This window comes from Cryptomeria japonica, chromosome 9 (genome assembly GCF_030272615.1).
Source record: "Cryptomeria japonica chromosome 9, Sugi_1.0, whole genome shotgun sequence".
NCBI classification, from domain to species: Eukaryota; Viridiplantae; Streptophyta; class Pinopsida; order Cupressales; family Cupressaceae; genus Cryptomeria; species Cryptomeria japonica.
In genome coordinates, this window is record NC_081413.1 from 296,942,064 (window position 1) to 297,230,421 (window position 288,358).

General features: G+C 38.0%; 1 protein-coding gene across 2 annotated transcripts; it reads right to left on the reverse strand.

Moving 5' to 3' along the window:
- Positions 1-58,701: 58,701 nt before the first annotated feature.
- LOC131079576 (synaptotagmin-5) lies at positions 58,702-238,936 on the reverse strand. 2 transcript variants are annotated; one of them, XM_058017561.2, is made up of 11 exons: positions 238,514-238,935; positions 220,847-220,948; positions 210,297-210,347; positions 193,350-193,470; positions 193,035-193,156; positions 192,834-192,935; positions 165,886-165,960; positions 165,674-165,753; positions 127,902-128,097; positions 127,700-127,801; positions 58,702-59,010 (listed from the first exon to the last, which is right to left on the reverse strand). In XM_058017561.2, exons 1-11 carry the CDS (start codon positions 238,769-238,771, stop codon positions 58,822-58,824), a joined length of 1,398 nt encoding a protein of 465 aa, XP_057873544.1. In that variant the 5' UTR covers positions 238,772-238,935; the 3' UTR covers positions 58,702-58,821. The 2 variants fall into 2 exon arrangements, with proteins under 2 accessions (XP_057873544.1, XP_057873546.1); XM_058017563.1 differs by lacking the exon at positions 165,886-165,960 and having other exon boundaries at positions 238,514-238,936.
- Between the last annotated feature and the right edge of the window lie 49,422 nt (positions 238,937-288,358).

Consider the following 288,358-nt stretch of genomic DNA (forward strand, 5'->3'; position numbering starts at 1 on the left):
CTGTTTGATGAAGGACGAGTATTATCATTCCAAAAACTTGTCACGAAGTTCCTAACAACATCTTAAATTCTATCAGAACGAGGATCTCTACACATAATTTCCCAATTCCCTTATGAGGTAGTATCATCCAAACTCTTTCTCCTTTTCACATATTTTGATATTGTCCTTCTACTAAAACCAAACTCAGATGACAGTGAAGAGTTTTGTCTTTTTTGAGGCAATCTTTCATTTACTAAAGATGTCAACATCACTCTTCTTGAAATGGTCTTATCTATTGTTCGATATTTTTTACCAATGTTCACCAAACCTTTCTTAACATTATCAACAATAGATTTTTGTAGCTGAGAATTTTTCCTCTTTTGACTTGTTGTATCTATACCCAACAATTTCAGTGGATCTATTAAGTCTTTACGAGTAAGTACAATTGATAACGAGTGAACTTTCTCTAGTGTAGTAACAAGATTGTTGAAATGCGACATTATTTCTTTTGCACTTTTATTCATTGACCTCCTTTTAGTATGTCTAGGTTCTTCACTGAGATGTTTCAACTCATCCACATCCATTTCAAGTAAATGATCTAATTTTTTATAAGAAATATTTATCTTCACCTGTTTAGCTAGATCCACAATATACTCATCCATACCGGTGGTAGGAGGTAAGGAGCCTGACCCCTCTCCTTCAACCTCCATTGGTTCAACTTGGGAAAGCTCCTCCCTATGTTCATCAACTATATTGTGTTCTTCAAGAGGTTCATTTTCCTCGACTCCCACTTGATAACTCTCTTCTTCTCGAGCCCGTTTGGCACATAATTTAAGATGACAAAGAATATTTTTAATGCAATGAAATTCCAAGTTTAATTTGAAACCAAATTTTCAAGTCATTTAGTAAGACCTAAATATTATGTCATAACAGGTGGACTATTATGTCATATTTAAGACCTATTATTGTATAATAGACCTCCTAATATCACATGTAATAGGTCCTAATATCCACATAATATAGGTCTTAAGGGGACTCTTGAGTATAATGTGAAATATTTTTGCATACGTCTAGTCATATAAATAGAACCTATTATTATTTAAGACCTATAATCACATAATAGGTCCTAATATCACATAATAGGTCTTATTATTACTTAATATGACCACGCATGCAAAAACATTTCACATTAATATACTTGACTCCCCTTAAGACAGATATATTATGTGATATTAAAGGACCTATCACATGCAATTAAGTAGGTCTTAAATATGATTTAAGTTAGAACCTATTATGACTTAATACATGACCATGTATGCAAAAACATATCACATCATACTTGATTCCCCTTAAGACCTATATTATGCAAAGATTAGGACCTATTATGTATGTGATATTAGGACCTAAATTATGCGATAATAGGTCATTAATTTATCACATGTACATAATAGGCCTTAATATCTCATAAATATAAGTCTTAAGGCCCAAATTCAAGTATATAATGTGAAATGTTTTTGCATACATGGTCATGTTATTAAATCACAATAAGACCTATTATATCATAATAGGTTCTATTATGTCATATTTAATATAGGTATTATCGCATATAATAGGGCTTAATATCACATAATAGGTCCTAGTATCACATAATATAGGTTTTAAGGGGACTCAAGTATAATGTGAAATATTTTTGCATCCACTTGAAAACAAAGAAGACACAATGTTTGTTTGTTTGAAAGTGTTTGATTGTTTTGATCATGCAAGCACAAATCCTAGGGATGGACGAGACAATAGTTGTTGAATCTCACTTGGGGGGTTACCTCGAGCTACGCAATTCAGAGCGGATACTTAGGTGCTTGACCCCATTGGCTCCCCTCCATGACACTCACTTCTCCGGGGTAGCCAAGCACCAGTCCCCATGAAAAATCCTCGTGGAAAACTTTGTATCTCTACTAAGAATCGTAAGAATGTGAGCCACTTCAAAGGTACGACCTCCTACATCAATAACTAGAAGGTTTTTGGCTTCTAACACAACATGTGTCTAGTAAGGGCATCCGTTTGGGTGGCTATAATCAGCAACACCTTACACTCCGTTAAATGGAAGGCCTCCTAGCCTATAGAGGTTGTTCTCTATAGGGTTTATGGGGAGTCATAACGTCGGTATAGCAGCATGTAACATCCGTTGCTTGCAACTTTAATCACAAACACATTTATTTATAGTGGCTTGGGAGAGCTTGGCTTTAGCTTGTTACCACTTTGGGTCATTCCCTCTCATCGAGCCTTAAGGGATACTCGGTAGGTAGGCCCCTTTCTAAGGATAAAACAAAAAGAGCCTATTGCTGAAGACACAAAAGACAAGTTTGTTAGTTTTAGAACACCAACTGAAGTGTTTGCTAAACTATAAAGACACATGGTTTCAAAATCTAAATTGAATTATATATTTATGGACTATCTAAATTAGATTATAAATTATAAATAATAAATGGGAAAGAGAGGGGTCCTAAAAATCTAAATTTTAAATTAAAACCATGATCTATTATAAATGGACTTAAGGGGGGAGAGAAAATGTCAATTACACAACAAACAAGTTAATGGAATTTGAAATTTGCAAATACACATATTATTTCAAATTAAAACATAATTATTTTTATTAAAATGAGATTATTTTTAATCCTACTATTTCCAATTAATTTAATAAAAATAACATCATTTAGAATTAATTAAGATAAAATTATTATATAAATTAAAGTAATTTAATTTAATTAATATTATTTAAAATAATTTTCATAAAAATATTAGATAAAAAATATTTAACTAATACTAACAAATAAACACAATTTTTGGTACGTAATACATATAAAATTAAATAGAAATAAAAATAAAAATACATACTTGCATCATGATATCTTTGCCTTCTTTGTTCTCGATATCTTTGTTCCGTTTCAGGAGAATAATTCTTTGAAGTCCTATTTTGCCTTCTCTTCTTGTTCCCCATGCTTTTAAAATAACCTTCAAATATCTTAAAATTATTTCCCTCAAAATAACTTTCAAATGTATTCTTTCATCCAGAAATGTGAATTATTTTAATCATTTGTGTGTTAAAAAATGAAAAAAATTATGTATATTTATGACTGTACAAAATGTAAAAAAAATTGTTTTGGGTCGGCCAGGGTTCGAATGAATGCCGACAATTACAAAAGGTCGGGTTTGTTTGAACCCATTCGTTACATGAAAGTACGCATCATTATTTTGCCCAGGGGGTTCGAGCGAAGGGGGGTTCGATCGAACCCATTATGGTTCACTCGAACCCCCCTTCGCTTGAACTGTTGTTCGTTAGAACCCCCTTTTTAGTGATCTCTCCCCAAATTTTTTAGAGTTCTGAGAATTTTTTGCCTTCGGACCTCTGGTTCAAGGCACAAATGAAAGAATCTTGATAACCCCAAAAATATAAGATGGTAGTACTTGGAGAAAGCTTTCCAATGAGTATAATTTTATTACATTGTGAATTTATTATGTTCTTGTATTTTTAATTTTATAAAATTCAAAAAAATTCTGAAAAATATCTATGCCACAACAACTGAATTTTGATATATATAGAAAAAGTTATGTGTTCAAACTTAAACCTATGTCTGAATTATAACTAGTTGGACTTCAAAACTTACTAAAATGAAAAATATTCAACATATCACGATCAAACCAACGACAAGCCCTGTATATTGATGTTACAAACTAAAATTCAAAAGAATTGTGTTTTTGTCATTTATAGAAAAAAAGCTATGCGTTTCGGGAGGCATGTCACTCTTTAAAAATGTAGTTTGTTGTAAAAAACTAGTTTTTGAAGGAGATGGAAAAAAAAATTTAAAAATCTTCAAAAAAATTTGAAAAAAACATATTTAGAATCTACAACAAAATGCTACAAATCACTAATTTACATCATCTTCAAATTCTTAATAGTTTAAAAGTTATGGTTGTCGGAAGTTGAAGATTATTTTAAAAATGTTACACCCTGCGGGGATATGACTTGTTGATGTTCCATTTTAAGAGGAAAGACAATCCTGAGCCTGTATGCAATCCATAGAATCTAAATATAGGAAGGTTAGTGGTCCCAAACATCTTTACTAGCCCTAAATTGATGAGAGCTTTAACTGAGAAGTATGATGTTAACACAAAAATAATATATGATAGGTTTGGTGAGCCCTTGTTGCCAATTAGAAAGATGTCATTGAGCGGTGTTTGGTTTGGAGTGGGGATATGAGACAACCATTGACCTTAGGAAGCTAAAATAGGAGTACACATCTCTTGAGAGCGTATACAAGGAGTGGAGATTGCCTTTCCACAGAAAGAGGGAAAAGGGAAAGAAACCTAAGACATTTAAGGATACTGATCAAGCTCCCTTTGATGTGAACCAATTTAGACCACACATTAAATATACTTATTACTCCATAGGACTGGTCCTCGAAGTTGAGGCACCCGCACTCATGGACATTGCACTAATGGTCCTTGCTATTGATGCACAATCCTTGGGGGATTCGATTATGCTTCCTTCATTGTTGATCAGATGAATCACGACCTTCAAAAGATAAAAGGGGATCCCAATCAAATTGCATTCACACATTATTCATTGTTGATGCATATGCTATTTTTTGTTGGAGAGGAAACATCTTATGGGGAGATGATTTACCCGGATATATGTATAATAAGAAAGGAATGAAGAAGTCGGTGCAGTTATGACTTTGAATATGAGATCAACATTATGCCAATTGTCAATATTATTGCTTTGAAGATCAATTTGTGAAACCACTAATGGGTTTGTCAGGATATGATGAAGATTTTTCAATTTCTCTTGAAATCAAGAAGTTTTTGATACCTAAAGACTTCAATCCAAAGTTGGAAATTGATCACAATTGGGGAGATTGGCATTCATTTGAGACCCATACTCAAATTAGGGTCTATGGATTTGAAGGAGCCCCCAATGTACTTCCTAAAACAATCCCAGACAAAATTGCTTACTTGGAGATTATTAGGCAGATGCATGAGTCTATCCATTTGCATCTGAGATCAAGAGGCAAGCAATCCTTCCTACCAGGTTATTTATCTTTTGGAGATTTTGTTGTAAAGAATACAAAAAGTTATGAACTTATTGGTAAGAAGATGAAATAATTTTCATTGTCACTTGCTAATGCAAGGGTCCAATTTGACCCTAAAGGCTATATTCAAAAGGCCAAAAATCTACAAGGGCTCAAGGGTTATGAGCATGTCCCTCTGTTAAAAGAAGATTTCATTAGAAATTTGGAAAGGAAGAAGGCATCACAGAAGATGGAGCTATATAATAAAGTGATGAGTGCATACAATTGGAAGCTTGTTAGGGATATGATCAAACATGATCTTGAAGATATCACAGAACCACTGGGTAAAGCAAAGAAACTTATGGATCTAAGACAGGAAATCCTTGAAGGAATCCCTAGAAAAGCTCTTCTGCACAAGCCATCTGAACCAAGGACAGAGGTTCCTCTTGATCATTTGTCACCAGATTCCAGGGGCCCATGAGAGGCACGGTGAGGTTCCAACAAAGGCTACTGAGGGAGAGGGAGAAAATGAAATTCTTGTTGAGCCCCCAGAATATGCAATTTTAGATGAGAGAATTGATGATTGTGACAACTTTGTTTCGGATGAGCAATTCATCCAAACCCCTAAATTTAAGACATTTATATATCAGCATAAAGCAAAGCAGTTGAGGATTGAAGGAAGAGAAGACATTAGTGAAGAAGCTTTAAATAAGATTCAAGAGTCCATTGATGAGGAAATGAAGACAATAACTCCAGCCAAAGGGAGACAAATGCTAAAAGATGCTGGCATGATCATATATCCTGGTTGGAATATGAAGGGTGCATTAATGTTTGACACATGTGCCAAATCAGTTGGTAAAGAGAACTTCAAATTGCCTGAAAATATTGATACTGTGTATACTAGATCTAGATATGATCCAGGGCAAAAGGCATTACTACAATGGGTTGTGTACCCTCGAGACATAAGGCCCCTTCTGATTGATCCAAATGAGCTATTTGCCAAATTGACTATTCAACGGGTGGGGATGACCAATCCCATGGAGATTGCAATGTTAAATTTAAATGTGGTTAGACTAAATGTAGATCAAGTGGATTTTGTAACAAGAGAAATGCTTCACTACAAGGATGCATATCATGCAGAGGTTGAAGAAAGACAAAAGTGGAAAGAGATAGCCACTCAATTGCAAAAGGATCAAAGTACTACAATACTAGAACGGTCTTATTGATTATGAGGAAGAGAAGAGGATCGTGATTGTAGCTCAGGATGCCATATATTGGAAATACAAAGTAGAAAAGTTTGAGAAGAAAATGAACGAGGCAAATGAGAAGAAAGATTTTGTTGTAAATGCATTCATAATAGGGATAATCAAGCACATGATTGATGCAATGAACACTCAGGCTACTCCATTATGGTTTGCATACAAAGGAACTTTCACAAGCTTGGATAACCATATGACATTGAAGGAGACGTTGTGTGATAAAACAAGGCCAAAGGCTGAGGAGATGATTGCTACTCATGATCATTACTATAAATTGTTGAAAAGTGATGTGGATAAGTTTGAGAATGCAAAAGATCTTCTGAATCTAATGAGTGACGACGAGCTATTGACAATGGAGCAATTCAAGGCTGAATTGGGTGGAAATTTAGAGCGCAGAGTATCAAAGATCAAAGATTTGGCGCTGCAGGTTTCCAAAATCACTAATGAACTATATGCCCAAGAATAAATGATAAAGAAACTAGTCATCGAATGTGTCACACACAAAGAACAAGCATATGTTGAACATATCGACACAATTAATCTAATGTTAAGAGATTGATTAGTCTTGGTTAGATTTGTTACTAGCCTTATAAATAGTTACGATGAAAGCTTTGTTACTAGTTAGATTTGTTACTAGCTTTATAAATAGTTACGATAAAAAGTTAACTGACAAATGGTTAAATGGATCTCATTTTGATAAATTTTGATCTTAGCTACTTCATAGACTTAGCTGATGTTTGATCTCAAACTTATACAACTATTTGGTGAAGACCATTCGCCTAATGGGCATTATATTTCATTAGTGTCATTAACCCAAACTCTTTTGTAGGTCACAATTTTTTATTGATGACAATTAAATACTACACACATTGGATAGAAGCTATAACTTGTAAAATTTGTATCACATACATGGTCATTAGATTTTTCGAAGATAATATTGTAACCAAGTTTCCTATGTCGTTTACCCTCGTATGTGACAATAACCCTACTTTTCCTTCTTCTCAATTGATGTAATGGGGTGATCGATTTAAGGTCAATTTAAATTTTCTTCCAATCGGACAAAAACTATGATCAGAACCAATCTCTTAAAACTAGCAGTGCCAACCCAAACAATAGCCTCCATGTCGTGTGTTTCTCGGTATCCTAAAAACACATCTATGGGATACCTAGGAAACAATAGCTATGAAAATTTGATTATGTTTGAGATGCACAAACAATGAAGCTAAGTGATGGCTCACCTGTAAAATCATTAGCCTATCTTCACCATCTCACCCATTAGCATTAGAATTAGGCCACCCAATCAAAGCTATAGCCACCTCGGGGTTCAACGCAATGCATTTTGATTCAAACTATCCCTTGCTCAACGAGTTCTGGCCAGGTTCTTCATTCACCACCATCTCTCATCCTGTGAATCTCCTTTTCTTGATCGAGCTCCTTTTTTCAAATAGTTCACTACTTTGGTCGCACTTCCTTTGGTTGCTCTTCCTATGAATCTACTCTTCCTGAATGAGATCCTACACGCGTGAATGAAGTCTTCTGCTTTGCTTTGCGGGAATGAAGTATTTTGAAGTCTTTTTCTTTGCATAGTAATTTGAAGTATTTTAGTATGAAATTGAAATTGACCTATGGGATATTTTACATTTATATATGTAATTATAAGTAAACATTTCCAAGATATGGGATATTATACATTTAAAAAATTGAAATTGACCTATGGGATATTAAACATTTCTATATGTAATTAGAGAATTTGTGATCCGAATGAACATTGCCAAGCTATGTTGAATATATCTTTTGTACTATTTCACTAATATGTTTCAATTGTTGACAAAATCCAAAATTATTTATGATTTTTTTCTAAGGTCTATTGCTTACAACCTATTAGAATATTGATGCAATATTTTGTACCACGTCCTACCACTATGTTATTTTGAGGCTTTTAGTTTGAAAAATAAGTATGCTAAACACAAAGACAAATCTATTCAAATTTTAGAGGAGATAAAGAAAGTTAAGGTTGACATTATGCTCACTATATGACTAGTTCATAGTTTGTTCCAAATAAATGCACTAGAGTATTGCGCTATGCAATAGCTAGACAAAGTGTGTGGATGTTCATTGGAGTAAGTAGAGTGTGGGTTGAGTGACATGCAGTTCATGTCCCCACTCTTGGAGTAACGTGTGGGCTTTAGGATCTAGTTGACTAGACATTGTGATTGAGAAACTAGCTTGTGGATGACTTGTAGATATTATGAATATAATCTAGGCCAACATAAAGTGGTAATTATTATGGGAATGCATATATATTTTTGATCAAATTCATTCCAATGAGTCGTATGTGAGTAGAACTGATAACTCTTTCTTTGTATTCTCTTCTCACTTTTAAATCTATTCTTTCTCTCTAAAGAAACTCTCTTGGTTCTCTCTCTCTCTCTTTGTCTATAACTCTCTTTCTCTCTCAAGTCTCTCTCCTTCCCTCTCTCCCTCTCTCCCTCTTTCTTTTCTTCTTTCCCTCTCAATTTTCTCCCTATATCTCTCTTTCTCTCTTTCCCTCTCAAGTCTTTCTCTCTCAAGTCTCTCCCTCTCTCTTTCTCTCTCTTCATCCCCTCTCTCTCTCTCTCTCTCTCTCTCTCTCTCTCTCTCTCTCTCTATCTCTCTCTCTTAGATGCCTTCATCCCATTTTGTCCATTCTCTCCCTCTCCTTCCTTTCTCTTTCTCTCTCAAGTCTCTCTCCTTCCCTCTCTCCCTCTCTCCCTCTTTCTTTTCTTATTTCCCTCCCAAGTCTCTCCCTATATCTCTCTTTCTCTCTTTCCCTCTCTCCCTCCCCTTCCCCCTCCCTTTGCCTCTCTCTCTCTCTCTCAATCCCCTTATCCCTTCCTCCACTTCTCTCTTTTTTCCTATAACTCTAATTTGGTTAAGGGTTATAGAAGGTTGTGGGAATGAATCATTGTTTTATTACATAACAAAAAATTAAAAGGATTCATCTAAATATTTCATAAATGTCTTAGTAAGGAACACAACATGATGCAAATATTTGTGTTTATGGTAAAAATGAAAACAACAACATTGAAAGACTAAATGAATTCAACCACAAAACCCTAGCCTAACAACAACAAAGATACACCATAACATATGAAGATTACCTAAGACAATGTAAATCAACAATATCACAAAGATTATACCATCACATGTCCACTAGTGTTTGAATCTCCATTCTTCGTAACTCCATTGATCTTGCTTGATATATTTGCTCTCAGATTTTATGTGCACAAGAGCTCAACAAAGAACATAAATGTGGTTGCAAGTAGGCTTGATTGCATATGAAAGTTTGAATGCGTAGTTGAGGGTTGATAATGAAGGAAGCATCTCCTTATATACAAGACATTGTAGGAAATGGAGGGATAAGATTAAGAGGTGTAAAATATAGATGGTCGGCTAGGATTAAAGGGTAGGTAGAATAAATAATAAAATGATGAGAGGGTAGCTAGTGTAGGAGTTAAGAGATGAATGACATGTGTCATGGGTAGAAAAGGTTAATGAATTAATTAAATAAATAAAGATTCATTTAATTAATAGAAAAAGTGGGATCAATTAAATAAATAAAAGTATTTATTTAATTTAGGAAAAATAATAATTTAAATAAATAAATATATTTATTTAAATGAGGAAAGGCTTAGAAGAGGATAAATGAATTAATTAAATAAATAAATATTTATTTAATTAATAGATGACTTAGGCTTAAATAATTAAATAAATAAAAAATATTTATTTAATTAGACTAGACAATTTTAGGTGTCTACATTTTGACCCTCTTTGAGACAATGCAACTTGTCGTGTTGTTTCAAAGAAGATAAGATGAACTGATACAAAGTTGCCCCAAGATGGGAATGATATGCCCCCTCAAGAGATTGGATGAAAATATCTGAAAAGATCGCAGACAATCTCTTGATAAGAAAGAAAGGTTAGAAAGGACTAACAAGATAGGATAGAGTGACAAAGACACGAGATAAAGAAGACTGAAATGGGAGACAAGGGCTAGGGTAGTCTATAAGATAGACTACGAGGGAAAACATCCTCATTGTCATCCACACACCTAAGAGATCAGAGTGCAGAGAGAGTAGAGAGCAGTTAGCGGCGATAGCATTGATGCATAGACTCGATTGTGTTTGTTGATATCATAGGCCAGTAGATGCAGGAGAACCGATGAGTACCACAAAACCTCCTTGTACTTTGTTACATTAATTGTTGTCAAAAATGCATGTTAGGTAGGTCAATAAATGCATTTTAGGTATGTCGTAGAAACCTATCAAGCAGGAAAAAAGACATGAAGGCGCATCTATGTTGGTGTCAGGAACGTCTGAGTAGGTTAGGCACATCTGTGTCAAGTTGAAACGTGTCTTTGGTTTCAAAGGCGTCTATGTCAAATGCAAGCGTGTTTGCAAAATGCGGGCATGTTTATGTAGGGCAGGCATGTTTGTGCAGAACAAAAGCACGTTTGTGTGATCCAGGCATGTCTGTGAAATGCAGAAATGTCTGTGAAGTATGTAAGCGTGTTTGTGTCATGAATGTGCATTTATGTCTTCAAGGTCAAATCGGCAGTTCTTAGATAAACCTACGTTGTCTATTGGATAAGTTGTTGAGAGGATACACTCAAACAGGTCCTCTAGGGAAGACTAGGATAACAGATAGGGCTAGGATTGACAATTCTATGATGGAACATACATTGCCAATCGGAAAAGATACTCAAGAGGATACACTCAAGAAAATGCCCTAGGATAGGATAGAGCGAGGCACTTTTTGATGAATAGGGAGTACCATAGAAATTGACAATTATGTGATAGAGCATATGTTGCCAATTGGATTAGGCTGAAATTGACAATTATGTGATAGAACATACGTTGTCAATTGGATAAGCTACTCAAGAGGATACACTCAAGTAGGTTCCTTAAAAGATAAGATAAAAGCAGCACTTTGTGATGAACAGGGAGTACTACTAGGATAGAGTTCCATATGATAGATATAAGCACCAGGATAAAAGACCAGCACTTTGTGATGAACAGGGAGTACTACTAGGATTGACACAGTTGATTTGCTTGACTGCAGGAGGACCTAGCTATGTTGGAGTCACGAGAGAGATTCCCTTCGACTAAGGGGTTATGAGTAGAGCTGACGTTTGAGGATAGAGAAGCAGTTGAGGCCATGGGCTTGCGATAAATTATGTATATGCCCGAGTTTCAGGCGAACATGGGGTTGTTGACTGTATTAGCTAAGAGATGGCACTCGAAGACATGCACTTTTCATTTGCTGATGCGTGAGATGATAGTCACCTTAGAGGATGTGTACAAGATACTGAGGATACTGAACGATGGATCCTTACGACTAAGAGGGAGATAGGGATGCACTGAGATGAGTGTTCCAGGATCTAGGACTAGAGATGAGGGTAGGACATGTGGCTTGGGACACTATGACAGGTACAAGATTGGCTCTACCGGTGGTGCTGGAAGGAGTTATCAATGGGTTCCTCTGTCCGGATTGGGCGACACGAGGGTTGGCTATGCGACGGGGGAGGAATCTGGAGACAGTGGTGACTGGGCACACTAGGTTTGCATGGGGTCCGTGTCTGGTGGCACATCTATACTATGAGCTGCATTAGTTTGTATATCATGGATCAACAGGATTAGGATGCAAAGTGACATTGTTGTAGGTATGGGCATATGAGCATCTTTCGGTTACACGAGTGATGCACTTTAGAGGTAGGGGACATGGGCGCAGTTATGTACATTTGTATGATATGATTACTTCCCAGCCACAGATTAGGAGGCTAGAGTATTGGCGTCGAGTGATCAATGAGGTAGATAGTGTGGTATGGAGGCCTTATCGAGATTGTGAGGAGTGGGAGGATGACCCAATGAAGCTCCCATGTGTTTAGGAGTAGGTATCTGATAGGGAGGACACCATATGTTATTGAGCGACAGTTGATAGATAGAGTATCCAGGCAGTTTGGCAAGATACAACGGATGCCACAGGGTTCAAGGATATATGCACGGATAGTGAGAGATCGGGCTCATTTAGGTCTATTATTGTCTTATGATCAGGCATTGGCACAGATGTTGGAGATGGTTCCCATGTCTTGGGATATTTGGGAAGATGTGGATGATGTAGGGATGGATGCGGAGTACAGTGCATATTGGGCAGAGCATTCATTTCCACGGCTCATGGATCCAGGGGAGCCGATAGAGGGTGATGGTGGGGATGGTGGAGATGATAGTGGGGATGGTGGAGGCAGAGGCTGATGGTGAAGGCGAGGGGAAATAGATGAGAGGAGAGTGACGTAGAGGAGAGATGAAGGAGAGGAGAGGCAGGCTCATGTAGTTAGGGGTAGAGGTTGATTGCCTTTATAGGTGCCAACAGCACAGGTTCCCAGATAGGTACAGGGACAGGGACAGCCACAGAAGCAGCCACAGGGACAGAGGGAGGTGGGAGGAGAGGAGGAGGATGAGCTACTTTCCTTGAGGGAGATCTGCCAAGGATAGGCAGATGAGATCTAGAATCTGGAGCGAGATGGGGCTAGGCTCGGGAGACAACTGAGGGACATTGAGAGAGAGAGAGATCGGGCTATTCGGCGCTACACAGAGGTTGAGACAACACTGAGGGAAGGTAGGCAGGTAGCAAAGGATATAGGGGTAGGATATACCTATGTTCTATGGGCAAGCTAGGAGATAGCCTACTGGAGAGCCCTGTATTATGGAGTTGTGCCACTAGATCAGTGAGCTAGGAGCTTCTGGAGATCATCGCGGACTATGATGACCACTTGAGGGAGAGATAGGAGACATGCATCTAGTGGTGGGGTCATGGGTCCTCCACCACCACCAGATAGAGGGGCATGAGAGATGATCCTGGGGTGGGGACATCTAGGGCTCAGACTCCATCGAGGCCAGCTGGCTTCGAGGGAGGGAGTTCATCATAGCCTTAGAGGGCTCCCTATGTATCATTTTTTCTACCATGTTTGTATGATGATGTAGACACCTTCAGGTGATTTTGTAGCCATATGTATTTTGACATCATTGTATGATGACACTTATGATTTTGATATATATATATGAGATGATTCATCCTTGCGGCAGCTATATGCATGTGTACCTATGTGATGTTGCTTCTATGTGATGCATGTTTCTATGTGATTCTTATGATATGGATGCATATATGTACATGATGGAATGCAATATTTTTGTTTTTTTATGTTTTATATGTTATGTAAATGCAAATGTGAATGTATGAAATGTAGATGAATATGATAATGCAAATAACTATTTACATGATGAGAATGTAAAATGTGCTAACATGCGTTGTGTGCAAGATATGTTGCAATTGTGATATCTATATGTATGTATGAAATGCTAATATGTGGTAATGCAAGTGAAAACTACATGAAATGCAAATATTTTTGGTGTGTCATTATACTCAGTCATGTGATAGCGAGCTACACGAACTCAAGAAGGACTATGGAGGTCAATCAAGAAAGGGGGATGGAAGATAGGAGATATGGAAGGGAAAGAGCATCTTGTGCTTTATCATCATTGAGCTTTATTATGACATACGTTATGACAATCCAAATATAGGTTCAACCCATAAAGTCATTGTACCCGTTTGCATGAAGATCAAACAATTGTAAACAAGGAATGCCCCAGGTCACACTAGATTCTCAGTGTCCTCATATCCTTGGACAAGTCGTAGAATTACTAAGAAACAATCCATAGACAACAAAACAATAGGAGGTGAATCATATCTCATCCTCTCCTTTCTAGTCAAAGACATCTTGGAGAAAGAATCTCTAGTCAGAGACATCCTCGAAAAACTAAAAGACATGTCACCAAAAGATAAAATCAAAATAAAACCAAGACTCGACACCAACATCCATTGTAGTCCTCAAGTTTAGTGTCTCTTGTCACTTGTATAAGTCTATTTGATTGTGGTCACAATGTTTTCGTTCACAAAAGGATAGATAGCACTGAACCATAATGTTGTCTGAGTCTGTTGAAAAATTTGATTTGGTTGAAGCCCATTGCTACTTGTGTCTCATCTGAAACTGACCGAATCCATGAAACTGATACTTTATTGCGAAGAAGAATAGAACTTTATTGCAGACTGGGGATGCAAGTGTTTCTTTATTGTAGATTGTGCACGGATAGATTGAATAAAACTGGAAGAACTGTACTCCTCGGAACGTGTGATGCTCTTAGTTCCAGACCCATCACTAGACTTAGGATTTGCCTTAGCCACATATAGGAGTTGATTTATTATGGATGAAGAGGGGTGAAAAGGAGGGATTATTATGAATGGCTAACCAATCTTAAGTAGATCAATAACAAGCCATGATGGGAATGGGTAAGTTTATTATGAATGGATAGGTTGTGAGTGTGTGCAAAGTGAAGGGATGAGATTGAATCTTGAAGGAGGGAGGAACAATATCTCTACACATGGCGCCAATAACCCCGTTTTCACTATGGTACTTTCCTAGGTTGCCACCGAAGTGGTTTTCACTGTTGGACAAATTTATTTCTCTTTACTTTTTTTTTTTTGAATTAGGATATTTCAAAGAGCTATGTGTAAAACCTGCAAAGGTGCATGTTCTTGATAGGATCCTCCAAAGGTTCTCCCTCTGGTGTTGAAAGATGATATGCACCAGAGCCATAAATTGTTGTGATGATGTAAGGACCAAGCCAATTCGGTTCGAACTTGCCCTTCTTCTCTCTATCTTGCTGATTTTGGGGATTTTCTTTGAGAAATAAGTCACCTACCTCAAATAGATGAGGCTTAACCTTATGATTGTAACTGCGACTCATTATTTGTTGATAAGCCTTGAGGTGATTAAAAGCAATTTGTCTTCATTCATTTAATAGTTCTAGTTCTTGTAAGTGAGAGACCCTATAGGCTTCATCACTGATAATGTTGTGCAAAGAGATTCGCAAGGATGGTAACTCGACCTCAATAGGCAAGATAGCTTCAATGCCATAGACAAGTGAATAAGGTGTGGCTCTTGTAGGTGTGAAAATACTTGTGCAATAAGCCCAAAGTGCGGGATTAAGTTGAATGTCCCAATTTCGGCCAGCATCATCGACTGTCTTTTTGAGGATTTTAAGAATAGTTTTATTAGACGCCTTAGCTTGACGATTACCTTGGGGGCAGTATGAAGTGGAGAAATGATGGGTAATATGGAAGCGATGACAAAGTTCATGAACATCCTGGTTCTTGAAGGGACGTTCGTTATCGGTGATGATGGAAAAAGGAATACCGTACCGACAAATGATATAGTTAAGAATGAATATAGCAATATGTTTTCCAGTGACCTATGTAAGAGGCCCGACTTCAATCCATTTTTTCAAATACTCTGTGGCGGTGATAATGAATTTGTGGCCATTAGAAGAAGGAGGGTGAATCTTGCCTATGAGATGGAGTCCCCATTGACAAAAGGACCAAGGAGTCACAATCGATTGAAGTTCTTGTGCTGGCACATAAATAAGGTCTCCATGAATTTGACATTGCTTACATTTCTTGACAAACTAATATGAATCTTTTTCCATATTGGGCCAGTAATATCCAATTCTGATGAGTTTCTTCGCTAAGGTAGGACCACTAGAATGTGGACCACATATACCATCATGAACTTCGTGTAACGCGATCTAAGCTTTGTCCCCTTCTAAACATTTAAGAAGAGTGTCATCTAGACCTCGATGGTATAGGATATCAGCTAAAATGACATATCGGGAAGATTGGCGAATGAAAGTACGACATTGGTTGTTGGATAAGTCAAGAGGAAGGATATTGTTACGAAGGTATGTGAAAATGGAACCATATAAATAGGAATCGGGACCAACGACACATACCATCTCAGTATGAGTGATCTCATACGACGAAGCCAAAAGGTTATCCACCAAGAACTCATAGCGGGTTTCATTCTGCGGTAAATCAATCAGTGAGGCAATAGTAGCCATGGCATCTGCAACTCGATTATGTTCTCTTGGTATCTACTCAAAGGTTATCTTTATGAAATTTTGCTTGAATTCATCTACCATTTTCTTGTAGGGCATTAATTTTTCATCCTTTGTTTGGTAGTCATCGGTAATCCACTGAACTGCAATTCGTAATCCAATTGTTAATGCCTCATATTTTGCTATATTATTAGTGTAAGGAAATGACAATCAGTAAGATTTGGGAATGGAATCCCCTTGAGGTGTGATAAAGAGGATGCCAATTTATGCACCATGCTGCGTGTACGAACCATCAAAGTATAGTTGCCAAGGCTTCATGTGTGATACCATCAAGATGGATTCATCAGGAAACTCTGAAGTTAGAGGAGAATCATCTATCATGGGTGCATCTGCTAACTGATCTGCAATAGCTTGTCCCTTTATTGCTTTTTTGTCCACATATTCAATGTCGAATTCACTCAAGATCATCACCCATTTGGATAGTCTTCTAGTAAGTGTCACCTTATTAAGAAGATACTTCAATGGATCAATCCTTACAACCAGCTTAGTTTTATGGGTTAACATGTAATGTCACAATTTCTATGAAGTAAAAACCATAGCAAGATACACACACTCAATTGGTGTGTAGTTAAGATCATAACCGACCAAAGTATGACTGCTGTAATATATTGCCTTTTCTTTTCCTTCAGCATCTTGTTGTGCCTAGAGTGCCCCCAGTGTTGTTTGTGTAGCTGATATGTAGAGTAAGAGGGGTTGTTCTGGAACCAGAACCATCAAGATTGGTGGATTCAAAAGATAATCTTTGAGTATCTGAAAAGCCTATTGACAGTTATCATACCATTTGAATTTGATGTTTTTGTGTAGCAAGTGTTGAAAATGATGACATTTATCCGCAAGTTGTGCTATGAATCTTTGTATGGACTGGAGTCTTCCTTGTAAAGATCAAAGTTGACTAATATTCCTTGGAGGTGGCATTTCTAATATAGCTTTGACTTTTGCTAGATCGGCTTCAATTCCTCTTTTTAAAACAATGTATCCAAGGAGCTTCCCAGAGGTTACTCCAAAGACACACTTCTTGGGATTGAGTCTCACTTTGTCCTTTTCCAACTGATCAAAAATGACTGAAAGGATGTCTAAATGTGTGTCTTTGTCTAATGATTTTCCCAAGAGGTCATCAACATAATCTTCTACAGTTACATGCATAAGATCATGAAAAATAGTAGTCATGGCTCGTTGGTATGTAGCGCCTGCATTCTTTAGCCCGAAGGGAATGACATTCCAGCATAAAGTACCCCAGGGACAAGTAAATGTTGTTTCGTGTTGTTCCTCAAGTGCAATTTTTATTTGGTTATAGCTAGAAAATCCATCAAAGATAGTATCACATGACCTGCTATGAGATCTACTATCAAGTCTATGTTTGGAAATGGAAAGTCATCCTTAGGACAAGCTTTGTTGATGTCTCTGAAATCTGTACATATTCTGATGCTGTGATATGGCTTACTCACTGGTACTAAGTTGGAGATCTATTAAGGATAATCAATTGATCATATGAATCTGACATCCAACAATTTTTCAAGCTCCACCTTTACTAATAATGCCACTTGTGGATGCATCTTTCTTAATTTATGTTTTACTAGTTTTTCTCCTAGCCTAACTGTCAAATGATGCATTACTAGATTAGGATCTAGTCCAGGCATATCGGCATATGACCATACAAAATTTATTTGTCATTCTGTGAAGAAACTTATGAACTTTGATCTTTCTCTCTTTGTCACAGATTGTGCTAGGAATTTGTTTTGTGGAATCTCTTCTGTACCGATATTCATTTTGATAGTCTCCTCTACTAACATGGATGATCTTTCTTTGTATGATGTCGGGAGAATCTCGAGCCTTCCATCTTCGGGCGCCTCAAAGAGGTTTTCACCCTCAGATACGTCCTTTCTTTTTACTTTTTTGGGGTCAGACAATGCCACAATGTGGTTTTCACCATAAAACCCATGATTTGTTTTTATTTTTACATTTTTGCGACTATAAGGCCCAACACCCTCACCAAAATATGCCACACTATTGAGTTCTATAGTGTATCCCGCCTTATGGTCCCCAAGGGGAAGATCATCTTGTATGCCTAAATAGTCGATGAAGACCTCCTCATTTTGGAGTGTGTTGAATTGTACAGGTCCTTCATGGTCCCAATCAATAAGTTGGTAGTGAACAAGGGGAAGGCCTTCAATATTTTCAACGTCAGCGGGAGTAAGGGTGAAGATATAGTTATATTCAAGTATATCAAGGTAGTTATCGAGGTCCTTGTTGGCACTCTCCTCATCTCTCTTGATTGTGAACGAGTCCAAATTGTCATCACTAAAAGCGCATTCAAGAATGGGTGTCCTCATTCTTCATGATCTCGACCTGGAACCTAAAAACAAAGACTGTGTGGGGTCCTCAGGGGTTGTTTCTTGACCAACTCTGAATTTTCTATAAAATTCCTCTTCTTTGGCGGGTTTTGTTGTCACTCAAATTGCACTCGTAATGCACAAGATGAAATCTCAAGCAACTTGGAGACAAATGGGATAATTCTCAGGCTTGTGGGTTGCCTATAGTGAGAATTAACCTCCAGATGAAGGGCTAGTTCCTTGTGAATAACTCTAAATCTTTACCAAGAAAAGGGATAGGAAAAACTAAAAATGAAAATAGAATGACTTGCAAATGCTAAACCAAGGTGAAGCATCAATAAGATATCTTAAAATGACAAAGATACACTCCTAAAAACACCAATTTGCACAAATAGACTTCCGGTTCATAACACATAAATATTCCATGCAAAGGATTTAAACTTCAAGAAATTGAAAGGAAAGAAAAAAAAACTTTCACAATCAACCAAATGAACCAATTTATCACAATGCACAACCTGTGACTTATAAATGAGACAAAAAATTTAAAGGTTATTTAAACAATAACACAATAAACTAGGTCTCATTCATGCATAAGAAAATGAACTGTAAAGACATAAGGCATAAGCTGATAAATTTTATTTAGAATTTTGTCATAAAATTGCATATGAGCTACAAGAATGTATTCTCTACTAAAACTAGCAAGAGAATGATCAAGAACTAGTGAAGAAAGATAAAACTTTTTCACTTTATACAAAAACCTTCCAAAAGGTAGAGGAAATATAACTTCAGAATGACTGAAGCTGAACTGCCACTAAAAATATATTTTCTGAAAATGATCCTCTCGTAGAAATAAAAGCCACCCAAAAAGGCTTCAAAACATGCAAAAAGAACTCATGCAAACTTGCTCTTAAGTGGGTAGTTCAGTTCAAATTCTTATTCAACTAAAGGTTGACCCATGTGGCACTCAAAATCAATCCTTATTACCTCAAGATCACGAGAAAGACTCATGCAAACTTTCTCTCAGCTTAATAACCACCTACATTAACTAGACCCCAAACTACCTAATGACTTCTCCTTTCTTTGCTCTGAGTTCACCTGGAAGCTACCGGTTATTTGATCATTTAAACGGGCCCACTTTTGAGTCACTCCTCTACAGATAGCTACAACTCGTGCACCTTTTTATTGAGTTATCGGGTGACACCCAAACATGTTATACCGATAGCCAATAGCTCCACTTGGACTCGCTTCAATCCACTAGCAACCTCATCGGGATATTGAGGTAGGTGGAAAATACTTGTTCTGATAGCCGATGGTAGCACTCCATAGATTTCTTTAATGGGCCCCACTTTTGGTCACCAAGCCTGTGAAAGCCCTTCCCACGTGTTACAATTTGACTTATCCATGGCCACCATTTCACCTTAGGCTGGACCCACCACTGGACTTATCCTTTCTTTGTCGTTGATCTGTGATATGTAACTGTCAATCATCTTCACATAGCGGATCAACGACAGCCGTTGGATCAGCTCCAACCTGCTTGTTCTTTATCTCCTTAGCCGTTTGTGCCATGTGTCAGCCTCTATTTCGCTCGTGGGTCCACCTAATCACCATTCGGACCTGCCACTGGACTTGGGCCCACCTTGGCTCTTCTTCTATGCTCTACCATGTGGCACATCCTAATTCACCTATGAGCCCACCTCAACGGCCACCTCAACTGCCATGTTGCCAGTCGCAGGGAATAACTACCGAGCATCTTCATTTTGCCATATACTGACGGCCGTTGATCTGCCCTCAAACTACTCGGTCTTTAACACCTTAGCCGCTCACCTTTTCTACATGTGCTTTGTCGCCAAGTTGCAGAGATAACTGGTGAGCTTCTTTCTATAGAAGTATAGCAACCCTCGTTAGATCTTTTGCATCACTGTTGATCTTTCTTGATCTGCATGCCCGTTAACCCCGACTGATCTGCTCTCCTCTACCACATGTAACCATGTGGCACCTTGTGGTTCGCTCATGAGATCCACCTAGGATTCCACATCGCCTTTGGTTCTATTGGATATCATTATTTTGGTCAAACTACTCCCTCGGCGAGCCGTTTACAAGTCTCATCAAACCTACAGTTTCATCGATGCCTTTATCTTATCGACAGGACCAGTTCTGATTTCTTTGATATACCCTATGTTGATGGAACTAAGCCTTCGGTGAAACCCTTCAGAGATTCATCGTGGCCAAGGTCTACTCAATAAGTCACCCATCTGTGCCATGTCACTAGCCATTGGACCGCCACCTGTCTGCCACCTTTCCTTGGTCTTATACCCTCTGCTATGCCACATCATCAGTCACCAAGTCGCAGATGATAACCGGCAAGCATCTAACCATCGCGACATAGTGACAGCCATTGGATCACCGCGATCTGCATCCAATCTTCCTTACTTTCTCGCTATTTAGTCTCTTCCCACCAACCGGTCACAAAACTAGGACGCCTTGAGATGCATGCACATGCGGGGTCCACTGGGCGACGAACCTCTTCTTGCCAAAAGCCCGTAAGCTTTGACACTATAGTTATAAGTGACTTTAGTTTTAAATACAAAAATATTGCTCCCTACAACCAATTTGGGATAAATGTTCTTCATGCCTAGCGACTGAAAATGCTTAGAAGTTCTCTGGCCTTTTAAAACCCTCTTTGGCACCCAAGTAAAAACTTTACACAGGTCAATTGCATTTGCTCCGAGTTCCTTTTGGCCTTACGGTTTTAATAGCCATTCCATTTCATCTGCAATTGAGCATAATATCTCTGTGATCTACATCATGTTGAGCTCAACCCTCATGGGAGCCACATTTTAACCCACATGATGTCTTACTTTTCCTGTATCTGCACATGAAGCAAACAAGCTAGACAAAAACAATGCATTTTTCATTTCTCGTTCATGATTTGACCTTCTCAAAAATGAATGAATGAAAGGCTTCATTAGGGCACTAAATTTGGCATGTGCAAAATTTGGTAACAGGTTCACCTGGTTCTCTGAATGTCTCAATAAGTTCATAATCACTAGACGATTTGTCCGAACCCCATTCCCATTCATTGGAGTCAATAGAATAGCGGCTCTCTTGTTGACTTTGGATATCTTGATTTGTAATGCTTCTTCTGATTTTCAAGTGTTTACCCTGGAAGATATGAAATCAAGCCCTTTGGAGCGCTGATTTTTAAATGTCAATTTTGATTGCAAAGGTTGAGTGATACCTTATTTTCTTAAACCAAGAGGACTTTTACCATCGTACCCAAACTTTTGTAGGATCTTGAATTCTTTGCCATATTTTTCACATAGTATCCTGATGTGATCTTGTGTATCATCTTCAGGGTCTCTATAAAGCATTTTTTATAAGTCTTCTTCTTCCATTTCACCCCACCTGTCCATATTCTTTTGGTGAATTCATAACTTGCCACAAGCACATAGTTTGATTTAGAGTGTATTCACTGATGCCCTTATCTTGATATTTCCCTTTAAGCTCACCTTGCTTTGATGTTGAAGGTTTTAATGATTCATGGTCAATATATGCAGACGATGGGATAGCCTCTCTATTAATTGGAATTATTGTGTCGGCTTTTGGCCTCAAATTATTGCAGTATATAAATGGATTAGAATCACCATTAACTGTTACTTCAACTCCATTATGAGGAAACTTTATGCATTGATGGTACGTAGATGGGACTGCTCTCATCTCATGAATCCATAGACATCCTAGCAATATGTTGTATGTGAGATCGAGGTCTAGGACTTGACAAACCATATCCTTTGTAATTGGCCCTACTCTGAGAGGTAAGGTGACTATGCCCTTGGATGAACGCTCTTCGTCATCATATACCTTGATGGTAATTTTGTTCATAGCATTCATAGCTTTATCTAAATATCCCAATTGTATTATTGTGTTCAAAGTACATATATTGAGACCGGCTCCTCCATCTATCAGGACTCATTTTATTCGGTTTTTGTGTAGGAAGGATTCAATGTGTAAAGGTGGATTATGCGGTTGACTTATGAAGGTGTCGTCAACTTTGGTGAATGTAAGGGAATGTGGAATGGAAAGGTATCCCACCATGGCTTGAAACTGGTCCACATTTGGATCAGTGGGGATAGAGGTTTCTCTCAAAGTTTTATCAAGGATGGCTTTATGTGCGGGGGATATGCATAAAAGCTCAAAGATGGAGATAAGCGCGGGTGTCTTCCCTAACTATTCTACTAGGTCATACTCAGGTTTGGCTGATGAGGAAGTAGTGGTTTTAGTTGGAGCACCTTGTAGGGTGACTTTACCTCAATGAGTTGTGACATTACATTCAGAGGTAGATTCAGAAGAAGGTCCAATGCCTTTTAGGACAACTTTGGCTCTTTGAGTAGAACTTTTAGGCATTTTGTCCTTTATGGTAATAGTAGAAACATAGTTATCAATCAAAATGTGATTAACGATTGAATCATAATCATAGGACACTTTGGTATAGTTGGCTTGCTCATCTATGTCTTTGGCTTTTCCCTTGTCATGTTTAGGGAATGGTTCCTTAAACATCTCATGTTCTTGATTAGATGTATATCCTTCGATCTCAATGTCACGTCTATCGATAAGATCCTGTATAATGTTTCTTCAAGCGATGGCAATCTCCTATTTTATGTCCCTTTCTCTTGTGATATTCGCAATACTCATCATCATTCCACCAATTTGGTTTAACTTTTGGCTCATATGGAGGATTGTCTGGAATTGTTATTATCTTGTTTGTCACTAGTTTCCTAAAAGATGACTCAAGTGGTTCTCCCAATGGTGTGTATTTCCTTCGTGGTTTTGAAGTTGCTTGAGTATTTACTTGGTTATTTGTAGAAGAAATCGATCCTGAAAGAATGATTTTTGGTCTCACTGTGTTAGCATCAACAACGCCATCATTTATTGTGTTTTTGTTCTTGTTCCAAAATCGTGGCTTGTCCTTTCCTTTAAAATCTTTTTTATTTTCTTTGAATATCCTAATGATTCCTTGCTCAATTAAGACCTTCTCTATTGCTAATCCTTTCTTAATGACATCCTTGAAAGTGGACAAACAAGCTTTCCTCAAGTCATAACCAATTTCTCTGTTGACATTCTGTGTAAACATCTCTACCATTTGTTTTTGTGGAATTTTGCAAGAGCATTTGCTGGCTAAATTCCTCCATCTTTGTAAGAATGATGAAAATGACTCCCCATCTTTCTATATAGTGTTGCACAAAGTGGTAATTGATATATCTATCTCTATGTTATATGAGAAATATTGTATGAAAGCTTCTGCTAGATCACCCCATGACTTAATTCCAGGTGGAAGTTTGGAGAACCATTCCATAGCTTGTTCACCTAAGATCTATGGGAACAATCTCATCAAGTATGTTTCTTCTACTGCTACCTCAATGCAAGCTGTGAAAAACTATCTTATATGTGCCTTAAGGTCCCCTTTGCCTCTGTATTTATCAAACTTTGATGTCATGAAGTGTGTAGGAAATGGAGGCATTGAAATGATTTTATCAAATGGATAGGGACATATATCTCTCATTGTGTAAGCCGATTTTGGTGTATTTGTTCACCTTTATTTTCCTCGATATAAGTTTCTTTGCGGGTCCGGTTGTGATCGTTGTTTTTCTTTAACCAGGAGGGCTGAGCGTGCCTGACACTTGGTGGCCCAGTGTTGCTCCCTCGGTTCATCTTTGGTGGCCCATTTTTAAAGCAGCGCAAGAGTGACAAATGGCAATGCTTATTTATTGTTCTTCTAGGCGGGCCCACTCATTTGCGCCATTTGCAAGCGGTTCCTCGCAGCGGTCCCCTTTTCCACAGTCCTTTCTCTTCTGACAGAATCTTTTCAGTTCTAGGTAACCTCTAGGCCGTTAAAGGAAAAGTTTGAGTTGCAGGGTTTATTTTGTTGGGTGTGGCCTTTGTTGTGACACGCCGTGTTTTTCTATTCCAAGGAGGTTGTGCTAGTTTTGGATTTTTAGGAGAGCTATTTTTAGGAGCAGTGGCATATTTAAGGGGGGGTTTCTCTATCGCAAAGAAAAAATATTTTTAGAGAGGTAGAAGAACAATCTAATTTGCTAAGTAGGAGTTTTCTTTCATTTCTAGCCTTAAAAAACTATTTGAGATTTGCTATAAGAAGATTATTCAAATTGTGCCTGTGGCCTTTATGTTGTCTCTCTTGGCTTACTGTTTATAGTGTTTTCTGTTCTATTGTTGTTGAAAATTCCAACAAACTTTGGGAATATTTTGTCTAAAACTTCACTGATTAAACTATGTTATTCTATACTTTTTATCTAGTGAATATGTGATGAATGTGTCCCTTATGTTTTCAAGCAAATTTGGTTGTGGTTTTGATTATGTCTTTGGCTCAAATGTTTACAGAAGTCACAAATATTCTTTGATTTCTGTTGGTTCATTTCCTATTAATGATAGCGTATCGCCTAATTGTTTAGCATCTAATTTTCTTAAAAAGTATTTGTTTCCTCTCCCTTTCCTTAAAACCCAAGGAAGAGTCAGCTTCTCAATCCCGGAGGTCATTCAGTTGGTTATTAATGATACCGTATCGCCTAATTATTTAGCATCTAATTTTCTTAAAAAGTATTTGTTTCCTCTCCCTTTCCTTAAAACCCAAGGAAGAGTCAGCTTCTCAATCTCGAAGGTCATTCAGTGTTTCTTTGCACGAGTCGGTCCCCCAACACTGAATTTCCCATAAGGTTGTTCGTCCCCAAAACAAAATTTAGAGTCAACAGTTCTTTTTCTAGCATGCTCGGTGGGACCATTACCTTTGAAACAAAAAAAAAAAACACATCCCAGCTAGTTTATGAGTCATAGGCCCATCACCAGGAGTCAAACGGCCCTAAATCCTCATCTTCTTTTCCCTCCATTGGTGACTGTCCATTCTGCCTCCGTTTCACTTCCACAGGGTTCCCCCACCATCATATACCCTGCAATGGCCCAAATTACCCCCAAAAATTTTCTGACCTGGGACAATGGTAGCCCTCTCATCCCTCCAGTTCCACCCATAGTTTGGGGAGCCATTCTGGCAGCCACACTGAAAGTTGTTCCCAAATTCACGGGAGAATGTCACAAAACCCCTAGAGAACATTTGCAGGATGTAGCTACTGTTTGTACTGTACATGGCATCACCGAGCAGAATGTGGCTTTGTGGTTGCTTGTAGCTTCTTTCAAAGGAAAATCTCTAGACTGGTTTAGATCTCTAGGCCCTAGTACCATAGGGGACTGGGATCAGTTGGGAGATCATTTCTTTTAGAGATTCTCAGACAAAGCTAACAGATCATCCCTCATGCACCAACTCATTACGATCAAAAGAGCTCCCACGGAGGCCTTAACTGATTTCAACCTAAAATTCCAGCGAACCTGACAAAGCATACCGTTGTCTGCCCACCCCCCGATAGATATGGCCTTTGTATTTTATCTAAAAGCTTTCAATTCTGATATATTAGTAATGATCCAATCTTTAGGGGGTAACACTCTTTCACAAGCTTTCGACTTAGCAGTTCAAGCTGAAAATAACTTTATCGACGCTGGAAAGCTCGCACCTCGCCCTACAATGCCAGTATTTCCCGAAATGTCTACCCAAGTAATGGAGGAAGCTGCCCGAGCACTTCTTCTCCATAGTCTATGTATTCATTCCCCACTCCTCAAAATACCATCCATTCCACCTCTTTGGCTGCTGAGGTCACTGATATGAAAAATCTCCTAAGATCTTTCTCTAATGAAATCGTCAACCTAAAAAGGGCCCAGGTCTCTCCTACCAAACCTCCTTTTCAACAAAATTTCCAAGGAAACCGACCCCCTTATCAACATCCTAATTATCAGGCTGAGAAAAATACCTCACTGAATGGCCAAATAGTCCCCATCCCCAATCTATTACAGGCCATCCACCCAAACGATAGTAGAGAATTGACTGTGGGTCAGAATAATTTGGCAGACAATGCCAATTCTTGGTGTTTTCCATGGAACAATGCTCACACCCCGAAGAATTGCCCAAGGGGTAATCTGCAACAAAAGGTCACAGAACAAAGGAACTCAGGTATAATACCAGATGAATCCGCATATACATCCCCGGGCATGGATAATGCGACTTTTGTTGCTCAGATGCAAGGAATGTCATTACAACAAGAAGCGGAAATCGCCCCTGATCACGCACTTTTTTCATGGATGGAGGATGATGATATAGTACTAACTATTGAGGGAGGAACTTCAAAAAATGGGACCCCTATGGTGCATTCAGACTACAACCTTCACTCTAAAAGGTGTTTGACCGAGGAGGATGCCAGTAATATAAGGTCAATACCTGTAAACGAACCTCCAGAACCACCAATCATCGTTTTCGCCTATCCCAGGAAGGAATTCATCCCTTACAAACCAAAAGAGCCTAGAGTTTTCATGCCCCCAACATTGGATGTAGTATATCAGTTGAAGAAAACTCCAGCCCATGTCTCTCTCTGGGACCTCCTGAGTATACTAGAGTAGAAAAGCAGGCTAAGGGAGGCATTGTCCCATGATCAAAAGGATACAGTCACGGTAGCTCTACCACCCTCTCAGACGAATGGAATGGATCGCCACTCAGCAATTAACAAGGCATGCTCCCCTACTGCTTTGACAAATGAAGGCTCACCTTCCATTGCACAAGGAGAAGATAAACCTAAGCCAAATCCTTTTTACCTTACACTGATAGTTGGAAACAAACTTTTGCATAACTCCATGATAGACTCTGGTGCTAGCACCATGGTCATGCCTAAGCAGATTGTTGAAGTATTAAACATTAAGTATGACCCTTTAAGTAAAGGGGTAATGCTGCTCGATGGGAATAAAGTCCAAATGATAGGTCTCATCAAAAGCCTCCCTTTGACCTTATTTGCATGTCCAAGTATAACAGTATCCCAAGAAGTAGTGGTCATCGACATCCCTCCCGTCTTTGGGCTCTATTTGTCCCGAGACTTCACCGCTAAAATAGGAGGGTATATGTCCCTGGATTGGTCCCACCTGATTCTTCGTACCCAACATGGTGCTCAGATGAAGATCCTTTCAGAACCTCTTCACATCGAGCATATAGCTGACCAAGCCTTGATTAATTTCGAGTCTACTCACACCTCTATAACCCATGATGAGCGAAAGGTGGTAGAACTGTTAGAAGATGAAGAAGTGACCGGGGAAATCCCACCCAAACAAGAAGCCTTCCTAAATGATTTCATAAACTATGATCCCTTCTCTAATTACCATGCCACCGGCCTAGGAACTTATTGCATGTTTGAAGAGGATCAGCTAATCCCAAAACTCACCAAAGATCCTTTCTCCAAAGATCAATTGTCTTCGACACTATGGACCCTACACTTTGACGACGCCAAATGCAAAATGGGCTCTGGGGTTGGAGTTTGTCTCACCCCTCCGGTGGGCGATCTGATCCAAAGGTCTTTCTGATTATAGTTCGCATGTTCGAATAATGAAGCAGAGTATGAAGAGCTAATTCAAGGCCCGAACATGGCAGAAAAAATGGGCATCAAGAAGCTTAAAGTTTTCGGTGATTTCGAATTAGTAGTATATCAAGCTCGAGGGATATCCAGCACCAAGCATGTCCGTATGAGATCCTATCGCTCTAGAGTTTGGGATTTAATAAAAAGTTTTGATGCTTTCAATATCATCAACATTCCCCGGACACTAAATACCGAAGCTGATCACATGGAAACCATAGGGGCTCATTTTGATCCAGCTGTAGACCTCTTGGTCGGCAATTCAGCAGTCAATATGGTGGTCCATCCGGCTATTCCTGATAATAATACATATTGGCAGGTATTTGAAAGTGATGAGCAGATTGCTCTGTTTATTCAAAGCTCAGGAGAATTTGCCAACCACCTGCAACCTAGGATTAAAGAAGCTTACGGAGACCAGATTATCCAGCTAAAATCCAACAAGCTCCCCAATAGTCTAATCACCTTGGAAAATTTGTTTGATCATGAGGATGTTAAGAAGGATAAGCAGAATCTCATAGCGGACAAAGGAGATTACGCTGAAATGTCAGTGGGATGCGGAAGAATCCTCAAAGTGGGAAAAAGTGTTTCCGCTGAAGACAGGGCGAAATTGGCTCAATACTGTGATGAATATGAAGGCATCATGGCTTGGTCTTATGATGATTTAAAAGGTTACGATCCTAGCGTCATTCAGCACACCATCAAACTCACAAACGAAGCTAAGCTAGTCTGACAAAAATAGAGACCTGTTAATCCTAAGATCGAATCCCTCATGGCTCAAGAGTTGAAGAAACTGATCGAGTCAAGGATTAATTATCCTATAAAACACAGTACATGGGTATCCAATCTAGTCCCTGTGAGGAAAAAGAATGGGGACATTCGACTCTATGTGGACTTCCAGGACCTGAATCGAGCATCGCTCAAGGATCATTATCCCTTGTCGTCAATGGAGCAACTATTAAGCACTGTAGTTGGATCAGAAATGTTTTCTATGCTTGATGGTTTCTCAGGATACAATCAGGTAAGTGTCAAAACGGAGGATCAACACAAGACCACCTTTACCACCAAATGGGGAATGTTTGCATATCAAAAGATGCCCTTCGGCTTGTCAAACGCTGGGGCCACTTTCCAAAGGGCCATGGATCTGGCCTTCAAAGAGCTAATAAATAAGATTATCTTAATATATTTAGATGACCTAACCGTGTTTTCTAAACACCAGGAGGATCATTTTGATCATCTCGAGTTAGTCCTGCAAAAATGTCTGGAATTTGGGATCTCCTTGAACCCAAAAAAGTGTATTTTTGGGGTTCCCCAAGGGAAGTTGCTGGGACATATAGTTTCTAAAGAAGGCATCTCCATCAACCCTGACCGGGTCAAGGCTATTAAAGAGCTTCCCCTCCTGGTCAACAAAAAGGGAGTGCAGTTATTTTTGGGAAAAGTTAATTTTGTCAGTCGTTTCATTTTTGACTTCGCTGGGATAATAAGACCTATCACCCTCATGCTTAAGAAGGATGTACATTTCAAATGGACTGTTGAAGCCAAAAATGCCTTCGATCAAATAAAGAATGCCATCTATTCAACCCCAGTATTATCTAATCCGGACATGTCGAAAGATTTCATAATGTATGTCTATTCTGGTCAGCATAGTATTGCCATGGTCCTAACTCAAAAAGACACCCAAAAAGGAGGAGAGCACCCTATTGCCTTCCATTCAAAAACTCTCAAAGATTATGAGCTCCGCTATAACTTTGTTGAAAAACAAGCCTTAGCTGCTGTAAAAGGACTGAAATTTTTTTGGCATTTCATTGCCTACAACAAGACCACAGTGTATGTAGCTCACTCCGCAGTAAGAGAATACATTATGGAGGATGACATCACAGAAAAAAGAGCGAATTGGATCACTAAGATCCTAGAATATGATGTTGACATCAAGCCCACAAAGCTGGTCTGCGGGAGAGGTTTATGTGAGTATATAGTGCAGGATGGTGAATCCCATGTTTTCGAAACCATCTCAGAAGAGGCGGTTATGTTTATGCCCGACACCCCCAGCGGAAATTGGATTGACAAAAGGAAAATTTTCATGAAGATAGGGACTTTTCCTAAAAATCTCCCCCCGGCCAAGAGGAGATTCTACCGACTCCAAAACAACGGTTTTCGCCTCATAAATGAAATTTCGACGGAGTCCTACTCCAATGTGTAGATCAAGGCCAAGCTAATAAAATTCTCCAAGAATTTCACTACGGCCCCTCGGGAGGTCATTTCTCTGCCCCTACAACCGCGATCAAAATTACTCAAGCTGGATACTTTTGGCCATCCATGTTCAAAGATGTACACGCTCTAGTAAGAGAATGTAAAGAATGCCAATATTACACGGGGAGGAGTAAGAAAGCGGCCATGCCGCTCAGGCCTGTGTTAGTTGAAGAACCTTTTTCTCAATGGGGACTTGATTTTGTCGGGATGATCAATCCCCCAAGCTCAGCCGGACATAAATGGATCTTGACCACCACATACTATTTCACCAAATGGTCTGAAGTCGTTCCCCTGCGGAATTCATCTGAAAATGAGGTGCTATCTTTCTTGGAAGAACTGACTTGTCGGTACGGTCCCCCAAAAACTGTTATATCTAATAATGCTCATGCATTCACTGGCTCGCGGATCACACAGTTCGCTCTTAGCAGAGGTATTTATCTCAAAACCTCCTCTAACTATTACCCCCAAGGGAACAGTCTGGCGGAATCTACTAACAAGAACCTGATCTGACTTATCAAGAGGATAGGCGCAGAATATAAGAGGGAGTGGCACCATCACCTGAAGAGTGCATTATGGGCCGACCGCATAACACCCAAGCAGATTCTCAAGAGTTCCCCGTACAAGCTGGTATATGGGAAAGATGCATTTTTTCCTCTATCACTGGAAATCTCGGCGTTATAGTTGTTAAAATCTATGGATATTGCCAAAAATGGCCCGATGGCTATAAGGCTAGCAGAGATCATGGAGTTAGAGGAAATGAGGGAGGTCGCCTTCACAGCTCTCTGGGATAGGCAAAAAGTCGTAAAAAGGTGGTTCGATAGTAAAAAGAGCTCTGATGTTATATTCGCCCTTAGAGACCTTATTCTAAAGTACAATGAGAGAACGACAAAGCTAGGTTAGCACACCAAGTTTGACTTCCTATGGGAGGGTCCTTTCTGCATCATAGGATGTAAAGGTTTCAACGCCTTTGAGTTAGAGGACATGAATGGAGACTCCCTCTCCATCCCAGTTAATGGTTTTCATCTTAAGCCTTATTATTAAGGGTCCTTCCCCTTTTCCATGTGAATAGTGTATATTATGTGCATATGTGTGGTGTGTATTTATTTTAATTATTTTCAACTCAACAACCAAAAAGAAAAAGAGACTAGATAAACAAAAAGAAAAATCATTATATTAAGTCTTTCTCGTACTGTTACAAAATGTGCGGGCCCTCGGCCTCTCTCTTGTTTACATCTATCAGTTCCAGCACAAGTCATGCTTTGCCAAGGACTCAGAGGCTAGCCTCAGTATCTTCCTCTTCAGTATCAGAGTCCCCTTCTTCTCCTAGCCATTCCGAACCAGAAGAAATCTCAGGCTCCCCATGCATGAATATAACCACCAGGTTAGGAGGCTGATCAGGCAATAAGACTCTTGGGAAGATATAGTCCCTAAAATTAGTATACCATTCCATGCCTTCCGGAATAGGGACCATCATATGCACTCGCAGAAGAAACTCGGTAGCTAGCTTGGCACGGTACTTGTGGGAGGACAATGACATGGTTTTCAAGCCATTGATAAGTGGACGCCACCTCACTTCTTCATTCTAAAAGATGAAGTGCTCTAAGTCAGATGCCACAGGGAGTCCGAGGAAAGGTACATGATACGCAACTACATCTTCAAGGCCCCCTAGATAGTCTAAAGGAAAGAGGGCTTGCGTCAGCTGCATTGTTAGTAGCCCAGATTGGCCGCAATCCAGCAGAGAAGCCACGAAGCGTGAAAAGATATCTGTATTCACCCGATATCGGTCTGGATTGCCAATGAAATCTTCCCCAAGTACCCATTAGATGGCAGCAATTATTAATGGATTTTTCCTTCTCGTCATCCCTTGCAGTCTTCGGTTTGATATATTCCCTAGGAAAGCGACTTGCACCCTTCTGCTGACGAGCTGAACTGGAGTATCCATTTCTTCAGAAACATCGTCGTTATAGCTCACATTGCGATGAAAAAATATCTAGAAAGACATATTTATAGCAAAAATCGGCAACTTGAGCTCACCCTCGCCCCATTTTAATGTCTCTGTCACACCTCTATTAATTAGCATCATGCAAATAGGATTATTTCCAAGATATCGGCGTCTAGTCAGTCACTTCGAAAAAAGAATGGATGGAAACAAAGAGCCATACGTACTTTCAGGTACATCCCCCTTAAATGAGCCAGTTCCGCCAGCCCGTTTTAGCTCACGCGGCCATTATCCCTAGCTGATCTTCTCGATTAAAAAAAGATTTGGCCCAAGGTACTTTTCCCAAGGAATGCCAACACAATCAAGTAGTTTTTGGTAAAGTGGGAATGACGGCTCCCCTCATTCATGGAGGTTGATCGCAGCGGCATTCTAGTTGGTGCGCATGTCAGCTGAGCCTTAGCTTTCATGAAAAACAAGGCATGTCATGCATTTAAAAGCTTAAAGTTTCTCCCGGTCATCAATCTGTTCATTTTGTTGCCAAGGAGTTAGGCCAGAGGATGACGCGCAGGTTTCCATTCTCAATCTCCAGTCTCATAGCAGTCCAAGAAAGGTCGATTGTCTACCTTGATGGATTTAGAGGCTTCATCCGTGAAAGCCGCTCCTAGAGGTTTCTGGGTTGATATTTTTGAGGAACTATCTTACTCTTCTCATGCCATCCCACCAAAGAAGGATTATCCAAAGTCAAAGGCCAAAAAGAAAGTGACGACCTGGAACCCGTCTGTTGTTCTGGATTCCTTAGAAAACATCTACGAGCCCGAGATCCGAAAGCAGCCCAAAAACCTTAGAGCGGCCACTTGTTCGAGGATGTTGCATCACAGAAATGATCCTCATTCCATCGCGGTGCGTTTCTGGAAGAGTGGTGCTCCCCAATCTTTGGTCCCCGCAGTTCCCTACTGTCCTGAACTCGTAGCTGTCTGTGCAGAGGCTTTTGATCCTACCTCATTTTCTATCAACGGCTCGCACTTGAAACTGATCATATCTCCATAGGCCATTAGGGAAATGCTCTGCTCCCCAATCTTGGAGAATACTGAGGTTTTCTTGGAGAGATCCATGGAGGAATTCTGGAGCACCAGGAGAGATGCATTAACTTTCTATCAGAACGCCCTCAACCGGAGTTTGTCAGCAAGGCCTCCAAAGTTCCCTTTGTCATACAGCGATCTAAAACAAGAGGACCTCAAAGATATTTCATCTACCCTAGCTTGGCTGTGTGGTCATGATAGTGACCGAAATATCACAGCTTCCATGATGGCCTTTCTTTTCAAATGCAGGAAGCAAAGGGAACCTTTCCACTTCGACTTCTCCGTGACTATCGCCAAGGCCATGGTCAAGCAGTTATCTGAGTTCCAACAGTTGCGACATTTCAAGTTCTCTTCAGTATTGGTGCACCTACTTCTGCATTAGAATGAAGCCTTTTTCGCATAGTTCATGCACTTGTCCACTTTTGATGAGACGGGAAGTGTATTGCTAGTGTCTTATTGGACGCCTCTATTGCTGGCCTCTTATGACTCCTATCAGTTTTCTGATTTGTTCTTGGCTCCTATACTTAAGGATTTTGGAGTGATTCCCAATGAGCCTCTCGCCCATTTCTCACAAGTCCAAATGAACTGGATGCAGAATGAACGCCCTCCTTGCGACTGGTTCGTGGGCCCATATTTCTCTTTTATCTGCGTGCATGGTTTCTTTGAAGAGTCATTCTGGCTACCTACTCACGTGACTGACAGAACCCTAGCTCTGGAAATGACAAGGCAGCTGGTAAGGGTCGAGTAAGCGATTGGAGCTAGGAAGCACGATACTTCCATCATAGAGGATAACAAGGCCATTGGCCCAAATACCCTAGTAAGAAGAAAGGTAGTTGAGGAAACCCTGACTTCAAAGCTGGTGCAGCTGGGTTTCATAGTAATTGATGAGCTGTGGAGTTACGACCCTGATGGCTGCCTGAGCAAAAGAAAAAATGTTGTGAGGCATGAGCCTCGAGACTCATGGGCAGAACGTACCAACCCCCGGGTTGACGATCCAAGCAAATATGTGGGCCCTGATGATTTTCCTATTTTGGATCGCCCCTTGTGGTTAAAATTTTATTCCCCAGTGCAAAGAGTCAACCCCGCGAAGCCAATTCCTTAGGCGTTGTTATAAGGCATGAAAGTTTTATCTTGGCCCAAAAGGAAAAGGGAAAATTTTTGGGTCTATTGTCAGGAAGTGAATCAGCTTAGAACTAGCCTCGGAAACGCACCCCTGGATGAGCGTTTCAAGCAGGAATGGAGTAAAGTAAATAAATTTGACAATGAGACAGGTGACAGTTCCTCGCGAGGGGACTCATCACCCGAGATGGCTTCTCAGCAGGAAGTTGGGATTATAAATACCGAAGGGTAAGAGCCAGAAATCCCTCCTTCTCTAGATAGTGCAACTTGCAGACCTCGTTCACAGTCTAGTAAGAGGTGGTTTGATAAGCAGTCCTCCGAGGGCCCCCCAAAGAAGAAGTCATATCTCAGTGGGTCAGAAGAGATTGCACCTAATACATCAATGACAGCATCAACAGATCTTCAATCGCTGCAGCCTTTGGCTGATCAGGTACGTCCCTTTTTCCCTTCTTCCCATTCTCTGGATGTTCTTGCAGCTACTCTCACGCCTATCATGCAAACCTCAGTCAGTACTACTCTTACGTTGGCTCCTGTGGATATGACAATTAATCCCCAAGATGTGCTCGCACAGACTTCTGCTCGTCTTCTGGCCGGAACCCCCATACCTACAACTTTTCAATCACCCACATCAGAAGCGGTCCCTGTGTCGCGCAGGCTAGGTTTCGAAGAGTTTTCCCCCAGAGTATGGCTGCGACGTCCGCCAGTTCCTTCCCATTAATGGGTTCCCCTTTTGTCCCATTATTTTCCCCGCTGGCTGTGACTCATTCGGTCCAATCCTCCTTCACTGCCCCTTTTTCACATTTCCCTTTCGTTGTCCCTCCTGGTGCAGTTTTCGCAGGTCAAGTCATCGATCACCCAGATAGTTTCCAGCAATAGGTTGTTTATGATCGAACCGTTGGTTTGAATAAGGCAAATAAGAGGAAGGAGAAGGAAGGTGCTCGTCACACTCGTCCTCACCTGTAGACCCATTTCAGTGAGTAAAGAGATTGCCTTTACTTTGCAAATCTAGTTCCCAAGATTGACAAGCTAGAATCCCAGATCAGGCCCGATGATTATGAGTTACAAGGAATGGGTGTTAGTCTCCAAAGCGCCACGGCATCCGACAAGGTTGGGATGATGGAAGAAACTTCTAAAGCAGTGTCCACGGACTTTATTAAGAAGAGTCGTCGTTTAGAAAAGCTCCAAGAAGAAAACGCTAGCCTCCACGATTCCCTTTCCCAGCAAAGGAAAGAAGATAAGGTTCAGGTATCAGAGATCAATCGTTTGCAAAGCCTGCTAGCTCAAACAAACATAGAAAAAGGAAAGTTGCAGTTGGTCCTTAACTGCGTTGGTTCCCAACTAAAAAGTCAGGAAGTGATAAGAACTGTAGCCCTGAAGGAAGCGCAAGATAAAGATTCTGACATACAACGACTGAAGGCCACTTCCAGGGATGTCGCCTATGTTCAGATGCAATTATGCGAAGAAATCCTTCTCAAAGAAGGTTATGCCCATCAACTAAGTGAAGCCCAAGTTTCACTAATGGATGAGAGGATGACTTTCGAAGCCGAACTGAAAGCAAAAGAAGCAAGTCTCGAGCAATCCGGTAAGCGTGTTTCACAATTGGAGACTCTTCTGCAGCAGGAGTAGAATCATACATTGCAGTTGCAACAGACCGTCAGGACCGGAGAAGCAAAAATCTTAGCTTTGGAAAATCGGGTGGCTATTGAGCAAAACAAAACCTAGTAGCTCCAACAGGAAATAGTTGGGAAAGATAATGAGATATCTCGATTGATGAGCATCCCACCCCCTTAGCCGATTGCCCCAGACTTCTCCACCATGCTGACGGAGCTGTATGTTTCTCATTAGAAAAAGATAAAGCAATTTTGCCCATCTTTGTAGCCGGTGTTAAGATTTCTCAGTGATGCGCAATCCCGCTGTGTTGAGGCTGGGCACCTTATATATAATTCTATGCTTATCATCCGTCCGAAATTCTCAATAGCCCAGACTCTTATTCAGTTGCTTTATTCCGCTCTAGAGGAGGAGCTTAGGGAGAAAAGGATTGCAGATCACCGACAATTAATCAAAAGGACTAATGTCTTCATAAATCGCCATAGGATAATTATGCAAGTGTCAGCTGCTCTAGCGCCTTTGCAATTTTCAGTACGAGACATTAAGCAGTGTGTTGAGAAATTTGTTTCTCTAGGCTTACCTTCTCCTTTCCTTGTAGATGGTTCTATGCTACGGATTGAACAAGTATTGTAGCAGATCGAGATTTTACAGTAGGATAGAGTTTTTCTGCAATGACTGGGAAGCCCTATTTCAGTGAATGAAGTGGAAGGTCTTTTGCATCCTCTAGCCCAGCTCTCCGCCCTCCTGAACCAGGTCCAAGATGAATCTATACCTCTGCCCCTAGATGAAGTAATTTTCCTGGAGCAATATTTCCAAGAGTTGGAAGCGTAAATTATGCTCTCAGAGGACGAGTGGCTGCCCTTGAAGCAGGTTTTTGATCTTTTTCACCCCGTTGTGGGTTGAGGTTTGGTCTTCGAACCAGTAATTTTGGGTTCTTCTATTCCATAGGCAAAAACGCTCCTGATAGTCGCCAAGAAATGTTCACCTTTACTTTCCCCGATATAAGTTTCTTGGCGGGCCCAGTTGTGATCGTTGTTTTTCTTTAGCCAGCAGGGCTAAGTGTGCGTGACACTTGGTGGCCCGATGTTGCTCCCTCGATTCGTCTTTGGTGTCCCGTTTTTGAAGCAGCACGAAAGTGACAAATGGCAATGCTTATTTACTGTTCTTCTGGGCGGGCCCACTCGTTTGCACCTTTTGCAAGCGGTTCCTTGCAGTGGTCCCCTTTTCCACAGTCCTTTCTCTTCTGACGGAATCTTTTCAGTTATGGGTAACCTCCAGGCCGTTAAAGGAAAAGTTTGAGTTGCAGGGTTTGTTTTGCTGGGTGCGGCCTCTATTGTGACACGTCGTGTTTTTCTGTTCCAAGGAGGTTGTGTCAATTTTAGATTTTCAGGAGAGCTATTTTTAGGAGCAGTGGCATATTTAAAGGGGGATTTCTCTGTCGCAAAAAAAAAGGATTTTTAGAGAGGTAGAAGAACAATCTAATATGCTAAGTAGGAGTTTTCTTTCGTTTCCATCCTTAAAAATCTATTTGGGGTTTGCTATAAGAAGATTATTCAGATTGTGTCTGTGGCCTTTATGATGTCTCTCTTGGCTTACTGTTTATAGTGTTTTCTGTGCTATTGTTGTTGAAAATTTCGACAAACTTTAGGAATATTTTGTCTAAGACTTCACTGATTAAACTATGTTTTTCTATACTTGTTATCTAGTGAATGCATGATGAATGTGTCCCTTATGTTTTCAAGCAAATTTGGTGTGGTTTTGATTATGTCTTTGGTTCAGATATTTACAGAAGTCGCAAATATTCTTTGATTTTGTTGGTTCATTTCCTATTAATGATATGGTGTATTGCCTAAGTGTTTAGCATCTCATTTTCTTAAAAAGTATTTGTTTCCTCTCCCTTTCCTTAAAACCTAAGGAAGAGCTGGCTTCTCAATACCAGAGGTCATTCAGTGTTTCTTTGCACGAGTCGGTCCCCCAACACTGAATTTCCCATAAGGCTGTTTGTCCCCAAAGCAAAATTTAGAGTCAACAGTATTGATGTCCTCCATCTTCTTTTGTATGTCCTTTATCTACTGTTCCAAATTGTTTTTGGGTGGAGACTGACTTCTTGGACCATATCCCATGCCTGAGCCACCGAGTGGAGGAGGAGGATACTGCATATATGGATGGTATTGATCGTAAACATGCTCATATGGAGGAGGTCTATAATGATAATGCGTATAGGGACCACTTGATATAGGGTCATAGGCATGTCAGGAGTTTTCTCTTATGAGTTGCCCCCAAATTTGACATGGGGTTTTCTTATGTCCAAAGTTTGAGCATACCACCGAATATCTAATTGCTTTTGAGGTTGGTCCTTAGCATTGGTATGCAATTCAGTGTACTTATCCGCATAAGATTTCCATAAAGGTTTGCGTAGATGGAGTTGTTCATGAGATGGTCTTTTGTGAGTATTATAAGCTTGACCATGTGTATTTGGGATCGCAGGTTTTTGAAACAAGGATGACGGTGACTCGGGCATGAAACATGGTCCCCTAGTACATCCACTATTAGGTCTTCTTTGATCCATGTTGAGTTGACTTTCTTGAGTAGGTCGATTTTCTACTTTTTGGGACATGTCAAAATCATGAGGTATCTTAGCTCCACTTTGTCCCATCACTTGTAGGAAATATTGTCTATCTCTTCTCATGATCTCTTCAACCAATCTATTAAAATGGGGATCCATGATAGAGTCTTCCACTTCTACTGAATGTACTGAAATATTGTCAACATTGTCATTTTATGCATCATTGTTATTTGTGTTATCCATGTTCTCAACATTCTGAATGTTTCTATAGATGTCCATGTCAGGTAATGTGGTATGATCATAATTTAAAAAGATATCATTGTCGTACTCATAGCCACTCATGTTTGCGGACTCTTGAGCCTCTTTTGCTTCTCTCCTAGATTTTTGGGAATGGGTTTCAACCATGAACTAGGTTTTGACCAAGATGTGTGAGACTATATGAAAATGGAAATAGTATGGAATACCAAGAGTTGGATGGAATGTAAATGAATCTGAGGTGTACTTGCAATGTCCAAAGTGTAAGACCAAGTATGTATGTAGTAGAGTAGGTGTGACTTCCAAAGAGATGATAGATCTCTTGATGAGGTAAGTTGATCTTGACTCTAAGTAAGACCAAATGAGACCCAAAGGTGATAGACCTTGATGAGGGACCACTTAGCAAAATGTTGTTGTATGTATTGTGTTGACAAAATAATATGGGGACAAGCAAGTGACCTTTTGACTCAAGTTTAGACAAATGTGAATGTAATGCAAGGTGTAAAGCAATGATGAACTTTGTGAGACCCAAAAATAGGCTGAATGCAAAACGAAAACCCAGAGAAATAACCTAGGAAGCTCAAGAATTCTGAAACTGATTGCTCTTGTTTGCTGGACTATAAGTTTTTATTTCCAATACTGAACACAGACGTGCTTGTATACTTCACAGATGCGGTTACCCAATATAGACGTGATTAGACACTACACATACGCATTTCTAATATTTTGTGAATACAGTTTGGTATGATAACACAGACGCATTTCTTCCCTACACAGACACGGTTACAAGACACAGACGTGTTTCTGTCAGAAACAGACGCATTTCCAGAATCTGAGTGCAATTTTTTTCAATTTGTGAAGTTGTTGTTGTGACCAAATCTAAATTTTTGACCATTTATCATGACAAGAGGACACAATGTTGATGAGGAATCGATGTTTACAGATGTTTGGACTCAAAATGACTCAAAATAAAGTGTGTTGTTTGATGTAAAAAAGTTTTGCATACACTTGAAGAGACAAAAGACACAATGTTTTGATGTTTGATCTTGAATGTTTGAATGTTTAAAAGAAGACAAGCACAATTCTTATGGTTGGCCAGGACAATAGTTGTTGATCCCACATGGGGTTTCCCCTGAGGATACGCTATTCAAAGTAGATACTTAGATGCTTGACCCCACTGGCTCCACCCTCGACACTCACTTTTTTGGGGCAGCCAAGCACTAGTCCCCACGAAAACTCCCTGTGGCGAACTTTGTATCTCTACTAAGAATCGTATGTGTGTGGGCCGCTCTAGAGGTCCGACCTCCTACCCCAACAATTAAAAGGATTTTGGCTCTCTAAAACAAAAAGGTGCTAGTAAGGGCATCCGCTCATGTGGCCATACATGAGGCACTTTCAACTCTGTAAATACGAAAGGCTCCCAACCGGTAGGGGTTACGCCCTACTATTGATCAAATAAATTTGATCAAACAGGTTTATGGGGAGACATAGTGTTGGTATGAACTAATCAACACATGTTACCCATGGCTTTCACCATGGATACATTTATTTATAGTGGTTCAGAAGAGGTGGGTTTTCCTTGCTACCACTTGGGTTGTTCCCTCCTCACTAGTAGTCCTAGTGACCACACGGGGAGACAAGCCCTCTAGAGATTAAACACAAAAATCCAATTACTCAAGACACAAAAGACACTGGTTCAATTTTAGTGCACTAATTGAAGTGTTTGCTAGTCTATGAAAACAAAGCGAGCAATGAAAATCAAAAGAAAACCCTTGCCAAGATTTTGCAACAAAGATTTGTTAGTAGTTTGGGGTGTTTAAAATGATTACCCCTTCCTGCAAGAAAACAAGTTAGGTAAATTTTAGATCCAAAAGACTATGAGATAGGGGCCTTCGACAATGTGATTCACTTCAAAGACAAGCTGGACCAATTTGTTAGCCAGATCACAAGATATTAGCTCGAATAAACCAGATCTGATATCAAAAATGACGAAATGAAACCCTAAATGATGAAACAAAAACCGAAAAACTGCAAAACCGAACACAAACGCGATTATATCCCACACAGACGTGATTCTGCAACACAGACACGATTAAAATTCACCCAGACACGCTTATGCAACACAAACACAGTCTTAATTCGCACAGACGCGATTGTATCAGGCAAAGGCGGTTCTACAATCTGAAAAAGAAATATAAATATTGTCTAGGACACAGATGCAATTAAAGGTAGCACAGACGTAGTTGAGAAACAAAAATGTGATTCCAGAATGCGCAGACATGAAAAGTCAAAATGTTGTCGAGAAATGTCAGATCTGTAACTTCAAAAACACAAAATTTGCAACAAAAACTGTTAAATGCAAAAGGGACAAGAGTCCCACTAGGATTGCCAAAATGTTAATGGTAAAAATAGAAACAACAATATTGAAAGAGTAAATAAATTCAACCACAAAACCCTAGCCTAACAACAACAAAGATCCACCATAACATATGAAGATTACCTAAGACAATGTAAATCAAAAATATCACAAAGATCATACCATCTCCATTCTTCCTATCTCCATTGATCTTGCTTGATATATTTGCTCTCAAATTTTATGTGTGCACAAGAGTTCATCAAAGAACGAAAATGTGGTTGCAAGTAGGCTTGATTGCATATGAAAGTTTGAATGGGTAGTTGAGGGTTGATAATGAAGGAAGCATATCCTTATATACAAGACACTGTAGGAAATGGAGGGATAAGATTAAGAGGTGTACAAGATAGATGGTCGGCTAAGATTAAAGGGTAGGTAGAAGAAATAATAAAATGATGAGAGGGTAGGTAGTGTAGGAGTTAAGAGATGAATGACATGTGTCATAGGTAGAAAAGGCTAATGAATTAATTCAATAAATAAAGATTCGTTTAATTAATAGAAGAAGTGGGATCAATTAAATAAATAAAAGAATTTATTTAATTTAGGAAAAGGGATAATTTAAATAAATAAAAGCATTTATTTAATTTAGGAAAAAAGATAATTTAAATAAATAAAAGTATTTATTTAAATGAGGAAAGGCTTAGAAGAGGATAAATTAATTAAATAAATAAATAAATAAATAATTTAATTAATAGAAGACTTAGACTTAAATAATTAAATAAATAAAAAACAACAACTGTAATTTGGGGGGGGGGGGTTCCTATCAAGTCACTTTCCACCCACTCAATTAATCAGTCAATTAATAAGCCCCATCTCCTCCCACCCACCCCAACCTCCCACGGGGGCCCTTTAGAATAGTAGGGGGCTAGGATAAGCATGCAGGGTAGGGGGCCCCCACCAAAATATTTATTTAATTAGACAGGACAATTTTAGGTGTCTACTATTTGTAATGTAAAAGTATGAATGACATTAAGCATTAAGTCATATCATTATTAGGTATAACATCACCTTGAATAATCAGAAAAGGAAGTATTATCATTTTTAGACACATCATTATCATTCATTAAAGGAGAGTAATTACTATGAATTAATTATGTAATGGCGTTAAAATTAAAAACATAATGAATTAATTATGTAACTATATAAGTCAAATAAAATTCTATCAAGAAATTAATATCAAATATATAATATATATACTAATTGCATACCTCATGCATTTCAATCATGTCATTGATCTTCTTCTTCATCCAACTCTTTGTCTGTATCATCTGATCTAGAATCGACATTGTAAGGATCATCATCATCATCATCATTGATATCATCACCATCATTTTCATGAACATTAACTCCTACATCATCGTGATCTTGTTCCTCTTCTTCAACATCTTCGTCAAGCACATCATCAACTAATTGTTGATCATGATCATCATCTACATTATCTTCTAGTTCTTCGGTATCTTCTTCTTCCATCACATTGTACTTTATTTGCCTTCCTCTAGGATCTTGTCTAACAACAAATGACCAACCTAGTTTATGTGGAACCTCTGAATAAAATACCCGCTCACATTGGATTGGAAGAGCATAAGGCTCATTACCAACTCGCTCAAACGACCTTGTATTAACCATTGTAAATCTATTATCATGTTCAATAACAGTTCTGTCAAGATCATTTTCATTCAATCGTAGCTTGTACCATTGGACGACGAATAAAACTAATTTGAAGGACCTAAAGTTACACTCAAGTATAACATCCAAAATCCCATAATATCGATTTTCTAAGACTTGAGGATGTATGTCGCTTCTAGATGAAACATTAGTCACCTGAAAGACTACATTTATCCCAGAATCACAAGTTTTCTTCGTGTCATCCAACTTTTGGATGCAAAATTTATGACCATTGCACCACATAGCCTTGCGGTGTTTCACCTACAATATGTCAAACATGTACAAATTATTGCATCGCTAGTTGATAAACATATTTATTCTTGGTCGAATGTATGCAAAAAGAAACACACACACACACACATATATATACATCAATACAATTGCAAAAAAATTAAATAATATGGGTGATTAATATATTTATACGTACCTATTTATCTCTTAAACCATATGCTAAATCAATTTCCCTTGGTGTAACATTGGAACCTCCATTACGATGAGTTTCTTTAACCAATGAAGCCACACCTTCCCATGTTAATGCGCGACCAGATTGTTGACATCGTTCAATTCATATTCTCATCCAATCAAAAAAATTTGTGACATACAAATGTAGTGCATCCCACTCTCAACCAACTGTATAAAAAATAAATAGAAATTTATAATTGATGTATATTGAAGATTAAGAATTAATTAACTACGATATATAAAAAAACCAAATGTAATTAAAATGTATTCAGATTAATGTCCAAGAACATCTTATAGTTAACTCTCGCTTTTCTCAATCTACCTTTCCCCATCAAGTACTCCTCTTCGAATTTGTTAATGGAGTTGGGATCCCAAATGCTATCTACATGGATCTTTGTCACGAACTTAGGAAGATATTTAGTAATGTACACCATAGTCTGGTATACCATATATCCCTCCACCATAGAACCCTTAGGATATGCTCTTTGTCGAACCAAAGCCTTCAAAAATTTCAAGTGTCTCTCAACCATCCACATAGACTTTCTGTGTACAGGTCCACACAATTGAATCTCCTCAACTTGGTGTATGAGGCAGTGTTCTTGTGCATTGAAAAATGTCGAAGGTAGACACTTTTGCATTTCAAACATTAGACACAAATATATTAACGAGACTTAACAAAATAATATACAATATATTACATAACAAGTAAAACAAATGGCAAATATAATATCTATACAACAAATTGAACAAACATCACTACTTACCTCATGTATTTTCTATGATCATATACAACTTGCTTGACATTGTTGTTGAAGTGATCTGGGAGAGATAGAGGTAGAACGTACTACAACAATTATAAAATTATCTTTTCATTGTTTTTCCAAAACTAGTAAATATAATACAATGAAAAGTATGTACATGCAGTATACAAATATATAGTAAATATACAAGAACATGAATTACCATAAAGAAGGTATGTCAATCATGCGTTTTCATCCCTAACCCAAATTCACCTTTCTTTGTTATTATATTGTTTATGTTCGCAACGAATCCTGTGGGAAATCAAATTTTTCGTATGACTTATTTTATAGAATTGCTTTGCTGCTCCATTAATAACCAAGGAATGTAGCTCATATTAACTTGGTCTCCATCGCTCTTTAATTGAATGACATTTTTCATTGCATGATTGGATTCCTGAATGTCACTACAAATTTTGACAATTTTTTCTTTGTCACGCCTTCCATCCAATATTTTCCATAACGTCTCTGTTATATTATTTCCGATATGCATAGTATCAAACAAATGCACAATTTGTAGCTTCTCATAGTAGGGTAACCTACTAAATTGTATGGGATAACTTTTTAGTCTCTTTGGAAGCTAGTCATTAATGCCTTGACGACCTTCATGAAACATATAAGTTTAAAAAGTTAACAACGACAATCATCGTCAATTACAACATGAGTAAACAAAACACAATATATAAATATATATTCCAAACTTATCATATATGATAGGTAAACAATTTGATTGAATGACATTACCTTGACGATTAATTTTATTATATTCCAACTTCCATAGGCGAAGTGTCATTCTTCATGGTTTTGATGTAGTCTCTTCTTTTCCATTGAAAAGATGTTTTTCAGTAGTTCGATACTTATGATTTTTATGGAGGAAGTGCCTATACTCATCAAACACCTGCTTTCCTAAACTTGTTGAATGACGAGATTTCATCTTTGGACCACAAACTGGACATGCAAATTTTCTCTTTGTTTGAAGACCTGCAAGATCGTGTATAATTGGATTAAATATATATATGTGTGTGTGTGTGTGTGTGTGTGTGTGTGTGTGTGTGTGTGTGTGTGTGTGTGTGTGTACATATATATATATACATATCTATATCTATATATATATATATACATATACATATATATATACATATACATATATATATATATATATATATATTGAATAAATTATTTTTAAAAATGTGTGATTTATACTTTAAAAAATTAAATATTATTAAAGTGCACAAGTTGAACTTTATGACATATCACAAAAATGTGTTAGCCCTAGGGCATCATGAATTGTCCATACAAGCATTGCATGGAATTGAAATTGTCTTTGTCCTATTGGTCTAGAGATGTCATACATAGTGACGCCATTCCATAACTCTAGTAACTCGTTGATAAGAGGCTCGATATATACATTCATATCTTTAACTTGGTACTTACCTAGTTGAATGAACATAAACATTACATAATTATTATAACCATTTTATTGCGATATGTATAATTTAATGTACCTGACTATTAAATAAAAAAAATAACTGAAACAATCATTGCCAACATTATGTGCTCCCTCTTTATTGACATCTATGGAGGAATGTTAATGTTGACAACAAAAACAGGCTACACTGAGTAAATAGATCTCATCTCCCCAAATGGATTGACACCGTCCACTGCCAATGAAAGCCTGAGATTATGAGGTTCTTCTTTAAAGTGTGGCCATTTTTCTTCTATGTCCCTAAATGTAGAACCATCTGTAGGCATTCAAAGAATGTCATCTCCACTTCCATTTTGTGCATGGTAATCCATAAATTGTGCTAAGCTTTCGTACCTAAATAATCGTTGCATACATGAAATAATGAGAATATAACGAAGAACCTTGTGAGACACCTTTTTTTATAGTTGATATGTTCGATATCTACAGATATGACACTCAGGGTATTATGTTGCAAATTCATGTTGCTTATGATATATAATATGATCATGGGACATGCATCTATTGCTTAATACCCCATTCCAGTATCTTTCATAATGGCAGATAATTCTTGGTATGAGCGAGGTAGAATATTTGATGGTGGTAACAAAAATTCACCTATCAATCTACAACGATTTTTTTTTGATAATATAAAGAATATTAATGGTACATATTTCACCCTTTATTTACTAGTGATGAAATAACAACAAAATAGATGAAAAAAGATGACATATATGACATACCTTAACATACGTGAGATTTTTTATGTTGGATAAACCATTCATAACCTTCAAGTTCACCAACAACAATACAACAAAGAGAAGAGTTGTTTGGGAGCCTTCATAAAGGGGCTCACATGCTTTCTCAAAGACAGGTAAATCATGAACAACATCAAAGTCATCTTGATCATGTTCAGTAGTGCCAGTACTAAATGTGTTATGGATCAATGTATTTGTACCATCATCTTCAACTTTTTTTTGGTGCATGATCATCTTCTTCCATAGGATCATTATCTTCATCTTCAATATTTACATCTCGATGTTCCTTTACTTGGAAAACCACATTCTCCGGGTCGTGGTAGTCCATATCATGTGCCCTAAGGCACCCCACCTATATAATAATGATCAACATAAATAAACCATGATCATGATCTTATTATCAAGTGATTATATATATATGTATATATTGTTAAAACGATATAAAAATTTACAAATGCAATCAATATAAACACATATAATGAACAACTTACCAATGGACGATAATCATGCTCCCCTTCAATATGACCATGTTGCCTACAATGTTTCTCAGTTGTTGTGATTAAAAGTCTTCTCATCTTTAAGCCCTTGCAATTTTTGCAAGGACGATAACATTTCCCATCACCTTTTCTTTCCAAGCTAGACCACAAACTAGCAATTGTCTCTTAATTTTGTTCTTGACTAATATTATCTAACATGATTTTTCTTCACAAGCAACAAAAACGGACTATAAAAAATTCGGTCTATAACCTTCACAAACCTAGCAAAACGTTGTCGGAAGTACGAAAAACACTATCTACGTGATTTTTTATATTCCCTAAGGGTGTTTTTTTATACTTGTACTTTTTTATTTTCATCGAAATTCTAATGACCGCCCATCGTAACTCTAACAAAATTAATAACCATTGAAATTCCGACGAATGCTGGGCAATTTTTTTGAAAAAAATAACAAGTTGATATAGTTAACCTCATAATATTTAACAAAACAAAAAAAATCCCATAGTTCATCAGAAATTTTTGTCGCAAAATGCACCCAAATGAGTTAGTGGAGCCTGTCTCTACGCAACCTAACCCTGTGGTTGTGGCTGTGTTGGCACTCATCCTTGTGGTGGTTGTGGTGGTGACCTAGGTCCTCTAAGTGGTGCTGATGTCATGGATGGAGCTAATACATGTGGAGGAGGTCTCCTCTGTACCTGTCTCTGTCCATCTCCTCCACCATCTCCCCCTCCCCCGTCTTCCCCATCCCCCTCATCTCCTCTCCCTCCATCTCCCCCCCCCTCTCCCTCCATCTCTACCAGCTCTCCCTCCTCCTCGTCCGCCATCCCCTCTGCCTCCACCTCTCCCCCTCCCCCCATCTCCCTCATCCCCTCCATCCCTCCTCCTCCTACCCCGAGTTGGTTGTGGCTCGTCATCCTTAAACAATGGCATTGGCTCCTCCGGATCTGTGAGCCTCGGGCATAGATGATCTATAAAATGCTAAGAAAACTGTGACATCAGTCCCCCATCCAGAACATGTGGCATATACTCTCATGCCTACTCGCCAAGTGTCATTATCTCCCCGTATGTTGTATCAAAATCCAAGGAAGACCCCCACTCCGACCTCTCCTTGTGCGCCTGTGCATACTTAGTTGTCCCCTATGGCTATCCTTGTGCATGACCATATTGCCTATAGACCCATGTGACAATGAAGTTCTCAATAATGTACGGGGTTCTCCCGATTAGATATCTTGAGGTAAACACATAGCGCATCTCCCTCCAGTCATCTACCCACTTCTCATAATCAATGTATAATCACCACACAACTGAAGTTAGATCATCAAGTACTCTCCTCCAATACTCCAGTTTGCCCAACCTACGCTAGACAACTACACCGACATATGCTTAAACATAAGGCCTTCATGTCAGACGTATCCTATCTATGAGTGGTTGTGCTACTGAGATGTGCTCCCAGGCCCAAATTTGCAATAAGATAACCCTTGAAGACAATGAAGCCTCATCATCATATACAACTTGGTCTAAATCATGATACAAGTGCGCCAACATGCACGCACCCCAAGCATATCTCATATGCTCCTCAAGCATCCGACCCAATGTCGGCCCCCATCCAACCAAGAACCCATAACCTCTCCTGTTTGGGCATAAGACCCCTCCAATCAATCTTGCCAAAACTGAAGGAAGTGGCTCATACTCATCGATCATGTCCTGCCACACAATGGAGTAACCACCAATCTGCAGATCATCAAAAATTTGTCTCAATGTCTCGATCCCACCCTACTCCTCAATATCATAAATGACCATCTCTCCCATCACTGGAATACAAAGGATCTGATATACATCCTCCGGGGTGACCGTCATCTCTTCAGTCGGTAGGTGAAAACTGTTGTGGTCGCTATGCCACCGCTCTGCCAATGTTGTCAACAGACCATGGTTCACCCGATACCGTGACATATCTAGTAAGAATCCCAATCCACAAGCATCAATCAACCCCCTGTCATAATCAGTCAACTGCGAAATCATGCTAAATGTCCTAGGATACTGTCCTCGCATCTGGAGGACTCGCAAATCAGCCTATAATACAACAATATATCAAAAGTCAACAACTAATATAATATGTTCAGTTATCAATTATCAATCATTAGTCAACAAGCATCAAACATCAGTCAAACGTCAACCACACATCAAAAATGCTCTTTACGAGCGCATCCAACTATCAAAATTGCTCTTATGACCGCACCCAACTATCAAAATTGCTCTTTACGAGTGCATCCATTGCTCTCTCCGAGCGCATCAATTTCTCTTTTCGAGTGCATCCATTGCTCTTTACGAGCGCATCAATTGCTCTTTACGGGCACAACAATTGCTCCTTGTGAGTGCATCAACTTTCTCTTTACGAGCGCATCAAAACATCTACTTGCTTGCTTGAGCGCAGCAAACTGCTCCTCTTGAGCACATCAATCATCATAACTCATCAATTTTTCATCCTATCTAGCTAGTTGATCATCAAAAGTTGTTGACTACATCAAATGAGGCTATCGCAAATTTAAAAAACTTTAAAATAGGGTATATACACTATTTTGAACTTCGCATGCGCTAAAAAGATTAAATGTGCAACAACTCTCATCGTACGAGAAAATTTGAGTATCAAATGTGCAAAATCAATTCAATGCAAAAGTTTTTATCACATGCACAATCACACATGTCCTATGCACAGTTTTGGTCGCATGCGCTAATCTAAGGGGCCTATGCGCAAAAAGAGTCATATGTGTGACTCTAATTTTCACACGTGCGACTTAATCTAAACATGCCCTAATTTTGACCTAGTCAGATACACAAAATCGCACATCGGATGCGCCAAAACAGACTTAAATGCGCTAAAACATGATAAAAAAATTTAAACCGACCAAAAAACTCATTAAAATGCATGAAAAATTAAATTTCTTAAATCACAAGGAGGTTTATGGGCGACTCTTCAATGGTCCATATGTCACTGGTCGATCGTGGTGTCAAACTCTCACGAAGCGGTGCATGTGATATGGGATAGGCATGTAGGCAGCTGGCAAGAAACTCCACCTCAACAAGGAATCTCCAAAAAACAAATGTGAAAATGACAAGTAAATAGGCCCTTTTTGACCTTTTTATGCCTTTTTCAAAGGTATTTTGGTGAGGTTTATTTATTTTATTTTCATCTAAGCCATAATTCTTTCAAATCAAACTATTTCAACATCAAACTGGGACATATCTTTAATATTGGGAGCTAAATCGATAAAAAAATTCAAAATTGATCATTTTCGCAAAATCTCTAAAAATTTTATCATTACGAAAAATATCAAAGCGTGTACAACTTCACAAATTTTCCCGATTTACCTCCCGAAATATTTGGGGCATCAAAATCACCAATTTTTTTAAACATTTGGGGCATCACTGACAAATCAATCGCACATCATACATCGATTGGACAATTTTCTTTGAACCAACGTGTCACAAACACATTGCTTCAAAGCGGGGAAAAATGCATACACATAAATCTAGCTTGAATAATTAATTGGATGCAAAGGTTATTTAAATATTCCTCCATTATATAGTTGAATTCCCCAATTTAATTATATAATTCACTTTTCCAAAATTCCTCTAAAATCTATTCACCCTCACCCACTTGCATTTTCTTACAAATCCACATCCCCATCCCCTTTTCCACCTCATCAAACACATCAACACGTGACAAGTGAAAATAGCTATTTTGCAAATAAAATTGGTCAAAAATACTCACATGCCTCTAGGTACTTGGACCTGACATCATAGGTACTTGAACCTTAAATTTGTGTACTTGGACCTTGCTTGCTCCATGCTTATTTAATCAAGGTTATCTCCTTGGCCTTGAATTGGCAATAAATTCTTAACCTCCATCTACTTGGCCTTCCATCATAAATGATCTTTGCATCCTCACCATCCAATTATCAAGATTGAATCTCAACTCTTTATTCCATGCCACCTCACTCCTGGTCTTGGAAAGTCTATAAATAGAGTCATTTCCAACATGCAAATCATCTCTTGTTTTTGCATCAAACTAATGCTCAAATATCTCTAGCTTGAGCATCATTTAGTTCATTGTAGTCCATTTTAACATATCTTAGCATAGAATCATGGCTCATTTCTAGTTTAAGTCTTCATAACTTGTTTATATATCATTATTTTAGCTCAATCTTAGTTTGTATATCTTGTACTTAGCTCTCATGTTAGCTTAATTGCACATCATTGTAGAAATTTCAGTTTCTAAGTTTTCATTTAGTTGAATCATGTGCATAATTTGAGAGCACTAACATTATAGATTCACTAAGTCCTTGGAAATAGAGGACAAAGAGATGCTTTTGAGAGATTTTTGTATATTTGTGCTTCATATGCTTGATTGAATCTCTTGAATTAATGTCTCATTGGTACACTTAGGTGCTATCCCCCTTTTCTTGTGTACAGTGTGATACCTTAAAGCAATTGCCCGTGATAAGTCGTGCACAATCACTTTAACATGGGGGCATACACTCCGCTCAATGATTATCTCTCTTCCATATCTTGATATTTAAAGTTACTTAGCGAACTTTGTTCTTTGCCTTGTAATTTTTGGTATTTTTCTTTTCATGACCCATAGTAAGAGAACCTTACTAGTTTGTAGTCATGATTCTCTCTTTCTCTCTCTCTCACGATCTTCCCTTTTTCTTTATCATTAAAGTTGTAATATCCTAAAGTCCATTGGGGGCTTGGTATATCTTGCCTCCTTGATGACTTGGTGAAAGTTTTTCAATGTGAACCCTTTGTACTTTACTGAGAATATGAATGACTTCATACTCCAGCTAAAGTGGGGGCTAAATGTAGCATTGTAAAATTGCAACCCTTTCCAATTTCAGTTGCATTGGGTCCTTACTCTAGCATTTGTGCCCCTTGGCCTGCTTGGGACCTAATTATGCTCATGCCCCTTCCATATTGCATCATTTTTTGACATATCCTATGCATAAGGAACTTGATCCTTGCCCCAAAATAGGGCAGGACCAAGGCATGGCACCCTAGTCCTCAATAGGACCATGGCACCATGCCACGATCCCCCTCATTTTTGGGGACCCTTAACCCATTTTCACATTTCAAATATGAGCGGGATTCCCCTCTTCTTGTCAGCTCATGTCGGAAAATTAATTAGTTTTCCCGACGGGCAAGTATATAAAGAAGATTTCCCCTCTCATTTGGACACATCCACAAGAATCAAGAAGTATTGAGCACACACATGAGATCAAGCATTCAAGCATTCAAGAGCAATTGAGAATTTTCAGTCTTCCTTCAAGCCTTGAAGAAGCAATAAAGTCAAGATTCAAGCATTGAAGTTGAGATTTACATCCTATTTCATGAAACCCTAATTCTATGTGGAGGCAAGAAAAACTTCACATGGAGTATCATCATTCAATTTCCAGTCATAATTTAGCATCTCCCTCAAAAGGAGAATCTTTCCTTAGTCATTTCAATTATCTTTATTTCAATTTCATGGTTAATTCCAAAACAAGGTTTTGACCTAAGACAAGCCCCTATTCCCAACCTTTTCCCCTTCTTTTTGTGTGCAGGAAACAGGTACATAGTTGTACTCCTCAAAATAAGCTTTATTCACAGAGATGAATCATCCCTCTTTAGCGTGCAATAATTTTGGAGGACCATTGTGATGTGCCATGGTCCTGACTTTTTATGATATTTTTTGAAGATCAAATCTGACTAAGCTTATACTGCTCAGATCCAGGTGCACGCAAAAATATTGCATCTGTAGCTCACTGTTTTCTCAATTTTACCTTCATTTTTCAGCACTTTACCTTAATTCAGCATTTCAACTTACAAAAGAGAGAAAAAAACCCATAAAAATTCATCCAATTCATTTAGTATTTAGTCCTTATCTGATTTGTGATTGAATCTAGTGGATTCCCTTCCCTCTTTTGAATGTAAAGGTTTTAAGTGAAATTTATGTTGCAAATTGCCAAATCAAAATTTCTCCTTCACAATAGGATTTAGGCAAAGTCAGAAAGATCTTATGAACAACATCACTTTCATCCAAATGTCCACCAACAACTCTAATGCCATCAACAAGATCGGTCAATCTATGAATATAGTTCTCAACAGATACTCATACTTTTGCTTCAAATTCATCAGTCTAGTCTTCAAATCTCCTTCATATTCCAAACATAGTTCATTCCATACAATTCAATCCTTTTACCCTTCCAAACATTGAATCACTTATACAACTAAAGATTATAGCTCTAGCCTTTACATTAATCTCCTTTATCTTTATCTCATCCAAAGTTTGAGGAGAACCTGGTGAGGATGTATATCCAATCAGAATGATTTCCCAAATTCCATTCTGCAATGTCTCCAAATGCGACTTCATTCTCTCTTTCTAATACGAAAAGTTTGTACCATCAAAGATCGAAAATTTGTAATGCACGTCCTGCGCCATACCAGATCTACCTCAAGCGGTTAAGGCAAGACTAAGAGGGGGGTGAATCAATCCAAAAAAAATTAATGCAACACAAACAATTAATCAACAACATATATTCAACACATGAATACCAAGATTTTCTATTTGGAAAACCGAAACAGAGAAAAACCACGGTGAGCACTTACCCACAAAATATATCCACTATGTATATTAGATTGCAATAAAAAGAGCTCACTACTTTGAACTTGCAAACCAAGGCTAACTACTCTTGGGGCAAGATACAAAAGAGGACTTGCAAACCTGAAGCTAACTTCAACATGACAAGATACAAAAAAGATATGGAAAGAAGGATCTCCTGATCATGAAGTTGTCCTTGAACTCTGCATGAAGCGACCAATATCAGTACACACAACTTAGACCTCAATGCCAACACTTTGTCTCATATCTCTATCACAATCTTAACACAGCTTGCATATCATTCAAACAAAACTCTTCTCTTCTCTTCTCTTCTCTTCACCGAACCTCACTGACTATATTCACATTGCACATCTACACTCCACACCTCATATCACACCCAACTCAATCACATTCATCCTTATATACAAGATAGATAATCAAATCTTGAACCAAGTCTACCTGAACCAAAATAAACCTTCCAGACCTAAATAACACACGTTGATCCACTCCAAGAGAAAGTGGGGACCAAAACACATCTTCCAAAGATCAAATCATCGATCCACAATCACCAAAACATGACTAACAACACACCAACACGCTACACATCCATATAAATAATTAACGATCCAAACATATCCTCCAATGTCAATAACTCCAATCCGGATCTCCACACACTACGGTGAAACCCCATTACACATCAAACAATCTTCCACAAATCATATCCAGACCTAAGGATAGGTCTAACATAAAATATCACACCCAACTATGAATAATGCCACAACACTCGGAGAACACAACTATTTTCCAGAACATAGAACTATCATATCCATGATACCAAAACTATATCCAAAGAAGATAACAATAACAAACAACATCAACAACACTTTCTGGACTTGAACGCTTCCAGAACAACCAATATAACAACTGCATCACCCAACACAACAAGACATCTCTGCACCATAGACATTCCAAACCAACACCAATCCATAACAAGTTTGACATCAATGCCAACCACACCAACACATACTTCCAACATAGAATAGATGTAAGTTTCTTTCTATGAGTTGTTTAGAGAATTTATTGATGTGGTCATAGGACATCTCCAACATTGTTTCCCTTCCATTCCATTTTGAGGGACAATGAGAAGAGATAATCCCTTGAGCATTAAGACATAGAAAAAGGGAGAAGGGTGCACTAAGATAAATTCTCATACACAACCAATGGATATTAGAAGAAATACAAAAGAAGGGATTTTGCTCAATACAAGTCCTAGAATGATTTATGAGAGATTGAAATAAAAAGGGATAGATAAGAAGTGGTACATCTCAATTCTAGCTTAGAACTTTGCTTTGGTTTAGCCATTGAGTTTCTTTGATTTTTCATTCAAGTTTCTCTCTTCGACTTGAATTCTTTTGATGGATTTTTTATAGCTTAGGCCAAAGGAATCACTTATTAGTAAGGTCATCTTTATTACATATAATTGTTTACTTTTATGCCACACCCTCATGATCTAACCATATGCAACAAGTAAGATGCAAGGGCTCATCACCAAAAACAAGACCAATTGTTTATGAGCATCTATTTTTAATTTTAGATGTCAACACTATAACTTAGACCAATGTCTCCACGTGAGAGAAAATACATCTTCATAATATAACTAGTGTCTAAATGAGGATAGAGGGGGGAAGTGAGCCATTCTTAAGGTTCTAAGAGTTGTAACTAAGCTATGAATTTTTAAGAATATGGGAGGGGAGATGAAACTCATGACCTTGAATTTAATGATCATATCTATTGACTTAAAAGGCCAAGGGTAAATAGAAATGCAAGGTGAATGTGGTAAAGGCTCAAATATTGGAGAGTCCACATGAAAAAGGCCACAAATTCATCATAATAGGAGGTGGTGTAAGCAAGTATCCAATTAGGTAAAATAATGCAATGGTTTGTGATAAAGGGTATACGTGAAGTATAATGCATAAAAAACAAGTGTATATGATAAGATGGTTTTGGGAAAATTCTTGTTTTCCATAGTTGGATAAGTCAAGATGGCACTAAGGAATGTATCAATCAGAGTCATAATCTTGTATACACTAAATGAAGAAATAAAGGAGAGAATTTTTTTTTTTTTAAAAAGAGAATGAAAAAATGGATAAAAAGAGTAAGACAACCAAAGAACGAGAAATATAAAAAGATAAAGAAAACATAAGTGAAGGATAAAACTATGTAATCTATAATGGTGCTAGTGACAAGGTAAATTAAAGGATGGGAAAATGAGTGGATTTATTATTATTATTAAACATCACTTTTTAAAATGTTGTTTATTATTAAAAACCAGGTTATTAAAAGTTAGTTGAAAAGATTCACAATTTTTTTATTTTTTTTTTATTTCAAAAAATATATTTAGAATCTCTACACAAAATCTGACAAATCAATAGTTTGCATCATATTCAACGAGTTCCCTCACAACAATTGTCGAAGGACCATCTTCATAAAAGTGAAGATGTATGTCATCAATGGTGTCTCCCAAATCTACAAAATAGGACTCAACAAACAAACTTGCAATGTCTATTACGTAGTCATCCCAAGGAACTATTTTGGAAGACAATGTATATCCTGCTACACTAAATCACAAGAAGCCAAAAATGTAGCAACAAAAACATCATCATGAACAACAATTGATGTGATCTCAATAGGAGGATATGAAATGCAAGGCTTAATAAATGGATCACACGTGAGAATACCCAAGTTCAAGTAACCAAAGTTCTCAATATTTGAATCCACACTAGAAGTGTGATCATCATATGAAGAATCAAAGTCACCAATAGGAACAAAGTCTGAAAAGGACTACAACTGAGATGTTTGATTCACAACCCCGGTAGCAATGATTGCTCCACTCTCTAAGTCTCTAATGATAACTGAATCGAGGGTGAACTCCATAGTCTTCCTTGTTGGACCATGAGTGATTTGATAGATGGAAAGGAGATTATTTGTCAAGTGAGGTACACAACACATCATTGAAGGTGCCATCCCCGATATCAAGCTTTCCTTGTTCTTGCATCAACAATTCAGAAAACGAAGCAAAAGAAGACATTGTATAAGCAGAGACCATAGTCATCTATGAGTATAAAAACTAGAAACAAAAGTTGGATATTCAGGTCCAAGTTTGTTAAGAGTACTTAACACAAGTTGAATGTCCTTTTTCTCTATGCCACATGCTTTATATTGTGCTCTCAAATCATTAAGTTTTGTTACAAAGTCCTAGATGTTGTCAAAAGACATAGGATCAAGTGCCATTAGTTGATTATCAAGTTGACATCCCCTAACTTCATTAGTTGATTATCAAGTTGACATCCCCTAACTTCATTAGTTGATTATCAAGTTGATATCCCCTAGCTTCATTAGTTGTCCTATACAAAGTTTTTAATTTGTCCCATGCATCATGTAAATTATTATAACCATCAAGTTGAAACATTATATCAAGGGACATTAAAATCCAAAGACAACCTAAAGCTTTTGCTTGTTCAAATCATTCAGAGTATTTTATCCTTAGCATATGTGGGTTCACTTATATTTTGTTCAACATATGGTGTATAAACTTAATGCATTAAGAAGTTCCATGCATTTTTTAGTTATATGGTGTTAGCAATGGAGACTTAGCATTACCCATTTGTGAAAGGAAAGGAGAATAGAAGCGAAAAAAAAAAACACAATCACACCAAGAGACCCCTTTTGGATTACTCAATCAAGAAGCTCCCCCAAAATAGAATGATTTGGCACTTTATAAGTAGTATGATTACAATGGCTACTAGCTATAAAAGATAAGTGGACTTAATTTCAATGGCTTTACAAGTTCTCACAAAATTAGCATTATTGATATTACAAATTTAGGCACTAAACCAATTGAAATAAACAACACTATTGCGAAATACTCAAAAAAATAATCATCTTGATTCGAGGCCATATTCAAAAGATATGGCAAAAACAAGTTACCATTAGTGATCAAACAACCTGTAACACAAAAATTGAGACTTCTTTAGAAATTAGGGCACAAAAATCAAGGCAACCGTACAAAAATCTAACAAAAAAATAAAGATGGTTGTATAAAAATCAACTATGAAAATATGGCGCAAAAAATGAGACAGTCGTACAAAAAATCCCGCAAAAACAAAAATTGCAAAAAAAAACCCTAAAAAAATTGGATCTCCGATTCTAACAAATTTTATATGAAAATAAGGGTTTTTGGGCCTTCTAGACACAATGGAACAGAACAACCCCACAAATATATCTAGGAAGCTCTAAAAAACCTACAACTGGCAAGCAAACACAAGAAGCCCCCAAAAACTATTTCTCCCCACTTTTTTGTTTCTCCAATTCAAGAGAAGAGTATACTTATGTGCTTCAAAAAACAACCCTACACTCTCAGATTTCTTTAAAAAAATGCTAATCCACAACTCATCATTGCCCATTTAAGATTTGGCTGAAAAGCCACCCAAGAACGCAAATGAATGGAGGAAAAGAAAAAACATAAATCAAATATGAGCTAAATAAATTGTATTCAACTCAAGAGAGTGCAAAACGTACAATGAATGAGAATGCCCATGAGAGCGATGGGTGAGTATAATAGGACTTACCAACCAAGAGACTAAAAACACTACAAATGTGGGATAAAGTGAGGAAGTCCCTAAGTAATCTTAACTAAATGTGAAGAGAGCTATTGCAGAGAACTAGCTAATAAAGAACTAGATAGCTAAAGAACCCTATTCACACTCACACACCCAATCTAAGATATCCTTATGGGATCTACTCAAATCTTATTCTACTTAGAGTCATCCTTGAGAAAGCCCTACAATAGATCTCTACAAAGACTTCAACACCTCTTCTAAAAGACAAAAATTTCACACCTTACTACTAAGTGGTTCCTTAAACTAAAAGTGGACCAATATTAGCTCTTGATTATTTTACAAAGTTTTCCGCAACTCTCCTAAAAAACACTAAAAACAATAACAATAACAATAGTTAAAAATGAAACCTGCAAGGAATAAAAGAATGCTACATTTCGGTCTGCATACATGCATTCCAACTGTTCTTTGTCATGAAATAGTAGGCAACTGACGCTTTAGGTGACATAAAACATTAAACATCCTTCTTGTCATCTTCAGAGTTATCGAAATGATTTTCATTGTATCCTCCTTGTTTGTGATCTTCCTCATACGGTTTGTAAATGAGAAGAAGGTGGACTTTTCCCCGTGACTTTTCAGGTGTAGGTGTATCAGGATTATAGGTCAAGTCGAGCCACAACTCTTTTGGTTCATGAGGCTTCAACTGCACAATAACAGAAAAAATCTAGTCAGCACCATGCTATAAATCATTTTTCTTGATGTTACAATGTGATAACGACTTGTCAAAGTCATATAATTGGTCCATGTCTGTTCTAATTCCTGTGAACATATATCTACTAACAGAGAGACAATTCCAGATGCAAGGAAAAAATTTATTTCGAAGAGACTCAGTTATTTTACATCACCACTAATACAGTAGGCATACAATAACAAACTCTCCAGCTATCCAGATAAGTAACTTCATTAGTTATGATAATACAAAATGAACGGCTGATTATAGATTTTTCCAATATTGGAAGAGATATAAATTCTTACCTTCAAACTAATATATATTTTCCCATAGATGAAAAGGATAGTGAACTGGCAAGCTAATAGAAACTGAAGAAAACCTAGAATGTCCTTAATTGTAGATGGGAAAAATAAGAACTATTCTGTTTTCTATCCAAAGGATTATAGATTAATGCATTCTCTTCTGTTGTAATATCTTCAGGTGATTCTTTATACTTTTGACCTTAAGCAGTGACCAGCGGTAGGTTTGACGTTGGAAGTTTGAGGTTAAACAGTTATAGCAGATCAAAAGCTAATATAAAACAATGCCAAGTGTTGGGAATGACTTGCATTGCCTTCGAAGTTTTAAACAATTGAGAACATTAAAAGTGGAAATATGTGAGTAGGGATCATGCTTGACAAAACATCGTGGAGTCCTGAAACAGTTTTTCTGAAGTTCTCACTAGCTTTTTTCTCCAACAAATTAAGATATTGGATACTACTTTGCAAGTTTTCTCCTTGCATTGGCACGTATTAATCACTCTGGTCTGAATAGAAAAAAATCTCAATATAAAGAAAGCTTATACTTGGCATAAATTCTTGTATGAGATATTAAGGACTACATCCCGTCATCATGAATGATTAATTCCCTGACAAGGGAACCAAACTTCTTTGAACTCTATGGATAACTATCCATGGTTGTGTTTCAAGTTCCGAAAATAATCTTCACTGTAATAATCTTAAACTTTCTTGATGTTGAACACCTAAAGGCTTGATAGTTACTAGGTTATTAAAAATTTGTGATTCGGCAATATCAGTGCGAAGGCATATACGAAATTGGAAGATATAATAAAATAACTACAGAGATTTGGCAGAAGTACCATAAATATTCAAATAGAAAAATTACTATTAAAGCTGTCAATGTTTTTACCATAGTTACAAGACTGCGAGTCCTGAGTCCTGAGGTGGGTCGCCCTTGCCGAGGCGAGGCGCCTTTGGACTCGGACTCGGAGTCTGGCCGGGTCTTGGCATCCTAAGGCCTGGACTCTGCCGCCCAGGTAACAATAAAAAAGCCAAAAAAATTTAAAAAGTCTTTGTTTTAAGTGGAATAAAAGGTGAATATGTCCAAGGATGATGTGGATGTTAGGAATTGCATGTAGAAAATATCAATTAAATGCAAATAAAGATTAAACAGAGGAATGAAATAAAACTCGTTTGAGCTTTCGGGGGCGCTGCCCCTCGACCCCACCCTGTACCGCGCAGGAAGCGAGCCAGGGGCGCTGCCCCCAAACCCCTGTTGAATAATTTGGGAGGAAACTGGGCCAATAAAAGTGGGGAAAATTTAACCTTTGAGTCTGATTAGGCTACATATAACAATGGTGGATGAGGATGTTGATGTCGCTGAGCCTGAGCCTGAGCTTGAGACACAGGCAGATATCATGGCTGCAGAATGTTCCAGGACCTATCTTAGGCACACGCGTAGGATGGTTGCGGGGCCGAGTGATCAATGCTCACTGATATTGGCTCCTCTGAGCATTAGACTTCTAGGCTCTAGCCTTCATGTTGAACTTTTGATGACATGGATTTCATAGTCCATGAATTTTATAGACATCTGACACTATCTATATTTCTAATGTATTATTTAGTTTAGCTTATTTCCTTTAGCGCAAGCCTAAAATTTGCATTTATACTTATGTGATCGATGTAAACTTGTGTATGTGCTTCTATTTGATGAGATTATTGTCTTTAATGTATATTTATTAATAAATGCATGAAAGAAGTTTAAAATCGTTAAAATCTTTGAATTTCTTGGGTTTTTCAATTTGTCGAGTCTCAGCTACGTCTAGGCGTCGAATCTGAGTCCAAGTCAAAAATCAGCTTGCCGAGTCCGAGTCTTGTAACTTTGGTTTTAACTATAGCAAAAACCAAACAGATAAAACAACGATAGACACTTTACCTTTGAGACTTCAAGCATAAGAACTTTGTTAAAATTATGACTTAATGTTGGTATGAGTAATGGGTTTTGCCAAATAATTGATTATAATGAACTTGATAAGTTTTGGTTAATTTCAACTTTTGATTGAACATTACGTAAAAAAAAGATCTTCATTATCATGTAATATCCCCTTCTCAGTTCTAGACTAATGGATGGAGTCTTAGCTTATTTTGGAAACCCGTAGGCTAACCAGAGACTAAATTAGGGTTTCTGTCTTCAAGAAGGTTTTCAGAGAGGTGTTTGTAGGAGTTCTACAGTTTTCTCTCTAGGTTCTTTCTGGGTTTTTTGTGAGCTTCAGGATGGTATGACATGCATTCCAATCAAAGAAGATTTTTGAATTTACTATTTTTAGTAAATTGCGACAAGCTGATGATTGTTTGCTTGGCTGTTTGCTTTATAGGGTTTTTCTGGGTTTTTTGAGAGCTCTAACGTGGTTTGACATGCAAATTCTTCAGAGATGATTTTCAGACTTACTATTTTTAGTATGTCATGACTGCTACTCAAAATGTGATGAAAATGACTTTTGACACACTTGCTATTTTTAGTGGTATGCTATTTATAGTAAGTACTATTTTCAGCAGTGCTATTTTTGGCAATAGTTCTGCAGCTCACTCAGTGGCTATGTCTGACAGTGTTATTTTTGGCAGGATACTATGTTCGAACTCAGATGACTATTTTTAGCAATTCAGTTCAGAGCTCCAACTCAGTTTAGTTTTGGTGATTTCCAACACTTCAGTTTCCGACTCAATTTGGCAATAATCAGTATTTGAGAAGGTATTTTTAATATATTGATACCTTAGGCATGAGGTATTAATATTTGATTATTTTATGGATAGACGACTTAGGAAGGGGGAAAATATTAATTTTATCCTAAGTCTATTTGGGCGAATTATTTCACCTTCTTTTTGGATGCCAAAGTGCAATTTCATGAATATTATTTTATAAGCATTATATTTATCAAAAGTGGCGAAAAAGGGTGAATATGAGTTGGACGTATTATGCTAAGTGAAATGAAATGAAATGAATGCAAATTAAATGAGATTTGAATGTGGATGTTTAATCCCATATTGGAGGGAAAGAAAGTTATAAATATGCACCTTGGCTCTCATTTTTGGACATCCAATCTTGTTATGATAACAAAGTGCTGTCGAAATGTCGTTAGATTCTTACTTCGAGGGATACATACCTCCTAGTGCCTCAGTTTTGTGCTTGAAAGATAGCGCCTAGCTGAATGTATGATTGTTTCTCATCCAGAGGAGCAGATTGGGCTCAATGTGGTGAAGATTTGTGTGGATTTCTAAGTGTTCTTGTTGCTGGTCGTGGAGTGTGCTGAAGTGGATTTTTGGTCGCAGGTCTCAGTGTGTCATTCTCCTCGTTCTGGGTATTTCATCTATCTTTCTTTATGGTTTAGGCAATTCATTTTGCAAGTTTATAGAGCTTAAAATGGTGTTTTGGATTTTATTTTTGCAAAATCGTACCTTAGCTGGTCGCACCATGTGGTTGAGTGCTTTGGAATGCGTGCATAAATTATTGGGGTCAGTTTGTCATGTTTTGTTGTCCTAGGAATGATCACCTACCTCCTAGTGATCATGTGTTGAAGTGGATTTTTGGTCGCAGGTCTCAGTGTGTCATTCTCCTCGTTCTGGGTATTTCATCTATCTTTCTTTATGGTTTAGGCAATTCATTTTGCAAGTTTATAGAGCTTAAAATGGTGTTTTGGATTTTATTTTTGCAAAATCGTACCTTTGCTGGTCGTACCATGTGGTTGAGTGCTTTGGAATGCGTGCATAAATTATTGGGGTCAGTTTGTCATGTTTTGTTGTCCTAGGAATGATCGCCTACCTCCTAGTGATCATTTGCTTTCAGTTTCGTGTCATTTGGTTAACAATTGGGGGAGTTGTGAGTGTTTTAGTGAGATTTGGTGTTGCTGGTTTGTGTGTTTTCAGCGTGCTGGGACTCTGGGAGTATATCAGAATTAGAGTTTTTGGTTGGAGTTGGTTTTGGGGTGTGAGAGTTCATTGGTGTGAAGAAAAAGGACTTGGTTTCATTTGCAGTTGTTGGTCATGCTATTGCACTTGGTTCATCACTCTTATATGCTATGATTCATATTGTAATGCTGGTAGTAGTGGTCATGCTATTGCACTTGGTTCATCACTCTTATATGCTATGATTCATATTGTAATGCTGGTAGTAGTACTAACAATAGTTTCTATTGTTCTTTTTTGTCCCACTGCATAAGTGGAAGAGGCTGGCCTTGTTGCCTATCTTTGGAATAGTGATTTCCCTTAAATTGTAAACCATATTATGCATTGTAAAGCTGGTTAGTAGTACTAACAACTATCTAATTGGATTATTGCTCTTAGTCCACTGCATAAGTGGAAGAGGCTGGTTTTGCCACCTATTTTGAATATTGTAATACTGTCCTCCAGCTGCACAAGCGGTAGAGTTGATTGTAATTTCATTTCTAGTCCTCCCGCTGGATAAGCGGTTGAGTGATGGCTTCTTCAGTTCTTTGGCTTGTCCTTGGCTAGTTTACCGCCAAGTGATTGCATTGTTCTCAATATCCCGCTGTATAAACGGAAGGGGCTGGCCTGCCGCCCGAGTATTGTAATCATTTTCAGTTATTGGCATCTAACGATCTCCTCAACACTGTATGCTCTCACCCTCCCAGATTGGGCTCTCGGTGATCAGAAAGTGGAAGCGTTACTTTCAGCAGCAATTGGTTTTCATTTCCTAACCTTAACAAGTGTTGTGTTAATTGTAATTTGGGAAAAATCAAAAAAAAATTGTTGGAGATATTTTACATATCATTTGGTAAAAGTGGAACCTTGTTACGAAGATGCTTCATCTTTCCATGTTAAGGGATTGAACGTTTGGATGCAAATGCACATTTTTGAAAACTTAAAACAAATATCCTCCCATGTAACATGTGAATGATGATCCATAGAATTCACATGAGACCAATGGTCAACATGAATGGGCATAAAAGAATGTCACTACACGTATGATCATGATACATAGATTTCATTTTATTTGATAACAAGACAAAAATTCTAGATGTACATTTAAAATCAGCATCCTTTCACAAAAAACAAAAATTCTTAGTTGAAGATGTAAAGATTAAGAGGCAAAGAAGGAAATAGTGTACAAGGTTACAAAACTTAGGTTGTGAACCAATTTACCATAAAACACTAACAAAGTATATTGTAAACCTCTGCCCTATAGGGCGGATAATTATGCTCGTATGTGAATGATGATCCATAGAATTCACATGAGACCAACGGTCAACATGAATGGGCATAAAAGAATGTCACTACATGTATGATCATGATACATAGATTTCATTTCATTTGATAACAAGACACAATTTCTAGATGTACATTTAAAATCAGTATCCTTTCACAAAAAACAAAAATTCTTAGTTGAAGATGTAAAGATTAAGAGGCAAAGAAGGAAACAGTGTACAAGGTTACAAAACTTAGGTTGTGAACCAATTTACCATAAAACAGCAAGAAAAGCACATATGAGCATAATTATCCGCCCTATAGGGCATAGGTTTACAATATACTTTGTTGGTGTTTTAATTTGTCTATTGGTAGACAACACAAAACAGAACAGCACATATGGTACAACCATTCTTCAAAATGTAAGGATAAGCTCCTTAGACCTAACTAACTTAAAACCTAAAGCCATGAATAAATTTAAAATTGTATTTAATGTAATTTGTTTTTATCATGGTAAACACCTTTTACCGGAGCTATGAACTACAAGGGTCAAACCCAAACAATCAATGACTATGGAACGCCAACTGCAATCTCATCTGAACCTTTATTTTTCCACGTCAAATAAGAGTTGCTCTTTGGAACAGTTCTGTCCCACTAAGGACAATCTGCTACATCAACCCCTCCAAGGGTAGGCCATGAGGAGAGAAGGATTAGGCAAATCCTTAAGATATCTATCGTCACACCTAAGAATTGTTAGGAAACGTGTCTCAACCTTACTCCTAATGCTACAATTGCAAAAGATGTGATTTTTGGGTATAAAATGGAAAAAAACTCAATTTTTGGGCTATAGACATGGTTTTTGAATAAAATTAAAAAAATTCTTGGTTGCTTGCCACTACCTACAATGGTACCCATTGCATAGATCTCTTCAAGTACTTCCAAAAAAGAGAGGGGGGTGGGTGAGGGGAGTGGGTGGGTCGCAATCAGCTCACCGGATCAAAAGTTATGGCCCTCTTTTGATGGAGGTTGTGTAGATCTTTGTAGATACTATTTAATCTATAAAGATTCCTCCAAATCTTTAGTCGGCTCACAACTAGTGAGTGCAGCAACATCTTCATTCTCCTTGGGAGGCTGTTGAGTGTCAACCTGAGAGATGGTGAGTGGCACACAAGGGAACTTGCCAATGTCCGACCAGCCAGAGTCTCACGTTGGAGATTGTGGTGATTTCGATCCTGCCAGGATGAGTGGTTGTGTTCATGCTGACGCCCTCAAGGGGAGGTGGAGTCGAGAGGAACCCAATCAATAGTGCATGGAGCATTATCCTAGCAGTCCAACAACTACAAGAGATGTGCAAATTCAAGTACAACCTTGCTGGATTGCATCTGAATCTGCATAAGGACATTAGAGAAAATGACCACTTTAATATCCAAAGAAAATGTTTATCAACAACACAATGAGAAAAAAGACCAGCATTCCTATCTTTCCAAATATTGAAGAAACCACGTGCCATGAGAAGGGGGTAAGTCCGAAGAAATCATGAATGTAATGTCCCCTTCTTCTGAATGAGACATTTATCGGAGATTGTTAGCCTATTTCATCCTAAAGGCTAAGTTGAGTATTTTGAGGGAATAATTACTCAATTAAATTTTAAAAGATCCTAAGCTTCTTGAGATTATTTATATTTAATTAATTAAAGGTTGAACCTTGGTTATTTTAATAAAGTGACTTTATTTTATGTCAATGGAAAATTTATATAGTGGACCACTATATGAGCGGGAAAATGAAAAGAAAAGAAAACTAAATAATTCTCTCATAGATGGGATATAAAAGAGTTGGAAATGAGAGCTAGTCTTATATTGACTCTCTAATGAAATTTAGAAATGCTATTGCATTGCTTAGAAAAAGTGCACTTTTCATTTGGCAAAAGCCACCCAAAACTCTGTATATTAGATTCGTTAGTTATGTGTGCCTAGAAGCATGGGAAAGGCCTAAAAAAGTTACACCTAAAGTGAGGGAAACTTACAAGGAGATTCAATTCCTATATGGAAACTTACAAGGAGATTCAATTCCTATATAGAGGCACTTCATTGATCAACTTTGTAAGTGTAAGATTTGGCTATGGAGATAGCCACCCAAGATCTAGAGGCCTAATGGAAAGCACAATGAAATGAGAAGATCAATATGACAAGAATCAAGAATGCAAATAGAACAGATACAATGGAATGAGATTATGAAGGGAAACCCTAGATTCTATAGGCCAAGGTGAGACATAGGATATCATAAGATTATGACAAGTGTCTTGATCTTATGATATGCGAGATAAGGTGATAAGTTAAGGTCACGTGTCACCTAGAGATTTCTAGAAAGATTCCTGTGTACCTTAAGTAAGCTTAAGTGATAAGATATGAAAGGGACTTAATAGTGGAAATAGTTAGGTAATACCCTTTTTCACACCAACAACAAGAAATTCATTGCCTATATAGAGGTAGTTCATTGATCCACATTGTAAAAAATCCATTGCTAGAGTAGTTTGAAGTTAGCTCTCAGCACCGTCAAAAGGTTTTCTAAATCAGCACTAGTGAACAAGAGCTTTTCCCTCTTCCAAGAGCTTGTTCTCGTTTTTTAGAACATGTTGATAGACCAAATTGATACCTTGAAAACCTTGGAACAAGTGATGAAGAAGAATTCATCTTTCAAACATTGAGTTATGGTCATGGAAGGAGTTCAGATTTCAGATTCATAGGATTGGCATATTGACATACTAAGAAAGAAGAATTCATCTTTCAAGCATTGAGTTATGGTCATGGAAGGAGTTCAGATTTCAGATTCATAGGATTGGCACATTGACATACTAAGACATTGATGGATTCACAATGATTAAAGTTTTTAGAGGCAATAAAAAATGTTTGTGATGTTTTAAGGATTCCAAAGGATTTGACAAATATGCGAGCCAAATCATTATATTTTGAAAAATCACTTAATAGATGAGCCTATTTTATATTTTTGGTTAAAAGACCAAAGGCATGAACTTATATCAATATTTTGAGAAAGATGAGCATATTATTACCTTTATTATATTAATTGTTTTAGAATTAGTTTTCTTTAAGTGTTTTATTTCGTCTTATATGCAAGTAGGGATAAGATTATTTAAAGCAGTACTTTTTTGTTCATGTGAGTCGGGTTCACTTAGGGGTATGCTCGAGTGCAACTTGAATGCCCTAGGTTACTTGTGGGTATGTGGGCATGTACCCATAGGGAACCTAGGGTGTCTATAGTGCACCTTGGGCATACTCAAGTGTACCCATGGTACCCAATGTGTAAAAGCACCCATAAACAAATAAAAAACATTTTTTTACCTATTTTTTTTCTTACAAACTAAGTTATCGGGTTTTGCATGCGAACCCCTCGGGTCTTGGTTCGGTTCCCCCTGAGTCTTGGTCCTGGTCCAGTTCCCTCTGGATTTAGACAAGATCCTTCCCATAGCCTGTGGGTTCGGCCTTGCGAACCTGGGAAGAACCCAAACAAAATTTTGGAGAATTTAAAGGAACATGGGAGGAATTTGGCACTGAAATTTGTTTTTTTTAACTTTTTTAAAGTGAGCTTTTTTTTTTGCCAAAAAGGTATGATATGTTACATTTAGTTGATGCTATGAATTGTACAACACCCTGTAGACAGCGGTTTTGCCATAATAAATAAATAATGTTTTGTTAGTATACTTGGCAGTGTAATTAGTTAGTCCCGAGGGGTTGTGGCAATTGCCGATGGTTGGCAAGCTTAACCAACTGTCAAGCACTATATATTCTCTCAATGTTGTATTGGGAAGGAAATATGATTGTACACATTACACTTGATAATAATAAATAAAGAATAAATCTTTCTACCATATGTTGTGTTGACTGCTACTCATGTTGAATGTTGTTAATTGGTATCATTTCTAGTAAGCATTTTGGCGTTGTTGCCGATTCGAACCTGGAGATTTCAGAGTGACCGAGAATGGCAACAGGCAGGATGGCGGATTGATGGGCCAACCGATTGAACAATCAGATTCATCTGAGGAAGAGGATAATTCAAGGCAGGACAAGTTGAAATAGGACTTGGTGTACTTGTGGGAGGTGTTTGTCAACCACTACGTTTGAGGGGAGGCTCGTGAAAACGAGGTCCTCAGAGCGTTGTACGGGATGCCTTAACTATGAATGGTGTCGTCGATTGTCTCTTTTCCAAACTACCAAGGTTGTTGGCATGTAACCACATTGCCCTGTAGAACTTGGGCAAGGACAACAACCGAGAGAAGCACCGACAACAAATACTTCAGTGATATGAAGAGAAGAACCATATGGAGGAAGAAGAGAGGGCTACAAGCAGACGTTGTACCCCTAGCAATTAATGCCCCTACAACCAAACAAAGAAAGAAAACAAGTTGCAAACATTCGAGAGAAGGTAGAGGGACTAGTGAGAAGATCTCTCTAGATCAAGGAACAAAGTGATAGATGACAACAATTATGGAGTATAATTGAGGATTCCCAAAGTCTAGCAAGGAGCAAGAGTAGAAGCATTAGCCAAAGCCGTAGTTGAGAGAGGTAACCATGTACGTGGAGTGAGTGGGAGGAAGTTGCCAGGAACCTACCACTCTAGGATGAGGTAAACGAGGATCTCGCCAACCAAGCAGATAATCAATCCATACTCAATACCACACGAAAGGACCGACTCCACATCCACCCGAAAGTAGTTCGTTTGTACAGTTGGTACATGACAAAGAAGACAAGGAAGGAAGGGACCTTCAGAGTGAGGTTGCCAATATTTTTTAACACAATTTGCATTGCATTGAGAGCCATCCATAAGAGAGGGATCAAGAATAGGGGGACTCAAGCCAAAGACCCCAGGGAGGAGGGAGTGCAGGAACGAGGAAGGTAGCCAAGATGCGGAGGATGCAGACGGTGGATGTGTAGAGGGCTCGCATGTGGCCGAGAGTGCAAGTGAAGCACCAGAGCATCGAGAGTCGAGCACTCCAATTCGGTCCTGGGCACATTACGCACACCGTTTGAGGATGATGGTGAGCCCCCACCCCCAGTTGTGGACAGGTAGAAACTTCCCAAGTTCATTGATAACGGATCAAAGGATCCTGTAAGACACTACAAGGCATGCGAAACTATCTGGTTGGAAAGCGGTTAGGATGACAAAGACTACTGGTTGAGGTCATTCCCCACAACATTAAAGGGAGTGGCGATCGATTGGTTTTCAGAATTGGAAGCGAGACAGTCAAGTTCGTGAGATAGCCTGAAGAAGGTTTTCCAAGATGAATTCAAACTCCTACAGGATGATAATGAAATTGTGGTGGAAATCTATAATACTAAACAAGGAAAAAATGAAAATGTATGAGCTTACAATCGTAGGCTCAAGTTGATGGGTAAGATGGAAAACCAACCATCTGATGGGCTGAAGAAACGATGGTTCATCGAAGGGTTGATCCCCTCACTAAGGAAGAAAATGAAGGTGGTACCACCATCGTCATACGCAGATGCTTACAATCGAGCAATGGACATCGAAAGTGAAAACAAAACATCCCAAGGAAAGAAGAAAGCCAGTGATGATGACAATACCGAGGAGAATGGTAGCGACGGTGAAACTAAAATAATACAAGCCCTCCGATGGGATATATTGAGAATGATGAAGGAATTGAAGGCCGAAGAGGAGATCCCCAAGGAGAATAAGGAAATTTGGTGCATCAACTCTAAAGTAGAAAGTCACACAAAGATAATCTATCCCAAGAAACTATTTTGTAACATTTGTCAAGCATTAGGACATTCCATTAAGGAATGCCCATGCAATTTGAAGACAAGAAACACACAAGTGCTCTTTGCCCAAGGGAAACAAGCAACCCCTTTGACCATACCTCCAAAACCACTTGCCAATCCTAATGCATTGCCTAGTGAGTACTGTAACAACATGCGAGGGAATAATAACAACGCTACATCAATAACAACACCCCACAAAGGAGAATATAGTACGACGTGAAGGGTGTTAGCAGTATGGATATACGAATTTCACCATTGATCATACACGGTCTTTCATTCATCTAAGCAACATGGAAATCAAATTGAGAAGTAGAGACCATGCAAATTGTTGAATCAACACATAGAATTCACCATATCTTCAATGAAGTTTACATGCTTCTTACAACAATGTCTTGGCAACAATCTTTGCCTTCTCTTCCTACTCTACTCTAATTGCTTACTAACTAATGTTTATTAACTATTGACCTTTACAAATGAAGAAGTGGAGCATTATATAGTGCTCTCATTACTTGAATGGCTCAGATTGATTCACAATCAATGGCCAAGATCGAAAGATAGAAACCTATTGCAAAGCATTTAATGCTTGACCAATGAGAAAATTACATTTGATGGGACACATGTCCTCCTTTGAAAATTCAACCAATAGATAATAGCGGTAGGTGCATCGCACTTTGTGCGCACATGTGATAGTTATCTCTTTTATGTATAAGTCAGGAACATTGAATCTGGACGCCTTATCTTAGAATGATATGATTGGGTAAGTGATGACTAGGTGCCACTTCAATTAGTTTGATCTTTGTAACTCATCACAAGTTGTAGATGAATGAGGCATATCTCTTGATACTCAACCTTTCAAGCGCCTAATGTGTTGATGACTTTGCTCATGTCAATCTTCTAACTTTGATTAACTCTTCTGAAACTATCTCTTGTCTTGATCACTTGCATTCTGGAGCTTCCATCTGGCTATACTGGCAATGATTCTTGGATTTCCGAAGGAAATTCAAGATTGTGAAAATTTTGTCCTTGAGTGCTTGATGTTGATTTCTTCCCTTTGTCTCAATGTTACTTTTCCATTATTCCTCATGTTCATTGCTAGCATCAGACCCTTAGATTGCTGATTGTCATTGCTTTGGACGGACCCTGTTCTTGTTTTGAATGGACCCTACTCTTGTCTAAGACGGACTTGTCCTTAGCTCAAGGATGAAATGTCCTTTCACTAGGGATGGAATGTCCTTTGACCAAGGACGAAATGTCCTTGAATTTCTATGCCTTAGCCAATATTTCTTGATTTCCAATTTTGATGTCCTTAGCCAAAGGACAAAATGTCCTTTGCTCAAGGACGACAATGCATTCAATGGCGTACGTAGATGTCCCTAGCCCAGGGACGAAATGTCCTTTGACTAGGGACGGGATATCCTTTGACCAAGGATGGGATGTCCTTGAATTTCCATGCCTTAATCTAAATCAAAGTGCTCTTCAAAAATGAATTCGCTGTGTATGCTTGCAATGATGACCTTGGCAATACTCGATCAGAATTAAAATTGCTGTCCGTGAAGACTAATTCGCTGTGAAAGATGATTGCTCTACTGAATTTGCTTTGTCTTTGATCAAAATTGCCTTGCTTAGGGGATGAATTTCGCCCTTTAACATAAGGATTTAAACCTGATTGCCTGCTGTCTTCATTAGCTCTCAATATCAGTTATGTGTGTTTGATCGAATGAAATGATCAAACATATCTTAAATTGTTACCGTGCTGAGGTACAATCTCCCACCAAAACTGATTTAGGATCAAAAACTTTTAATGATTGGCATTTAAAACATGAGAGCGACTTGGATCATGCAACTTAAAATAAAATAAAATGTCCTTGCATCGTGGAGAGATCCAAATAAAAAAGGGCACCTTAAATGTATCCTTCGTTATGATCAAACCTTGTTTATCAAATTAAATGCCATACACATTTTGCTAAGGGCGGTTTTATTTCTGGCTTATCGTGTCTTGTTATAGCCCATAGGAAATCGCACACGTCCCTTAATTCTCACCTTTGACATGGCAAGGAAATCGTTCTAATCTCTGATTTGACCAAGCATCAGCAGGACTGGGCTTAAGTCGTGTCTCTTGGTAGTCAAAAGAAATATCCAATGCTTAGTTCGGTGTTCTGAGATGGCAAAGGAAATAATTCTTAGTTCCAGCTGGAAGTTGCTTCAACTTAATTTGCTGCCTTAATTTAGAATTTGATCAATGTAATGATCAACAAACTGTGTCATCCAAATTGCTGTCTAAGATGTATTTCGCTGTGCCTTGAAGTGTAGATCAGAACGCCAAATTTGATTGCTTTGAATGATATTTTAAAATGAAATGAAGCACCTCCTTTATATAGGCATTGGGGTTGCCTCCCTTCAGTTTAGGCCGACTTGCATGTAAAATGTTTCATTTTTCTTTCTCTTGCTGAGTGCTTTACATTACACAAGATGATAGCCGGCTTGTCATTGATGCTTGCTTGATGGTGTTTAGGGAGATGTCGGCATTTTAACCTCCATTTGTATTAGACCCTTGGCAGCATTCCTCTCTTTGTTTGCAACATCAAATCGGTATTGAAGCCTTCATTTGCATACGATGATTTGATTGATCAATTTTTTAATTGCTTCATTGCAACTAATCAAATCGTCTTTTCATGCCTCATTTGCATGAGGTGGTTTGATTGATCAAATTTTGGTTGCCCTACTTGATCAAGATGAATCGGTGCTTAGAGCTTTGTTTGCACAAACCAAAATTGATGAACACATTTCTTATCCTTTTATGAATGAAACTTTCATTGCTAAATCGGTCCTAAGATGTTCATTTGCATAAGGTTGGCGGTGTAGGATTCCTTGATTTCCTTAGTGCGAGTCCTCATGTTCTCATTGATAGCTTTGATCACGTGCCGTGTGAAGATCTCCAAGTCGTTAAATTATTCTTCATTGCATTATAGAGCCATTAATCTCTCATACTGTTTTTATTGAATGTGAAAGTTGAATCCTTGATAGGTCTCTTTTGTTCCATGCTCAATGCATCCTACTGCTTCCCTTAAAACTGAAAAACAAACACATTTTGATTAAGATACCAGAAAGAAAACAATGTTTTCTCAAATCTGGAAATGAATTTTGAATCTTATTTTCCCTATTTGACCTCTGATTTTCATCACACTTGCCCTGAATTTGCACTAAGTACCCTTTAGCAACCTCATTCCTAAATTTGATTTGCAAATCTGCCCCATTGTGCAAAGAATCTGCATCGGGATCTGATTTAAACCTCTGTTCCCCTAATTCACAGGTCTGATTTGTTTTCTGCTTCTACAAATCTGTCTTCAAGCTGATACAAATGTCTCCAACTGAATTTGTTTTAATCTGCTCGGATTTTTCTCGAATTCGAATCTGAATTTGCACCTTTGTTTCGTATAATGTCCCCTTTTCCGCTCTAGTTTGTTTTGGGGACTGTTGGCCAATTCTGAGACCCGTTGGTCAATTGGAAGCAAAAATTAGGGTTTCCTACTTCTAGGGGGATATCTCGGCGTTTTTGGTGGCTTGCATGTTGGAGTTTTACAGTTCTGATTCTGGATCTCTTCTAGATTTTTCAGAGAGCTTTGCGATAGTGTGACATGCAACTGAATCTGAGGACTTTTCTGAACTTACTATTTTTAGTAAGTGGGAGCAAGGACAGCTTATTTTTCTAGGTTTTCAGAGAGCCTCGCGATGGTGTGACACGCAAACAAATCCGAAGACTTTTTCAGACTTACTATTTTTAGTAAGTTGTGACGGCTGCTCAAAATATGGTAAAAAACACTTTGGAAACACTTACTATTTTTAGCAGTTTATAGTAAGTACTATTTTTGGTAGTACCATTTCTGGCAGGTTTTTGTGGTCCAGTTCAGTTGGTTATTTCTGGCAATGCAGTTGAGTACTTTGGCCCTCAACTCAATTTGGCAATTGTTCAATATTTGAGGAAAAGTATTTTTTAATATATTTTAATGCCTTGGCGTGAGACTTTAATATTTTTATTATTAGCTTGGACGACTTAAGGGAATGAAATAATATTTTAAGTCCTGAGTCAATTTGGCATTATATTTTTACTTCCTCATTTGGACGCCTAAGTTCAATTTTATAATATATGTCAATATTATTGGCATTTTAATTAAGTTCTAATGCTTCCCTATGTTGTTCGACTTGGAGTGAATGGGGAAATGAAATGCCAATGCCAAATTAATATGAAATGAAATTGCATTTGGTTCGGGCGCCATTTGGAGTGAACTTGAATTTGAATTTGGAGACTCAAGAGGCTATAAATAAGAGTGTTGGGCTCTTATTTTGGGGGATGCTTGATTATTGATATTGTTATGTTGCCGAATCGGTGCTAGTTGAGCTTCGAAGTTGAGAGTTTCCTAGGAACCATCAGTTTCGTGCTTGAGAGATAGCACCTAGCTGGTCTATTGAGACTATCTTTCATCCAGAGAGATAGAGTGAGCTGATAGAATGGATTGTGAGCCTGTTTTCAGTATTTTGAGTGTTTTGATGTGTTTCCAGCTTGCTGGTTTTGGGTGTGGCTGTAGCTTATTTTAATTCATCACTCTTTGCCCGTGTATCTATTCATTCTGGTATTTTCTCTAACTTTTCCTATGGACTGGACGATGCATTTCGCAAGTTTGTAGAGATTAATTTGGTGTCTTGAATTTCATATCATAAATCACCTTCCTTGGCTGGCCGTACCATGTGGCTGAATGATTCTTGAAGCATGCATTAATCATTTGGGTCAGCTTGCAATCGTTTATTGTTCTAGGCTTGGACGCCTACCTCCTAGGAGTCATTTGCATTCAATTTCATGTCATTCCGTCAAGTTTTGATGAAGTTATGAGTGGTTTAGTGTGAATTTTGGTTGCTGGTCTGCATTTTTCAGTCTGCTGGAAGTAAATCAAATTTAGAGATTTTGGAGTTGAGGGTTGTTTTTGGGATAGAGAGTCTATTGTAACTTGTGAATCAGACTGAGCATTATTTGTAGTTGTGGACAATGATATATCTTACTTTGCAGTTCATGTTATCATTGTAATGCTGATTAGTAGTACTAACAAGTAGTTATATTTTGAATTGCTCTTAATTTCCCACTGAATAAGTGGAAGAGGCTAGCTTTGTCGCCTATCTTATTTCATTGTACTGCTATCCTCCCGCTGAATAAGCGGTTGAGTGGATTGTTATTATCATTTTCAGTCCTCCCGCTGAATAAGTGGTCGAGTGATTGCCTCTTTACTTCAGTTATTTTGGATTTGTAATTGGCTGGTTATACCGCCAAATAGCTGTTTAATTTCAGTATTTCTTCATCCCACTGAAAAGTGGAAGTGGCTGATCCAACCACCAATTTGTATTGCTCTCTATATTTTATTATGCTAACGCTAATGGGTGAATTTATGGTGTTAAAAATCTGAAAAAAATTGTGGGGGACATTTCAGTGGTATCAAAGCTAGTTTTCCTGCCAGGCTGTGTGTTCAGTTGATCAGATTCTCCATGAGTGATAGAGGAATGAGATATTCCTTCCATCTGAATCTATATCTGAGTTGATACAAAAATTGACCACGCTAATGAGAGATTCTGACATTAAAAGGGCATACTCAACAAGTACTGCAAAATCCAAATGTTTGGATGGGAAGGCTGCCTTGACATATGAAGAATGTGTGACAGAACCCCAAAATACTCCCTCAAACTTGCATGTAATTAGAAATAATGATGATTGGTTTTGTGAAAAGAACAAAACAGCAATTCTGAAGCCTAATTCAGATTCAGTCATTGATGGTCTTGAGACTAATGAGTTCGCTAATGAAGAGCATGTTAAGGGTAGTTTTGATGGTGTTGAATGCACTCATGTTCTTTCAAAGGAAGAGCAGATGAAGAGTGAAGAAGATACTGTCATTGAGATTATAGAACCAGCTATGATAGATCAGCCACAAGGAGATATGAATTCTTTTGATTCCCCACTAAATGAGTCTAGCATTGTTTCATCACCTTCACCTCATCTTGGCAAGGAGTCAAACCATAGTTTGGGATTTGTTGAGTATGATGATGTTCACCAATTAGCTAAAAATGATGATGAGACAAGCTTTGAAGAGGAGGTACATGAGACTTGGGGCAACCATGGAATCACTGCTGAAAGGTATGACAGATTCTAATTTTGGCATTCCTCACAGAAGCTTGGAAAATCAGTTTGTGGTTTCCAATGATAACGCATTGTTTGAGATGGGTATAGAGAAGACATATGACAATCCACTTTTTGAGTGGGAAGATGGAACATCACTTGGTTCTAGCATTGCACTTGGTGAAAATAACATAGTGTGGAAACCAAGAGAAGTTTCAAGAGTTGAGTTGGAGCTTGGTTTTCAGCCTTTTGTTGATCTATGTTCACATTATGAAATAATTGGTTACCTTCATGGGATACCACCAGATTTGGATGATACTTGGAGCTATAATTAGAGGTCAAAGGGAATAGTGAGATGGATGCCCTTTTCTTCTTTTTTTCCAAAAATGCCTTACAACTTTTACCTCCATCTTAGAGTTTGTGGGTCCAAGCAATGACGTGGTAGAGAGGGACAGGAATGTGAGGTGTTGTAGGTTGGAAGTGAAGAGTGGTAAGGAAAGGTGCCACGTGAGAAAGGGAATAGAGGACGTTTGGGGAAAGGGATACATAAGGGATATGGATGTGGGGGATAAAGGAAAGGGTAGCAAATACCGTGGGGGTAAGGTAGATGAAGGATGTGGGAGGTAATAAGGGGTAGTGAAAGGTTAGGATATGTTGGGGGGTAAAGGGAGTTGGCGGTGGGTTAGGATGGGTAGCTGGGAGGTATAAGATGTAGAGGATAAATATGAAGTGGGGGTAATGGAAGGTAGGTTAGTATAGGGGTAGGAGGTAGGGAAGGGTAAGGGAGTATAGATAATGGATGAGTAGGCTAAAGGGAGTAAGGGGTTAGAGAGGGGTATGCTAAGGGAAATAAGGGGGGTAAAGAATATGAGATGAGGTTAGAGGATGTAGGGAGTGGTAGTTATGAGAGGTATTAAGAAGTGGAAGATAGATATGAAGTGGGGTGAGATGGAAGGAAGGTAGGTGAGGGATAGAGGATATAAGGGTGTAGGGATGGGAACTTAGAAAGTGGGAGGTATTGGGGAATGAAGAGATAGAAGATATAGGTGAGATACTAATGGTAGGTGAAGGTAGGGAAGGGTAGGAAATGGAAATGGAAGAGGTGAAATGAGGGAAGGGATAGAAGATGTAGGAAAGGAAAGTATGAAATGTAGGATGGATGGGGAATGGGAGAAGGTGAAGTGGAAGGATGAAAAGATGGAAGGAAATGGAAATGAGGGAAGATGGAAATGGGGGGTGATCTGGCTTGGGCACCCTCTGGCAGTGCTAGGAAAGGCAGGTCGGAAGCTTGGTTGGGCAAAGGAAGTGTTGTACCTCATTTCATCCTAAAGAGAAAGAGACTTGACTTGATCAACTCTTGACCAACTATACTTCTTACAAATGAAAGGCTAGTAGCTAAAAGCCTCAACAACTATACTAGAAAGCAGAAAAAAGTGGGGTCCCCATTTGCAATGGGGTGATGTGTGAAAACCTCACAATAGGAAGCCAAAGTTGAGGTGGAACGGGTGATGGCAGAGGAAAGAAGAGCTTCTATTGAAACTGCTACCGCCAATACTCCACTACAATCAGAATCTGAGAAAAACATAGTGAGATAGGTGTCGCAAACCACAATACCCGTACGGGTAACTGACCTTCTATAGTCCATGCCACATTAAAAAATGGCCATCACTAATATGGTTGGTGACAACACAATCGGTCGGGAACAACACAAGACATAGAAGGAACCAACGGTGAAGTCCCCTAGCAACTTGGCCACTAATCCCATGTTGCTAATGGTGAGAATTGGAAGGAAGCCCTCTGTTGTCAAGATGGAAATAATGGGAAGAAAGCTAACAAACGCAGTCATTGATGGAGGCTCAGGCATCAATGTGTTGCCGGAAGAAACATGGAAATGTCTTGGGAAGACAACCCTCTAGCCGCCAACCTTCCATTTGTTAGGTGCCGACTAGCATGACATCAAGCCACTTGGGATGTTGATGGCACAAAGGTGACAATTTGCACACAATACTCCTTCTTGGACTTTGTAGTTATTCCACTGTAAAAAAAGCGTACGATGCTCTTCTCGAAAGGGTTTGGCTGATCATTGCTAAGGCTAATCACAACTAGAAGTAGAACACTCTCCATCAAGAGCGAAGAGAGGAAGTACATTATTGACTTGAGGAATCAGGCAGTGAGCGAAGAATTGGCATCCTCTAACTCACAGTCCAAGAGAGGCGATTTTGGGATGAATGATGGGAGGAAGGCAATGGAACTTGACGACGAAGGGATGCTTGAACTGGAAGACTGCTTGGAGGATGAGATAAGTTCCTTGAATGGGTCGTTTCATTGGTAGATGGACTATGAAGCCATCCACCTTGAGTGTAACATGTCGTAGATCTTAGAGATTGAGGAAGTTGATAATGGTACGGAGAGTGCCACATTTCCTCTAGAGTACGACGAAAATAAGGAGTAGCATGAGTAGACGACACGTTGACACACCACTTTGAACGAGACAAAATCATAAAATATGAAGAACCAAATGTGAAGAAGGTGCACCTCAGTGATGAAGACAATCTGAAGATGATATTGGTCAGTGATGATTGGAACCCTGTACTGAAGGTGGTTGCGTTCAAAATTTTATGGAGTACAAGGATGTCTTCGCATGGATGTACAAATATCTAAAGGGGATACTGCCGGAGTTATGCGTACACAGAATCCCTCTCGTATTGGGTGCACAACCCATAGGAAAGAGGTCGTGTCAGATGAATAAGAACTACGCTGCCAAGGTACAGGAGGAAATGGAGAAAATGTTGGAGGTAGGCATAATTTTCAAAGTGGAAACAAGTGAATGGGTCTCTCCAATCGTCATATCCCTCAAGAAGGAAGCGAACCAGATAAGGATTTGTGTGGACTTTAGGTGTCTTAATGCAGTAACCATTAAGGACCCCTTCCTGATTTCGTTCACTGACACCATACTGGAAGAGGTTGGTAGACATGAGATATACTCCTTCATGGATGGATTCTCTGGATACAACTAGATAAGCATTGCTGAGGAAGATAGACTCAAGACTACCTTTGGGGTGGAAGACGAGGTGTATGCCTACAACAGGATGTCGTTCAGCTTGTGCAACGCTCCGGCCACCTTCTAGCAAAATAATATTGCACATCTTTGATAAAATATCGGTGGGCAATTTCAAAGCTTTCTTGGGCAATTGGTTGGTATATAGTGGGCAGGAGAACCACCACACCGCACTCCAAGAATGTATGGAGAGGTGTTGAAGGGCATGATTGGCTTTTAACTCGAAAAAGTGCAAATTTATGGTGCCACAAGGGAAATTGCTTGGCCACGGTATGTAAGGAGGGATTGAAGATAGAACCTAACAAGGTAGGGGTCAATATTCAGATGGAAGCCTTAGAGAACGTAATAGGAGTAAAGTCATTACTCAGGCTCGTAGACTACTACCGGTGGTTCATAAAGAACTTTGCACAAATTGCATACCCGCTAGACATGCTGACACGAAAGGGAGAACCGTTCTTGTGAGGAGATGAACAAGAGGAGTTCAATGACTTAAAGTCCAAAGTGGTGAGTGCACCCATAGTTGAACTACTCGCCAAAACCAAAAACTAGCCAAGACCCGAAAAAAAAACTAAAGAAAAACTCGGCCAATACTTGGCAAAAAGCTCTGGAACTTAAAAAATTGCTTAAATTTAATTAGAAATGCAGTTTTTTTGCAAAATTCAATGAGAAGATGCGTCCTATCAGTCAATAAATGAGAACACAAAAGAAACAAGCTGAGCCTAGATATATTCAAACACAAAGTGGGTGCAAAATCGCATCCTCATGTGGAATGCTATGGCTGGAAGCAAAATTGTAAATAGTTTTTGTAGAACTAAAAGTAAATAAAGATATACAATTACATCTTCCTCTTCCCAGCTCTAGTAAAAACTAGGGGAGAGGTAGAACTAGAGGGTCTAGTCCTAGAAGTCTGTTTTGGGTGTGATTGTGCCTCCTCGCTCGGTATGATTGGCTCAGGCTATGGCTTGTCCTCCATCTTGGATGTAGCTCTGCCTCTAATTGCACCTGGCACAGGCAATGACTCCTCATCCTCCTCAATGTCATCCAGTGTGAAACCAAATCCATCCCCCTCCTCCTCTGTAGCCTGCCTCTCCAAATCATTGATGTCATCCTCTGTAAACAATGGAGGCTGCTCCTGCAATTCCAATCACTATAAGGATCTATATCATCCAAATCAATTGGACTGGCTGGTGCTTCCTCTATGTTCCTTATGCACAACCGGAGATTATATTGCACAAAGACAAGATCACTGAGGCATTTTTGAGCTAACTTGCTCCTCTTATTTGTGTGGATGGCCTCAAACAAGCTCCAATTGCGCTCACAAATGGATGAACTACAAGGATGACATAAAATTCTAAGGGCAATTTTTTTGAGAATTTGGGTATTTCCACCCCAACTTTGCCACCAAGCATCTGCAAAATAAAATTAGGATGAGGATAGCACCCCTTGCAGGGGTCTGAGGGTGAGAAAGAGAGGGGTAGAGAGATAGGTCTAGATCTTGGGGGAGAGAGGAGAGAGTGAGATGGAGTGGTGGAGTGGGGGATAGAGGAAGAGTGATAGGAAATGTTTTTGAGATTTTGGGTATTTCCACCCCAACTTTGCCACCAAGCATCTGCAAAATAAAATTAGGATGAGGATAGCTCCCCTCGCAGGGGTTTGAGGGTGAGAAAGAGAGGGGTAGAGAGATAGGTCTAGATCTTGGGGGAGAGAAGAGAGAGTGAGATGGAGAGTGGTGGAGAGGGGGATAGAGGAAGAGTGATAGGGAGATAGATAGGTCTAAAATTCGGGGCAGATAAAGTGAGTGAGATAGAGAGAGCGAGAGAATACTGATAGGAGCATATAGGAGCATATTGATTACTGAAATTTGGCTGTCTAAAAATTTAAAAGATCTTCTAAAACCTAGAATTTGCATTATAACTCCTAGAGATCTGAAACCACTCTCAAACATCTTGCCAATATATACATGAAATATAACTTAAAGTATAAGAGAGGAAAAAGACATATTGAAATGTGACTTATACTTTAATGTTATATTTCATGTATATTTTCTGATGAAGAGAATGAGATTGACTTGAAAAAAAAATCGATGGAAAACAGTTTAAAGTGTTTGGGAGTGTGTTTTTCCCCTTCTCAAAAAAATACAAGACAGAAAATGATGAAATGAAACTCATTTTTGCTGTTTTTTGTCTTTATTCACTAGTGGGCGAGTTTTTTTCACTGAATCGTCAAGTTTTTCTGGCGAGTTAAAGTCGTAAAAACTCCCTAGGGAAAAATACTTGCCGAAAACTCGATGAGTAGTACAACTATGAGTGCACCAATACTAGCATACCCGAATTGCGACAAATAATTTCATGTGCACATGGATGCCTCCAATTATGCAATTGGGGCCACAGTGGCACAAGTGGGTGTACATGGATTGGACCATCCAATTTTCTTTGCAAGTCGCCTACTTTCAAAGGCCGAAAAGAATTACAGTGCTCCGTATACAAGTTTCACCACTACCTACTGGCAACACCCTTCACGTTTTATGTGGACCATTAGGCATTAATGTACATTGTAAACAAGCCCATCATCCAAGGGAGGATGAGTAGGTGCTTGCTCTTGTTGCAAGAATTCACTTTTACCATCATCGTGCAACTAGAGAAGAGTCATGTCATGTTGATCAGTTGTAGCAGATTAAGTCAGGAGAACCACTTGACAGGGTGAATGAGGACTTTCTCGACACTCACCTATTCCAAATTGTTCCATTGCCACCATGGTACGAAAATATAGGGAGTACTTGTCCACTTCCACCTTCCTGAGGGACATGTCACCTAGTGAAAGAAGGAAACTATCCCTTCAAAGTAAAACCTTCCAACTCATTAATGGGTTGTTGTACAAGATGGGACTCAAGACCAAGTACTACAGAGGTGCATCATGCAGAAGGAGATCCCAAGAGTGTTGAAGGAGTCTCATGAGGAGTTGGTAGGAGGCCACATGGGACTCAAGACCAAGTACTACAGAGGTGCATCATGCAGAAGGAGATCCCAAGAGTGTTGAAGGATTCTCATGAGGGGTTGGTAGGAGGCCACATGGGACTAGACGTCACCGCATGAAAAGTAATATCGGTAAGATTGTGGTGGCCAACACTACACACGAATGCACACGAGTGGGTAGTGGGGTGCGACATACATGAAAGAGCTGGCAAACCACTAAAGCAGAACTTCAAGTCGCTATTCCCTTCGTAGCCACAAGAGTTGTTCGAAAGGTACGATCGTGTAATGTCCCCTTCTCTGCAGTGATTAGTTTTGTTGGTCGTTAGCCTAGTTCGGAGGCTCGTAGGCTAGTCGGGGGTAGAAATTAGGGTTTCCTATTTTCTAGGAGGATTCTTTGGTGTTTTCAGGAGGTATATGTGGGAGTTTGACAGTTTGGATTCTAGATTCCTTCTGGGTTTTAAGAGAGCTTCAGGATGGTTCAACATGCATCTGCATCGAGTGACTTTTTCCAGACTTAAAATTTTTAGTAAGTGCGACGGTTGCTCAGAATGTGGTTAAAATCACTTTGGAAACACTTACTATTTTTAGCAATATGTTGTTTTTAGTAATTACTATTTTTAGTAGTTCTATTTTTAGCAGGATGTCAGCAGGCCTGTTCAGATGGCTATTTCTGGCAGGTCAGTTTGAGCAGTTGGCCTTCCAGCATTTTTTGGTGCTATTCTTGGCAAGGATTCTGCAACTCAGCTCAGTGGCTATTTTTGGTAGGATCCTGTATTCACTCGGATGACTATTTTTAGCAGTTCAGTTCAGAGCCCCAACTCAGTTCAGTTTTAGTGATTTCTAGCACTTCAGTCTCCGGCTCAATTTGACAATAATCAATATTTGAGGAGAAGGTATTTTTAATATATTAATACCTTAGGCATGAGGTATTAATATTTGATTATTTTATGGATAGACGACTTAGGAAAGGAGAAAATATTAATTTTATCCTGTCCATTTGGGCGAAATTTGCATATAACTCCAAGGGGGTCATCATGGTCTTAATAATTAAATTATAACTCAAGGCAAATGGGGTGATTTTATAAGTATATTGCCTTAGTAATCTTTTTTATTTGGAAGTCATAGTTGGGCGCCCACTTTACACTTTATTTTATGACACTTATATTTATTAAAAAGGGCAATTTTGGGTGAATGTGAATTGGGCGAACTTGTGCAAGGAAATGAAATGAAATGCAATGCAATGCTAAATGTGGATTAAATGGAATGGAATTTGGTTTGGGCATATTCAAAGTGCATTTGAATTTGAATTTGGTTGGCAAAAAGTTATAAATAAGTGACTTGGGCTCTCATTTTGGTATCTCAGACAATTTACACTGTTATGTTGTCGGATTGACTCCAGACAATCTTCAAGGGTGAATACCTCCTAGGGCTCTTGACAGGCTTCGAGTGTGAGATATCACTCCTAGCTATGATTGGATCTACTGAATGTGTGGTTCGATTTTAGTGTGCATTTTCAGATTTTCAGTGTGGTGTAGATTTCAGTGTTGCTGGTTTTGGGTGTGGCTGTAGCACGTTTTAGTTCATAACTCTCAGTTTGTGTGTTAGATCATTCGGGGTAGTGGCTCGTTCTCTTCCTATGCCACAGGCGATCAAGTCTGTAAGTTTGTAGAGCTTAATGTTGAGTATTTAATTTTTAAATGCAAATTGTACTTCTTTCCTAGACATACTATGTTGGGCTACCTAGGAATGCGTGCATAAATTCATTTGGGGGTTTTGGGTGCAGTTTGTTGGTTCTAATCTGATTGCGTCTTGTATCTCTCATTTGCATCCGTTGGGGGGTCATTTCGATGAGTGTGAATAGAGTTACGAGCATTTTTGTGAGTTTCTAGGCTGCTGGTCTGTGTATTTCCAGCACATGGGTTGCATATCAAAATCTGAAAAATTGTCAGTTTGGAGTGTTTCCTTGTGTGGAGTTGGTTTTAGAGTGTGTGGGTTCTTTGGAGTGTGTTTAGAGATAATTTGAGTGTGTGGGGAGTGATTTGGAAGTGTTTGTGAGGATTTTAATGTTGCTGGTCTGTATTTCCAGCCTGCCTGTTGTTCATTCATATCAGATTTAGTTTTTTGGGGTTGAAGTTGGTTTTCAGGTGTGTGAGTCTGTGGGTGTGGTGTGAAGAGTCTTAGTAATAAGTTGCAGCTCTTAGTTTGGGTTTTGGCATTTGAATATCCATGATGAATCATATTGTAATGCTTGTTAGTAGTACTAACAGCAATTTATTTGAACTCTCTTAGTCCCACTGCATAAGAAGAAGATGCTGGCCTTGCTGCCTAGTTTGGACAATGATTCTAGTAATTTTGTAATCCATCTTTGCATTGTAAAGCTGATTAGTAGTACTAATAGCTATATACTTGGATTGTTGTTCTTTGGCCCATTGCATAAATGGAAGAGGCTGGCTTGCCGCCTTCTTATCTATTGTAATTATGTCCTCCCACTGAATAAGCGGTTGAGTTGATTGTAATCTCATTTTTAGTCCTCCTGAATAAGCGGTGGAGTTGATTGCTATTTCATTTCTAGTCCTCCCGCTGTATAAGCTGTAGAGTGATTGTTCTTCAGTTTCTTGCATCATCCTTGGCTGGTTTATCGCCAAGTGATTTTTAATATTCTCCATATCCCACTGAAAAGTGGAAAGGATTGGCTTGCCGCCCAAGCATAGTATTATTTCCAATTATTTGAAGCTAACGATCAGAAAGTGGAAGGGTTACAATTTCGGCATTATTGCATCTTGATTTCCTAACCTTAACAGGTTCTTGTTGTGATTGTAACTGGAAAAAAATTGAAAAAAATTGTGGGGATATTACAGATCGTGACTTTGTCGGACCACTTAAGGTGAGTCACATGCATCGATGTAGGCACGTTGTAGTGGCGACGGACTACCTCACAAAATGGGGAGAGGCCAGAGCACTCCCGAACAATACTGCCATCAGTATGACACGGTTCATCTACGAACAGATTGTCACAGGGTTCCAAATTACTAGTGATTGAGGGGCACAATTTGTGAACCATGTCATTCGAGCCATGACGACAGAGTTCAAAATATTTCACAACCTCTCCAACCCATACTACCCCCGAGCCAATGATCAAGCCAAGTCAACAAATTAAGTCCTTGTTTCTATCATATGTAAATTGTGTGTTGTTGAGGAAAACTAAGAAAGACTCCTAGCGGTGTTGTGGGCGTACCACACCATGCACAAGGTGACCACGAGACACACTCCGTTCCAACTCATGTATGGGTAGGAGGTGGTGGTTCCAATAGAATACATGGTACCGCATCTATAGATTGCTATGGAAAACCATATCAAAGACACTAAGAGCCTGAAGGAACGTCTTTTGAATCTCACCAAGCTGGATGAGCAACGGGTAATGGCACTGTGGGCGACAAAGGTTGTACAATGCTGGTAGAAACTCTGGCACGATAAACATCTCCGACGAATGAACTTCCAACTGGGACAATTAGTAGCAAAGTATAACGATCGCAACGAAATCAAATCGAGGAAGTTTAGTGTTCAATTGTTAGGACCCTACAAATTAAGGGAAGTTGGTTAAAATGGGGCCATCAAACTGGCAACACCAGACGATAACCCCATTCGGGACCCTGTGAATGGCTAAAAACTCAAAATTTATCAAAAAATGAGAGGACATATCATTCGAGTCAATATGTTGGGATATGCCACTAGGGCAGATTGGACAATTGGAAGCGAGGTCTTGGAGGAAGACCCACTGATTAAGGAGCAAATGTATAGACCAGATGAGGCTTGGACCTATTGTGACTTTTTATTCACACATCACCCCATTGCAAATGGGGACCCTCCCTTTTTCCTACTTTCTAGGGGTTTTGTTAGAGCCTTGTGACCTTCTTGCTTCAGTATTGCCAAGTTTGTCAGTTTTGAGCAACCTGAGTTTTGAACATTATGAGTCAGTGTGTGCAAGTCATGATTAGAACAGAGTCTAGACGTTGTCATTGTGTCTAGAAAGCCCAAAGGACGAAGATCGCAATTGATTTGAGCTAATTTGGACAACTTTCTATTTTTGGAAAGTTTTGCTTTTTGCTTTTTCCTATTTTTTAGGAAGTTTTGTTTTTGGCATTTTTAGCACGATCCCCGAATGGCTATTTTTTATAAAGTTTTTCCTATTTTTTAGGGAACCTTGCTTTTTCTATTTTTTTAGAAAGTGGATCTAGCGTTTGCACTGTTCACACTGAGATACACCAAAATGATCGACAAATTCCTCCTCAGATCCAAGTTTTGACCCAAAAAGTCAATTTCCTAAATTTTAGGGACCCTGAGGAATTTGATGGATGAATGAAGTATAGTTTTCAAATTTCAAGGTAATCCAGTAAATTTGCACAAGTTATGGAGATTTCAAGTTTTGATCATGAGGTTCCTGAATCAATCAAAGTCCACCTTGAAAATGATGAAGGGGTTCCATAAAATCAAGAAAGTCCGCCCCTGGTCAAGGTCATGGTTCCTGAGATCCACCAAGTCCACCTTCTTGGTGCACAAAGTTGGTAAAGTCCGCCTTGGGAAAGGTGAGGTAGGTCATGATATTGGAGAAGTCCGCCCTACCAAATGTTACAAATGCAAGCAAATGTCAAAGTCCACCATGAGTGGAGAGTTGAGGTGCGAGGAAGTAAGAAAGTCCACTCTATCATGAGTTGGAGGTTGAAACAAGTCAAAGAAAGTCCGCCTTGCCTTGAATGAGATGAAGTCCGCCTTGATGTTGGTGCCATAAAGATGACAAAGTCTGCCCTTACCTAGGTCACATGAAGAGCAAAGTCCACCCTAGAAAGAAAGGGTATGATATGCATAAGTTTGGTGAACCCCGCTCATGAAGAAGGTGCAAGTAAGTCAAGAAGTCCGCCATGCTAGCTTGGGAAAGGTTCCCAACTCTCTCCAAGTCCGCCCTATTTTTGATGCAGGTTGAAACAAGTCAAAGAAAGTTTGCCCTGCTGCAAGTAAAGCTCACAGTGATCAAGAAAGTCCGCCTTGCCTTGGGAAGAGAATCAGTAAAGTCTGCCCTATGGTTAAGAACCTAAGAGAATCACCAAGCCCACCCTACATCAGCATATGATGGTAAACAACATCAAGAAGTCCGCCATGCTAGCTTGGGAAAGGTTCCCAACTCTCGCCAAGTCCGCCCTATCTTTGATGGAGGTTGAAACAAGTCAAACAAAGTCCGCCCAGGGAGATGCTTGCCAGAATTTGAAAGTTAAAGAATATTCCTCAAGGATGTCATCACAATCTTCATGAAGTTCGAACTTAAGCCAAAAATAGAAAGTTTCTTTGAAGGATATGTTGCAGATCCGTTCGAGTTTGGGACTGAAAATCGAATTAGAAAGTTGCATTTGAAGTTGCAAGATAAGATTTCGAGTTTAGGAATGATGACCAAGCAACTAAGCATGAAAATAGAAACACGCAAAGACTGAAATGAGATTAGAAACAAATTTGTGGAGAAGATATTGTGTTTCTAATTGCAGATTCGAACTTCATTACAAATACATTATTCATCCCTTCATTCTCACATATGAAGTCCGAATTTCTAAGCATATTGAGAGCAAGTTTCAGATTTCTTTTGCGGGTTGAAGGTTATTTTGAAGTGCTTTTTGCAGATTCAGGGTGTTTTTGAGGAAGTTTTGACTATAAGCCTGGGTTTTTAATCTTTTGTCCATCAAAATATACTCAGATTTTGAGAGTTTCTGACCGTTGGAAGGCAAAAGCCACTGATTTTCTGAGTGTAGCATCTGAAAGTTGCTTTTGACGGCTTCTTTTCTCATTCTTCTTCATTCTTTGAAGGTGAAAGTTCATCAAGGTTTTAACGTGGCTAAGTGTTGAAAAGAAAGAGTAAATTTCACAGATTAATCTTCTTCCCTTTCTTAGTTTCTGCCCTCCGGAGCAAGTTCAAGTAATGTTGAATAGAATTTCTTGAACTTAATGTTTCAAAATCTGATTTTGAAGTGAATCAAACCTTAATGGTCAAGTGTGGAAAATCCCATTTTTTGTGACTAAGTGTTGAAAAGAAAGTAAAAACCACACATTACTTAGCCACCAAACTCACAAACTACGCTTAGAAGTATAGAATTTAACTTAAGTTGGTTTGATTGTTTTGCAGATTTCTTTTGGAATATCTCAAAGCCAGGATAAAGTTTCAAGTGGATAAAGATTCCCCTTTGGAATCCAAGATGAGGTCTAAGTGGAAGCTGGTCGAAGACACTAACTTGGGACATATCAACTTGAGGGAATTCAAGAAGCGAATGTATGGCCTAGACAACTTGATGCCGACAGGGACTGCCAGAAAAATGATGAGAAATGGAATCGTACAGGTTGCTGGTTTCCTTTCAGCGATGCAGTGTACTGAGTTGGTGGTAGAATGCTTTAAACACTACAATCCTATAGACCGAGACATCATAGCACCTGATGGGAGAGTCTTGGTGAACATTAGTGATGCTGGTATCAGGGCAGCTCAGGGAAGCTTTCCGCATCCCTGAGTATCATAACCCTGTTTACATGACCAAGGAGGAAGCAACACGGCTATACCAAGATAATATTGAAGAATATGAGGCCAATATCAACCATTCGTGGTTGAATAAGCCAAGGAAGGGTGCTTCCAAGTTACCCAACAATCATGTGAGAGCCTATTTGAAGGAAGATATTAGAGACTTGATAGTTTTATTAAACAGAGTCATGGGTAGTCAACAAGGCACGCCATTTGAACCTTGGATGTACTACTTCATCAATGAGATAACTACCGGAGCAAAGATGATTGATTGGGCAAAGATTGTAAGTAATGATCTTGATGACCAATTGAAGAACTTAGAGGAGAACACGACATTTTATATGAGTTCCTATTTGGTGTACTCTCTTGCTCGAACTTATAGATATAGAGGACTCATCTGTCGAGGAGAAGTGGGAAATAAGGAGAATCAGTTTGCTGTTTATGATTGCTACCCACAACTGCACTTGGAGGAAAAAAATCACTTCAAGAGAGTCAATGATACATTCTTGATGCATATTACTAGGACGCTCCAAGGTGGTCTTCATCAAAGGCTCTCTCAGGAATCTAAAGATTTTATCAATAGATTTGGGCATTGGTACATCCAATACCCTAGATTTACTTATCTGAGAATTCAAGGATTCTCTGGACCTCCTTACAAGTTATCTATATATCCCACCAACATGGTAGTGTTGCTTGAAGTTGTTAGGCAGCTTGAAAATTATATGATTGTTCAAAGAGAGAACCAAAAGAAGGTAGGAACATCTTCTCTCACTATTGGAAATGGATTGGAGACATGTCTATCATCACAGGGTGCTGCTAGTGTTGAAAAGGAGCTTGCTTGGTACCCATTCTTCCAGAAAACATTTTGACCCTTTTCACCAGATGAAAAAGGTTGATGGAGAGATATTCGAGCATAGACCCGATCTCGAAGACTATTGTGCCAATGCAGCTGATAGTTTTGAAATCATAAGGAGATTGTGGTCCAGACTTCCCCTGAAATTGATTAGAGTAACAAAAGTGTTTCAAGTGGCAGATCAGCTTGAAGATGATCCTGAGTTTGAGCAGCCTCACTTTGATAAACTGAGAAATGAGCCCCTTGCCTTGGTCGATTGGTCGGATTCTGAGAGGTCTGATTTGAGCGACCTCATGAGACCAGTGATTGAACATTCAAAATGGTGGGTAATAGAGAAGACAAAGGGTCTTAGATCCAAAGGTATCAATCTCACATATGATCTCATGGGAACCAATGAATCAATTTCTTCAAACCATGGTGTTTCGTCAAGTGTTGGATCCAGAAAAAGGAAAGAACCCACTGAAAACTCTTTGAGGGGTAAAGGAAAGAAAATAGTTGGAGATGCAAGCAGAAAGTATAAATCTGATGAGGGTCATTCGACCTTAAGTGTTGCAACCACTGCTCCAGTCAAGGATACAGCTAATGAACAGAGGATGAATGCTGATATAGGGGGTAATGAAGTAAGAGCTCCTTCCCCTTCACTGGAAGAGATAATGGAAGAACAACCTCAAGAGACAAATTCTTCTAGGAATGTAGAAGTTGAAGAACCTGAGCCGCCAAGGGAATTCCTGAATGGTATAGTTACGAGACCAAAAGGAATAGAGGATAAGTTTGATGAGAGTGGTATGGAGCAGTCAACCATTCTAGATTGGTGAGCGAAAGAATAAAGGCTAAGGCTCCTGAGGAAGCTCATTCAGAAGAGAACACAGTGGCATTCCTGGCTATGGTGAGTAAACCAATTGAGATAAGACCGCCCAAACTAGCTAAGAGGTTCTCTTTAATTCAAAGCGATAGTGCAGGATGCAGGACAGTTCAGGTGGCAGTACCTAAGGCAGGGAAAACTCGGGATAACATCACTCCTAAGGATTATAAAATCACTTCTGTGAATTTGGGTAGGCCTACTCAGGCCAAAGAGATCCAAGATTTTGATGATTCTTGCAACGCTATCAAGGCAAGACTAGCCAAGGAAAAAGAAAAAAGAAAGAAGGTTGAAGATGAAAATGAGCAATGGAAGAGATGTGTTCAACATTTGACAAAACCTATAGATCGGGAGGAGGTACCTGTTACTCTGCCCATACCTCTTCCACAAGAATAAAGGATTATGAGGACATGAAGACAATTTTCAGAGAAGTTAAGGAATGGACGGTTGATGCCTCAGAACGTGCTAACATACTTATTGAGAACCTGATATCAACGCATGACTCCACATCTTCCTTATTGAGTAGAATTCAAGACACAGCCGAAGCTTGGGAAGATATTGAGGATATTCAGAGAAGAATCATTCCATGTTTAAAAGCAATCAGAGGACTTTCTCAGAAGGATCTTGTAGACAAAAAAGTCATCTAGCCCGGTGACCTATATGATTTCAATTCTTGGTACTTTGCCTTGGTTACAAGGGTTGAATCTTTGAGAAAATCCGAGGCTAAGTGTTCAGAAATTGAAAAGACCATCAAAGATATTCAAGACAAGGTCTTCTTTGTGGCAGTTGAGATATCGCAACAGGATGAGGTGCGAGAGAAGCATTTGCGTGTAGAGAATTTAAGGGCCAAAGTTCAAGGAAACTTCTTCAAAGTTTTAGGGCCAATTCTCAGGGAGGATCTCTCCAAAGTTTCAAGCTTCATACACATAGACGAAAAAATTTCCTAACACAAGCAACTGGCTGGGAAGACGCTCTCGCCACCTGTACTAATGATGTGGATATGGTCGACTTCCAAATTAGCAACTTGCCAAGTGTCACCAAAGAGGAGGTGCAACTTCTTGTGTCCAGGTACATCGAATCTACAAAGAAGGAAACTGGACACTCACCTCAGTGAGAATAGCAATTGCGCCACTTGTCTCCTTGTTCATTTTAAACTGTTAGAGTTTGGTGAAACCCTAATTGGAGTTTTTGAACTTTTAATCTGAGCCCTTGATCATCATTCGATCTTGACCGTTCAAAATATTTGGACTCGTATATAAGGTTGCCTCCTCTCATTTGGAGAGAGTGAGGTTTTTGAAATATTGTTGCATGAAGGTCATTTTTTCAAATAATATATTACATATGTGCTTTCTCTTAAGGCTTTGTAATCCATATTGTTTGAGTGATTAAGCAAGGTTTTCAATTTCTTCCACCAAATACTTAAATTTATTTCATGTTATTAGATTGAATGAAAGATCTGATAAGTATTGGTTTATGGTGTATCTCCGCTCATACTTTTGGTGAATGGATGATTTTCATTTATTGTGCAAAGTTAGTCTGAGCTTTTCATTTTGTGTATGCTTAAAACTTCCGATCATAAGCACATCCCTTGAAGATTGCATCCACTTTGTGTAGTTGTCCTAAGTGAGGCGAAGAAAAGTGTGGTTACTGAGTTCACCAGAATTCGTAGGATTAGAGTAGATCCCTCAACCCTTATCTCTTTTACCTTTTTTGAAGTCTTAAATCCCAAAAGACGGAGAGAGAGTTTTAATTAATAAATCCATCTAAATCCCAAAGTTGTTGACAACTCGTTCAAACGTAAGTCCCTTTGTGTATTACCAGCAAATCACAATGCCCATTGAGCTTATCCACACGTCAAGACTTGACTAAAGAAACCTTGGAATCGCCATATGATCTTCTAGCAATCTTAGCATACGTGGTGATTTTTCAAGAGAGGATAAATTATCTTTGGATACTTTATTCTAATGTTTGGTAGATGATAAAACAGACACCAACAGGACCGAACCTATAACATTACCTAAGGAGAGGTTGGTCAGGAAGCACATGGAAGGCAATTCCATCTCATGCATACACAAACACTTGACTAATGCCTACTTTGGCACAAGGGCATTATAGGTAAGACTTGGTGGACAATAAAACAAACACCAACATAAATTGGCGCTAGAAGGAGGGCTTTTGATAATAGAGTCAAGTGATTGCTCACAATTTTGGGTAGTAGATATGACACAACATGGTATTGCTGCATGAATTTCCATTTGATCTGCCGCTAGAGCAACCTGAACCAGGACTTAAGTCAAACAAATATTGCAGATCAGCTACGTTCACTTGCTTGGAAATCAAAATTAGATTATTCTCAATTCAGGCAGGTCAGTCACACTATCACTGAGGAGGAAGAAAAAGGTTGACCAATTGAGGCAGCAATTGAGAAGAATTTGAAGAAACAAAGAATTTTGGCTCTTCGGCGCCAAGTCCTTAGAGAAATTCGACAATTTTCCTTCCGATCCACAAATAACATGGTGAAAGATGGGCCTACCAATCATTCCTCCTGAACTAGGCAGAGATCCTGAGCCAGTATTGCAGCCGAACTCAAGCCTTCGCGACGAGCAGGAAAACGTCATCACAAAATTATACAGCTTAGCTTGGAGTGTAAGAAGAAATTATCCTGACTGGCGTCGAATTGGCTTCATTCTTGAAGAAGAAGAAGAAATTGCTGATCGCATTGACGCACAAATACAAAGGGAGCAACTTCTATTGCCACCTCAAGAAATTGATCCGGCTCCCGTACCAGCTTCCGCACAACCTCGACAGAATTAAAGACACGCTGGATCGCATAAGTTCTTTCTCTCCAGATAAATTTAAAAGAATCCTAAGATCAGCCCCAAGTTCATCCAAGAAATTTGTGGAGTTAGAATCCTCTGCTAGATCCAAGCAAGGGAGAAAGATAGTTGAGGCAGGTGGAAAAGAAAGCCTGTCAAGTGGGGACATTTCACGAGAAGAAGATATTTCCAGCATGTTCCACATTTCTAGTTTACTCCAAGGACCTACTCCCAGAGCACAAGTTACACAGCTAGACCTGTCAGGATTTCCAATTCAAGGAACTTCATCTCCAGCAACTCCGCCACCGGCTACTCAGTAGCTTCCAACAGGAGTACATCAAGCAAACGTTCCAATGGCGTGGCATCCAACTAATGCATCTCCTATGATTTTTACAGCCTGTCATGACATGCCCAAGAACCTTGAATAATTTTGTTCCAAACTTCATAGTCGCGACTTGAGCCGCTCAACTGATGAGCATATAAGGAGTTTTGAAGATCTCCTTCACAATAGGGATATCCAACACGAAGATGTTGCTTGCAGGTTGTTTCCTTACACTTTTGATGAAGAAGCTTCTCATTGGTATATCCACTTGCCAGCTGACTCCATTCATAATTGGCAAGAAATGAAGGACGCCTTCCTACAAAAGTTCAGATCGCCAATTTCTCCATCCGGTTTCTATTGGCAATTTTGTTACGGAATCTAGATCAAAGATAGAGAAAACAATAGTCTAATAACATATAGTAAGAATAGACTTTTGATGAGATCACTGCTATGAATATATTGACCACCGATGTATATATACAACTCTGTCTATTAATCTTTTATGAAAACATCGACTGCTTGCTAGATCGTGAAATTGCCACGGTTATTGGTTTCATTCCCCAGCAAGTGTCGATGTCGTTGCATAAATAGAGGAGTGAAGGGTCATGTCCACATTGGGGCATGACTTCTACGTGGCTTATGCAACATAGAGTCATGACCCTACGGGAACATGACTCTTCATACATCGTCCACCGTTTAGTTAACTTTATTTACGGTGCTCGAGTTTACTAATTACTTTGACTGTCATCGGATAATTCTACTGTAGGAAATTTGTAACATGTCAATTAATATATATATATATATATATATATATTAATTGCTTCAATCCGAATGAGGCTACATCCTTAACACTCCCTCTTAGCAAAAGAGGATTGAATTTCATAACTAAGTTTAAGGAACTTTGGATCTTTCTCGAACAAAAGCAGCGAGAACCAAAGCCCCCGGTTGCTGCCCTCAGGAAGGACTTGAACATTCTAGATATACATATTCATTTGACATGATCATTCACTCAGTAATGCTTACTAGTGAGATACTTCATATCTCAGAGAGATACAGATTATCTGATATCCAGCACTCTGGGACAACAACTACATGTAGTCTTATCAGATAGCAACCTTGATCCTAGTGACAACTGTAACATTGTCATTATCACAAGTGAAATAATTTTAGTATCATGATATCCGGCACATTCCGGGACAGTAATTTAATGTAGTCAATCATGATATGATTGTTATCATAATTTCCGACACATTTCAGAACAAAACACTTAATGATAACAATTCAATAACTCAACATAACAAATTTTAGTATCAAGATTTCCGGAACATTCTGGGACAGCAACTTAATGTAGTCAATCTTGATAACAGATCTGGCTATTGTGAAAGTCGTCACCTTACAATAGCGATCTTACACTTACATCACATGAAAGATCGTCACCTTTCATGATATAACACATACATGCAATATTGCATCCAAGATATTCATGAATATATCAAATTACATATGATTAAGATTAATATCAGAAATTTCCATTATAATTTAGTCATACCAAGTTTACCTCTAAAGTACTCCACTTTCAACTTTGCAAGAGGTTTGGTGAATATGTTGGCACTTTTCTCTTCAGTGCTGATGTAGGTCAATTTGATAACATCTTTGTCTACCATATCTCTTATGTAATGGTATGGGATTTCTATATGTTTGGATCGATTATGAAAAACTGGATTTACAGAAAGTTTGATGCAGCTTTGATTATCACGGTGAATCACAGTGGGGTTTAGGGGCTTCCCAAATAGTCGAACTAGCAATTTCCTTAACCATACTGCTTCACGTGCTCCCATGGAGGCAGCCATATATTCGGCTTCAGTGGAACTCTGAGCAACTGTTGACTGTTTTCTGCTAAACCAGGATATCATAGCTGATCCAAGACTAAAACAACACCCTGTTGTACTTTTACGATCAATGGAATTGCCTGCCCAGTCGGAATCAGAATACCCTTGGAGTTGTATCTCAACATTTTTATACTTCAGGCCAAGTCCAATAGTACCACGCAAGTATCTCAGAATATACTTAGCAGCCATTAGGTGAATCTTCTTAGGTTCACACATGAAATGACTTAACACATTAGTAGCGTAACAAATATCAGGGCGAGTTTTTACCAGGTACATAAGAGACCCAATAATTTGTCTATAGTAGGTAGGATTTGTAGGTTTTGAAGAGACCCAATAATTTGTCTATAGTAGGTAGGATTTGTAGGTTTTGAATCTACTGCTTCACTTTTGAGTTTATGAAGATTTGTTTCCATTGGAATGAATAGAGGTTTACAATCTATCATACCAAATCTGGTCAGGATATCAGTGGTGTATTTTCCTTGATTTAGGAAAATATAATTCTCTTTTTGCCATACTTCTAGGCCCAGAAAATAGTGCAGTAGACCTAGATCCTTCATATCGAATTCAGCCACAAGATCTTGTTTGCATTTTGCAATGAGGTGATCTTCTCCTGTTATCAACAAGTCATCAACATAGAGAACAAGTATTAACATGTCACCATCCAATATTTTGAAGTATATGTTAGAATCTGCTTCATTTTTGGAATATCCTAGTTTGGAGAGATAACTATCTATCCTTCCATACCATGCCCTGGGAGCTTGCTTAAGGCCGTAGAGAGTTTTTTTAGTCTACACACATAGAGATTTCTATCATGTGTAGCAAAGCCTTCAGGTTGTTCTATATATACTTCTTCCTCAATAACACCATTCAAAAATGTGGTCTTTACGTCCATTTGATGTATCTTCCACCCTTTGGAAGCTGCAATGGCAATGATGGTTCTTACAGAAGTATATCGGGCAACTGGAGCAAATGTCTATTCGGAATCAATTCCTGCCTTTTGAGAGAACCCCTGGCAACGAATCTGGCTTTGTGTTTTTCAATACTACCATTTGGTGCATATTTGATTTTGAATAACCACTTTGATGAGACAACTGATTTGACTTTTGGTCTAGGTACAATGTCCCAGACATCATTTTTTAAGATTGATTGGTATTCCTCAATCATTGCATCTTTCCAAGCTTGAGATGTTAAAGCCTCTTCAACATTTCATGGTTCAGATTTTGTAAGTTCGGTCATGAGTGCAACATAGCATGATTGACTTCTTGTTTTCTTATTCTCTTTGAAGATTTCATCAGGCTCCACATTATTTTCTTCAATCATCTTTCTTGCCCATAGTGGTCTTTTCTTGTTGTTAGGATTTTCAGCATTCTCGAAATTAGATGATTGAAGTTCATGATTTTCTATGCTATTCTCCCTCTGATTCTCAATTGTAAGATTTTCATCTGATTTTGTGGTTAGATTATCTTCTGCACTTAGAGAGAGTTTATAAGCAGCTCTACTGATTTCAATAGATCTTCGTCCTGGAATATAGACTCTGTATCCTTTAGTGGTTTCACTGTAGCCAACAAATATGCCTTTCTTCCTGGAGGGTTTTAGTTTGGTACTCTTTTCTTTAGGAACGTGAATATACACGTGGCAACCAAAGATTCTTAGATGGCTTAAATCTGGTTTATTTACTGTAAAGGCTTCTTCAGGTGTTATATTCTCTAGGATTGAATGAGGGCATCTGTTTTGAATGTACATAGCTGTATTTGAGGCTTCGGCCCAAAATGAGATATGTAGATTTTGATCATGCATCATGGCTTTAGGGGCTTCGATGATGGTTCTGTTTTTCCTTTCTGCGACTCCATTCTGTTGAGGATTATAAGGTATTGTACACTCCCTCTTAATCCCAAGAGAAATGCAGAATTCTTTGAAATTTTCAGAGATATATTCACCCCCATTATCTAATCTTAGAGTCTTTATTTTCTTCCTAGTTTGATTTTCCACTAAGGCTTTAAATTCTTTGAATTTCAATAACACTTCATTTGATTCTTTGAGTTTTATGAAATAGATCCAAGTTTTCCTAGAGTAATCATCAACAAATATCACGTAATACAAGAATCCCCCTAGTGATGGTAATGACATTGGACCACACAAATCAGTGTGGACAAGTTCTAGTACAACTTTTGATTTGTGTTCACTTGAGGGAAAGGACCCTTTTGAGTTCTTCCCTAGGGCACATCCTTTACAAGTTCCAACATGATCAGATTTTAGATTGGGTAACCCTGTGGTGATCTTTCTTATAGAAGGTAGGGCACTAAATTGAAGATGTCCTAATCTTCTATGCCAAATTTCATTAGTGTTTGATACTTCATGATTTAGTGCTTGTTTGAGTATTACATAATTTGTATAAACTACCATCTCTAGATCCTATAGGAATAGGATTCTTTATGTTAGAATTTTTAGGCCAGAGTAGAACTTTATCTTCATGGAAGGTGACACGATATCCTTGATCACCTAGTCCTGAAATAGAGACCTAATTCCTTTTGATACCTACTACAAAAAGAACATCTTTCAATTGTAATGTAACTCCTGTTCTTAATTGAATTGAGCAGGTCCCAATTCCTTTCACTGGATAGGTAGAATTGTCTCCTATTGTGACTTCTTCAGTTGAGTGGCCTTCAAAGGTTTCGAATTGATCTCTAAATCGGTTTATGTGTCGTGATGCTCCACTATCAATTATCCACATATGTTTGTTTGAGTTTAGTTCGCTTGATAAGGCTAAGAAAAATAGAGGGTTCTCTACTTCCTTGACTTCAGCTATAGTTGCTTGAGTTTTCTTTCTTTCTGGGCAGAACCTGTGAGTGTGTCCAAATTTATCACACCTGTAGCATTGAATCTTGGAGAAGTCTCTTCTTTTGTGAATATTTCCTCTCTTCCATTTGAACTTCCTTTTCTTCCCTTTGTTGCTTGTGTTAGCATGTAGTGCTTGAATTTCTTTTGAAAAAAAAGGTGGCACTATTTTTTATTATTTCTCTATCAACTTGGCTCTGATACCATGTTAAGGAATCTAGATCAGAGATAGAGAAAACAATAGTCTAATAACATATAGTAAGAATAGACATTTGATGAGATCACTGCTATGAATATACTGACCATCGATGTATAAATACAACTCTGTCTATTAATCTTTATGAAAATATCGACTGCTTGTTGGATCGTGAAATTGCCACGGTTATTGGTTTCATTCCCCAGCAAGTGTCGATGTCGTTACATAAATAGAGGAGTGAAGGGTCATGTCCACATAGGGGCATGACTTCCACGTGGCTTATGCCACGTAGAGTCATGACCCTACGGGAACATGACTCTTCGTACATCGTTCACCGTTTAGTTAACTTTATTTACGGTGCTCGGCTTATTTATGGTGCTCGGGTTTACTAATTACTTCGACTGTCATCGGATAACGATGATAGTCACTATCTATGTCTTTCGACTTCGACAGTCATCGAGATAATTCTGCTGTAGGAAATTTGTAACATGTCAATTAATATATGATATATATATATATATATTACTTGCTTCAATCCGAATGAGGCTACATCCTTAACAAATTTATAGAAGTAAGAAGGCAAGAGCATGAGCCTATTAGCACTTTCAACAACAAGTTCCACAAAGCTTACACAAGACTGAGAGATCCTTACAATTTAAATAATGTTGCGGCATTGCCGGTTTACTATGCAACTCTGGATCACCTTACTGCCATGTTTGTAAAATCAAAAGGTACACTCCCGACTAATTTGAAGGAAGCATATGCTTTAGCCATTGAAATCAGCAACGATTTAGAGGTGGGTAAAGCTTCAGGACCACTCAATTATTTAGGAAATCCTGCAATGCAAGGTCAAATCCAAAGCATTAATCGAGCATTGTCCCAGGGCACACCTGTAATGAACCCAATACCCATTGCAAATAATCAGTTAGTCCTCCATCTAGGAGCACCTGTTTCACAATACCCCCACCACAGCCTGTATATCTCCAGAATGCGGCAACCTCAAGTCAAACTCAGGAGGAGAAAGATGATGAGAAATGGAATTGTACAGGCTGTTGGTTTCCTTCCAGCAATGCAGTGTACTGAGTTGGTGGTAGAATGCTTTAAACACTACAATCCTATAGACCGAGAGATCATAGCACCTAATAGGAGAGTCTTGGCAAACATTAGTGATGCTGCTATCAGGGAAGCTTTCCGCATCCCTGAGTATCATAACCATGTTTACATGACCAAGGAGGAAGCAACACGGCTATACCAAGATAATATTGAAGAATGAGGCCAATATCAACCATTTGTGGTTGGATAAGCCAAGGAAGGGTGCTTCCAAGTTACCCAAGGATCTTGTGAGAGCCTATTTCAAGGAACATATTGGAGAATTGATAGTTTTATTAAACTGAGTCATGGGTAGTCCACAAGGCGTGCCATTTAAGCCTTGGATGTACTACTTCATCAACGAGATAACTACCGGAGCATAGATGATTGATTGGGCAAAGATTATTGTTAAATTTATGAATCAGAATTAAAATTTATCTTGTTTTATGTATTATCTATCACTGAATTGTTGTATAAATCTGATTGCCAACCACGATATACTATATTCGTTTAAAGCAAAGTTCCCAGACTCGGACTCGGCTCTGACTCGGCAAGGCTGACTCAACTCGTGACAAGGCTCGGACTCGGCAATGACTTGGCAACGACTCGGCGAAATAAGAAAACCCTTGAAATTTAGAGATTTTTAACGATTTAAAACTTGTTTCATACACCCATTATTGAATTAAGCTTAAAGACACTATAACATCATCAAATAGAAGCTCTTACGATGTGCGTAGTATCTTGAATCTTTAAGAATCTAAGATACATTGATAATTGTCACAGCTCTTACGATGTGTGTTCTATTTCTTTTTTGTTATATTTCTCAATACTTTCCACAATCTTATGTTTGCATATTACCAAACAATATTAGAACAGTGATTAGGCCAAAGTCAGAGAACTTCTTTACAAAATTGAATTTATTTTACTGGAAATCTTTAGAAAAAACACCTAACTTGCGGACCATTATTTTTTTAGCAATGATTACAAACTGCAAATTATCTGATGCCAATAGAAATAGAATTTTGTGAGATTTCCAGAAAGTGATCACAGTTAAGAATCCAAGTCATATTAAAAATTTTATGACCTCCAAAAGTTGACCTTCCAAACCTGCAGAACTGTGTTTTTTCTGTTATAACAGAGACTAAAAGGAGGAAAAACTGTAACTTGCAATACAAATAAGCGAAACCAAGTGTTGTGCTTAACATTGTGAAGGAATTTTTGTACCTACTAGCCTACAAAGTAGTTATATCCAGAATTTTTGGAGGAAAAGGGAACTTATGTAGGTGCATTTTCTAGAAAAAAAGAAAAGCATAATTTCAAAACTGTAGTGAGCAGGCTTATTAACCATGGCAATACCCGAAGAGTCTAAGGACTGCCCAGACAGTGTAAGCCTGTAAGGACTCATAAAGACAATCTACAGGTAACAATAATAAAGGCAAAATTGGTGATTCAGACTCGGGTGAAAAGTGCTCCCTGCATCGTCCTCCATTGGGCTGTTAGATGCAGCAGTTGGTATACGATTCGAGTCTGTATGACAGTGAGTTAAGGATTCAATAGCATTGTTGGTGGGTATGGACTGTCCAAGAAATAACCAGAGATCGCAGTTTAAACTTTAAAGCCACCCATTCTTCGTGGCAGACTGGCCGGGTCACGACCCTCGGACTCGGCGAGTCAAGGAGTGACTCGCTGACTCGGCGAGTCAGGCGAGTCACGCCCCGTGACCTGTCCGAGCCTGTGTCAGGGTCACCGTGACCTGGCAGGGGTCACCTGGCCCACTGACTCGCGTGACTTGCCGCAAGTCACGAAACTCTGGATCTATAGTCGTCTATCACCAATCTAATAGCCACGGTCTATGATTCATCTCTCTATTCAATTCGGTCTGACAATAGTTGTTTTGCATGATATATTGTTAGTTGTGATATGATAACGACCAGATATTATTCACCGTGTATGTGTTATATATTCTGTTTGACCTGAGAGTTGTCCACGATATATAAGTGATGAGGGGGTGACTCTTTCCAAGAGTCGCCACCCTAGGTAAATGCACGAAGGATAGTGACTTTCACATAAGTTGCTTACTAACTAATGTTTGACTAATGCCCGGTCTAATGTCTAATTGGATAATTAAGACAATATACGATATGCAAAATACATCGATTATAATATAAGCATGTTTGCATATTGAACAAGACAAGAATTAAATAGATAATCATAATACAAATAAAATGTGTAAGGCCAATAGGCCATTCACACATTTGGATTGGCTAGAAGGAGACCGACTGACGCTATATTATCAACACTCCCTCTTAGCTAGGGAGGAACCCTTCTACAAGTCACATCACCTCATTGAAGTGATTGACCGCAATGGCTACATCCATATGTGGAAAGGAAAAATATCACCTTACTGTGATATCCATCCATCATGACTCATTCATAGAGATCACCTCACGTGATATCAACCATTCTGGCATATCCATAGATTAAATTTATGTAGTGGGCTGGGTACAGTCAAGCGATGCCTTGACCGGCCATGTCTTTTGGACATGGCCGATCAAGACATCACTTGATCGTGCCCCCTTACAATAATAATGCAAGGCATATTACGAACCAACTGGTGCATATATTAAGACACCCGATAATTATCGGTGGTGTATAGTTATCTTACCACCCGATATAATTATCGGAGGAGCATGGTTTATATTAACACCCGATATAATTATCGGTGGCGCATGGTAATGTTGGCTTTATCTTTGGACCATAGTTTCAAGATGTGAATTGCCTCTGTCGGCGATTCTATTCACAAACTCTTGAGTGGATTGCCTCTGTCGGCGATTCTATCCATAAGCTCTTGTGTGGATTGCCTTAGTCGGCGATTCTATCCATGAGCTCTCACGTGGATTGCCTCAGTCGGCGATTCTATCCATGAGCTCTCACGTGGATTGCCTCAATCGGTGATTCTATCCATGAGCTCTTGTGTGGATTGCCTCAGTCGGCGATTCTATCCATGAGCTCTCACGTGGATTGCCTCAGTCGGCGATTCTATCCATGAGCTCTCACGTGGATTGCCTCAGTCGGCGATTCTATCCATGAGCTCTCACGTGGATTGCCTCAGTCGGCGACTCTATCCACAAGCTCTTACGTGGATTGCCTCAGTCGGCAATTCTATCCACAATATTGAGTTATTGTAAGATCATCACCTTCCAATAACCTCAAAAATACAAGTGGAAATCATTTGGAAGTCGTCACTTCCTTATGATTTACACAGGGCCCATAAAATAATTATTAGTATTAATAATAATAATCAATATTTACAATTTTTACCTCAGAAGTGCTCAATCTCGATTAGTAAGCTCCCTCTCGATCACAAGGTATCTTGAGTTTCTTCTAGAGAACATATTTTTCTGAACATACGTCTAAATTTCTGACTTCAGCAAGGGACGCTTATAGTTTAAGTTTGAGAGGACAAGTTCTTGCAATGTGGCCATATTCGTCATATATGAAACATTGTACTTTAGAGGAGTCTCTAGGCTTCTTGAATGATCGATTACCATTCATCATTTTCAAATACAAACTTTCAAGGAGATATTAATCTGATCTTAATCGGATCTTCCTTCAAGCGGTTAGGCTTTATAGAAGGAAACCTGGCTCTGATACCATGTTAAATTTATGAATCAGAATTAAAATTTATCTTGTTCTATGTATTATCTATCACTGAATTGTTGTATAAATCTGATTGCCAACCACGATATACTATATTCGTTTACAGTAGTCTGTCACCAATCTGATAGCCACGGTCTATGATTCATCTCTCTGTTCGATTTGGTCTAACAACAGTTGTTTTGCACGATATATTGTTAGCTGTGATATGATAACGACCAGATATTATTCACCGTGTATGTGTTATATATTCTGTTTGACCTGAGAGTTGTCCACGATATATAAGTGACGAGGGGGTGACTCTTTCCAAGAGTCGCCACCCTAGGTAAATGCACGAAGGATAGTGACTTTCACATAAGTTGCTTACTAACTAATGTTTGACTAATGCCCGGTCTAATGTCTAATTGGATAATTAAGACAATATACGATATGCAAAATACATCGATTATAATATAAGCATGTTTGCATATTGAACAAGACAAGAATTAAATATATAATCATATTACAAATAAAATGTGTAAGGCCGATAGACCATTCACACATTTGGATTGGCTAGAAGGAGACCGACTGACGCTATATTATCAACAATTATAAGTAATGATCTTGATGACCAACTGAAGAACTTAGAGGAGAACAGGACATTTTATATGAGTTCCTATTTGGTGTACTCTCTTGCTCGAACTTACAGATATAGAGGACTCACCTGTCGAGGAGAAGCGGGAAATAAGGAGAATCAGTTTGCTATTTATGATTGCTACCCACAACTACACTTGGAGGAAAAATTTCACTTCAAGAGAGTCAACGATACATTCTTGATGCATATTACTAGGACGCTCCAAGGTGGTTTTCATCAAAGGCTCTCTCAAGAATCGAAAGATTTTATCAGCAGAATCGGGCATTGGTACATCCAATACCCTAGATTTACTTATCTGAGAATTCAAGGATTCTCTGGACCTCCTTACAAGTTACCTATGTATCCCACCAACAAGGTAGTGTTGCTTGAAGTTGTTAGGCAGCTTGAAAAATTATATGTTTGTTCAAAGAGAGAGCTTTAATTGATAAATCCATGTAAATCCCAAAGTTGTTGACAACTCTTTCAAATGTAAGTCCCTTTGTGTATTACCAGCAAATCACAACGCCCATTGAGCTTATCCACACGTTAAGACTTGAATAAAGAAACCTTGGAATCGCCATATGATCTTCTAGCAATCTTAGCATACGCATGATTTTTCAAGAGAGGATAAATTATCTTTGGGTACTTTATTCTAATGTTTGGTAGATGATAAAACAGACACCAACAGGACCGAACCTGTAACATTACCTAAGCAGAGGTTGGTCAGGAAGCACATGGAAGGCAATTCCATCGCATGCATACACAAACACTTGACTAATGCCTACTTTGGCACAAGGGCATTATAGGTAAGACTTGGTGGATACTGGAAACTAAAGGTACTATACGAGGGAACATGCCAAGGATACTTGGCCTAAGATTGATGAGGAAGTCGAGAGGAAAAGAAAGGAGGAACAAGTGGCAAAGGGAGAAGAAGAAATTGACCTCGCAGAATATGAAGAGACTCTTGAGTCGCGTCTGAAGATGGTAATCAAGGCTGAGGATTGTTTTATTGCAAAATTGCACAATGGTAGTGCAAAACCTACATCCAACTCGCTATGACGATTGATTCCCTGCCTAGCCAAGCCACCACAAGTCGATGGAGAAGTAACATGGTACCAGAAGTATGGAGGTCGATACATCGACAGACAGTACAAAGGGGTTGGGCCAGCACCCTTGCTTTACAAAAAATTTTATTTAGAATGTGGGAACATGATGTGAGCAAAAGTGCTATAAACATTCCCCATTCACCTGTTGGTGGCGATATGACTTGGAGATCAAAACAAGACCTCGGGATGAGCCGAGAGGGAGAAAGAGGCAAATGGTTGAGGAAGGAGTCACAAGGCCAAAAAAGTAGAAGGCAGACAGAGAAAAGAAAAGATGGCAATTTTAAAAATCAAGAAGAAAAAATCCTTGGGGAAAAAGGACAAGTGGAATAAAAAGAAGAGGTAAGCAAAAGTGTTTCGCATTTCAAGAAATTAAAAGGGAAATTTTTTTATAAAGTATTGAAGGTCAAAAAGTTAAAAATGAAAAGGATGCGGAAAATATTTTTTATGAAAAAATTAAAAAGTGGAAAAAGTGCAAAGAGGCTTAGGAAAGAAAATAAAAGAAATGAAGTTACTAGACAAATTAAAACAATGGGAAAGAATGAAAGATGGTCAAAAAGAAAAATAAAAAATAAAATAAAGACCATGAAGCAAAGAAAACTGCTGTTTATTCATTTAATAAAGTGCTTGGTTAAAAAGCTAAGCCGAACCCTTAAGGATGAAAATCATTATAAAACAAGCCCACAAAGACATTCTTCCTTACCAAGGGCAGGAGCACGAAAGAAGGTTACACTTAGCAACGGATTGCCAAGTTTAAGAAAGCAATTGCAGAATTTAGTCCATACACCGTACGAAGTGGAGAACAAAATCCATACGAACGAGCAGGAGGTGGGAGCGAAACTTCAAAACAACCATACAAACGAAGGGGTCGTAGAATATTGAACCCATATGCCATACAACTAAGGAGAATACCACACACTATATGAGTAAGGAGACTATTGTATTGGACACTAGCGTATGAAAGATTGCACAAATCGTACAGGGTAAGGGAAGCCATACGGAGGAGGTGATTACTATACGAAACATTCTAGTACGAAAGATTGCATAGAGCGTATAGAGTAAAAGAAACCGTATGGAGGAAATGTTACACCATACGAACAAAAATAGGTTCATATGACGGAGATAGTAGACCGTATGAAGGAGTTAAAGTGCAGTTGTACGAGGAGCCAAACATTGTACCATATAGACGAAATTTGTACAAGGCCGGCACTGTGAAAGAAGAGTTGCATGGGGAAGCTAAAGGAAATCCATAAGAAGAAGAAAGTCATATGTAGTAGGGAAGGGATCATACAGAAGGAGTTTGACCATATAGGGACAACCATACACACAAGGCACACATGAGATAATCCAACAAAACAAGGCGATGGTAAAAACAAGTATTAGCAACCCTAGTCAAGCCAAGAGAGGATACAGTTATGATAACTACCATGGGCAATTTTATAAGGGCCAGGTTGCCCATTCAACCGTAGTTTCAAACATGGCAACAGGCAGTAGCAGTAAAAGCAAGAAAAGTAGGCCTCAGGTGCAGATTGGAGATGATAGAATTACAACTAACAATCTCATTTGAAAAAGTTTGAACGGCATTGATTGCCGCACCTAGTGGTAGGAGCTAGACGACAACCACCACATCAAAATGATCCTCAAGAACGTAGAGGTGGATAAAGCGATTCAAATGCCAGTCTTCAATACATGAGAGTTTGAACCCATCCTAAAAGCCTTCGTAGTGTGTTATGAGTCTATGACCAACACTCACACAAGTCCACTATTCCTTACGAGGGATAGGATGTGACAGTATCTTTTTGGCCGGTGGAGTTTACAAGAGCATTCAACATTCCTTCACGAGGTGATGCTGTCAAGAAGCCGCAAGGAAAGATAACAAGGCAAAAGAAAGACAGTCTTCTCAAGCGGGTCTGTTATGATCACTTGTCGTCAAAGGAATGGGACAGTATTTGGAACAACAGTAGTCGAGGGGTCAAGAAAACCTTCTTGGCGATGGTAGAATGGAAGTGTATCCTGGACGTGATCAAAAGCCGTCTAATGGGAGCAATAAGGGCTTCGGACATCACGATGTGGATGATTTATTTGATCACTGGCCTCAGCAATGGGAAGGTATACAATTGGGCAAAGTACCTGTTAGAGCGAATCAGACAAGAGGAAAATCCCAACACAACGCAAGTCAATCAAGTTAATAATATCACCGACTAAGGGGGTGGCACTATGGTGGATATTCTAATCAAACGAGGAAGACCGAATACAATAATGTTTGAATCGGTATCTTAGTACCGATGTTTGATTAATTACATTTGTTTAAAGGAGTATATCCACAAAATGATATCATGACCGAATCAGCATGAAAGAACACGTATTGTCACCATAATCATTTGGTCAATGCCAAATACTTTTCGTTGGGATTAATATTGATCAATGATAAAGCGATACTCACAGCCATTTATTAAGACTGAATAAAAGAACAGATGAACAAAGGATGAGGCCATACATAGTCTAGTGGACGGGGAAGCATTCTCCGTGGCACAACCATAATTACGAACATAAAGGATGGGTAGGATAGCCAACGTGAATCCAATCAGCAATTAGAGGATGCTAACTATTACAACACCGATTAGGTAATAGGAATCTTTCTGAAAGGATATGACACCATCTAGTCAGCGGTGGCAAACAAGCACTATGAAATTAATAAGAGATTAATCAGCAATCATAAAATAACTAATCGGCATATATGGAGGATGCGATTAGCATCAGTTCGATTATAAATGCAATAATTAGGAAGCCTAATCAATAAACAAAATAGTAATGAAAGGTTGTGTTCTAAGGCAAGTAACCCCTCATTCATGGACGGAGATATAAGAGACCAATCATCACTCAAAAGGTGGGGGATATCTTATTTTGCGGAGTTCATGATAAAGCATACAGCTGGTGGTTCCAGATGTATATTGTCCAGCCATATATATCAGAGAAGTAACGCATAATAGTTCCGGCAAGCAGCCATTCTAGAAGATTATATGCGATCGCTACTGTCACACAATGATACATAACCATCAAACATTCATATATATAGATGGAAGGTCTTAACTGACCAATACCAGTTTGATACATATCGATATAGCCCAGTCTGACACAGCAGTCACAACATTACCATAAGCGATATTGAAAAGATCACTCCATAGGCCAAGGTTTTAATCAGAACAACATATCTATATCATAGCTATAAGCAATTAAGGAAAGAGTTTATAACATAGTATACCAACCAGTGGTTGAAAGATATACGCACAGACATATGTACATGAACAGGCAGATTTGAAAGTATTATATGCATATGTAAAGGGAGATAAAAATCATTCTTAGACAGGAAGGGGGGAGGTACAAATGTGTGGTTTGTATATGTTCTGGAAAACAATCATTATATACACCTAATTGTAAGAGGGCTGTCCATGAAAATATTATATTAGAGGAAGTGACAGCAAGAGATTTGGATTATGTATCATCTATTCATGACAAGCTATCAAGATAAGTTCTCCATTCTGAACTATTCTTAGAATTATAAATCAAATATTATAATAAAATGTTTCCAGATTGATTAAATCTTATTCATAAATATATTACATTTCTCACTGTAAGCTGGAATTGTTGTTTCAGGACTGAATTATTATAAAATCCCAAATAGGGGGCATTGCAAAGTATTGGAGGATGACATTAACAGTGTAGAAGAGGAAGAGCGAACCATCAAAGTATCTTCTAGCAAGAGCGCGGAAGATGTGTCCATTACAGAAGATGTAATACATTGGAGAGGATGTTGCAGAGAATAATCTAAGCATGTTACATAAGAGGTGTCTGTGGCGGAAGAGCATGTTGTACAAGAGGTCTCTGTGGCAGAAATATATCAGTTGCAGATGATTCCGTGTTGGTTGCAGAGGATGTGTAGCTGGGCACCTTGGGTTCTATTGGTAGTTACGGTGATGACAACATTGAAGAGGCAATCGCCATTGAGACAGGGAGTGGCATAGTGCCACTTGGAGTAACAGTGGTCGTGGCAGAAACTTTTGTGGCACAAGTGGTGGTAATCTTTCCAGTTTCTATTCCCTTGGCAGAGTTTGTCCTGTCGGCATCATCACCATTGGCAGTGACTGAGTCAAGACCATTGGCAGTGGCAGTGGTGAAGACAAGTGTGCCAATGTTATAGACTAAATCAGTGGCAGTAGAAGTATCACGACCACTAGAATCAGTATCAACAGGGGAGGTAGTACCACCGTCAAAACCACCAATATGTGTAATTTCTCTGATGGGGTAAGGCACTAGCCAGAAGACAAGTGCGCCAACGTTATAGACTAAATCAATGGCAGTAGAAGTATCACGACCACTAGAATCAGTATCAACGGGGGAGGTAGTACCGCCCTCAATACCACCAATAGCTGTAATTTCTGTGACGGGGTAAGGCACTAGCCAAGTGGACCCAAGGATTGATTCATGGTTAAACCAGTTGGGGGTCGCACCAGAGGTTCTGCATGTGGAGTTGCTATCACAAAGTGTTTAAGGGGCACAGACAACAACTACAGATGGTGGTCGGAGTGCGCCTAATCAGTTGCAAGTTCCAATGGTGACCACCTAGAAAAAACAAGTCACACACATAACTGTGCTAGCAGGAGCACAAGGCTCATCAATTGGGGAAGGGGAAGAGGTTGTCTTACGATTGAGTCGGCCAAACCCTCAGGATCCGATCGACATAATGCAACATTGTCTCCACTAGTTAGGAGGTATGGCAACCTTTCTTGGCCAAATAGGAGACATTGCATGAGACTAGACATTGTCCACTACGCTCTGGTGGCAAAAGTGGCATAACGGTTGTTAGCCTTAATGCAAGGTGGAATGTGATGAGTTCTTTAGATGTTTTACTGCTAGAGGTTGGCCGCAAATGGAAACCCAAGAAATGATCTAACGATAATTAAATAAGCAATTATTTAATTAATCCCCCTTCCCAATTTAATTGAATTCACTAAGCAATTTGATTAAATTCCCCCTTTTCATCTACTTATTAATAAATCTAAGGATTTATTTAATAGTTTCATTTCAATAATCCACTTTAATTAATTAATTCAAATTAATTAATTCCCCCCATCAAATTCATTTCTTCTAAATCCCATAATTAATTAAAACAAATCAATTTATGAGTTGTTGAGATTAATTAGTCTTTACCTATTATTTGAATTTTTAAATTCAAATTTACCCACAATTCTCCTAACTTCTAACCACCTAACCTAACCCCTTCTAAACCTAACTCATTCCATCTAACCCCGGGTTTAATTAACTCCATCCTAACCACCATGTCCCCTTTCCTTGGACACCTTGCTCTCTCATGAGCAAAACTTCTTGACACTTCTCACCGTAGAGATGACAATTGTTCCCTTTCATCCAACCTCTTCTAGAAGCTTCTTGACACTTGTCACCATAGAGATGGCAAATGTTCCCTTTCATCCAACCTCTTTTCCAACCTCCTCCAATTTCACCATTGATATCTTCAGACTCAATCTTGACTGTTGATTCCTGCCACCTCACCCTAGCCTTGGAAATCCTATAAATAGACCCCATTTTGGAGTAATAATCATCCCATCTCATTTGCATTTCAGGCATTGTTACTATAGGCATATGCAATCTTAGTTTATCATTTTAGTATTGTCATCATGTTCAATTTTAGCTTAAATCAAGCTTATTTTCTAGCATAATCATGGAATCATGTAGCTTAATCATTATCATTTAAATCCTCCATTTAGATGTAGTCAAGTCACTGGAATTTGCCTAACCAGATCTGAGAGCAAAATTCATACTCGCATTTACTAGGAGGCGATAGATCACTTAGCTATGTTTTTATCTTTCTTTGCTTTAAATTCATTAACCATGCTTGTAATGATCTATTGAGTGTTTTGTGTTGCAGGAACAGGTATACACTTCACAAGCACGACACCTAGAACCCACAACGACCTACAAATGGAGGTCGACATGGATGAGTACTTCGAGCAATTTATGGAATGGAGGTTGCTTTCAGGGATTTGTTCTTCAAGCATCAAAAGTTGACAATCATACATTCCTGGATTGTCGCCCAATGAGCACAGTTCCTCCACCAGGCAGAACATGCTCGACAGACTCTTATAGAGAAAGAATAGAAGGCTCATGACCAGTTGGCACAAGAACACTCTTGAGTCACTTCCTTGGAGAAGAGGGTGGGTGAGCATGAACGACAGTTGGTTGATAGGGACCACCAAAGTGATGACTGCATAGTTGGTAGGAAAGGACGAGCAACTCACACAGTTGAACACATAATTGGGGACAAAGGGTAGCAAACTCGACGCAATGTAGGCAAAATTGATGGAGGCAGCTTTCATTGTGAAGGCTTCTCACGAGCAGGAATTGCTAGCAACCTAGCGCCTCCAGCTCTTGTAGCAACAACACTCGCAATCATCCACCTCGATATCCTCTCTACTACCAAGGACGTCCTCTCACCCACCTCCTCAATGATCTTGCACTTTTCAGCCCGTTTTGTTTTCGTCGTTTGGAACTAAGTTACAACGTTGAAATTCGAATTTGAATTCGACAGCCATAAAATTTGGATGAAATTTGGCAAGGGTAAAAATTTGAAAAAAAAAATTGAATTAAATTCGAATTACATAATTTTGTTTATTTTTAAATATATGTAATACTTCTAATAAATTATCAAAACAATTTAACATTGTTAAATAGATCTGAAATCATTATAAAAAGATGGCACATTTATAAAATATAAACAATAAGAAACATGTGAAATTACGATTGCAAGATGTTTTCTTTTCAAAAAGGTACAATAAAAAGTCAAGACTTAAGAACTTCAAAAAAACTCTAAGTCATCAAGAGCACTTAGCTCATATGGTGTAGCATCATCAATTGTATCACTATCCAATTCCTCATAAAGAAAGTCAGGCTCATCTACAACTAGCACTTCTATGTCTGCTAAATTCGTTGTTGTGAAGAAGATGTGGAGTCGTTATCTGATTTGTTCATGAACAATTTTAAATTGCTGAGAATGCAAACAAGATCTCCCACCTTCGCAAACAACTTGTTCCTTTTCTTGGAATGGATGTGGTCAAAGCAACTCCAATTCCTCTCACAAGATGATGAACCTGCTCCCTAACTTTTGAATGGCAAAGCACTAAAGTTCAGGAGTTTGTGCTCCATAGCTCATCCACCATCTATAACCAAGTACCGCATCTCATTCCATATCATATTTGGTTGTTTCTATTCCAAACAACCCTTTTGCTCTTTTGTATACCCAACCTTGGTCTTTGATTAGAGCTGCAACTATTGGATCTAGTTCAGATTTGCTAATGGCTTCATGAAACCCTACCATAATTTCAAAATTTTGTCTATCAATATGAAATAGCTTAGACTCCAAATAGCAAGCTCCTGCATGTAAAGGTGTGTGCATCATTTTCTATCTGGAATCAATTGTCTCCCATATCTCCATGTACTCTACTTCCACATTATTTAGTTCTCTGTGAATAGCCTTCTTACAACAGTCCATGTTTTCATAAAGCATGCCAAGGCAAGGAGTGTCATCATCAACTATATGAAGCACATTAACAATTGGCCCACATATAATCAAAACCTTTGTTCCACTTTCCCAAAAGCTACTATTTAAAACAATTTGCTCTATGTTCTTGCCCTTAGCACTTTTAGAAAGCGCTGAATTTTCCACTCATTTGAACAAATAACAAATCTCAAAGCTACTTTCTCTTCAACAACTCTTTTCAAAGTGTGTAAAATGAAGCAAACCTCATGTCGCAAGGCCTCAACAACTCCCTAGATGCTTGCTGCCTGTAAAGACTCAATGTGAGGATAATTTCTTATGAAATTTGCAATTTCTCTCCCTCTATGAATTGCTTCATGTATTTATAGAAATTTAGCCAAGTCATGAAACAACAATGGATTGCACATGGACTCCAATATATTTGTAAGTACTTCTCAACAATCAGTTTCCCAACTCCCACACAATTTGTTGCACTATCAGTTACCACTTGAACCACATTTTCCACCTCTACTTCAAGAATGGCTTCCTCTAATATTTGAAATATATATTTAGAAGTTTTCTTTTGGTTCATGATGTCAATCACTTTCAAAAACTTTGAACCACATTTTCCACCTCTACTTCAAGAATGGCTTCCTCTAATATTTGAAATATATATTTAGAAGTTTTCTTTTGGTTCATGATGTCAATCACTTTCAAAAACACAACACCTTCAGGACAAGCCACCAAAACATTGATCAATGGCCTTTGACATATATCTGACCATCCATCACTCAATATGGTGCAACTTGTTGCCTTCCAAGAGGCTTTGACCTCAGCTAATTTCTCGGTCACTCTACCTTTTGACCTTTGCAAAAGAGTTGTCCTGAAAGCCTCAGAAGTGGGAGGTGAACCCTTTGCCAAATTCTACAAATTTTTGAATTACATTGTGAAAATGTGGATTTCTAGCTACATTGAATGGAATAACACTTGTGTACAACAAATATGCTAGTGCATCATCCACATGTTGTTTCTTTGCTAGTTTCCAAAAGTTGCTCAAAGTTCCACTCTCTTCCTATGCCCCAGTGGCCTTGGGTAGACTGGTTTTTCGTACGAATAAATGGCCGAATTTCAACGAATTTTATATAAAAATTTGAAATTTGGAAAAATTCGAACTTCATCCATGAAATTTGTTGAATGTTGTGACAGAGGTTTGGAAGACGACTTCTTTTTGGAGGCACTGATGTAGATGGCAATTTTGCCATAATAAATAAATAATGTTTTGTTTATGTTTTGTTAGTATACTTGGCAGTGTAATTAGTTATTCCTGAGAGGTTGTGGTAGTTGCCAATGGTTGGCAGTGGCACGCTTTGTTGGTGTTGGAAATAAGCCACACCTGGACCAACGATGGACTAGTCCAAGAGGGGCTAGTAGCTCAGTGGTAGAGCACTCCAGCAGCGTATGGAAGGTCCTAGGTTCGAGTCCTAGCTGGTCCATGTCTCAACATGGTATCAAAGTCAGGTCCAAGCTAGGAGCCCCAAGCACACAAGAGGTGTGGCTTAAGGGGGAGTGTTGGTGTTGGAAATAAGCCACACCCGGACCGACGATGGACTGGTCCAAGAGGGGCCAGTAGCTCAATGGTAGAGCACTCCGGCAGCATATGGAAGGTCCTAGGTTCGAGTCCTAGCTGATCCATGTCTCAACAAGCTTAACCAACTGTAATGCACTATATATTCTCTGTGTTGTATCGAGATGGAAATATGATTGTACACATTACACCTATAATAAAGAGCAAATTTTTCATGTGTTATGCTGAATGCTCTTAATTGGTACCATTTTTGGTATGTTTTTGTTTTTGTATTCTGTTTAATCAAGCACGTTCCCTTTGGGAGTAAACACACCCCCTCAGGGCATTCATGCTTCAAGGTATGCCTCCCAAAGTCTACAATATGCAGCAAATAGTGAGTTACAAGTCTGCAATAAGTTTTTGAACACAGCCAACATCGAAGAGACCCCTCAAAAAGCAGGAATGGACAGCTATAGACCAATAAAGGTTAGGGAACACTTTGAATCAGGTAGGAAAGCAAGTAAGCTCACCCAGCTAATTTCCAAATTCATCAAGAACACTCTAGAAAGCCTCAACCTGTACCAGCACCTCGAATATTAGCTCCAACTCATACCAAGACTCATTGAAGGATTCAAAACATTCATTTTCCTGCACTAAACAACAACCTATGGGTCTGTTTGTGATTTGCTGCTTAAACAACATGCCTGGAACTATATGGCCCATCAAAACATGGTTTTTTCTTGAGTTTTCCCAAGCAAAACCCATCAATCTATTGTCTTCTCATCCATGAGGAATGTGATTTAAGTACACAAGAGAGAATCTAGCCCAAAGATTGAGAAACAATATTTGTTTGAAAAGTGCCATATTTCATTTCTATGTATCCACCTCAAACGCTCTCTAAACCCTAGTGAAATGAGTTGGAGCTAATATTTGAGGTACTGGTACAGGTTGAGGCTTTCTGTGTTTGTAATTCTGTTAATTAAGCTGAATTAAGTAACTTTGTCGAGCTTTGCATTGATGCTTGTTATTCATTAAGTCATAACTTTGTGTATCTCTTAGCAATTTATTTACTAGGATCTTGTAATGTTCATCAAAACCCACCTAATTCTTTCTCATTGATGTAGATTTTTTGGTCTATGATTGAGCAAGTGATCAACATTCATTTGTGTTTTTCCTTCAAATATTTGTTTCCAGCCAAATACTAATTTCTACTTTAACTAATAGGAAGTTGTCTCTATTAGAGTTCAACAAGATGGAGGAGCATATTGTGTATCCAGCACATCTTCACATGCTAATGTGAGAAGTTGCACGTGAACCTAAAGAAGTGCAACTTCATGTAGATGGACTTAGAAAAATTATATGCAATTGTTTATTGGCTATAACCAGAGAGCACAACAGTAGTTCATAGTTTCCATGGGTTGGCAAGCTTCAGTAAGTGCATCAAAAAATTCAGTTGTATTTGTGCACCCTTGGCTCAATCCATTGGCCTATAAGAACCATAAGTCTAACAAAAACTCAGACTCATAGCAGAGCCTACAAGCCTCAAATAGTTTGGCTTGACCCAAGAATAGGCAAGTCTACCAAGCACTTGACAAGCATGGTCAATTTGCTTTAAACACGACTTACCAAATGAACAATGACTTGTCATCTCAAAAATGCAAGAATGAGTTTCCAAATGAAATGTGACCCCTCATATGACAAGCATGGTCAATTTGGTCTCAACACAACTTACCAAATGAACAATGACTTGTCATCTCCAAACGCACGAATGAGTTTCCAAATGAAACGTGACCGCTCATATGCATAGCTACCAAATTGGCTATGTGCAAACTCAACTTACATTACGAGACCTAAGTTTCATTAAGATTATGCAAGTTAATCAAGAATTTATGTTGACACTAACATATCCAATCTTTATTTGCACATTTATGCCATTTCTCTTCTAAATAAGCTAATTACAAGGTCTTTGATTGGCAAATATGCATACTTATAAAATCAAATGCCATGTAAACCAAAGATGCAAAACTCGCTAGTGACTCACTGAAAAAATCGCGAGTACTCGTGGGTCAAATCCGCAGGCGATGTAATGTCCCCATCTCTAACCCAAAAGTTAACAACAAATAAGCAATCTTGGTAGCATTTATAGCAACAATAAATAGTTAAGAGTTGGGAATAAGTACATTGTACATAGTACTTTTAGTTGCAAATTATAATAGTCTTATTCTATAAGACTTTACAATAGACCAAATAGATATGTTATCCGATAAAGACTTGCAAGCATCCTGTCATTCTATGATAACAGATCAGTATCATAAAATAATTGAAGGTTAATATAAACAATTCGAAGATAAACATGAGCTTTAGAGTTATCATGATGCTCCATCTTCTCAGGCACGAATGCCATCTTGGGAGACTGACCTATAATTGGGCATCTGAAGCTATCATGTTGATCGTTAGACATATAGGAATCCAATATTAAATCGAAGTCATCATTATGTGCCTACAGCTCAGCACAAGCTATAAGGAGAAACGTAGATTATAACGTTGATGTTATCGCTGGTATAGACCCGAGAATTAAAGGAAGCAATGATATTGTTATTAAGGTTGTGATCTCATTATCTCTAAACAGGTGAATATATTCTATCAGGCATTAATTGTCATCAACCAAGGAGATTAATGACAAAAGAAGCAGTGATATGCATTTAGTTGTTAAGGAGAATTAATCAGGGGGCATTATAGGCGAGTCACTCGCCAATATACTCACAAACGAGTTTAGCAATGGTGCACAATGGGTTTTTGCCAAAATCTCGTGAAATCGTGCAAGTAAAACTCCAAAAAATCATGACTTGAAACTCATAAAACTTAAGATGAAGAGTGTTTTTAATTAGGGTTTTTATTATCTTCTTCATGACGTAGTTGGGGACAAAGGAAAAATGCAACTAAGCTATCATGTTGATCATTAGACATATAGGAATCCAATATTAAATCGAAGTCATCATTATGTACCTACACCTGGGCACAAGCTATAAGGAGAAACATAGATTATAACGTTGATGTTATTAACATCGCTGGTATAGACCCGAGAATTAAAGGAAGCAATGATATTGTTATTAAGGTTGTGATCTCATTATCTCTAAAGAGGTGAATATATTCTATCAGGCATTAATTGTCATCAACCAAGGAGATTAATGACAAAAGAAGCAGCGATATGCATTTAGCTGTTAAGGAGGATTAATCAGGGGGCATTACAGGCGAGTCACTCGCCAATATACTCACAAACGAGTTTAGCAATGGTGCACAATGGGTTTTTGCCAAAATCTCGTGAAATCATGCGAGTAAAACTCCAAAAAATCATGACTTGAAACTCATAAAACTTAAGATGAAGAGTGTTTTTATTTAGGGTTTTTATTATCTTCTTCATGACGTGGTTGGGGACAGAGGAAAAATGCAACTAAGTTATCATGTTGATTGTTTGACATATAGGAATCCAATATTAAATCGAAGTCATCATTATGTACCTACACCTGGGCACAAGCTATAACGAGAAACATAGATTATAACGCTGATGTTATTGACATTGCTGGTATAGACCCGAGAATTAAAGGAAGCAATGATATTGTTATTAAGGTTGTGATCTCATTATCTCTAAAGAGGTGAATATATTCTATCAGGCATTAATTGTCATCAACCAAGGAGATTAATGACAAAAGAAGCAGCGATATGCATTTAGTTTTTAAGGAGGATTAATCAAGGGACATTACAGGCGAGTTACTCGCCAATATACTCACAAACGCATTTAGCAATGGTACACAATGGGTTTTTGCCAAAATCTCGTGAAATCGTGCGAGTAAAACTCCAAAAAATCATGACTTGAAACTCATAAAACTTAAGATGAGTGTTTTTATTTAGGGTTTTTATTATCTTCTTCATGACGCGGTTGGGGACAGAGGAAAAATGCAACTGAGCAATTAGAATTGAGAAGAGCACAACATGACATAAAGGGAACGACACGATAGAAAGGGCACGACGTGATTGAGAATGGATTTGTCTGGCACAGTCACACAATTTTCCATTTTAAAAAATTGAATCATGGTTTCAACGTTCAAACTTTCAAGGTCTTGATTTTGATTTTATTGTAAAATTGTTTCAGCTTGCAATTTTGCATATATTTAAAGTTACAAATATATGTTAAAAAAAATGGAAGGCACTGGAATTCCATTTCTAGAACGGAGAATGTGTTCATGATGGGATAATTTTGGAGAAGCTTTCTTCATTTTTTGTTGAGATTCTTGGAGACTCTTTGAAGGTCTTGATTTTGATTTTATTGTAAAATTGTTTCAGGTTAACAATTTGCAATTTTGCATATATTTAAAGTTACAAATATAAGTTAAAAAAAAATGGAATATGTTGTTGTGTTAAAGGCACTGTAATTGGATTTCTAGAACGGAGAATGTGTTCATGATGGGATAATTTTGGAGAAGCTTTCTTCATTTTTTGTTGAGATTCTTGGAGACTCTTTGAAGGTCTTGATTTTGATTTTATTGTAAAATTGTTTCAGGTTAACAATTTGCAATTTTACATATATTTAAAGTTACAAATATAAGTTAAAAAAAATGGAATATGTTGCTGTGTTAAAGGCACTGTAATTGGATTTCTAGAACGGAGAATGTGTTCATGATGGGATAATTTTGGAGAAGCTTTCTTCATTTTTTGTTGAGATTCTTGGAGACTCTTTAAAGGTCTTGATTTTGATTTTATTGTAAAATTGTTTCAGGTTAACAATTTGCAATTTTACATATATTTAAAGTTACAAATATAAGTTAAAAAAAATGGAATATGTTGCTGTGTTAAAGGCACTGTAATTGGATTTCTAGAACGGAGAATGTGTTCATGATGGGATAATTTTGGAGAAGCTTTCTTCATTTTTTGTTGAGATTCTTGGAGACTCTTTAAAGGTCTTGATTTTGATTTTATTGTAAAATTGTTTCAGGTTAACAATTTGCAATTTTGCATATATTTAAAGTTACAAATATATGTTAAAAAAAATGGAATATGTTGCTGTAATAAAGGCACTGGAATTGGATTTCTAGAACGGAGAATGTGTTCATGATGGGATAATTTTTGTCATGTCCCCTCTTTAGCTCTGTCTAGCAGAGACATGTGAGTCAGCTTATTATGGGGTCGCGTAGGCTGACAGGGTTGGACAGAGGCCCGGTATGGTTATTCAGTGTTGGAGACTTGGTGTTCTAGCAGTTATTGATCAATTGGGAGACATTCCTTGTTTTTAGGAGGCAGTTCCTACTTTTTAGGAGGTTTGATCATGCCTAAGGTTGGGTCTCCATGAGATGCCTCTTTGGGTTCAGTTTCAGAGAGATCGGGCTTGTTTCCTAAATTTTAGGAGCATCCCTAGATTTTAGGGATGAGACTACCAGTGAATCCTTGATTTCCGACTTCAGTCACAGACAGGTGACAGGATGATTTTAGGGTTTGTAATGTCAATTGGGCATTTTGTGGCTATTTGGGTTATATTTTTAATATTTCCTAAGTTAGCGTTTAATAATTAAATAAGGCTAAGTTGTTAGCCATTTTGGAGTAATAAGGGGATTTTGGCCTCATCTGGATGCGCATCCTATTGTGTGATAGCTCGTTGGAAAGATCTTGAAATTCTTTAAATCTTTCTCTTTGGTCTCAGGGCAATTCAGTGAGCGGATTTCTGTCTATGAGAAAAAAGGTCATTTTCTAGTAACATGACCACTTTAAAATAAGAAATTATAACATTTCCACTAGACCACGCCACTTGGAGACAATTAGGGTTCGATTTGCAATTGAGAGGGGTTATAAGGGGATAGGAGCTTCATTCTATGATCATCTTTTACACATTTTACATCTTGGATTTGAGATTTGGCTCTGGAAGAGCTTTTCAGCATCTGGGACGCCAACCCCAATGCCTTGCCTGTTTGGGACGTAGCCCCCAATACAGTGGTTTGGATTTGTTTGCAGCTATTAGCATCTTGGAGATTGTACGGCATTCTTTCTGGAGGTTCAACAATTCTGACAGAGTTCAGCGTGGGGTTTGGGGTTTCTAACCAGTTGGGTGTACTTGGCAGCCGTACGGCTGTACCTGGCAGCCACTTTCCTTCCCACGTGCAGCACTTGGAGGGCTGGAATCTTGCCACAACTTCATTCCTAGTTATGTTACTCTTTCAGCATCCAGGTTGGAATTATTCCTGATTGTAATCTTCCTGAAATTATTGGAAATCTTCATCTGGTCAAATATTTGATTTTATATTCAGAAATCTGCCTTGAATCGAATTTGTTTTGGCTGTATATGAACTTCATTTTCAGTACTTTGTTCATGTACTTGTACTTCATTATTTACTTGTTGAAAAATCATCAAAATACAAAAAGAATTCAACCCTTCTGCAACTTTTGTCTATTTCTGAAAGAAAATATTAATAAGCAGGAAAATTCAATTTAAATAAATAAAAATTACAGCAGATTGGTAAAAGAGATCCATCAGGGATCTTTCAGTGGTATCAGAGCCTGCATCCTGCCAGCCTGTAGGGTTTATGAGAAATTATCACATTTGGGTACTGGATAAAAAGTTTTGATAATTCATTTCAGCATCTGGATACTGGATAAAAGGTTTTGATAATTCATATCAGCAATCGGGTAGTTGTCAGCCTACACATTTATGCTTACAGTCGACAGCTAGTAAGACAATACGTTGGCCAAAGTCCCAAAATTGTTGAGAACAAACTTTTATTTCGACCTTCAAGATTCGTTGGGATATTAGTTTAGTTACAGGTAAATACCATGGCTAGAACTAAAATTGGGCACTCAAAAGTTTCATCTTCTCCAGCACGTAAAAGTAGGATGCCTCCTGCCAAGATATTTAATGATACAGTTATGAGCAGCTATCATCAGTATTGTTCTCTTCCTAAGATGATACGTGAGCTCCTTTCCTTCACACAATTTATGGGTGTACCCGGAGCAGACGAAAATAACTTGGTAGCTACAAGTTCAGATCAGTGGCAAAGAAGGAAAGAAGAATCAAGGGTGCAGGAATTAGGAATGGACAGAGAACTTTCATTTAGGGGTAATATACCTCTACATAAGAATGTTTTGGTGCCCTCAAGTTCCGATGAGTGGGACAAGAATTTATGTGATGATTTTGTTAGACATGTGGATTCACCTCAAGGAGACATTAGGACAGCTTTGGATAATGAATTGTCCTCACCTTCCATGCAGGGGATTTCCCAAGAGGCAACTGATTTAGAGGTTAGCAATTCTGATTTTTATGACAGCAGTGAGGTACCTTTGCATCAGCTTGAGGTATCAATGTCTACACTTGTGCAAGATGGTGCCAATGGGCTGTCACATGAAGGTATTCAAAATTCGGGTACCAATGATGCTTGGAATGTTGAGAACTCATATCATCATGATTCTGATTTTATAGATCAGACCTTAGAATCCAGCCCAGTATGTTCTCTTAGTAGCACTGGACCCCAGGATCGTGAGCCAGTGGGTTGTGCGGACACATGGGATGCAGAAGAGAGTGATGACAGTGCATTTTCAGCAGTATCACCATTGATAGATGTGGTGTTCTCAGAGGCACAGAGCAGCAGTACTTTGGATGAGGTTGTATCCATGGCCGAGTGCATACATGATGTTGACTACAGAGAGGTACAGGATACAGATACAAATTCTTTCCACAATGTAGATTTTGAGTTTGTACAGTTACAGGAGAGCCAACATTTTCGGACTCCTCATCACCTGATTGGACAACTCAAGGTTGATGACAGGCATATAGACACAGTTATTGAGCATTTCGATGTCACTCGCCAGTTGTTGGCTACACATAGTTGGAGCACCCTCATGATTGATGAGCAGGGCAGCAGTGATTTTTCCTTACCAGAGTTTCATGCTCTTTATGGAGCCATTGGGATATTGAAGCATGAGTATTTACAGTTAGTGGCTGACCGAGATTATCTCCTTCAGAGGGATTTTATTAGTTATGGTGCTTTGTTGAGGGAAGAGGAGGAAGTTGATATCCTCTCTCAGGAGCTTGAGGCGACTGTTGTTGCATGGGAGGATACCCAGTTGTCCCTTCAAGAAGCGAACTCCAGATTGGAGGAGCTTTCTGATAGATTGAGAGTGGCACAGACATCATCAGCGATAGATACAGTACAGTGTTCTATTGTGACACTACGAGATTCACCAAAGAGTTGTGATTTGACTCACGATATTACTCCATCATTGTTTTCACAGGCGACTAGCAGTTTGTCAGCTGGTTGGGAGTATGATACTCCTGTTGACTTGTTTCCTTCTCTGGAAAGCAAATCTTCTTTTACACCTCTTACAGCTGACGAGGGAAACCAGTATGTTACACCGCAGAGCCACAGTGCTCAGTTGAGGTGTATTATCGATTTTGGATCTCAGACATATGAGTTGTCTTCGGATTCATGGTTTGAGAGCAGTGGGAGTGATGATGAGTTTGATGGACAAGATTATGACACAGAGCCATTGAGTGAGCCTACGAGAGTCCATTTAGATTACCTCGTGAGGAGTGCACTTCATTTCTCTTTTAGTCCGATTGTAGATGATTGGATGGCTCGCAGATGTGAGTTGGTTCGGGACTTATACTATCCGTGTTGCGATAGTGCTCTCCCATCTTCAAAGGATAGAGTTATTGATTGCAGGCACCTGATCCAGCAGTTTGGGATGGATTGTTTGCAGGATCAGCAAACAATCAACCGTTATGATGAGCAGCGACCGTCAGAGTTTTTCATCTCCTTGACACAGAGACTTCATCCAGGATCATGGGGGAAGGATGATGCATGGATTAGCAGGTGTGTTGTTGTGGATGGTTATCACAGGTGTGAGAGTTTCACAGTGGCTGTAGAGAGACACGGTATCGAGGATGCCTCTTACTATCATTGTCTCTTCGTGACAGATGGATGTGGATTTAGTTTTATTTGGGATCCAGGTGTTGATTCATTTGATAAAACATCTTATAGGGATTATAGTATGTTGCTCCAAATATTAAGATTATATGGCACTTATATCAGAGGAGAGCAGCAGGAGCAGTTTATGTCCTACAGGTGGTTTGTGTGGGATCATGGTATAGACATGTGTAATACCTTTCTTTCATGGATCCTACATGGGTTGCTTCACTTCAGATGTATAGATGTAGTCATGGGTGTACAGTGGTTGTTGACACTTGGACGGTATGTTCGGAATTTCATGAGGATGGAGCTGGAGTTTACCCACTATCCATCTCAGTTTATCGAGCAGAGTGGGACAACAATTGATCCACAGGTTGATTGTCATCAGATAGCTAACGTGGATGAGTTATGTGATGTTACTCCTAGTGAGTACTTTGAGCCAGTTGATGTGGCAGTTTCACCTGATTCTCTAGACAGGGTGATTGTTTCATTGCTGGTTGGTGATTACATATTTTTAGATGCCAGTCTGGACAGTGATGATTTTAGTCAGTATTATATATTGTTTAGTGAGTTGGCATTAGATCTTCCAGCACATCAGCAGCAGTGTGTGGCAGTTGTGTGTCACTTGTGTCAAATGGGGTCAGATCATAGAGGGTCTTCCATGGATTGGCATTCATTAGATATTATGACAGATGTTATGCATGTTGGTGATCACCGACACACTAGTGATCTGGGAATTTATGGATATTTGATCTATGGAGATGATATAGTTTTCCATTGCTCACTTGAGGTATTCAGCGGGAGCTATGCTTCGCTCTGGGACCCAAGCAGTGTTGATTTGACAGCACAGGTGCTTCAGCATGTTGAGGAGCCATTCCAGACCGAGGTATTGCATGTTGTTTATATCAGAGATGAGCAACAGTTGCATGCAATGATTTGTTTACGTCTTATTTGGGATGGTGGAGGATTGGTGTTTCAGTTGCTTGTGGGCAAGCATCTCCAAGAGGGGAGGACTGTCATGTCCCCTCTTTAGCTCTGTCTAGCAGAGACATGTGAGTCAGCTTATTATGGGGTCGCGTAGGCTGACAGGGTTGGACAGAGGCCCGGTATGGTTATTCAGTGTTGGAGACTTGGTGTTCTAGCAGTTATTGATCAATTGGGAGACATTCCTTGTTTTTAGGAGGTAGTTCCTACTTTTTAGGAGGTTTGATCATGCCTAAGGTTGGGTCTCCATGAGATGCCTCTTTGGGTTCAGTTTCAGAGAGATCGGGCTTGTTTCCTAAATTTTAGGAGCATCCCTAGATTTTAGGGATGAGACTACCAGTGAATCCTTGATTTCCGACTTCAGTCACAGACAGGTGACAGGATGATTTTAGGGTTTGTAATGTCAGTTGGGCATTTTGTGGCTATTTGGGTTATATTTTTAATATTTCCTAAGTTAGCGTTTAATAATTAAATAAGGCTAAGTTGTTAGCCATTTTGGAGTAATAAGGGGATTTTGGCCTCATCTGGATGCGCATCCTATTGTGTGATAGCTCGTTGGAAAGATCTTGAAATTCTTTAAATCTTTCTCTTTGGTCTCAGGGCAATTCAGTGAGCGGATTTCTGTCTATGAGAAAAAAGGTCATTTTCTAGTAACATGACCACTTTAAAATAAGAAATTATAACATTTCCACTAGACCACGCCACTTGGAGACAATTAGGGTTCGATTTGCAATTGAGAGGGGTTATAAGGGGATAGGAGCTTCATTCTATGATCATCTTTTACACATTTTACATCTTGGATTTGAGATTTGGCTCTGGAAGAGCTTTTCAGCATCTGGGACGCCAACCCCAATGCCTTGCCTGTTTGGGACGTAGCCCCCAATACAGTGGTTTGGATTTGTTTGCAGCTATTAGCATCTTGGAGATTGTACGGCATTCTTTCTGGAGGTTCAACAATTCTGACAGAGTTCAGCGTGGGGTTTGGGGTTTCTAACCAGTTGGGTGTACTTGGCAGCCGTACGGCTGTACCTGGCAGCCACTTTCCTTCCCACGTGCAGCACTTGGAGGGCTGGAATCTTGCCACAACTTCATTCCTAGTTATGTTACTCTTTCAGCATCCAGGTTGGAATTATTCCTGATTGTAATCTTCCTGAAATTATTGGAAATCTTCATCTGGTCAAATATTTGATTTTATATTCAGAAATCTGCCTTGAATCGAATTTGTTTTGGCTGTATATGAACTTCATTTTCAGTACTTTGTTCATGTACTTGTACTTCATTATTTACTTGTTGAAAAATCATCAAAATACAAAAAGAATTCAACCCTTCTGCAACTTCTGTCTATTTCTGAAAGAAAATATTAATAAGCAGGAAAATTCAATTTAAATAAATAAAAATTACAGCAGATTGGTAAAAGAGATCCATCAGGGATCTTTCAATTTTGGAGAAGCTTTTTTCATTTTTTGTTGAGATTCTTGGAGACTCTTTGAAGGCATACCATATGGCACAATGTATAGTTCGACAGGATTATCAGGATAAGGTGTGTGAGAACACTAATACAATGCAAACAATGGCTCCAACCATGGTTATTTTGGATATCATAAACCTTATTGCTACTGGAAAGAAAATCAAGATGAATAAGGCATGGAATTTGTACAAGAAGGATGTAGAGGAAAAATACAATTTGGAAGAGTTCATTTCCCATGTAAATACAAATAGTGGACTAGCATCCCCTGAAGTAGTCAATAGGCTTTTGGAAATCGGGGCTAAAATAGGATACCTATACCACTAAGCCCAGTAATGATTTTATATCTTTTTCCTTAAAGTTTAATAAATAATGATAATTGTTTTAGGTTAACAAATTTAATATATTAAAGCTTATATAATTGTTAACTTTTATAAAATATATGTTAAAAAACATTTAACATTGTTAACAACTTATCATTATAAATATATTTCTCAACTCAGCCAATATAAATGATAACTAATAAATTAAAATATCTTAAATAATCAACTATATTCTCAGAAAATCAAGGCAAGAGAGTGAACATGAATCAACAAGTAAGAGAATTGAAATCTTCACATGTTATTCAATTCTAGAGGCGGGATATAGAATATGATAGCAATAAATTAGAGGGAAAAAATCAGTATATGTTCTACAAATTCGGTGTATATGTGTGCTTTTAAAGAATATTTTAAGAAATTATATACATTCAAATGTTAGATTAATTTGCCGAGTTTTTGCTGAGTTTTAAAAAAATTTGGGCCAGCCAAGTCATTTCTGAGTCCGAATTTTTCAACTATGATGTAAACCATGACTTTATGATTTAAGTGGATTTCAATTACGTATAAAGTCACTTCCTATCCTATTTATGGAGTTTTATTGCAATTATGAAGCCATTTTTAGATCCAAATCAAGTTCTTGTAAGTCAGTGCAAAAACAATGATAGGTAAATGTATGAAGTCACTTCCTATCCTATTTATGGAGTTTTATTGCAATTATTAAGCCATTTTTAGATCCAAATCAAGTTCTTGTAAGTCAGTGCAAAAACAATGATAGGTAAATGACTGTCAGTTTGATAAGTATTGCCATCAACAGGTCAGTAACACAAAGCATGCATAGGTAGGAAAATGATGAGGATGAAGACAGAAATATGGATAAAGAATGGAATAAAAAAAGGTTAAGTGGAGAGCATATTATTGAACTAATTTTAACCATGCAAACTGCAAAAATAATCATTGCACAGTCCGTGATATCTAATATTAAACATCACAAATAGAATAGAGTTGAGTTGCAGGAATAATTACTTACAATCCTACAAAGTGTAGGCAAGACCTATAACCTTAGAATGTAACGATTTTAAATGCTACAGTTTTTCAAACCTTATTTTCTCTAAATTTAAGCTGTGATGTTTCCTCAATATGGTTCGTTCACCATACATTGCATCCTATATATAGTTTTCTTATATGTATTTAATAAATCTCAAATATGCAAGTTATTTTCAAAGAAAGACTAGTCTAGATCTTGACATACAACGCTCCATGTGCCTAAAGAAAACGTCACATCCAATTAATTATTTTATCACACGGGTGGAACTCATGGTTGTATATACAGAGGAAACTTAAATCAGATCAGAAATTTCTTGTAACAAATTGAAAGTTTTCTTGCATAGAATGTTTGGATAAAATTCATCCACCAGTATTTTTAGGAGACAATACACTGGAACACAACATATATCAGAACTAAGCTGATATATAGAAAATGCAGCTTTTCTATATTTGTGAAGCATTGTGCCTTTAGTGCATTACTTATGAATAGAACCTGATTCAACATATCCTTGCAAGAAGCAGGATATATATGTTACAGAGATAAGGGAAACAATACCTCTTTCAAAGGGTACTTAGCCATCCCAATGAATTCTGCATTTGCTAATGTTTCATCATCCATCAATCGAATTGTCAGGTACTGAGATAAAGGATCATCAACCTAGCATAGTAATGTTAGAAAATCCAATATAAGTAAGTTTTTCCATGTTGATGACATTAATTTCACTGTATTTTGTATTCAACTTGATATAGGAACTGACCTCAATAAAAAACCCTTCATTCCAAACTGGATGTAAAGAGTTCTTTTTTGTTGAACTCCTCTTTATGCGTTCCGTTTTCAGTCGTACAAACAGTAATGCAAAAGGATCTGATTTCCCAAGGACATCAGTATTCATCAAGTTTGTTGCCTCAATTAAGGATGCGTCTAAAACCCCAACTGGAGTCAGTTCTAGATTGCTGCACTGTGAAAACATTATAAATATGTGGTCTCTGAAATACAGATAAGAAAACTCCTAATCAAATAAAGGAAATAATATGGAGAAATATTAAGAGAAATCTGAACTTTCGATATGGAGAGGAAGAGGAGGAAGAGAGGAAGGTAGGGAGAGAAGAAAGAGGAAAGTAATACACTAATGTTACAAGTTCAGTTGAATTGACATACTTTTCATTTCAAGTAAAACTTGTCCTCCTTTTCTTAAAATCAGAACCTAACAACCACTCCAGTTTGTGTGTTCTATAAATAAAACTATGTCCCAATTTATATCTTGAAGCACATTAGGCAGTTTATAAATCAAATATAATCCAGATAAATTTATGCATAAATGCAAATAGTCACATGACAAACACAGAGAGGGAGGTAGGGAGAATATGAGAGAAAGGGAGAGAAAAGAGAGAAGTGGATAGGGCAAGGAAGAAAGGTAGGGCAAGAATTAGAGAGATGAGAGTCATATGATAATGTTACAAGTTCAGTTGAATTGACATTTCATTTCGAGTAAAATTCACCCTCTTTTTCTTAAAATCAGAACCTAAGAACCACTCCTTTTTATATATTAATGAATCTATGTCGCAATTTATAAATTGAGGCACATTTGACATTTTATAAATCACATATGATCTACATAAATTTATGCATAAATGCAAATACAAACATGACAAAAGCAGACAGCAATTTTAAGGAACAGTTTTGAACTTGGGGATCCTTTAAGCATCACAAAACCCAAGTGATTCTATTCCAGCAACACTCTATCAATACCTATACCCGAGCTTGAAAAACTTAATTAGAGAACTATATATTGGATCTGTCTGCTGAAACCTAACTTATGGTTTCAATTTTATCTGGTGTTGTGGCAAGCCCCTTAATCAATGGGCAATGGACCATTGGAAGACAAGGGTTTTTCAACTATCCACCTTCAAAAGAGTTTTCTAAGGTCATTCAAATCAGAGGACCAAGAATATCTTTTTCTTAGAGGACTATGGCTTAAAAATAATCCAAGTCTCCATATGACAAAGTGGAGAAAAGGATATGACATAGCTAGAAAATATGTTCACAATGTTCTAGTCTAGGTACAAGCACAATTGTACAATTTATCATTTTGAGTAAATTGGAATGAGTATCCGTTTCAACTTTGTAAATAATTGATTGGTGAGCTACATGAAATCACCCTATAAACAAGACTTCATCTAGAAGAACATATTCTTGAACATTTGCTAATTTGGCTCTTGAAAAACCTCCCATGAAGGAGGTTGACCTAGACATAGGAGATACTGTTTACTCACAATAACAATAGATTGACAATGAAAGTCTACCTTATAGATATGGAATATGTCATGCAGAAGGCAAGAAAACCCAACAAAACAAAGGAAAAGAGTAAACAAATATAATAAAGATTGGAATGAACACTAAAGCCCAACAAAAAACATTCAAACCTTTGTTTGATACCACTTTGCATAGGTGTTGTGAATGCCCTTTCTAAGCATTCGACTCATTTGGTGCTCTAACCACAATACTAGACCCCAATGGTCAAACTGATCAATCTTTACAACATCCCTCACCAAGACTATATTACAAGTGCAATCCTACCCCTTGGACATCAGCCTCGTTATGGCCTATTCCATCCTTTTTAAAATCAGAACTCCTATTCCCAAGGTTAAATTTTCCAAAAGTTGGCCAATATCATGTCGTACCACACACCAAAAGTCTCAAGTTGTTTCTAGAAACATGTCTTTAAGTAAATATGCTAGGTTAGTTCAGGATCATCAATTATTGGTATCTTGAATCCACATTTTAATCATTTCAAACATAGTTACATCAATCTGAATCTCAATTGCATCAACATCTGTATCTCTACGTGGCATGTTTTTGATCATTTTACATAGCAACAATATTTGATTGATATCAACGAAATCAATGGTCTTCGCTATACCTATAGAAAGATCCATTGTGATTTTTGACACAACCCCTTACTCAACAAAAAAGGATGTAATGCCACCAATTGGAAACCTTACAAAATATGCAATTTTCCTAATGAGTACAATGCTGAAATAGATGTAAAATACAAATGTAGATGCCAAACTCCAATGAATTAGATGTTGATAAGAAATACAATCAGCATAAATGTATTTAGGAAACCATAGGATTTGCTGGTAAATGTTTCAAATGTAATCAATATGCTGGCCACAAAAGTTGGGAATGTCCTGAACCTTCACAAGGGCATCATACAAAGTTTGGAAGGAGCAAGCAGATCAAGAGAGTGTGGGGTCTCCTGCTCATCATAAAGAAGAACCGGCATTGGGAGAGTCATTGCTATTCAAAAGAGTGTAATTGAAGTCACCCAAGGAGAGTCAAGAACCGGTTCAAAGAAGAGCTCTATTTAAAACCAAATGTAAGGCAAAATGTAAGTGCTACAAATTAGTTATTGGCAGTGTTAGTATGGATAATCTTATGGCTGATAAGTTAGGCCTTAAGAAAGCTAAACAAACTTCTCCTTATAGAGTTTCTTGGCTATAGAAAGGGAATCAATTATTGGTAGATGAACAAGTTCTTGTTGAATTTCAAATTGGTAGTTATAAGGATAGTGTGTTATGTGATGTTATGCCCATGGATGTGTGTCATGTATTGCAAGGTAAACCTTGGCAATTTGACAAGAAGGTAGTACATAATGAAAGAGATAACACCTACACTTTTGAGAGGGGCAATATTTGTAAGAACCCTTGCTAAATTTGCCTTCTATTTTTTTCAGTTTTATATGTTTGAGATTTTGTCAAACACTTTGCATGCATGTCCTGATTTCTAATTTCTGGGTTCTTATTTTGTTGTTTGATGTTTAATTTCAATGCCAAATGATTAAAGAACATGTAAAAATGCAAGTACTACGATGCATAAACCATAAAGAACACGTTTGACTACTGAATCTAACCTTATTTGCCTTAAAGCAGTTCTAAAGACAAATTATATCAGGTTTGATGCAAAGTTTCAGACCGATAAAACTACATGAAATATGTCTACAACCAACGACGACTTCAGATTTGGGGTTCTAAACATACCCGATTGTTTGATGCTTCCATTTGTCTGGCAAGGGAGTCTTGTATGATGCAAATCTCGGAAGATATTGGTTGCAAATACCCTTAGACAGATCTGATAATTTTCTGAGCACAATCTGAAGCTTATGGCAGCTTCAAAACAGTCTCCAAACTTCCTCCAAAGTTGGCAACCAGGGTTCGAAATGGGCACTGAAACCCTAGGTGCGAAACATGTGAAGTAAATGCCAAAATAACCACCCATCTCTAAGAGCAGTAGCATGATATGAAAATTGCAGAGGTTTGAAACAAATTTACCAATACGAAAATGATGCGAATCACCAATACCTTTCAAAAACCAGTCAATCCTTCCTCCAAACCCTAGCAAAATGATTATCGATGACGGATGGGCCTTAATAACCTCCAAATCTAACTAAATATGCCTTCAACCTGCAAATCTGGAACACAAAGTGATTCTAAGACTTGCAAAGAAGCTCGATAAAAACCCCTGAAGTGGGTTTCCCTCTCAAGTGAACTTGGGTTTTCGTCCAATCCACGAATTTTTGAAGGTTTCCATCCTTAGAAAATGATCCAAGAGATAGCTCTCCAAAACAAGTGAAAACAAATAAACTCTAGAATGCCTTCACAATTCCCTTTTTCCTCCTTTTTATAATAGTCTTTTCCCCATTTGGAGAGAAATACTTTATTTTATTTCATTTTCCTTCCAAAAAGCAACTTTATGTTATAAATTAAAGTTGACATTATAATAAAGTCACTTAAATAAATTAAACTCCCCCGTTGCTCCAAAAATGACCTTATCATTAATATAATGATAATTTGACACACAAGGTCCCTATTTTATGTGCCCAAGATTTAAAACTTTTCGCCTCAGTTCCAATGAGCTATAATACTAAGGTGCTCATTAAACCATTTTAATTAAAATAACAACCTTAGTAAATTTAATTAAATTATAGCCAACAGTACATCCAACTTACGAAAATGGCTGAAAACCATCGGAATCGAAATTTGATGAGATATCCCTTGCTTGATCCAAATTTGCTGATTAGAGGCTCAAGGAATATCGTCAAACACTTTGCACACAATGTCTGATCTTACTAATTAGGACTTCGGTTTACCCTGCTATGAGTTTGTATGCTGCAATGATGTTTTTTGAATGCCTCTAATGATGCAAGATGGATTATTAATGTAATAGAAATGATGTGCTAACTGTTCTTGACCTTTCACATGCATATATGTGACTGAAACAGTGTTCCACGGGCGTTGGGGACGGGGGGGACACGGGGACAGATTTCTGGGATGGGGGGACCAAGAGCCTAAGTTTGGGGACGGCGACGGGGGGGTGGCAGGGTGGTGGTGCTGATATAGTTATACATATACATATGGTACTTGAAAAACTAGTTTTGAAAAGATGTATGACAGTATAACAGTATAAGAATTACATTTCAAATGAAACTCTAGGAATTTGAAATACTAAATCTAAATACCAAGATTTCTTCAATGCTAATTGCTAATTAGTAATTGCTAAATAAAATTTGACAAATGAAATTGTCAAATTGAAGATTTCTATTATATCGAAAAAGGAAAATATGAATATCTGATGCCATTGCAAAGTCTATAATAATAAAGATGATTACATGATTCATCATTACAATGAGTAACCAAATACAAATACGTGTAGCAATAGCATTACAAAAGAGACTAGAGTCAAAGACAAAATGACAAAACTCAAAATGTAGCTAATGGAGGCCTCTAATCATCTGGGAACTCCTCCTCACTAGAACTGTTGGACTCCCGAAGATCAAGATCCCTCAAGCTCACACCAACTAGCCCCGCATCTGAAGTGGTAGGATCGTCCTCATCAATCTGTGAAGGCTCCTCTGGCTCTACATCCCATCATGTCATTGGACTCTCCTTGTACACAAGTGTCTTGCGGTCTATGAGACGCAAAGCACTGTGTACAACCACAAGCTTCACTGCTCTCTTAGAGGTAAGTTTGTTCCTCTTAAGAGAGTGGATGAAGCTATATGTAGACCAGTTCCTCTCAGCAGCTAAAGAGCTAGAAACCTGGGATAGCAGACGGATGGCTAGAGTGGTGGTCAAAGATTTCGGGCCATGACAATTGCACCACCAAAGTGGGTCCTCCTGTGCAATAGTGTCTATATCCCTCTTTGCCGCATCTGAATGACCTCTAAGGGTGGCAAATCTTCCCCACTTAGTGCGAATTGTGTCGGCATCTCTAGAATCAAACATCTTCTCTAGGCACCTAAAGAAACCTGCCTTCACCTCATCATCCTGAATCGGTGTCACTCTACCCGGTCTAGCCTTGTACCACTTAGGATTCAAGGCAAAGGCAGCCATATGCAAAGGAGTGTTCAACTTGTCCCATCTATGCTAAATGATAGGCCAGATTTGCTCATTGTAGAATGCTAGAGAAGGGTCCTTCACTCGCATAGCAACCCTCATCTAGTCAAGCATAGAGTCAATGCACTCATACACCTCTCCAAGGTTAGGTGCATCCCCATCCCCATATCTGATCACCTGGAATACTGGAGAAATGATGGAGACAATGTATTTCGCATCAGTCCAAAACACATCACTCTTCACTATCTCCTTCACCCTTCTCCCCTGCTCTGTCTTGGCCTCAACCAACCTATTCCACTCATTAGTCATAACCATGAGTTGCAATGCCTCTTGCAACTCAATCATTCTCTCCAAGAGAATGAAATAGGATGCATATCTGGTCTCAATTGGTTTCAAGAACTCCTTCACAAAGGTCCTGAAGAGTGCATGTGAAGTGTGGTGGTTGCAGATAAACATCTGCACATCTCTCGCATCAGTGACCACTCCTCTAATCCAGTCAATCTTCCCCATGTCCTTGAGTGCATTGTTCATGGCATGCACACAACATGGGGTCCACCAAATGTGTCTATAGGTTGCCTCAGTGAGTCTCCCTGCTGCTCTCCACACATGGGCTACATCTCTCACTACTTGGACCACATTTTGTGGCCCAACCTCCTCAATAGCCTCCCTGAGGACCTGAAACTAGAAATCAGCATCTTTACGATGCCCTGTACAATCAACTGCTCTAAGGAAGTATGGGCCCTCTGCACATGTGACCATGATGTTGATGAGTGGACGATGGCTAATGTCCGTCCACCCATCCATAACTATGTTGCACCCCGATGCCACCCAACATGCCTTCATCTTCTCCATCAAAATATTGATCTGGGAATAGCATTTATCCAAGATCGAGGTCCTCATTTTCGTCTCCTCTAGTGGCACATAAGATGGTCCTCCCTTCGCCACCATAGCCATCATCTCCCTATAATAAGGAGACCGTGTAACATGAAATGGAATGTCATTGGCAAAGAAGAACTTTCCAATGGATTCATCTATCTCATCTCTTAGCTGCACATTAAACATATCAGCAATGGGGTTACTTTGTGGTGTCTGCAACCTACGTTTCCCTGCCCTGGCGACACTAGAAGTGGAAGTGGATGGAGATCCAAACATCATTCCTCCCATCTGCGAAGCATGAGAAGTATGTGGCGGATTTTGGCTGTGTTGAAGGGCAGCCCTAGCAGACAAAGTAGTAGGCATTGAAATATTTGTGTCATCTGGAACCCCCCAAAGCCTGTTAAACTCAATTTTGTACTGTATATTATTAGCTTCCTCCAAAAACTTACAATGTCTCACACCTTTTCCTCTCCAAAAAATAAAGTGTGCATTCACCCTACTAATGCTACCAGACCATTCAGTGTCACAAATGTTGCACTTCCACTTCCTTGTTCCCCCACTTGAATGTCATGTGCCTTGTACTAATATTCTTGAAGCAAACTGTTTGAGAGGAGACTTATTATTAAAATGATCCCTAGCATACGGTGCCAACAACTCTGAAGGGCAAACTATACTAGTTGGTGCACTCGCCATAGAACTAGATTGGGCTCCAGAATCAGCCCCATGGTCACCCCTCTCATTTTCAGGTTCATATTCTGAAGCATTCTCACTATGAGAATGGATTTCCATCTCATCTTCACTCATGCCTTGGGAGCTCATTGTGAAATTGACACTGCATTTCGCAAAATAAAAATAAAAAAAATCAGCCTAGTTTAACAATTTGGTTTTTTTTCCTATTCATCTCAAAATGAGATTTGATGTTGAATCTTGAGGGCAAAATGATGAATGAATCAAGATTCAACACCAAATTTTATTATTTTATTTTTTATTTTTAAATTAAAAAAATCATAAATTGTAAATTTTATTTTCAAAATTGAAAAAACAAAATTGAAATTGAATGAATCAAGATTCAACACCAAATTTTATTATTTTATTTTTTATTTTTAAATAAAAAAAAATCATAAATTGTAAATTTTATTTTCAAAATTGAAAAAACAAATTTGAAATTTCAATTTTGAAAATAAAATTTACAATATATCATTTTTTTTATTTAAAAATAAAAAAAAAGATAATAAAATTTGATGTTAAATCTTGAGGGCAAAATGAAAAATCCAAAAATGACATTGAACAATTAAAATCAGAAAATAAAACCAAAAAAACAAGAAAAAGTTGAAAAACCCTACCTTGTGCTTGAAAACTCTCTCCAAAATGCAGTAGAATCTTCTTCCTCCTCTTCTTCGTGCTTCTTCTAGCTCCTATCACACTTGCAATCACTTTTCTCACCCTTTCAATCAATCTTCTACAAGTTTTTCCTCCTCTTCAACTTGCTGGAAAAAAAAAAAAAAAAGTAAGGGGATATTTAAGTGGTATCAGAAATGGTTTTCCTATCAGCCTATGTGTTAAGTTGATCAGAGCACAAGTTCTCCCTACCATCCTGTTGGGTCGTGGTTTTTTGGTTGCATATCAGAGTTTGGAAGAATGCTTACCTCAAATAAGTCTGTGTGAGTTAATGCAAGGATTGATTAATTTGATGAAGGATCAAGATATTAGAAGGGGTTTGGTAAAGGTTCTTGCAAAATCCAAACATAAGGAAGAGTCTAAAAATAATATCTTTAATACAAAGACAAATGATGGAGTTGGTGCTTTGACACATAACTTTGAGACAGCGCTTCATGAAGACTCTTTGGTGATGCATTCAACTACTGTTGATGAGGTTGTCATTCAAGAAGAAGAAAAATCAGTAGCTGAGGTTGTGCATGATGAGTTCACTAATGAAGAGCATGTTAAGGATGATTTGGGTGGTGTCATTGAACCAGCTTATGACCAGTACCAAAGTGATGATGTCGGTGATGATTCCAATGCGCTTGTACATAATCATGTTGAAGATTTGGTGATAAATGGTTCCCCTCTCGTTGCTGCCCCAACTTCCCAAGAGTTTTCACAAGAAGACCTCTTGGTATGCATGTGACTACTAAATATGAGATCAAAGATACACCTATAAACGGTGGGCTAATTGAAGGCAAAAGGGATAAAATATTCAAAACAGCTAGCATTGATGACTCTTTGCTTCATTATAGTGTTGGTGACATGGGTGGTCTTGGGTTTGATTATCAAACTAAGCTTTTGGAGAGAGATACTTATGAAGATATCAGTTTAAGTGAATTGAGAGTGACTTATTCAATGAGTCAAGACTCCATGAGTATGATGAGCGCTTTCCCTTTGATCAGAACAATCAGCCCCTTAGCACTTGGGATCCGGGTGTGATGGCACCTAGCAATGACAAGGAACCTGTGTGGGATGAATTTCCCTTTGATCTGAATGATGAAATGGAACTTAAGGGGACTATTTCACTTAGGTAGCGACATTAGGGAAAAATATTGAAAAACATTTGAAAAAAATTAATTAAGGGGAATGTTTCACTTAGGTAGCGACATTAGGGAACCTGCAAGAGGACCTATTTAGGAGAATTATCAGCTTCCGCTTGAGCTATTATCAGCTTCCACTTGAGCTAATGTTGTAATTAATTTCATGCTATGTAAAAAATTTGAAAAAAATTAAGGGGAATGTTTCACTTAGGTAGCGACATTAGGGAACCTATAAGAGGACATAGTTATGAGAATTATCATCTTCCGCTTGAGCTAATGTTGTAATTAATTTCATGCTATGTAATAAGTTTTAAAAAAAAATTGCTATGTTTAATAAAAAAAATTGCTATGTATAATTGTTTAGTTAGCTGTTGTCATCTGGGATTCATTAGCGGGGAGTTACAACATTTGTAACAGCAGTTAAGAAATTAATAAAGAAATGTATTGTGATATTGTTTTTAACTTTTTATACAATATCGTGGTACCAATGAATTCTATAAGTGAGTTTTGGAAATAAATGTTATGCTGATTTCTTAAAACATCAACTTAAAACAAGTAAGAAACCATCTTAGACCAATTTGTTACAAATTGTTTGACGAAATTTCAGGGCATCAAACTGTTGCAAGGTGTGCACCCTTGGTCTCCTTGTGTTGTGTAGCATAGTGCTCGGATTTGTGACATGGCTTAACCGCCTCCCAGGGATTAATTAAATCTAGCAATTGTCTTGGGCATTAACAGATCGATCTTTTGGTGCAATGGCAACCATGTTTCTAACAAGTGGTATCAAAGCCTAGGTCACAGGTTCAAACACCTCACTTGCGTTGGGGGGCATTGTTGCAAGGTGTGCACCCTTGGTCTCCTTGTGTTGTGCAACATAGTGCTCAGGTTTGCAACATGGCTTAACCACCTCCCATAATTTCATTAAATCTCACAGTTGTATCGGGCATCAACAAGTCAATCTTTTGGTGCAACGACAACCGTGTTTCTAACACGGACTGTGTGAAAATTGTGGAAAAATGGTTTAGAAAGTTGACCAAAGTTATTATAGTGGAGGTCTTTAGTTCAATTTTGAAGTATTGAGAAAAATTTCAAAGTTTTGGAGTTTCCCATCTTGATAGGCCTTTCATCTATTACCTACCTTTTCCCTTAATCAGAATTTTGAACTCTCATCCCAGTATCCTGATATGATTTCCTTGGTTTCCTCAATACTTAGTTCCCAATCCTTTTCACTATTTGTTTTTCAAAGTCACAATTTCAGTCATTCCTTCACCCACATATCTTGTGGCATGAGTTCTTTGGTATCACAAATCCCCAACTTTTGATATTTCCCTTCATAGATTTTCAAGAGTCGAAGATGCGTGAATACCTCTATAATGATACTTTTGGCATGTGGTATTAGGTACTCTGATCCTCATAACACCAACAAGTTCTCCTCCATCCATCACTCTTTTCAAATGGTTCTCAAACTTGCCAAAATGATGACAAGCAAAGTGGTGGAGGTTTTAAAGGTTTGCAAACCACCAAAAACATCAAAAAGGTTTCTCCAAGCCTAAAATGTCAATATGCAAAGACCTTGTGAGCTTGCAGGTTTTCAAAATTACTAATATGCTAACATCAATTTCAAGTTGGCCAAAACTGTCAAAAAGCTCCAAAACGTGCCACCAAAAGGTGTCAACAAGTTCACAAATTTGCAAACTCACCAAAATTCCAACAAAGGTTTCAGATTGGTCATAATCATTGACAAGTTCGCTTAAGGTTCTGTTGATGTGTTTTTCATGCACATGCGAACACAGAATAAAATACCTAAAGGTACCTTATCCTCTCTTGAGCAAAGTTTCCCGACTACTGAAGATCTCGCCAAAGGATCAGTCGAGGCAACTCCAAAGTTCTTGTATGTAGGTTCTCTACTCCTGGATAAGCTCTTTGTGGTATGATGTGATTTTGCTGGAATCACAAGGGGACTTACACTTGATGACTAAATGTCTAATTTGCTTTGAATATTGCTAGAATACAGAATTTCACTAGCCTAGATTTTTTTTGAAAAAAAAGAAAAAAGGATGAGGGCGAGGGAAGGATCTAATTCTGACACTAAGAATGTAGGAGCAATGATTGATCTTTGATGAAATTCTAACTAAGTCTTGTTTTGACATCCCAGGACCATCTCCACAAGATTAGTGCGATCTTCGGAGGAAAGCTTTATGATGTTCAGATCATCGCTACAGGCATAGACACCATCAGGCTGATGCATATCAGTGAAGAAGCGACAATTGAAGTTAAGCTTAAGGTGAATGATTCCAGTTGACTACACAAGGCAAGTCTGCAATCAACAAACTGTTAGTAGTATGGATATACAAATTTCACCATCAATCAAACACATTTTTTCCACTCGTCTAATAACATGAAATCAAATCTGAGAAGTATAGAGACCATGCAAATTGTTGAATCGACCCATAGATTTCACCATTTCTTCAATGAAGTTTTACAAGCCTTTTACAACAACATCTTGGCAGCAATCTTTGCCTTCTCTTTCTATTCTACTCTAATTGCTATACTATTAACTGACTTATTCACTATTTCTAACTATTCACCTTCTAACTCCTGACTAACTATTAGCCTTTACAAATGAGGAGCCAAGGCTTATATAGCGCCCTCAATACAAATCGATGGCTCAGATCAACTTGAAATCAATGGCCGAGATCTTACAATGAAAACCCTAATTAGGGTTTGTTACAACAAACTCAACTCTGGCCAATGAAACAATTGTATTGTTTGGACACATGTCTTCTCTGGAATATTCGACCAATAGAGAACCGGGGTAGGTACATCGAAGTTTGTGCCATCTCCAATGAGTCAGGTACATTGAATCTGGACACGGTGAGGTGGACCAATCTGACTGGAGGAGTGATGACTGGGATGCCACCTTGTCTGACACTTGTAACTTAGTAGATGATCAATTTGATGATGCTGAGAAGCTAACTTTAATTAACTCTTCTAGAACTGTCTGCTTCTTCAACGAACCCTTGCTTTAACCTCCTTTGTCTTTGATGTGCAAGATGGATGGTGTACCTTTCCTTCAAATGTTGGACTGGAAGAGGTCGTCCCTGATGATGCCGGACCGGAGAAGGCCGTCCTTGTTGATACTGGACTGGAGAAGGCCGTCCTTGTTGATGTTGGACTGGAGAAGGTCGTCCTTGTCTTGGCCTGGTCTTCTTTTAACTGCAAGACAAACCAAAAGATGATTAAGGACACATAATAAATTCATTTCAACATAGTATTTCACACCTTAAATGTAATGTCCCAAAAATCCGCAATCTATAAACATAAAAAAAAATTGCAATTTAACATTTATTTGTGATATGAATGGTTTGATCTAGAGTATAGTTTAGCCAATTCTTTTAAGGTTATTGTTTTATCAATAAGTCAATATCATATTTAGTTCCTAATGAGACCAAGAGGGCTAGATGCAGTAGGATGCTTGTAGCGCTTATCAGGCCCAAGGGCGGTACACTCCCCCTCGGCCCAACTACGGCAGACCTTAAGTCATCCGCAGTGGGTGGCCTACCTGACAAAGGCCTAGTTCCTGCTATCCTTGCTGCTCTATTCGTCATATGTCTCACTGGGTTTGGATATGTAATTGTCTCATTTATCATCGTGTTAATATCTTAACCTATTCCTACTATTCTTATAATTGACAATGTCATTCATTTAAATCTCTCATGGTTGTAATTCTTTCATTGGTTAATGGAACATATGGGGGTTCATTTATACACCTGCGTACACACACACACACACACACACATATATATATCGATGTATCATATTGCTATCCATTGTATTAATCTTTATTCATATACAAATACATTGCAATAAATCTATATATATATAAATGCATTGAATTAATATCTATATATATTCCTGTACCCATGCATTGAATGACTATCTATCTATACACATATCCTTACGTATGAATTCCCATGATCTCTATACTTCCTACACCAAAGTAAACACAAGTGGGTATAGGTTCTTACCTGCGTCCCTGGCTACCCTCCAACCCATCGCTATTTCTTGCGTACCTCCTATTTCCTGCGTACCTCCTTTTCTGCCCTCTTCCTCCTCACGGCATGCACTTTAATACTAGCGGGGGGGTGTTGGAGCGGACCCATCCAGGGGTCGTGGCTGCTGAAGGAGGAGGTGAGTGGTGGTGACTGTTGGAGTCACCGCTCCCTAATCTACCCGTATTACCTTTCGGGCGCCTTAGTCTACATGCACCGCATCCCATACAATGCGATCGTTGGGTGTAATACGCCCTTTTTAATGTAGTTAAGGTATAACTAGGATGCGTTAATTATAAAGTATTGATTTCTAATATATTATAAGTAATTTATATTGTATATTAATATTGGTTCTATTAATAATATCGTATGGTAATATGATATTATTCCATAATAATAATTATAATGTATTAAGTTTGATAATTTATATTGTATATTAATATTATAGTTTATATTTATTTAGTAACACATTATATGGTAAATATAATATTATGTTATGTATCAATAATTATATATCTATTTTATGTTTATTTAATTAACAACATTTTATGGTAAAGTTCAATTAAGAGTTAATAATTAAAATATGATCATTATATTAATATAAAACAAGGAGTCATTTCTGATTAGGTAACAATAATAATGGAAGGTATAAATGTTTTCTTTTATTAATTAATTACAAAAATGTGGGGTTATGACATTAAATCATCAACAAAAGCTATTAAAATGAAGTTAGTTCAAGACTCTTTCTAGGGACAAGCCCTATCCAAAATTTCGCTTTGGACCCTCTGGAAGGGTCAGGAGCGAATTTTGCATTCCTGGCTCATTTAGACCTCCTTTCAACATTACCTCACAATTAGCTCCTCGCCTGAGCCCAACAAGGTGAAAAATAGCAGTTTCAAAGGATTTTGCCCTGGACCCTCTGGCAGGGTCAGGAGCGAATTTTGCATTTTTGGACAAATTCCACCATGTCTCTACTCCAAAATGTCTTCCAAGGCAAGCATACGCTATCCTTCTCCTCACCAAAGGCTATGAATCTACAACCTGACCTTCCTCATGGGCAAACTAGGTGATTTTGGGAATTTCGCTCTGGACCCTCTGGAAGGGTCAGGAGCGAAATTCCTTCTTTAGGCTTCATTTTACACTTCCTTCACTTCAATTCATCTGGACTCCCCCACATTGAATCCACTTCCCAACTTGGCAACATTGGTTTGATATTCACAAGGCCAAAAGGTCGAATTTGCTCAAAACCTAGCCAGGGACAGGACCCATCTAGAATTTCGCTCTGGACCCTTTGGAAGGGTCAGGAGCGAAATTCCAATTTTAGCTCAAAATATGCATCTTTGATGGTCAAGAGTCTATCCAAGGCAATCCAAATGGTATCTCTCACCCTTGTTTAGGCCTGAATTCACTCAAATCTTGAGGAAAAACGTGGTTTTAGGGTTTTTCGCTCTGGACCCTTTGGAAGGGTCAGGAGCGAATTTTTTGTTTGTAGCTCACTTCTCCATCATTTCAACTTCAAATCACTTCACAAGGCAAGGAAACACTTCTCTTCTCTCATCCAACTCCAGTTTGACTTAATTTTGCAAGGAGAAAAAGGTGATTGAAGAATTTTCGCCCTAGAACCTTTGGAAGGGTCAGGAGCGAATTTCTTCCTTTAGCCCAAAATCATCATCTCTGGAGACAACAATCAACTCAAGGGCAATCTCAAGGGCATCTTTCACCTTGGCCTAGGCATGGTTTAGCATAAATTTGAAAGGAATATGTAAATTTTAGGATTTTCGCTCTGGACCCTTTGGAAGGGTCAAGAGCAAAAATCTTGTTTTAGGGTTATTTCCTCATCCTTTCAACTTCAAATCACCTCCAAGACTTAGAACACCTTGCCTCACTCCTCTCTAGGCCATAAAAATCAAAATTTTATCTTGCCTTGCAAAGAAAATAGGTGGAATTGGGATTTTCGCTCTGGACCCTTTGGAAGGGTCAGGAGCGAAAATCTCGACTTGACCTCACTCATCATTTGTCCTCAATCAACTTCAACAAGGCAAGAACACCTCTCCTCGCACCCATCCAAGCCATGAAAACCTAACGTTTGACTAGACTTGCAAGGAAAATAGGTGGATTTAAGATTTTCGCTCTGGACCCTTTGGAAGGGTCAGGAGCGAAAATCACTTTTTGGCTCAATTTTCAAGTTTGATAATCATTGCTAAGTCAAAGTCATTCCTGACGACCTCTCCCATCAAAACTCGCCCTACTCAACACTTGGCTTGGCACAAAATTGGGAAAAAGGTGATTTAGAGAAAATTCGCTCTGGACCCTTTGGAAGGGTCAGGAGCGAAAATCATGTTTTGGGTTGGATCCTTGACTTTTCCTATTTTCATCCTCTTTGGGAGGCAAACATGGATCCTTCCTCATGCATCTCCACCTTGGTCTTGACTCTTGCTAAAGGAAAAATGAGTGTTTTCAAGAATTTCGCTCTAGACCCTCTGGAAGGGTCAAGAGCGAAATTCATCTTTTGGGCTAAAATCCTTCATCTTTCAATCATGACAAGGCTAGAACATTCAAAAATACCTTCAAACATGCCTTAGGAACTAGAAATTTGGCCTTGATAAGTGAGAATTTGAGGTCTTCAAGGATTTTCGCTCTGGACCCTTTGGAACGGTCAGGAGCGAAATCCCTATTCTTGGCCAAGATCCTGACTTCATTTTCACATTTCTTCATTCAAACAAGCGTTTTTACCTTCATTCAAGCCTGGGAATGCGTTAGTTCTAGGTTTTGGTCAAAGTAGAATGTCTTGTGGAGAATTTCGTTCTGGACCCTTTGGAAGGGTCAGGAGCGAAATTTGACATTTTGGACTCTCCGTCATGATCATTTTATGGAATATAACATTTAAGTATCACTTATACTTTAAGTTATATTCCATATATACTTCCAGGATGTTTGAGAGTGGTTTCGGACCTCCAGGAGTTATATTGCAAAATCTAGTTTTGGGAGGATTCTTCAGTTTTCCAGACTTTGTCAAATTTCAGGATCAGGACATTCCAGACTTAGCCAAATTTCAAGATCAGGACATTCCAGACAGCCAAATTTCAAGATCAGGACATTCCAGACAGCCAAATTTCAGGGCATTTGAAGATCAGGATGATATTCCAGACTTCATCACTCACCAACTTGACCTAGCTCGGACCTTCAAGAATGATACCCACTCACAAAGCAAGACACAATTAGCAACAAGAGCAAAACCAGGCCCTAAGGAAGACTCTCAAAGAAACCCTAACCTGGAGCACCTGTTGACTCCCCTGGCTCAAGCAAAGCCTACCATCCTATTGATCCCCCTGGCGACACTCAAAAAGCAAAGGCTAACAAACAAACCCTAAACACCTAGAAAGCAAACCCCAGAAAGCAAAAAAGTAGGGGTCCCCATTTGCAATGGGGCGATGTGTGAATATGTCACAACAGGTTCCAAGTTAAGTTAGCAAAGATTTAGACATGAACCAGTTTGTGAGTTAGGGAAACCACCAAAATGCCACCAGATTTCAAAATATTTAGTATCATGGTTTCAAAAGGTTCCTAAATTGCTTGAAATTCCAACAAAGTTTGGTGTTACTCAAAAATGTCAACATTCCTAGCAATTTGCTCCTACCTACCTCCCTAGAAGATCAAGGATTCTAGAACAACTAGATTTAATTCTTGTGTCTTCTCATGGTCCTTGCTCATGTAATAAGGTGTCCACCTCGAGGATTTTGCTAGATCGACCTTACCTTGTACACCTAAATTGAAAGGCGCCATTAATTATCAAAATGGTTCTAATCAAAAAAAGGAAAACCCCCACACATCTCAAGATACTAATGGATGCTTCTAAGGCAATATTTTGTGTATCAAGGCATAGGATTGATGATGTGTGCGAGCATGGGTGGCCTCTACAACAATAGGCAACCCTACCCTTTCCGAAGGCTACTCAATAGTGCTAAGCAAAGATGAAAAAATCTTTATCGACAATAAATCTTTTGGCCGAAAAAAGTTTAAAAATCGGCAATAAATCGGCAAAATTATCGAACATTTGAAAATATATAATTTCTTAAAATATTCTAAAAAAATATACATATACACTAAATTTATAGAACACAATAACATATTACTGGTTTCCATCATATATAAATCATAGTTTGATTCAAATACATACCATATAGTAATATACCAAAAAACAAGTTCAAGTTCTAAATACGTTGGAGTCAAATACATATCGTAGTGTCTAGACCACAAAACAAAATAATATAAATACTGTGATAGTTTTTATATTTTCTGTGATAGTATTTATATTTTCTGGGATAGTGAAAATACTGTCACGGTATTTATATAAATCTACTATTACAAATCTAGTATTTTTTGGATTTTTTCATTTTTTTCATTTTATTTTCTGGTATTTTATTTTCTAGGACAGTGTTTTTCTTCACTTAGGGCGTTTTAAATCTTTGTATAAATCTACTATATTACGAATTCGGAATTACAATAAACCTGTGTAGTTTGAGGAAATTCGAAAATGTGTTCTATTACAAATTCGGAATTACAATAAACCTTACTCTACAATAAACCTTGTTCTACAATAAATCTACCCTTACCTCTGCAACCCATCGGTTGTCGCATCAACAACTTTCGTCAATCTCGTCAGCCATCGCGTCTCCCTCCAGTCGTGTGCTTAAAAAAATGGACTTTGCCCTCGTCCGTAAAAAATAGAACCGCTTTTAGGTTTGCCAAAAATTATAAACTTTTCCGCACTTTTCATAACGCGATTTTTACAGTTTTACACACGATTTTATCGGCATCAATCTAGCGATTTTTTTTTAAAAACCGCTCCCGATTTAAACGGCAATTAAATCATCTAGGGTTCTGACTTGGGAAAAATCGCGATTTTGGCAATTTTTAGACGATTTTTTCATCTATGGTGTTGAATGATATATATTTGCAGATTTTCAACATTGAAAGTGTTTGTCATTTTACACTCCATGCAATTGTAGGTAACGAAAAGCTTCTTAGATTTCAACTCTTAAATAAATCCAATTTCCATTAGAGAAAAATATTTTGTAAATCGCAAGAAGCGTGCACGCGTGGGTGGCCTCTACACCTATAGACGACTCTATTCCCTTCCTAAGGCTACTCATTTGTCACTCTCCACGTGACTCCAAACACTAAGAAGCTTCTAGGGCTTCAACTCTTGCAAATTCAGTTGCCATTGTAAACTACAAGGAGGTTAATATTGTAAATGATTCATGTAACTTAATGTCTTTGTGGATCTGTTGACGTGTCTGAAGTCGCATTGCTGCAGACTCCATACGGCCAACACAGAATAGAATAGCCAACTGATTATCCTACTTTCTCTTGAGATAAGGAAGTCTCTAATGCTGTTTTCTAAGTTTGATCAAAGGAGACAACCTCAAGGTTTCTTTTGTCAGGTCTTGACTGTGGGATCTCTCAGTGGCTCGATGTGTTTATGCTGGAAACACAAGGGGGACTTACGATTTGCAACAAGCTAGTCTGCTGTGATTCTCGAATTACGCAATAAAGAGCAAAAGGAAAGGGTTAGGAGATCTAAAACTAACAACACGGGTATGCGGGTAGACGGATTCAACATAACCAATTCCTGCTTGGCCAGAATAGCTCACAACCTTGTAGGAACGGTGCAATCTTCAAAGGGACTTGGAAGATTTTCAAACTGGAGATGCATAGCTAAGCACCCAATTCTGGCGCAGCTCAGACGGACGCCTGCAATTGAACTAAGCACAATCGAAGGCTCAGGTTAACCACACAAAAGGATACACAATCAGCATATCCTCAGTGGTATGAGCCTGAATCTATCAAATACCTGCATACCCAAAACAGAAAGATCTATCTAAAATGCTGAAAGAAAACATGCAAACAGGATGAAAACAAGACAATAAACACCAATTCAATGTCTATATATTGATTTCAACTGCCAATTACAACAATTTCTATAGCATCTCTATGCTACTGCTAAGATCTAACCTATTCTAACTCTAAAATCTAACTATCTAACCATCTCTGATTATCTCCCTATCTAACTATCTAACTATCTAACCCTTTACAAAAGAAAGGCCTCTGCCTTTTATAGATATTACAATTTTGAATCAAAGGCCAGGATGGACTGCATCCAAGGGCCCTGATCTGTCTTCCAGAAGCTGACGGCTTTGACCCATGCCTAATCAATTCTCAGTTATCCAACCAACAACTATCTCAACTACCTGCCACTATTTAGCTTTAATTCAAGTCTATCCAATCTTCTTGGTGGTTGGGAATAGTTATCCACAAAAAAATCTTGCACGGGACCCATAGGCAGTTTACAATAAAGTTGTTTCAGTTTTAAAACTGAATTTCTGGACTTAAATCCAGCTGTGCTTTTTTGAGAATGCATAAACTTGCAGCATTCAGAGTGTTCTTTTGCTTTTTGCCTTCAATTTCACCGGTGACTTTATCTTTGTTCAGTGGCATGGTTCCCAATGTTTGGTTGCTCTTGCATCTTTTCCTTTCCAATCTTCAGCGCCTGGCCTTGAATTGCGATTGAGGCCTTCTCCTGGTTCTTTAATGACGTCCTGCGATCAATCAACCAATTTCACTTTATTAAATTAATTTGAAAAATTAATTAATTAATTTAACAAACATTAAATTTAATTACGATGTCTAGCTTGAGAAGCTCTTTGTGAGATGTATCTTGAAAATGCTTCTCCTTTCTCTTCAAATGTGAAATCCGATCCTTGGTCGATTTACTTCTGCGTGATTTTACCTTTGGAGTCTTGGGTGTTTTGAAAACTTTTTATAGCGCGACTCTGGAGGTTTGAAGAACTTCTGCAAATTTTAAAATCACAACACTCACGCTTTTCTGGTGAATTTTGGAGAACTTAGACGTTTTTGAATTGGAGATATTTTCGGAGTCTGGGGAGGTTTTAGCGATTTCTGCGTCTATCTTCCAACTCGCGACCTTGGGGATGTTTTGCAACTTAAAAAACTTTGAACCCTTTGCCCCTCTTTGCAAACTCTAAGAATTTCGGACCTTTCAAGCATTTTTTGGGTAAACTAGGAGTATTTTCGGAGCTAAACGCATTTGGAAATTTCGCGATTTTAATGCCAAATTTGGAGCTTAAGGCGGTTTTTACAACTTGTCCAGAATTTCGGACCATTCAACGTTTTTTTGGGAATTTACCCATATTTCGCACCATGAAGGTCTTTTGGCGAATTTCGGGACTTTTAACGCTTTTGCGATTTTTTGGAGCTTAAGGCGTTTTTTGCAAGTTGGATTATTTTCGGACCCTAAGCGCATTGTGTAAACTTTTGAAGACTTCGGACCCTAAGGCACTTTCTACAACCTATGCGAATTTCGGACCGTCAACATGCTTCGCAAATTCCCTTAAAAAACTTCGGATCTATAAAAGCATTTGCAAATTTCAGAGGTTTGAAGGTGTTTTTACAAATTTCTGAGTTTTCGCGATTTTAACCTTCTATCCGAAATTTCAGACCTTGAAACACTTTTGCCAAATTTAAGAAGACTTCGGACCATTTGGACGTTATTTTGCGAATTTTTGAAGTGAAGTTCAGATTTTTGGAGGTTTTAATGTTTTGGTCAGTAAGGCGTTTTATGCAAAATCGATGCACTTCCAAATTTCGGAGCAAGGCTCCGAATTTGGGGTTATAAAGCGAACTTCGGAGCTGGAGGAGTTTTTCGAAACATTTCGCACTATTTCACATTTTCTAATTTTGTCCTAGGGTCCGAAAATGGACATTTAAAGTGTTTTCGGACCTTGAGGGTCTTTTGGCAACTTTATAAGAAACTTTAAATTTCGAAGCTAGGGTCTGAAATTGGGCGTTTTAGTGAAATCCGGACCTAAACCACCTTTTGGCAACTTTTCACTTCTTCAACTTTTGGCTTCTAGGTCCGAAATTGAGCATATGGAATATAACATTTAAGTATGTTCAGGATGTTTGAGAGTGGTTTCAGACCTCCAGGAGTTATATTGCAAATTCTAGTTTTTGGAGGTTTCCTCAGTTTTTCAGAGTTAGTCAAATTTCAGGATCAGGACATTCCAGACTTAGCCAAATTTCAAGGTCAGGAAATTCCAAACTTAGCCAAATTTTAGGGCAGGACAGAAAGGCACAAACTGGGGGGTCCCTGTCCAAGACGGGGATGGGTGTGCAATTCGCACAACAGGATCCATTTGTAGATCTTCAAGGGAATGCTAGTATGAATGTAATAGCCTATAGGTATTTGATGAATGTCACAAAATTCTAATTTGTTGCAAGATTTGTAATGTTCATTTCTCTATTATAGGTGGGTTTTGCAATTTGGAGATGGATTGCTAAGAATGTTCAATTATCTCGTATTGTATTTCTGGTGTATGTTTATTCACAACTCATAATCCTTGTGATTTCTTTGTGTTGTCTCTCATGGTAAATTACGACTTTGTAACCTAATAAATAGGCACTAGTCTTGGAAGTAATGACCCACCATAAAAATAAAATGAATACATCACCCATAAATTACTAAATTAGCACTAAGTCAATAGGTTGTATGCACCTCATGATTCCACAATTCAACTAAGGAAGCATCTTCAATGATTCATAACTGTTAAGTTTATTCAAATTCTGTGATCAAGAGGATAGAAGAGATGAAGATATAATCTGAAATTAAATTTGAACTGTACTTATCGATTGCGGTATTGTCTTCCTCCTCATTGTATGCATGTTATATATATGTGAATGAGAGGGTACGTAGTGAAGAGATATGTCTTCCCACGTTGGAGGGATGCACAACACTTATCGATTGCGGTACTGTCTTCCTCCTCATTGTATGCATGTTATATATATGTGAATGAGAGGGTACGTAGTGAAGAGATATGTCTTCCCACGTGGGAAGACACATCTCTTCCCTACGTACCACTCATGATAACACAGCACGTTAACAAACATTAAGATCATTGCTTGCTTGACTGATCGTGAGGAAACGCGATTTATTATGAATCGGCCTGTTAACATGAAGGGTGTGACCGGTGACAAACACCATAATTCGATTTTGATTTTATTTATTATTTATTGTTAATGTATATACCAATAGTTTATCTATTATTATATAATCAATTCATGCATCAGAATTATGAAATTGTATGACTGACATTACAAGAATTAACACTCCCTCTTAGCTAGGGAGGACACATTTCATGTTAGAGAAAACATCACAATTCATCCATTGATTGTGAAGAGAAGAGATATCACACCATAGTGATATTCAGAGATATGGTTCAACAATGAATATGAAGTCTCATGATACTCACCATAACTCATAGTTATCAAGTAAGGTATGTACACTGGCATCAAGTCACATGATGCCTACCATACCATAACTCATAGTTATCAAGTAAGGTATGTGCACTGACATCAAGTCACATGATGCCTACCATACTGATAATGATTCATGGCATGTCCACGAATATTATGGACATAATATTCACCATGAAGATCTCTATCATAATTATGGTTTATTTAATGATATCAACCAACTGATATCTACCATAATGTCTCAGAGATATATACTATCATGACATGTCCACAGATATCAAGTCACATGATATCCATCAAGATAGATAAATTGATAATTGAAAAATCGTCACCTTACAATATCAGTTTGAAACAAGTGTTCATTATTGAAAAGTCATCACCCTTCAATAATGTTCACAGGGGGCCCATGAAGTCATGGAGTCACACACATGACAAATAAAAGAGTTTACACATTAAACATCTTAAATATATTAGTATATAAGAATAAATGAGAGACTATCTCAAAATTAAATAACATTTTCAACCATACCAAGTTTATCTCTAAAGTGTTCAATCTTGATCCTGGAGAGAGACTTGGTAAGAATGTCTGCAATCTGATCACCTGTACTAATATAATTCAGTCGGATCACATTCCTTTCCACCATATCTCGAACATAGTGATAAGGAATCTCAATGTGTTCAGACCCGTCATGAAATACTAGATTCATTGAAAGCTTGATGCAACTCTGATTGTCACAATAGATGACAGTAGGATTTAAGGGCTGACCAAACAGTCCTACAAGCAATTTCCGGAGCCATACTGCTTCTCTTGCTCCCATGGAGGCTGCAATGTATTCAGCTTCTGTAGAACTTTGAGCAACTGAAGACTGTTTTCTACATATCCATGAGATCAATCCTAATCCTAAACTGAAGCAACATTCTGATGTGTTTTTCCTGTCAACTACGCTTCTAGCCCAATCAAAATCAGTGAATCCATGTAGGTCAAGATCTACATGTTTATATTTCAGACCAAAACTAATAGTTCCTCGAAGATATCTTACAATATGCTTTGTAGCAACAAGATGTATTTCCCTAGGTTCACACAGAACTGACTTAGTGTATTAACAGCATAACATATATCAGGTCTTGTGTTTACCAAATACATCAGAGATCCAATAATCTATCTGTAGAGGGTAGGATCTGCAAACTCTGATTTTGTAGCTGTTTCCTTTAGCTTGTGCAGATTTGTCTCCATAGGTGTGGTCATGGATCTACAATCCATCATTCCAAATCTCTTGAGTATATCAATGGTGTATTTTCTTTGATTAAGGATTATACCATATTTTCCTTGATTAAGGATTATACCATCTGCCTGCTACCAAACTTCCAAAGTAGTGAAGAATTCCTAAATCCTTAATATCAAACTCAGAGGCTAATTCTTTCTTACACCAAGAAAATACGATTATCCTCTCCTGTGATTAGTAGATAATCAACATAAAGAATAAGAATTAATAACTCACCATTGATTACCTTGTAGTAGAGATTTGGATCTGCTTCATTTTTGGAAAACCTTAATTCCAAGAGATAGTGATCTAGGGGCTTGTTTCAGTCCATATAGGGCTTTCTTTAATCTACAGACATATGAATCACAAAACCTTCAGGTTGCTCCAAATAAACTTCTTCTTCAATCTTACCATTCAGAAAAGCAGTCTTAACATCCATTTGATGGACTTTCCATCCTTTAGATGCTGCAATAGCCAAAACTGCTCGGACAGAAATGTATTTGGCAACAAGAGCAAATGTCTCTTCATAGTCAATACCTTCTTTCTGTGAGAAACCTCTAGCAACAAACCTTGCTTTGTGCTTCTCAATGCTGCCATCTGCTGCATGTTTGATTTTGAAGAGCCATTTAGAAGATACCACAGATTTGCCTTTAGGCCTAGGCACAATATCCCAGACATCATTTTTCAGAATTGACTGATACTCTTCTGACATAGCATCTTTCCAAACTTGATGCTTGAGAGCATCTCCAACACAGGAAGGTTTTGCATCAATGGTCTCACTCATCAAGGCAGCATAACTGGAAAATAGGTTAGGTCTCTTTTCTCTGAAGGTCCCCTTTGGAGCAGCATAATTTTCAGCTTCTTGAAGCATCTTTTTAGCCCAAAGTGGTCTCTTCCTAGTTCCGGGATAATGTTCTTCTAAAGGTAAGTCTTGAACTTCATGCTCAGCATTTTCAGGGGTCTCCCTCTGAACCTCAGGGGTGGGATCCTCATCCATGCTTGTAGGAGGATCTTGGTGTTCTAATTCATTAGAGCTTTTGGACCTCCTGAATGTTATGTCTTCTTCAAAGATGACATCTATGCTTAGTTCAATTTGCCTTTGTCCAGGTATGTATACTCTATAAGCCTTAGAGGTTTCACTGTACCCAACAAATACCTCATTCTTTCCAGAAGGTTCTAACTTTGATCTCTTTTCTTTGGGAACATGAATATAGACTGGACACCCAAAGATCCGGAGATGACTTATGTCAAGTTTGTTACCAGTAAAGGCTTCTTCAGGGGTTTTATTATCAAGAAAATGAGGACATCTATTTTGAATGTACACAGCTGTCCTAGATGCTTCAGAACAAAATGAGGTTTCTATATTTTGATCCAACAACATAGCCCTAGCAGCTTCTACTATAGTCCTATTCTTTCTTTCAGCTACCCCATTTTGTTGTGGGTTATAAGGTACAGTTAACTCCCCCTTAATCCCAGCATTTACACAATAATCTTTAAACCTATCAGAAGTGTATTCCCCCCCATTGTCTATTCTTAAGGTTATGATTTTCTTACCTGTCATGTTTTCTGCAAGAGCTTTGAATTCCTTAAATTTAGAAAGGATTTCTTCAGACTCTTTGTACCTCAGAAAATATATCCAGGTCTTCCTAGAATAATCATCTACAAATATTACATAATATAAAAATCCCCCTAAGGAGGGTACAGACATGGGTCCACATAAATCAGAATGAACTAATTCTAATACATTTTTGGATTTACTGTTGCTAGAATTGAAAGACCCTTTAGTATTCTTTCCCAAGGCACACCTCTTGCAGGCTCCTTCAGAACTGTGACTTAGCTTGGGTAAGCCAATCACCATCTTCTCTATCTTAGGTAGAGCATGGAAATGAAGGTGCCCTAATCTTTTGTGCCAAAGTTCATTGAATCTGGAGTCTCATGAATCAAGGCTTGAGGTGGAGTGGTGCAAAGTCTGTAGAGGCTCCCTTGCCTTACTCCAATGGTGTGGGCTTTCTTGATGGTGGAGTTCTTTGGCCAAGCAAGTACCTTTCCTTCCATAAAGGTTAATCTGTAACCCTTATCTTCAAGTGCAGAAACTGAGACAAGGTTTCTCTTTATACGAGGTACAAATAGAACTCCAGTCAGCTATAGGGATATGCCGACTTTAGGTTGATATTGCAGGTTCCTATTCCCATAACTGGATAATTTGAGTCATCACCAATTGTCACTTCTTCATTTGAATTTTCCACAAGTGTATCTAGGTGCTCACAAAATCCAGTGATGTGTCGAGATGCTCCGCTGTCAATCACCCATGTGTTGGAACTGGAGGTGACTTGACTAGAGAGGGCTGAGTAGAAGACTAGTTTCTCGGAATCACTCCCTTTCTTAACTTCTACCATTGAAGCCTATTGCTTGATCATGTCTGGACACTTCATTGCATAGTGCCCAGATTGGTCACATCTGAAACATTGTACTTCAGAAATGTCTCTCTTCTTCTTTGAAGACCCCTTTCCATTTGAGTCGTTGTCCCTCTTTCTCTTAAAGTTCTTCTTCTTTCCTTTCTTGTGGGCATTAGAATTTAGAACTTGAATATCCTCATTACCATTGTTTTGTTTTATTCCTCTTGTGACAAGTCGAGATTCCTCTTGAATGCAATTGGTTTTCAATCTATCAAACTTAGGAAATTTAGAACGAGCACCAATTCCTTGAATGAATGATTCCCATGAGGTAGGAAGTCCATTTAGGACCATCATAGCAAGTTCTTTGTTGTCTACTAGATGTCCAATAGTGGATAGTTGATCCCTAAGCTCAATGATCCTCAAGAAATAGGATGTAATTGTCTCTTCTTTATTCATCTTTATATGGTGTAGTTGATTCTTCAAGGTGAGAGCCCTGCTAGTGTTGTTGATTTCATAAATGTCAGCTAGGGCTTTGAACATCTGAAAAGCCGTCTCATATTTAGAAATAACTGGCACAATGTGGTCTCTCACTGAATCCACAATTATCTTAAGAGCCTTCTCACTGCCCTTGCTCCACTAAATTTTTTCCGTATAGAGGGTTCAGGAATTTCACTTTCGACATGCGAGTCAATTTTATTTTCTTTCAAAACAAGCATGATCCTGAATTTCCAAGATACAAAATTTGATGCTCCATCTAGTCGATCTTCAAACCTAATTTCGGTTGCCGTTGGGATTGTAGGAATGTGATCTACTAAGAACCGGGTGAAAGTCTATATGATCGTTACAGAATTTAATTTGATCTTCCTGATACCATGTTAAGTTTATTCAAATTCTGTGATCAAGAGGATAGAAGAGATGAAGATATGAAGATATAATCTGAAATTAAATTTGAACTGCTGTAGTGTGAATGGAGGGATGCACAACACTTATCGATTGCGGTATTGTCTTCCTCCTCATTGTATGCATGTTATATATATATATACACTAGTACATTCGGGTCAAAATTTCGACAGCAAATCGTCGGTAGTCCGACGCATTTTTGTCGCACTACCGACAAAAAAAGCCGTCGAAAACTTTTTGTCGGAAGTTCCGACTATCCTTGTTGTCGTCGCAATTCCAACATCAGCCCCATCCTTTCCGACGGCCGCCATTGATACTCATACCCAGAAAGAATACCGTCTCAATCTCGGGCTACCGTCGGAATTCCGACATCAAAGCGTAAAAATTCCGACAGAGGATTGTCGTCGGATGCACAGAATCCTCGTCGGAACTCTCCTGGAGGCCGTCGTAATTTAACCCCTTGGCGGCGGAATTACGACGGTCCCCAGGAGAGCTCCGACGAGGATGTTGTGCATCCGACGACACTCCTCTGTCGGAATTTTTATGCTTTGATGTCGGAATTCCGACGGTAGGCCGATTTTTTAGAAAAAAAAAATTTATAGAAAAAGATTGGCATTGGTATCTCTATTTTATCTCTTTTCTCTATCCCTCTCTACTATTTCTCTTCTCTCTCCCCTCTCTAGGTCTCTTTCTCCATCCCTCTCTTCTTCTCTCCCTCTCTACTTCTCTTTCTCTACCCTCTCCAGGTCATTATCTCTTCCTCTCAACCTCTCTCTCTCTCTCACCTCTAGTCTGTGCATATGAGCCTTTCAAACCCACTCGGGGGTAAAATAGCCCTAAGTTGGCCTTATTTTGAGGAAAAATGCAAACGTTTAAAGGATAAAATCAGTAATTTTCTACATTGCCGACCCCAATCTGTGCAAACCTTCTTGTTATTTGCGCCTAAATCTGTGCATGAGAGGAGTCCAAACCCACTCAGCAAGAGAAGAGCACCTTAAGTCAGCTAGAAGGAAGGTAAATTCATGAATTTAATAAACAATTATTGGGCTGGCCGACCTATGGAGGTGAAATGAAGGCAAAGGTAAAAAGGAAGCATATAAAACAAAGATCAAATGCTCATCAAATTCAATTTGCAACCAATTAAGAGGAGAAGAATTAGGGAGCAAGTCTGTGAATTAGGGTATAAAATCAGATTAAATTTATTTGTGATGCATTATTTGTTTTTCATTTCATTCACGATAAGTTCTTTCTTGCTTTCAGGATGTCATGAGGACTTCATTACAAGGAAAAGAACACCTTACCCAGCACGTAGAGCATGCCAACATCATGCTTCAATGCAAGGATGAAGACACTTGATGAAAGGAGGCTTCAAGGCATGAAAAAGGAGATTGGCATCATGGAGGGTTTTCACATCAATATCAACACCAAGATTCACGAGTTTAGGATGGCAACATGAGGAGCTAAACCTATTCAAAGCTTTCAACAATGCAATACAAAGGAAGGAGCATCTCAAGGCGCAAGGACAATGTCAAATGATGATCAAGATATTATGAGGATTCAACAAGGAAGAAACAGAAGACTATATTGCATTCCCTTCGAAAATCCAAGAATAGCAATCAATAGAATAAGGAGAAATCAATAAGGATTGCTTTAAAATGAAGGGATCTACAACACGATAGGCCATATGTAAGACATCAATCACCAATGATCAAGGTATTCAAGACAGAGTTACAAAGGTGATCAAGGTTGGATAGATCAAGAATAAGTGGGTTCTACATCAAGCCTAGGCATTACAAAGTCTATATCAAACATATTCACCAAGGTGAATTACCCCACAAAGAGGTAGATTTTTGAATCTCAAAGAGGATTTCATCAAAGCAAGCCATTCAAGTCAAATATATGCACCATGAAGTTGAAGCAAGCATCATCAGTATAATGAACAACTTACCAATGGATGATAATCATGTCCCCCTTCAATGTGACCATGCTGCCTACAATGTTTCTTAGCTGTTTTGATTAGAAGTTTTCTAGTCTTTAAGCCCTTACAAATTTTGCAGGGACTATAACATTTCCCATCACCTTTTCTTTTCAAGTTAGACCATAATCTAGCAATTGTCTCCTTATTTTGTTCTTCGCTGATATTATCTGACATGGTCTTTCTTCATAGGCAAAAAAATCAGGCTATGGAAACTTCAGTGCAAAAGCTTCACAAAAATTGCAAATCGAATCAAAACCATTTAACTCTTCTTTTTCATCTTAAAACATTGAACTTATAGAGAACGTATTTAATGTAGCTGATTGTGTGAATTTCTGAGCATTGTGTCTGCAAATTCTTACTAAAAGTTTGCCTGTTGCAGACTTTCTGAGAGACATTTTTGAGTATTCTAAGCTAATTAGGCCATGAAAAGACGGTTTTACACCTTCTGAGGGTTAGAGAACAAGGTTTACAAAAGTTGCTCATAAGGAGTATGCAACATTGACAACTTTTCCTTTCTTGCTTTCTACAAACACATCTTTAGTATGAAAACCAATTACATTCTAGAACATGAGAACATGTCTATCATTAGAGACACAAGAGAATCACATTAGCCCTGCACAAAAAGGCATTGGCAATTACAAAACAAGAAGTTGTTCACTGTCAAGTTAATTATGACTGCATTTTTGCCCTTTCATTGGTTTTTCACTTTGGACCTGCACTTTACACTGTCTAAACTCTTTCCCAAAGGTCTGATTTGTGCTCTTTATTAATGCCCTATCTTTGGATGCTTGTTGTCCTTCATACCTGCTATTTGGAAGAGGAAGATAGCATAAACAACTTCAACAAAAGTGTAAAAATCAGTCATAATTGACTGTGACAGCCAGCTGGGCGTTACTACTTTGCCTAAAAGATCATTAATTGATCTTGGCAACCTCAAAACCCATGGGCAGGGTCAAAAACCACTCCTTGATCTTGTTTGCAAACAAATAGAAGGAGGTTTAAAGCTTTACAAACTCCAATGTATGGTGGAGAGTAAGCGAGTGAATGGAAATCAACATCAAAACAGTGACTCACTAGTATTCTAAATGATCATTCGACTAAAGCTACAAACATTAACATGATGCGTTTCTAGCATGTCTACATGAATATCTATGGTTACTGTAACGTATTTCTATCATCATGAGATTTCTACGTTTTTGGTCAGTTTAGAATAGGATGTGTGTAGATGTATATATGTAACCACAGTTATTACTTCTGACACATCAAATAGACCACAGTAGATAAAGTATATATGTAACCACAGTTATTACTTCTAACACATCAAATAGACCTACAATTCTAGGTACTAGTTTGGCTAATTTTCCTAATGATATAGAACTCTTATGAGGTTTAACCCTCAAAAAGACTTTGTTTTGAAAGTACCATTCTTACGTGCATAGCTCTTCTATATGTTTTCTACCTCCTTTAACCACCCCTTGGTTAATCTCATTTCATCATGTATCTCCTAAGAATATTTGAACCAATTCCAATCTTGTCTTCAACTAGATATCCCAAATGATATGTGTACAATACTTTCATCCATAAAGATATTTAAATGGTGTCATACCCAAAGATGCATGATAGGAGTTATTATATGCAAACTCTTCCAACGGAAGATACTCCTCCAACGTAGACTATTAATCCATGGAATACATCCTAAGGAGGTCTTCGACTACTTGCTTCACTATCTTTGTTTGTCAATTTGTCTGTGGGTAGTATGTCAAACTAAAATTCAATATTATCCCAAATATTTCATTCAATATTTTCCAAAATTTAGAAATTATATGAGTATCTCATTTTGATATGATCATCTCAAGTACTCAATTCAAATGAAATATCTCTCAAATAAACTTCTTAGCTAACGTAAACAATCCATCCTAAAAAATCCTTTGGGTGAAGTATGCTACCTTGGTCAACTTATCCACAACTACCAAAATGACATCATGTTTATTCTTTTATATCAGCAACCCTTAAATAAAATCCATGCTAATAACTTGTCATTTATATTTAAGTATGTCATGTGAGTATACAAACCCTACTAGGTGTATATGCTTAGTCTTGGCTTGTTTGCACTCCAATCATCAAGCTACAAATTCAATCTCATCCTTCTCGATTTTGGGCTAAAAATATAAAGATCTCAATTTTCCTACCATCTTGGCTAGTCCTAGGCACCTTGAATAAGGTGTGCTGTGGATCTCCTCTAACATCAACCTCCTCAAATCCCTAAGTTTAGAATGTACATTCTCCCTTGGTATCTTAATAATCCATCTAACTAAAACAAATATCTATTGAATCGATGGTGCAAGGGGTTTTTCTCTACATCTTTCTCCATTATGGAATAATATCTTTGAAAATTATGAACCAATTTCTCAAATTAGACCTTTTAATAATAATGGCTGCTAGATGCCTTCTTCTACTAAGGGCATCTATTTTTCTATGTTTCATCTCCTCGTAGTAATCATGTTTGCACTCCAATCATCAAGCTACAAATTCAATCTCATCCTTCTCGAGTCTTGGCTAAAAATATAAAGATCTCAATTTTTCTACCATGGTGTGTTGTGGATCTCCTCTAAGATCAACTTCCTCGAATCCCTAAGTTTAGAATGTACATTCTCCCTTGGTATCTTAATAATCCATCCAACTTAAATAAATATCTATTAAATCGATGGTCCAAGGGGTTTTTCTCTACATCTTTCTCCATCATGGAATAATCTCTTTGAAGATTATGAGCCACTTTTTCAAATTAGACCTTGTAGTAATCATGGCTGCTAGATGCCTTCTTCTACTAAGAGCATCTATTTATCTATGTTTCATCTCCTTAATGTATTCAATCCCAAATTTATATTCAATAAGAAACTATATCCATCTATTTTTGTGAGCATTGAGATTGGGTTGAGTAAATATATATTTAAGGCCTAGGTCGTCCATCTTCAATTCAAAAGGCTTACCCAAAAGATAGTGCCTCCACATCTAAAGCACATGAACTATGGCTAATAACTCTAGGTCATGGGATGCAAAGTTTAACTTATATTATTTCAACTTGGACTAGACTAATAAGCAACCACTTGCCCATTTTGCATTAGCACTCCTCCTACTCCTTATCTTAATTCATTTTGTTATCACCATGAATTACCCATTTGGATTGGCTACAGTCAATATAGGATCTGAAATGAGCTTCTTCAAAAATTGGAAAGCTTGGTCACACTTCTCATTCCACTCAAATATTTTCCCTTTCTGTGGAGTGAAGTGATTGGTGCTACAATTTTAGAAAATCCTTATACAAACTTATTGTAGTATCTTGCAAGTCCCATGAAGCTCTAGATTTTAGTTACATTATGTGGTGTAGGCAACCCCACAATTGCTTTTATTTTCTCTAGATCAACTACAATCCCTCCCACTAAAATCATAAGGTGTAGATAATTCACCTTGTCCTTGTAGAAAGTACACTTGAATAGCTTACCAAAGATCTTATTCTCCCTTAAGAATTATAAAACTATCCTCAATCTCTTGGTGCAATGTTCAATAAATTCATGAAAGTTGTAGCATTATTTGACTCAAATGACACTAATGTGAAATCGTGGTAGCCATAATAAGTCCTAAAATCTAGCTTTTAAATATCCTCTTCCTTAATCCTCAATTTGTGGCAGCCATATCTAAGGGACCTATCTTAGATAATATTATAGATAGTCTCATATGATCAAAGAGATCATTAATCCTTCATAGGGGATACCCATTCTTGATTTTTACCTTCACAATTTATGAGACTTCACAATTTTCAGAGGTGTTTGAAATGAGCGATTAGGTCAAACAAATTATGGTATCTGTTGTTTTTTGAATTTGGTAAACTAATGATTGGGTATGTGTTGTTTTGAATTGAGCAAGTTGGAAATTAAATGTTTGTGTATGTATGTTCTATCGAATTGACCAATTAGCTGGCATATGCAAGTATTTATGGGCCAAGAGGTGTGCAAGTCCCTGATCCTCTCCAAACAGTGTTCACGAGATGGGGTAGTGATCCCTTCAGTCTTGGTTTCTATTCACATGTTGCAGTTGGGGCATCTGGCCGTGATGACCTAGCGAAGAATCCTCTAAAAGAAGATTTAGAGGCTGCCAATATAAAGACATAAAAGCATTTCTGTAAAAATAAACAATGATGAAATTTGAAACTGTTTGTTACAAATTAATTTCGAGTACTCGTTCTTTCTATTCGCATCATTTGATTTAATTAATCAAAAATGATATATTAGCAGAGAGCGTGGGAGATGGTAGGGTTTTTTTTGCAGGAGAGGCCACCAATAACAATGATTGTCGTTGTTTTAGATTAGCTAATAGATTTTATTGGCATGAGAATAACAATGAATCCACCATACATACATACCAGGAAACAAAGATGAGGCCAGAGGTGGACAAAAGCGAGCCAGAGGTGGAAACTTCAGCCAAAAACCCTTGCTTGCAGTGCAAAGATCGCTCCGGCGGGGGGGGCAGGCGCGGCTTGCTTTCAAAATGAAAATGAGTTGTCTTTTTTTTTTTTTAATAAAATGCCCGATGTCGGAATTCCGATGAACACGGGCATTTTTTTTAAAAAAAATCAAATTTTCACACAATGCTCCTTGTCCGTCGGAAATTGACCCCAAATGTATTAGTGATATATATATATATATATATATATATATATATATATATATATATATATATATATATATATATATATATATATATATATATATATATATATATATATATATATATATATATATGTGAATGAGACGGTACGTAGTGAAGAGATATGTCTTCCCACGTAGGAAGACACATCTCTTCCCTACGTACCACTCATGATAACACAGCACGTTAACAAACATTAAGATCATCGCTTGCTTGACTGATCGTGAGGAAACGTGATTTATTATGAATCGCTTAATTACAGCCCGTTAACATGAAAGGGTGTGACCGGTGGCAAACACCATAATTCGATTTTGATTTTATTTATTATTTATTGTTAACGTATATACTAATAGTTTATCTATTATTATATATGTTAACATGTAATCAACTCATGCATCGGAATTATGAAATTGTACGACCGATGTTACAAGAATTAACAAAAACTATCCTTATTTTTTGCAATCACGCTTTACATACCCACATCTTGCAACAATGCAATGTTGTGCTTCTCAACTTAATAAGAGGTCTTATGAGTAGTAGGTTAGTGTTTGGTCTAATGACAACCTTCCAATTTTCCCATCTTGAGTTGTGATTGATCCTATCAAGGATACCTCTAGGGAAGATCCCCTTGGGTCTAGCTAAGCTCTAAGTGAAGAAGAGGTTGCCCCCACACAACAATTGGCTCATTGTTCCCCTATCTGATCATAAGTTGGAGGTTTGTTGCTCTAAGTTTGACACCCTTTGCACTTAAAGAATGGCCTAACTTTAAGGAGTTAAGAACCTACAAATTTGAGCAGTAACAGGCCTATAAATAAAAGAATAATGTATAGACAGACAAACAAACAGATAACTATTAGAGAGAAATAGATCGAGGAAGATAGCTAAATATGTGTTCTTAGAGATAGATTGATAGATAGGGTAAAAGCTAGCCAAGTTTAATATGTTCAAGATACTTTTGCACATTGTAAACTAGAAATTCATTATGTAAGAGATCGATCAAAGGATGGTTGTAACTTGCATAAATGGATGTAATCCGCAAGTTATGAGTAATTTAATGGCCAGTTCATTAATTCTTGTCTATTATGTGTGTGAATGGATGTATAATTTCTGTTATAAGTGCACATGTATGAATTCAAATGTAACAGTCATATGTATTGTTCCAGACCACGACTAACTTCTAACAGGTAACATTTTAGTTCCTTTCTCATTCAAACAAAAAAGAGATCGGAATCTTGGGCAGTTGCTAAGCCTTAGGAAAGGTCTTAGATCCCTTCAAGCCTAAGTGATAGAATGGTGTAACATCTCCTTTGTTGGGTAGTTTGTGCTTCTCTCATTTTGTTTCTGTGATGAACAATGATAACTAGTCACTAGTTTTAAAGTAAAAGAGCCAACCCAACTCCTATATCTTGGCATTAGTGTAATGTCCCCATTTTTTGAGGCAGACTAATTAATTAATTTAATTAATTAAGCTATCCCAATTAATGATATTTCTTAAGGATAGCTTAATTTATTATTTTAATTAAAAGTATTAAGTTAATTATTTATTAAGTTATCAAATAAATAAAAATTAAAAGGTAACTTTATATTTAATTAATTTAATAAAGTGACTTAAATTACTATTATATCATAAAAGGCACTTAAGTGAAATAATATTATTTTAATATTATTTCTAGAAGCTTCTTGAAAGGATGGAGAAAAAGTATAAAAGAAGGTCAAGTTAAGCTTCTAATCATTGAGGATTTGATATTTGATTTGGAGATCTTGTGTGGAGAAGGAACCAGTTTGGGTTTCTGAAACTATCAGCTGAGATTATTGCAAATTGGGAAGGATAACTCAGTCCTTTCATTGGAGCTTAATTGGTGGCCAAGGGCCAAATAATGCTAGGGTTCAATTCGGAGAATTGGAGGCATTTTAAGGTTAGGAGTCCTCATCAATTTTACTACCTAAGAGCTGACTGCATCTATCATTTTCTGAGTTCTCATCAGAGGTCATTTTCAGACTTTACATCAGCTGGAGGAATACCACGATTTTGTTCATATGGCCTCATTCGGATGTTGTTTCTTTGTGGGTATTTGAGCATTCATCTTGGGAGGTCCTAGCAATCATTTTGGAGCATCTTGGAGGAGCTATTAGCTTGCTAATAATTAATTCCAGGGGTCAGATAAACCGCTGCAGGTATTTGAGCATTCATCTTAGGAGGTCTTAGCAATCATTTTGGAGTATCTTGGAGGAGCTATTAGCTTGCTAATAATTAATTCCAGGGGTCTGATAAACCACTGCTAGGGCATCACTGAAAACATATTTTGTTCATATCTTCACTTGGAGGCATCCTTTGGTTATGGGTATTTGACGAATCAATTGCTATTGTCATGGCAATCATTTTAATACCAATTTGGAGACCTTTTATTGCTGCATTTATTTATTTTAAAAGTTGCCAGGCAAGAACAAGAGCAGCAGATGTAGAGGCATAATTCGAGCTTAAGGAAGATGTTTGAGGATTGTTTGGTGGCTACCATATCATCATTAGTATAGGCACTGCAATAAACCTGGTTTTTCATGTTACTTTGCATCCATTTATGATTACATTAAATAGTTATAGTGGCTGCCATTTGTACTCAGATTGTAGAAGTGCCTTTCATTGAAAAGCCAAGAGTCTTGGTTATTCTAATGAATCTAATCAATACATTGGCATCTGAGCTTGTAACCAGTCCATTACATACCAATATTTCAATTTGAATAAGAAGGATTGAAACCAATTTTGCATGCCATATGCTTGTCTAAATGCCTATTGGCTGTAAGTGACTTTTTGCATAGAGTTTTACATGTCATGACAAAGTGTCGTTGTTGTATTTCGGAATTGAGCTCTATATGTGCTGTAATAAGTTTGATTTTCAAATCTGAGGATGCAAAACAATTGTTTGACAGAATGTCAATTAGCTGAATAGGATGATGGTATGCTTTCATTATTAGTAATCCATTTCAGTTCATTGCATTCATATGTGCCTACAAGCAAAACCAAAGAAAAAACTGCATAACACACAGAGTTATACAAGCTGTCCAGTATCAATAACACGCAGGTTATTCAGTCTAAAATCAGAACAGCAGATTGAATAGTTGGTAGACAACTGTTTGTCAATATTCCCTACACAATTTCAGTCATATAACAGCAGGGAATATTACAATTAGGAGGTTATGGTTAGGTAAGATATCTACAATACTAAACTAAAGAAGAGAAACAACAAAAATGTCACAATATTTTGATAGTTGAGTGAAAATTATATGACCACCTTAGAAAACCTTACTCTCTAGTGATGTAATTCAATTTTACTCTATACGGTTCACAGCATATTTCTTTAACTTGCAGACTGCATAAAATTGATATATAAAGCAAATGAACACTGAATGACTCTAAAAAAATAACAAAAATAACAAATGAAACATTAAATGAATTAAAATTTAAACTATTTACACACGCTTAAAATCTTTCTTCATTATTAATAAGACTGCAGTCTTTGACCTAAGTGAATTACCCAAAATATACTATTTCAGGCAGTATTGTCCCTAATAAAATTCCACAGGTATGTAAACTAGATTGTTCGAAAAATAAATGTGACTATTACAGTATCCCTATTTGGCAATGAAAAGCTCGGGTTTTTGGAGGTAGTTAGCAACCATACCCCACCTCCCGCGATTTTGCAACCACAAGAGCATAACTAAATCCCAAACAAGCACTGAGCCCTATCCTCACCCTAGCTACAACAAGGATGCAAGCAGATTTTATGTTTCTTCCAAGTCTTTCAATCCATTTGCAAATAGGACACTCTTCCTCTTTAAGATAGCTCCAACATTATTATCAATTCATTATCACTATCATGAGGTATGTTCATATTATGAGTTACTAAGCACTTGAGAATAACTACATTATTCTATGAAAATGTCCGTTTGTTACTCAATCTTAATGCAAAATTTAACCATTACATAGTGTCAGTATATAAACTGCATATGTAACAAAAAAAATCAACAAAATAATTCGACAACATATAATGTCGTGTCACTACATAACATAAGAAACAAAATGAGGAATCAAGACACGAAGTGGCCAAAGAGAAACCTGTAGTCTCCAGGTAAAACCGGATAAACATAACGGTTGGGCCACACTAGAACATCCAGCACTGCTGTTCTGATAGTATTCTGCACATAAATGATTAAATTAGCATTTGTTAGCATCTTTACACACAATTCACAATCAATAATTACTATAGTAAACAGAAGATTTTGATAATCCAAACATTAGAATTAATTTGAATTGAATAATTCTTGTACATCTACAATGCAGTCAACTCCTGGTAATGCTTTGACGTCTCCACCTAGAACCTTTATATTGAAACCCATGTCTGGCTGCATTTAAACATCATAAAGATTTGAATAAAATTCTCTAAAATGAACACAAAATAGTTTACATGATTAGTACCATATTTTTTTAGTTTGTTTGTATGCTCAACAAATGATATATATGAAAAACCTAAGAAAAACACTTGCAAACACATAATGAGAGCCAGACGTCAAATACTCAAAAGCATAAAAAAAGAAAAATCTAAAGCCAAGTTAAGATATCACCTTTAACAAGGAAAACTAAAAAATAAATGAACCTCTCTGAGCTTAGATCAAAATTGTACGGTCCAATCGAGAAATATTGCTGTTGTGCAAACATTTTCACTTAATTCAGTAAACATTTTATCACTAAAAGATATCCAAATTTCTCCAAGAAACTGAATTTCATGGATTTTCTCAAAAAAGGGGAGCAATGTCCCACATGATAGAATGTTTAAATCCAAGACATAAACTTGAAATTGCAGAAGGGTGAAAAAACAATCTTTACAGCCACATTGAAAAGGAATATATACTCATCACATATACTCATAAGAAATTATAACCAAATCTTACCATTCCTCAGTACAATTTGTATGCAAGATCAAGCTCCAATCAAGGCAAACATAACATCTGAGGCTTGGGTATTGTTGTGACGTTTTCACACATCACCCCATTGCAAATGGGGGCCCCCACTTTTTTTGCTTTCTAGGTTAGTTGTGGAGTCTTTAGCTATTAGCCTTTCACTTGGAAGAGGTGTAGTATCTTAGGTGGCCAGGAGGGAATAAAGTCAAGTCTCTCTCTTTAGGATGAAGTGAGGTCAGTTAATTTTCAAGGCTTAGGAAATGAACGATTCATGATGATCATTCCTTTTGATCATCATTGGCTTGCAAAATCAAAGATGAAGTGCTGAAATTTGGTTAAGGAGAATTGTTTAAAAGAAAGTGAATGCTTGGAAGGAGGATACACTAGGTCTAAACAATCATCAAGCAGCTTAGGGCGAGGTAGTTAATTAAGCAAAATTCAACATCTTAAGGTCATTTCCTTTGACCCCCGAAAGCTGTGATCTAGCTTGGTCATTTCATTTGACCCCTCAAATCAGCGAACTTCCTTTGATCCCTCAAAACCGCGACCTTCCCTCAAACTCTTCCTTTGCCTGGTCAGATCCGCGATCAAGCTTGAGGTCATTGTCAATGCTCCCTCAAAACCCCAATTACCCTCACCATCTACTTCTCCCCTCACTTCCATCTCCTTCCACTTCCATCTTGTTCTTCCATTCCCACTTCCATCACCCCTCACTTCCATCTCCTACCATTTCCATATCCTTCCACTTTCTTCCTTACATCACTTATGCCTTCACCACATTCTTCATCTATCCATCTTTCCTACCCTTCCCTTCCATCTTTCTTCCCACCCTTTTTCCCTTCCACCCCTTTCACCTCCACCTTCACCTTTACCTCTCAACTCCTTTACCACCCTCAAAAACCCCGATTGTATCCTAAACCCACATCCCTTAACCCCTTACACTACAGTATCCCTCACATCTATAGCCTTTGCACCCCCCTTTGCCATGCCATCCCTCACATCCCATACCTCCTTAAAACCGCGAACTTTTCCTTCCACATCATATGCCTTTACTAAACCGTGAACTCCCTTTAAGCACTTCCTTTGCTCACCCAAATGTCTCAACTTCCTTTGACCACCTAAAGTCATGACTTTCCACCTTTCACTTCCTTTGCCTATGAAGAAGCACGAACTTCTTGTGCTCCTCAAATTCCACATTGGAAAGGCATATGTTTTAAAGCACTAACACATGAGGAGGGACCCACAAAGGAAGAGAGACGCTTCATGTCAAATTTTAAAGAACAATAGAAGTCGGCTTTTGTGCATTGAAAGATGAAATAACAAAATTTAATTACATGAAACAAGTAGGCCTTAGATCAAAAGACACATCCTTTCAATGTCTGTAAAGAGATTTATTGATCATTTCATTTGATCAATAATTGTTTGCTAGTTGATCCCAAGTCACCGAATTTGTCTTTGAGAACAGCGTCGAACACAGAATAAAGATGCCTAACGGTCACTTCACTCTCTCTTGATCAAAGTGCGATTGCATGCTAAGATTGCAAGAAGTTCAAACAATCGACTCCAAGGTTCCTTCATGCTACGGACGTGACTCAGTTGGCTGATGCGATTGCTGGTAATCCAAGGGGCCTTACGTTTGCATCATTCTTTCACTTCTTTGTTGTGGCTGGAACTCCATCATCGGATATGACAATTTTGCGATGCTGCTGCTTCGAACGGACTAAAATGAACTGAAAGTAAAAAGGAAAGGGTTCAGAAGGATCTAGATCTATTCCTAAGGGCCATGATATCAACAGTTAATGCTTTGGTGGACAAATTCCAAACAAACCAAGCTCTGCTTCGCCAAGTTAAACTACAACTCAGCAAGAACTAGTGCAATCTTCTGAGGATGTTGAAGAATTTTCATATTGAGAAAGTGCATTTGAATACCCAACACGGCGCAATCCAAACGACCATTCACAATCGAACTTAGCACAAATTTGGGGGTTCAGGCTAACTTTACACTGCAACTTACAATTAGCAAGATGCAAAAAGTATGAACCGTGGAAATTCATCAAACACCATTACATTCTCTATTGAAATCAAAACACTATACTACTTCTACTCTAAGTGAGGAAGGTGAAACCATGCTAGTCTTGAAAAAATAACTTAAGTGGACACCATCAGAGAACAATGTTTCACTGCTATTATCTCAAAACTTATCGCAACAATTTCATACAAGGCTCCCTCCTATTACAAATGAGGGGGGTCACCCCTTTATATAGGCCTCAAGCCATGATTACATGCAAAACCCTAATTAGGGTTAGCCCAAAAAATTCTCCACTCAAGATGCAACAAGGTGGGAATCAACAATAAATACCCCATAAAGCCCATATACAATTAATTACAATCCTGCTGAAAATGGCACCCATAAAGCATTAATTAACCATCACATTCAAAAAAAGCCCACTATGCAATGAATGTACCCTCATGCAAAATACGCCCCATGATGCCCATAAATGCACCATCATCTCCTGAACGTAACGGCTGCATGCAGAAGGAATCTGCCATATCGCCATAAATGTGACGGCTGCATGCAAAGAGATGCTTCATTAATTCAGCGTTCGTTGACTCAGCTGCCACTTGGCAAGAAAAAACCCTGGAGAGAGAAAACTTTAGGAGAGAAGAATATGATCCATGAAGACTTTTCTTGAAGTTTCTCGAACTTTCCTTGCTCTAGAGGAGATTTCCAACGCTTTTTACCATCTCTTATTTTTTAGGAACTTTCCTAAAATTTAGGACTTGAGTCTAGGGGAGAGAGAATTCTCTCACGAGTCCAAATTTGCAAAAAATTTCGGATTCTGATAAGATTTGGTGTCAAAAAATGGAAATTTCAAAAATTTTCCTGAGGGGATTTTCACTTTTCCATTCCTCCTTGACCCTTGGATTTTCATGCCTCAGACAATTTCCTCAGTTTTTTGGCTTGGGTGTGGAATTCACTTTGGTGAAGGAGTTTCATTATTTCCATGCCTTAGAAAATTTTTGACTTCCTGACTGGGCATGGGATTTTGACTTTGATAGAGGAAATTCATCTTTTCCATGCTCTTCCTTGATACCTTGACTTGGGCACCTGCCTTTGAACTTGGGCAATGATTTTGCATTGGTAAGGAATTTTGTGATTTTGAAGCTTTCCATGACCATCAAGTTTTGGCATCCTAGTACCTTCCTTACGCACAAATCTCACTTGGTGATGGAATTTTGAACCTAGTGGAGGATTCAGTGAATTTTGTGAATCCTCCATGCTTCCTTGGTTTTGGCGTCTGTCCTTCATCTTGGGCGGAATTTTGACTTGGTGGAGGATATTTATTCTTTCCCGCTCTCCATGGATACCTTTGCTATAATCACTATGCAATGGATTTCTTCATTTTTTATGAATTCCTTGAGGACCTCATTTCAGCGCCTTATTCATGCCTTGGGCGCTAATCTCCTTTAGGTGTGGAATTCTAAACTTTCTCCATTCTCCTTGAGCACTCCACTTTGACGCCCTCCCTTGGAGTAGGGCGGAATTTTCACTAAGTGGAGGAATTCACTACTTTTTTGTGAATCCTTGAGACCACCTTTTTAGCGCCCAAGTCCACAGTTGGGCGGAATTTCACCATTGTGGAGGATTCGTGAATTTCCAAAATATCCTGACCTGACTCATCTAGTGCCCAATCATTTCCTTGGGCGGAATTCTTCATGCATGGAGGAGGATTTTGATGCTTTTCACAAGTTCCAGGCTCTTCATCAGGATATATATATGAAATGTTATAACATTTAAGTATAAGTGGCATCTTCAATATGTCTTTTTCCTTTCTTATACTTTAAGTTATATTTCATATATATTGTCAAGATGTTTGAGAGTGGTTTCAGGTCCATAGGAATCATAATGCAAATTCTGGATTTTGGAAGACTCAGTCAAATTTCAGGCCATTTTCGGATCAGGATGACATTGGTGGATTGATGTGAATTTCTGGACTTGGATGATTTTGCATGCTTTCCTCTTTTGGAATAGGAGTTCCAAACTTAACCATTTTTTGATCCAACTTGTTTGCCTTCTGACTTTTCCGGATTTAGAAATGGTCTTCAGGAACGTTCAGTCTTCAACGTCTTCAGAGATATTCAGCTTTCAGTGTTTTCCTGTGAAGATCCTGCCAAAAATAGATTTTCCCAAATAGTAAGTGTTTCAAAATGTCAAGGTTTGGTTAAAATAGGTCAGAAAAGCACTTACAAAAAATAGAAACTTACTAAAAATAGTAAGTTTGATTTTTGGCAAAATGACGACATTCCAAGATTCAATAAAATCCCGAAAAAATAGGAACTTTCTAAAAATAAAAGGTTGCTCCGTTTTGGCTCAAATTTTATTGGGAGGTTCCTTGAAGGGTCTTGATTCCAGTCATATGTTCAATTTTTCCAAAACCCTAACAAAAACCCCTAAAATCCAGGACAAAAGGCAGAAACCCTAAAATAAGGACAAAACAGGCCCTAGACTTCACCAAACTCGCCCAAATGAAAAGCAGACCAATTCAACCCCCCAAACACCTGCAAAGCAAAGGGATTGGAGAGTGCTGCGAAAAGACGCAAAAAACAAAGCCAAAAGACCGAAAGGGCCTAAAAAGTAGGGGGTCCCCGTTTGCAATGGGGCGATGTGTGAAAACGTCATAACAGGACCCACAAAGGAAGAGAGACGCTTCATGTCAAATTTTAAAGAACAATACAAGTCGGCTTTTGTGCATTGAAAGATGAAATAACAAAATTTAATTACATGAAACAAGTAGGCCTTAGATCAAAAGACACATCCTTTCAATGTCTGTAAAGAGATGTAAAGAGATCTATTGATCATTTCATTTGATCAATAATTGTTTGCTAGTTGATCCCAAGTCAGCGAACTTGTCTTTGAGAACAGCGAATTCATTATCAGGCAGCAATCTTCATTAAACAACAGCAGTGATCCTCATCACTGGCACACGGAATTTATCTCCTAAAAAACAGCGACTTGATCTTCAAGACCAGCAGAGTCATAGCGAATTCACCTTCAGATCAGTGAATTTGTGTGGTCATCATAAACAATCAGCAAATTTGCCCTTCAAAATCAGTGATTTGGATCAATCAAAACACAGCAAACTTCTGTCTTCTTCAAGTCATAGCAATTTCCTTCAAGCAGATCAGCAGTGAACTTCCTCATTCAATCAACAATTGTCAAGTCTGGAATATCAAGGAGAAGGCGAATTTTGAACTACAGCAAACAAGGTTAAATTCGATCATCATTCCCAGCAAGGAGTTCAAAATCCAATCAAGTATTCATGAAGGAAAAGGCCTTGCAGAATAGAACTGCAAGAGGATATCAGTTGGGAGAGGAATATAATGCAGAATATACCAGTCTTGGGGAGATTTGAAGCCATAAATTAGACATTTCCAGATCTGAGAAAGAACATGATTCCCAGAAATGTCTGATTTTCAAACAATTTCCAGAATTTCCAAGCTTATTTCTAGATTTGAAAGAGTTTCAAAGACGTATGAAATTTGTGGAATATCATTTTCATTTTGGTGTCTTGATTCAGATTAAGTTTCCTTTCAGGTTTGGTGCATGAGGAATCAGCCATATGGGGAAGTCTAAGGTCGAGGCTTAGATTATACAAGAAGGTGGCAAGGATAGATTACTATACAAGGATTGCTCTACAAGCATGAAGGTGATTAAAAGAGGACCTCACCACGAAGAAAGAAATTCAGCAATGCAAGTTCGTCAATGCATTCAAGGAAGCAGCTGTGACATAAAAAGATTCATTCCAAGGCAAATCAAGAAGAATGCTACTTCACAAGCAAACAACAAGAATGCAAAGGAGGTCCACATCAAATATAGCACTAAGGCAGAATTCCAAAGCAAGAAGATGAAGGGTGAAATGATCAAAAAGAGATAAAGCACAAGATTCACAAGATTCAGCATGAGAACGTGTTGTGCGTTGCACACGCTCCCTGTCGCCGACAGGGTCCCCTTTCCTGTTTTGAGCTTTCAATCGTTGTCCTGAGGTTCCAAGTAGAGTTTCTCGTGTCTCTTCGAGCGAGTTCGCGACCAATCCGTAAACTGATTGGCGTTGAAGTAATGAACCGATGAGTCCTCCCGACTAGTCTAGCTCTCGGGCGTGAACGCCAAGAGCTTTGTTCCAAAATTTTGAAAATCGCCTTAGATAGGCGTAGGATGGTAGGAATTGACGGATCCCGCCAAGCCAGAGCTATGAGGCCGATTACATAAAGTTTGTCACCCGACCTTTGCAAGGTTTGGGCGAGAGATGATTTTCGCCTGCTGATGAAAGATCGAATTGATCGGCCAAGTGCCTTAGTATTCTGATGCCTCCCAAATCCAGATTTGTGGAACCTGGCAAAACTAGTAGGAGGTCCGATGTTCCGTGCAAGTTTCCAAAATTGTCTAAGGGGCAGATTTCGGGCCCTGGAGCGAAAATTTCAAAGCAGATGCTCCCTACTCGGTTCGAAAGCAATACAAAGTTCTTTTAAAATGTTGCAAAGATAGCGCTTCAAACCCAGAAAATCACTCAAAGTGTTATTTTCGGACCCCTGTTCCGAAATTTGGAAGTGCCTCGATTTCACTAAAACGTCCAAATGGTCCGAGGTCTTCTTAATATGGCAAAAGTGTTTCAAGGTCCGAAACTTCGGATAGAGGCTCGTAAATCTTCTTTTCGGACCCCAAATTCGGACCCCTGGGGTAAGAGGCGTCAAAAGAAAACGCAGAAGAGAAGAAAAGCATAAAGTTTAAAACTGACGCATGAGGTCCGAAAGTTCGAAAATCACTTAAAGTGTTATTTTCGAACCCCAGAAGAAAAGAAAAGCATAAAGTTTAAAAGGGACGCATGAGGTCCGAAGGTCCGAAAATCACTTAAGTGCGATTTTCGGACCCCAGGTCCGAAGTTTAAATCGTGAAATGTTTTAAAGCGCGCCTGAGGTCCGAAAGTCAGAAATCGCGAAAGCATCCGAATTTCCGACCCCTGAGAATAAAGTAAAACGCAAAGTTAAAAAGAAAACTCTCCTTGGTCCGAAAACGCCTCCGACCCCCGAAATCACTTAAATCCTTATTTTCGGACCTCAGGTCCGAGGTTTTGAAAAGTGCGAAATCTTTTAAAAATGCGTTGAGGTCCGAAAGCCCGAAATCATTTAAGTCCTTCTTTTCGGACCCCTGAGAATAAAGTAAAACGCAAAGCTTATTTTCGGACCCCAGGTCCGAAGTTTAAATCGCGAAATGTTATTTTCGGACCCTAGGTCCGAAATCGCGAAAATGAAGTGCGAGATGTTTTAAAACTCTCCGAGGTTTCGAAAGCACCCAACGTAGGCGGCGAGTCCTCCGAAGTTTTTCCCAAATCGCCGAAGTTTGAACGGGCGCCGTGACTCCAAGGTTTGCCGAAGTTTGCCAAACGTGTTCCAGCTCCGAAGTTCCAAAGTTGCGGGAGCATGCGGAAAAAGGGCGCTCAGGTCCGAGGTTTTGAAGAGCTCCGAAAACGTCTCCAGCTCGCCTAAAACCCCAGTGACTTCCGAAATTCGCCAACGGGTTGAGATCTCCAAGTTTGCAAATAACGTTCAAGCTCCGAATTTCGTGCAGACTGGGTGAAGCCAAGTTTAAATTCCGAAACCTCCAAATTCGTCAAAAATCCAAAGTTGGAGAGAAAATGCAATTCAAAATTTGAAAGAACTCTCCAAGGTCCGAAAATAAGAAGGTAAGACGCTGCATCAACCCCCCTCGACCATTTAAATTCAGATTGCCAAGGGTAAAACCATTTAAAATTGATAAATTCTCTTTCGTCCACCAAACCGCGAAAATTTAAATCAAAGGGATAACCATTGGGATTCAAACTTTGCAGGATCGTCCGTTCATTTCACGCGACGAGGTCAGGTAATCTCTCGCCATCCGCTCCCATCAGGTAAGTACGCTTTATCGCGTATGATCATTTGAAAATGCTTAAATCAAGTAGACAAATGCGCGAAATTTGATCGCAATGCTTGAATTCTTGAAGTCTACATCTCTTTTTCATAGAACGTTGTTCAAGGCATTCGAAATTTAGAATTCACTCCCAAGGTTTAGCCAGAAATTGCATCTCTTTTCAAACTCAAGAAAATTTCCATGTTTTGCCTCTATTGAAAATGAGTCCAAAATCCGAAAGTGATAAGTATAAATGCGTAGTCACAAATCTTCAAGAATATGCTGCGGTTAAAGTTAATCAAGTTGTTAGCTAAAATGATATTGCCCCATGTCCGGACTAAACTCTAAATTAATCCCAGCCTGCTGGGGCACTTCTTTTGTTGTCTAACCCACATTACCGTTCTTGTATCACCTTATAATCTGCGTCTGGCTGTGCAGGATAGATGCCTAAATCGGCGGTGGAATCATCAAAAACACCTGCTGCAGCCGAAACCTCACGAGCATCCAAATCAGACATCCCGCGTAAGGTTGAAAAGATGAAGTATCAGTATCAACGGGGAGGATTAAGGGAGTCGAAGGTTCAGAGCGTCTAGGACAACATTGGTGACACCGACCTTGGCCATATTGATATTCAGGACTTCAGGAATCGGGTCTTCTCACCCAACGCATATGGCAGGCCTAGGCAGATGGTGGAAAGTGGCATCGCCCAAGCGGCAGGTTTTCCTCCAGCAATCCAGAATTATGAATTAGTAGTGGAGGCTGCTCGGCATTACGAACCAAAGTCCAGATTAGTGCTTCTGGAAAATATGACTATTGCCGACTTCTCCCCTGAGGCTATCGGTGATGCATTTGATATCCCCTTTCCTAATAATCCCACAGCTACAACCATAGACGAAGCACAAGGGGCATATGATATGAATCCGGCCCAATGCAGGGCACTAATTAACGAAGAATGGTTCAAGGAGAAAAGGCCTTCGAACACCAGGATTGTGAAAAAGACCCCCAAAAGTGATTTTCATAATGAACATGGGGATATGGTCACCTTACTTAGCCGAGTCATGGGACTTCCTAAGTCCAGCTACTTTGAAGAGTGGATGTTCTATTTTACAGAGCAGGTCTTCGCCGGAAAGTCTAAGTTTGACTGGGCCCAGATCATAAGCGATAACATCCACACTCAGCTGATTGAGCTCGAAACAAAGAAGTACTTCACCATGACCTCCTATTTGGTCTATATGTTCGCAAAGAACCAGCCACTGCCAAGATTGATAATGAAAGCTGAGATCGGGAATGGGCCCGGTCAGGTGAAAGTCTATGATTGCTACCCGCAGCTGCACTACCAGGATATAGCTCAAAGGGAAAAGAACAGCCCGGCTTACGCGATTGGTCAGTATGAACGCGTCAATGACGCCTTCACAATGTGCTTGGTTAGGCTAATGCAGGGCGGGTTGCACATAAGGCTCTCGGAGCAAGCTACTACTTTAGTACAGAGGTACGGAGCCTGGTTCATCCAATTCCCAAGGTTTTCCTACATCCGAATAGCTGGCTTCGATGGTGCCCCCCTTCGACTTCCACGGTATCCAACCGACAAAGTAATCCGGAGGTGGCAAGGCAATCACGCCCCGCCGGCATCTTACTTCGAGAGAGCAAGCAGGCTGGATTCACATTTCCTATGATCATAGGCAACCATGATGTCCAATTGAGGACCCCCACCCTAGCAGAGGAGTCCCTTGCAGAGCTGGCCTCTTATGGCCTCCAAGACCATTTCCCAAGAAAATACTTCGATCATGATAATCTGGCAAAAAGGGCCTATGGTCGAAGATACAGAGCAAAGGAGTCAGTTGAAGACTATTGGAAAAATTGCTCCGATGACTACGAAGTCAAGCGACGGGAATATTCTAGGTTGAGTGTGCAGCAGATGCGACTCTTTGAATACTGTCAGGTCCCAGATCAGCTCACGGACTCAGGAAATTGCCTCCAAGTCCGAGAATTCGAAGCAGTAAGACACCTCTTGTCAGGCGTTGATTGGTCTCAGGACCCAATCACGGATTTCGAAGCAGTTATGGTAGCCCCAGCAAGATACACAGATCAGTGGTTACATCATCAGATCGAGAGGCTAGTTCATGAAGGGGTCCAGTTCACTTACCATTTGATGGGCAGTCTTGACTCTTAGTCTTCCGAAGACGAAGGGACATCAACTAAGAAACCAGAGAAAAGAAAGAAAGCTAAGGCTTGCAGAGGAACTCGGACGTCCAAAAGAACAAGAAGGGAGAAGATTCCCATAAAAAGGCCAGAGGCCACTTCATCTTCAAAAGACCCCAGTTCGTCTGACGATGCCATAGAATTGGATTGCATACCTGCTCCGCCTTCCCAGAGCGACATCGATGCATTCGAGGCCAATGATCCTCCTACACCTGATATACTAGACACCGAGCCAAAAGGCCTCGAGTTGACCAAACTAGGTAACCAAATAAAAGAAGGAGAAATCCCATCCACCCAGGGGGTCGAAGTGCATGAACCTACCCAGCAGAGCCGTCACGAGTTGCTACTCCTTAATACAGCCAAGGACGACTCGACCGTCGAAGGAGAACAAAGGATAGACGAAATTCATGAGCCCGAGAGAACTGAGGAGCAACCTTCACAGGAGGATGTCAGACAATTGTTTAGCGAAATAGGGGAGACCTCAGCTGCAAGCAAGGAGCTTCCTCCCTCTTTCACTCCTCCGATGGCGGGGCAGCTGCGAATTTGTGGTCAGCCGGTTGAGAGCGTAGGAGAACAGGATGCTAACCTGACCCTATCATCAACCCAAACAGTGCCTCAAGAGTGGCTGATCGCCAGAGCTTAGCGTAGGGCCGCCACCAAAGCACCCATCGATCTAGAGGATATCTTCTCACGAATGGATCAAGCAAAAGCTAAAGGGAAGAAGAAACCAAGGGCATATTCTAGAGTAACCAGGGACGAACAAAGGAACCGCACTCTTCATATTGCCACCCTGCCCGTAGACAAGCCAGCAGATCAAATAACACTGGCAGATTATAGCATTACGACTGTCCCCATCGGACGAGCTACAAAAGAGCAGGAAAAGGAAGAATTTAAGGATTCAGTGTAGAACATACTCAGACAGCTCGAGGAGATCACAGCGGAAAAGGATATGTATCGGGCCCGTGCTGAACAGGCCGAGGGATACATCGATAAGCTCCTACGGCCATTGCACAACCCCTCCGAATCCCATATTCCCCCAATGGCATTGGCACAAAGGACCACGACTGAATTTGAAGGAATTCGGGATACCGCAAAGGCCATCAAGGAATGGACGCAGGACATCAAGAAAAAGGGAGAACAGATCCTTAGGGAGGTGAAAGAAATGGTTCTCCATCGAGAGCTCACTCTAGTCAGGCTGTTGGAGGTAAAGAGGGAATCCCTTCACATGCACGAAGTGGCGGCCTCTACCCTTCCCCTCATGAGAGCTCTTTTCTGGACACATGCGCAAATTCCCACACTGTCCGACATCCTAGATCCCCATGGCATCAGTGTTCTCAAGGAATGGTACTGGACCGTCACCATGAAGAACGACGCCCAGGAAATTATTGACAAAGAAAATGACGCATGTGAGGTAATTCTGGGGAACATGCAGGAACTAGGTAAGACCATCCTCCGATCGATGGTTTCAGGATAGATAAATGACCTATCCGACAATGTAATCCGGCCAGACTGGGAAGAAAGGTTGGGAGCAGATAAGGTTTCTTATTCCGTTGGAGACTTGAGTTTTGCTGGTCAGTTCCATTCAGACATATTATGCTTCGAGCGTAATTGCTCCAGCTGGAAGGACGGTTTAAAGCACGTAGACCAGTATCTCGAGGGCATGCAGTACAAAATTCGCCACCCTCCCATGCCTCCTTTCAGTCTCCTCTTCCAGTTATGTATCAAATTTCAGGAATACGTTCGCAAGGAACGGGCAGCAGGTCATGATTTATGGCGGGAATACCTGCGTAGCGAGGACCAGTTTCTAAAGAAAGAGTGTGAAACCGAAATAGAGAAAATAGTTTCTCAAAAGTGTTTTTTCCCTTCCAAATCTTAAAATGCACTTTTGTCCCAAAAAGGTGACAGTTGGCTTTTGGTCAACAAATTGTAAAACTTTTTTATACACCTTTTTGGATTGTTCCAAATTGTTGTAATTATCCCTTTTTAGGTAGTTATTGCCCATTTTGGGGTAGTTGTTGATATTTGCCTCCCATTTATGGGCATGGGCAGCCTTGCTTTATGGATGAATCTGGGCCACTTATTTAGATTTAATCCAGGCCATTCATCTTTTTTGAGGCCTATTTAAGGGACTGGTTTTCCCTCATTTTGTAAGAAGTTCTTGGATTGTTGCGAAAGCTTTGAAGGAATTTGCAGGAATTAATACAATGGATTAAGACTATTTTCAAGTTTCCTTGTGAGTGCATGGTCTCCTCCTTCACTTAATTTTGAAAGCTTTTAGTTATGTTTATTCATTTTGCATAGCAGTTTTTAATCAAGCATCTGATAGAGTCTTCATAGTCCATACCATTAGAAAATAGCTGATTGCTTTTTCTTTCCGCATGGTTAACCTAGACCATTTCATGCTCAGTTCAATTATCAAATATATATATACCATGAATGTAGAAATTCTAATATCGTATTTGGTAATATGAAAATCTGGTTTCTCCTTTGAAGATTGCACTAAGTTTATGCAAGCATTGTGTCTAAATGGCTGATGATGCCTAATCTAGTTTCCTGGAGGTGTCTGTCTGCTTGATTGAATCTGCTGTCTTAGTTAGAATTTACAGTTCATGTCTCTCTCTCTCTCCCTATCCTTCCTTTCTTTTCCCCTTTTTTTTTATCTATTCGGAAAATCTGCAGTCCTACTAAAACAGCTTCAAATTAACCAATATCATCTGATGGAAAGATCGTAAAAGGGTCCGGGGAACTTATCCATAGAACTGTCAGTCAAACGTAAGTCCCCTTGTGTTTCCAACATAAACACATCAAGCCACTGAGAGATCCCGCAGTCAAGACCTGACAAAAGAAACCTTGAGGTAGTCTCCTTTGATCAAACTTAGAAAACAGCATTAGAGACTTCCTTATCTCAAGAGAGAGTAGGATAATCAGTCGGCTATTCTATTCTGCGTTGGCCGTATGGAGTTTGCAGCAATGCGATTTCCTCCACGTCAACAGAACGCACGTGCTAGAGGAAGAAATTTTGCACAATTTTGAATTTCCTTCGGAAATCCAAGAATCATTGCTAGTATAGCAAGATGGAAGCTCCAAGGTAGAGGTGATCAAGACAAGAGATAGTTTCAGAAGAGTTAATCAAAGTCAGAAGATGATGCAATTTGGGAGTATCTCCCACCAACATCCTGATCTTCACTGCAAGCAGTTGGATAATGTTGAGCATCAAGAGATATGCCTCATTCATTTACAACTTGTGATGAGTTACAAGGATCAGCCAGCTGAGGTGGCGTCTAGTCATCTTATCCAATCACATCATTCCAAGTCGACATGTCCATATTCAATGCACCTAACTCATCCATCAAAGAAGATAACCACCACATGTGGGCACAAAGATCAATGCACCTACCCTCATCATCTATTGGTCGAAACTCAAAGGACATGTGTCCATTTTAATGTAATTTTATCATTGGTCAAGCATTAAATGCTTTGTAATGGGTGTTACAAACCCTAATTAGGGTTTCTATCTTTCAATCTTGGCCATTGATTGTGAATCAATTTGAGCCACTCAATGCAATGTGAGCACTATATAAGGCTCGACTTCTTCATTTGTAAAGGTTAATAGTGAATGGTTGATAGCTCAAGAATAGATTAGTAGCAAATAATAATTAGATATCTGCTAGAGTAAAGTAGGAAGAGAAGGCAAATATTGTTGCCAAGACTTTGTTGTAAGCAGCATATTAATTTCATACATCCATACTACTAACATCTATTTCATACATCCATACTACTAACATCTTGCTGATTGTAAGGTGTCTTGCATAGTCAACTAGATCCATCTTAGCCAAGCTTAACTTCAATTATCACTCCTTCATTGATATGCTTCACCTTGAGGGTGTCTATGCTTGTAGTGGTGATTTGAAAACCATTAGCTATCCCTAGAAGATCACACTAGCTTTGTGGAGATGTTCGTTGCATATCAAAGCAAAGCTTAGTTGATTTTCATCAAAGATTGTCTATTGCTCTTATATTCTTAGAGCTAGATTAGTTTCCTAAACCCTTTATCATTTTGCTATTTTTTAAGTTAAGTTAATTTCCACGTTCCAGCAGTATTCAAGCATTCAAGATTCAACGTAAGTCCACCTTGTGATTCCAGCAATATCACATCAAACAACTAAGTCTATCCAAGAGCACATCAAGACCTGTCATTCAAAACCTTGGAGTCATCCCATTTGATCACGCAATTTAGCACTTGGGGAGTCTTTGTTCAAGAGAGGAAAGATATGGTGAACTTTATGTGTTGATTCAACATTTGCATGGTCTCTACTTCTCATTTAATTTTCATGTTGTTTAGATGAAAGGAAGAACTTTCTGCATGATCAATGGTGAAATTCGTACATCCATACTACTAACACCTTGCTGATTGTAAGGTGTCTTGTGTAGTCAACTGGATCCATCTTAGCCAAGCTTAACTTCAATTATCACTCCTTAATGTGCATGATCAATGGTGAAATTCGTACATCCATACTACTAACACCTTGCTGATTGTAAGGTGTCTTGCGTAGTCAACTGGATCCATCTTAGCCAAGCTTAACTTCAATTATCACTCCTTCATTGATATGCTTCACCTTGAGGGTGTCTATGCTTGTAGTGGTGATTTGAAAATCATTTGCTATCCCTAGAAGATCACACTAGCTTTGTGGAGATGTTCGTTGCATATCAAAGAAAAGCTTAGTTGATTTTCATCAAAGATTTTCTATTGCTCTTATATTCTTAGAGCTAGATTTGTTTCCTAAACCCTTTATCCTTTTGCTACTTTTTAAGTTAAGTTAATTGCCACGTTCTAGCAGTATTCAAGCATTCAAGATTCAACGTAAGTCCACCTTGTGATTCCAGCAATATCACATCAAACAACTTAGTCTATCCAAGAGCACATCAAGACCTGACATTCAAAACCTTGGAGTCATCCCATTTGATCACGCAATTAAGCACTTGGGGAGTCTTTGTTCAAGAGAGGATAGAATACTTAGTATTTTATTATGTGTTGCATTGTGCATGAAAAACACAACGAAATTGGCGCTAGGAGGGCATGATCATCATGAATGCCTAAACAACTGAACTCCAAATTTTATCAATTCATATTTGCGGGAGTAATCTCAAGCCTTTGACTCTCCTTTGCGCTCGACAGAATTGGTAGATGGCAAACGCATGAATGCAAATTCTTGAATAGCTGAATTCAGTGGAAGATCAATGGAGAGTCATCCTCAACACTCAACAGAGTTATCACAAGAGGAAGGATAGAACGTTGGGTCGACAATTGGACTTACAAAAGAAAAGAAACAGTTCATGCAGCTAGAACCAGTTGAGCTTTCAAGCCAAATTTGAGATTTGCTAGATCTCTCTTATTAAAAAAATCCAAAAAAAATCCCAAAAAATCAAAAAATTCAAACAGAAAGGATTTCTCAATGGGGCAACAACATTGCCAAGATGATCAATACGTTGATGTTCTTCAATTTTGGTGGAGACTAAATGCGCAGCTTCGTCCACGTCGTTTTTCAGAATTTGCATCATCAAGGCAATGCAGGATCCATGAAACGAATGAACACGATGAAATGCATTGCTTGACATTCTTGTCAAGGATGGAATCGACAATACAAGGAAAGATATTCTTTTGGAATATCCCCAAGCCAGAGACGGAATCAAACAATTTCAGTGTTCCAATGAGCAATGATCCTCTTTCAAGATTAATAGGAATAATCGAAAATCGTCTTGCCATGACAGGTAACCTACGCTTAAAAAAATATTGCTACCATCATGGTGTGGGATTCACAATGGATCCCACTCAGAATTCACTTGCTCATGGTGCGAAGAAATTCAAATCTTGGACGAGTATATCAATCAAGTCAGATACCAGTTCAAATTGTTGATCCTATCTAGGACGAGTATATCATGGATCGATCTTGGACTGCTTACCTTACAACTAACAAGTATACAAGAGTACAAGAACAAGGCATTGCTACATCATCAAACGGTGAAGGAAGCCAATTGCAAGTCGATGGCACAGGTCTACCTAATGATCAATATATTGCAATAGATAATTCTCCATACCTTGCACCTAAAGAAGAGTATGTTGGAAGACAAGTTGAGGAGGCAATCGAGGGTGTTCAAGCTGATGCAGTAGTGACAAATAATTATCAAGATGTCAGTCTGGTAGTCAAGGAAGACAATGATTCACATCCATTGCAAGAGGAGGAATTCCTTGAAGAGTTTCCATTCATCATACAAAAGAAGATCCTTGATAATGAATTGCAAAAGTTTCAAGTAGCATCCTTCGAGAGGGTGATGATCATACAAAGATGTTGAATGGAGAATTACAAGTTATCACAAGTGAGCCCAAGTATGAAGAATAGTTTGAGGGGGCGCTCAAAGACATCATCACCATCATGCTATTCGAGGGGGCGATGAAAGATCTCTGGCAAGAAGTGCAAGAAGAGTCACTCCCAACGTTGTTACAAGACAAGCGAGTTGCTGCGAGAGGCATGATTCTATAATGGCAAAAAATTAGGGTTTCCACCACAATAAGGACGAAAACCGCTAATTTTTACTTGGGTACCAATTACATTAGCAAAATATAGGAATTTGATAGATCCAAACCTAAGAGGTCTAAATGTTGATCAGATTCCAAGGATCTTGGATGAGCCTCTTCTTTCCCTTGAGTTGAATTGATTTGTTGAAGATGCTGAAATTAGGGTAAATGGGTTGAAATTAAAGTAATTATGGGTGAATAGTGAGCTATAGTCATCAAATCGAGCCATGAACCAAGATCTAAGGATTATAAGAGTATTCGAACCTATTCTCAAAAGGAGCTCCTAATTCGTTAGGATCGAAGCGACAGTCGCTCAAGTCCTCCGCACTTTTCGCACTCCAACGAGGGATTGATTCATCACTGTAAATAAAGCCAATTCTAAAGATCGCATCTTCATACTTGTTCCTACGCACACTAGAGAAGGGAAATGGGTTGGGAATAGGGGTTTTCCTAAGTCAAACCCCAGTTTAGGAATTAACCTTGAATGAAATATTGCAAATACTGAAATGAATAATGGAATAATTGTAATGTCCCCTTCTCAGTAAGGAGTAATCAGTAGTCCATTGGCCTATTCCGGAGCACTGTGGGTTGATTGGAATGAGGAATTAGGGTTTCCTATTTTTGTGGAGCTTTGCGTGTTCCAATTGATGCTTATCTAGTAGGGCTTCTACAATTCCAATTGAAGATTCCTTCTGGGCTTTTTGAGAGATTCACGGTAGCATAACATGCATTTTGTTCCGGGGTGATTTCTGAACTTACTATTTTTAGTAAGTTGGTGGTAGCTTACTGGATTTTGAAGTTTTTCTAGGTTTTCTGAGCTCTCTCACAGGGTTCGACGACCATGTCTTTCAGAGATGTTTTCATGACTTACTATTTTTAGTAAGTGTCAGTTCAGGCAGTGCTATTTTTGGTAGTATTGAGCAAAGCTCCAATCTAGTTCAGATTAGTGTTTTCTGCAATTCAGTTCACATGGTTGATTTGGCAGCAATCAGTGGTTGATTTATAATTGCTAATTAAATATTATTACTTTATTCTCAAGTTTGATATTTAATTATTTCACTGAATATTTTTGGAGGTATGACTTAGGAAGGAAAAATTATATCATTTATCCTAAGTCACATTTTATTTCCTAAGTCGAGTCCGCCCAAATGAAGTCATTTTACACTTTATAATATTCTCTCAAGTTTGAACTTGTATTCCTTGGTAAAGTTCAACTAGGGAAGCCAGAAAACGGGATGCCATGTCTTGAGGGGGACATGTAATGAAATGAAATGAATTTCAAGTGAGTTTGGCGCCATTTGCATTTGAATTTCAAATGGAAAAATCTATAAATACAAGGGATGGGCTCCTCATTTGATCATCTTGAAGAAATCATATCATTATGTTGTCGGAGTGGTGAGTGAACTTGAGCTTTGATGTTGCGGCTCCCTAATTTTGCCAGTTTCGTACTTGAGACATAGTACCTAGCTGAGTGATGGAATGTTGAAGTTTTCAGTGTGCATTTTCAGATTTTCAGTGTGGTGTGGTTTTTCAGTGTTGTTGTTTTGGTGTCGCTAAAGCGAAGATTTGATCATATCTCCCTGCATGTGCAATCGATATTTCCGAGTATTAGCTCGTTGGAAGCGTATTTGGAGGTCGATCCTTCTTCTACTTTTGCGTTTCTTTTGATATGCATTCTGATTTTTGGCAGAAAATTGTACTTCCTTGCTGGGTCGTACCATTCCTTGGCTGCCTCGGGTTGTGTGCTGGTTGTTGGTGGTGTTCGCGGTGCAGGTTTGAGGTTCTTGTTGCATCGTCTCAATCTTAGCTTTCATTTGCTTCTATTCTTGTGTCATTTAGTAGAGTTTTAGGCAAGTTATGAGCATAACAGTGATTTTGGTAGTGGTTGTTTTATACGTGTTATGCGTACAGCAGATTGTTTTTTCAGTTTAGTGATCAATGGTGCGTTATTTCTTTATGGGTGTGTTTGAATTTGCTAAATGTGTTAAGCTTGGAAGTATTCGTCAGTATTGGACAGTATAATCTCTCTATTCCATGCATTGTATCTCTTTATTGTAAGGCTGGATAGTAGTACTTATAGCCATTTCTGGATTGTAAAGCAAACTCCCGCTGAAAAGTGGAGGAGGCTAGCTTGCCCCCTACATTTGGCTCTATAATACTATCCTCCCACTGTATAAGTGGTAGAGTTGATTTTGTAGTTTCTTTGTTGTCCTCCCACTGAATAAGTGGTGGAGTTGATAGTGAATTTCATTTCTGGTCCTCCCGTTGCATAAGCGGTAGAGTGATTGTTCTTCAGTTTCTTGCATCATCCTTGGCTGGTTTACCGGCAAGTGCTTTTAATATTCTCCATATCCCGCTGAAAAGTCGAAGGGGCTTGCTTGATGCCCATTATTGTAATAAGCATTTTCAGAAGTTGCATCTAACAATCCCCTGCCACCATATGCTCTCACCCTCCCAGCTTGGGCTCTCGGTGATCAAAAGGTGTAGGGTTCCTTTCAGCTGGTTTAGATTTCATTATTCTAACCCTAATGGGTGATTGGTGTGTTAGTAAATTGTTAAAAATAAAAATAAAAATTGTTGGGGATATTACAGTGGTATCAGAGCCACTCTTCCTGCCAGCCTGTGTGATAAGGGTTCTCCATGAGTGACAGAGATACTAGATACTACAACAGAGAGCAGAGAAGGCAGCAATTTCAGATATCGTCAGTGCCAGCGGAAGAAACCTTTTCAGAGGTTTTGAGAAACAGAGAGAAAGAGGTTGATTCAGTCAATTCAGTTGATTCAATGGCAGAGAAAACATTAGATCAGAATGGTGCCAATGGGGCTGCGGAGAGAGTGATACTATGGACATGATGTCCCAGTCGCTGGCCACATTGAATCAAAACACTAGTGGGGGTCGAAGTCAAAATCAAGACACCAATGGACACCATGCTAGTACCCCTAACAATTCAGGAGGTAATGGAAATGCCAACAACCATAGTAGCAACAATGGTGGAGTACCATTTGGTTCAGTGTCAAGACCCTTGCAACCTATTTTCCTTCCAAAAGAAGCACCACCACCTGTGGTAGAAGTCCCAGTAGCTGATGAGATACGAGCATGTTACATGGAGTATGCTTCACTTCCCACAGAGATCCGTGACATATTGTCCCTTGATCAATTCATGAATTAGAAGAAGAGAAGGGAAGGGAGGTTGGATAACAGATACTCCACACCAGGAGACTATCAACAAGCTCTTGGGAAGGTCACTCTAGCACATTTTGATGGAAGCAATAAGTGCACAGCTAGAGCTTAGGTCCAGAAGTTGGACAATTATTTGTCCTTAAGACCAATTGCCTGAAGAAGAATTTTCCAGACTTACTATTTTTAGTAAGTTGTGATGGCAAATCAAAATGTGGTTAAAATGCTTTTGGACACACTTACTATTTTTAGCAAGTATGCTACCTTTAGTATGTGCTATTTTTGGCAAGGTTTTTGCAGCTTAGTGCAGTGGCTATATCTGGCAGAGCCGTTCTCTCAGTTTGATCTCCCATACTTGGAGCTTGTTTTGTCAAGTTTAGTATTCAATGGAAAATGGTGTTTTAAGTTAATTATAACTTAAGGCAAAAATGGACGATTTATTAAAGGGATTGCTAAGTTATATTAAAAAGTCATTTTTATATGTTGGGTGATTCATGGTCGAGGAAAATATTTTTATAAGTGAATTATTGTTAAGGCAAGATGGATGCCTTAGGAAGAAAATAAGTTAATTTTATGATATAATTCACTTTAGAGAAAGCAGTATCGGTGAACTATTCAATCAATTTCCACGTTGGGTCAACGGTCAATAAGCTTCTTTTCCCAAACCCACCCTGATGATTTCATCAAGCGAGATCCCTATGGGATAGGCTAGGCAACCTGCAATGCGGTTTTCCCGGCTTCAAGTTAATGTATAGAAAGGGCAGCTAAGGGATAGCTGTGGCCCAACCTGCGACTCCGATCGTCTGATTACGCGGGGGGGCGACTTCTCAAGACCCTCTTCGAGTGTATGAGGGCAGCCTAACAGGCAGAGGACCTCAATTACTACTGGAACAGACATTCTTTATGAGCAGGGGAAATAACAAGGCGAAGATAGAGGGGTCATTATACACTTTATTGATATATTTTTGATATAGTGTATTTGCCACCATGAGATGGACGATTTTGGGAAAAGAGAAATGAAATGCAAATTACAAACTAAAAGTGAATTTGAATGTCATTGTTTAGTCCCACATTGGAGGGAAAAGGAGGTTCGAGTTGGGAGGAAGTTATAATATGTGTCTTGGCCTTCATTTGAGACTATCCATTGCTAATCTAACGAAGTGTTGTCGAAATTATTCTAGACTCTTGCTTCGAGGGATGCATACCTCCTAGTGCCTTCAGTTTCATGATTAAGAGATAGCGCCTAGCTGAACCTTGTGACTGTTTCTCATCCAAAGGAGCAGATTGAGCTCAACGAAGATAAAGATATTTGCGGTTTTCTGAATTTTGGAGTGTGTTTTTTCAGTTTTGAAGTTTGCTGGTTGCATAGAGCTGAAAGTGAAATTCATTCATAAGTCTCTGGGAGTCCAGTCGTCGCTTCTAGGTATTTTTCCTATGTCTTCCTCTGTGTTAGGCGATTCATTTTGCTAAGTTGCGTGGGTTTTGGAGTTGATTTAGATTTTCTAGAGAAAATCACCCTACTTCCCAGGCCGTACCATGCTAGAGAGTGTATTGGAAAGCATGCAATGACGATTTGATCCGAGTTGTAGCAGTCTGTTGGTTTGGGAGTGGACGCCTTGTCTCCTGGGCCCCTTTGCATTTGATTTCACATCATTCGGAGCTGCATGGACAAAGTTATGAGCATTTAGATGAATTCTAGTCTTGCTGGTCTGTATTTTCAGATTGTTGTTTTTCATATCAGACTTGGGTTATTTACTTGTTTAGGTACTTTTCGTATGCTAGATAGTTCTTATTTGTTAGAGGATTGATTCCTAACATTTTGGTGTGTTCAAATATCATTTTTCTATTGTAATCTGCAAGCTAATGCTCTCATTGTAACGCTGAATTCAGTACTACTGATCAACGTTAATTTATTTGCATTTTATATTTTGTATTCCCACTAAAAAAGTGCAAGAGGATGGGACCTAGCCGCCTATTTGTTACTTTCAGAAGTTTTCATAGTCCTCCCGCTGAATAAGTGGTTGAGTGATCTATTTCCATGTTTGTAATAACTGTCCTCCTGCTGAAAAGTGGTAGAGTGATCTATTTTTCAGAATTGTAATGCTTGTCCTCCCGTTGAAAAGTGGTTGACTGATTCTACTTTAAGTTGCTCTTGCCCGCTAGACAAGCGACCGGCTAGCTTGCCGCCCAGCATTGTATTTTCAATTGATTATTGGAGCTAACGATCCCCTATTCACTGTATGCTCTCACCTTCCCACATTGGGCTCTTGGTGATCAAAAAGTGGAAGGGTTATCTTTCAGCAGTATTGTGATTAGCTTTCCTAACCTTAACGAGTGCTTTGTGTGTTTAAAAATTGAAAAAATTGGAGGGGACATTCCACGGGACTCATGATGACAATTTGATCCAACTTATTTGGTGATGACAGGTGTTGCATTGAGCTCAATCAATTGACATGTGCATAACTCCATTTTCTAAAGTTGATTTGGACCATTTGTCCATAATAATTTTAGTGTCAAGTTGAACACCAACTTGGTCAGTTGACAATGTTTCTATTTTGGGAATGTTGGTGGATGAACTGGATGTTGATATCTTGGTAATTAATGTGGTTCAAAGCATTTAATATAAATACTACCAAAATATTAAAGCTAGATTAAAGTTTTAACTTCAGCGTTATTCAATTTATTATATTGTCTAGTGGGCACCCAAGGTGATAAAACGTGACCTTAAAATATTAAACAAAATATTCTCTTGATGTGGGCGCCTAAGTTGGGAGACATAAGGAAATATTTGATTAATTTAAATGTGCAAACCTCTTAGCTGTATGCGGGCTTTTGGAGGCCTATATAAGTCAGTTTTGGAGCTCATTTGCTTTATGAATGGATTTGATATTTTCAAAATAGATTTGGGTGGTTGAACTTGTTCATCATGTGGCTTTGAGGACAAAACCCTTGCAAGGAAAATCCTCTATGTTAGTGAAAGATCTAATCTAGAGAATTCATTGGTAATTTCACTTAGGAATCACATTTGGACTTCACAATTAATTGAAATTTTCAATTTGAGCATAGAGTATTTAGAGAAGAATTGAGGAAGATTGGAAGAGTTGTTTGCATAATTTGAGTGAATTACATCCCTTTCTTGTTGTCGTACTTGTCCCCTTGCTGGTCATATAGCTAGTGTGAGGACGTAGGGGTTTGTGGAGAAGGGCGATTGGGTTTTGAGGGAGCTTTGTTGCTTATTTGTGGTGTCCAGGCCTGCACTGTCATATATACATCAAATCATGCCTTTTGGAGGTATGTTTGAAGGGTAGCGCCTAGGGTTTATACTACCAATTTTTTGGGTTTCCTAACATTCTTCAATATTATTTGTAAACAGCAAATGGGTATGTTCAATATTTAACTGTATTGAGATTCTACCATCCTGTTATCTTTAGTGTTGATGATAGATTATACTTTCAATTTATTGCTGGTTGTGGGTGCTTTGAAATATTGCATTTGGAGAATTATTTCAGTTGTTTTCTTTGTTGCAAATAAAATCTATTGTGAAAAAGGTTAAAAAATCCTATAAACTTGAATTTTGGACCTTTAAATGATTGAATGGGACCTTGATGAACTTTTGATCAATTTTTTATCTTGGAAAAGCATGACGTAGAGCACTTTGAGATATTCAATTTTAAAAAAGGGCTGAAATCGGGTTCCCAGGTCAAAAGTTATGATAATTGAAAGTTGCAATACTTTTAGGAGGGAAACTAAAATTTTCAAAATACACCTAGAGGCGCCAAAATTCAAGAGGGCATGTTTATTTTTCATATACCGAGGCATAGAAAAAGAAGGGAAAAAGGGTAGGTCATCAAAAAAAGAGTAAAGGGGTAGAATCAATTCAATTTTTGACTGAAAGCTACAGAGAGGTGCAGAAGGCTCTAGAAGCAAGGGGAATGAAGTTGTAATGTGTTGCAATGAGAAATCAATATTTGCATGTGTGAAATTTGTGTTATTGTATTTTTGTGTTTTGTTTGTGCTAACGCCTATCATTAACCTCAAAGTCCAATTAGCGATGAAAACTATTTCAAGGTCCAACCTTCACCCTACCGCAGACCAATCATGAAATTTGCAAGTGTTAAATGCCAAGTCCAGACACCACAAAGGAGTAGGTACATTTCAAAGGTCGAGGGTTGACCCTACCTCATACCTTCGGCCGACAAAACACTAAACATTGAACTCTTGAGAGCCGAAGCTCAATTCACTCTTTCAATTTGACACCTATGAGCATGAGCATTTCAACAATCTCATTCTTGCTTAATCAAAACAACCTTTGACATCAATAACAACATTTCCAACATGTTAGCCAAATAATCTGCAATTGAAATATGATGCAATGTATTACATTAAAGCTTTCAAATTTGTCTTTCTAACCAAATAATACCTCGTGTGGCTGTAAATTGTGTCAGCTTATATTGACCTCATGCAGCAAATATCCCTTTCCTGGACCATGCCTTTTTTGTGTTTTTTGTTGTTTTCATTTTCATTGGAGGAGATTGAAGGAGACAGCAATGGGACATCTATTGCAAGCAAGGGCATCTCCAACCGCATCTCTAGTACTAGAGATGTGTCCCAATCCTCGAGGTCCGTCCCATGGGATTGAAGACAAACCTTCTTGCACTGCAATATTATTCCAAAAGCTCTAAAAACTTAATTATGTGAATTGTTCAATGTACACAAGTGTTTGACAAAATGTCAATGTATGGTTCAATGTATGAGAAATATTTGTAAAATTTGTGATCATTAATGATAGCAGCAGATGTGCTTAATCACAGAATTTAAATGTGTTGATTTGTCTAATGTCCAACCATTGTTTGATGTAATGTCTCTGTGTAAAATTTGAGACAACTACAAGTTTGTGGAAATTTTTGGAAACAGTTACTACATGTCTAATAATGCTATAATGGTTGGCAGTAAATCACCAATCCTAAGTATGAAATGCATGCAAATGAAAACCCTTTGGCAGTATTACCATCAAAAGTTTACAAAGTAGTTAGGAAATGCATTACAATATAACAAAGATAAGAAACTACCATAGTCAACTGTAAATCATATCTGATCATAAATAAACACTGTGCTGCAACACAATAAATTAGTTCATAAAATCATATAACAAAAAAAAGAACTCACAATGATCAATGGAACTCTGCAACGCTGAACAAAGATGAATATATGCTGATCAGAACATTGTTGTCACAAAAATCAAACTGATACGTTGCTGGTAACACATTAGAAACACCACTCACACAACTGTAGCCACTACTCTAATGCACACCAACACAACCAAATTGAAATACTACTGAAAACATTCTTATTTCTGTTTACAATCAATGTAGATCAAACTAATAAGACATAATAAACTGTTTTAGGTCTGGAAAAAAGATAAATTTTGCTTGTATAGCAAGTACAACACACAAAAACCTCAAACATCCTCTTAAAACATGTTATAATCTTCAATAAAATTGCATCAGTAACATTTAGCAATCAAAACTTCCTCAAAAAATTCCGTTTCATCAAACATATGGAGAGAACTCTGCTTTTAGGAACTCAAGGTGGAATCACTATATCTAGCTAAGAGGGTTTTCATCCCCAAAATTGGTATTTCAAGAGGGTTTTTGTCCTCAAGAAATGTTAACTCAAATTTCTTGCTCAGTAACCCTTCTTCACAAAACGCGACCTCCTTTTATAACCTTTTTAGAACTATTTTAGGAAAAAGTGTTTTTTTCTTTTTATTTTTCTTTCAAAAAACAATTTTTTTCTTTTTTTTCATTGTTCTTTCTTAAAAAACCTTTTTGACTTTCTATTTCTTTTCAGTGTCGAATAAAATAATATAAACTGTCCTTGTTACCATTTTTCATCACCCTGAGCCTAGTGACACTTTTTCTGCACACTTGAAATGCCCTTTTAAATAATTAAATATAAGTTGTCATTTAATTTCACTTTTTTGACAACTTTATTATTTAACTAATGATAATTTAATTATTTTTTGCACAACCACCAGAGTTAATGGAAAGTAATAAAATGACCCAAAATATGAATTCTGACCACACCACCAATACCCTAAATGTGTAGGATATCAGTCTATATGAAAGTTGGTGCTCTCTTGTCAAATCCACACATGGAAAGTACCATTGTACTCATTTTGGGTCCAAGAACTTGCTATCACTATTAGAATTTCTATTCGAGAAAGCTAACACTCTCTAAGAAAGTTCGAGTTTCCAAGAATGTTGAAATGGATCAAAAAGGGGCACATTACAAATCCTACCATTATAATTTCTTGATCTAAATTCAATAAATTTCCACATTATAGTGTTTAATTAAAAAATCCATCCTCATACATAGAAACTTCAGATTTTCATGATTATACTAGGAACTTAGAACAAACTCACGTCTTCTGAAAGGGAGACAATTATTGCTCCAAATCCAGGTAGCTCTTCTTTCAAAGGCTTGAATACCAATTTTAATACACCAGAAATATGCACATCATTTATCTGAAACGAGAAAAAAACAAGATAATTATTTAGACATATACGGGGGAAAATAAATAAGGTTTTTTGCAACTAAATAAATATCTTTAATAGGATACATACTCTTAGGATAAAATCAGGCCCATTTGTTTTTACAGTGATTAAAACTTCTTCTTTCTCACATTGCCACCTAAACATAGCTTCCAGTACCACCTCATTATCATTGTCTTTTGAAACTCTTACACCTGCTCAAATCCAATCATTATAAAAATAAAATTTCAATTACTAATTTGTGACAATAGCATGAAAAATAGAACCAAATGTTTGTAACATTTTTATCTCCTTAGGTATTAGACTCTTACATTTTGAATTGCATATTCGCTAATAAAAAGGTGCATTACAAATATTGATTAAGAAATAATGTGCACTTGAAAAAACCTCCAAATTGAGGACTTTCTTCCCCCAGTACAATAGACTTGACGGATAACTTTTCAATAAAACCCATCTTGTAGTCATCAAGAATAAGTTGCAACTTATCCTTCAGTAAATGTGACATTGGCTGCAGTGAAAATGAAAATATGTATATCAAAAACATATAAAAACAACACAACAATAACAGATTTCTTTCATGAAACTAAATATTTTTGTTCTCTCTCTTTCCCTCAACGTAGGTGCAGTGACTATTCTATAATATAGCAAAGAAAAATGAATTAATGGAAAAAAAACTAAGTGTAGGCCACATGCAGGAGTTAGGGAAGAAAAGATGGATTATCATAAAACAAAGCATTTTCAACTCCTGGACATATCAAAGTTGTTTCCTTTTAAGGACTACATCAATGTTGTCTTTTTAGAATCACATGAAATTAATGAAGAAGAAGCTCTGATGTTGTTGCAAAACGTGCAGCATAGATTGAAAACCAATGACGTTGATTATGCAACTTCATGTGCACAAAAAATATTCAAATTTACTGTTCTTGTAAAAGATTTATTTTATTCATTTAGGCTGTAACCTGAAATAATTAATATATCTGTCCTATGCTATGATTTATATAACGATGAGATTTAAAATGCTGGGCCATCAGGAGATGAGTGTTATAATTATTGTTCAACCAAGATAAAGATGTGATTTTTTTACAAAACTAAGCTTTCAACATTCAATGGTTCTCAAGAGATCATAGAGTTTCACAAACCATATTCTACATAAGAAGAAATTATGAAATTTTTATGTGTAATGATAGAAAATAATAAGACATTCTATATTTTGTTAGTATGGTAGATAATTTAAGTATTATCAATAAAACAAATGGAAGCATCTAGACATGGAATCAGTATTGCGTAACAAATGTACAAATAATTGCAATTTTGGAAGAATCAAATGTGTTCACTCCCATTTTAATGTAGTCTAGTTTTCACTAATGCCTCAGATTATCATACGCACAAACCTATTGCTAAGAACCAGACTCAATTCAACTAAGTGAAGATTAGCAACGAACTATAACTTACATGCACAAGTATGCAATGCATGCATACCAAACGGAATTGTATTTATATTCATCACCATATGAAAGAGTGCATCATCACTAATATGTAATCAATCATTAAATGCGATCTGTAAAACAGATAGTAGCAATTGCATGACGAACAAAAGTTACCATTTCAATCAAAAAATTTAAATATCTATCTGTTTCATTGCCATAACCAATTTCAAAGCCAATTGTCAATTTTACGGGCTGAAAATGACTTCAGGGTGGTCCAATAAATCGTAGGGAAGTTAGAAAATATTTAAATAGGTAAGCAGATTGAAAAATACAGTATTTTGGAGTTGAAAATGAAACAGCCAGACTCCCAGTTGCAGCAAGAGGAAACTTTGTAACCACCCTGACATTTTTGCAACTGTCGGTTGCACAAAGCGGTGATTTAATAACCACCCCAATGTTTTCGAAATCAACATTTTTCAACTAGTAGCATTGCATTTTCCCTGACTTTTATTTTCACTCTAGTGATTACATAACCACCAATTTGTAAAATAGCAAGGATTTCATCATTTTGTCTCATTGGGGGCAAGGTAATGACTAAATGATGTCTATTCCATTTCTCTGAAGCTATTGAGTGGAAAACAGCCTTTTTGAAGTACACAGGGCATAAAGGCAATTGAAAAACAAATTGCAAAGGCTAGCACTTTCTTCACTTTTAATGTTTTGTGCAAATTTCTACAAGTTGTTAGGCAGGGTTTAATGGAGTTGCAAGCAGGGAATGTACGTGAAGTTTATTTCTACAAGACAATGAGCACTTTTTTCATCCTAGATACACTTTCATACATGTAATTAACTGAATTCATAGTGGTTGAAGAGTTAGAATAGCTCACTCTTACTAGAGTTTTCAATCTGTAATATCCCTCTAAATTTTTTTTCAATTAATTTCAGATTTGCAAGCAATACAAACACCCGTTAGGGTTAGAACTAAAATCCCCCTTAAAATAATACTTTATCTCCTCAAATCGTCCTCTTAAGCCATAATCAAAAATACATAAGTCATACGCCTAGGCCAAGGGAGGCATTAAAAAATATTAAAAGTACTTTTTCCATGTGCTGAATAACTGCCAAAGTGAACTGAAGGCCAAAAGTAACGAAAACTGCACTACCAAAAATAGCCTCTGAATTGGACCACTGAAACCTGCCAAAAATAGCACTTACTAAAAATAGTAAGTGTGTCCAAATGCATTTTAACCACATTTTGAGCAGCCATCGCAACTTACTAAAAATAGTAAGTCCGAAAAAGTCTTCAAATTCATTTGCATGTCACACCATCACGAAGCTCTCTGGAAACCCAGAAAAACCTAGGAAAATGAGTTGTCCTCGCCCCCACTTATTAAAAAATAGTAAGTTTATCAAACTCCACTGATTGCTATGCATGTACCATCATTGTGAAGCTTTCAAAAAGCCCAGAAGGAATCCAAAATCAAAACTGTAAAATCCAACATGCAAGCCACCAAAAATGCCAAAACATCCTCCTAAAGAATAGGAAACCTTAATTTTGCCTTTGACTGACCAACGGGCCTCGAAATTGACCAACAATCCCCAAAACAAACTAAAGCAAAAAAGGGGACATTACAATTTTGCAACAACCTTTACCAACTTGTTGTGATGTATTCACACATCGCCCCATTGCAAATGGGGACCCCTACTTTTTGCTTTCTAGGGTTTGTTTTCTAGGTCTTTTAGGGTTTTGTCTATTAGCCTTTGCATGATGAGTGTTGTCAGGGGGGTCGCTGGATAGTAGGCTCTGCTTGAGCTAGGTTGAGTCAGTAGATGCTCCAGGTTAGGGTTTCTTTGAAAGTCTTCCTTAGGGCCTGGTTTTGCTCTTGTTGCTAATTGTGTCTTGGTTGGTGAGTAAGTATCATTCTTGAAGGTCCGAGCTAGGTCAAGTTGGTGAGTGATGAAGTCTGGAATGTCATCCTGATCTTCAAATGCCCTGAAATTTGGCTAAGTTTGGAATGTCCTGATCCTCCAAAAACTAGATTTTGCAATATAACTCCTGGAGGTCCGAAACCACTCTCAAACATCCTGACAGTATATATGGAATATAACTTAAAGTATAATGTCACTTATACTAAAATGTTATATTCCATAAAATGATCCTGACGGAGAGACCAAAATGTCAAATTTCGCTCCTGACCCTTCCAAAGGGTCCAAAGCGAATTTCGCTCCTGACCCTTCTAGAGGGTCCAAAGCGAAATTCTTGAAAACCTCATTTTCTCCCTTGTTTAGACCAACATTCTAGTTTTGAAGTGATGAGATGTGAAAATGTGAAGGATTTTGGCCAAGATTAGGAATTTCGCTCCTGACCCTTCCAAAGGGTCCAGAGCGAAAATCCTTATAAAACTCAAATTCTCAATTGTCAAGACTAATTTCCTAGTTTCTAAGGCATGTTTGCAGGTATTTTTGAATGTTCTAGCCTTAGGGAGTGAGTAAAGATGAAGGATTCTAGCCCAAAAGATGAATTTCGCTCCTGACCCTTCCAGAGGGTCCAAAGCGAAATTCTTGAAAACACTCATTTTTCCCTTGGCTAAAGTCAGGATCTCGGTAGAAATGCAAGAGGAAGGATCTATGTTTGCCTCCCAAAGAGGATTGGAGTTGAAAAGGTCAAGAATCAAGCTCAAAACATGATTTTCGCTCCTGACCCTTCCAAAGGGTCCAGAACGAAAATCCTTATATCTCTTGTTTCCTTCCTTGTTTTGGCTAGGCGTTGACATGATGGGGGATGAATTGGTATGTTCTTGCCTTGAGAGGGAGTTGGATGATTTTGAAGATCAAGATTTTAGCCTAAGAGTGATTTTCGCTCCTGACCCTTCCAAAGGGTCCAGAGCGAAATTCACTATAAACCTCATTTGCTACTTGATTTGGGCATCAATCCTTGTTCCTTAGGTGGAAAATGATCTAAGTTTGCTTCTTGAGGTGGTTTGAAGTTTGAAAAGTGAGTGATCAAGCCTAAACTAAGATTTTCGCTCCTGACCCTTCCAAAGGGTCCAGAGCGAAAATCCTCCTAAGGCTCATTTCCTCCCTAGTTTGACCAAATTTTGATTTGCAAGGCATCTTGAAAGGAAGGAAGGACATCTTTTGCCATTGGAAATGTTTGAAAGCATTGAAAAATGAAGGATTTTGAGCCAAATAGTGAATTTCGCTCCTGACCCTTCCAAAGGGTCCGGAGCGAAATTCCTAGAAACACCTATTTTTCCTTGGGTAAGGTCAAGTCCTTGGGTTTTTATGGCGTGGATGGAAGTGAGATAGCATGTCTTTGCCTCTTGAGGTGGTTTGGAATTGGAGAAATGAAGAATCAAGCCTAAGAAAATGATTTTCGCTCCTGACCCTTCCAGAGGGTCCAGGGCGAAAATCTACTTAGACCTCTTTCCCTTCCTTGTTCGACCAAATTTTGATGTCCAAGGCATGTTGAAAGGGAGAATGAACATGTTGTGGCCTTTGGGAATGTTTGAAAGAGTTGAGGAATGAGTGTTTTAGCCAAGGAAGGAAATTTCGCTCCTGACCCTTCCAAAGGGTCCAGAGCGAAATTCCTTACAAGCCTATATTTTTAACCTTGCTTGAGCTTAGACGTTGTTCCTAAGGCGAAGAGAGAGGAGATTTTACCTTGCAAAGAAGATTGGGATTGAAAGAATGATGATTTTGGTCTAGAATCAGGAGCGAAATTTCTTACAAGCCTATATTTTTTACCTTGCTTGAGCTTAGACCTTGTTCCTAAGGCGAAGAGAGAGGAGATTTTACCTTGCAAAGAAGATTGGGATTGAAAGAATGATGATTTTGGTCTAGAAAGGGAAATTCGCTCCTGACCCTTCCAAAGGGTCCAGGGCGAAATTGTGCAAAACCTATCTTTTCCCTTAGTTTCATGCCAAATCTAGTGAGGATCATGATTAAAGAAGGCCTTAGGAATGACTCCAAATTGCCAATGATTATCAAGATTGAAGGAATTGAGCCAAATGATAAAAATCGCTCCTGACCCTTCCAAAGGGTCCAGGATTCTTCAACCACCTATTTTCCCTTGCAAAATCAAGTCAAACTTGGGTTGGATGTGAGAGAAGTGTTTTATAGCTTTTTGAGGTGAATTCAACTTGAAATGATGGAGGAATAAGCCTAAATTAAGAAATTCGCTCCTGACCCTTCCAGAGGGTCCAGGGCGAAATTTCACCAAAACCACCTTTTTTCCCAAATTTGTGACAAGACAATTGCAAACTAAAGTGAATTGGGATGGAAGAAGTCTTTAGGAGTAACTTCAAGTTGCGAGGAAACATTGAAATTGAAGGAATTGAGCCAAATCAAGAATTTCGCTCCTGACCCTTCCAAAGGGTCTAGAGCAAAATTCTAAAATCCACCTATTCCTTTCGCATTTAGACCAAGCCAGGCCTGGACAAAGATGATAGAAGCCCTTGAGATTGCCCTTGAATGGATTTTGGTCTCCAAAAATGATGATTTTGGGCTAGAGGAAGAAATTCGCTCCTGACCCTTCCAAAGGGTCCAAAGCGAAAAACACTAAAATCATCCTTTTCTCCAAATTTTGTGCTAAGTCAAGCCTAGACTAGGGTGAGAAAAACTATTTGGAATACCTTGGAAAGATGTTTGACAATCAAAAGTGTGAATTTTGAGCTAAAATGAGAATTTCGCTCCTGACCCTTCTAGAGGGTCCAAAGCGAAATTCTGGATAGGTCCTATCCCTGGCTAGGTTTCTGAGCGAATTTGACCTTTTAGGCCTTGTGAAGATCAAACCAATATTGGCAAGTTGGGAAATGGTTTCAATGTGAGGGAGTCTAGATGAAGTGAAGTGAAGAAAGTGAAATTGGGTGTGAATAGGCAAGCAAAGAGTGAATTTCGCTCCTGACCCTTCCAGAGGGTCCAGAGCGAAATTCATCAAAATCACTATTTCCCCTTTGTGTCAAGGCAAGATTTTGATTCCTAAGGCATGAAAAGACTGGAGGGAGGTTATTTAAGACTTGGAAGATGAATTGAGGTGAAGGAAGTGTAAAATGAAGCCTAAAGAAGGAATTTCACTCCTGACCCTTCCAGAGGGTCCAGAGCGAAATTCCCAAAACCACCTAGTTTGCCCATGAGGAAGGTCAAGTTGTGGATTCCCAGCCTTTGGTGAGGAGAAGGATAGCGTATGCTTGCCTTGGAAGGCATTTTGGAGTAGAGACATGATGGAATTTGTCCAAAGATGCAAAATTCGCTCCTGACCCTTCCAGAGGGTCCAAGGCGAAATCCTTTGAAACTACTATTTTTCACCTTGTTTGGGCCAGGCGAGGAGATAATTGTGAGGTAATGTTGAAAAGAGGTCTAAATTGGCTAGGAATGCAAAATTCGCTCCTGATCCTTCCAGAGGGTCCAGGGCGAAATTCTTATGGAGCCTATCCCTGGGGAGAACCTTGAGCAAACTTCATTTTGATGTCTTCTTGTTGATGATTTAAGGTATAAAATGCTATGTTAGAATAAATATATTATGTGTCCTTAATCATTTTATGGTTTATCTTGCAGGTGAAAGAAGACCAGGCCAGGGCAAGGACGGCCTCGTCCAGTCCAACATCAGCAGGGACGACCTCCTCCAGTCCAGCATCATCAAGGACGACCTCTTCCAGTCCAGCATTTGAAAGAAAGGTACACCATCCATCCTACACATCAAAGACAAAGGAGGTTAAAGCAAGGGTCCATTGGAGAGTAGATAGTCTCAGAAAAGTTAATTAAAGTTAGCTTCTCAGCATCATCAAATTGAACATCAACCAAGTTGCAAGTGTCAGACAAGGTGGCGTCCCGGTCATCACTCTTCCAGTCGAATTGGTCCACCTCAGTGTGTCCAGATTCAATGTACCTGACTCATCAAAGATGACACAAACTTCGATGTACCTACCCTGTTTATCCATTGGTCGAATATTCCAAAGAAGACATGTGTCCAACTAATGCAATTTTTTCATTGGCCAGAATTGAGTTTGTTGTAACAAACCCTAATTAGGGTTTTATTGTAAAATCTCGGCCATTGATCTCAAATTGATCTGGGCCATTGAATTGTATTGTGAGAGCTATATAAGCCCTAGCTCCTCATTTGTAAAGGCTAATAATAGTTAGTCAGTAGTTAGAAGGTGAATAGTTAGAAATAGTGAATAGTCAGTTGATAGAATAGCAATTAGAGTAGAATAGAAAGAGAAGGCAAAGATTGTTGCCAAGATGTTGTTGTAAAAGACTTGTAAAACTTCATTGAAGAAATGGTGAAATCTATGGGTCGATTCAACAATTTGCATGGTCTCTATACTTCTCAGATTTGATTTCATGTTATTAGATGAGTGGAAGAAATGTGTTTGATTGATGGTGAAATTCATATATCCATACTACTAGCAGTTTGTTGATTGCATACTTGCCTTGTGTAGTCAACTGGAATCTTTCAGTTTAAGCTTAACTTCAATTGTCGCTTCTTCACTGATATGCATCAGCCTGATGGTGTCTATGCTTGTAGCGATGATCTGAACATCATAAAATTTTCCTCCGAAGATCGCACTAACCTTGTGGAGATGGTCCTGGGATGTCAAAACAAGACTTAGTTAGAATTTCATCAAAGGTTATTCATTGCTCCTACATTCTTAGTGTCAGAATTAGATCCTTTCCTTGCCTTCATCATTTTCTTTTTTTTTCAAAATCTAGGCTAGTGAAATCCTGTGTTCCAGTAATATTCAAAGCAAATCGGACGTTCAGTCATCAAGTGTAAGTCCCATTGTGATTCCAGCAAAATCACATCATACCACAGAGAGCTTATCCACATGTAGAGATCCTACATAACAGAACCTTGGAGTTACTCTGACTGATCCTTCGGCGAGATCTTCAGCAGTCGGGAACTTTGTTCAAGAGAGGATAAGGTACCTTTAGGTATTTTATTCTGTGTTTGGTTGTGTACAAAAGACATATCAACACAACCCCCTTTTAATATCCAGATCCTTCATCAAATTAATCAATCCTTCAATTAACTCACATGGACTTATCTGTTGTAGACATCCTTCCAAACTATGATATGCAACCAAAAAAACACGACCCAACAGGATGGCAGGGAGAACTTGGCTCTGATACCACTGAAATGTCCCCCTCAATCTTTTTTTTCAGTTTTTCACACAATACATTCACCCATTAGTGTTAGCATAATAAAATGAAGAAAGCAATACAAATTGGCGGTTAAACCAGCCACTTCCACTTTCCAGCGGGAACCAAGCCAATTAACAAATCCAAAATAATTGAAGTAAAGAGAATCACTCAACCACTTATTCAGCGGGAGGACTTAAAATGATGATAACAATCCACTCAACCACTTATTTAGCGGGAGGACAGAGTACAATGAAATAAGATAGGCAGCAAAGCCAACCTCTTCCACTTATTCAGTGGGTGATGTGATACAATCCAAAAATAAGATAGCTGTTAGTAGTTAGTACTACTAATCATCTTTACAATACATATCATGGATTTTCAGATTAAAGATATCACTGTCCAAAGCTGCAAATAATGCTTAATGCACTCCACAAGCTACAAAAGACCAACTACCCCCAAAAGCAACCTCACACTCCAAAATTCGAAGTCTGATATACTTTTCCAGCAAGTTAAATAATGCAAACCAGCAACTACAAACTACACTAAGAAGCACACAACTCCTCCAAAACTCCACGGAAAGAACCGAGACTGATTGCAAATGAATTCTAGGAAGGAGGCGATCTAGAGAGAACCAACAAACAGCTGCAAACTTCGCTTAGAACATTAATGCACGCATTTCTAGACAAACCCACACATAAAATTACCCGAAAGAGGGTGATTTGCTATAATAAATTCACAACTCCAAATCATACTCTGAAAACTGGCATATAGTATCGCCTAAGGCTAGGGAAAATAAAGAGAGAATACCCAAAAGCCACAAAAATTTGCCCTTAGACTTATGATGACAAAATCACTTCAGCTCTACAACCGACCAGCAACTTGAAAACTCACAAACACCCCAAAAACACATCAGAAAACATCAAATGTTATTAAATCAATGAGCTCCATTTGTTTTGTTGGTTCCCTAGAATGCACATGGTGGGGTTTTGCACTGCAGCAGAGGCAGAAACCAAGTCGAGCCCTCGAATTTACGCGTGGAGAAGCCAACTCCAAACTGTTTAGAATACTTGGGGACTTGGACCAACATAGAACAAGGATTTTGTTAATCCTTCTACACTTCAGGCTCTGCAAAACCCAAGAGGGTGATCCCTTAATGTACCTGCAATCTCTGCACCACACTTGCAGACAACATTAAAACAAAGTAGAAAGTCTCATCCTTAAGATGGGCTCAACAAAGAGGGAGAATGCTACAGAGTGGCTAGCTCTCAGTGATCCTCGACCTGCTTTGGAGCTTGATACGTTTTTAGACATAGCAGCAACATATACAAAAATGAAAAGATATTCTGATATTAGCAGTTCACAGCAAGTTGTCGATGAGTTATGAGTAAAGAACTGTTACTGGAAACAACTACAAGCCATGGCCAGTGTCTTATTCATTGGGTGACTGAAATTGCAAAACATAAGATGAAAATATAACAAAACCTTTTATCTAATAGCCGAGGATCTAAAGATAACACTGCCTTGCAATGTATCTCATCTACCTGTCCCAACCCAAAATACTTATCACAATCCATGTATAAGCCCCATCAATTTGCAAATTCTATCTAAGCACTTTAACCAACCCCTTAGGTTAGAGCATAAGACAGAAAATACATACATCATAACAATGCAACGAACGAGAAAAACCCTTGATCTTACTCATTCAAAACATAACAGAGTCACACACTGGAGAAAATGAATTTGAATTGTGCTTTCATTCATTTAATAAGCTATTTTCTGTTACAAATCACCTTACATATAACTCCTACAAGAACCTACAATAAAATATGACACAAGACCCATTTTATTTGCTTTGTAAATTCCTATTACAATCTACTCTTTTCACCTAGACCCACTGTTCATTACCAAGGATTTGGATCCAAACTTGTGGACCAAATTTCTCGACCCCCAAGACTTGCGACCAAATTTCTCGACCCCGTCTCATGGCCTTGAATTCCCTTTTATAGAAACAAGAGAGCAAACAAGCTTCAGGCCAGAGGAGACACCTGTCACAAGCCTACAAGGCTACTTGTGATTCTTCACAATCTCCAAAAAACTGTCCATACTAGCACTTCATGATGAGGTAGAGCCAAAATTCCTAACTACATTTTAGTAGAAACAAAACCTTTTGAGCCGTGCCACTATCACCCTCGATGCTCCCAGATGGACCGTGAGATGCGCCTTGATGCTCTACAGAGCATTTCCCTTCTAGAAGAGGGTTTAGATCCCAACAAGAAGTAAAGTCGCCCCTAAACTAGAGGAGGAGCTCCAGCCTTCATGCCTAGGATCAGAGAAAGTGGGAAAAGGGACTCCCAGAGGAACATAAAGTGAAGGGAAGGCATTGCAGCTTCCATGCCGTCTCAAAGATGATTGGTTGTTGCCTCCTCCCCAACCCTGTTCATCTCCTGTTCCTTCGAGAGGCCCTTCCTGGAACCCTCTGCCAACCAGTGGCAGAGGAGAGACATAGGAGGAGTCATGTCGGGCTTGTTCTAATGAAAAATGGATTTCAAGCCTCCACTGACTATCCTCCCAACTTTCAAGGCTCCACTGACTATAAGCATACTCACTCAAGAAGAAATTTCATCCAGTATCAAAGAGCTCACTGTAACTCCTTGCGCGATATTGCTCAAAAATCATTCTCATCTCAAAACCTTCCAAGAAGATAATGAATTTTATGTTCTTCCTACCAACTGAAAACACCACCTAGCTGTATTTATAATGAAAATACCTTTCTTGGCGGTGCTCATGCATGGGAAAAATCATCATTTCAATGCTTTTCTACTCATCCTGCCAGCAAATGGATTCAAGAAATCATATCCATCAAATCAAAAACACCATCAGATTCAAACTGCCAATTCGTTGCCCTCTGACCAAGTTCACCTTACATGAACGATTTTGTTCTTGATTACTTGATTTCTTGACTGCAAACTTTCTATTTCAATATCCCTTTTTTGGATATTGAGTCCTTATCTTTTGAAAGTTTCTTGGCAACAGTTTCTTGATTTTCTACCTTACTGTGAGAATCTGTGAGAGTACGCGTCCTATAATCTTGTTGACAAATCCTTGATCACTTCATTTCCAACTCATAAATCATCCTTATCCTCTCATCCCTCTGAAAATCTCAACTTCTCATCGTGGTGGCAATGAAAACTTGATAATATTGCCACCTCTGGAACTGCTAACTTTGTCCATTAGTCGTAACTCGACCCAACAAACAACCCTTAGAGCAAGCTTCTTGAAAATCAGTCGGCGTCCACGTATCTCGACTTGTCTCTGTTTATTCCATGTCGATAGGCTTATTCCCTTCTGTCTTTATTTTCCCGCATGAATGACAATGAAACAATCATAATCACCCCCTTTGAAAAACACTCTGGTTCCACCGTAAATTTGTCAAGCACAGCATATCATTTGGTTAGTATCGGTCAGCATTGATATTGACCCCCCAACGTGGCAAATGGGCCCATAAAAATCTGACAAAGCGTTGCCAAATCACCTCTAAATCTCAACTTTGTCAGTCGCCCCACTATCGAACCTTTTCAGCCTACCTAGGACACGTGACATCATCTCGCGATGTCACAGTCCTTAACTTCTCTACATCTTCCTTCGTAGGACTGCGAGGGTCGTCTGATCTGCTCGTTCATTACGTGTAGGTTACAATGTCCACTCAATACTTGCCGCTATCCTTCAAGCATCTTCCTGCTTGAGTTAAAACATCGCTGTCCATTTGATGCACGTTCAAAATTATGGAACCTTTAGTTGCTCGATAGTTAATCATGGAGATATAGGCCGAAACATTAAGGCCGGACTTAGGGAAAATAAATATCTGCTACAATATTAGAGGGGGCCCGACCATAGTGAAAAGACGTAAGACTTAGGAAAATTTAGAAGGTTAGCGGAAGAAATAAAGCCTAGGAAAAGGAACACGGTCCCCTTCAACAATGAAAAAGACCCTCACGTTTAAGTGAAAAAGGTAATCAAGAAACATAACAGGCTTTACGTTTAAAACAAAAGGCTCACCCAAGAACACATAAACCTAGAAACCATAAACCTTGAGGGTAAAAAGAGAGCAACATTAATTCCAAATGACTAAAACTTTGCTAGGGATTATCATGTTCTTCAATGTAAAGAAGAGTCTCTCAATCTCAACTAGTTGCTATCTTTCAAGCAAGAAGCCAAGAACCAGCTAGGAGGTATGCATTCCTTGAAGCAATCTCTCTAGATTTTGGCAGCACTTCGTTGCAAATAACATGGATAGTCTCAAATGAAGGCCAAGGCACATATTTATAACTTCCTCCCAACTCGAACCTCCTTTTCCCTCCAATGTGGGACTAAACGACATTCCAATTTCCTTAATTTGCATTTCATTTCATTTTTCCCAAAATCACCCATCACATGGTGGCAAATACACTTTATAAAAAATACATCAATAAAGTGTATATGGTGTCCAAAGAATAAAGTGAATTATATCATAGAATTGTCTTAGTTTCCTCCTAAGGCATCCATCTTGCCTTAACAATAATTCACTTGTAAAATATTTTCCTCCCCCTTAAATAAATCGTCCAACTTTTGCCTTAAGTTAAAATTTAATTTAAAACACCATTTTTTCATCAAATACTTAACTTGCCAAAACAAGCTCCAAAAATGTTGGAAGATAAACTGCTCAAACAGACCTGCCGAAAATAGCTATTTGAACTAACCAACTAAACCCCTGCTAAAAAATAGTACTGTTAAAAATAGTACTTACTAAAAATAGTAAGTGTTTCCAAAGTGATTTGTACCACATTTTGAGCAACCGTTGCAACTTACTAAAAGTTGTAAGTCCGAAAAAGTTTTCAAATTCATTTGCATGTTACACCATCGTGAAGCTCTCTTAAGGGCTCCCCACCCAAAACTAGAGTTTATCCCACCCTGCGCGGGCATGTTACTTATAGAATCTGGCGAATCGGGAAATAAAAGTTGCAAGCCTCTTCATTCATTCATAATGAGGGGACCGGACGGACCCATATCCAATAGGAATCTAGTTATTTGCAGGCAACCTTTCAATTCCATACAGCATCATATTCATGTGAGAGAGCCCACTGGATAATGCGAGCAAGTAGCATAGTTTGATGAAACCAATATTATGGGGTGGGAAGAATAGAGATGTTGACAGGAATAATCATTATGTTATGTTGTTATATTATGTTTATGTTGTCGTCGGTAATAATGAGTTACAGCGGTCAGGCCGACGGGTAGGTAGTTGGAGTCGCGACGGTTGTGTCGCACCCCTTCGGGTATTATATATTGTGTACCTTTTCTTCGAAGTATCATGTTAGTCGTGTCAGATATAATGTTATAAGCACTCGATGTACATGGACTGTGGAATTAATATAGAGACTGATTATGAATAGAACATCTGATATACCTTGTCTGATATTTACGGCATTATTCTGCGTTATGTCTTTTATGTCTTAAGTTATTCACCCGAGAGGGCAAACATTTGGCGTCGTTGCCTAGATGAACTCGGGAACGGAAGACACGGATGGCGCACAGACACAATGGGCCTACCCGTTGGTGAAATAAACCCGGAGGTCGACGATGCGCGGACAGAACTTTACACAGGAGAAGACACGGCAACGCGAGAATTTTCAATTTTGCTCCAAGCAGCCATTCAGACATACGTTCGACGAGAAGCGGCGGAGGCAGAAATCCCACCAAGTGCCGTGTGGACAGCGCTGGAGGTTAGCCCGACAATAAACCGGTTAATGAACCACCTCCCCCGGTTGCTTGCATAGGCATCGCTAGCACAACAGGCCCGCCTGGAGGAGATTGCCCAGGAAGAGCGACGACAACAAATCCTGCAACCCTACGAAGAGAACAACCGACGGGAAACAGAACGAGATGGCGCCAGGCCAGGAGGAAATTGAACCTTGTAATAATTCCGACACACTGCTGATATAAATTGTGGCCGAAAGGCAAAATAAAAATAAAAATAATAAAAGTTTTTTTGTGTACATGGCATGTGTTTGCTGTGTATGGAAGTGACTTATGCCCAATAGACTAAATAAGGACAAAAATAAAAAGATACAGAGTGACGAATGGGAAGTGGCACAAACCGCGTTGAATCTCAGACAGCAGATAGAACGAAGGCGTAGGCTAAGGCAGCTTGCCGAGGGACGACCGGCCGAGGGGTTGCCCGAAGGGAACCCAGGAGGTGTCACGGAGGTTGCGGAGGCAGAGATAGACGGAGAGAACTACACTGTCTACACTGTTGTAGGGCTGCTAGAAGGAGTCACGGAGGGTGCCGAAGGAGAACTCTACAGTTCGCCAGAATACCACCGTAGGGTAAGAAGCCGCGAAGAGTTGGTGGAACAAACAAGGCGAAGTCTAAACCTGATCGACACTACCAGAGACTTGCTAAAGAATTTGTCCATTTCAGAGGACAAACGGAGGGAGACAACCAACCGGAGGGAGACACCGGAAGGTGACGGTACGACCGAAGGTGCCGAGGGAGCACAATGGTACCATACGGGAGGCAATTTGTTTGGTTCGGTGTCAGCAACGTTTTCCGGAGGACCCACGAGTGGAGGTTTAGTTGCAGGAGGCGGAGGATCGCCAGGTACAAGCACACAAGGAATTAGAGGAGCAAGACCTAGTGGTGGGATGGCGAGTAAACAAAAATTGCCAAAGTTCACAGGGGAGGGCAAGGAAGACCCCTTACGGCACTGCCGTACATGTGAAACCATTTGGTCCGCCAACGGAGTAACAGACCAGGATGACTAGGTACAGCAGTTCCCAGCCACGTTACGAGGAGTTGCCATAGATTGGTACTCCGATGTGGACAAGCAAAAAGTGGCCACGTGGGCCAATCTACAGAAGGAATTCACGGGGGAGTTTCGGTTGCTCCGTGATGACAATGAAATTGTAATGGAGATATACAGTACCAAACAAGGTACCAGGGAGACAGTACGGGCATACAGTCGGAGGCTGAAAGAACTCTTGGGTAAAATGGAAAGCCAACCCGCAGATGGATTGAAGAAGCGATGGTTCGTTGAAGGGTTGAAATCCTCCCTACGGAGGAAGATGAAAATTGTACCCCTGACGTCATATGACGACACCTATAACAGGGCGACGGATCTAGAAAGCGAACACAAAACATCAAGGAAGAAGAAAAGTAATAGATATTCATCTGACGATGATGAAGATTCTGACGGAGAGAGCAGTAGCAGTAGCGAATCGGGTAAAAAGGTACACGCGCTCCAGAAGGACATGGAACGAATGCTGAGAGAATTCAAGGCCATGAAAGGGAGTACAAGTAAGACAGAAGAAACTGAAGTGTGGTGTACAGACTGTAGGAGTGACGGACACACAAAGGGTACTTGCCCGAAGAAGGCATTCTGTGAGATTTGCCAAATGATGGGACACTCCACCAAGGAGTGCCCATATAACATGAAAACACGAAGTACGCAAATGAACCAAGTGTTGTTCACGGAGCAGGCCACAACATCCGCACCAACAGGTACCGGCCAACATACTAACACAACGGCATCATCTGGAGGATACCGGGACAACAGACGCTAGTCTCCAACAAATTGTCGTTAAGATTTTACATCCAGTTGGTGGTATATTCCATGAACCCATACGTTTTACAATGCCTGAAAGATTCAGCTATTTTCTTCAACATATTTCCAACACTAGAGATTGCTCTATTAAAAGTTGAAAAACTAATGAAACAATTGATGGTATATTCCATGAACCCAAACGTTTTCAGTCTACCAACTGCCTGAAAAAAGCACAGATTCAGCTATTTTCTTCAACATATTTCCAACACTAGAGATTGCTCTATTAAAAGTTGAAAAACTAATGAAACAATAGACCACTAATTAAGTATAGATCATTTGATATATATGTCTGAAGAATTCTTAGTTCAAATTGATGAGACCTAAATAAGTTCAAATCATTTGATAATATGCAGCTGCATTCATCAAAAGTTTGAATGAAGTACTGAAACGGATGAATAAATGAATGAATGAGTTTGAATGTGTCATGGGACCAAGAGTATTGTTATTTTCAAGTTCCTTTCAATGTCGGCTCTTCTGTTGTGGATCTTGATCAAGAAATCCGCAGTTTTGTGAAGTCTTTCCTCCTCAAATAGCTCATTTAGACTACTCACCAAGAGAAAATTCCAAGTTATGCATTCAATCTCTACCTATCTATTTACCTGCATTTTATCTCTATTGTTGTAATCAACACATTTTGTAACTCAGACAATGTGTGCGATTGTAAAAGAAGACTTTCACAACCATCACAGTGAAATTTATTGATTAAAACAGTATGTCTAAAAAAAAGTATACACATATTAAGAAAGATGGTCAAAAATTGACCATGCATGTTTGACTTTAAAACATGATTGTTAATGCATTTAAAAAATATTTTGCCTCGGAACTATTTCAAATAATCTAGACTTAATGCTTGATCAGATTCGAATAATCTATATGAAATAAACTAGGTTTCTCAGATTTTACAAGATAGTAGGATTGGTCCACTATATTTCTTATGGGTCCAAATTATTTTAATTGAAGAACTAGTTTATTCCATATTATATGTTTCGAATCCAATCTAGTAATAAGTCCAGATTATTTGAAATTTGAAATAGTTCATGATAAGATGCATGTACATACAACAATGTAAAGTCTAAAAATCATCGATAGTCAATTAATAATGAATAACAATACGGAGATCCTACCTTGTTGATAAATGGCCAAACTTCTACAAGCTCCTTATTTAACCATTCGATCTAGAACAACCAACAAAACTTTAGTATATATGCATTATATTAGCATATAATATCAAAATAAATGAGAAAGTGTTTTCTAGTTTAATTTTAGATTGTAATAAATTGAAAAATTACAAAAAAATTATATTCTTATTATATAGAGATTACATTTCTATGCTTAAAAGTTTCCAAACTATGATCAATTAGAATACTCTATGCAGATGGATTTGCATTACTATGGCTCGAACAAAGATATTACCATAGAAAGAAGACATGAAAATCAATGCTTCATAGAAAGAGGGAACACTAATTATTTTTATATTTAAAACAATCCATTAAGAACTTTTTACCATAGAATTCTGTTATAAATCCTTAAGGAGAAGAGCACCTTAGTCAAAGGAAATTATTTCCTGCGAACCTACAAAGTGGTAGCCAATGTATCATCATTGAGCCAAACGATAAACAAAATCTGATCATTGATGTATTTCAAACATGACTTAATTTTTTTTTTATCTTAAACCCAATTTTCAGCACCACTAACTTCATAGTACGTGTCTTGTCATGTTCTCTTTTTAGACTTGAAATATTGAGAGACTCGTAGCCTTTTTCTTTATTTCTCGTACGCAAAGGGATAAAATCAAGGGAAATGATTTAATAGTAATATTTTAAGCTAGTCCCAATTACTCAATCATAAATCGTTATAAAAGGAAAACTAAATATTATTATTATAAAGTGAGTCATGCGACATAATAAAGCCTTCCGTAATATTTTATTAAAGTGTTTTAAGTGAATACATTTGGAGGGAATTTTCAAAGGGAAAGAAAATTCAAACTATGAGGGACCGAAATAGAGTTTATAAAAAGGAAGAGAATTGCTTAAAGGAAATCATCTATTTTTTATGAATCGAAGCCTTTTTACTATAGATTGAGCATTTGTGTTCATCTATTGCACTTGAGGATAAAAATCCTTCGAGTGTTGGATTTAAGAACAAAAGCCCTCTTGTCCTTTGAGGTGATTTCATTCAGAAATCATATTTGCACTAAACATTGCATTAAATTTCACTTTTTCAAATTGATAAGGAAGCGTTTAAACTTTTAAGGATTGATGGAGAAAGATTTCAATGTGGGGTCACTGCTAGCTTATCAAATCTGGTGTACCTATTGCTGCAAAACCATCATTGTCAATGTTGAACATCCATTATATAATTTGAGGGTGTTCCATACAATTCCAGAAGTTTTTGTATATCTACACTCCCAACCACATCAGCTTCCCGTTGCAACAACAATTGTACCACCTCTTGCAACTACCATACAAATTTTCACCTTTCGGGGCCATACACCTTGATTGTGGATTTCAATCATAGTAGTCAATTTAATCATGCTGTTATTTATTTTTGCAATTTTTGTGTGGTAGAACATTTTCTTATTCTGTCTATCATTAATTTAAGTTTTGAATAAGGAATGCATAAGTGATGAGCTAGTTGCCTCTATATTGTGTGAATAGTTTTGGAATTATAATAATATTAGTTGATAGGCAAGGAATTTAAATAATTAATATTGGTAGCTACTATTGTCATTCTATATTTCCTTATTATCCTAACATTGCATAGAATGAAATCAACAATAGCCTCGATCTTGAAAACCTAAAAGGTTAGAGCTAATAAATTTTAATGCAGCTCAGTCAAGGAGATATTAGATTTCATCAAAAAGAATAGAGACATTTGCAAATTCAAGGTGAAAAGAATAGAAGTAAAAATGCGGGAAAGAAGTAAGAAGGTTTTGACAGATGAAAAGAATGAAAATCAATATAATACTATAGTAAACATAAGCCAAGTCCAAAAACAAATAACAAATCTCATGGCACAATTATTACAAACAATGCAAAATCCAAGCCAAAGCCAGTTCAAACCCCTACAAGTGAAAAAAGTGCTAATTGAAATTAAAAAAAACATATTCGGTTCTACATTTAGGCCATTAAAACCTAGGTTCTTGTAAAGACAAGAAGAACAACCATATGAAGAAAAGTAAAATCAAAATAGAGATAACTTGTCATGTCCCTGTTTTAGAATTAAAATAATTGGGAGGACCAATAGCCTATTACCTCATTTCTCATAGGTTAAAGGATAAAGTTAGGGAAATGATTAATATTATTAATAAGTTGGACGCTAACTTCATTTTGAAAGGAAAAAAATAATATTATTATTTGAATAAAGTGGTCATCTAAAAAGGGCATTATAAGGCCTCATGTAATATTTTATTATTAAAAAGTGTTTTTTAACATTTTTGGAGGGAATTTTACTAAGAAAAAGGAAATTAAAATAAAAGGGGCATGTTGATGTGTGTTTTATGCACATACGAACACAGAATAAAATACCAAAGTATTTTACCCCCTCTTGAACAAAATCACCTTAGATGCTAAATACCTGATCAACTAAGACAATTCCAAGGTTTCTACAATCGGTTCTTGACATGTGGATAACTCAATGGCTTGATGTGATATATTGTTTTCACTTGGGGACTTGCACAATTGTTCATATCAATCTTATCATGGATTTGGAATTGGAATAGGTTATAAAAATGATTTTGCAATTGAGCTCTTAATCTAATCTAACAAGGATTTTTTGAAAAAAGGACAAAAGGAATAGAGTTAGAAAATCTTATCTAAAACCTAGAATGCAAGAAATAGTGAATGATTCAATTGAATCCTTCTAGGCAAGGTCTCACCATCAAAAGAACAATTTGATACAAGCTTAGTGCAATTATCTAAGGTTGATTTCATGGGTGTTCAAATCATTACCATCAAACATTGATACCATCAAGACAATGCGTAACAATGGGCGTGCAACAATTAACGTTAAGTTCAATAAAATTCCAGTTGACCACGCAAGGCAATCTTACAATCAGCAAGAAGCTAGTGGTACGGATTAAATGGATTCCACACAAATGCATTCAACAACTCTTTCATTCAATCTAAGAAACTTGAAACAAATTCTAATCTAACTTGGAGGCAATGAGAACCACAAATGCATACAACACTTAAACAAAATTACCAAACTTCAATGATTGTATTCACATCTGCAGCATATAGACGACAATTCTCAAAAATCTCTCCCTTACAAATGAGAGGCAATGGGGTATATATAGAGTCTCAAAAGAAATGAATGGCCAAGATTTATTAAGAATTGAGGGCCAAGATCACGCCAACACAGCCCTAAAGTTGCCCTAGTTAGGGTTTACATCAAAAGGGAATCACCAATATGTGATCCAATGGAATGACGCCTAGTCATCAAATAGGAAATCTTCTAGAAGATTTCGGCTTGTATTCCTCTCTCTAGCAACATATTCCACAAATCTGGGCAAAACTGAATCTAGCTCCTCCATGGTAATGCTGGGCAAAGCCTCCTGCTAAGCATCAATCACATCCAACGCATTGGAAAAAGCATCCAAAACATTCTCCCAATCTGGCATAAGCTTTTGCAAAATTTGGACATGGATAAGCAGGGAAACCAAATCATCAATTTGATTCTTCTTCAAAGAATCCAACTAGCTGAAGTACATGAACTTCATCTTTTCTCTCAATTATTCTAAGTGTAGGCCGCTGGAAGCACTGACATCTACCCCTAACAATTCTTCAATGGATGTAAAGATTTTAGATTGAATCTCTTGAATTGATCCTTCCAACTCTACACAATCCTTCCATGCATGCTCATAAGTAAATTTCTGCATGGCCAATGAACAATACCAACCTTGGAAATCATAAATATCTCCCTCATACACAACTCCCTCATGGATCAATGTAGGCATCGAAATTCTCTTCAACACTCTGAGGCGGGGAATGGTCTTCTCCTGAATAGGTTGGAAATCATCCCAAACTCCTTCCAAATATTCTATCTTGAATGCGAGCATTGGCGTCCTATCAAATGCCTAGAACAACTGAGTTAGAAAATCATCTGCCTGCTTTGTCACATCTCCGATCCACTTACCAAATTTTGCATGTGTATTCCTCGCTGCCTCATGATTGAAGTGAAATCCACAATCAACTGCGATAGGCGAGATAAAGGTGGGATCCTCACGCCTCATCCCTACAATATATTCCATAAGCTTCATGTTCTCTTCCTGATACATATTTTTAGTCTCATACATATTTTTAGTCTCAATCTCCCTATCCAATCTTGCATTGATGTAATATTCCCCTTAATTTTTTTTCAATTATTTTTCAGATTTGCAAGCAATACAAATACCCATTAGGGTTAGAACTAAAATCTCAAATCTTGTGGAAAGTACCCTAACACCTTTTGATCACCGAGAGCCCAATCTGGGAGGGTGAGAGCATACAGTGCATAGGGGATCGTTAGATACAAACTGAAAACTGCTTACAATATCTGGGCAGCAAGCCAGCCCCTCCCACTTTTCAGTGGGATATGAAGAATATTGAAGATCACTTGGCAGTAAACCAGCCAAGGATGATACAAGAAACTGAAGAACAATCACAATCACTCTACCGCTTATGCAGCGGGAGGACTAGAAATGAAATTTACTATCAACTCCACCGCTTATTCAGTGGGAGAACAACATTACAATCAACTCAACTGCTTATTCAGCGGGAGGATAGTGTTACAATAGATAAGAAGGCAGCAAGCCAACCTCTTCCACTTATGCAGTGGGCCAAAGAACAACAATCCAAAATATAGTTGTTAGTACTACTAATCAGCTTTACAATACAAACATGGATTACAAATACTAAATTCACTGTTTAAACTAGGCGACAAGGCTAGCCTCTTCCACTTATGCAGTGGGATAAGAAGATATCAAGAAATTGTTGTTAGTTTTGTTAAATTTTAGTGATCAGATTAGATAGACAAGAATTCACACAATTGCACAAAGATTAACCTAGGAAAACCTTCCTCTTGAAGGTGAAAAACCCAGCAAAGAAGTTCCTTATTATTTTATTGATATCCAAGATGTCTTTACAATGAATTTGCTTCACTCCTTGAAGCTAGCATCAACTCAGTTCAATCTACAACTTGTAAGGAATAAGTTCGATCTTCTATGAGTGCATTCCACTCGCTGTCTATGATGCCACTACTGTGTGACTATGAGATCTGTAGAAGATAGATATATCACGACACAAGAAAGAACATGATCTGTATGTTGTATGTAAGATTCGAACTGCTGAAGGTAATAGATTATTCATGGAACAAGGAACACGATCTGCCACGATCTGCTTGAATGAATTGGATCGATGCCTTTGAGAGAGAAATGCAACCATACATATACCGAACATAGGTTCCTTCAATCAACACGACTCCTCAAGAAAGTCAGTTTTTCTTTAGCAACATACCTCTTCACAAGTAGCATTTATATACTAATCAACACATTTATTTGTTAAGTATTAGTTACATCATAATGAACACGTCTTGTTCAAAGGTGGTGAGATATATGTGATATACACAATCCGTATATTAGCAAATCGATATGACCGACGCTATTACATCAACACTCCCTCTTAGCTAGGGAGCAATCCTTCTCAATTACTGAGTCACATAGTGACATCCACCATGGCTACTCCCAAAGGGTGGGTCCATCATGGCTACTCCCATGAATGAAAACAAATAAACACAAGTGCCCATCATTGAACTGTGATGCCGTCATCTCAGCATGATGTTCACCGTAGCTACTCCCAGAGGGTGAATAAACATAAGTGCTAAATCATTGAATTTCTCCCATGACATCCACCGTGGCTACTCCCAGAGGGTGGATCCACCATACCTACTCGTAGAGGGTGGAACAAGGGCTTTCATCTCAAACTTCTCTCTCACAGAGAAGAATGCATTAACAAGGGCTTGCACCTCAAACTTCTCTCATAGAGAAGGATGCATTAACAAGGACTTGCACCTCAAACTTCTCTCACAAAGAAGAATGCATTAAATACATCTCAATAAATCACTGATGTTGAGACTCCCTCTCAGCAAGGGCTTTATTCTCTACAACTCCAAGCTTGTCTCAAAAATGCACAAACTTCAACTGAACAACATTCCTCTGTACCATATCTCTGATGCAATGGTATTGGATCTCAACATGCTTTGTTTTCTCATGGAACATAGGATTGACCGAAAGCTTCACACAACTTTGGTTATCACAATGAATGGTAGTAGGCTCCAACGATTGTCCAAACAATCTTGCAAGGAGCTTCTGAAGCCACACTGCTTCACGAGTTGCCAGACATGCTGCAATGTATTCTACTTTTGCGGTGCTCAGTGCCACTGAAGATTGCTTCCTACTACACCAAGAAATCATAGCAGATCCCAAACTGAAGCAACAACCGGAGGTCATCAGGATAATTTCCAACACTTATTCAAATTTCATGCCCCCTAGTGGAAAAACATGGTCCGTTAGGACAAATGTCAGGACAGTGGGGGAAAAACGCCCCTCATCAGGGTTTTGAGTGGGGGAAAATCATGGGTCATCGAAAATTTGCTTTAAAACTTGGGGAAAAACACCCTTCATCGAGATTTTGACCCTTAGATCTCAATTTAATGGATCTCCATCAGGAATTTGATGAGTTCCACACTCAAAAACACCTAGACATGTCAAATTTCATCATTACGCATCGGGACTTAATCAAATTTATCCAAATTTGAGCAAGAAAATAGGGATTTCATTGGGATAAAGTGCAATTTTGACTTGAATCACCTCTTGATGCTCAAGCACAAAAATATCACCAACTTAGACTCATTTAAACTCAATCACGTTCAAAATCCAGACTTAGACAAAATTAGGATCACCTAGACTTTTAAAATTTTACACGCACTTGATCCTATTCAAAATTCAAAAAACCCTAATAGCAATTAGGCGTGATCATATCAAAACCTGGGACTCAGACACCTAAAAGTTCAAAATTGCCATCTACTGCCAACACCCTAAACTAACACAACACAAAAAGAAGGAAAGATGGGGTCCCCGTTTGCAATGGGGCGATGTGTGAAAATGTCAAAACAGGGCCCAAAAGAAATTTATAAAAGAGGGTGAATAGCTCAAAAGGAACATCTATTGTCATTGTCATCAAATCCTTTCTTGAGACTTGAGAGCTTGAGTACTTGTTTTTGAAAACCTTTGATGTCAAGAATTTGGAAGATGAAAAATCTCTTGGTTTCTAGTTAGGATTGGAGGGCAATGTAATAAGCACACATAATTTTGCTTTTTTCAATTAATTTTCACCAACTAAAAGTAATATGCAATGCAACATCCTATCCACTTTCTAATCACTCAGTTCCAAAGATGAGCAAGGTGAGAGCATACAGTGTTTAGGAATATACAATTAAATTGAATGCTGCAACTAAAATGGAAATACACTACACAGAATTTGGTATTGGAAGATTGCTGGGTGCTTTAGGCTTTAAATTTCTGATAGCTTTATCAACTCAGTAGAGTAATAGTATTCACGAAATATTGGCAACATATTGCAGACCTGTGTGTGCACTCGAAGACTTTAATATTCTGCAATAAGCAAGGATATAAATGACTCCTGTGATAACAACAATAAGCTTCTGGTTTAAGGTTTGATGATATATATATTCTGTTAACTCACTATTGACAGCAGTGTGTTAAATTAAAGACATTTTCAGACATGTGCAATATACAAGGTCGGATTTAATATGTTCTTTTCCCTGCTGTTTCATCCTAATTTGCAGAACAGCTAATAAATTTCAGTGGTTGTTTACTTGTTCAGTTGTTCCATTCCTGCTTAGAAAATGTTTATTATTTCATATATCTGCAACTTCAATTGGAAAACAAACTGGGAACATGAACAGAACCAAAACAATAACTCCTTGTATATCATTCTCATATGCATACCCACTGTTTGAAAAAATATCTCTGAGGGGAAGGATAAAAAAAATATAGCAAACAGGGCTACATACTACAAGGGCCTTGAAAGCTTTTGGAGAGGCGTAATAATGTCTCATTCTATAATTATTTCAAAGAGGCAAACACAGCAGCTAATCTCGTCACTAATGTAAGGATATATCCAGCCCTATTTTTCAGGTTTATCAATGTAAAAGCCAGTTCTTGACTCAATCTGGGGTCCATTCTTCAATATGATTACCCTATTGGTCATTCTTCAACCGCAAGTGGTTTGTTGTGAAGACCTTAAGGATATCTTGATAAATGCTTTTGGAGAAGCTTTTAGATTTTTTATTTAAGATTAAAAATGCATAATACTTTTTTGGTTATTATTATCTTTTCCTTGTACAGAAGCCTTATTCTACGATGGTACACTACCTTTAATAGCAATGGTAGGGATGTGTTCTGGTTTACTACATATGCCTTGTTGCATAGCTGATTTGAAATGATGTAGTGTTAGTTTTGGCAGCAAGATGTTGGGTTTTGTAATGTCCGCATTTAGGGATTTCCTTAATTTAATCCTGAAACAACAATTTTAATTTTAAATTAGATTTGTCATATATTAATAAATACAATTTTATTATACTTGAAAATATAATATAAAAAATCAAGAGTAGTTCGGCAGGCAGAACTTATCTTTCTCTTATTTGACAATGGGAATTAATGTTCCCCTTGCATGTCACTAAGGACAAGATGCAACTGCCTGTAACTTAGTAATAGTTCTGATCTGATCTGATTGACGGTGACCTTCCTGGATGCTTTGATAATGATATAAGCCAGTTAATCTGAAGTAGTATGTTGATCACTGCTTCAGATCCTTGTTAAACTAATTTCGGCCTTCAGTAATGGTTTGATAGGATGTTGACTATCGTTGTTCCTGATATATAAATCCTCCTGCTTACGAGGCGAATTCTGAACTAACTGTGATCCTCAAGGGGTCGATTGAATGCTGATTCAGATTTCTGTTATTCTACTAGAACACTCAAACGCCAATTAAAAAAAAAACATTCATTCTTATCTGCGACACAATCTAGACATTTAGTTTGAATTTCATATTAGAATGAAATCCTTGACTGCCTATGCCATCTGCTGTGAGTTCCCTTAGAATAATCCCATAACCCTTCAAAGGTCAATGCTCCCATCAATGATCCAGAACTAGAATGTATGTGTCGTAATTCCTCCATGAGGGAATGGTTTGATATCATTGATGTAAATCCATTATCATATATATCGATGTTCCCTTAATAATTGTTGCTCATTTAGTCACAACTAAATTGTATTTCTCCCTTCACTTATGCTTAATATTTATCATTAATAGTCTTGGTCATTCTTAATACATCATCAAATCATTTGGTTTCAATTGCATCAACTTCATTATAAAGATAATACAAGGAGCTTTCTCAATATCAACAATATTTAGTGAGGTTCAGTTTGGGGACATCACAGGTTTCTATTTTTTTTCCATGCAAGCTAAGTTTTCTTTAGGCCTTCTATTTGGGGTAAAGCTCATGAAATCTGCCCTTTATTTTAGAGTGATAGGTTTACTTTTTAATCCATGGCAGATATAAGAGACTTCCTATATGGCGAAACTATTTGGAACAAAAGGTTGTGGAAGATTTTTAACATTCCAAACTTGGGAACTACAACTAATGGAAGGGGTTTCGGTCTTCAAAGGGATTGGAAATATGAGAGCAAGAAGGATGAGGGCATCCATCAATTAAGACTTTTGCTAAAATAGAAATAAAAGAACTTTGCTAAATATCTATTTAAGGATATCCTAGAGTTGGTGTTGCTTGAGGGGGTCGAAATTTGCACTGAGAGGAAGGATGAAGGAAAAGAGGTGTTAAAGAGGAACTCTAAAAAAGAGGAAGAATGGGCCCTCAAATAGGAAATTCAATAATTCTTTGAGAAAAAGGAGTTGACAATGATATACCGTGAACTTACAAAGTACATTTGGTACCTACACATTGTCCACCTAAATCAAAGGTTGGAAATCTCACTTGTCTTTTCTATGTCAAAGATGTGTCTAAGGAGGATTTCAAGTTTGTAGAGAAGATAAAAGTTTTGGAGCCTAGGGTGCTTGTCAAAAGCATTCCGGCGATTCTTATGGACAAAAGTGCCTAGATTGGTAAAGACGGCATTGATCTACCTTTAAGAGTCATTCGGAGCTTTGATTTGATGCTTGGTGCTACAGTTGCATTGAGTTTCTAATGGTGACAGGTAGATGGTGGTTTGTTAGCATATATATATATATATATATATATATATATATATATATATATATATATATATATATATATATAGAGAGAGAGAGAGAGAGAGAGAGAGAGAGAGATTTATTTTTCTTGCTTTAGCAAACATGCTAGTTGGTGTTTTCTCAGAACACAATCTTGCCCTTAACTATAATAGCAATATTTTGTTTTCTCAAGTGTGAGCCCCTACAAACCCACAATTTAGTATTTATCCATCAAAAACAAGAAATGGAAAGATAAATAATTTAAAAAGATAACAACTTTTCAATATTTTTTAATTGATGCAGGTAGATCCTATATGAAAATGATTAATGAATTTGAAAATAAACATTTCTGGGTAATAATAAGGAGAAGACAAACATCTAACCTTCTCAAAATTTGTAAAAGAGACCAAGTCTAGAGCATACTCGGGGACCAATCTTCTCAAATCTTCTAAAGTCAATGTCGCCATCAACATGCTTGCCACAGCCTGTCATTGAAATTGAATCCATGGAGAATTTCATATATTAGTTCTTGTTCTTCACAAAAAAGGGGGAAAATTACAATACTTTGTTTGCAAATCTCTTTTTGATATTTGTGGTTAATAGGATGCAATTTTACTTTTGAATCATTCTGCATAATAAATTAATTACTAACAATAAGCAATTCAATTATTTCTTGATATCAAAATGAAACTATTGAAATATTATTGGAAATAAATGAAAAGAGCATGAATTGAAAAATAATCCATAAAATCTAACTAAAAACAAATTAAGAATATGTAAACAACTAGACACAATGTCAACACTTGGTATTCTTATAATTGGGCTCCAATATGAATTGCACTATTGAGTTTTTCAACTTCTTAGCAAAAAATGTAGACAATGTTTTTATTGTATTTAATTTCCAATATCTAGGAATTCATTAAATTACATTGCATTCACTTTAGCAAGTGAACAATATACCTCTTATTCCTCTATATATGCAAATAGCTAAGATATCGGGTTCTTTTGTTTTAGCCTAGGTCCTAGTACGAGTATTGTTCGGTTCTTCTTGGGTGCCTGGATTCTCTATGGGTCTTGTTGTGACAATTTCACACATCGCCCCATTGCAAATGGGGACCCCCACTTTTCACTTTTTAAAGTAGATGATTTGCCTAGTTTTAGCCTTTGCTTATGAGAGGGTGTCATGTCAAGATGTAAAAGGGTGTTAGGAATGTTAAAATGATCCTAAGTGTCAAGTTGCCTTAGAGTTTTGATTTATTTTGGCTAAGCGTTGAATTTCAATTTTGCCTTGAAATGAGAGCATAAAATGATAAAATGTTGCAAATTGGTGTGATTTTTGTACGCCACTCATAGGACGTAAAACAAGTTAAAAATGCACAAAATCCTAATGGACCCCTATTTTCCCCCACTCAAATCTAGTTAACATGTTGAAAGCCCCGATGGAAACAGAATTTCCACTGAGCGAAATGATAAAATTTGATAGTTTGGGACAGTGTGAAAATCATCACTGTTCCGATGGAAGGCGTTTTTGCCCATGAAATTAAGGCATAAAAGTCAGTTGTCCCAATGGGAGGCGTTTTTCCACTAAGTTTTGAAGGCATAAATGGACTTTGTCCCGATGGAGCATGATTTTCCACTACGTTTTGAGCAAAAAGAAGCAATTTTTATGATGAAAATAGTCTCTATCTCGATGAGGTGCGTTTTTACCTCATGGATAGTGTTTTTTGGGAAAATCCCAATGCATCTAGATTCTCCACTAAGGTTGTCCTGATGAAGGTCGTTTTTCCACTCAAGGCGAATGAAGTGTCTCGGTAACGCATGCTTTTCCACCAGGCTGGTATTTTCTAATATTTATCCCACATTCATTGTGGAGTAGAACAAAAGGAGATAAGAATGAATAAACATGCAAGGACTTGAACAAGTTTATGTGTCCCAATGGAGGTCGATTCTCCACTAGGGATAAAATTGTAATGTCCCCACTCTAGTCAGTATCAGTGACTGATGGGTTAGCCTATTATTTGGACTCTCATAGGCTAACATGTTTGGATAGAGAGTCTCAGTGGCAGTTCCACTTCTTCAGTTCAGTCTTGGATTCAGTTCTAGGCCTTTGCAGTCAGTATATGGGCTAGTTATGGGACTTACTATTTATAGTAAGTCAATCTGACAGTGGTGCTATTTTTAGTCAAGGCATCTGACATGGGGGTTATATAGTGTTGACCCCAGCTTCAGACAGCACGTTAAAAGACTAAATATTGAGGGAGATATTAATATTTTAGTGGTCAAGTTATTAAATTAACTTATATGAATATTATAAAGTCATAAAGTGACTTTATAAAAATTAAAAAGCCACTTAAATGTTATAAAGTGATTTTTAAATCACTTAAATCATAAAGTGCGCCCAAGTTGATTTATAACTATGGAAAAGCAAGTTAAATACATTTTAATGTATTTAAATTGCAATTGGGCATACTTTCTTGGAATTCGTGCCTTTTGGGATATATTAGGCAAAGCAAGTCAAAATCATGAACATTATTGACTATTTGACATTGCTTGGTTTTTGCTCTGTGGATTTTCTGAGACAAGGGTTTCAAAGGGTTTGCTATTGAACAACAATAATTCTTCATGGATCTGTGATTTTGAGGTTGTGAAAGATCAGCTGAATTATTGCATCCGAGAGGGCTTCATACTATGCTTCATCAAAGGTTTATTCATTCAGTTATTTGCAGATTTTTCAATAAGGAAAGGGCTTTCTGGTTCAGATGCCCTTATTAGCAGCAATTTTCATTCAATGAAGCAGTCGTACTCATAGTTTTAAAACTAGTGGACTCGCCACGGACTCGCGAGTCCATGGGAGCCACGAGTCGACTCGCCAAGGACTCGTGAGGCGAGTCCTGGCGAGTCCATCTGAAAGACTCGCGAGTCTTTTGCAAGGACTCGCGCAAGTCTTTTGCATGGACTCGCGAGTCTTTTAGATGGACTCGCACGACCCAGAAAAAATGTCATGCAAGCTTTAAAATTGAGTTTAACATGTGAAAAAATTTGGTCTCTCCGTCAGGATTCATTTATGGAATATAACATTTAAGTATAAGAAAGAAGAAAGATATTCCATATATACTGTCAGGATGTTTGAGAGTGGTTTCGGACCTCCAGGAGTTATAATGCAAAATCTAGTTTTTGGAGGATTCTTCAATTTTCCAGACTTAGTCAGATTTCAAGATCAGGAAGACATTCCAGACTTAGCCAAATTTCAGGGCATTTGAAGATTAGGATGACATTCCAGACTTTAAGTTATATTCCATATATACTGTCAAGATGTTTGAGAGTGGTTTCGGACCTCCAAGAGTTATAATGCAAAATCTAGTTTTTGGAGGATTCTTCAATTTTCCAAACTTAGTCAAATTTCAGGATCCTTCGGCGATGCCCCTTGACCCCAACTTGGGGGCGTTGCCCCCAAACCCCCGTCAAAAAATATAGGGGGAAATTGCGCCGATGGAAGTAGGGAAAATTTAACCTCCGAGTCTGATTAGGCTCCATATAAAAGCATAATTAGCATTGAAGAAATCTTGGTATTATACATTTTAGAGTTGAAAGTTTGAAACTATGAGTATGTGACATGTGTAATGTTTCAATTATGGCTCTTCTGTTCTCTAAATGCATTAATTTCTTTATGTTTTTTTGTAAAACTACGGTTTTTTTTTTTGCCGAGTCTTTCACGAGTCTTTCACGAGTCCAAGTCCGAGTCCAAATTTTTGGTTTGCAGAGTCCGTGGCGAGTCCGTGTTTTTCAACTATGGTCGTACTATTTCTCCTTGCTGGTCATACAACCTTTGACTGGCACGTGTGGACCTAAAGAAGGGCATTTGACTTGGAAGGCTGAAACACCTTCCCAGTTTGCATTATGGTTGCCCCATCTTCAACGCCTAGCATATTCAGGCCATTTCATCTCTTTTTTGGCTTGGAGAATTAGCATTCTAGACTTGTACGTCTTGTTTGGTCAGTTTCCGAGTTTTGGTTGGCAAACTCCATAATTCTTTATTTAAAATAAGCTAAGGACCTTTGGGTATGTTATTTGTATTAGATTTATTTGTAGCAGTTACCAAACTCTTAATATAGTTGCAGTTGATCCTTCTTATCTATTCAGTTTAATGTGCATTTCTTACCTGGCATACTTTTTTTTATTTAAAATTATTCAAAACCTTTGGAAAACAGAAAAAAAAACAAATCAGTAATAGCATCACAGGAGAGTTAGAACAAGCAGGGTTCTTACAGTAGTATCAGAGCCCTGATCCTGCCATCTTGCAGGGTTTGAAGTTCTTAAGAAAATTTTGCTTGTGCAAGAATCAAGTCCCAACTTCCGGTTTTCTCTCCAACCAAGCATCTAAACAAATTTCCCAAACTCCTATTCACCACTTCTGTCTATCCATCAGTCTGTGGGTGAAAAGTAGAACTGAATTTCAAGTTTGTCTTCGTCTCCTTCCAAAGTGTTCTCCAAAAAACATCCAACAAACTTAGTATCTCTATCAGAAACTATGCTCTTAGGTAATCCATGTAATCTCACCACCTCCTTGAAAAATAGGTCAGCAACATGCACTGCATTTGTTGTTTTCTTACAGGGTATGAAATGTGCCATTTTTTAGAATCTATCTACCACCACAAATATAGAGTCATTTCCTATATGTGTCTTCGGCAATCCGAGTATAAAATACATGCTTATTTCCTCCCAAGGTCTCTTTGGAACTATCAAAGGCTTATACAATCCAACATTCTAACTGCTACCTTTTGCAAGTTGACAAATTCTACAGCTCTGCACAAATTTCCTAATATCCTTATGAATCTGAGGCCAAAAGTAATTCTCACTAATCAATGCCATTGTCTTATCTACACCAAAGTGTCTGACTGATCCTCCACTATGCTTCTCCTTTATCAGACTCTCCCTCATAGAACTCCTAGGTATACACAACTGGACTCCTCTAAACAACATCTCATCTTGAATGAAATAATCCAACCACTTACTTCTATCCACCATAACCGGTTCCTTACAAGCTTTCCAAGGTTCTGCAAAATCCGAGTCATCCTCATACAAGTTCTTCAATTCCTCGAAACCTAATACTTCCACTCTCATATCTGTCAGCAAGTTCCTCCTTCTGCTCAATGCATCAGCAACTCTATTTGACTTTCCACTTCTATGCTTCAAAACAAAGGTATAACTTTGTAAGAACTCTACCCATCTCATATGTCTCTGATTCATCTTACTCTGACTATTCAAATATTGTAAAGCTTGATGATCGATATACAACACAAACTCCTTGGGCAACAAATAATGTCTCCACTTCTTCAATGTTTGAACTACAACATAGAATTCCTGATCATACACCGAATATATCCTCTTTGCATCATTCAACTTCTCACTGAAATAAGCTACTAGTCTTCCAACCTGACTTAACACTGCCCTAATTGCATTCCCACTTGCATCACAGTCCACTTGAAATACTTTGCTAAAATCCAGTAAAAGGTAACACAGGCTATTTTGTCACCTTCTGCTTCAACAACTCAAAACTCCTATTTGCTCCGGTTGTCCACTTGAAATCCTTTCTATCTCCTCTCATTGCTTTTGTCATAGGACTACAAACTGAACTAAAATTTCTAATAAACTTCCAGTTTAAACTAGCCAATCCATGAAATGATCTTACCTCTCCAATGCTTTCCGGTGTAGGCCATTCAACAAGTGCTATTACTTTCTTAGGGTCCAGCTTCAATCTATCCGCAGATATCACAAATCCCAAATAGACTAACTCTTCCTTCATGAAATTGCACTTCTTAATGTTTATTAACAACTTTTCTTCTATGCGTTCCTAGCCAAATGCCCATCCAATCATGAGAACTCATTTGCCCAATACATTGATTTTGGCACCTCTCGGCATTTCACACATCGTTGGGATTGGTTCACAGAATTCTCAAGCCTTTCAAAGATTCAGTGATCTTTGGAGGATGAGAAGAGTATATTGTTGTCAATAAGGGCAACGTTCAGATTTCATCAGGGGGCAAAAATTTGATATTTCTCAATGTATCCTTTGTCCCAGGTATGGAGCTCAATCTACTGTCAATTAGTCAAATTATGCATCATTCTCCACAACTGGATGTTGTCTTCAGTGCACACAAGTGCAGCATTGTTGACAAGGAGACTCACACTACAGTTGCTATTGGCCTTGAGGATCATGGTCTTTATAGACTCGTTGATTCTAGTGATTCTCAGGAGCACGCCATGGCAGCCAAGAGTACTTCCATCAGCAATCTCTGGCGTCAGTGGCATGGGCACCTGAATACTCACTATCTCTCTCAGTCAATTCGGGAAGGTCTAGTTGTTGGGTTACCTAAGATTCAAACTCAGCATCATGGAGTTTGCGGAGCTTGTCAGGCTAGAAAGCAGCATCGGACTTCGTTTTTAGATGGTGACACTTGAAGAGCATCCAAGGTCTTGCAGTTGGTTCATGCAAATATCTGTGGACCGATGAACACTCCATTAGTCACTAGGTTAAGGTATTTTCTAATGTTTGTTGATGATTTTAGCAAAAAAATGTGGGTGTATTTTGTTAAGCACAAATCAGAGGTGTTAAGCATGTTTCAAAAGTTTAAAGCCTTAGTGGAAAAAGAGTCAGGCTGTCAGATAGTCACTCTTCGATCCGAAAATGGCAAGGAATTTTGTTCTACTAATTTCTCCAACTTTTGTGCATCAAATGGCATTAAGCATCAGCTTACCACAACTTACGCCCCCCAGGAAAACGGTGTTGTTGAGCGCAGAAACCGTACAGTCACTAAAATGGCCCAATCTATGTTGGAGCATAAAAATGTTCCAAATAAATTTTGGGTGTAAGCAATCTAAACTGTTGTTTATCTTTTGAACCGGTCTCCCACACAGGCTGTTAAGCAGATGACTCCAGAGAGGAAGCCTAGTTTGGAAGAAAGCCCAAAATCAATCATCTGAAGGTTTTTGGCTCTACTACTTATGTTTGGGTTCCAAATGGCAAGCGCACGATTCCAAGAGCTAGAAATTGATGTTCACAGGCTACAGTGACAATCACAAGGCTTATCGACTAATTGATGTAGGCACTACAGTGACAATCACAAGGCTTATCAACTAATTGATGTAAACACTGATAGTCTTATATTCAGTCAAGATGTTGTATTTGATGAAGAATGTTGTATTTGATGAAGAACGAGGGCCTTTTCATCCTTCTCCTATTTTGAACCCTGAGGATCAATCTCCGAAGGCTACTGATTTGGGTGTTCGACTTCCCTTCACTCCATCTAATGGGAGGGATTCAGATGACTTAGACTCTGCAGTTGAGGAGTCTCCCAAACATGACATTGCACTACCCGACTTTCCTCAAGAAAATCAGGATCCACATCCAAATGAGTTTGCTCCAAATATCCCAGATGATGTTGTTCCTCTTGTAATTGATGTTGGTACTTCTACTCTCCGGCCTACGTGGTGGGCGAAGACCATTTGAGATCTTCATGATGATGAACTTGTTGAGGGCAAATCAGCTAGGAATAAGAGCAAGCAACATAACATAGTTAATGTTGCTCTTATGGACAACATTCACAGTATTTATGAGCCTCAAACATATTCAAAGGCTAGAGGTTTACCTAAGTGGGAACAAGCTATGGCAACTGAGCATCGTATAGTCTTCTAAAGAACAACACTTGGGTCTTGTCTGATCTTCCACCAAGGAAGAAGCCCATTGGCTACAAATGGGTGTATAAAGTCAAGCATAAGGCTGCTAGAACCCTTGATAAGTACAAGGCTCGGTTAGTAGAAAAAAGGGTTTTCATAGAAGGAGGGCATCGACTATGAGGAGACATTTGCTCCCACAGCCAAGATGAGCACCATTCAGCTTGTCCTCGCTATTTCAGCCCAATTCGGATAGAAAGTCCATCAAATGGATGTCAAGAGTGCTTTCCTCAATGGTGATTTGCAAGAAGTCTATATGATGCAGCCTCCAAGTTTCAAAATTGCTGGTAAGGAACACCGTGTATGCAGACTGATGAAAGCACTCTATGGCCTCAAATAGACTCCTTGTGCATGGTACATAAAAATTGATAAGTACTTGATTAATCAAGGCTTTTAGATGAGTCCTTTCGATCCCAATTTGTAAGTCAAGCAAACTGATGGTGATATTCTTCTAATTGTCATCTATGTTGATGATTTGATCATTATTGGTAATGTAGCACATTAGATCGACTAGGTCAAACAGAATTTGTGCCAAACTTTTGACATGACAAATTTGGGACTTCTCCATTATTGCCTTGGTGTAGAGGTTTGGCAAACAAATAGTCACATATTCATTTCTCAGTCAAAGTATGCCAAGAGTCTGCTAGATAAATTTTGGATGCATGATTGCAAACCTACATCTACACCTATGGAAAAAGGGTTGAAACTATCAGCCAAATCAGATTCACCTGTGGTGGATGAAACTTCATTCAGACAACTAATGGGCAGCCTCATATATCTCACTGCCACTAGACCTGACATTGATTATGCTATGAGCTACATTTCTCGCTTCATGTCAGCCCCAAAAGCTTAACATTGGGTTGCAACGAAGCGTATGCTGAGATATGTTAAGAGCACTAGATATGTGAAGAGCACTCCTGACTTTGGCATTTTGTACAGCAGAAGTAAAGATCCTAGACTCGTTGGTTTTACAGACTCAGATTGGGCAAGTTGTGTTGATGAAACAAAGTCTATTTTTGGGTATGTTTTTAGTTTGGGCCTATGGTACCAAAAACGAGAAATGGAACGACAACGGGAACGTGATGAGAAACGGGATATTTAAAAGTTGCGTATAAGAAACGTATATATAAAAATATATATACATGCAAGTTTTTAATATAAAAATTTATTTTACATAAATAAAACATGCAAGTTATATATATAGTTTCATTAAAAAAATTATTTCACATAAATAAAAATATACGAAACTAAAATATTTAAATACATACAAATTATAAAATATTTGATAATGCATGAAATATTTTGCATGTAATCCATAATTATAATTATTTTAAATATTTTACATGCAAATCATAAGTCATATTACATTATATCTGTTGGTGTAAATAAATATTCATTATGGATATTATTACACTTTACTTAAGTTAACTTAGGATAATGCATCTCTTCGTAGTTTGGATTTGAGACACTTAGGGAAGTGTGCACATAGGGATATAACTTGTAGAAGAAATTCCACCTTTTGTGGTCTTATTTTGTTGTTACACTCCACATTCGATGGGTCATCCACCTCTTGTGGAATATTATATTATTTCTCCTACCTACCCCTAGTATTTCTTACCTACCCTTGTTTCTCATTGAGCCACATGTCATGATTGTGTGCTCGTACATCCATATGGCCTTGCCTATATAAGCAAGCCTATATTCATTGTATTGGTTAATCCAGTTGATCATTTGCATATTGATGAGAATACAGTTTGTTCTTGTCATTCTTTTGTCTCTCTTTTATACTTTTCATTGTGCCCTTGATCTTGGCAAAATCTCACATGGTATCAGAGCCATTGGGGCTTCATTGATTGGTTTTCGGGAGACATTTTGGAAGGCTTCTATTTTCGGATCTGAAGAAAAGCACTTTTTGGAGGCATCTTAGAGCATTTCCGACCTCACCATTGCATCTGGGAGGCCGTTTCCATAAAAATCGAGTATAAACTCGACCTATTTTGGCGAAAATCGAATTTTGGGTGTTGGAGGAATTTTTTGCCCAATTCGGGCGGTACGGTACAGAATTTTCGGATCTCGAAAAAAAAAAAATTCCAGTTTGGAAAAAGATTTTTTTGAAAAAAAAAAAAAAAAAATTTGCAAGTCCGAGCAACGCACAGTCAGCCGCTCAGTCAACGCCCAGTCAACATTTTTTGAAAAAAATTTAGACCCCTCTCCGTTGAGCAGTTTGGATTTTTGGGTCAACTTTGGAGGCCCATATCTCACTCAATTTTGCTCTTTTTTGGGTGTAATTTTTTTTTATTTGGGTTAATTTTTCGTGCTCTTCACAGTGGTATGGTTATTTTCTGATTTTGGTGCACAGGTTTTTCGGAATTTTCGGATTCTCTCAGCTGTACCTGTTCAATCCTCAATTTTTCAACTTCAAAGGCTTCGTTTGAGCTCATATGACCTCCTTTTCAAGTGTCATTTTTTTTTAAAGTGCATATTTTTTGTCTACTTTCATAATCTATGATAATCTATGATCAGATTTCAGATATTTTGAGTGGAAATTATACTTTCAGATATTGGTCTTATTTGGCCTACTTGGTACTTGTAATTTTCTTGGATCTTAGTTTAGATCTCTTAGCATTATTAGTTTGAGTCTCCCTTGGCCTTATTGAGGCAGTTGTAAATTTGAAATCAGAAGTCCACTTTGCCATTTTTTGCAAGTGGCCCATTGTACACGCACTAAGTATAAAGTGTCAAATCATCATTTTGGGGGGTTCTTTGATTGAGTGAATTTGGGGGGGTGTCTTGTGTGATTGTGCCTCTCTTTCCTTGTGCTCTTTCATTTTTGTTGCAATGAGTCCTCATAAATTTCCACCTTTAACTCCACATAATTATGCATCATGGAAAATTAGAGTATGGAGCAAATTAATGGAAAAAGGTATCACGCATTACATAGATGGAACAATAGCAGCACCACCTGATCCTAAGGCTGATCCTAATGCTCGGTTAGAATGGCTCACTAAGAAATGCATGGCTCTTGGAACTTTGCGTAAGTATGTATCAGATGACCTCATTTTTCACATTGAGAAGTGTACAACAATCAAAGAGGCTTGGGATATGTATCATAAATTGTATGGTCAAGTTGATGAAATCAGAGGTTACATGATTGACAATGAGCTCACCAACTTGGATCCCAAGAGTTTTGATACAATCCAAGATTATGTCACTAAAGCAAATGAGCTAAGAGCAAAGCTTAAGGATTGTGGAATTGACAAAAAGGATGCTCAGTTGATATTCAACTTGTTGGACAAGCTTGCACCATAATATGTAGCATTTGTGTCTACCTTCCAAACGCATCGTTTGATAGTGGGGAGTTCCTACATTATGCCTTCATTTGATGCTTTCACAGAAATGTTGATATTGGAACAATCTAAGTTGTTGAACATGGGGCTTTTCAAGTCATCAAAGTCCAAGGCTTTGGTGGCTAATCAAGGGAGTCAAGGCAAAGATTCCAACAAGAAGAAGAAGCAATCCAAGTCAAAGCCACAGCAGGAAAAAGGACAATCATCCTCCCCATCACAAGGCGATTTTTCATCCTCTTCCAAGAAGGGGACTCCACCTAAGAAGGATAAACCAACTTGTGCATATTGCAAGAAGTATGGTCATGATGAGCATCAATGCCACACCAAGCAAGTCGATGAGTTGACAAATCTTCTTAAGAAAAACAACATCAACTTGCCATCCGCCTACACAAAGAAGGATTCATCTCCTTCCTCTTCCTCACAGTCTAAGGGAAAAGGGCAAGCATTTGTGGCTACAACAGGTTCTTTACAGCAGTGGATACTTGACTCGGGTGCCTCCTATCACATGGGTTCTACAAAGGAGTAATTTTCTTCATTGGAGCCATCTAAGGTACCTCACATTTACATAGGTGATGATACACAAGTAGAGGTTGAAGGGAAAGGTTCAGTTGACATGGATGATGGAACATTTGAGAATGTTCTTTATGTTCCTAACTTGTCTACCAACCTTCTCTCTATCTACCAAATCACTCACTATGGGAATGGGAAAAAGGTTGAGTTTACACCTGATTCAGTTGTGGTAAGGGAACTTGATGATGATGCCTTGGTAGCAGTGGGACAAGTCAATGCCAACTCAAGGCTTTATTCATTTTCCCACTTTGTGCCAAGTTCTCCTTCTAGGGCCTTGCTTACTCATTCAAATTCAGAAAGTAAGCTATGGCATGAGCGGTTTGGTCACCTCAACTACCGCTATCTTCAACAACTCAGCACTAAAGACATGGTCACAGGTCTACCTCGAATCAGTTTTTCAGAGGGTGTATGTTCAGGTTGTTCCATGGACAAGCATCCCGAGGAGAAGTTTGATAAGGGGAAAGCTTGGAGAGCTTTGGAAGTTCTTCAACTTGTTCACAGCGATGTAGCAGGTCCATTTCCAGCACCTTCATTTAGCAAGGCCCGCTATGTCCTCACCTTCATCGATGATTACTCTCGCTTCACTTGGGTCTACTTTCTCATTCATAAGAGTGAAGTATTTGACAGATTTCAGGACTTCAAGACTCATGTGGAGAAGCAATCCGGGAAAGTGGTCAAGATTCTTCGTACAGATAATGGAAGGGAATATGTGAACAAAAGACTTGAGGATTTTTGTACATTTGAGGGGATTGATCTTCAGCATTCTGTTGCATACACTCCACAGCAGAACGGAGTTGCAGAACCCAAGAATAGAACTCTCAAAGAAATGGTTAGCTGTATGATACATGCACGTTCTCTTGATCCTACCTTTTGGGCAAAGGCTATCAGTTGTGCCACACACATCCAGAATCGGGTTCCTCACAAAGCTTTGCAAGGTATTACTCCTTTTGAGGCTTGGGCTGGTAGGAAACCGATTGTGAGACATTTTAGAGTCTTTGGATGTCCAGCATGGGCTCGCATACCTTCCACAGAAACGCAAGGCATTGGAACCTCAGAGTAGGCCTTGCATATTTGTTGGATATCCTGAGGGTGTTAAGGCTTATAGATTGATGGATCCTGAGACACATGAGGTGTTCATTGAGAGGAGTGTTCACTTTGAGGAAAGCTCTCCTAGCTTAGCCTCTCTACCTCCTCCACCTTCCTCCATTGTGGATAGTGATGCTAGTGATTCAGATGATGAGACTCCTTCAACTCCGACTCGCAAGGTTACACCTCCGCAAGGTCCACTTGCAGTTGAGAAGCCTCGTTCTCCACCTCCACCTAGACCTTGTTAGGCTCGACAGACACTTGAGTCAACGGGTTCTCTTGTTGGGGATCCTTCAAATACACGGAGGACTCGATCACAGCATCAGGATCTTCCACATGCATTCATTGCTACCGCTTCCGATCCACAGACATTTCGAGAAGCATCAGGGGTCCCTGAGTGGGACCACGTTATGGAGGAAGAGTATAGTTCCTTGATGAGGAACAACACATGGGATTTAGTCCACCTCCCTAAGGGGAGAAAGATGGTTCGATGTAAGTGGATCTATCGGACCAAGTTTGCAGCGGATGGTAGTGTGGATAAGTATAAGGCTCGGCTTGTTGCGAAAGGTTTCTCTCAGGTTCTAGGTGTTGACTATACTGAGACCTTTGCGCCCGTAGCCAAGATGAACTCCATTCGCTTGACACTTGCTATTGCTGCAGCTCATGGTTGGGTTGTACATCAGATGGATGTGAAGAGAGATTTTCTTCATGGTGACCTTGATGAGGAGATTTATATGGAGCAGCCACAGGGTTTCATCCAGGATACTTCCTTGGTTTCCAGACTAAGGAAATCTCTCTATGGCCTTAGCAGGCCCCCAAGGCTTGGTACGCCAAGATGAATTCCTTTCTTCTCTCAACAGGGTTCACCAGGTGTCATTCCAATCCGAATGTCTACATTTTGCGACAGGATGACTCACACTTGATACTTGTGCTCTATGTTGATGATTTGATCATTACAGGGAGCACCGAATCCATCATTGGCAGTGTCAAATCTGCTTTGAATGACATATTTGCTATGACTGACTTGGGTCTTTTGCACTACTTTCTTGGGATAGAGATTTCACAGTCACCTTCCGGGATTACACTATCGCAGCCCAAGTATGCTCTTGATCTACTTGCACGCTTTCATATCGCTGATTGTAAGTCTGCCCCAACTCCCTTTCTTTCAAGAGTCAAGCTTGAGGCTCAGTGTTCTTCTCCACCAGTTGATGCCACATTGTATCGTCAGCTTGTGGGTAGTCTCATCTACTTGACTCATACACGCCCTGATATTTCTTTTGCAGTTGGCATGGTTTCCCGCTTCATGCAGGAACCACATGAGCTTCATTGGAAAGCTGCCAAACGCATCCTTCATTACATCTAGGGTACACATCACTATGGGATTCACTATGCAGCAGGCACAGGACTTCGCTTGGTTGGTTACACAGACTCCGATTGGGCTGGCGATCTTGATGATCGTAAGTCTACTTCCGGTTATAGTTTTCACCTTGGTTCGGGCCCCATTTGTTGGCAGAGCAAGAAGCAGCATGCTATTGCTCTCTCTTCGACTGAGGCTAAGTATCGAGGAGTTGTTAACCTAGCAACTGAGACCATTTGGCTTCAGTAGATTCTCACAGAGTTTGGGTTCACCACTCCACAGCCGACAATTCTACATTGTGACAATCAGAGTGCTATTACAATCTCGAAGAACTCGGTCCAGCACCAGCGGACCAAACACATCAAGATCCATATGCACTATATCTGAGAGCTGATTCAGGAGCAGGTCATTGATTTGCAATATTGTCCTACAGCGGAGCAGGTTGCAAACATTTTCACCAAACCTTTCACCGAGAGTAAGTTCCAGCAGTTGCGAGCTCTCTTGGGGGTGCGAGATGTTTCATTAGGGGGGGTCAGCTGACTTCTCCTTCCTCTCTTATGGGGGGGACTTTTTCCTCTTTGAGGTTTTGTCCTTCTTCTTTGAGAGTCTTTTGTACATTCATCTCTCTTTTGGAGGGGGAGTTTTTTTCTCCCACTGGGTTTTCTCCCTTTCTCCATTTGTGAGAGATTGCATTGCATTGTTTTGCTTGCATTTGCATATTATACATAGGTACCTATCATGGCCTCCTAGCCGGGACCCATCTTGCATTGTTGATTTGAGTCTTCATTCCCCTAAGTTGCACTTAAGGGGGGGTGTTGGTGTAAATAAATATTCATTATGGATATTATTACACTTTATTAAGTTAACTTAAGATAATGCATCTCTTCGTAATTTGGATTTGAGACACTTAGGGAAGTGTGCACATAGGGATATAGCTTGTAGGAGAAATTCCACCTTTTGTGGTCTTATTTTGTTGTTACACTCCACATTCGGTGGGTCATCCACTTCTTGTGGAATATTATATTATTTCTCCTACCTACCCTTGTTTCTCATTGAGCCACATGCCATAATTGTGTGCTCGTACATCCATATGGCCTTGCCTATATAAGCAGGCCTATATTCATTGTATTGGTTAATCCAGTTGATCATTTGCATATTGATGAGAATACAGTTTATTCTTGTCATTCTTTTGTCTCTCTTTTATACTTTTCATTGTGCCCTTGATCTTGGCAAAATCTCACAATATCCATAACTATAATTATTTATAAATATTTTACATGCAAAAGATAAGTCATATTTTTTTATTGAATAATGTATGCATCTATTTGATTTTACATGCAAGGAAAAACAATTAATACGGTCACAATCTGAATTGAGGTAAAGTGAAAGATTAGTTATAATTAATTAATTTACTTTCCCAATCTTTACTGTGGGTAAAGTGAAAGATGAAATTAAAAACAATTAGTTTATTTGCCAGTGGTATGCAATGCAGGTAAAGTGATCTTAAAGATCAATTAAAAACAATTAATTTACTTTTGCTCAATACCCGAGAAACCTCCATACGAAGTGGACAGCTCTCTGATAGGGGCTTTAAAGAGCACGTCTTCATTGTTTGTTTGAAACTTTAGAAACCAGGAAACGGAACTTCATTGTTTGAAACGTTATAAACAAGTTGAAACGGATTTTCTTTGCTAGAAACGGACGTCGGCAACGGGAAACATTGTTTCTGACATTGAAACACGAAACGGGCTTCTCCCATCACGTTTCTGGCAACAGAGGTTTGGGCACAGGTGCAATCACATGGACCAGCAAGAAGCAGCAAGCAGTAGCTCTTCCCATGACCGAAAAAGAATATTGGGGAACTGTTAAGGTAGCTTGTGAACAGTTTGGCTTCAAAGGATGCTTGTTGACATGCAAATGTCTCAAGCAGGACCTACTCCCTTGTTCTGTGATAATCATAGGTTCTAAAACTAGCCAAAAATCCAATCTTCCATGAGCGGACCAAGCATTGTGAACTTCATTGTCATTTCATCTGCAAGCTTGTTGAAAATGGATATGTGATATTGCAATACGTTCCAACTGAGGACCAAACTGCAAATATCCTCACCAAGTCTCTCAATCCGGAAAAGTTTGTCAAATTTGGGAGACAACTTGGTGTAGTTGATAGAATGACCATTAAGGGAGGGGTATTAGAATATTTAATTATATTTAATTAATTAGTTATTTTTAGTTGTTCTATTAATGGTCATTTATTGTATTTATTTATTATATTTTTTAGGCTTCTTTTATTAGAAGACGTAGTTGCTATTTTTGCTTTAGTTTGAAGCTTCAGTTAACAGTTAGTTCTTATTTGAACACCGTCCTATAAATTGCTATATATACCTTGTATATTGATCAATAAAGACAAGCAATTTATTTTTGAATCCCACCCCAAATGCACCCACTAAAAATCTACAAACTAAAAAATACGGGTTCTTGTTAATCAAACAAAGATTAATTTTAATTAATCCCATAGTATTTTTCTTTTTTGCCTTATGGAATCCCCGCTCCATAAAAATAGTTCCTAAAGCCCCCTCAATTGGACTGCAACCTAAGTCTTCAACAAGTGAAGAAAAGGGTAAGGATCTCAAAAAAGTCAAGAGAATGGTAAAGGGTCAAATACGAAATGGAATACAAACAACAAAGTCCCTTTTAAATCTCACAATGCGTAGTGTAGTGTGTACATAACTATGCTTAATTGGTGTAGCTTACAACATAGAAGACAATACAACACACCTAACTAGAGTTAGATTATAGTGCTAAGTTCCCTCCTACTCAAGATTGGAACATTTGCTTACTCCACTCAACCACAAGATCACCATCAAGCGACTCATGTGTGCCATCCATTAAAAGGGTAGTGAGCAAAAAGGATATGTCACACTATATACAAGTTTAATACCTATTTGTAAAGCTCAATTGCATCTTTCAAACTCCCCATCACTATAAAAAATACATTATTGTGATGGCGTCTGAAAGCTTATCAACGTTTTCCAAATATACCAAACTTTTTTCAATTCCATTGTCGCCAACTCAAAAAAATAGTCAATGTTGAGTATGCGCGGGGGTTGTGTTAATAAAACAGAGAGAAAGTTGATAGCAACTCAATACCCAATTTAGTATTAAAACAAGTCGTAGGTTAATAGCAGAGCCCCATGCAGCCACTTAGCTAATCTTTTTAATAGGGACTGCTCAAAAAAATTCGGAAAGTTTTGGGGACCATTACGTTGCCATGATTTTTTGGCTTTCTTTTTTAAGCAATTACCAAATTATAATCTTTTATAACTTATCAAACTTTTAAGATAAACTTTAAAAACAAATGAAAAAAAGGAAACCAATATATACAGTCACATGGCAGATCTATATTTGAGTGGTGACTACATAACTACATCCCCTTCTCTCCACCTACAGTTGACCTATAACTACTTGGTGCTATTTTGATATAAGATTCTAAATTATGCATTGTGTTAATTGAAAAATTACATGGATCCACCTACATTTTAAAAATTAAACCATAAGCAATTGCATAGGACCATTTTGTACGACTTATATCTTGGAATTTCAGGAATATGGTAGAACCATAAAAGCGTATGAGTGCATACCTAGGATTAACCATAATTGATAGCAAATAAAAATCAATTCAATATGCCAAAAGTAGGGTAAACTTGGGAAGGTGGCAATACTGTATTATTTGTAATTGTACTGTTTCAGAAAAATCTTAAACAGTTGACACATTATCTGCTATTTGAAACATGCAACATGCATTCCTATGATTGTATTTGTTTCAACCAAGTTTTACCAATTAGACAGCAAGATGAATAGCAGATTTATTCATGATGAGCGCCCTAGAGATGATAGAAATTGAAACGAAAGAAAAATGTAACGAAAGGGGAAAGTGTGGGAAGAAACATAGCATAACATACTCTGCGAAAGCGGGAGCGGCGGCGGAAGCGCTGGGCAATGTAGAAGGTGAGAACTGCCATGAATCCTGTAGTAATTCCAGCGAGAAACTGCCATGGTCCATTCCCGCTCAAGGAAGCCACCCATCTTAATCCACCTGCTACAACTATTCCAAAAAATGCGAGCCCTGAGAGCGCAGCCTGCCCACGCGGAGTACGAAACAGTTTTAAAAACACATTTTTTTCAAGAAATTTGACCGACAATGAACTTCCCTTGTTCATGCTTGCTGCTTGCCGCTTGCTGGTAGCTGCCCATATTTTACTTGTTTAGTGATATCTGCATGGGTTGAATGTGTGCAGGTGGCGTCGAGGAAGATGAGCAGACACCAGGAAAGAAATGAGACTTCCACATGCCCATCTCACAAGTCACAAGCGATGCATGGTTATTATTGAACAAGCAGTTGTTCATTGCGTCAAAAGTTCGATTTGTTACTTAACAAATTTTAAATAGTGATTAATTATTGTCTTTATTTTTTAAATTAAAATATTTTTTTATCTTTTTAAAGATTAACAAATGTAAAAATTTTAATAAAAACTATTTTTTAAATAATTTATTGATAATATGATTAGTTAAAGAATTTTGATAATCTTGTCTCCCTTTTATTTGAAATGAACATTATATTTTTAAACAATAAAAAATGTTAGTATATCTATTGACATATCAAGAGAGATTTCTAATTGAAACCTTATCTTAATTCAAATGTTATAGTATTTTAACCAAATTAATTTCTTTAAATGTCATTTATATAAATGTTGAAATGAAACAAGACTAAAGACATTGGTTGTGTGTATCTTAAAAAAGTATCATGTATCAAATATATTTAAACATGAAGAACCAAAATTAGATGTTCAAAGCATGGCAAATATCAAACTTAAATTTAAAATATTTTTCTTTATTAGTCTCACCCTCTCGTCATTACTAACTTGAGTTCATAACACAAAAGTACAAAAGGAGTTTAGAGTTTACAACATTCGGTAATCCATTCAGTTTTTCTTAATCTTTTGAACTATCTAACAAGAGGGAAAGTATCATCAGGGCGATTGACTACCCAACCATAGACCTAGTGATCTCTCGCACAACTTTCTACTAAAAGCAGTCCTACCCTTTGCAAGGGTATAAGCGGGTTAATTGGTCTAATGTCATCTAAGACTAATGTTTTGACCCTACACAATTATAGTCAATCACACACCATAGGAACCTCCTAACTAGCATGACCTCTTACTAGGTGGTGTATATGGACCATGTGAACTGACAAACGCTCACTTAGTGCAACGTCACCTTGGTCAGAGGCTTTTATTTGCAAACATGAATAAACATGTAGTCTATGTTCACTACCCTATTCAGTTAGAACCAACATATGGTTTTAGTCTTACTAACCAATAAGGTTGTATCTTATGCTAACTGCATACTAACATGACTTGGAGACTCACTGACCTCTAAGTATTAACACCATTTTATACCATTCTAGGTCCAGGCTTGTAGTTACAAGATTTGCAGTCTTCTAGGTCTTTCATATTAAGATCATATAAACTAACCTGATTATTTGTTGTTTATGTATTATTGGCTCCATACTCGTGATCATGAGTGGCATACTTCTTGTCTCCTCATAATTACGAGTATGAGTCTCCTATCAATGACTTCACTACCATTATCTTTGCTTCTGAATTATTGTACCATGTCCTACAATATTTGAGAAAGAGTCAAATACATGTTTACATCTGACATGATACTCTATTTAATCCCTCTTCTGTGTTTCAGATTCAATTCATGAATTTTGTTATATTTAATTAATATTTCCTTCTTTATGGACTGATTCAGGTAAGTATATGTTTGATTCTAACATTGTTTTCATTTTCAGGTGAGTCTTTATAGTGTCCCTTCTAGACTTGCATTTTGATTTATGTTTTAATAGACATATAGATTTATGATGGATACTTGGATGGTTATTTATGACTCTACTACTATCTTAGATGGTAACATTGATACTAGGACTCTATGAGGATTTATGATTACTCGATATGACTCATCATGTTTTGGAGATTTATGTGATTAATGATGTTGGACCTATTGTATGATAAGTGGCATTTTGATGATTCTTATGGATGTTGGTACATAGAATCACCTTGATGGATGGATTTATATGATTCATGGATTTATATGCGATCATTGATCATGTGGATTATATGACTTATGATGGTACTAACCCTATTTCATGATTATGATTCTATGCGATGTTTGATGTTATTATGTGTAACGGTCTTCGTGAGTAGATACGATGTCATATCACTCATTGCGAGCATGATATGTTGTCGTGATTCTCTATCACTTGTCTATTATCATGATGTATATGTATCATATATGTTGTGTTTAGTGTTTGGTGTAGGTTTGTAGGTACCAGACATCGACTCCACTTGGCTTCATAGGTCTAAGTGTGTCTTTATCTCAATGGCAAGTTGTCGGAGATGACATAGTTTCCCTCACACACTCTAAGTCTACATGTGCACCTTGTCGATTGCACCACGACATGAGTTGAGGTTAGGGTCTTGTGTTGAGTTCATTCCCTTGGCGTAAGATGATTATTCATTTGGGTGTAGTGTGGTTATTGTTTAATTATTTGATTATAGAATTATTTTTTTATTTTTTTATTGTGAGATTGTATTTTACCAATTGAGATTACTTTAATTGGTTATGGTTATTAATTGATTTAATCATTAAGCATTGGCGAATTATTGATTATTTATTTATGGTTTATTTATTTAATTAATTAATGTTAAGATTGAATTATGTCGATATAATGTTTAATGGTTATTTATTTATTTATGATGATTTATTGTTGAACAATCTATTTATTTATTTATTGTTGTTGAGCTTTACTAGATTGATAATTATTATCGATTTTTTGATTTATCAACTTTATTAAGTTATTTATTGTTATTTATGATTTGATTCTATATGTTTATTTGGGGATCCTATTTTTAAGGCTTTATTCATTTAATTTATTTAATTGATTGTATTGGATGATGAATTATTATTTAATATGTTTTTATAATTATTATATTAGCGATAATAGCATATGTAATATAGTTTACCTACCCTTGCGTGTGATTGGTTGATTTTTATTTGGTAGGTAAATTATTTTGGGTGAATAATATGTTTCTCGAAACTATACAAGTTAGGTAAATAATATTGTTTTAGGAATTTTTCGATTGGTCGGCCTTGCACTATAGTTTTGTGTTTAATTTTTATTTAAATGGCATTCTGCAAATTTTGTCAGGTTAAGCATCCGGCAAATTTCTAGAATTTGGATTGAAGATTTGATTGAAGATTTGGGTTTGTGGATTGCTCTTCTTTAGATTTTTAACCTTTATTGGATTGCAATTGTAGGTTGGTTTTGATTTCTCCTTTGAATTTTGATTTCCAAAAAAGATTGTCTTCCCTACGACTGTGCAATTTGTTGACGGATTTTGCTTGAAATGTTTTGGGGAATTTGGATTTGTTATTTGCAGAAATTGGTTGTTGTTTTTTATATGTAAATTGAATGGAAAAAATTGCAAATCAACGCTTGCATTTTCTGGTAAATTGGTTGCCGGAAACACCTTCTTGTCTTCTCTATGAGTGATTATGTTTTCAATTCTTGTGTTTGAAAGGACATTGGATTTGTTCAAGAGTTTTTTTATTCCTTTGTGTTGTACTTTTTGAATCTCCTTGATTTCAGGTTGCTATTGTATGTTTCTGGCTTCCTGTAGCTTCACAAACAACTCTCTCTTTTTTGTCACTGCGATTATGCATTGTAAGGGACAAACCATTTGATTGATTTAAGGATGTATTTTGAGATTTATGCAGTCTTGTGATTGTTCCTTTGAGGAGTTACAGAGTTTGTGTGTGTCTCCTATGGTTCTAGGTTCTCTAAATGTCAATTCAAGAGCACTGTGGGAGATGGGTTTTCTTAAGTAACTTTTGTCAGTGAGTCTAATATCTATGTTTTTAGTTTACCTTTTTGAAATTTGAATCTTCCAGTCCCTTTATGTCCAGTTTGTGTGTCGTTTTTGACCCCTATGCAAGTCTGGGTCAGTGCCTTAGCCTTATGTGCTTGTTTTGTTCATTTTTGTGCATTCTTACCAAAAATGTTGCAAGAAATACCAAAAACTATATGGGATGATCCAAGGGCGCTATGTTGCACCCCATGGATGCCATGGTATGTACCTAAGACACTGGGAAATATACCATAGGTGCAGGGGTCCTAAAACTGCATATGGAAGCCAATTTACCAAAAACGCTGACATATGACCTCAAAACACTACAGAATTGTTCAAAATGCTTAGGTACATACCAAAAATGCTACCATACATACCAAGGGTGGTAATCTACAAACCAGAAGTACTAGACTGATTTGGGGGTCTGAAAAAGTCATTTTGAGCCCTGTTTGGTGTCTTTTTGGGTTTGTGTTTTCTCCAGAGGCATGTGTTGTATGTGTTGACTTTCTTAGAGTTGCATTTGATGTTTTTTATCCTTCATGATATTTATTGTTCTCCAATAAGAGGACTCATGCCTTACCATTGAGGTGTTCCATATGCGATATGTAGCTTCGACGAGAGGGAGAGTTCCTCGTTGTTGAGGGATTGATTGTATGGCTCTAGTAGGATGTTATATGCCTCACTATAGAGTATTTGACATTGTTTTGATTTTACTTTTTGATTGAATTCATGTTTATCCTTTCTTTTGAGTTGATTTGGTGAATGCTCTCTTCCATGTGTATGGCTTATGTGTCCTTTTATGATCAGATTGTGCCCAATTTTCTATGGTTGTTCTTGTATAATGTTTGAGCCTTCATGATGTTTTTTTATGTTCTATGGATGTGTATTTACCCTATGGTCTTGGTCCATGTTTGGGGGAGTGGGCTCTTGCATGTGTTGGACCTAGGTTATGAGCACTAGATCTCTAGAAAGGGGGTCTGGACCTATGGAACCACATGAAGAGTTTATGGTTTAATTGCAAGTGATAGCATAGTAATAATTGATTAGAGGGTTGGCTATTTATGAATTCACCTAATCAAGATAAAGAATATGATGTTGTATGCCCTAATTGGATGGACCCGAGGAAGTGGTTTTGGGATCCTAGATTGGGAAGACCGTTGGAGTGGTATACCCGATCTCCCTTGAGTGACTCCAAGGTGGAGACAGATGCCACATGAGGTTAGAATGTGATGACACTCTTCCCCACATGTGTTAATTGCCCATTGCCTTGCTTTGTTGATTTTTCCTCTACAGGTTGATTGCATTGATTTAGCCGTGTGATGTACTTTGATAATGAATTCTTATGTTGGAGTCAAGCAAAGTCATGTTGTGTCCCTTGGTTGATAGGTGTAATCTTAGGTCTTGAGTTTGAGTTGGAACCTTATGTCATCTCCTATCACGGGGGGTGGTTCCTATTTGGTTTCACATGGTTGGGTGGTTTGATGCCTTCTTCCATTGGGATATTCTTCTTGGTTGTGCATGTGCGTGGATTCTTGGATTCTTCATGTGATTAATCTTCAAAGCTGATTTCTATGTACATGGAAAAGATGACATTGTATTTTGATGATTTGTATATGTAAAAGAGATTATACATCTTTGAGTTAGGTATCTCTATGCACTTGTAAATGAAATTGTAATAGGATTTAATATAGAGAGTAGGAGAAAAGTTTCTTGAATATTCTTTGATGTATCGGTTGTTCATTATGTAATATGAATTTTATGAGTTCTGTGTGAAGGTGAAATGAGATAGCTTATATGCATTTGTGTTGCATTTGAATTCAAGAAATGGAATTATCATGTGTAATTCTATGGAATGAATGATAGAAAGGATAGTAATGGTTGTCTTGAATCTTATTCAGTAAATAGGAATTATCTAGGTGAAATGGTTAAGTAGATATATGATGAATTATGGTAAAAGAAAGTAAGATTGTGTACTTATGTAAAGCATTTAGGATGTGATGTAGCATTAGAGGCTATGTGCTTGTTCTATGTACTTCTTTGTATTAGGTCTTGACGAAATAGAAACAATGATCTTGTAATAAGATGATGTATTATCATTTGATTCGAGACAAAGAAATGTTCAATAAGTTGGGATTGAGGTACTATGTTGATTTAGGGGATTGAATGATTGGATTATGTTTATAGTATCAAATATGATTCTTGAAATTGTTTAGTAGCATGGTATCCTATTTGGAAGATAATAAGTGCTTGCTATTATAATCTTACATATGAATATGGAGAGTATTTTTTATGAGTAGTGTAATGGTTGTGCTTAAGGAAATGCAATGTGATGAGTTATGCATATGTTATCCTAATTGCATGGAATGTAAATGAATAGTTGAATGATAGAAGGTGATGATGTTCTAGATGAAAAGGTGTTATGTTAAAATGATGTCAAGTAGTGACGTTAAGATACCCTAGGGAATGGTTATGTTTGCAAGAGTATAATTGAGATATGTTGATGTGTTTAAATGTTTTAATTCTGCTTGCGTAAAATAGTTTCGTGATTATGTACATTGTGGTATATATTATCTTGTGAAAAGTTGATGTTGCATTAATGTATGATAGTGATAACTTAGAATAATGAGTGTTTTATAAAAAAATGTCTCCTTTTTTGTTAGTAGATTTTAAGTTATTTCTTTAGGGTATTTTGGCAAGCAAATTACAGTCTTTGTCTTATTTTCACAGGCTGCCAAGAGCCTTGGTTGTTCACTCAGCATAGAGATGAATTCCATATGTTTACTATGATAAGCTTTCCTCTTTAAGAAAAATTTTAAAATACATATCATACTCAATGTAGCATTTGAAAATATAAAATTTAAAGTCATATTGTTTACTTTTGTTCTTTCCTTTTTATTATTTTACAGAAGACTCTATGAGGTATGATATGTTATTAAATAACTGAATGTTACTATTTTCATAGCTAAATGCATTAACATTCATAGCAATAAATGATTAATGTGCTTATTGAAGCTATTGCCTCTATTCATGGAAGCACCATTAATTCTAATTATTTTCTTTCCAAATTCAAAAGCAAAAAGGATAAACCACAATGTGTAACTTGGCAGTGAGCTTGTTTCCAAACCACGGTTGAGTTGTGTGCTTCATAATCCTTCTCAGCTTTGTCATTGTTTTCCTTGAAATGTGTTTCCTTCACTTAGCTCTATCAATAATGCAGAGCCAAATGTATTCTTAACCCATGAAAAAATGTGATAAAACAAAGCTTGCTTTCTCTATATATCGTACGGACTTAAAACTTTATCTTTTCTCACTCAAGTAATTATAGAAATTATGCTTCATTTGGAGGAATTCTATTTCATCTTAATGAATGCTAAATATTCATTCACTCACGTTACTGAGTTTCAACTAATTACAGGTTAAAAACATGGTGGCGGCTATCTTTAGTTCCTTTATACGATGAATTATTATGAGAATTGGCGCCACCTTCTCAAGTTCCACATAATTGCAGTTCATATTAATATCATTGCCTTGTCCTTGGATTATATAATCCACGTGGCTAGCTTCTTATTATTTCTTTAACATAGAATGTGCCTCATCACTATAGTCTATTGCCACTTGAAAAGAATATGGTCAATAATAAGTTGTTCTTCATATGTTATATGACCGATATGATATAGTTGCTCACATATTTGAGCATGGCCTTCGGCCATTATATTCAATCATTAATTCATTAATAAGTTCTCTAGTATCATTAATGATACTTATATGACCATGATGTATACTATATGGGATACATAATATGTGTTTTCTTTATAGTATGCACTCATAGTTATTTATGGCATGCTACATTTTAATTAAATTAAAGTTTAAATTCAAAATGATTATCAATATCATTTTAGTTGAGCTTAGTTATCTAATGGCTAAAGTCAACACCAAGAGTTCAAGATAAGAAGGAACCCTAACATATCAATGTATTAAAACATAACAAAGTATCAATGAACAAAAGGGATGTAACAACATGTGTGTGTGTGTGTGTGTTTATACATCTATGTGATGCAGAGCCCCAAGGAACAAAGGCTTCTCACTCAAACTCACTCTACAAGACCCTCAATTAAGGTCTCAAAATTCATGGATTTTTGGAAAATCTTGTCAATAGCCTGTCAGGACACTTCTATACTCCCCCTTTGTTCAATGGGTCCCCTTTCGATCCCTAAACAATTTATTGAGATACAACTTCTCACATCAAGTCTCTCCTTGACACCAACACTCATGTCGCCACCTATGGCCAACTTGGATTATAACACATCCACCATGGAAAAGCAGGTATGGACCCTGTAGGACCTCTTGTCCAACCCTAGAGACATTGACCACAACCAAGACAACACCCTTTTGTTGTACAAGTTCAATCAAGATGACTTGCCCTCTACAAGACACCTATTCCTAGTAGCCCTGGTTTGAGCCTTTAAGGGCAAAACTTTGCAATTATCCTAATGACACCCCAAACTCCTAACACTTTTAGTTGTCCCCTTTGGTGACACAAAACATTTCCAAACCTCAGACCCCAACTCTTGCATTGACTGGGTCAAACGTTGTTGCTACAGGTGGCCTAATAGGGCGTTTAGGCCACTTTTACAAAGCAACTGCACATCAATGGCTTGATCTAATGGTATCAATTGATGGGAAAGGTCTGCATACATCCCAAAACACCAAATCCATTTTTATATAGGGTCCACCACTCTTGGTTTTACCTCTGCACAATTTTTATCAGTCAAAATTGGCTAGTCACATGAGGATGCCTAGCTTAGGGCTTGCTCCCAAAATTCACCAGTTCAACAACCCACTCAAAAAAATTTAAAATCTTAAAGTACATTGTCTCCCCTACCATTCTCTAGATTTTGAGCCAATTTGGCTAGAGGAATGTGGGGTTAAGAAAGCATTTCCTCGGAAACCCTAGCTTTGGAGGGTTTTCAAACCACCTTTCACAAAAGTGCAGATATCTCGCTTATTTCTCAGTCTTTTCCTGCCAAATCAAAACCAAATGAACATCAACAAATCAATGATTTAGCCTACACATAGAGTTCGTACAATGACCGTACAAGGCACTGTTACAGTGAATTTGTGTAAATTTTTTAGTGTTTATTGAATTTGATCACTGTCTTACATCCAAAACTTCATCAATCCTTTCTTCTCGACCTCCAAGGCCTTAAGAAAGGTCTCTCCAAACCTCCTCAACCGAATCCGACTGAAATTTGAATTAGGTAGCCGTTGGAGGGAGATTAGTTACAAGTTGACAACAAAAGTTGTCATCCAAACTTGACACCTTTGCACAAAACTTGACAATCTATGACATTTGCCTAAGTAACCTATTAGGACACATCATAAACCTTACAAATAGGCCACATAGGAGCCAAAATACAATGCTTGCCTCATTTAGGCATTTTGGATGTCATTTGACCATGGTTGACCAAATAGGTCCTAAGAAGTTCACACTACAAAATGGCACCAAGGCCTTACATGGCTAATCAAAAAAAAAAAATGATTGGTCTTGAAAGACCTTATTACAACTTAAAACATTAAAGGAACCTACAAACAATTCTAAAAGCCTTCATTGCTCAAATGGTCTTCAAAGTCTTCAAGGTGCTACATACATACATACATACATACATACATACATACATATATATATACACACACACACATTCACACACACAATTACACACCAGGGATTATTTTAAGAAACCCCCCTTGGGTAAAGGTGTAAAATCCTAACGAATCTTTCATTATTTTAGGGGAAACATTTTTTTTTTGGTGTTTTTTTTTTTAATAAGGAAACAATATTAAATTTCATTGGCAAATTTTTCTTAGTTGCGTAAGAATTGTACAAAAATAAAGGCAAATTTTGCTTTCTTTTTGGGAAAATAATTAATTTTATTGACGAATATTTTTCTATTGTGTGATTTTTTTTCAAAAATTAAGGCGAATATTTCTTTATTTTTGGGTGAATATAATAATTACATTGGCGATTTTTTTCATATTGCATGAAAAATGTTGAATAATTAAGGCGAATATTTCATTATTTTAGGGGAAAAATAATAATTAGATTGGCAAATATTTTTCAATCACATAAAAAATGTAGAATAATTAAGGCAAATCTTCCATTATTTATTGAAGAAAAAACTAATATAGCACATATCCGTATGAAATCTTTTAGAAATCTTTTAGACAAAAAAAATAATATAGCAAACACATCACATCGTCCTACATATCTATGTGAAATAATTTAGAAATCTTCTTTTTTCGCACGTATGAAATCTCGATTGAAGATTCACTGCTATCTTTTTTGCATAGAAAACATTGCACCTATGAGGACTATTGGAATAAAAGCTTTCTTGTGCTATATTTATGTTAGGAAATGAGAGAAAAGTACATCTCACACAGATTAATACAGTATGTGGAATAATCCAAAGTATAGACTTGACAATCAATTGTCGCCACTTCACAAATCGAGAAATAGGGTCATTATTTGCATGCTGCATTTCAGAATGTAAAAGATGGACATATTTCTAGAGATAAGTGTTTAGGAAGTGTTTTTACCTTGCTTGCAGAGGTTTTAAAATGAAGTGCATAGAAGGTACAACTGAATTCTGGCATAAGGAGATATGGTTGAAGGTTTGTAGATGCCATGAAGTAAAGAAAATTGATGTCTTACATTGTAGCCAGAGGGTTATTAAAAGGCTCGAGTGCAACTGCAGGCTTCAGCTGCAGTTGCAAATAATTCTGATCTCTCTGGCAACCGCCATGTCCCCCTTATAATGGATAGAATGCAGAGAGAAATTTGGATGAAGACACAGGAGATGCAGTTTTGGAGTCAAGCATCCTTGCTTGAACAAAACTCTCAAAGTTCTCCCCTACCAGGAAATGCAATGAGAATCTTGTATCCTAGTATTCTCTGCATCAATAACCACAAATGTGTGATAGTGGCATGGATCATAATGTAGTTCACATTCATGGAATCTTTATGTGTCTCTAAACCAAAGCTTTCATGAATACTGGCCTAGAGGTTTTACGACATTGCAATCCATGTTAGACATTCTTGTAAAAGGTCGGTAGCTTGTTGCATTCCTTATAATTATAAAAAAAATATCAAGGTTGTAAAGAAGGATTCTATAATTTTCTCATCTCCAGGGAGAGTAGAACTAGAAACAGGGTTTTGTCTTGTCTAGTGTGTAGGATGGTTTCATGGTGAAAGAATAAACACTTTCTTTCAGTAGTTTTTCAATTAGTTCATGAATAGACTACCATATTTATTATTGTTGCTAACATTGTCTTCATTTGTAATTTTAGATATTACATGAATGGTGAATCATAATATTAAGGATATTTTGATTTGTCTTGGAAATTTCATTGTCCATGTTTGACTGTGTAGTGTGAATGTGGATTTCCTTCAAGGAATGAATTACATTCTATTTGCAAGTTACTATAAGTCTGGAGTAATGTAATGGATCTATAAGAATAATTTGTGCAACTGCACATGAAGTTGTGTTAATGCTAAGCATTAATGCTCAAGTGACTCACTATTATGAAATTATTTTTTGCTTGGGTTTGCATTCTTGATCTCATATTCGACTCCGAGATCCGTTTCAGAAATACATCAAAATCAAAGTGCAATCTCCTTTATTTCAGAAATATATCAAAATTAAAGTCCAATTAAATGTAGGATAATTAAGATGCATCTTTCACAGTTTTTTTGGAAAATAACCCATATAGAAAGTGTACTGCATATCCGTTGGAATTAGAAATGTACTTTTTAGCACGTATGAAATCTTGATCATAGAAAATACTCCTCCTATCAGAGGGATTTATGCTTGTCACTTTGATGAAGAGTTGCATGGGTATGGATGTTAGCTTGTTCTTGAAGAAAATATTGAATTGGAGGTTAAATGATTATAGCAGACTGATGAGTTTTGATCCTTTCATTAGGTGGCATGAAGAGTTGCATGGCAGCATGAGTACGAATGCTAGCTTGTTCCCGAAGGAAAAAATGAAAATTGAAATGGTGGTTAAAAATGATTATGGCTGATAAGTTCTAATTCTTTGGAAAGGCAAAAAGGTGAAAAGGAATATTTAGAACTTCTAAATTTAGAGCTTTGAGGTTTTTCATAAATCGGTAGCAATTTAATTGATCAAGGACTAGCATTATAAATATTTCCCTCTACACTTGTTTAAGGATAGTATCAGAAATGGAATGCCCATATGTAGATGTTTCATGTGTGTTCATAAGATATAGGTTTAATGACACCGAGTGGAGAATATTTCAGGAAGGTTGTGTTTATAGCAGCACAACAGATTGCTTTGTAGCTAAAGGGACTTTCAAATCAGAGGAGGTAGATAAAGGGATTTTCAAGGGCCATCTACATTTCCCTGGTTGCCTACATTCGCCCCCTCGTCTCTTGAATCCTAAGAGTGAGAGGGAGTAGAGAGGAGAACAATGAGGATAGGGAAGAGTTGGCTCTAGAAAAGAGCCTATTTAGTTAAAATTGATAACTAAAGTCGGACCCCTGTTCCGATTACAATATCCATCTCTGGAGCTCATGCACTAGTTTTTGTGGAGCTCATCCACTAGTTTTTATAGCTAGAATCTTGCATGCATAAAACTCCTCTAGTTTTTATAGTTAGAATCTTGCATCCATAAAGTTATCAGCAATGCGATGGTGGCACGCCTCAAGCAATTGAATTTCAATAGTATTTTATTCTTCAACGTGGTCCATGATAGTTTCATGATAGTTTTAATCATATGGTTTGATAATTTATGATGTTCTATTTTAGGTTTCATATTGGGAATACATCATTTTCATGCATATAAAACAAACATATGTCAAATGAGAACATGGCAATTGTATACAGCCAGAAGCTTGATGCATTCCTTATTCTTATAAAAGGAATTCCAAGGTTGTAATTGAGAGAGATTTTTGGAGGGAATCTTGGTCTCTTTGGAAAAGGGTATAGTACTAGTGTCTGTGTCGACTTGAATTTCATCATCATAATGCTACCTGCAACAAGTTAGTTTCACAAAATACAAATGGAAATGCTACAGGAAATCTAAACTCAACCAATGAAACTACATGAAATACATATGAAATAAAAATATTGATATTACCTTCATGGTTTATGTCTCATTGTGTCCTAACTCCACTATTCCTGGTTGCAGATGGTGTGCTCTCAGACAAGCATTGATAGCTTCCAAGATGACATATGAAGAATGGACTGATAACTGATAGTTCACAAATACTATGATATGCAATACTATATGATTATGCGAAAATGATTATACTAAAATGCTAATTGCTATTTGCTTCAATATTAAAACTCACGGATGCATAAGTTTTACAAATGATTAGCTTGCAAATTCACTTGAAGTCTAACTCTCTCTCAACTGAAACTCTTGATTTTATAGACCTTGAGAGGATAAGATGATGTGGCTTAGATCAACGGTCATGATCAGATCTACAGATTTGGATGGATGTGAGAAAAGGTGAAGGTTGAGAGAAAGGGGGAAGGAGAAGACAAGTGTCACTCATATCACCTTGACTGGGTTGCTGACCGAGGGAATCTAGGGATGGTTGGAGAAAATTTAGGCATGAGAGGACAAGTGGACTCAAGCCCTTCCTAAGATGTAGGGATGTTGTAGAGAATATAGAAGGAGGTTATGAAATATGTGTACATACACAGTATTTCATTAAGTTTGGAAGTTGAAGATAAATGATGAATTAATATTTAAGAAATATTAATTTCCTTAGCCACATGATGGATGAGTTGGCAAAGGGAAGATGAAGTGGAGATGGAAGGTGAGTTGGATAAGAGATTAAACAATTTAAGAAATTATTTTAATATTTGAGACTATAGGATAGGATAATAACCATTAAATATTAGATATTTAATTGATTGAAGGAGATAATTAAATATTTAGATATTTGATTAATTGATCAGAAGAATAATTAAATATTAGATATTTAATTAATTAGAGGAATAGGATAGATGAATTAATTAATAAAATATTTCAATTAAATTAATTAATAGAAAGACACGAAAATGAATTAAATAAATTAATCTTTTCAAATTAACTATTTAATAGAAGAATAAACATTAAATAATTATTAAATATTTATTTAATTGCTCATAGCCATTTTTATGTGTATACAGTGTCTAAGTTAGAATGTGGAGTCTTCCACAGTGAATAATGTATATACTCCTTCAGCAATATTAATTAGTGAAGAAGTTGTGAAATACAACTTCAGAGATCCCAAGAACACGTGCAATCAAAATACCTGTTACAAGAGAAGAATGGAGGCAAAAAATCAATAATGACTCTGAAGAAAAATATTATCATTCAGAGAGGGAATGAATAAAGAAATACAACACAATCCTTATAAAAGGAGATTGTGCAACCCTAAAGAAATCCTAAAGGGATAATGTGTATTTAATAAATACCTACGATATTATAAAATGTCTAATTTTAGCTTAAGTGTAGAGGATAATAGACTAATAATTATATAAATAATTATTAGCTAATACATGATAACTCTAACACCCCCCTTAAGATGAACTTACAGAGTAGCTAAAAACTAAATGCATGAAGAAAATGCAACTACATGATGAAGGCAAATTTGGGTCCCGACAACAAAGCCTGATGAGGTACCCAAGTACAAAAGATCTCTCACAATTGGAGAAAAGGAGAAAACCTCATGGGAAAAACTCCTCTCCTAAAGAGAGAAATACAAGTGAAGGACTAAAGAAGCCTCCAAACAAGAGAATGTCCCAGAAAAAAGGAACAAAGGATGAACATGAAGAACACCACTGAAGCATGAAGCTGCAAACACTGTTGAAGAATAACTATCGATCTAAAGAATCTCCACTGAAATAGAAGATGATCAGGTAGAGAAGACTATAATCTGCATGAGTGCCCTCAAATAACACTACTCGAATCAGATGACAAACAAAGGCAAACAACTAAACTCGAAGATACAGATGGAAAAAACACCAAAGTTTGAAGAGTTGATCAATCGAAGATGGACTGTTGCCTCCAAAAAATTGAATGAAAGAGTGTCCATATGGTAAATGATGCATCTCACTGAAATGCATAGGCAACCAGCCACTGCATCCGCCTAGTACATAGGATCAAATACTGAATACATAGCTCACTCCAATGAACCAAGGAAGCATTAGAACCAACAACCAACAGGAGAAACTCCCCCATAATCCTGACAAGGGAGAGGTGACAGGTACACTGAAACTGAATGCCAAGAAAAACTACATGACGAAGAACCAGGAACATCAAGAGTGCAACAGAAAGTACAAATACATATAAAGGCTAGTGTTGTGGAATGAACACTCACTTAACACACATCATGAGACTAATGTCGTGGAAGGAACACTCGCATGACAAAGGTAGATGGTAAACAAAGGCAAACATCAAACCCACCATTACACTTTATAATAGAGTGCGAGTACAATAAGGCACAAGATGTGCAAGATCCCAAGCATGAAAGGCATAGTGGCACTTTATCTCACTGCATTTGCAAAAAGGAAAATGCTTACAAAATGGTGTATACAATGCTCAACGAAGACAAAAGATTGGAAATACTTGAAGAAAAGCCAAAAAAGAATCATCCCACGCAAACTAGAAGTTTCCACGAGCTCATATGTCTAAGTAATTCACCAGAGTGTGAAAACACAAAAAACTGAATAAAATGTACCTAGAGTAAAATCTGGAAAAAGTGCATGGATGGTTATGAAGAGCTCTAAAACATCGTCCCAATGCCACTGGAATCACAAAAAAATGGAGAAACTAGTGAAAAGATACAAGCTTGGGACTGAAAACAACACCTTTGACTTCAAAAGGTTGTAGAATATACCAGCAGCAAAACTAGGTGATGAAACCCACAAATCTGGAAAGTAGATAAAACCAGCTTTCCAACGATATCTCGTTTGCCAAAAAACTATATCGTATGCCCAAAAGAAAAAAAAAACCCTCTTTTAGGGCACAAAGAGGGTCTAATGGGGCCATTGTGCAGTGCGAATTGCTGACGTCAACATGCTATGTCAGAAGAATATTCTGAGAATATTCTCCTATAGCTGAAAAAAAATCCCCCTGCCAGAAAAGTCGTCGGAAAAATCCCCTCTTGCTTGCAAAAGAAATTATTCCCGAAAAAAATTCGCCGGAAAGTTTGGCGGTCACCGGAAAAGGGTCGCAATGGAGGAGGCCATGGTGGCATCGAAAAAGTCATGCCTGTCGGAGAAAACCCCAGTGGGGGCAGTGGTCCAGCCATCTGCAGGGTCGGTGGTGAGGGTGGCCGGAAGGTGGCGTGGGTTGGGGTGGGAGCCTGTGGCAACAACTGGCGGCCTGCTGCAGGCCTAAAAAAACAAAAAACATTTTTGAAAGCCAAAAGAGTTTTTAATAATAAAAAAAATTCAGGTTAATTTTTTTTTGAAAAAATAAACCATAATTTTTTATTAAAAAAATTACCAAATGTTTTCTCGAAATGCGTGTAGGCGATCGTATGACCAAGTAGGAAGAATGAGCTCAAGTGCCCTTGTCACCTAAAATAGTCGAATTATATATCAAAATTTGTCCAGTCAGCCTCCCGAATCCATCCGTGAGGTTTGTTTGATCCCAAAATGCCTAGAAACAAAGAAGCATCCTAGATTCAAATAAAAGACTCTGAAAAACTTGAAACCCTAGCCTCCAAAAAATTCTTCTAAAAAATCAGGAATAAGTAGCAGTAAATACAGGCTCTGATACCATGAAGAAGTTGAGAAATACAACTTCAAAGATCCCAAGAACACCTGCAAGCAAAATACCTATCACAAGAGAAGAATGGAGGCAAAAAAAGCAATAATGACTTTGAAGAAAAATATTATCATTAAGAGAGGGAATGAATAAAGAAATACAATACAATCCTTATAAAAGGAGATTGTGCAACCCTAAAAGGTGTGCAACCCTAAAGAAACCCTAAAGGGATAATGCATATTTAATAATTAGAATAAGTTTTAAATACCTACAATGTTATTAAATGCCTAAGTTTAGCTTAAGTGTAGAGGATAATAGACTAATAATTAAATAAATAATTATTAGCTAATACATGATAACTCTAACAATTAGTTTATGATTTGTCATTACAATTACTACAAATGTAGTCTCTAAAATGTACTTCTTGATCTCACATGAATAATAATATCAATGGTTTTGTTATTTGTCTTTGCAAATTTCTTGTGAAAGTGAAATTTTGTTTGTGGGTTTATGTACTTGTATCAAAAATTAGAAAAAAAAGAAGAAGATATATATAATATTAATATATTGCACAAGGAAACTTATAGTAAGTGTGCATTTAATGAGACATTTATGCTGAAGCTGATCGAATGCCTTTAAATTTGACATTGGGGTATATTATTGTATTTTCACATTACATGTTCGAGTTGGAAACACTAAGGTGGGAGTGATGGACACACCAATTATGCTCAGGGCAACGAAACCACAAGCAGCATTTACAGGTGAAGTCATAGATAAATGGTTAGGGGAGGGTCTTGGTGAATGACCACCCGTACATAATGCATGCGGCTAGGGCTGGATTTTCTGATGGCGTATCATAGGCATAGCATCAATTCAGACATTCTGGCCTTTTTTCTTGACATGATGTTATATGTCAGGGTTTCCAAGGAGTGGGTGAAAAAACTCACCCAGATGGTGTTCGAGCATGCATATTTGCACGACATTGATGTGGTCATCAACAATGTGGATGAGATCCTCCTCATTCTCCTCCCACAAAACTATTACATTGGAAGGGTTATTAAATTTCCGATTGTGCAAACACAAGATGCGTAGTTGTTGCAGGCACGAAGGAGTGATATACTATGCAGTATCAATTTCCTTATGTATGTAGCCAAAATCAAGGAACCCGAGGAGGACGATTGGCATTGGGAGTACTTGACCGTTGAAGGGTTGGTAGATGAAGATGAAACTAATGCGGAGGATGCGACTGAGATTGTAGGGGCGGTAGAGCTAGGGAGTGGAAAGGAATGGATTAAGGATGATAGACGCGGTGTGGAGGAAATTGTAGCAGGCAAAGCTCATGCTAACTATAAACAGGATTGCCCGCTCATCTTACAAGCCAAGAAAGTTAGGGAGGAACGTGAAGTTGCGGAGGCAACAAGGTAGACTGGGAATGTCTCCTAGCCTTGAAGTATGGTGCAGATGCTTCGTTATGTTTTGATGCTTGAATTTTGTATTGTGGGTTATGTGTTGTTATGGGTGATCATTGGAAATGCTACTGGGAATGTATATTCAGCTACAAGCAAAATACAGTTGTATCTTTTTTTTAAATCTTAATATATTGGGTGTTGGCCCTACCCAACTATTCACTTATCAAAAAAAATTGTTCAAATGATTTATTTTGGTGAATCTTTCATTATTTTGGGGGAATATATTATAATGGGTGTTGGCCTTGCACAACTATTTACTGTTAGGGTTTATCATATTATCACTTTCTGGACCTACTAGTAGGTAATATGATATTTTATTGATTTAAAGCTTGAAATTTTTTTACAAAAAGATTGGAGTCATCAAATAACCTCCATCCAATCCATCTATCTATACCCGCCACCACCCAAGCCAACTCTGAAACAAACCCTAACACCCCTCGACTGCATCACTTCTAAAATATAATTAAGACACAACAGTATTAAAATATATTATAGTCTAAAAGTTTAACAGAATGCAGTATATCAAAATATGCATTCGCTTTCCACGACTTATTACAAGAACATACTAAGAAAAAAGACTGAACATTTAGTTGTTGTATTCTGGATCATCCTTGAACTCTGCCAAATTTCTCATTGTCTCCTTTGTACGCGCCCTCGGCCTCAGGTCTCGACCACCCTCCACCCTTGCCACTTCATGTGCTGCTTGGAGGACATAATCTATCCACATTAATTCTGCAAAAGTTTTGAATGCCTATCTTCCTCTTCTTGTGAGCTCTTTGTATCTCGCCTTTAGCTCATCCTCTTGCCAGCGAACAAAGGGTAGTGGGTCCGTAGGCTCTGCCGACCCTTCATAAATGATGAAACCCACTCTCAGAACAACCCACTCTCAAATTGAATCCATCCCTCCCATGTATTCTACTGCAATTAAAGTTTGCAAGGCCCTCTTCACCTTGTCTGCATCCTCTTCAAATTATAACCCCCATGTAGCAATAAGGGAATAGATTTCCATATTAGTCATGTATATGTGACTAATATGGACAATCTCCTCTCCCAGCAAGAGCTTCACCGCATCCACAAGCCTTTCATCCTTGAATAGGAATAGGCCATTCAATCTCTTATCTAACACTTTGCCTATGAAGGACACCAATTTCTTCTTCGTTTTGAATATGAAACTTATTACAATCTAGGGTTGTCGTTGCACCAAAAGATCGACCTGTCAATGCCCGATACAACCACTACACTTATAGAATCCACAAGAGGCTGTTAAACCATGTTGTAAATCCCCACAAGGGACACTGGCTCACTGCCAACAAAGCTAGCTTCCATGTTCCCTCTGCAATAGTGCCGACACCCCTTCAATTCAATATTAGCCCCTATTCTCTGCAACACACTCTCTCAAAGAAATATTAAACATGTTTAATAGAAATGGCCACCGAAAATGAATAAATAATCAATACTGCACACGTCCTACTCCACCATCAAGAGACAAGCTCATCAATGCTTTGCCATCAATGTGTTGTCTGAGCTTTGTTCTACAATCAATCCACATGATTCAGCATTAATTCCACCTCTCTAATTGTGAATGAGGACCTTTTTTATTTTAAATTTTTTCATTACTTAGATTTAAATACTAGATTCATTTATTCACTTGTAATATTAAACTACATTAAATTTTATCTTTAATTTTCTTTCGGCTATCCATATAATTAGCTGCAAGTGCTAGTTAACTATAAGTCTATAATTAATTAATCAATAAACTTAATGACTGTTGAATGATCGCAGATCAATGACATAAGCTATATTTCGGCCCAAAGTTTTGAAGGACAAAGGTTTCTTCAAAAAGTCATCGAAATAGAGATAGGTTTGAGCATTGTCTAATTAACTATTATAAATTATATACTTAATTAACAAGGATGATAGATTGGGCCAACCCTTTCCGACGTGTCCTTTGACCTCCAACATGCATAATCTTATTGGTCCACTTAACAAGAGCTTGACGTCAGCAGGGCCCATGTGTCATATGTGTGGCGGGGTTGCGGAGTTAAGGTGAACACGCATCTTGATCTAAATGTGCAGTTGCACGGAGATGTGGACCGTTGATATCAAAGGAAGTGCACAATGGGGTAAAATATGAAAGTCATTAATTTTAATTTTATTATATTTTATTATTTATAAATTTATTCATTACTTAGATTTAAATATTACATTAATCAATCAACTTAATAACCATTGGATGATCTCAGATCAACCGCATAAGCTCTATTTCAGCCTGAAGTTCTGAAGGACAAAGGTTTCTTCTTCAAAGTCATTGGAATATAGACAAGTCTCAGCATTGTCTAATAATTAATTATCTATTATAAATTGTATGCTTAATTAACTCTAAGTCTATACTTAATTAATTTTAATTGACAACATAAGCTCTATTTCGGGCCGAAGTTGTGAAGGACACAAATTTCTTCAAAATGTCCTCAGAATAGACTTAGAGACATGTGTGAGCACTGTCAGGAGTGAAAGGTTTTAATAATTGAATGTTTTTAATAAAAGAAAGAAAGAAAAAGAAACAAATTTTAACCATTGTTTCGCCCTTTGAGGAAGCTATTGAAATTAAGGGAAATTGGACTTTGGAGTAACCAGGGAGATTCAAAAATTAGAATCCAGATTTTGGGGTGCAAGAAAGTCGTTTCAAATTCAAATTTTTGAGTAAGTTCCGGAGAGAAATACAAAACACCTACATCCCACATTTTAAATTTTTTCATACTTGCAGTTTAGATTGTAGAATTAGGGTACATACTACCAGGTGTTGAAGGTTTAACTTTACATTTTCAAGCTTGTCTACCATCAGTATCACTATTGTACCTAGCTACCAATGATGGGGAAAGCCAGAGAGATTCAAAAAGTAGATTATGCCTAACTAGTTAAAACCCCAAGTTTCACTCTTGAATTCCATTGCATTTATGATCCTGCAATCCATGGTAGGCTAGCCACACAACTTAGAATTTCATATGAGAATAATGCTATAGGGGGCATGCCCGACCAGGAAGGAAAGATTGTGTATCACAAGATATTAGGCCAAAACATAAATAAAACTACAACATGGGATGTTGGATTGGGATGCATGATGCTACCTAAGGTTTTCCCTAGCCCAGAAATTGTCATGGTCTGTGCCCAAAATTATAATAAAAATAGATGAGCAATTGTTAATAAAAATATTCAAAAGGAAATTTTATCCATTACCGAGGAAGAATTTAAAAAATTGTTAGACTCAAGGCTTGGAGCAGGAGATTTTGGACACTCAATCGTCCATATTGACCTAGAAGCTTTCCTGTGATTATGAAGTAATCGACGAAGAGGGGAGGAATAATTATCTCAAAGCGATAACAATGGATGGTAAACAATTGGATCAAAATCATAAGCCTCCTTATAAAGGAGATTTTTTTTGCCATGGGTTCAGGGTACTATTGCCATGCTAACATTTCGCCTGGGATTGGAAAATAATATGGAAGTGGGTGCAAGCCTCCTTGAAATGGTATTTAATATCCATTGTGTTAATCAACCTGTTAGTTATAATTTTGTTGAGAAAGTTGTTCAATCTATGCATGAATAATTTGTAGAGATTAAAAGAGGTTCCTCTAAGAAATTTTGGTTCACAACCTACCTAGCTTTAGATTCAGGTTTGTAATGATGATGAGGCGAAAATAGTGCGTCCAATATATGAATGGACCACTAAGATAAGGATGCATGATAAAAGATGAAACTACAACCATTTTGTACAATTATATTTGGCTCCAATGTATCATGCAATTACAAATACTTAAATGCCTAGATTGCCCGAGTCTTGTAGAGATTGCATTCAACTGGGACCTAAAATACAATTGGTTGACCGGTACCTCATGGAATAATATATTGTGTTAAGGTTTTATGGATCAAGAGTAGAACCATACAAACTTCCAATACATGTGACAGAGCGAGTTTTTGCATTGGAATATGTACAACAGATGGAGAGTACAGATAAACTCTACTTTTATGGTTAGTAAAAGAAGAGTTTATTTCCTTCATTACCTTTTTCATGTGGAGGGTTCACATTTGAGAGAAAAGCATTCAGTGTGTATATGAAAATTTGAAAATTTTACAATTTGATGTTGACAGTTACTGGCAGTATGATCCATGCAACATCATTAAAGCAAGGGTTGTGGCAAATAAGAACTCTAGAAGTAAAATCCAACATGAAAGTAAACCCTTGTTAGAGATGTTGAAAAACAAGGATTCTTGGGATGAGGCCAAAAAAAGTGATGGAAAAAACTGTTGTTGATAAAAGTATTTCTCTAGAACAATTGTCAACACAAATTATGGCATTGCACCCACAAAGAACAACAAGTTGCTATCTCAGGTCGGTAAGCTTCAACTTCTTCAAGCTACTCTTCATAATCTTCATGTCTATGCTCTTAGCCTATTTAGTATACCAGTTAAATTTGTTGAAGCTTTAGAAATGATTCAGAAAAGATTTCTTTGGTAAGGGTTAGAAGACAAGAAAAGGATAGCCTTGGTTGCCTGGGACAAAGTTTGTAATCCTATGTGCAAGGGGGGATTAGGTATTAAAGTTCTTAAAACTTTTAACAAAGCCTTGCTTGCTAAACAGATTTGGAGGGCTTTTGGTATTAAGAAAGATTGGAGTAGGGTGTGGTTTGATAAATATATTCATAACCAGCCAATTCATTATCTTCTCTACTCTGAAGATATCTCTGCTGGTTCTTTCATATGGAATAGTATGGTCAAATCTATAAAAGTTGCTAAAGCTGGACCTAGATGGGTCCTTGGCAAAGGTGATAAAATCAGGTTTTGGGAGGATGTTTGGATTAAAGATGAACCTCTCTTTAATCAGGATTGTAGCCAATTCATTGATGAATGCAAAAGGAGGTATGGTTCTATGATTTTTAATTATTGGAAGGAGAATAAATGGGTTAGACTTGAAGTTATTTATGCTGGCTTTTTACCGCTCCAACAGGATTTGTTGTCCTTTTCTATTAGTAAAGATTCTAATGATGTGTTTCTATGGAAGAGCAATCCCAGGGGTAACTTCATTGTTGCCTCTGCTTATAAAAAAACTATTACTCAAGTCTGCAACCCAATATGGACTAAAATTTGGAATAGATTCCTCATTCCTAAAGTTAACATGTTTTTTTGGCTTGTAGCTCACAACAAGATCCTTACCATTAATAACTTGGATCGTAGAGGATTCATGTTTCCTAACAGGTGTGAGTTATGTCAGAAAGAGATAAAATCTGTGGATCATTTGTTTATCCATTATTCTTTTACCTGGGAAATATGGAGTAAAGTTTGGATGCAATGGAAAGTTGATTGGGTTATGCATAATAGTCTTAAGGAAGTAATCTTGCAATGGATCTTCCCTACCAAATTTCCTCTCATTAAGACTCTCTGGTCCTTTGTCCTTCCTATGACTAGTTGGTACATCTAGAAGGAGAGAAATAATAGAATTTTTAAGGAGGCTAAGTGTACGTCTCAGGTGGTTTTTGAAAAGATTTGCAGGGCAATTAAAGAAAACATAAATACTCTTCACAAAAACAACAAGCAATGGAGCTATCTTAATATGACTAATAATGAGAAAAACATCCTCACTGAATGGAATTTGATTCACAAGGTCTACAGATCTGATATAAAGAGTAGGAGAGAAAATGTTGTTTGGAGATTTCCTTTTCATGATTGGGTTAAGGTGAATTTTGATGGTGCAGCTAAAGGCAATCCTGGGAAGTCTGGAGGGGGAGGAGTCATCAGAAATTCTTATGGTTTTTGTGTTGTTGCAATTGCCTCTCCCTTTGGATTTCAAAACAATCATGTTGCAGAAGCTTAGGCAATGTTAAAATGCCTCCAGCTTGCTCAGAGTTTTAACTTTAAAAAAATATGGTTGGAAGGGGACTCTCTAAATATTATTCAGGCTATCAAAGGCACTAGTTCCCCCTCTTGGAACATTTATAATATCATTGAGAGTGCTAAAAAATTACTAGATGCCTATGATAGTGTGTTCATTTCCCATACTCTAAGGGAAGGTAACAAGGTAGCTGACTTATTAGCTAATGAGGGGGTTTATTTAGAGGAGGACACTAAATATATCAGAGAAGTTTCTTGTAAGAAGGTAGTCTATGAGCAATTATTATTTGATCGAATCCATGGTACAAGTTAAGTTCATTATTACTTTTCTGGGTTCGGATATCAAAGATAGATATTGGAGTTATGTGAAGTGTCAACCGATGACCTATTTAAGGCATTGTGATTATGATAACCGGTGTGATGGGGCTAATCATATTAAGTGCTAGTTCTTTTTGAATGTCCTAAATGACTATTTGAATAACAAGGAAATAACCCTGTTTTTTGATTCCAACATATTGTTCCAGAGTCTGAGCTTAAGTTCAGTTATCCTGTTTCTTCAGCATTTGAGTATCTCGTGCTCTATTGAGAGCTTCGACCTGAATCACATTATGGGGGGTAATCTTAATCAAAATGAGCCTTCCGGATGTGATAACTGGAAAAGTGAATGAAAAATATGGTAGAGGCTGCATAGATATGGTTTCACTGACTACATGGAAAAAATGCACAGGAGTAAAAAGTCGGTGTCTCATGGTTTCTCCAAGGGATGGAGCAATAACAAAGTCACTCTATTTGGGCAGACTTGGAAGCTGGATGAAGATTTGGTGGCAGAGGTTACAAGTTTACAGAAGGAAGGTACCAAATTTTACAGAGACTGCAAGTTCTCGGTGGAAGCCACCAAGAACTTCTCTAAAAGTGATGAAGAGAGGGTTCGGCTTGCTAAGAAGAAAAATGTGTCCTACTATCTCCCTCATTAGGTAAAATCTTTCTGGTAGAAGATGTTAAGAGTTTTAATGGAATACTTGACAGTTGATGGTAGGTTTTCGAAGGTTTACAATTATCATTTTGTTATCCTAAACCATTTTCGCCATGGCTTGAAGATCTCTTTGCCTTTCTATTTAGCTTCTTCCCTTAACGATAGCCTGGCTAACCATGCCAAAAAACCTAAATCCTATCCCATTGCTCACCAAGGCCTTATATTGCTAATTTATGAGCATTTGAAGGGTAAAGCTAGGGTTAATAGGGAAGATCCTTTGGTGGAAAATACCCACATTTTTTAGGGTCATGATGGCTCTGAGTCTGATGAAGATTCATCTAACATTCCTCTACATAAGAAAGTGAGGGTTGGTGATGAAGCTAAAGATGACACGGAAGTGAATGCTGGTTCAGAGGAGGAACAGGGGAAGGCGGTTGATGATGAGGCGGAGAGTGAGAAGAAAGAGGCTGAGGGAGAGGAAGAGAAGGTGCAGAGAAAAGAGTACATTGAAGAGCCAGAAGCAAATAATTTCCCTTATGTCTCGGATAACAGGAATGAAGCTCAACACACTATAGAGGAGGTAAACCCTAGGTATGTGAGCTCTTCTCCGGGTATGGAGACCGCAGATTCCATTTTGAACACTGCCAGAAATGGGTGATTGAAAATATCTCCAGTATTCAGAATAAACATAGAGATTTGGATTATTAAATTCAGAATTTGATTAAGGATACCAATACTATAGGTAAAGAGGATGCGGCGGTGGATACCAATGAGGCAAAGGACAAAGAAGAAATGTAGGATTGGCCTGAAAAAGATATGATTAAGGGAGATTTGAAGCATCTTGAAGATGTGATCAGAATCATCAAAGAAAAGGGAGAGGTTGATAATGAAATTATTATCAACCAGATTACTAAAACTGAGAAGGCCTTGAAGAAATTTATGGAGCGTAGCCTTGAGGTTTTGAAGGTGTCATCTCAAAACATGAACGCTCTAGTTGCTTGTCTAGAGAAGAATACACAGAACAAAGAGATGGTGATTATTGATGATGTGTCGTTCACCAGTTCTGCTCCTCACTCCTCTAGACGAAAAACAAGGCAAACTACCAATGATCTGGAGATGAAGACTAAAGACACCCATCAGATGCAAGATAAAAAAGACCTGAAAGAAGCTGCTAATTCTATGATGATGTTGGTTAAGGATGCGGAAGAGTCTATAAAGTTTTTTATCTTACATGTAATCTGGTCTTTGGTTGCCAGTCTCTCGCTGGCTTTTTGTTGTTCTTTTCCTTAGCTGTTGTTTTCTCTGCTAGTCTTTTGCAGCTTTTCTTTCTATGTCCTGTTCTCTCTAGTTTCTTTTATGCTTATCTTCTCATTATGTAAGCGGGTTTCGGGTCCCTTAAAACCTGATTTTCCTTAATAAAAAATAGAGCAAGTTATCCAAACCAGGAGGTTTGACAATTTTTACAAAAGAGTTGATGTTCCATCTACTAAAAAAAGTATCCCAAAATCTCTATCAAAGGCTTGTTTTGAGGCAAATTGGACACAAAACAAAATCAAAGATTTTTGGTCTATGAGGAAGAATCTAGGTTAACCAAAGACTATTGCAGATTTTGAAGATATCCTAGAGGATTCTGACTTTAGCAAAAATATAAAGAATCCCTCTGAAGCATATAATGATACTAATAATGATAGTGATGGAGATCACGATAGAGATAATGAGATAGCCTCAGGTCAAACTCCAATAGTTGTTACAGAATCTACAAAAACATCTATGTTGAGTAAGACCATGTTAGAAAAATATTCTTCAGGGGCAGCCATAATGGAGAAAATGGGTTATCAAGGTGGTGGTTTGGGGTCCAAAGGGCAAGGCCCTTGGACGCCAATGGAGGTAGAGTTGCCAGAAAAAGTTGCATATCATCGAGGCATTAGAGTTGAATCTACAAGAAAAGGTGATTAAATTATACACTTGAATATCGTTTTGTCATTTGCTTCAAATCCCGACACTCAGATTCAATCATAACCACAACATGGTGGAGAATCAAGTGCTATTGCCACTAGTGGGGATGTTATGGGTACTAGTACTTGTTGTGGTCAACAAGTGATTGCTCAGAAAAGGCCAACAGTAGAAGATACTATACAAAATCCCAATGATCAAGGCATGTTTAAGAGGCAAAAGCTTATGACAACAATGACGAGTTTGATTACTCCAACTTCATCAAGTTCCACCGTGAAGGAATTGTTTCCAACTTCAAAAGAAGGCCCTGGCCCTCAAACGAGTATGATAACCCCAAATGTAAGTTAGAGTGGGATAGGATTAGGAATGGTGTTTGCATCTTTTTCTAGACCTCACAATGAAATAGTTAGAGCCACATGTATAGGTGGAGGTACCTACATCACTGCAAGTGTTATTTCATCATTCAAACATTTAATTTCATCAACAATCCAGATTTTAATTACAATAATTTTGTTGATCAGTTTAGAGAGAGAAAATAAAAAAAGAAAGAAAAAAGGAAGCTAATGATGAAGGCTGCAAGTATTGTAGTTGTAGAGGAACAACCTGCAATGAACAGGGTATTTCTCACATATGACCCAAATAAGGAAATGATGGAGTACATGGTTGTTATTCACCCATTTCCAAATCAAAATAAACTAGAGAATTTGATTGATCCCTCCTAATTTTACGTTAGCACCATCCAAATGGATTTCTAAGGAGTTAAAAATGTGGACAAAATTAATGTGTCAATAAAGACCAACGAAGTGGTGTACACATCATAGAGAGAGAGAGAGAGAGAGAGAGAGAGAGAGAGAGAGAAGCTGGAGAGACAAATACAAAAGTTACAGAGAGACCTAGAAAATGAGAAAGCAAAGAGGAAAGCTACAGAGAACAGTAGCAGTGAATTGCATTAAAGGATTAAAAAATCTGCCTCTACATCTATAGGTGCAGAGAACGAATAGGCAGAGGTGGAAATGAATGAGCTGAAGAAAATCTTAGCTGAAAGCATAAAAAAAATTGAAAGTGAAAGAGCCTCTTCAATACAACTATACAAAAATCTAGAGAACATCATTGCCTCAAAAATAAAATTACAAGATCAATTGAATAGAGAGAAGGAAAATGCAAATCGGTGGGAAGAAAAAGTAGAGGAAGAAAGAAAAAACAATGAAAGAATGGCTCAAGAGTTGTAGAAGGCATACAATGATATTAACTATCTCAATGACAAATTGAGCGGATCTTGGAAACAAACAATGAGGTTTATAAAAGAAAAGATTTGGGAGCAAATAATGCAAATGGCTGACCATTTGTGTTAGTTGTTTTAATTGATTGGAAATCTCAGTATACATTATGTGAAGCTGACTGAGTACATTGCTCAGAACAAAAAGTTGAATTCAAGAGAGAAAATTGCAAATCAAATTTTGCAAACAGTCTACAAATCCAATGACAAATATTTTGCATGCAATGGAATTCACAACCGCATTGATGCCTCAGTAAAGTCTTCATCTGTCATTCAGAAATGTAAGAAACTATGAGAACCACATGAATTTTTGGAGAAGGCTATAAAAAAGATGAAGAAGCGACATGGAAAGGTGTAGAGATTGACGATACTTAGTTTGCTGATGATTTTTGATACAACACAACAATATATTGGAGATGTTGCTTTCAAAAAATAAGATGGAGGAGAAAATGAAGCTTGATTTGGACCTATTTCCTAAGGACATAAATGAGGCTAACTATCTAGCCATAACCAAACCATTGATAACCTTGAATGCAACTTTGGATGAAACATTGATGTCAACTTCCACTTCCAATTATGAATTGTTGATAAATTTTCAAGTCAATTACTATATGTTAGAACAATTTGGAGTTCCATCAGATGGAGAGTGGAGCATGCTACAGAAGCTCATACAATAATTTCATAATATAAATATGTATTGTACAATATGTATTCCCAAATACATTGAGGCTTTTTGATTTACTTTGTTTGTAATTCCAAGAATATTATAATTTGTTGTGGCTTGAATTAACTTTGTTTATGATTCAATGAATGTTTTGTCGTGCCTTGAATTAACTATTTTCTATCTATGTTTTATGATTCTATGAATTTTTTGTCATGGCTTCGAAGGAAAATAATAAGACCTACAAGAGGTGGGGGTGGGGGGTGAATCAGTGGATTATTAAAACTTGAAACTCAACTTATGAAAACTATGAAATCATAGAGCAAGGATATTTATTATTAATATGCATATTTTGTAATCTTCTGTGTTCACATTATTCTTATGTTTACATTACTATACTTAGTAATCTTAGGTCTGATATCTCATTAGTAAGTTGTGGACACTTAGATGTTTATGCCACGGAGAAAGTGTTGGGATACTTTTGGAAAAAAATTTACAACGGAGAAAGTGTTGGGATACTTTTGGAAAAAAATTTACAACAAGTTTGAGGCTTATTTTTCTATGAGGTTTTAGTCTAAAACCCTAAACCCTAAATCCTAGCCTTGTTGCAATTTTCTTTTTGTTTTGTTTGAGCAACAACCTTCAACAATTGATTCCTAGTGTTTTAAGTTATCTCTTAATCCTATCGCATCGTTCTGATAATCGACCCCTTAGTGTTAGCCATCTAGTTTCCCTTTTAGCGTGGGCTCCATATTCACCATGTACCTCTTCCAAGATCAACGGTTGTAGAAGCTGTGTGATTGCATTGACCTGCGGGACAAGGCTAATTCTGCAATGCTACTGCAAACGTGTCAAGGGATGACATAACTTTGACAAGCAGAGCTGGAAGCCACTGAATGGTCCATGTTGGAACTTGGAACCTACATGGCTCAGAAGCGTCAAATATCGATAAAGAAAGAAGATCCACACTTGAACAATTGTGCCCTAGGTAGACCAATGAATATCCACCATGTGAATAACTAGTTCATGAAGAAAGGATGCAGGCCTAGGGCCCCATCTCTTAAAAGGAGATAAACAATGTTCAGTTTGAGAAAGATCAATGACATGGATTGAACGTGCAACTGGGTGATTAAATAAAGATGCAGGTGAAGGCTAACCTCGAAACTCCGCAGATGACGTGGCACATAGGCCCCACTCAAATGAGTCACTTCTCGGGTGGACTTGACATTGATATAATACAACGACCTTCTATCAAATCGACGATTGTGATTGTCGCGCGATTGCGCAATTGTTTAAAGATACACCCAAAGGCTAACTCTGCAATGTTGCTGCGGATGTGGCAAATAAAATATAATAAATCATTAATGTTTTGAGTTCTTATTCGTAATCATCTTCGACTCACCAGCTCTATCCCGTCATCACACCAGTATATGTGCCTGCAATTAATAACACCATTTTCCCGTTATGAGCCGAATTCTTTGTCTATTTTAGCACCCAAATTGTTCTACTTCCGAAGCAAGCCTGTATATGTCTATTTTTCCCATTCTTCCCATTATGACCCAAATTCTGTGTCTATTTTAATATTGATATTCTTTTGGTTTATTCTTACAGTACTCAGTATATGCTCTCGATTTTCTTTCGTGTTTGGGTTTTCACAGTAAGGGTCTCTGAGAGGCCGTATTTTCATTGTATTCCCTCTAGCTTTCCACCCTTTCTTGTGAAATCCTCAATTTCTTATAGTAGTGTGAATTCTAAGAATTCGACCTATGCTAAGTTTTGAAGCTCTTTTATTATTTCATTCATTTTTCTAGCAAAACCTTAACCATAAAAATGGCAGAATCCTCCATTTTAGGAAAGAGAAAGTTCTCTTAGGAAATTATAATCCAGCTCCTTGGATCCACTTGAACACAAAAGAGGTCAAGGGAAAGGGTAGTTTTCCTCTTGATCTATCACTCACCATTTTCCCACCATTACACATATATATAAGAAGAAGTTGGTACAATTTTGCATCAAAAATTTAAAGGGGAAGATAGACAAATAATGTCAAAGCAGACAACCCCTTACAATGTAGAGTTGTTTGCTATTTACTTTGTGGACACATAGTATGCTCTTTGTCAAGTATGTGTTGTTGATGCTAGAGACTTGATACCAACTTGGATGTTGATGTTTTGTATGGGTATCCCAAGTAGGGATATTTAAATAAACCTTTCGATTATGCCTCCGTAGTGGCTGAAGGTTTGCACAATGCCTTGTCTGATTTTTAAAATTGGAAAGTCCAAGATTTTCAAGTACTATTCTCTCTTGATGCATATATTTTTGTACAAAGGTCTTAAAGTATGACATCCTCATTTGAAGATTGATACTAGTATTAGAGGAGAGTCTCTCTTGGTTCAAGAATGGACCTATATCTAGTATTCACATATTGATCGGTCTAATTATTTGACTTTTGAATCTTTTTGTAAGGAAGTGTCTTAGCATTTTGCAGAAGGTGGTTAAGTGGGGACTAACCCAAGAAGCTAAAGAATTCCTCAAGCCTAAAGACCTTAAGCCTGAATTAGGAATCCCTTATAATTGGGGGTCATGGTTTTATTTCAAGGACCATACCATTATAAGATTTTTTGGCAGTCTGGTTACCCCCTAGGAAATTTCCTATTACTGTTTAGGATAGGGTGGCTTTCCTAGAAATCATGCATCAATTGTCAGAGGCAGATAAGTCTTTAGTAGGGGGGTCACACAAGAAAGGGTTCATGATCCCATCATAGGTTGTGATTGGGATGTATCATTTTCAGAATATAAAGGCCTATGACATCCTTGAATCTATGCTAAATAAGTCTAGGTTGCCTTGGGCCAAATATAGGTTTTATGATTCAGAATGGCTTATTAAAGGCCTTGGCAAGGCTAGTAAACAAGAGCATGAATTGGATGAGAAAGATGACAAAGAAATCATAAGAAATGCAACTTATTATGAGGAAGTGTTGAAAAGGAAGGAAAGGTGGCATAAGATTTAGTATGAGGAGAGCAAGAGAAGGAGAGAGGATTGTTCATACTCTCCTGCTTGGGAATTATTATAGATTCTAGAGGCCAGAATAAGGATAATTTTTGACAAGTGCCTAGATGTTGATAGTATGCTTCTACCTCCTGAGAGGCCTCATTTGGATGTTATACCTCTCATACAAGTGGTGGAGGAAGAAAGACCTAAATCCCTTCAATTAATTGGTTCCCCCATTGGTCTTGCCTACCCTCCATTGAGTCCTCAAGAACCTCTTCCCGCAAGTGCTATTGACTTTGAGTCATCACACCCTTCCCCTTTAGAGATATTGCTTGTAGAAGCAGCCAAGAAAAGGCCCATTGTGCATCATCTTCTAGTGGCCCTCTTTATCAAGTTCTAGAGAGCCCAAGAGTTATTACTCCATTGCACATGCTCTCCCTGGGAAGGGAAATCCCTTTTCAATCATATACATGATTTAAGTTCCAAGGGGATGAGTCTCTACACCCTCACAATTTTGACACTAGAATAGGGGTCACCATTCAGGAGCCTCTAAGGGAATGAGCCTTAGATGCATTCAGGATTGGGAGAGATTTAACTGATGATATTAGATTAAATGCTTGTGAACAATTTATGAGTGACGATGATTTCATCCACACAAGGAAATTTAAGCAATTTGTTATCAGGAATTTGACAGATAAGATAGAAAGGACTAGAGGTATTAATTTTGATAAAGTAAGCTATGAAGAGAGGACAAGACTAAAAGATGAGATACTAAAATAAGCAAATGAAAAGTTTGCTATGATGACTCAAGAAATGGGGAGGGAAATTGTAAAAAGGAGTAGAATACTCTTATTGGAAGGATGGGATATATCCTCTACCATCATTTTTGATGAATTAAGAAAAAGACATGACATAGACTTGGACTCTATGGATCCAACACAAAGAGAAAAGATACTTTTAGGAGTATTGTTTGATGATCACATGGATCAATTGGTGATTTGGTGTCTGCATAGAGTTACTAAGAGGCAACATATGATTTCTCAAGTTGATCAATTATTTGGATGTCTGTTAGCTAAGAGAGTGGCTGACACTTCCATTATAGAGGAAACACATATCAATTTGAATGTGGAAAAATTCACCCACAAAGTGGCTAAAATAACAGAGGAGCTCTCGCATGTGAGAGAAATACTGACAACCTTACATGCATAAGTATATGTAGGACCTACCTACAATCCTTCGGGAATGATCCAACATACTTCTGACAAAGCAATTGGACTAAGGAATGATCTATCCCAGGCTAGATTAGAAATTGTTGATCTCAGAAATGAGAGAGATAGCCTAAAGGTGGATGCCTTGTAGACAGAGAGGAAAGTGAGAATGAATATGGAAGGATCACTGTTACAGTCAAAGATTGGTGAAATTTTAAAGCATGTAGATGTCGCATGGGATGAACATAGAGAGTTATTAAACTTTTCTCATGAGCATTTGAGGTGGCAACAATTTTTAGCTTGCTCATTATCACACATGAGAAAAATGATTGCAGTATTGGAAATTTCATTGCCTAGGCCTCTTCTAGGTTTCCTATATGTTATGGTGGAGAGCTTCAAGACAAAGTTTGAAGTAGAAAAGAAACTTCACCATTCACAAATTGTACACACAAGAAATAAATAGTGAACTCAGAGGCTTTCATTGCCTAGTTACTAGCCATATGCCCACCTTATTTGATAAAGAAAGAAGTAAGATAGAAGGAAAGAGGGTCTTAAGGTCTAAATCAAAATGGATAGCTGACATCAGAACACTTTAGTTGCAGATGTTTCTTGATATTACTTCAAATGACGCAATATTCAGTAAAAAGCTAGGGTCATACATGGATGCACTCTCAAGACTTGACAGTGGAATGATCAGAATGGAGGTAGAAAGGACATAAATTGTAGATGAAGAGTACCAACAACATCTCAAGGTCATACAAGACTTCAAGAAACATGGATTTGGGGAATTATAACCCCATCTTCTTCTTCTTTCTATCATTTTATAAATTTAAATTTTTAAAATTTTGATTTCACAGTTTTATCCAGCAATCTATAGCTTGCGGAAGAAGACAAAGGAATGTTTGTTGATGTTCCCGTCAGAGAGCTAAAAGTTTTTTGTCTTTTCTTGTCAGACAGTTACCTACATTTTGAAATTGTAAAAGGCCCGAAGCTTGTTGCATCCTTGTTTTATAAAAGGATTTTCAAGGCCTTATTTTGGGGTCTTCTTCCAAAAGAAACAGAAATATAGAGGACTACAATAAAATTTAGGAATTTTGCAGTACAGTGTTGTGACTTTATGTGTCCTATTTGTAGTAAATTTGGTAAGGGATCATATATATAAACTCTACATATATGAAAGTACCTTGAAATCCAATTCAATGATTTCAATGTTGTTTCTCTTGACTTGTGATTTCATATACTACAAAAGTCCAATAGAAGCATATATACTAATTCAACAAGAGTGAATAATATACAAAAAGTCTCCAGTTGTTATCCAGAATCTTATATGAATGAATGAAATTGAGGATTTTTTGTTTCATATGTTTACACTGTGTTGTTGAGTTTGAAATTTTGAATGGGTTTCAACTTCTTCTAAAGTATAAGATTAAAATAACTTACTCTATTCAAAGGGATTCTATGTATAGATCAAGTACTAAGTAGTAAGTTGCAATTGGGAAAATTCATCTCATGCTCTAGTCGATAAAGAATATTAATCATATTTTTTGATACTAATGCAATTAACAGTCTCCATGATCATGATGTAATTACTAATGAAACACTACACTTCTTTGATACTTGAATGTTGAATCAAAATTATGGTATAAATAATTACTAATCATAAAAAATGCCAACAATCTCCCCCTTTTGCATTGATGGCAACACTTAAGAAAAATTTTGACATCTAAGTGTTTTACAAAAAAAAAATGCCATAATCAAAATTACTCCCCCTAAGCATATACACTATCCCTTTGCAGAAAATACAATGTATACTACTTCCTTACAGAGATAAACATGAGAGTGTACATAGCATGCATCAAAATTTTAAATACCAAAATACTTCTCCCCCTTTGCCAACAATGACAAAATACAGCTGAATAACCCCTATTTCTATTAGCTGAATAATTGTTTATGACAATAAAGAGTGAAACTTGTCAAAAATAGATTTAAAGTCCTGCATAAATGTCTTCATGGATATAGACCATGACTCAAGTAATGAGGTAGCAACCTCACTCTCCGTTTGCATCTGGGATACATGTTCCTCCATGGCGTCCAAGGTACTCATCTCTTGAGTAACCGTTAAGGCATCCTGGTTGAGATAGCATTTCTGAAGTATTTGCAGTCTTGGTAGTAGAACTAGTTGTAGTTCCTACAAATCCCTGGTCTGGTTGCTGATCTCCAAATCAATTCTTGCAGCCTAAAGTTGAAACCGGTGAATGGTTTGTCCATAAGCAGTAAAGGAATCATATGGCGTCTTGAAGGTGCTTATGAATGTCTGCAAATCAGTTTGCAGTTTGTCTTTCTGAGCAAGAACATCATCACATAATAGATGGGGTTGACATATCTTGCTGAGCAGTAGATTCCCCTCATCTAGAACATCTTTAATGTCCTTTTGTGCCTTCTGTAGATCGGACCGGAGCTCATGTAACTTTTTCACCAAGGCAGTGTTCAAAGCCTTTTGATGCTTCTTTTTGGCATTACCTTCGGCAACATCTTCTAGGCATTGCACTTGGTCCTCTACAACTGTGCATAAGAGCTTTAGTTGGGCCAGAGAGGAATCAGTACTAGGGAGGTTGGTACCGGGTATCAAACCGATAAGAGTGTCCACTGTAGCTTGGATCACATCTTGCTCCTTCTTCCTCCTTATCACCTCCAAGCGTTCTTGAGCAAGCTTAATGCTTTGCATTAGCTCCGATTCATTTGCATATTGGAGGTCAATGGGACTAGTAATGTCAGCCGGTTTGGCTTGACTACTGGTTGCCTTTGGGGTCTCCACTTGAGTGTTCTGTGCCGCTCCCTCCTTCTCTTTAGCCCTTAGCTTGTCCTCTTCTGCCTTCTTTTTCTCTTCTTCCTTCTTCTCCTTTTCCTTCTTCCTCTTCTCCTCTTCCTTTCTCTTCTCCTCTTCCTGTTTCTTTTCTTCTTCCTTTCGTTTCTCTTCCTCTTTCTTTTCCGCTTCCTTCTTCTTCTCTTCCTCTTTTCTATTATTCTCCTCTTCTTTTCTCTTGTCCTCTTCCTATTTCCTCTTTTCTTCTTCTTTTCGCTTTTCCTCTTCCTGTTTCCTCTTTTCTTCTTCTTCTTCCTGTTTCTTCTTTTCTTCTTCCTATTGCTTCTTCTCTTCCTCTGCCTATTTTTCCTATCCTGTCACTTCTCTTGATGTACCCGAAGTAACATCTTCACCATTCAAGGCATCAACATCAATGGGTTCCATTTGATTAGTGACCAATACTCCTTCACTGTCATACACCTCATCTAGTTTATTGATTTCCGGTTCTTGCTCAGCTTTCCTGTTGGCTTCTGCCACTTGGTGCAACCTTAGAGCAGATTGAGCAAGGGAGTGGGTATCTTTTACCACTTCCGGGACTTTTCCTTCTAGCAACAGGAGTCTCCTTCTTCTCATGAAGAAGAGGCCCTCATATATTTCCACCACTTCATAAAGTTCTGATTTAGGCACATCTGGAAAGTATTGTGCAAATACTTCCTCTCTTATTTCCTATTCCTTCTCTATGGCAATGCACCATTTGTTATCTATAGAATTATATAAAGAATCAGGTGTCTCAGAATTAATTTTTGATGGCCACCGGTCATTAATAAATAAATATTTAATGACTTCCTATTCAACTTCTTCCTTTTCATCATCATCAAAATCATCAAAGCACTCTTTCAAATCACCAAGCACTTTTCTTCTAATATTCTTAATAGTTATTTGACAATGTGTCAAAGGTTTGTAGGAGGAAATATCAATATTTACCGGTGCAGATGTTGCCGGTTCATAGCTGGTTGTCTTTGTCTTTTTCCTCGTTTGCCTAGTCTTCATAGGCTGCTCTTCAGACAAAGTGTCCTCTGAGTCTGGTGTGTTGCCTTTTGTCTTTCACTTTCTCTCAAATACTTTGGCGGGTGCAGCTTCCGGTTTCTTCTTTGCTGGTGACCGCTTGGTCACTTTGGGACTTGCTACAGTAACCGATACCGATACTAAAGGCACTGCCTTTCCCTTCTTTACTGAAGGTTCTTCAACCGGTGCAACCCTTTCCAAATAGGTGTTAGTTCTCTTTGCCTTTGGGTCAAGGGGCGAGGCGAGTAGGGTAGAGGCATACCCATCTAACTTGTCATACATTACCTCATATCCCATGGGTTCCACTTCTTCCCGTCTAGGCTTAACCTCCTCCATTATGCACTCATCAACTTTGATGGTGAAGCATATGTCATCTTCATATTTCTTGACAACATCACCTGATATTCTCACTCTTTGGCTCATTTTGCATCTGAACTCATCAAAGTATTTGTTCAGAACTTCTAGATAATCGGTTCCAACCGCTTGAAGGCTTTCCTTGATTTGCTTTGTAACCGGTTGGTCGACAGACCACTGAATATCTCTGACTCCTGGGAAGTAACCTTGGAAGTAGAAGAACAACCCAATCAATAGTTGTCCAAACTTAAATCTCAAGGCATTGTCCTATTTAATCAACTTTAGGTTCACCAGAAGTTGCCTTTGCATACAGGTGCATAAATCAAATGATGCATCTTTCACGATCATCCTGTAGGCAACATTTACCGCTGCAGTAGAGATAGAGTTGATCCTGCTAGCATAAAATGTCTGGTAACCTATTACCATGTAGGCATATTTGACCAAATCATCCTTGATGGGATTAATGGTCATTCCCCATTGGTCGCTCACAGAACCGGTGAGCTTGGTCATTTCAGTCTTGCTGATCTTCCTTAGGGCTAGCACTTCACCGACGTTACAAAAACCGGTGACGACATGAATAGCTTCCAGTGTGATGTCATGTGTCCGCTCTAAGTACATTTTGTCACCATGCACTCTGCTCAAAATGATGCGGATGTGATCATCTGAAAACTCTTCAAGGAAATAGACCGCATTGTGAAGCTTCTTGTTTTCCAAGATGCTGAATTCTGGTTTAATCTTCTTGTCCTTCCCGCAGAATAAGCTTAACTGAGAATGGATCATTAGAGATCCCAGGTCTTCAATTTTACAATCAATATAATCTGAAATACCTTCCTCCACTATAACACCATCGGGTATTTGAGATAGGGCATTATATTTTGCCTTCTGTTTGATGAAGTCTACTGAATCAACAGGTGCACTAGAACTAGAGTGTGATGCGGAAGCCATGATAAACCGAGAAATTCAAAAAATACCTTCGTAAATCAAAGTTTAGGGCTTGCAAATTCCACTTTGCCACACACTCCTTCGGTTGTTGAAATACCGCTTTGTGTTCTACACTTGACCGACTGATATTAGCTTTTGATTCTTCTTCAAGGTTTTGAAAATTCTTCGAATCGCAATCCAAATCACTTTTCATCGCTCAGCACTTGAAAACTTCTTTTCTCGAGAACTGATAAGTGAAAAATGACTTGAAAAATCCTTTTAAACAAGTTCTTCACCTACCATAATAAATTCTCCACTATTAGGGCGTAAACCCTAATTTGCCTTTTACCATTTTCGATCTTCTACTAGTTGACAGGTATCACATACCGATTAAGGTCTTTTACCAGTGTAAACCGGGGGTTTGAAACATTTCACCGTTTGCTCTCCCTAAGCTTTTCTGATGCTTAGTTTGCCGGTTCAGAGACTTCCACATTAGGTGCAAAAACTGGTTCTTCTTGAGACATGTTCTGGCTTCTTCTTCCAGGCTTTCTTCATATCCGCTTGAACAGTTTCAACATCAATCTTTCCTTCCAAAGTGACCAATATATCATCCGATATATTCTTTCTCGTTCTGCAGAATCTTGTTGTATGACCCAGTTTGTTACAATGATAGCAAATCATTCCAGGTGCTCTCCAAGGTTCATTATTCATGTTTCCATTCTTCCTTCTGCACGTTGCAGCTGTGTGGCCACTACCATGATAGATCAAACAGGTTGCTCTCCACCTGGTTGCCGCTTGATAGCCACTGTTACCTGACTGATGATTATAGGTATTAAACAGGTTTGGGTTCTGGTCCCCAGAGAGTTTAGGAAAAACTCCTTGACTCCTTTGAGGATACCTTCTGGTCTTGTGCATGATAGACCTGCATTCAAATGCTCTATGCCCAAACTTGTTGCATGCAAAACAATTACCATTGAATCTATTGGGTATAGGCTTATCGTTTAGAAAATAAGGAAAATTATTGTAAGCCTTACTTCTACATACATTAGTAGTGTGTCCTTCCTTGAGACAATTAAAGAAAACAGGTTTGAACTTTTGCTTACCTTTATCCTTTGGTGTTGGTTTCTTCTTTGATGCTCCATCTTTTGTTCCAGAGGTCTCACCTTCCTCATATTCAAAGAAACCAAGTCCATTAGTATTCTTTACCGGTTTAGCTGATCCAAGCTTTTGCTCTAGCTTAACAGAGCTCTTATTGAATTTGGCAAGTATTTCCTTTGACTCAGTGAGTTCTTTGGAAATAGTAGCATTGGATTCCTTTAAGGTTGCATTCTCAAAAACATCCATGTGTAGTTCACCTTGCATTTCTTCCTTTTCCACTTTACTTTCATGAAGATGAACGGTAAGTGCACTGATCTCTTGCTTCAGCTTGGAGATCTCACGATCTTTGTCTTTTACCAAATCTTCAGCTTTCCTCTGATTCTAAAGCTCTTGACACATTCTGATAGTTAGTCCTTCAAGTTCCCTTCTTAGGTTGGCATTGGACTCATTCAGTTTTTCTACTTCTTGAACTAGGGCTTCCATGTCCGCTTCATCAAAAGAACTGTTTTCAGTTAGCTCCATCAGTTTTTTAGCACGCTCTCTTCTTTTTACCTGAGAGGCCTTATATTTGACTTTAAGTTCATCATAGGCTTGCTCAGTCTGAGTGAGCCGATGAGTAAGTTCCCTCACAATGTATTCCCCCATATCTCTTTCCAAGTGGTTAGACTTATAGAAAGGTTGGCTCTAATACCAATTGATGAATACTAAGAGGGGGAGGGTGAATTAGTATACCAAAGAATACTAAACTCAAACACTTTAGTAGTCTAGCAGTAAACCGGTAAAATAGTTTTACAAACAAATTGGTTAACACACATGCAAACAGACAACAAATAAAGCATTCACCCACAGAAGCACAATCACCATAACACAGGAGATTTTGACGTGGAAACCCAAATGGGAAAAACCACCGTGAGATGAAACTCACAAGTAACTATCTGCAAAATAGTAACTAGACCAGTTAAGGTCATACAATGTTCTTTACCAGAACAGATCCTGTTAGGAATCTCAATCTCTGTTAGGAGATAAGTCTGATCAAAGACTATCTTGTGAGAGGATTTCAGATCCATAGTTGTGAACCACCTTGTTAGAGGATTTACAAAGGCTTTGCCAAGCCTACCCAGTTAAAGGTTTCAGACTTTTCAAAGATGTGAGTGATCTAAATATTAGCACAGTGTACTTGGTTAGATCCCTGATAGCTCATTATTAATGCATTTCAGCATTACTTCTGTTATCACTGTTTAAGAAATGGGTTTTTCTTTTCCCATAATTGGCTAAGTTTTGAAATTTTGAGTTAGACACACTATCAACTGCTTCAAGTCTGTGTTAGGTCTTAAGGGTTTAGGGTTTCAATTTTAAATCATTCAATGTTTGATAAAAAACTCTCTGATTTCTATTCCTGCGTTACTTTATCCACTTAAGTAATGGGTCTTGGGGTCATAAGAGGTGTCCCCCCCATGTCGTTTGCCTAGGCGGTTGTTGAATTAATTGTAAAAATTTATACCTTATGTCTTTTCTTCCTAAATGTTGTCGGGCCTAGTAAGTTGTACGCATCTCTCAAATGGATCTATGGTTTTTGCTATTTTGTTAGGCGAAGTTGTGCGTGGTTTAAGATTCGCGAAATGGAAAAAGGGAAAAGCGTGTTCAATGGCGCATTTGGTCTGGTTTAAAAAGGCTCCATCTCGTTCAAAATCTAATGGCTGGCGTTATTTCACAACCGAAACTTGCAAATGAAATACCTTTCGCGAAATGGCTAAAGCGTTTGGTGGGACCCTACGGTGAAGTCTTTCCAAGTGACTAAAAGGTGATCAAGTCCAATCTGATCCGACGGTTCGCGTTGTTTCGTGGCTGATAGATGCTCGAAGGTTATGCCCCGTGAAATAGCGAAAAGGTTTTTCGGCCTACGGAAAGGGAGTTTTAATAAGAGCATAATAGATGCACAAGTCTCATTTGATTTGATGGTTAGCGCAGCTTCACAGGAGGAAGATGCTCGACAGTTAGCTTTCGCAAAGTAGCGAAATGACATTGCGCTCCAAGCAAGCAGTCTAGTTGGTCGAGATGGCGAGTAAGATGATGGCACATGGCAGAAGGTCAAAATAGTTAGCAAGTCGGATTTAAGGATTAAAAGGTGGGTCCTAGAGGTGAGTCATACCGTGGGATAAGAAGTGACCTGGCAGATATAGGTGGCAAGGATGAGGTGGAATTCAATGTTCTCTCTCAGCAAATGAAAGGTTGACATGTTAGTTTGAAAGTGACTAGATGTCAGGTGGATGGAGTTGAGTCAGAGGGCCCACGTCTGTTGAATTTAGTTAAGTTGTTAAGCATCAAGCAAGTTAAGTATAATCTAATAGCTCGCGTGAGTTCGCAATGGTAAAGTGCTCGTGTTTTAAAACCTGCGAAACAACGAAAAGGTTTTTGGGCCCCAAAGACAGATAAAGCATGAAGTTAAAAGGGGATCAACTCCGTTTTGATCCAAGGGCTCGTGTTGTTTCGTGGTTGTGAACCAACCAAAGGATATGCTTCGCAAAATAGCGAAAGGAAGAGAAGGTTCATCCAGGTGTAATGGTAGATGGTGACGTGTCAATTGACATGTGGTTTCAGAAGAAGTTGAGGGCTCGCCAAGGTGTAACCAGCGGTTATAAGGGAAAGACACGTGGCTGACGTTGAACTAAACTCGAAGAGTTTTCCAAAGCTAATGGTTGAGTGCCACGTGGTACTCGGTAACCAGTGAAAGAATAGCATGAGTGAAGCAAGCATAAAGGTTTCCCTTAAAGGATGGTCATCTCCGATTTGATCCAATGCTTCGCGTTGTTTCATGGCTCTAAGTTGAAAGCGGTTTAAGCTACGCGAAATAGTGAAAAACCGTTAGCCATCAAGATAAAAGCGCGGTTAATGAAGAAGTTGATGGTCCCGGTAAGAGTTAAACGCCGAGCAGTTAAAGTTCCATCTAACGCTTGGCGCAGCTTCGCGAAGGAAAAGTGCTTGGAGGATAAAGCCCGCGAAATGGCGAAAAGGAGGTAGGGCCCGGTACTAAGGCAAAGCTGTTAAGTCAGTGTAAAGACCAATCATGTTTCTTTTGATCGGACGGTTGGCATGATTTTGTTTAACAAAATTGCTCGAAGGTTATACTTTGTGAAACAACGAAAGAGCGAAGAGGAAAAATGTGCAGGTATGTTGTGACCCGTTGGAGCGAAAAATTCGAATTCTCTCATGAATTCAATTCTGAAGGGACGACCGAAGCATGCGATATCAATGTCGTAGTTAAGAGCCTGAGTACCATATATGATCTCGTATCAATTGAGTGAAGGTATCATTCCAAATAATTGTTGTAGAGGAGTGGTTGCAGAGGTATTTTCTTCAAATACAGAGCAAATTCATTCAGTTGCAGAGCAAATTCCTTCAAGCTAAAAATAGGTTTTCTTGTACTCTTGTTTGGCAATTTCTTACTAGTGTGTTTTAATTGAGGTATTGATTTGTCACAGAACTAGTTGGGGGTAATAGTTTAATTGCTTGCATATTTTAAAATGGCACCTAAGAGAGAATTCTCAGGGAAAGTTAATTACCAGGAAAGGGCCATTTGTGATGATTTTCTCGAACAGTTGACATTGTCAACTAATCATGCATCAAAACTGAAAGAACTTGTGCCAAGAGCTCCTCGTTTGAAGATAGGAGAAGGGTTGTATGACAAGGGTAACTGGTTGAGAGACCCACAAGTTGGGTTTTCTGGGTTGGGGTTGTTCAAAGTTGGATTTGGCATGAGAAATTCCCCAGCCCCGCAGAATAGCATCTGGGAGTTAGATGTGGGAAAATTGGTAGTTCCGGGAGTATTCATGGATATGGATCTCCTGACTCAGATTGCACATAATTATGATCCAGTCACAAGGAGCATTAGGGATATAAATGGGAAAGCCCTCATTGAAATAAGTAATGAGGAATTCAGAAGTGCGTTTGGGCTTAATAAGTTTACCAATTTTCTAGAGCCCATTAATTTCATTTCACTAGCTCAAGTATACAGTGCACAAAGGAACCACCTTAGAAATGGGCATCTTAAAGAATTCTTTGTGAAGATAGGTGGGTTGACAGTTGTAGGACCCAACACTGAAGAGCCCTTCTCATTGAATCTGTTCACCCTTAGGGCTAAGGGAGTGTATTGGTCACTTTGCTAGATTTTAGGAGAGGATGCTGAGGGAAATATGCCCAATCATTACATGCTAATGATTGCTCAGATTTTGAATCCTTCTCTTGCAGTAACCTTTGATTATGCTTCTTTTATTACTGATGCTATCCATGAAGGGTTGATAGGAATAAAGAATGGGAAGGTTGATAGGTCTTTTGGATGGTATTCCCTCCTCATGCATCTATTTTTATTCAAAGGTGGTGATTATTTTGCAAGTGGAATGGATCTTATAAAAGAGAAAGATGGAGAAAAAATGCCAGTGCAATTATGGAGTACAGTGCTGTCATGGGACATAGATGATGCTAGTTTCTTAAAATTTGATAAATGTTTTGCATCAAAGATTAGGACTCTCCTCTATTTAGAAAATCCGAGAATCCCCAAGGTTCTTTTGGAATTTATTAGACCAAAAGAATTTGCAGAAAATATAAAAATTGTTCATAATTGGGGTGATATTTACTTATACCCTGTCTCCATAGTTTTCAGAGTATTTGGTTTCAGAGGCACTCCATTTTTATTTCCCTATCAAGTCCCTCTCAAAGTGGGAATTGCAGAAGTCCTCAGACAAATTGGTAGTGTGCAGGAGGCAGAGCTGACAGGCAGGGGTAAAGGGACTATTTTCCCTATGGTTACTATAGCCCACCAATTTGTAATAACCAAGGGAGGTTGGAATTGTTTTGAGGATTTTCATAAACCTTATCATTTGTCAACTGCAGTGTCCAGGTGTGCCGATCCTGAAGATTTCTTCAATGGCATGTTTAGAAAGAGAGCAATATGCAGAGGTAGACCCCATCAGTTCCAGTTTCCTGAAGACCTCATTAGAAATGAGTTTGATCTAGATGAGTAGGAGCTGAGGAAGGAAAAATGGGTGGCTTATAAAAAGGCTTTAGATTCTGTACATCAGTTTGATACTAGCTATGACCCATTGTCTAGCTTTTACCCTTTTGAGGAGAAAATAAAGTTCCTTATTCTTTGTTTTGAGGATGTAATGCAGAATCTGAAAGAAAAGAGAGAGGTTGTGATTAAAAACAACCTTGAAAAGGCAAGAATGGTTCTAATTAGGTCTACATCCATTAGAGGAATCCCTCCTGGTGACTATACGTTGCACAAGAAGTCTAATTACAGTGTGCTGATGCCTACAATAGGGGAGCCCTCTACCTCTAAAGGAAAGAGGAAGATACAAGATGTCACTAACATCCAAGATAGCCCAAAGAAGTCGAGAGTGGGAAAAGAAATACAATCTGATACACTCTTGTACTCTCCATCTCAATCCCCTATTCACATAGGAGATGAATAGGCAGCAGCTGAACAACTGATATAGTTAGGCAGTCTGGGAGAAATAGCTTACACATATGATGAAGTAGAAGAGGGAATGCCCGAAGAGCCCCTTGCTGCTGAGATGAACATCACTACCAATGAATTCAAGGGCCAGGAGTGGGATCCTGAGATCAAGCAGGCCAGTGAGGACTTCTTGGTTGATAACAACTTTGTTACATCAGGAGCATTCATGCAATTTGTATGGAAGCAGAACATTGATAAATACAATACAAGGTGTGAAAAGAGAAAAAGGTGAGCCACCTCATAAAGATCCAGCTGTGGTTGAGGAGGAAATAAAGCAAGAAATGATAGATGAGTTTAAGACCATCACTCTTGAGCAAGGAAGAGATATGGTGGCACAAGCTCGAGTACTCATTCTCCCTGAGTGGGACATAACAGATGCCTTGGTACTAGAGGCAGTGAGAAAAGAAACCAAACCCATGGAGGGAATCACTTTTAACAAAGATAATGCTACACTAGTCATGTGGTCTCTTAAGAGAGATGAGAATAAGAGAAATAAGGACACCCTAGGGTCAAGTTACCTTTGTGGAATGATAGTGAAAAGAGTGCAGAACATAGGGGTAGTGGAAGCTGCTAGCACTGTGCTAGAGACTGCAAAGTTTAGTGTTGCAGTAGCAGAAAGGGAGGCTAAGGAAAAGGCAGACCTCCAAGTTAAGCTGGAGACAATTTTGAAAGCCTATAACAGTGCTAAGAGGTAAGGGGTAAAGATAACATCATTGCTAAGCTGCAAAGCCAGTTGACAGGACATTACCATCAGGGTGAGTCTTCAACACTGATGATCTCCTCTTCTTCTGCAAGACCTCCACCTACCAGCCCCATTATTGAGTTCCCACCATCTCTAGCGCCTTCTAGTTCTCAAATGGTTGAGATCACTCCCCAAGAATTGGAAAATTTAAAACAGGCTCAAGCCTTATATGCAAAGAAGTATGAAGAAAGGGTAAGGGCTACCATTTCAAGTTTTGCAGACACCATGAGTGCCTCACTATTGTATAACAACATAAGCAAGATTTTGGATATGTGGAATGAGCTTAATAGAGATAAGGCCATTTTGATGCCTATTTTTGACAAGTGGAAGCCTAGAGAGCAGGATTTGGAGCTTATTTGTGTATCTTATGATGAAATAGGGGCTGATCCTATCATCAAATCCACTTGTGACACAACAAAGGATCTAATAAAATTAGCAGAAGGGATAGACAATGCTGATAGGAAAATCAACTTGTACAAAAAGGAGTACACTGATCAGGTTTTTGAATTTCTCCCAGGAGTTTTTGTCAGCCCAAATCAATTGAAGGATAAACAAGTGTGGCTTAAGGAAGTAGAGGCCAAACTATCAGCTAGAATAAAAGGAATTGTTGACTTAGATGATGCTTCCTTTTTTGTTGTAACAATTTAGGAGATAGAGAGAAGCAAATCTCATTATGGTTTTCTCAATTCAGAGGTCAACAAGATGAGAAATTCCTGGAAGAGGTTAACCAAGGAAAAGGAAAAAGTGATTAACTTTGCATGCCCAACTAATGATGTATACAATGAGTGGACAAGAAAATATGCCATTCAGGATGCAGAACAGTTAGGAGAGGTTACAACCAGACAACAAGTAGAAGAAGTTGTAGAGGTCGAAAAGGACTTGTAACCGTATTTGTAAAAGATTTTGTAACTTCTTCTTGAGAAGCAATAATTTTAACAAATTCTCCTAGGAAAGTCCGAAGCTATGTGCATCCATATTGTTATAAATGAATACCATGACTAGTAGGAAGATGATCACAAATAATTGTAAGAAAACGCTGCAGAAATTTATCTGAGCTTTTCCAAGTTTTAATGGAGAATATTTGAAAGTTTTTGTAATACTTTCTTGAAGATAATATCAATATACAGACCATCGGTTTTGAGTTTAAACTTTGTGTCATCTTCAAATGTGTTTGCAAGTGTTTATTGTTTCATTTTGAATAATCCAGGGTTATTTTGTTTGAATAAGGTTGTAAGGCAACTTTCAGTAGATATTTTTCTTAGCTTTTCTCTTCAGGAGGGGAATTAAATATGCAGGAATTATTTCTACTAGTAAATTCTTTATAGGATACTTTGAATCTTGATGAACATAGTTTGATGAAGTATGAATAAATTCTTATGTGTGTCAGGCATATATAGGGATCTGCAGAAGCCAAGCTAATGGGATGTGTAGAGATATTTTGATTTGGGGAGTATTGTTTGAATCTAGATGACTCTATGACCTTGGATAAGGCACTGGTATAGATCAAGGTTGTTTATTACATATTTTGTAGGTCAAATACTGAATATGAGTATAATTTTCATTCCTTTGTTTCAGTAAGTTTTAAGTTGATTAGATCCACTGGTTTTCTGGATTGGTTTGCTGTGGATTTATCTTTTAAAAGTATGAATTTAGTTCACAAAGGTATACCCGCCTGGACTTAGATTAGGTCCGAAGTGTAGAAGGTTAAATCAAACCTTGTCATATGTTGTCTTGGAAATTTCCTTCCCTTTAATATCTCTTCTACACAGAGTTATCATATTATTATAAGGATATTGAAGTGAATCAGATTTTGAAGACAACAACTTCAGTCTTCAATATCTCCACACTATTTCTTTACACAGACCTATTCTTCTTCTGTAATCGCACATGCAAAAACCTCAACCATCACCTTGAACCCTCACGACTCCTAAAACCCTAGACATGATGTCCTTAAAAGGAATCTGATTTCATGTCGGTCCAATAGGATTACATTGCAAGTTCCTAGGTTCAGTGTATCTAGACACATTTGGTAACATGACACAAAATCACCGTCAAAGTGTCGGTGGATGGTAACTCATCACAAAAATATACCGATTGGTCTCTCATCACAAAGTATTACCGATTTATACAACTTTACCGATTACCAGTTGGTAACTCAAAGTAATACGGGTTTAATTATTAAACTGATTACTGGTTGACAAAAATGAAGCTTGGGAATATGATAACTGCCGCTTTTAGTTCCTTTGCTCTGTTCCGCTTGAGATCCTTGAACCGCTTGAGGTCTTCATGCCGCTTGAGATCGGTAAACACTTTCTGCAAAACAATTATGGTCTCAAGACTACAACATATTCCCGGTTTGGAACAAATATCGGTCGAGCATAATTCATACATTCAAAAAGTGATCTCATAGCAAGTGTGTGTCCATCAATGACAATCACAACATAATCATAAAAAATGCCAACATTATATACATACATGTATATAGATACATATATACATACATATATAAATATATGCATATATACATACATGTATATAGATACATATATACATATATATACACATATATACACATATATATCCATATATATACATACATATATAAATGTGTGTGTGTGTGTGTGTGTGTGTGTAGACACACTTGTTTAGGAAAAGAACAAATAAAATATAGGGTTAATCTAAAGAATTTAAGATAAGCTTTCTAAGTTCGAGTGAGAAGGAGCATATTTGTTTCATTTTTTGTTCTCTTAAAATGTTTAGGGAGAAAAATAAAAGATTCTTTATATATTGTGGTGAAAAGAATCAATACTCTTTTAAGGCATTATTTATGTGTATTTTAAATTTATTGTGTTATTTAGTTCATATCACCATGATATTTTTCTATAAGTTACATGTTGATTCCCTACAACATATATCATTTTTTGTGAATGTTCAATATCTCAATTAGGTGTTGTCATAGGTATCATTGACAATTTGTCTTAGGGTAGTTTATTAATAGGACATACTCAATCAAAATACACAAAAAATTCAAAGAGCAAATAAATATTTCCTTTCATAAAAGTGTAAAGTTCTTGAGGTGGAAGTATAAATATAGGAATATTTTCCATTGTGTTGTGTCATTTTTATTAGTATTGATTATTTATTTTTTCTTTGTCATTTAATCATGCTTTTCTTCTAAGTGCTTCTAATTATCATGTTTATGAAATAACCTTTTCTTAATGATAAACAATTTTGCATCGATTTTTTAATGATTTCAATACAAAATGGACAGGGATATGAACCAAAGAGGAAAGATAGGCAATAAATTTGGAAGCATCAAATTTTGACCATTTAGAATGATATTGTGAGTGTGATGACATCTAGAGTGTTTTAGTATTCTATGTTAAAGTTTATTAATTTATTGTAGTATAAAATACTTTATAAGTCACGTGAGCTTAATTAGATCATGTATGCTAAAGTAAAAATTATAATTATAACTATTATACTTATTTCCAAATTATCCAAAAGTGTTTTGACTTGTATTGTTTTTGTATCTCCTTGCTATATTAGTGTCTTGAAATTTGGAGGATCCAATTTCATAGTGAAAATTTTTGCATAAAAATCTTTCACAAATTGATTGAATTCTATCTTGGATACAAAATCTATGTGGAAATTATGGAGATATGATTGTGTTGGTATTCCTCTGAATTTGTGAAATCGCATTGATAAAATCAATAAATCATATTGTACATTACTATTGTGGCGTTGTTATTGAGTTGTCCCCATGAAGGATACAATTCATGATTGATGTGAGTAGTATAGGGCCCACAAAAAAATCCCTTTAATAATTAACAATAAAGGCCCACAAATATGTTTGTTAATCATGATGTGGTGTAGGAACAACAAAAATTTCATGTTAAACATTTCATAATGTATGAACATATTCTTAAAAAAGAAAGGTAACATGTATGAATTCACTCAGATTAATTTCATATTCTTTGAAAGAGTATATGATCAATTCAAGGAAAAATGAAAAAGGATTTTAATAATAATTACTATATGTAGAAATGTGTTAGCTTGAAGTATGTTCTTAATTAGGACATATGTGAACAATAAATTTTAAAACATGGGGTTAATAAAATTTGTCTCCAATTTTTTGTT

Bases quoted from the DNA above. Each gene is read 5' to 3' on its own strand.
- LOC131079576 (XM_058017561.2), bottom strand. From the start codon at position 238,771: ATGAACAAGGGAAGTTCATTGTCGGTCAAATTTCTTGAAAAAAATGTG. The intron at 193,471-210,296 runs GTAGGATCTCCG...TTTTCACTGCAG, and splicing joins TTTGGCCATTTATCAACAAG to CCAATGTCACATTTACTGAA. The intron at 59,011-127,699 runs GTATTGTTTCCC...GTTATTGTGCAG, and splicing joins CTAAGTACCCTTTGAAAGAG to TTGAAGCCTCATGAACCAAA.